A 288,358-nucleotide genomic window follows, 5' to 3' on the forward strand; every position below is an offset into this window, starting at 1 on the left:
ATAAAAATTCTGATAGAATTGTGATCTGCTAATTAAAAATGACTGTAAAAGAATGAGGTATAAATAACAAAAAGAAATTAATTAAAAGCTACCAATTGAGCTGAATTTAATGAGCTCATTTTTAATGTTAGCTCATTCTTAATTCTTAATGTTGAATATTATCAGTAAAATGACTGTTAGATTTGTTTGCAAAAGAAAGTACTGCGGAAAACTTTAACACTTAAAAATAATAATTTCTATTCCTAAAAGTTAGTATTAATTACATTTTATTAACAGAATATAATTAACTTTTTTTTCATCAAACGTTAGAGTGCCGAAAGAAAGTTCCAGCATTTAATAGTACTTCTATAGGGTAGAATATCATCACATCGACATTTATAAATCTGAAAGATAAGTGAATAATTAACTAATTTCCAGATTTCGAATATAGAAATTAACTGCGGAAAATTTGTATAAAAATATGGCTTTAAAGTATGTCTATATAAACTCGTGAATTATTTATATGAATTGTCTCAAATTTAAATTAACCTTTGAATTAAATTATATTTTTTGGAGCCATCTGGAGTAAAAGATGAGAAACTGTCGTATAAGCAGGTTCTTGGTTACTTTGGCGATAAAAAAAAAATGTTGATGTTGTCGATGAAGATGGAAAAAAAAAAAAAAAAAAAAACCCGTAAATTTGGAGAAATAATTTCATTTTTTTTTTTCATTGTAACAACACTTTATATTTTTATAAGCAATGTGTGACAAAGAAGTAAGTCTTTATGATTATACGTAAGCTGGAAAAATGATTTATATAAAACAAGCTAAGATGATATTTTAAAAAATAATACTGATAAATTTTTCTTTCCGTTAAAATATTATTTCTCAGTAACACTAAAAATATCATTCTGAAAACTTACTTATCATTTAGTTTTAAAAATTGTATTTGCAAGAAGAAAAAAAAAGGAAGGAAGAAAGAAAAAGACATGAAATGTTTTGTAGAAGAAATAGGTTTGAAATTATTGAACAAGTGTCTCATCGTTGTAAAATCAATCACTATATAAAAATTTCAATAATTATTTTATCACTAACAATTGCATGTAGAATAACGTTTTGTTTTGTTTTCAGATCTTGTGATTACTAAATCTGCCTTTTCATTCACTGTTAAGCTCTAAATAGTGTATGCTCTTTCATAAATCTTTTATAACGCGGGGAAATCTATTAAAACATTTCACACATTTTTCCTTAATAATGCGAAAACTCCTGGGACTCTTTTTTTGGTGTTCTAGTCCATTTCGATTACTCAAAATTTATTATGATTTTATTCTAAAGGGTTAAAAATATGCATAAAAATGTGCTACAGCATTTTATGTATATTAAATAGTGCTTTGAGGCTCATTTTCTGAAAGTGAATATTTTTAATTGCTGGTATCGAAATTATAAAATTCTTCGCTTCAAATTTTAAAAAAAATGCCTTTAACAATTATTTTGAGATTTTATAAAACTTTATTGTTCAAGGAAATCCTAATAAATGTCAAAAAAATTTTTTGAATCAATTTCTGTGATAAATATTACCAATAAAAATTTTTTTAAATGCTGTCAATTGGTAATATCATCCAATAAATATTAACATATCAACCAAATATTACTTTTGTTCTAAATTTTATTTAATATAGTTGATTTTTTTATATTTGATTTCTTTATTTCTTTGACTATTATTATCTATTTTTATTACCAGATATCTCTGGCGATCAGTTGTCTCGGCAATGATATTGGTTGTATTTTTTTCAATTAGATCATTTAGATTTAACTCATATCCATGATAGCGTGGAATTGCCATATTTTAAAACTGAGTTATTTTGATTGTCTTACATATGCTCTATTTATTGTGTACATGAACTTTTCTAATGGATACTAGTCCCATGTGCTAGTCCCATAATGCTGTTAAAAATATAGATGTGCAATTCATCTATCTTCTAAATTTTGCGGTATTGTAACTTCACATTTTTATTCGTCTCGTAAAGTGCATCATATCAAACAAAATTCTTCATCTTCAACCTTAAATAAGAAACAAAACTCCGCGATTAAATATCTGATGAAGCAACGAAAACGGTTTGAGATAAACAATGTAATATATTGCTGAAAATTAGGCAAAACATATTTTTTTTTTAATTTACCAAAAATTGAGGAAAAATTCAACGCAAAAATTAAATTGGTGTCTTTAAAAAAGTCAATTTTTTATATTTTGAAACGGTATCAAATTCGTCTTTGTACTATAATATTTTTAGAAGTTATGGCAGAAAAAAACCACTTAAAATTCAATTTAATTTTTAATTAATTAAAAGTTTAATTAAAATTTCAACAAAATCACTCGAAAAGGAACATTCCCGCCCTTTAAAGAATATATGAGCCAGATTTGTTAGCTATAGATTAACCGAACTGTTTTGTGCCAAAACGCACATGCACATACATTCATCTTTATTAATAGTAGAGATTACAGAAATCGAGTTATAATTGTTACAGAATCTGAAATTAAATGTCTTTTGCAAATGATTTTTAGTTCATTATCATTTATAATTAATAAGAATTTTTTTCATCGATATATTTAAATCATTCAACATGAAAAAAAAATCGTTTTTTAAAATAATAACAAATTATTCTTTATTTCAGATTACGAATCCATATCGATGAAATAACAACTTTGATTTAATTTTAATCTTCTATTACATTTATTATTATTTTTATTTCAGAGTTCCAACGAGAACGTGAGATCCTTGTTTTTGTCTGTGGTTTCAGAAGAAGCTATCGGAGATTCGTTTCTTTTCCTTAGTTCCCGAGTCAACTTCGTAGAAGATAACAGCAAATGAAGGTATTTTTGTCTTTCTTATCAATACGAATCAATGTGAAGTTCTGCTTCAGTTGAGATAAGGAAATGCCGTTGTGAGATTTAACCTAAAGGGAACAATTAAAGCTATTTTAGAATTCTATTTCCACTTTCGAAGTTTTTTTAGCATTCAAAGTAGTTATTATCATAAGAAATAATTTTTTTTTTTGAACGAAAAGAAATTAAAGTTCTCTGTACTCAGAATTTTCATAAACCGGAATAAACTACTTTAATTTAAGAAGGATTATGGGAAAGAGAAGAATTTTGTTTTCGTTCTTTTCTTTTGTCGCTTGGTTTTAGCAAACGGTTTTTTAAACAAATACTTTTCATTTTTATAGCTGACTCATTGGAAGTATTTATTGTGGATACATTTGAAATTATCAAATTAGTGATTCAAGAAAATATCAACTTTTAGAAAATCTCTCCCCAACACTTAACTTTAAAATAATAATAATAATAATATATTAGAAGTTTTTTCACTTTTATAGAGCTTTGATAATATTTTTAACTGAATATTAGATTTATTATTCTTTCATTCTATACAGCTTTGAGATATAAATGGATTAAATATAATGGAATGGAATAAACTTTAATAATAAAAATGGAATAAATTTTATTTTTGAAAAAATAATTTAATCCTGGTTAATTTTCTGAAATTAACCAGGAAAATAAAACTAATTCAGAAATTAAGTACAAAATAGATAAAAGGATAATATTAATTTAAATAGTATTCTTTCGTTTGTTTTACTTTATTATTCTTAATGCGAATTGGTGATGAGTTAACAAATTATTTTATCCGTTCTAATGAAATATATGCTGAGGTTTTTAAACTTTTGATGTTGGGTAACATTTTATATACAGAGGTTCAAACAATTGAGAATACACCTTGCTTTTATTTGATAAATTAAACTTTCAATATAAATAACACATTACCGAGAAGTGCAAACATGTTTTTATTTTTACACATGACAAATGATTTAATTTAAAGTAAAAATAAAGAACAATCAACGAAAAACTTCTAAACTGAAAAGTTTCAGAAGCATTTTAAATAAACATAATCAGATTTTTGCCTCAAAATAATTGAGAATACACCAATGAAATTTTTGTAATATTTCGCATACAAAGAGGGTGTCAATGTTTAGTTTGTTTAGCTGCATGTCTTTTGGCTTTTATAATGGCCTCTAAATGTCGTGGTACCAATTCGACCACCTTTTTGTGGTATCTGAAGATATTTTACCCCATTCTTTTTGCAACACTTGTTTTAAATGGGTTTAGTTTCTAATTTTGTGTTTTTGAACCGCTGTTTCGAGTGTGGCGTACAGTTTTTCAATGACAATGATGTTGGGTGACTGTGGTGGTGTGTGTAACTGCTGTTTACAATGAAAAAGACACCACATTTTGACGTTACATGCAGTGCGTTTGGTATCGTTGTTCCTGCTGGAAAATGAAATTTCCAATTAAACACAAATTTTTAGCACTTTCCTTTAGTACGAAGTATATCCATGTAAACCATATGGTTCATAATGCGATCTATGAAAATTAAATTTCCTACCCGGTTGAAGCCATACAACCTCAGACCATGATGGAGTCACCACCAGGTTTAACTAAAGGAAGGAAATTTTTTTGGATACAAAGAGGGATTGAGATTTCTCCATATGGTGTGACGGCTGTTACTGCCAAAAATGTTGAATTTACCTTCATTACTAAATATAACTTTCTGCCAAAATTATTGATCTTCAATTGATGAGTTTTTGCAAACCCCAAAAGCTTTTTCAGATTTTTACAAGTTGATGAACGGTTTCTTTCTAACAACTTATCTTTTATATTCAACTTGTCTAATTACATTTTGCACACTTTCAGCACTTACACTTCTGCCTTTGATTTGAGAAGTTTCCGCAGCAAGTTTGATGAACCATACGGTTTACATGGATATATTTCGCAGCAATCTAAAGGAAAGTGCTAACAATTTGGGTTGAAATGGAAATTTCATTTTCCATTAGGACAACGATGCCAAACACACTGCACATAAAATGTGGTGTCTTTTTCATTGTAAACAGCAGTTACACACACCACCACAGTCCCTCGACATCAATGTCATTGAAAAACTGTGGGCCACACTCGAAATAGTGGTCCAAAAACACAAAATTAGAAACAAAACCCATTTAAACAAGTGTTGTAAGATGAATGGGGGAAAATATCTTAAGATACTACAAAAAGTTGGTACGAAGTAAAAATCGGTACCAAGACGTTTCGAGGTCATTATAAAAACCAAAATACATGGAACTAAATATTGACACTTCCTATGTATGCGAGATATTACAAAAATTTCATTGGTGTATTCTCAATTGTCTGAGGCAAAAATTTGCATATATTTATTTAAAATGCTTCTGAAGATCTTCAATTTAGAAATTTTTAAGTTTATTATTCTTCATTTTTACTTTAAATTAAATAATTTGTGATGTGTAAAAATAAAAACATATTTGCACTTCTCGGTAATGTGTTATTTGTATTAAAATTTGGATTTATTAAGTAAAAGTAAGGTGTACTCTCAATTTTTTGAGCCACTGTATATTAAATAACTGAAAAAAAAATATTATTCAAATCACGGTTTCTATTACCACGGCATTAACCTATACTAAATTATATTCAACACTATTACTTAAAAGTAATTAATAGTGTACGAAATTGCACGTTCCGAATTTTCTGAAGACAGAAAGTCTTTGATAAGTAACACAATTTCTTGATTAATCGAAAGACCCAATGACTGAACACAGATGTGGTGCGTTTTCAAGAAGACTGGAAGTGATTTATTTTATTTTGACAAAGTTCCAAAATTCTCCAAGAGTATTGAGAAGTTTCTTCTCGGGATTTTTCTATTTGACACCCATCCAAAGGTCTCAGAAATGAATCATTGAAGTATATTATTGATTCATTGAATATTCTTTTTTACTACCCATGATATTTTTAAAAGTTTCCTATTTTTTACTTTACAAAAGTGGAGTAATTGTATATAATATAATTGTTTAAATTGTTATGTATCAGTTAAGTGAAGTTCGTGTGCTGTGTATTTGAAAGTGAAGTAATTTAGCAATATATAATAAGGAAAGTAGAATTCAAAGTTCTTTATATTTATTTTATTTTAAGAGAGTCTATCTGTCCGGTTGTTCGAATATATTACAAAACGAAGAATGCAAGATGGATAAAATTAGGATGCAAGATGGATAACACAAATTTAACATTTATAATGTTGACTACTATCAAATTTTGAGCTAAATCGAACAGAGGGTTGATCGTCTATTAATCTGTACTTTCAGAAACTAGTAAATGGGAGGATGAAATTTTATATACAATCTGGTATAACACCTTTATTAGATAGCATGAGAGAAAATTTGGAAAAAAAAACCCCTTTCCCTGTTTTATTAAGTTTTGCAGGTAGTTCGTAAAAAGTACAGTCTTTGCAATGAGAACAATTTTCTAGAAGTCTGGGTGATACTCTTGCAAAATGGGTCGAATTTTGTGCTAAATCTGTCAAAGAGTTGATTATATATCCTTACTTAGTGGTTTTATAAATGCGATAATTTAAAAAAATGAATAAGCTAGACAAATGAAATTTGGTACATGGGTGTGGCATCACAGTTATAAGCGCCTACCATATTTTGGACACAATCAGTTAAAGGGGAAAAGTCTAAATTCATATTCTATTTTCTCGCTACGACGACCTGCCAAATGTAAATGTACGAATATAAGTAAATTAATGTACTATATGTTATGTAAATGCACGAAAAAGGCGAGACGAGAATACTTCGGTTAATTTATAATACTCAATAATAAAAATTGCAGTTATTGCATTTCAGTGTGCACATATGCATCAGATACCGATCAAACAGATAGTCAAACTTTTGACGGATTTGATCCAAAATTAGATTTAAATTTAAAATTTTGATTTTAAAATCATATAAAAATTTCACCTATCCAGTTCTTTGCATTTTGTGTTATCTTACTCTCAAGCAGACAAACATAATTCCATTTTTTTTTTTTTCGTAGAACTCGAAGAGATATACCAAAATCTTAAGATCGAATTTTTTGACTATTACAAAACTTTCTCATTGCACATTCTTATGTGACTTACTAGTAAGCAGTACAAAAACTTGAGGGGAGAATCAGAAAAATCATACGAAAATGAACCATATCAAATCGATCATCGTAATCAATTATGCTGATTTATGATGAATAATAACCATTGCTTCGAATTGTTCTTGAAGCACGGGTTTCAATTATTGCATTGAATCAAAGCATCCCAAATCCTTTGCACTCGCTGTTCAAAAACAAGGATATAAAAAAGAAAAAAAGAAAGCATTAAATTATAGAGCCTAAAAAGAAATTCAGTTTATTATAAAAATTTAGCAAATTTTAATTATTTATTTAAGTTAAAGTGATTGGGAGATGGTTTTCTGAAAATATAATTTTCTTTATCCATCTCGTCTTATATTATTTTTTTTTTATTACTTTGACCGACAGCTGAAGAAGTCTTACATTAAATAATGTCAAAAATCATGAAATAAATTTTAGAAATGGAAGAAAAAGAAAAATTCATGTAACGGCATTTTAATAGAGCTAACAATTCCCCCGATTAATAAAAAAAAATTAAGTTGTCAAAAATCATTAGTTTAGTCACCCCTCCTCCTTTTTTTTTCAATCCTCCAAACATTCCGATGCAAACGATAACTGACGTGCCCATCCTATCCATGAGGGGGGATCCCGTTGTTTTGTTTCCTTCCACGTGGTCGGTGAACACCCAGAGACAGCGACTTCTTTATCGACCGACGCAGGCCCAGCAACAGTGCAGTACCTGGGCATGCCCAGGCTGGCTACCCCGGCTCTGCTCATGTTGCCCTGATTCTTGGGGAAGAGAGGAAATGCCTTTCCAAGGACACGCGCACCCGGAATTCTTCGCCTCGGGCTGATCGACTCACAAAAATCTCATCAACCGGGATAAGGTACCAGCTCCAACCCCCTGAAATGCAGAGCTCCCTCGGTACTATATTGGGGTCGACATCCCGGCGAAGAATTCCCAGGTTCAGACGAATAAGTGCCCGGGTTTTTTCCCTCAGAGTGCCCTTCCAATCAAATATTGTGTTTAAAAATAGCTTTGCTTGGATTCCCGAGACGGAACTAACTGCAATTTTGCCGAAGTGGAAATTCGAAATGATAAAAATCATTTTAAAACAAACTCACTGTTGTGATAATTGGTTATTCTTAGGATCGGATTATTAAAGAGAATAACTCTAAACAACTGACTAGGGTTTTCAAAACTTTGAAAGTTCTTTACGCTTTTTTATAGCATTTAAATGGTAATCAAGTTTTGTATTCATTTAATTTACATGATTTTAATTACCATGATTTCTAAATTATTGAAGATTAAATCAAGTATTGTTTAAATTTCAAAATACTATTTTTAGACTTTTTTTTTATTAATCCCTTGCATATTAGTTTAATTCAATTTTTTTCGCCTCACGGGCTCACAAGTCAACTAACTGCCTTTGCAAACTTGGAGTTAGAGTATTTAGACTGTGTTAAAAAAAATTTGTTTAACTTTTTTCTTTTGGTTTTGCTCAAAATTACTCTAAAATTTAAAAAAAATTATACGAAAAATAAAATTAAATATTTCATATTTATATTTAAAATAAAATTAGTAAACATGCATTTCATCTCATAAAACAAAATACGATTTTGGCGAACCGGCGCAGACTAAACGGCAAACATTAAAACAAAAAAGCTTAAGGAGAAAATAAGATTATATTTTTAAAAAATGCAGAAATGAAAAAGCAGAATTTCCCTTTACAAAGATAAAGAATTATGAGATTTTTGAAATACCAAACGATTAACGTAGTTAAAAGAAACATGCAAAATAGTAAATGCGATTGCAAATTTTGTTTCTTTTGTATACTGTCACTTGTTAAAAATGTCATCAAAGTTATGCAACTTTCAATATTCAAGTTTCAAAACTTTTTTTATGCTACTATTTCTACTTTTTGAATTATCTATTGAGAAATTCTTAAATCAAAGAAGATGAAGGCTGATTTAACCAATTCCCAGGGTATTGCATAATTTATTGCTTCAGATGCATCCCAATTACATTCATCGTTTGAGTCTATTTCGTTAGTCTAGTTAAAGAAGTTAATGAAAAGTTACAGAAAAGTGCTTTGCAAATAAGATACGGGAAAGAGGCATTAATTTAATTCAAATGGCCGAAGTATTGTTTCAGGGAAAATTTGGTGGAAGGATTTGGGATGGTGATTATATGTGAACACAGTACCACTGTTTTTTCTACGTGATCCAACCATTCATTAATCTGGATCTTAAACACGAAGAAATGTATCTTTCTACTTATATTTAAGAGTATTTGAGAGCCACGTTTGAAGAAAACACATTCAATAGTTCGGATTTGCCTAGCATACAAATTATTTATGAATTTTTACTTCCATTTATACAGATAATTTGAGCGGTATTTCAATGCAATATGCTTAATGAAGGCATTTCAATAATAAATTATAAATCATGATCTTGGCTAATAAAAGTAAATTAAGGTTTTTTTTTTAATTCATTTTATTTTACTAAAAAAGAAAAAAAAAAAATAATTGAAGTAAGTTAAAATAGTCGGCATGAGTTAATTAGACTTTCAACTAATAATTTTTGTATGAGGGTAAAGAAAAAAAAAGTATGAATGAAGTGTTGAATTTGTAATATTTACCTGAATTAAAGTTGTTAAAATAATATTCCTTCCGAACATGAGGGGATGGAATGAACCGATTCTGAGGTTACACCTTCGTTAACGAAGGCTTCCAGGTTTACAACAAGATTCACTCGAATATTAGAATCTGGGGACGTTTAGAGTCAACTGGCCTAACTCTGACGTAGAGATTCAAATGTTCTCTTGGTGGTATGGTGTGGAATTTTGGAGAGAGAAGTGACTATTCAGATACGTTTTTCTAATCCCATTATTGTTCAAACAACCCTCATTAGCTTTCAAACAGGACGGAGCTTAGAAGCTCTTAGATAATGCATATTTAGGAATCATTTCAATATATTTCATTTATAATATAATAACCATATAAGCAGCTTTTAGTTAACAAAGATATTGCCAAAACTAAAATTGCAAAACATTTATCGGCATGTCAATTTCAAGAGAACAGGTGTTTATATATTGCATATAAATATTTAAAAAAAAATCTGAATTTATATTTGAAAGCACTTTTAAATCAAGTGACAAAAAACAACAACTTATGTAAGTGTTTCAAATAGCCAAACAAAAAGTTTAATAGTGTTGTTGACTTGTAAGGGGAAAAAAAAAAAAAAAAAAAAAAAACTGCAAGCGAATTTGAAAGTTTGCGATATAATTTTTTAATTGTCTTCTTTAAAACTTCTCTTTATTTTTTAAAAATATAAAACAAATGAAAGAATTGCCAAAATGTTCTTTTAAAATTAAATAGAAATATCAAATAATAAAGGTAGAATAGTTTAAAATCTCATTGCTGCTTAGTAATGAAGTATCTATAAACTCTCTATCTTCAAAAATCATCTGCATCTTTCCAGTTGTTGATTAATAAAAATTTATGAAAATTTGTATGGAAATAAAGTTAGTATCATTGAAATAAAATGTTAAATTTTAAGATGGTTGAATTCATAGCACTTTTCTTATCAAATGAAAGCGCGGAGCTGAAATACCATGGAATTACAGCAGAAAAATCTCGTAACCTAGGGGGGGGCGGGGTGCCTTCAAAGCTAAGGCATTTCGAGGCATTTGCCTATTTTGACTATTTTATAATCCAATCCTGAACATTAATATAACTAAGATAAAACTCTCCTATTGTGCATTTATTTTAAGCAAAATTGTGGACACCACAAGTGCACGCATTTTGTATAGAAAGCATACGAAAAGAATATGTTATATTCATAAAAAAAAGTATTGTAATTATCAAAACAAAAATCTACATTTTGACGAATCTCCCCGTTTTAGACAACCGTGAGTTCGAAAAACACATTTTCAGAATTATGCCTATCTGTCTGTAAAACACATCTAGCTCAAATACCCTTTGAGATAGATGAATGAAATTTGGTATATGGTCTCTAAATTTATAGCTTTGCAGAATGTAAAGAGCTAAATAGATAAATTTTGATACACGAGTTAAGGATCTAAAATGTCGTTGTGTTGTGACTTATGGCACTTTACAAGCCCGCTGACAGTTATCTGTCAGCGATTTAAGCCAAGTGAGCATCTCTTGCTTTTTCAGTAGCGCCAACTAGGACCAAAAGTACGAATTAGCTACATCATGCGTTACATTCGTTTGCACAACCCCTTTTAACAGGGGGGCACCTTCACACACCTCACAGATAGAACACAGAAGAAGAACAACCATGCCCAAACAGGGACTCGAACCCAGTACGCCCAGATCCCGGGAAGAAGCGTTACCCCTATTCCAGGACGCCGGCTCTAAAATGTAGATCTGTATTAAAATTGAAATCAAATCCGTCTAAGAGTTGATCGTCTATCGGTCTGTATTTTTGCATGTATGTAAACATGATAATTCAAAAACGTACACGTTAGGTAAATCAAATTTGCTTTATAGTTTTAGTATTTAAAGTGTAAATTTTTATCAAGTTTCAGTCAAATCTGTCAAAGGATTAACCTCTTTCGGTACGTACTTTATTATACATTTAAACGGGATATATCAAGAACGCAAGGAGATAAATAAGTGAAATTTGGTATGCGATCTTGTGACTACAATTGTAGCTCTGTGTTAAATTTTGTTTTCAAATGTTGGAAAAAGCATAACTTTGATACTGTATATTAAACATATGCCAGTGATTAATCGCCTAAAATGGCGCGCAAGATTCACGCCAACGACATTTCGTAACCATTGCTCGTCAAAGTTTATGCACTTAATACATTTTTTTAAGTGCATAGAAAAAAAAATTGTTTTCATTACGAAGCACACAATTTGAGGTCCGGGTTTCTGAAAATAAAAATCAGAACACTTGTGGCTCCCATGGTTTTGACCAAGGTCCCCACTTTTATGCGGAGAAGAGTAACCTTTTATCATTGAAAGCGCGAGATAGTTTTAGGGAAACCATTCTCACTTGTTGTTTTCATACGTGAGAGTTGTATACTTCATAATATAATAAAGAAAACTGATATTTGGGCGTTAAATGCATAGCTTTGGTGAACAATTGTTTCGAAACTTTGGCATCTTTGTCTATTCATTTTTTGGCGATTAATTATTGTTACGCGGTTACATATGTATTAGAAAATCGAATATGTATTTTGGAAAACTTTTCTCTCGGCCGATTGAAGCCAAAATTTAATATAGAATTACAATTGTAATCGCAAGAAAACACGAGTATCATTTATTTAAGTTATTATATTTTTGAATTACCTGTTCACTACATACAAAAATCTAGCGACAGATGTTCAACACTTTGGCAGATTTGTTTCTAAATTTAATATAGTTCTGCATCTATGGTGTTAAAACTGAGTACCAAATTATATCTGTCTAGCTCTTTATGTTTGGTAATTATCGACTTATTTTGTATTCGGACAGCTGGGCAACAGATTTTCTCTGAATGGATTTTGGTCAAAATTTTATAGAAATCTACGAATTTAAATTAAATTTCATATTTGAAAAAAAAAAAAAAAGCGTAGAGCATTTTTGAGCTGTTATGTTGACAGATAGGCAGGCAGAGAGATATTATTTCTTGAATACGGTATTCAGTTTCAGAGAGCTCTCAAACGTGGAGATTTTTCGAAATCTCGAATTCAGTTTTTTTGAAGCTTATAATACTTTCTCTTTGTATATGAGTAAGTAAAAATCGGAGTTGCATTTCATATTCAAACGCGACGTGGCCTAATATATGAAAAAATAATGAGATAGAATTAAATTTTTGATTTACATGTATTTTCTAACTCGTGTCACCCAAGTTTATTTTATTGCGGTCACAGATGCTTAGATGACTGTATTTTAAATCTGTATGACTGAGAAAACACTTCCTAATTTGTCCTTTAAGCTCCATGATACTTAAGGAGTTTGCATAGCTCTATCTATTTAGAATCATTGATAAAAAAAAATTCAAAATTTTTAATTATTATGTTTATATTCTACCAATTAATTAAAAAGAAAGATTCCGCTTGATAAAGAAGTTAAAAAAAACAATATTTAAACGGATTGCGAAATCCGTAGAATCTTCCCAAAAGCACCGTTAGTAGGAACAAAAGATTCTCTGCTGACCGAAGGGAGGGAATGCAAGAAGAGAGAAAAAAAAAAAAGCGAGAATTAAGGTGAAAAATCTTAAAATCTTGTTTGCACCATAACTTGTTGAGATCTTCCAGGGCGCATGATTACGAAACTATTCATTCTGTAAGATAACATGGCTGGATAAAGATTTTACAAATAAAAATTAAATAACTTGTTTAGACTACTCCTACCCCACCCCCACATCTCCTTACGCCCTTTGTTGTGCCGGAATGAGAGGTAGAGAAGGAAAAGAGAAAGAAGGAAAAAAAAAAAAAAAAACTCGTTTACTTGCACAGTTTGGCGATCTTTCCCTTTGAGTTGCTTTCACACAAAGCTCACGCTTTGAAGGTCAAGTACGTTCAGATGCGGAACGTTCATATCTCAAGCGGTGTAAGTCACTTTGCATCTCTATGTGATATGCCAAGTCCACAATAAAAACAAACCGGAAAAAAAAAAAAATTGATCGCGAATTAACTTACCCACTTATTGATTGCTATGTACACCTCGTTACGACAAAATCGACAGTTTCTACCTAAAACACCTGTTTCTACTGAAGCGCGAATGATGCGTTAATTAATGCATGCATTCATCTTGGAGTCACTTACGCCACTGTGTCGGGAATTTTTCTCAAATCGGACTCGACAGCATTGCCGCACATCTCCACCCCTTCCCGGGATTTTCTTCTTTTTAAATGAAACAGGTTACATAGTAAAGAAGGGTCAAAGGTCTTGCGCCTCGTTCTCTTCCTTGCAGTGGTTATTATCCTTGATCTGATATTATCTAGCATTCACCTCATTTTTTTATTGTTGTTTTTGCATGGCGAAGTATCCTTTCTAAAATAAAATAGTTTTTGCTTTTTTTTTTAATTGGGGATGCATTTTTTATTGATTTTGAGTTTTTAAATATGGAAGCGGTATTTTTGCTTCTTTGCACAAGAATGCACTTTTATACAGTTGCATAAATCTGTTCTATAATTCTTGACATCCAATATAAAAGAAAAAAAGAAAAAGAAAAGAAAAGAAAGAAAGAAAAGAACAGCCTGGCATTATTATTATTTTTTTTAATCTTCAGTCTTCCATTTTTCTTCTCCTTGTGCCATTGCAAAAGCGATTTTTTTTTTTTTTTTTATGATTGTTGTATTGGGGTTTCAAAAATACTTTCGGATTCAGAATAGAAAATTTTTAAGATTGGACTTAAATTGCAAAAAGCATTCACTTCTGTAAAATATAAAATTGATTGAGGTCCTCTAGTAATTATAACCGGAGCCTAAGGGAATTAATATAAAACGTATAATTTTGAAACATATATACATATTGTTTGACAATGGATTCTAAAACCCTCTGCGTTTTTGCGCATGCGTTAGGATGGGTTTAATTCGTCAAAATAGGGGTGAAAGGAAAGATGAAAGGAAGGGATGTTTACATTTAACAATAAAATAAACTCAGATTACTCGCAGACTGAATTGAAATAATACGTTCAGAAACGACACGATATTCACATACACGTAGAAAAAAATTGAACAGAAAAGTATCTAATAGGGCGAAAATCAAGTTCAAAGAATGATGAAGAATTCCAGAAATGCGCTCATCCTTCCGCGTCTCTCCCCTTTATGAGGTAGAATCGCCGAAAAGTGACCGTCTCAGAATGCTGAAACGAACAGTACATGCATACATACGCGCGTATGCATTACTTATATACTTATGTATACACGTATCTATATAAAATACTCAGTATGTATGCAAATATATAGAGAGAGGGTTACTTTAGGTATATTCTAAATATAAATTTGCACATAAGTATTTGCATACATATATGCATGCATTTTTATACGTATATAATTGGATACAAATAAATGCGCTCTTATGCGACATACGTCTCACAAACGTATGTGCATAATACATATGCATATGTAATATGCTATGTATTACATACGTATGTAATACACTACACATGCATTATGTACGCATGTATGTGCATGCACAATACACATACATGCATTATGTACGCGAGTACGTGCATGCACAATACGCATGCATGCATTATGCGTATGCGTAGTACGTGCATGCACAATACATATGCATGCATTATGCGTATACGTAGTACGTTGCATGCATCCGTACCTATGTTCGTATGCATGTCCGCATATACTTAAATATTTAATATGTAATATGATGACATACATGCTTGGTACGATCAATATTTACATTCGAACAGAAGTTATTTACATAAATAAACATGTTGTTGTCACTTATGGCACTGTCGCAGCCCGCTGACGAAGGCAGCGATTTTAAACCGAATTTGTGGGATGCAGTAGCTTCAGAGGATAAAGGCCCCTGAGCACCCGAGGACAGAAGTCTGACTATTAGCTCATATGAAGATGATACACACACTCGCTTGCACAACTCTTTTTTACTGGGCGGGGGGGGGGGAGGCTCTTTTACACACCTCACAGATAGATCACTGGATAAAGAACAACCATGCCCGAACCAGGACGCGAACCCGGGACGCGAATTATAGAAAAAAGCATTAGTAATCAGAGATATTAAAAACTAAAGTACTCTCATTATTACTCAATGCAATCCGAGTCTTGAATACAACAATTCATCCTCCTGTTTGCTCGAGAGAAAACTATCGATATTTTCAACTCTAATGAAATTGCACTAAAAAGTAAAATTTATTTCTTAAAACATTTGTTTAAATCACGAAAGAAAATTAATTTTTTAATTAAAGCGATAAAATTTAGCTATAGATCAATCCATTAATAAGCAGTGTGATTGCAGCCATCCCCACGCCCCTCCCCTTAGACACTTATGTTACCATAATATATGATTAGCCCTTGAGTAGCTCCTGTTTTGAACAGTTGATACAATTGTTGAAAAGAAATCTATTGATAGTTTCAATATTGTCGGAAAAACTATCGATACTGGCGATAGTATCTATAATTTCGAGGACCTCGATATCGACAACGTTTCAGTATTGTTAATAGTCAACGATGTTTAAGAAACACTAATCATAATCTAAACTTTTATACCTTTGAGCTTATAATTTTTGTTCAAATTTGACATAATGATAAAATTTTAATATTGCGCATTTTTTTTTAATCAGCATTCACTTTTAAAAATATTATTTGTGAGCAAAAAAATTTAAATAAAATTATAATTACAATAAAATAAAAATTTCATGAATATTTTCTCCAGCAATCATCATAAAGCTTTTATTACTTCATATCGAAAAGAACAATTAATTATTTCTATATTCTGAACAGATGCTTACATCATATTTTTAACCACTGGGGCACCCGAAAAATTGAAATAATTAAGTTTAGTTACACTACACCGTAGAGGAAGATAAACCACTTCCACTTTGCCCGCCGTAGATTAGTTTTATCAGTGAGTCAAGCCGGGGCGTAAACCGAAAACGATTGTCGTAGTGCAACTAAAACTGAAACTTTCAAGTGGCGGAATTTCGGAGAAAACATTTAACCGCGATTTCCACGGAAGGAAAGATCGATGCGGAATGGCGTTCGATTCGTTCTAAGAAAGATAACGTCCTACTTTCCACTTCAGCTGGAATTCCATTTAACTCAATTGTTTTCATTCTTAGTTTCATCATTCGACGATGATTTTTTAAATCGATATTAATTTTTATATTAAATTCTTTAATAATTAAAAAGTGAAAACAAAAAATAACATATTGTCAAAAAAAAAAAAAAAAAGCTAATAAATAGATTCCTTCCCCCCTTTTTTGAAGGGATATTTTAAAATTTTCATGCTGATTTAGATTACTAATTACGATTAATCAAGTTATGTAAATCCAAAGCTTTAATACAATATAACAATAATGGTTATAAAAAAGAAATGAAATACATTTATTGTAAATTAATCATCTTTGATAACAGTTCGTTCGCAGGCAATAATAATTGATTTTTTCCGTTTCAATTACTTATGAGTTATTTAATGTTTATGGCTCCTTTTTTAAAAAATATAATTCTTAAATATATGTTTAACGAATGAATACGTTATTTATAAATATTAAATTATATACCAACCGTTACTTCCCTTCAAATGTAATTTTTTTAAATTTAAAAACTACTTTTCTAAAAAATAGTACAATCTATTTACCGTCTGCAGTCCTGTCTATATGAGAACTAATATAATAACAAAGTCCTTTTATTGTTTTAAATGTTTTTAATGAAATATCAATTCAAGCTGGCAATTTTTAAAAAAAACAACGCTGATTGCATTTTGGAAAGTTGACAGTATTTTTTCATTTGCCTTAAAAAATAAATGCCCAAAATTTATTTGAAATCTGTCCGGTCATTTAAAAGAAGATGTGGAACATATATAACCACAATAGCTTTTATTTATATTAAAATAAGCCCTGTCATTTTAGAAGCCCTGCCCAAGAAAAGTAACGAGGAGATTTAAAGATTGGCGTAGGTTGTGAGAATGGCGAAAAAATGGTTATTATAAATAATTCAAGAGTTAGATTGATATACTTTGCAGAATAATAAAAAAAGACTACAAAAATCTAGAGTTGTTGAAGATTAAAAAAAAAAAATGTTTAATAAAAAGGAGTGAAGAATATGAGATCAGGAATTTTCATTCGATCTTCTGTGGCTAATTATGAACATTTAAATCAAAAATATTTTAGAAAATATAGACAATTTGTAAGTTATTTACTGCAGTAATATTCAATTTGCTTTGTACAGTATTTTTCACCCATATTTTCATAATTGTTATTTTTCAAAAAGATTTCATTTTCATTAAATGCAAAATTATGGAATTTGCTAAATCTGTAGGAAAAACCAGGTTGTTTCCTAGAGGAGGAGGGATAGTAGAGGAGATAAAAAATTAACAAAAATGTTAAGAATATTTAAAAAAATTCAACCAAAATGTAACATGTAATGAGGAGAGTGACTCAAATTTGGAGATTCTTCAAGAGCAGGATCATCTCGATACCTCCTTGTCTTGAGCTAGTTCTTTTTAATGTATGACATAATTGTCCATGTCATCTTACATTTAATGCACGTTCCCAATTCTAACATCATTTTTATATTTCAAATGTAAAAAAATACAGTTAATTCCAGCATTAAAAACCTGCGATGCATATTACGTCTAGCAGCATGCTATTTGGATTAAAATGTGCTGATAAAAAGAATTGATGAAGAACAACCATATTCGTTCAGATTTTTCGATATATTTTCTCATACTTCATGAAAAAAAGCAAAAATAAAAATAAAGCAAAACTAATTGTTGTGTTATCAAAGTATATCACAAACTAAGAAGAAAAAAATGTAAGAGAAATAGATGATTGGATAGTTGTTTAAGCAGTCAAAATAGTTTGAATTTCATTACAAAAACAAAAAAGTTTATTATTCAAAAAATTATTTTCCTGAATTTATTAAAATCAAAGCAAAACGGCGATAAATCAATTAATATTATATAAAAGATAATTATTTGAATCTAAAAGAGGCGTGCATATTAATTTTTAAGATAATATTTTCAAAAGTTATCGTTATAAAAAAAGCCAAAATTTTGTTTAAGTTCTAATTAATTACAATTCTAAACAAATCGTTCCGAGATGCACATTTCCACCAACCAAAGTATATTTGTGTTAAATTTGGTATGTTTAATTGAAAGAAACTATCCGCCTCGTAGAATGACAATAAAAATACAACATTTATTACTAGAAGATATAATGTAATTATTTCAACATAATATTTACTAAATCATTTCAAAAAAATATATAATAATTTTATTTTTTCATCATTAGTAATTATATTATCAGAAAAATAAAGGACGATTTGAGTTAAATGTTTCAAACCCAAATGGAATCAAATGATTAAATTTGATGCACTGAAAGAACATATTTCTAAGTCGCATCTGTTTGCAAGTATGACTCAAATACGTTTATTTTTTGATGTGCGTGTCCGTTTCAGTCATAATCTTCAAGGTCACTGACTTAATTCCCACCTCTTTGATGTGCGAGAGCAGTTTAGTTGACAAATTAAAGCATCTATACAATCCTGCCATTTAATTGCATTTCCAAATAATAATTACATTTTCATCTTAGACAATTAGTGAAAATGTTTAATATTTTTCTTCCAGTTTTCGGAGAAATGAAATTAATTTTACAAAACCTTTGTGTCCCACTTATTTTATTATTATTTTGTTCTAGTCTCAATGACCTAATGAAAGAATATGATTCATTCCCCGTACTAGAAATTCATATTTGAAAAAAAAAATAATCTTTCTTTCTTATTTTTACTATGCCAATACTGAAACATCAACGCCTGGATTAGACCACCGTAGAATCTTAGACAATGTAAATCTTGGGACTTTTTTTCCTTCCCAAATTTCAAAACCAATTAGCTTTTTGTTATCGATTTTAATTTAATCTGTTGAAAAGTAGTTTTAAATAGCAAATTCTGACAAATTGAAATAGCAAAACGATGAATCACATATCACTTTCTAAAAAGTTATTTCAGATTACTCTTAAATAACCAGGAGTCATCCCAAAATTTTCTAGTATATCATCTAATAAAGATGTTATCCCCCCCCCAAAAAAAAAAGCCTTGTATAGCACTGGTCTGCAATAGTTATCCAAGATTAAGCTTTAATAAGAATTTATCGTTTTTTTTTTTTTTTTTTTTTATCGAATCTGTGATTCTTGGAGAGTTATTTGAAGATTATTTGCTGGACATAACATCCAAAAATCCGAATTTGTGCTTTAGACAAGTTGTTCCCCAACCGATTGAAACAAAAAGTTGACATAGAACTACAATTATACTCACAAAATCACACACTAAATTTGATATATTTGTCTTGGCATTTCTGAGTTATAGTGTTTACATGCCATCTGGTGGTCAAATTTTGAACTATTTTTTTCATCGCAGAAATCTTTTTCCCAATGGTCCATATAACGTACATATCAAGTTTTATGAAAAATCGATTGGCAAAACGGTTTCTAAAGATGTCTAAATAGGGTCACTTTAATTATAACCACCCTGTATTTATCGTGTTAACGTATATTCGAATAGCCAGACAGACAGACTTTCTATAGATGGATTTTGCTGAAATTTGATGTCAAGACCCCAAACTAAATTTCATCCGTTTAGTTCAAAGTATTTTTGAGTTATCTTCATTATGGACAGACAGACTATAAAAAATTTCTAAAAAATATGTTTTTCGAATTCAGGAAGATCTGAAACGCGGAGATTCGTCAAAATCTCGAGTTCGAATTTTTTGACGATTACTATAGTTTCTTTATACTACTTAAAGTAAGTAATAAGAGATAAAATAAAGTAATAGAGATACTTTTTCTATACTTCATATACAGGAAAGTAAAATTACACAACTAAAATTTAAAAGAATTGTAAAAAAAATAGTAGAAAAAAATAAAATTATTTCTGGCACAATCTTTAAAATATTTAATAACATGATTGGGTGATTTTTTTAAACAATAAAGTGTCTTATTTTTTAGAACAATGATGAATGTTTGAGAATGTTACTGGAATAATATTCCAAGGTTAATTTTATCAATATTTGATTTCAATTCGATTAAGTTCCATTGCACAACCATTATAATTAAATGAAAGCACAAAAATAAATAACTTCCAAAATACTGCAAAAGAAATTTTGATGCTGCTATGCAGTTTCTTGCTTTGCTTATTTAATGATCTGGCCCAGTGAAAACAGTAATAATGTGATGAAATCTGTGATTAAAAGAATTCGGTGAAATTCGATTCGGTTTTCCAAGAGGAAATTTTCTTGCTGATCACAATGAATCCTTTACGCTTGCTTAAAAATGATGTTATATGAAGTTTTATGTTTTAACACAGCGACAACAACAAAATAAAATATTTTCCCCACATAAATGCTGTTATAAAAATACACATGTTTATAGAAGCTAAATTGACTTCTTAAAAATAGTCACTTAAAATTCATAATAATGTTACAGACTTAGAATGTGGGCAACTAAAAAGTTGATAAGTTGTATCGACAACTGCGAAAAATGTAAGTTCGCATTTACAGTTGTTTAAACAACTTGATATGAAATGGAGAAATATGTGATTGAAGGGTATGACGCAGAGGACTTGCGGTTTTCTGTTTGGTAGTTTACGATAAGTTTCCTGATTTTTATGGGGAATGAATGTGTACAAATAAACTTTTTTTTTAATGTTCCTTTTAAAGAACGAAAGAAACTTGCACTTTTTTTCCCCTCTAAAAATATATCTGGTCAAATTCCATTGCTGTTCTGTTTTTCATGCTTCTTTTGCGAATATATTTTCTTGTTTTTAAAATATAATTTTAATCTAATGAGTAAATTATTATTGTCATAAATTTCTAAACCAGCTGTAGAGGTATTTATATTATCCAAATATTTAAACAAATATTGCTTTAGAAAATTCTGAGCCTCTTTTCTTATTATTTTATAATTCATCGACAAAATGATTCAGTTTCTATATATTCTTTCAAACAACTTTTTTTATTGTTAACTACAAAATACTTACAAAAAATATCTTGATTAATCTCACTTTTTTTTTTGGTTCATTTTTGTTAAAATCATTTTTTTTAAATACATTTCGTCCAAATGTTTGAAATAACATGAGTATTTGTCTCAAAAAGGGTTGATAAACTTTTTTTGAAAAAATGCATAAGATGCAACCCTCCTCTCCCCCCCCTTTATTGAGAAAAATTAAAATAAATGTTCTCATGCAGTTCTACAAATGGATTACCCTAAGAAATCTGATTTTCAACATTTGTTTTATTTAGTTTAATTAATGGAAAGCTATCTTTGACTTTTGTGGAGATTTGAAAAATTACAATATTTGGAAGTAAAAGCTTTAAAAAAAACTCCATTCATTGAAATTTCATGCTATATGAGTATATGAGTAATACTTATGGTTTCTCTGGAGAGCTAAAATAGCTAAACTATTTGTCTTGGAATTAACAACATGATCTTATAAATACTGCAGTACTCTTCTCTATTTCTCCACAAGGGCAAACTCTAGCTATAGAATTGTCAGAGAAAACCTTTCGCGAAACTGGACTTTCTGCCATGCCATTAATTAAATATAGTAAGCGCTTGTGATTGAATCTGACTTATGCTTGAAATAAATAAAGTCAGATAAATCGAAATTGATTGTAATGGAATAAACTCCTTCGTTGCTTTAATCTTTATCTAAGCACTTAAAACCATTAAGAAAACGAATCAGTCAGCCACCCCATCCATAGCCCCAATTACTGTACCGATTTCGCCAATTTGTATTTTAAATAAAAGCTCAAGATCTCTAGATACGCTATCAAAGGTCATCTGTCCCATTTCCTTTTCATTTCAAAAAGATATTACTAAATAAAAGCTTTTACAGAACTCCCAATCTCAGTAACTAGAGTGATTTCGCTAATTAACTTCGTCAGTTTGCAAACATAGCTAATAATTCAGAATGCACTATGTTTATTGTGAAATAATAATTGTTTTCTGTTACGATAAGATATAGTTCATTAAATTTTTTTATGAGGCTAATTTAATCTACTAATACGTTAGAGAACAACTAGTTGGCGAAGGTGGTTAGTCAGTAATAAATACTGTTGTATGCTAGTATATATTATTGTCCCAATTTACTATCGTGCATAGTAGATTTATATTCTGTTACAATGTTAAATGCTTTGTTTACGAATGTAATTGAATAGTTTAATTTTTTTTCCTTCGATTATAAGCACTCCATTTAGGATGCATTTTTTTATAGCGGGAAATGCTTTTATAATGATACAGATATTTTTGAATTCAAATTTAAGAGTACAAAATTAAAAAAAAAAAAAAATTACAATCTTTTTTCTAATAGAGTGAGGCTGGAATTATATTAAATGGCATTCTAGCGGCTTCTCCTCTAAAACTGAGCCTACGTTAGGGTATTCACTAGGCTTGATCATCTTTGTATAGAAGGTGAAAAAAGATTCTGATTTTTATTTGACACAGAAAAAAAGGGGTTCCATCCGATGTTTTTAGTATCATTTGTTAAATATATGAGAATAGACTATTGTCCCCTGCATCTAGATTCTCCTTAGAGAATGCATATAAAAAATCTTCTTCTTGAATGTTTCCCTACAATAGCGTCGAAAAAAAGTTTAAAAATGTGTTTCGACAAAACAAATTGAAATTCTATAAATAATATTTAATACAATAGATAAATATTTACAAAAAAAATGACATTTGTGTTACAGAGTCTGTTTATATATTTTCAGGGTCGTTCAATTCATATTTAAAATGTATAGACAATTTTTAAATGTTTGTTCTAATAGTCTTATATTCGGGATTATCGAATTTTAAGGATACTGATTTCTATTCCTTGTCTACTACTTTCTGCAATTCATCAATCCTGATGGATTTGGTCTAGGACTGGGCTCTTTTCTAGAGATTTAAGGCGTAATAGTCGATAGAAGAAACGTTGGGGGGTTTCGCAGGAATATGTTGCAAAAGTATATAGGAAATATTAATATCAGTCTTCATTCATCAAGGAACACAGTGGTAATTTTGGCTTGAAAGGCTTCAATTTCTGAAAGTCTTTGGAATAAAGAAATGGAATTTCTTCTGTATATCGAACGTAAAACTTTCTGCTGATCATATGTTGAGCCGATTTTAACTTTTCCACTTTTTTTATTTTAAATTCCTATTGTAGGATAAACTTCTTTTTTTCTATGTGAGAACATATTGCTTTCGGAATGAGAGTTTTCAGCCAAATATGCATTTTGAGTAGGAATTTGTGGCATGAACAAAAATTAGTGAGCCAAAAACAAAAGACATGGTTTGTTGGAGTATAGAACTACAGCTCATAAACTATAGAAATTTGATTCTAATTGGGTCCGTTGAACATGAAATATCAGAAAATATTCCAATTTTCAAATGTTTGAGTTTAGATTCTGATTCAAAAGCATCTAGTAGAGAATATTTTGCAGAATAATCATAGCGCGAAGCCCAAACCCTTTTTTCAAAATAATTTCGATGGTGCGATATATCAATGTATTTCATGAAACTACGGATCACTTAAAAATTCACTTCGCTCAGAGGCGAAACAACATGAGTGGTAGCGTACCAGTCTGCCAACATTTGCTCAAAATGGGTCAAATCCAAGTGAATATTTTTCATGATGAGAGTAACTATAATTATTATTTACCGTTATTAAAGTTGAATTTAAGCATAGTATTCTATTTAGAAATCAAATTTTAGTTATGATTCAAATAACATACGAATGGGAAGTTATCTTACGGATTAAAATGATTATTATTTAATGAAAATATTTGTAAATGGTTAATTTCATTTGTAAAACAATTAATTTGAAAATAAGGAAAAAAATGCATGAATTATTAGTAGTACAAATAGTTCATGCATTAGTATTACTAATGCATAAGCGATTAGTAATACCGGGAGAACTATTAGTATCTGGTTTATAGGATGGTTCGTTACCTTCCGATTTGTTTCGCCATCAATAGTGACAAAAATAGTGACAATATAGTGGCCTATCAATAGTGACCTATTATTAGTATGTAAACCCTGACAAAAATATGAAGGTTATTTTCTTTAAATTGACTTTCTGTTGGGCTTTCAGTTATTAATAGTTTAAGACTTAAATATTATATTATTGTATATACTATTAATCGACTAAGTCTCAGCCCGAATTGAGTTTCTCAATTCAGAATCTGATCTTGTAAAAAAAATCTTTTAAATCTTTTTAATTATTTTTTTTAAAAAAGGACCAAATGAAAATATGATTCATGGAAAACAGTTTGGAAGCAATTGTTGTTCTAAATTTTGATTCATCTCATTGCGGTTTACCATGAGTACATAGATATTTTTCTGATGGATAAAGTAATTCTGTGGGGTCAAATAATCCGCTCTCCAACGATGAGATGCCCCGTATATGGGAGGGGTTGGGCGGTGTCAGAAAATATAATTGCTTCACAACCTCAGTTTCCAATCTTATGTTGACAACAATCAATCAGATCACCCGGATGCTTAGATTAAACTGTATAACTGCGATGTGATAATTTTCGTAAATAAAAAATGTTATAAAGTTGTAATAATATTGTTTTATAATTTCCCCATTAGTTTTCTCATTTTCTTTTAATTTCTTTCTCAAAGCAACTTGTGCTGCTACAAACAAAGGAAGCTATTCTAAGGCCATTTTCATAGATTCAGATTTTTTTGCGAACTGTATCTGAAATTTGATATAAAATTTTTTTAAAAAAAACTTCTTTTCGTTGTGCAATACACAAAGTGCAATATTTAGGAATGTAAATATGTAACAACAGTTGTAATTTTTTGTAGCAACACCTATAACTCAACATAGATATTTGGGAGCTGGTTTCTGATTGCATAACTACGGCTAATTATCATCCGTAGGTATTCAGAATATTGATAATGTGAACACTGTTCCGGACCCAATTTTAGAAAAAAAGAAAGGCTCAAAGACAGTAAGAAAGAGAGAAAGTTCAGGATTTATGATTAAAATTGCAGCACCACTTGAAATGCAAACTTTTGCAGAGACTATTCTTTTCGCAAACAATGTTTACCTTGAATAGCAATTTTAAAATTGTGTGTTTGTTGCTGGTTTTGAAATTTGAATAGAAACGGAAACAAAATATTTTATCCCTATATTCAAATATTTCATTAAAGACAAATCAACCTTTTTTAGATACCTCATATGGGGTAGCGTAGAAAAATATTGGACGTATGTAAAATTTCTCTGGGGTTTTACTTCTTCTTGAAATTTTTCAACATTTTCAAGAAAAAAATCATTAAGAAAATCATTTTGACTTCAAAGATTTTAATCAAAACTATCAAATAAAAATTATCAAATTTTTTTATTGAATTTTGTTTAGTTATCATTGGGCGTTTTTTATTTAACTTTATTCGCATTTGTAGATTGATTTTTATAATCGATTTTTCCTTCGATTCCTGTTGTGCAGAAGGTATGCGTTTATAGAAAGGTATGAATTCGTTATAACGATATACTACTTCAAAATTTTCTAAATTTAATTATCAATTAATTCATGCAGAAAATTGATAAAAAAATTATGATGATGAATAAGGATATATATTTGAAACTAAAAATAATAAAAAAAAAGAAAAAAAATTAAAAATATGCTACGTTTGCTAAAATGATACTAAATCTATTAGTTGATGAAAATGCTTTTAATCAAAAATTTAGAAGTCCTAAACATATGGCGCTAGAAGTAATACAATAAAGAGAAAATGAATTAAAAGAAGCCATAATGAACATTCAAAGAAAGAAATTCTTTATTTAAATAAAAATTATTTAATAAAATTATAACTTAAACATTAAAAAAATAAATTTAATTTAAAAAATGAGAATTTGTTTAAAATTTAATTTCTTTTTATTATTTATATCAACCACTGACTGCTTGTACGATGCTTGCTCTGTTCTATAGGTTTTGTAAAAAATATATATTTTCTACTTTTTAATATAAAACTTCTGTTACCAATAACGGCATGTTGTTTAAAATCTTAATTAATTTTTATTATTTGATTTATTTTTCCGTCTTAAGATGGTGGCAAACGTTCCCTGATGAAAAATGGGATCACACAAATTTTCCCCATCCAAAAAAAGGTGTTGCTATGGTAAAAAGAGCAAGAAGCCTTAAAAAAATAGCGATTTCGTAAACCGAAAAATATATTAGAAATACAAATAGAAGGTCTTGTCTGTTGATTTGTATAAGGTGGTTTTTCGAATGGTGATTACATTTGCAGAAGTGCTTTTGATGTGTTATTTCTTTCCTCCTCTCAACGTAACACCGTAAAAACCGGAGAGTAAAAACATTAGTGTAAGAAACAACCTCTACCAAAACGTGCCATTCCCTTGGCAACGAGTCAAAATTTCGCAATAAAGCTGGTTACAGGAGAGAAAAGCCCGCTGTCCCCTCTCCTTCCCACCGGCCGCATGTGCCTATGGGAAGCAGACGGTTGCAGAAAGCTTGTCGACGGATGGAACAAAATGCTCCATTCACAACTGATAATCTAGCTGCCTTGACAACACCACACTATTTTTTTTCCTCGTCCATACACGTTCTTCTCCAAAAGTGATAGCATTGTGCCCCGACGATAATTAGTTTCATCGTTTGCACCCAGTTGTGAGAGCAATCGGCTGCTGCATCCTGGTTCCCTTCAGCGATAAGAGCAAACGATTTTATTTGCTATGTTTTTCTACTCGTGCGAAGTGTATTTGCATTGGACATATTTAGTTTAAAAGTCAGCTAGCAAAACCGTTGCTTTTATTTTGTTCTACAGTAGAATTTCTTATCTGCTAACTGAGGTATCTCACAGAGATCGAATAAGACATTTTTCCGGATAACAGCATATTTATTTCTAACACATATTCATGTTCTATAATGTTGCTTATAGAAACATTACATACAAAGGTCTTTATTCATGTTTTCCAATCTATAGACCATAATAAAATAAATAATATCGAAAACCATAGCGGTTATTTAAAATTAAAGCACATTCATTTTAGAAAACCAAAGTTAAATATTTTAAAATTTTCTACATGTTTCTTATTATGATGCTCTGCGCGCATTTCTTATTATAATATAATTTTGAATGTCTACCTATTTACAAAATTGTCGTTAGAGTTTTGAAAATTCACTGGGCGTTTACATTGTTTGCAAATTTTTGTGAAATCTTCGTCTGCTTTCTTACTTTCTTTGTCAGCTCGCCGTCACCATTTTCATCTTTTTCCTTTTCCAAATTTTCTTTTCCTTCTTCTATGTTAGAGAATTTCATCTTTCAGGAGATAACAGAATTCTCTAAATCCCCATAAACTTATATCTCCTTTTCACTAACAAAATGCAGATTTTTTAAAAAATGCCTTTTATAGTTAACTAACCGCCTGTGGTGACCAGCTTGTTCGGAATTTTAGATTATTTAATTTTTATATTGTTTATATATTGTCAATTTTTATATTGTATCCTAATAAACTTGTTTTATTGCGCGATCAAATTAAAAAAAAATGTATACTCTACGAAATAAAAGCGGAGGTGAAAATCCTATTACGAAGTTAATATCTAAGGAAAGCAATTTTTTTAAATCTTAACTTTGACAAAAGCACGCAGTTAAATGTTTTGATGGAGGATTTGATTTTAAATTTAATAAAAAAAATTAGATGATGCAAACTTATATTACTATTAAAATTATTAAAAATAAAGAAAAAAAAAACAAATAATTTCATAATGAAACATGAAATTGATATAATTATAAATGTAATTTTTTGAATTTTATGATAATGTAAAAATCATTTTTGTGAGATAATAGTTTTGAACGATATGAATATTATTTTCATAGACAAATCATAACATTTACATATTATAATCATAGCATTTAAGTTGTGAAGAAAAGGCGATTTTTCTTCCTAGTATTTCTAATAGTATTTTCAGTTCCCTTTATTAACGAAAGAAATGTTGAATCAAATGCTTAAAAATGTCTAGTGAAGCAGTCAGATATGTCTGACAATTTGTTTACAATTGGCAATTGTCATTCGATACTAAATGACAAGAACGACTTTGTGTCCCATATACTTTAGCGTTTTATATATACACAGATATGCGTAGATATCGGATTTAAATCCATACCTTCAAAAGTGCTATTAAGTTGAGATTGCCAGTTAACCGCAGTTTTTAATTGACTTTTCTGCACAGCCCCTTAGTCCAGCGGTCTTAGTCCCTAGTCCATCTTGTCGTAAATACGACAATGAGTCCTAATTTAATCTTCGTATTTCACTGTAGAAAAGTATCACACTAATGCATGTAAAATTCGGACAATGCTTTCCATTCTGACAAAAAAAAAAAAAAAAAAAACTTTCGTATAGTATTGTAACTTATTATTTATAATACATGCTTTCTTTACAAGAAAATTATATAAAGACAGATGTCTTTGGTTACACTTCAAAATTCGACGGAAATAAGACACAGCATTGTAGTTAAATGAATTTTAAGCATGCATAGCTATTGCCTTATCAGGGTAAGGCTTCTCAACACGCAATGAAAAAAGTCCCCATGCTTTCAGCTTCTCCTTTATTTCTCTGGGAGGTTGTTGCTCTGTTTCGTCTCCTGATGCAACTTTTTTCTGTGACACAGAATGCAGCTCCCTAAGCTCTTTCGCAGTTCTGGCTAAGTTTTTCTATAGCGCATCGATGTCGCCGCTATCTGCCTCCAACCTAATAATTTTGTCCAGAGACGTAATCTTGTCGATTAGGTTTCCACTGGCACTTAAAACCCCATTGAGTAGCGTTCGATCACGCTAACTGGCTGAAATTTCTTCCATATAGATATAAGAGCTCTTTTCAAACAAGCGCTCAACATAGATTGACACAGGCCAATCCAGCACGTGATGTCACAGTGTCTTCTTGCTACTAGTTTTGTGAAATATTGCTAGTTAAGCGAGTTACTTTTTTATATTTTGTTTTGCTCATTTTGGGAAATTTGACTGCATATCTAAAAAATAGACATTATCATCGATAGAAGCATACAACTTTTTTGATAACTGTAATATGCTACTGGATATGGATATTTGTTTTTTAGTACATGCATAATATCGAAGGCATGCAGGAGATTTAAGAAACAAGTAAAGGGAACAAGCATGGCAGAAAATAGTGCAAAATATTGGAAAATGACAGTAATAATCATGTAATACATGCCCATTGTCATTTCATTTTGCATCTATCTATCATACTGGAGAAAAAAGGACCTGTTATGGCAGCTCAATATAAGTTATATGTTGAACGGTATACACAGTCAAATTGCACTTATCATACAATATTACATAACTGACTTGTTTACTTATCAATTTGCCTTCTTGAATGAATGGTCCAAACTTGTATTTAAGTGGTTAGGAAGCCATAATTTTTTGCATCAGATTCAAATGATAACAACGATACCTATGCAAGATCTAATTTTCTCTTAAGTTTCACCCCGTATGGATATCGGGACGTTAAAGCTTTTACAAATTTAATGCATACTAATTTTGTCACATTTCATCCTCGTTGGAATAGTCATTCGAGCAATTATAACTAGTGTGAACTTACGTAAGGAAAAGTTATGCAGTGCATTTTTAAGCCAACTTAAATAATCTTCAACAGGTTTCTTATGAATTTAAAAGGTAGTTGATATACCAATTGTTTCTCGGGATTAAAATCATTTCAGGTCTAATATTTTTAATATAAAATCTATTTCTGATTAAAATATTATAGTACCAAAAATTCTTTTATCATCTAAAATATTTTTAATTAAAATGAGATTATCAGTTGAATCAGACGATTTTTTTTAAACCAAGGAACCTAATTAAGTAAAATTTGGAATTCTTTTAAAATCAATAAAAATGCAAAAGATATTTAAAAAATAAATCAGAAATTACAAACAATTAAATAATGGTTGGTTTTTTCAAAATTTTACTGTTTTTAGCAACAGAATATATGTACATTACTTTATTTCAAAATCGTCTGAATTTATTCATTCAAGATATTTAAAATGACAAGAGAAAACAATGAGCTAATCGCTCTACTCAAAAACTGGTCCGATTTCGCCACTTTTAGTTTTATACGAAGTTCTCGGTATCATTAATGGTCACTGTTCTCTATTTTTGAGAGAACCGAATAAATACTGCTTTACTGTACATTGTTATGGAAGCAATTCGCTAGCCTCAACCACTACTCTGATTTCGAAAATTTCAATTTAATATAAAAGTTTATAAATTCCAGATATGGCCACCACTTGTCACCTGTCTGCTCTCCTCTACCTTCTATTTTAGGGAAAAATCGGAAATGCTTTAGAGTAAAACTCTAAACTTTTATTCTAAATTGCCTATGGAGTTAATTTCCCGACAGAGTTAACCAGCTTTAACCGCTTAACTGTTTTGTCCGAGTGACATACGTGCATCGCTTTATCGAATTTTGACAGCTGTAAGCAAAAAATAAACCACTCATAACAATTATAATTCAAATATATAGATAAGTCAAGTATTCAATGGATTTCCATTTGAATCAAAATAAGGAAATATTCCCAAAATAGAAGGTGTCACCTTATTAGATAGTAAAAATAAATAAAACAGTTAAGTGGTTAAACACTGTACCCATTTCAAAAGTTTCAATTTCGCATAAAAACATATTAAAAATCAAGAATAATTAGTCCATGAAAGTGCAATAAATCACTATATTTAAAATGACACTTATTTCATTTTAAAAGCCATTTTTGGAATTTTTTATGATTAAAATATGAAGTGGAGATATTTTTGTATCAAAATCCCTCTCCCTCCTAGAATGTTTTCTTTGTAGTAATACACGTACCATACACTTTTCTTAAGCTAAAAGTTTATTATTATTATTTTAAAAGTGAAAAAAGTTACTTTAAGCATAGCTAAAAATTTATGATTATAATTGCTTCTCAAAATGAAAAACAGCATCTTTGACAATACTGGTTCATATTATACCTATTCCCTCGAAAATAAAACTCGGCCTTATATTAAATTTTACTCAAAAAATGAATTAAGATCTATTTAAAAAAAATATCTTACTTTTTCATGCACAAATTGCATTTATTTCTATAAAGAAATCAAATCTACATGCTCATAAATAAAAATTTACCCTTAAATAATGAATAAAAGTGTCTGTTTAATCACCTCGGCATCTTCCAGCTTGAATATTCTAGTCGATCATCTGAATTCACACAGATGAAATAAACCTTACTATTAGCGACATGATAAGATTGAATTTTCCTGGCCATATGTTAGTCTGCGATGCCATTGCAAAGCCCTGCGAAAACTCAATAATTTTCTCTTCAATCAGCAATCCATTCATAGATGATGCAATAGTAGTTGCCGATCTGATCACCTACGATTTGCATTGCCTCGACCTCTTGTTTACTGAGGTTATCGCATAAATCGACGCTCGTTAGTTATCAAATTTGCACGTGTCATTCATATCATCTGATTTAAGACTGGTCATTCGACAAAAAGTAGATACTGATGATAATTTTATATAGAGCTTTTTTAAAAATTATATTAATGCTTTTTTTTTCTTCATTAGCTTTATTTTCAGAGAAATCTGATAACTAACCAAAAGGAATGAGAAAAAAATATTATTTTAACACAGTGCACAAAAAGAAATTTAATTGTGTTTAATCAGACCATCGAAGGTGGTCTAGTCAAAGAACACTTTCGAACCACAGGTGCATTTCCAGACGTTCTTCAGACGTAACACGTTAAAAAAATTGTTTTCAACACTTAAAATAATATCTTGAATCGAAGAACCGTGTTTCATGTTAGTCAAAAGCAGCTTCCGAGATTTAACAAATGTCTTAAAAGTAAATAATTCTGTTAAGTGTGCACACAAATCAAATAAAATTTGTTATTAAAATAGTTAAAAAGGAAATTTGATAATTTTGTAAACATATAATATCTCTGTGGAAATTTTATTGCCTCTATATCTTTGGAAAATTAAAAACTGCTTAAGCGCATTTTACAAAAGGTCAATGAGCGGACCAGGGGATAAAAAAATCCTATCTCTGCCACTGTAGCTCATAGAAAGTAAATCCGTTTTTCTAGAGTTGACATCATCAAGAACCAGAAGTGACTTTTGAAATGATTTGTTTTCTTTTTAAATCCTTAGAAAATCCTACAAAAATCTCTCGATATTAACTTTAAAGAACTTTTTTAAAGAGCTTTTATTTATACAGAGATTAGTTGAGTAAAAAACTAATTCCATGTTTTAAAATATTATGAAAATGTTAATAAACGCTGTTCCTCAGTAACAACAATAAATTTAATAAAACCGATTTTTAAAAATGCACATTTATTGATGAGAAAAAAAGGAATTTTTTAAAAAAATAAATTAATTTATAACTCTTTAATATAAATGTTCTGGAATCTTGAAATCAATTTTTTTTCTCAAATTCACCACCAGGTAGAACCCTTCATATAGAATAAAAATTTACTTAAATTAATCTTTCGAATTGTAATCTAATAATTGATAATGCTTTGATAATATATTGATGAAATAAATATATAAATTTTTAAATCGCTAATATATATATAAAAAAAATCTGAATTGAAAAATCGACCACAAAATTCCATTTTTAAAAGTATGAAACAAGTCAAATTGAATAAATTTGGGTTTAGTTTAATTATATTAACGTCCCGTTTTAAAGCAACACTAAGGCTATTTTGGGACGGATTTCGTAATTCTGAATGGTGATCAGATGACGAGGACGACACCTGAGCTGCCACCCCCTCTCCAAACTTCTTCACCTCACCAGCGGGAAGACATTTGGCCCCGACGGATTGCACCAGCGGGAGGACTTGCACCAGACATGTTTACATGACGGTTCTTCGGTGGAATCGGGTCTCGAGCCTGAAACCCTTCGGTTATAAAGCCGAGACCTTACCACCAGGCCAAACGAATTAACCATTTTCATTCCACTGAAATTCTTGTTAAAAACTTCAGCCAGATTTCTGCTTCGAAAAGAAAGATAAATTAATTTTTTTAAACAGATGTGCACTTTAATTACCTTAAATATTAAATGCTTGTAAACATATTTTTTCTTTTGAAAGGTACAGAAAAAAAATTAGCTGTTGATGTAGACTTTGTTAAAGTTTATTTCTTTATTTATTTATTGTTTCTTTTTGCCTCTATATTTTCCATTTTATTAATTGGAATTAATATTTCCAAACCTTTCAACGAGCCGATTTACAAATTCTGCAGAATTAAAATAAAAATCATGCGAACAAAATTTTCTGTTCATTGAATTTCTATTAATCAGAGAAAAGTAAGATCTAAATTGCCCACAGTAAAGGAATCTTAGCAAGAACGAAAAACATTGTGAACTGAAATATTGTTTAAAATATAATATTAAATAAGAAAAAAATAAATATGAGAAAAAACATTAATAATCATTGATTAAATTCGCTTATTAGAATGATTTTATAGAAATAATTTAATTTTTAAAACACTTCATTTATATTTTTAAAACTTTCATTTTATTTTATTTGTTTCATTTTGTAAACATGGAATTTTGTTAAATATAAAATGTCTTTCTTAAATGTTAGACTTGAAATGTTTATCGGTGACGATATATTATTTTAACATTTTCAGAAGCTATTTATCAAGAATCATTTAGTACTTTCAGGGAAAGAAATTGATTTTAGGATTAAGATAAAAACAAAAATAAGATCGAAAGTAATTTATCGATTTTAAAGTTAAATTTGGAATTTCATTTGAACATACAAACTCTTACAAAACGTATTCCATTCACAAACTATTTTAAAAATGTCTTTTATATTAATTCTAAAGATTCCATTGCTAGTTTTAAAACTAGCAATGGAATGGAAACTAGCAATTAAAACTAGCGAGTCGCGGAAAATTTTGAAAGAATTGAAAAGGCTAAAGAAACAGTAAACGAAGCTATTAAGGGTGCATTTATTTAAGAGTCTGTCAACATAAAATGATACAAAAATTATAAATTTAAATTTCGCAATTCTATTTTCTTCTCTGTTTGTGTTTCTTTTCACAACTCGGATACAGATATAAGCATTTAGATGATTTTCTTTTTATATTTATTGTTGACAATTATTTAACGCATTATTTATTTTCTTGCTAAAATTTTAGAATGAATGTTATTCATCTGCTGTTACATTTGTTAAAATTTTATTTTAACCAAATACTTTTTGTTTATTTTCTCGCACATGAAGAAGGTATTGTACAAAGGGAAAGTATTGTAATCGTCGAAATATTCTAAATCCAATTTTTGATGAATTTTTACGTCTCAGACTTCTGTAAGCCCAAAACGCGTTTCTGCAATTATGATTTTTATTTTCTCGTAAAACTTTCTGCTAGCTTCTCATTTTCTCGTCTGCACTTTCAGTAAGTATAAAAATTGTTAAAAAAATTCGAACTCGAGATTTTAACAAATCTCTACGTTGTAGAATTCGAAAAACATATTTGGGTCTGTGACAAAAATAGCTCAAAAATGTCTTGAACTATTTAAATTGGCTTATGAAATTTGGTATATAATTTTTACAGCGAATCTATATAATTTTCTATCAAATTTTAAACTAAATTTGTCTGTTCGGCTGCACTAATATAATAATATAACTTAACACAATTACTATAAAACAATGAGAGTTAGGTGAAAAAATTCAGTACACACTTTTAACATCTACATTGTAGATACATGTTAAATTTTGAGTCAAATCCAACAAGGGGTTGGGCAGCTGTCAGTCTGTACTTTCAGAAACATGTAAATGTGATCATTCAAAAATATCATTATTCATATATATCAAATTTGATATGTTATTTTGTGACTGCAATTAGTTATCTGTCAAATATTTGTTTCAATTGGTTTGGAAAAACGCGTCTAAATCACAAATTCGATTTTCGGATACTACTTGTCGCATGCCAGGGATTAATCCTCAAAAAACTCGCCAAAGATTACACGCCAGTTTTAATATAAATGCTAAAGGCTAAGATTTTGTTATTTTATGGCAAAGCTATGTCAAGTCAAGTGATCTCTGGAATAACCCCTATATTAGGAAGAATGCGAGAAAGCTTTGGGGAGATCAATCCTATTGTCTATTATTTGAATCCTTTTGAAAACTTTCTAAATCGCCCGAAACAGCTTACCAAAACTACTTTTTGAGCACGCATCACATTACTGTAATTTTACTCTCATCTTCTCTGATGAATCAAAAACTTCAACTAATTCCTCACGTGGAATTGTTTCCTTTTATGCTATAAATTTCATCATTCCTGTTCTATTTTTACTGTGAACATTACTGCGACTCAGTTTGCAATGGCTGAAATTTCAAACTGCCGTTGTGGATGTTGCATTACTCTAATTCGATTCTCTCAGTGTCTTATAATCCTTGAAATCATTGATCCATTATAGTCATTCATTGGTTTATAAGGCTTCAGAATTTAATTACAGATTACTTTACCGAGGTTTCAGCGTTTTATTTTGTTGCCATTCCATGCGGGCATAAATGAAAATGAAGAAGCAGATGAGGCCACTAAGTCAACACCAGCGTTTTACAATATGCCTTTTACTGCATGTGATTTTTTAAAAAAATATCAAGAATACTTTTTAATGAAACTGGCAAACGAAGTGGAATCTCCAAACTCAAAATAAATTCCGTGCAGCTAGAAAATTGGCCATCTTTAAAAATCTACCAAATAAACCAAACGGCCCTTCTGTTACGGAACCACAAATAAATCAAACCAAATTGGAAAGATTAATGAGCATAATATTTAGGATTTGGAAATGGCAGGACATTATGCTCAGAGACCGCAGATCAAATCAATGATCCACACGGCTGCATTATAGAGAAAGAATTATAGCCTTGTCTTCTCTGAGCAACAAAGAAACATTGATATTTACTAACGTAATTGGTCTCATTACAAATGTAATGTTAGTTTCAATGCATGGAAATAAATTATTCGGATATTAACTTTAGAAATATAAAAATCATATCTTTAGTTTTAAAAATTCAAAGTTTTTGCTCCCAAATTCAATTTCTTCTTCTTTTTTTGTTATTTAAATACCATGCTTTCACCATTTCAAGTTGGGCAATGAAATGCCTTTCATTGTTTTTCGGCAAGAAATGTTGATTCTATATTTATCTCGTATATAAATACTTTCTGCATCAAAATTAGTTTAAAGAAAAATTGAATTTAAAAACCATTTTCTAAGTTGTAAAATAATATTTTCTAGCAATTTATTCGTAGCTGTAGAAAAGTTGGTTAACGTTTTATTAATAAATAAATTTTTGAGAGCTTTATAGTTTTTGAAACACATACACACACACACAGTGAAATAACTATTATTTACGCGTAAATCTAATCTTTTTAATGTTTGTGAAGTTTCGAAAGATAATAAGATAAAAACATAGAGTGGTAGCTATCTTGTCTTGAATGAATTGCACTTTAGACAGTAAGGGTAATCCTCTTCCTAATCATCCTAATAACAACAAAGGGAGATCACTGTACTTTGAAAAATAGTTCTGTGCCTGTAATGTGAATCTGAGTCTGCAGTATAATAATAAGAAAAGATACACACAGTTAATAAAATTAGAAATTTCCTAGTAATCAAAAATAATTATTTATAGATTTCACATTCGTATTAATTATTTATTAATTTTCAATGAATTAAATCGGAAAATGATATTAACGATTTTTAGATTATGTCGAAACTAATTTGAAATGAATACATCAATACAAGAAGCCAATTTTGTAGGTTAAATTTTAAACTCCATTTTTTTTGGGGGGGGGGGGTACAGAGCAAACATGCCGGTTCATACTTTAAAGGATTTAAATGCATTTATCGACCATCTCTATGAAAACCATATTTTTAAATAAAAACCTTCCTAAGTTTTACCATCAAAATTTTTTGTGAATTTTGAAAAATTTTTTAGTAACACACGAATTTTTCAATTCGATCTCGCTTTTCTAGGAATTTAATATTATAAAAATCTTTTAATTATCTTTCTGATAACTATCCCGTTTTTGAGATTTTTTTTATATATTCTTTAAATATTACCCTGTTGTTTAGGGGTAAAAAAAATTGATTTAAAATTTTGAATTACCCCAAAATTGATTTAAAAATTTGGTAATATTTATAATAATGAATGATGAAGCAAATACAAAAAAAGTATAAAACAGCAAAGGTGGAAATAATATCTATTTTTTGTACTGTAACAAAAGTGGTTTTTAAAATATCGTTTTTATTAAATTATACAAAATAAATAACTTGAGAAATAAGACCATTCAATAGAGTAGTTTCTTGAATAATTCATTTGATTAATGTTTCTATAAAACATTTTAAAAAAATTATGAGGAAAATAGATATACAAAGAAATGATAGATATCTGTTATTAGTTAGTGAGGTAGTAAATATTAATTGTTTGAAACGTGAAAATAAAATACAGATGTATTTTTCAGTATTTAAAGATTGGAATCTATGTCCACTTCATGGAAATAGAGTGAAAGAAAAAAAAATTATGAGCTTAATTTTTGTTCTTTTTTATGTTCAGATTTAATTTTTTTTATCTTCTTAATTTTAATTTTTTTATTCTTACTCCTATTTTATAGTCAGAAACAATTTATAAAGTCTTAATATACCAAAGATGAAATCTAATACAATGATTCATCCCCCCCCAGCTGTTCCTTTATATTTCTTTTGTTCTATTTTTTTTTAATGTTGCGCTGCAAAAAATCTTAGAAGAAAAAAACAAGAATATAGTCTTCTCAGATCAGTTTTTATCCCTACAGAAGTTCTTTTGTTACTAAAATTCTAATGTCCACAATACTTTTTTTTTATTGCAAATAATATTCTGTTAACTTTTTCATTGAAGAATACTTAACAAATGTTTTCCTTTCTTTCTTGCTTTTTCTTTCGCTTTTTTTTTCTCAGTCTGGATAAAGTGAAATGTATTGACATAGATCGGATTTAAAATTTATTCAGTTTACTGCTAAAGAAAGTTCAACATTCTATTCAGTGCCTTTAAAGGTCAAAAGCGAAGATTTTTTTACCCTTAAATAATTAGAAAAAGAAACTTGAAAATGATTTTTCCCTTTGACATCGCAGAGCGGCAGTTTCCTTCTCATTTACAGTTGAATAAGAATGGACAAAGGCTGAATGGATTAATAAAATCAGCATATCAAAAGTAGAGAGTCGTTCAACTCCCGAATACAAGCTTGCTTGTGAAGGTTGCCATAGAAATAGAGAACAATAAACAAACTAAACAAAAAAAAGTGCTAGAAACACGTCCCTCATTCATAAGGTTAATTTTTAATGAAAGTTAATATTCTGATACGGAGCTTCTCCAATTTTTTTCTGTGCAATATTTCCTTTTAGTCAAAACAATTGTAACACATTTTTTTTCTCCGAACTTCTAGTTAGAAATATAAAATAATAGAAATATAAAATAAACAATATCTACAAGAAATCGGTAAATTAAATTATTTAAATAGAAATTATAAATAAATCTTAGCATTTGTAAAATATTTTATTCAGTCAAAAAAATTTTTTTAAAAAAATCTTAAAATATTTTTTTAAGGATTCATTTATTAAAGCAAACTATACATGTAATAATTTCTAATTAATCGATATTCTAAAAACAATTTTCTTATCACTCGAAATCCGATTTTGTAATTTTCCTTTCTGATTTGCGTGGTCCGTTGTTTTCCCTCAGAAACAAAGCCCCGTGTTTGCAAATTTCTGTCTGAAATTATATAAGATAAAATTACCTTTTGGTCGTCTCTTTCTCCTACTTTCTGAATTTTTAGTCGATATGCTGCATTGTGCGCATTATGGCTTTAATAAAAAAAAAATCTTGACAAAAGATAAAAATTGGACTATTTCCTTAAGATCATGAAGAATGAAAATTGCAAATGAACTCCACGTCTATTCCTCCGAAGAATGTTTTACCAATGCGTATGTGTGCGAGTGTAATGATCTCTTAATTAAAATCCTATTTAATTTCCTTTTATTTTAAACTAGCCGCCTTTGGCGACCAGCCGGTTCGCCAATCTTAATGTTCGTTAAAATTTTAATAATTAAATATTTTATGCAATTTCTACTTTAATAGCTTCTTCATCAAAATATTTTAAAACTTCAAATTTTGATTATCATATAATTCATTCATAAGATTATAAAGGCCTTCAGTCATAACGTAATATGTATCTCTCTCATTTTCTGTTAGCACCCGTAGAATTTATGCTTTAAATTAAAGTGGAAAGAATTTATCTTCAATTAATATAATAATATTTTTTACTGAAACAAAGCATTTTTTTATAATCTGATTACTGAAAATAGAGTCACTCAGCGTTTAAACTTTATGGGCACTAAAGAATATTTTTTTAAATTTATGTAATATCTCAAGAGTTGGTCAACAAAATTTTCTTAGATTCATTATGAGCAGATCGATTCATTAACAATGTTTAAATTTAAATGCATCAAACACTAAGAAAATAAAACGAATCGTTTAAAATAAACGGTTGAAAACAGGTTTTAAAAAAACTACTTAAAAAACGTTGTACTTAAAACTATAAGCATATACATGTTGTCATGGCAACAATCAGAACAGAATGCGCATGCGTGAATTTTCTTCGCCGGTTACGTAACGCAAATACGTGATTTTTTCTACGCCAGTTGGGGTAACGCTATGCGGATTAGAAATTTTTAATTTCCTTTATTCTGTTTTATTTTAATTCAAAAGTACTTCAGAATGAATCTGAAAGATTGATTCATTAACAATGTTTAATTTTAAATGCATCAAACATTAAGAAAATAAGCAGAACCGATTGAAATAATCCGCCGAAAAATTTTAACCCTAGCCTCATTACTGTTGGGAGAAAAAAACAACGGAAGCCTTTCTCGTTTGGCGCTGGGGATAATGGAAGATTTTTTTGGCGGAAAAGTTGGCGGTGGGGAAAATGAAAGATTCTTTTGGCGGGAAAGTTAGTTTTTAATTAATAATTAAAATTCTAATTAAAATTTCAAAAAAAGGGACCCCAGGTGCACATTCCCGACCTCTAAGGTATACATGTACCAAATTTGATAGCTGTATGTCAAATGACCTGGCCTGTAGAGCGCCAACACACACACACACACACACACATTGAGCTTTATTATAAGTATAGATTAGCCCATGTTAACTTCATTCTAAAATGTTCTCTTATTTCCTGATCCAATTCTCACTTTTTTATTTAATTATTTCAACACGCACTTAACTAAATTTCTGATTTCATCGAACCCAAGCCAGAAATGAAAGGATAAAGATCCTTAATACCTGTACATTTTTTAAAAAAGATATGTCAGATTCCCTTGCCTAAATAGACATATGGCAAAGAAATCCCTATCAGAATCTCATAGTAAAATCATTGAAGGGAAAAATTTAGACCATTATCTTCTTGTATCGTGATGTAAACAGAAATTCATTTTTCTTACATAATAAGTTCTTAATTACATATAACTGCACATAATAGGCCTCCCATGCAAAATAAATTAAAGTTAAAATTTCAAACGCAAGCAGCACACACACACACACACACACACACACACACACACACACACACACACACACACACACACACACACACACACACACACACACACACACACACACACAGCCTAATGTTGTTTTTTAAATAATTTTTCCTCACACAATCCTTCTTTCGGGCGACAACAAAAATCGTTATTCTTGGGGGGTGGGGGTGGGAATTCATTGTAGTAATAAAATATTTGAATAATTTTTTTTTATCAATTATTTTTTAAGATGAATAATGCACAATTTTAGAAAATACATGAAATGATGGAATCCATCATTAGAAGCTTAACTGGCTTTATTTTTAGAAAACATTTGACTTTTAGAAGCGCTGGCTTTAACTGCCCGTTGTGGTGTCAAGTCTTTTTCATTCCTTGGACCATGTGCGATGGATGCCAAAATTAAATTGGCACAGTGAGTTTGACCGAATCATATTAATTTAATTCTCTTATAAAATTCTACTTGGAATTGTGGCCCATATTTAAGAAATTATATATAAAAGTTGCCCTGGCTTATCTTATAAAAGTATAATGTTTTATAAAAAACATGGAGGAATGCATAATTTATACAAAAATAACGTTTTTTCAATAATTTTTATTATTGATGAGTTCCAAGATGAACAATTAATATTTTCAGCAAAGAAGTAAAATAAGCGAGTCTGCTTTTAAAAATTTTAATAGGTGAAAATGAATATATATATATATATATATATATATATATATATATATATATATATATATATATATATATATATATATATATATATATATATATATATATATATATATATATATATATATAAAACCTCACCATTTTATTGAAATATTTTTTTGAAAAATAAATAAATAAATGGTATTGAAAAGCAAAAAATTCAAACAAAAATTTAAAATAGATTCTACTCCTCATCTGATGATTTTATTTTATTTAACTTTTTCAGTTAATATATGTCTGGCAACAATGCGATCAGGAAATTGAATAGCATTATCAAATTTTATTTTACTCTCGTTCGAAGAAAAATCTCATAAGCCTGACTATAGAATATTAAAAATTATTTTCGAATCCAAAAATTTAAATTATATTCAGATAGAATTAAAGGTGACAGTTAGAAAAAAAATACAGTGCTCCATCAGGTCACTTAAATAGACCGAAATATGATCAGATTTGATATCAATTCAAGTAAATGACATCGTTGAAAATAAACATAAAGATCGTTGAACTGAATAATCACAATCAATCGATATTCTGCGTGGTTCAAAATAAATTTCTTTTTTTCAAGGGACTGTTACCGAACCCCTACAAGGCTTAGCAACGCACTTGACGTCATCCACCGGTGACACGCCCACTAATAGCTTCCTACATATTATTTACTGAATTGTCATAAGTTATAATTATTCTTCTTCTATCACATTTCCCCCCGCCCCTTAAAACATTCTGTGTACTTTAGGATTTGGAAACAAAATTCTCCGACAAAACTTTAATTCGGTGTAGGTGATAATTCCTATAATTGAGGACCCTGTAAAAGAAAATCTACATCGAAATTCTCAGTTAAGTTTAATTAAAATACTATTTTTTTTACCCTAATGTTACATTATTAATATTACAAACTATTAATTATTATTTTTAATCTCTAAATTAGAAAAATCATTTGATTCTGAAAATATTTTGACAAACTGTAATGACAATGCAAGACTGAAGCGAAGATTTGGGAAAATCATTTTATTAAAAAAAACACTTCCATGTTCTGTAAGTACTCGGATGACATATTTATAGCGAATATAAACACCAATGTAAGAAAGAAACGACAAACAAAATTCTAAGGAATCCAGACTGTAGATTTCGTTAAGTGACACATATTTACTGTGACATAGCGTGCCATGTCACGAAAGTACTTCATCACAAATCGATGACCACGATCGTCTTCAATAGTCAGATATCTCTTCTTTTTTTTCTTTTCCACGTTTTAGTCATAGTTCTCAGCGAAGAAAGCAAACAAAAGGATGACTAAAGAAACTGCAAGCTTCGTTTCAACATTGCTAAATTTGCTTAATAACTGATTCTTAAGCCGTATTCGGGCACTGATTTAACTGCACTCCCCTTTCACTAAATTTTAGAATTAGAATTCATATTAAAATATAACTAATAACAAAATAATTATGAGATTTTATCGCACTGTATGCCATAAATTATTGTAATAATGAAAATAAGAAAGTATCAACATTTCCTGAAAAACGGAAATTTTTTTTTTCAGTCAGTTGTAAAAATTCTATTTATCTCTTTTTCGTTGTGCAATGCGTATCAGTTAGGCAATCCCTGGAGATAATAATGGTGGTATGCACATAGAGTTCAGATGTCATTCCAAAGAAAGAGATAGCATATTTGAGACCAGAAGACACCCATTGTTATTTAGAAAAGGTTAAGTGGTTACCACTATGCCGGCCAACCTAATGTCTCTGGATGAAATAAACTTCTTATATTTTACTGCTGGATTGACTCTGATGGCTCTAATGAGAAAGTATAAAAATAGAAAATGGAAAATTTAGTATTTGCTTCTTATCCTGCGGAGTATTGAAGATTGTAATCAAAATATCTTTGAAGTTATTTAATTTCAAACCGCCGATAATTTTTTGCATTCCTTGTATAAATTTGGGAAAACAAAAGATAAAAAGATTTCAAACATTTTATGTCATAAGCCAAGCAAAGGGTGTGGTCTCTTCAAACGATTCTCGTACACTCCTTAATTAAGATCTTATCCCCACCCACCTCCGCAAAAAACTGTGGACCTTGGGTAAGGCAGAGACCACCTTACATAGCATTGGCGCACAATAGTTTCCAAATATTAACCTTTGGCATGATCTTTCCCAGTTTTTTGGCGATTAATGCCTGGCATGCAAGTAATAGTATCCGAAAATCGAATTTCTGCTTTAGATGCATTTTCTCCAATCGATTGGAACCAAAATTTGACCCAGAAATATAACTAATTACAAAATAACATGATACATTTGTCATATTTAAATCACTGCGTTTTTGAGTTATAGCATTTGCATGCTTCTGAAAGTACAGACGCGGAATTCTTTGTTGGATTTGGCCCAAAGTAAAAATTTATTTTAAAATTAATAAAAATTTTAAAATTTCTTTGTAAAAGTTTGAAAAATCTTGAAGGTCTGTGAACACGACCAAATAATAAATGTTCATGATTAGGATGAGGACCAAAATGTTGAAGAAAACCTTCAATGAACGCGAAATGATCAAGCATTTGATAGTTTGAAGCTCGGCATGTAACGACTGTCAACAACATTTAAAAAAACAGTACGAGTATAAAGTAGATAAAAGTGAACTGTTAAAGAATAATTGTCGATAAGCAACGATTAAGGAATTTTTCAATTGTTATTTTTGAAATAGATTTTATAAAGATTTGAGGTTAGTGTCTTTTACCTTCTCTCCCCCCCCCCCTTGATGAGATAAAAATGTACTTGATTTTGCCCAATTTTATAATTGATATCTAGCGGTTAATGTTATCAAAATTTCCGAAATTATCACATTGCGCGGCAAAAACTATATTTAATTTCTAAACTTCGTCCAATCTTTTGCGCATCCGAAATGTCTCGCTCCCAGTTTAGTTCAGATAACTAAATTCAACTAAGTTACACTCTTTCATCTCAAAAAATAAAATTGTTTAAAGATTTGGGAATTTGAAATCTCTCGCGAAAACATCAATAAAAGCCGAAATGCCAGCTCTGTCGACAGCTGACATTGAACTTGAGAAGATAAGGAAAAAATGTTTTAGCATTATGATAACCTTATCGCTTTTGACACAACACGCGGAGAACGTTTCAGTAAGCCGTGGTATCGGTTTCCATCTAAAAATGACAGCTCAATACCGACACTCGTTGAAATTTTACTCCTAGCTATTTAAATATTTAAACACCAGAATTCTTGGGTTTCATAGCATACAGATAGATACACACAATAAATGTTCGAGTGGCTTCTTTTTGCTTTATTTAGCAGTAATCATATCCTTTCGGAAAAGAATGGATTTCAAAGTTCTTTTCAAAAGAATACAAGTAAACAAAGAAAATACGAATGTGAGTTTTTCGGGCTTAAGTTTTAGATGAATAATGGCTCTTCAACTGCGATTAATTACTTGGTTGTTTATTTTTTATTGTTATTTTCCCAAACCCGAGTAAAAGGAAACAATAATATGATTGAGCAGTGAGTATATATAATCACCGGTCGCCGTCTTTATACTGGGCAGAGTTAAAAATATCCTCGTCCTTTTGATCTGCGTCATTATCGGATGCGAAATTCCACTTCTGTTTTGGCATCTAGCAACTGAGATAGTTTTTCTTTTTTTTTTTAATGTTTAAATAATTTGATTTATCGGTGTACGAATAAACTTAAGCATGAATAAACAGCAACTAAGATATGCGGTTTTTGTAATTTTATGCTGATTGATTATATTCTCTATTCATGGAGCAAATTGAAAATTACTGCTAATATTTTCTTTCGGCTTTTTCTTTTTAGCTTGCATTCTGCTTTACATTTTTTTCGGTTAGTGGATCGCTGTTTGTTTCAGTTCAATTTTTGTGATTAGTTTGGACATGAGTATTTTTGAACATTATGGTATAAGGAAAATCCACTGCAAGAAAACAAAACTTTTAATGTTATTTTAATCCTTACATCTAATGTGTACTGCAATAAAAATTCTTTTAAAATTTCTTAAGCACTCGGCCAAAGAGCATGGCATTCTCTACAACAACTTCTGTTGCTTAATCTGTGAGAATCAGATCTACGATACTATTAACAGGATAACAACCCATCTGTAAAGGAACAGCTTTTAGTTTTAATAAAAAGCTCCAATGGGATTAAGTTATGTGACATGACATGACTTGACTGAAACGGCATAAATCCGACTATAATTGTAACTGCATATGCCATCCATTAGTTATATGCATATTGACTTTCTTTGCGATGTGAAGTCAAATCCTTTTTTCACCATCAAGATATTCAATGGACCTTTAAATTAATTTGTTTCTGAAAACTTATCGAGAAGGATTTAATGTTACTTAGTTATATTATATGTTAACTAAAGCATACAAATTTTGTATTAAAATCAACTACAATTCGAATAAATATTGAGCGACCAAAAATAAAGCGAAACAAACAAACACCTCCAACATTTTTCTTTTATCTATACTTATATAAAGCTCAATGTGTGTGTGTGTTGGCGCTGTATTGGTAGCTGTAGGCCATTTGACTACAGCTACCAAATTTGGTATGTATACCTTAGAAGTCGGAAATGTGCACCTGGGGTCCCTTTTTTTGAATTTTGAATTAGAATTTTAATTATTAATTAAAAACTAACTTTCGCGCCAAAGAATCTTCCATTTTCCCCCACCGCCAATAGTTCAGTTTTTTTTCCCAACAGTAATGAGGCTAGGGTTATAAAATTATGAGAATGGATGGTACGCAACGTATGATCAAAAGGGAACACATTTTTTTCAGGTCATTATAAAGATAAGAGAACACGCTTTTAAAATTAAATAATATAATATATTAAAATAATTTTTTTATTTTACTTTTATGATAAAAATATGAACAAATTAATGTGATCGAAAATATTTTAACAACATATCTTTCGTCATTCTTTTAATGCGATTAACTATTAAAAAACAAACCATTCTAGAGCTTTAAAATTCTGATAATTTTTATCAAAAAGAATGTAAAGTAAATCCATTAACAACATTCGCAAATTTTATGAAAGAAGTTCTGTTATTATAAGATTTTAGCAAATGTAAAAGAATTAATGGATTTTAATCACTATCTATTTTGTGAAATATGAAAATCCGATAATACTTTTCACAGATCTAATTGCTCCTCAGGATATCTCGTAATAAAAAATAAATAACGGCTTGCAGATTATTCGTCGTTTGCATTTAACGAAAATAATAACGGAGGATGAACGATTATTTTAGAAAAATCTAGCTTTGAAGCAATTTTCACTATCTAATTGAAAGCGTATATAAGCTTTACTAGTTGTGTGACTGTTTGTGATATAATGAACTTCCTTCAATTAAACATTTATAAATAGATAAGATGTGTTATCACCGCAGAATCAAAAAGAAAAATAAAGACTTTTATGAAGCGAATTATTTCGAGAAATGCATGTAACGATACTGTAATAATGTTTTTCCATTATAATACGATCATTCAAAAACGCTATGAGCTGGACGGATAAAATTTTATATACAGTTTTCACTCCAAATTTGAGAATTCTATCAAATTTTGAATGAAATTCATTCAGAAGAAATCTACCTGTCCGGCTGTCCAAGTATAAGGGAACACGATAGCTAACTCTTTACTAAACGTAAAGAGCTAGAACATAAAATTTCATAGAGAAATAAAAAAAAATCTAAAGAGTAGATTTGCATCAAGTGTAATTTTAACATTATAATTATATGTAACATAATTATACTTTTATTTAGAATTATTATCTTTTTGTTTAATAGTATTGTTCTTATAAACAGGCATAATTTTTTTAAAGAAATGCGTTGCTATTCCAGGAAACGCTATTATTGTTTCTTCGTAAACGAAGCACAGAAAAAGAATTTGTTATAGCTGCCAAAAATTTCGAACTGAGATTTTGTCGAACATTTGCGCTTCTCCATGAGTACGAAAAAAAAAAAAAATGAAAAAAACGTTTTTGGAATTATATCTGTTTTTCCGGTCTGAGCTAGACGGAAAAATTTTTTTGTATCGTTTTATTATCAAATTTGCAGATTTCTGTCAAATTTTGAATGAAGTTTATTGTGAGGAAATCTGTTTGTCCTCTAAATAAATGAATAAGGTAACTGTATTAGGTGGATACAATCTATAACACAGGTTTAGAATCTAAAATGTAAATTTAATCAAATTTGACACCAAATCCTTTAAGAGATCGACCATCTGCGACCTGTGGTTTCGCGTGAATGTAAACGCGTCCATATAAAAATGTAAAAATTTAACTAAATGAAATTTGGTTCGCAGTTTTAATATCTAAAATGTAGATTCTTATCAAACTTAGAACCAGATCTGTCGAAGGGATTGGCCAACTGTCTGTCTGTGCTTTCTCATACATATAAATGCGATTACTTAAATATATGAAATTTGGTATGTGATCTTGTGACTGAAATTTTAATTCTATGTCAAATTTTAGTTTTTCATCGATCGGAAAAAACGCCTCCAAAACATATTCGATATTCTCGCATTTTACGTTAACCATTTGCCATGGATTAAATCACCAAAATAAAAATAAAAAATCATCAGAGATCGGAAGCTAAAATCATGACAAAGATAGATAGATTTTTTTGTAAGTATGTTCGCCAGTGGCATGCAATTACTATACAAGTACCAGTTTTTTTACTATTATTGTAAAGCACACAAATTTCATGAGTGAAAATAAAAAATTGGACACTCGTAGCGTTTACGACATTATCCAAGGTCCACAATTTTATGGGACAGGAGAGGGATTTTAATAAAGAATATGCGAGAAAATTTCAGGGAGATGACTCCCGCTAATTGTTTTAAATGAAATTTGATGACCACTAGATATGACATCAATGGTCATTTGTCCCCCACTGCTCTTCAATTTTTCGACAAATCGAAGAAACTCTTAGGAAACCAGGGACTAGCTATAGAATTTTTTTTTTTTTTTGGAAAATATATTTTTAAATGTATTTACAATTATCTGATTATAACTGCATTTTTTATAATTCAAGTATTCATTCATAATATGCACCCAAAAGCACTCAACAATTTTGTTGATTTTTCCATGAGAAATATTTTTTCATAACGTCGGCTGTTACAATTCACTTGCCCTCGACATGGAACAATTTGTAACAGACATGGAGCAAATAATTAATCATAAAAATAAGAACATTTAAAATTATTTTTTAATAGTCATTCTTTTATTAATTAAGGTAGATAAGAGATCTGATAATTAGTATGATTTGACATAGCGATAACAAATGATAGCAAATGCAGATACAATACAGATAATATTAAAAGAAATACAGATAATATTATTCAACCAGTCAATACAAATCGGGATCAAAATCGCAGGTAACACAAACAAAAGATAAATTGCTTCCTATCGCATACATTTTCTAACTAAATTTTGAAAATTAAACTTAGAACCCATTTTCCCTCATGAAAACCGCAGGCCATGGTGTCTGATGGTAAAATCTCGCTTTCGACGCAGAAGGGATCCAGGTTTGAAACTCGAATCCATCGAAGAATCGCTGTATTAACTGGTTCAGTGCAATCTAAATTCGGCAGCACTGAAAGCTCTCTGCAGGCGTGACGGAAAAGCTTAGAGAAGAAATGCCAGCACAAGCGCCGTTCACGTCATATGATCGCTGCTAATAATTATGCTCGCTGTCGCTAAATAACTCTAACATCGCTTAAAAATGGCGTGTTAATGTAAATATAACACATAACCATAATTGCAGTAAGCAAAATTATTTTTATTTTTCAGAATCTGAATGTGAATTCAAAATCATCTTCATTATTCTTTTCCCTTCTGTTTTTTCTTTTAGATTTTTTTTCTTAAGCTTTTCCCTTTTCTTTATCCTTTCGTTTCTCTTCTTGTTTCCATTTTTTATTAATTATGTCACATTCTTTTAAAATTCATCCTCTTCAGGATCAATTAAATTCGAAAGTTTTTTTTTAATGACCCTCTATTAGATTTTTTTTAGGCAAACCTTTAGAGAAAGATATGATTTTAAAGCAGAAAGTTTAACAGAATGAATTAAACACAAATCAACATAAAATTCGCAAATTGTGAAATGTTATAACTTGCTCCACCGCATAGTTTCGGACACTTTTGTCAATTTATATACATTAAAAGCAATGTGATTGATAAAAAAAATTGAAGGAAATTTTTAAAGCTTAATGCATAGACTAAATATATTAATAAAAAAACTATTTTAAAAAGATCAATTTTCTTAAATTTTTGAAATATTTTTTCTCTATTAACTGCCTGAAGCGGAGCATATATTCATAAACTTTTACTACCCGTTTCGGCTGGCCATTGATTGAGTAAGTAGCCAAGTCGTAAGAATAATGTTTTGCGAAAATTCTCACAAAAAATATCGTACACTCAATTGCTCTTCGAAATGAATATTGATTTTCTTTATTTCATTTTTATACTTTAGAATAGAAATATATTATTTTTTTCACTTTACGTTTAACTTTTAAGAGATCAAACAATGTATATGTTCGTTATGTTAATGAAATACATTGATAAAATGAATGATTGGTGTTTTGTGTTTTTTTTTATCGGTGATCGTCGTCTATAGCGCTCCATTCGTCTTTCTGTCATAGATACCATCCCCACACACTTACAATAAATTCGTTATTTTTTAATTAACAACTAAAATATTCACTAGAAATAATTTATATGGCAGAACAACGTTTGCCGGATCAGCTAGTTTATAATATGCAAATAACAGATGATTATTATAATTGTTTACTTGAAAAAGTATTATTAATGGCACGTTCAGTAATTACACGCTGTTTTTTAAAGCTGTTGCAATTTTTTTATATGTTTGACCTAATTTTGTCTTATATTTTAGTACTTAAAAAATTTAATGCTCCTAGTTGGCCTATTAATTACCTTTTTTTTTACTGTTTTTTAATTTCAGTTCGCTGAATATAATTTTATTTTACTTGGTTCCTTGATTTTTATTACAGTGTTGTGAACAAAATGGCGAAGCTAAAATTGATGTTTCCCCTCAAATTTTAGAGAGTAATTAATTCAATTATAATTAATTAGTGTTAATTAATAATAGAATGAAATAAATATAGGAATTCGAAAATTTTTAGACAAATGAGAATATATATATATATATATATATATATATATATATATATATATATAAATTCTTACTAACAACTAGAACTAATGAACCCAAACTGAGTCGCATGCACAGCAGATAGTATAAAAATAAGTAGAAGTTAATGCCTTTACACGGAAATGTTATAACTTGCTCCACCGCATAGTTTCGGACACTTTTGTCAATTTATATACATTAAAAGCAATGTGATTGATAAAAAAAAATTGAAGGAAATTTTTAAAGCTTAATGCATAGACTAAATATATTAATAAAAACACTATTTTAAAAAGATCAATTTTCTTAAATTTTTGAAATATTTTTTCTATATTAACTGCCTGAAGCGGAGCATATATTCATAAACTTTTACTACCCGTTTCGGCTGGCCATTGATTGAGTAAGTAGCCAAGTCGTAAAAATAATGTTTAAATAATTAATTCTGATTAAAAATTTTAAAAGCCATTGCATAGCCTGAATCTTACTACTTATCCCAGTTAAACTCAGCACGTTGCCATCGCGTCGACAAAAACTCAAATTGAAGGATTAATTTTTACTGCAAACTAAGCCTAGGAAAGTGTAATGTCCTGCACGTGTTTATATGAAGTGAAATGTGATGTTTTCTTTAAAAGAAAAAATGAATGCGAGAAAAAGTTTTTTGCGATGTTTTAAAATACCTATATTATTAATTGAATAATTCAGTTTTATTTAAGACATACATAGTTTAATATATACAGGATTTCCACTATAATAAGGGCCCAGGACTAATTTTTGAAATTTTATTAATTAGCTTATATATCTAATAAAATGATCTAAATGAAATAAATAGTTACATTTTATGTAGTGTGAATCAATAAATGTTCTGATGAATTACGAATTTTATATTTTTATACAGGAAACCTCTCTGTCTACTTTTTTATTAAGACCTCTGTCCTTAATATTTTAATATTAATATTTTATGATATAAATATTTTAAATAATAAAAAGATCCACTCTTTTGCGACTAAAACCAAATGAGTTACAAAAATTTGAATAGTATTATCCGATGACTTCTACATCGACCGTCTTGAAGAAAATATGCCAATCAATGCCCGGAGTTTCCTCAAATTTGATTGGCTTAAAATAATGAAATTGCTATTTGTCCTAAAATAATGATATTCAGAATATTATAATTCGGTCAGACATGTTCGGAAAAGACTGTAATATTAGATTGCCAAGATTATTTTGGATTTATTTTGTTGAATATGATTTACAGGATAAAAAGCATGTATAAAATTTAGGCTTTATAATTGTTTTCAGAAGTACATTTATTGATTAAAATATTACTTACCACATATCTTTTTAAAAGTGAAACTGAAAACGAATTTAATGATGAACTGAGAATTTTTTATTGAATAATTCTTTGAGATTTTATATAAAATATAAAGCATATTATGTAGTGCACATAAAATTTCAATGCTAAAAGATTCGATTTTACGTAGTTATATTTTCAAAAAATGTGTTTGATTTCAATAAAAAAGTTTCTATATTTTTTGAAATTTTATCACTTTTCTTCGACTTAAAGTTCAAATTTAACGGGAGCTGACAGAAAGTTAGAGATAAATATAGTAAAATGAGAAAAAAACGTAAGGTTTCTATAGGAGTATGAGTTATACGGCTATCAAAATTGGAAGCTTAAAGATATTTTGCTGAAGAATCTATTAAGAGACCAAGTTACATAAAATATATAACTGAAAATTTCAATGAACATTAATTTTGGCGAACCGGCTGGTCGCCAAAGGTGGCTAGTTAACAATAAATTTAACGCAGGTACTAGATATAGTTGGCTGATCAAGGATGATGCTCAAATGCATAATTCTGTCCAATTAAGGTGACATCACTATCATATGAAATGTGACACCGCTTATTATGGACGCTTCCTCCTCCGAAAGAGGCAGGGAGGGAGGTGGACACTTCTGCAGGAGGATAAAAAGCTGCTCTAATCAGTATGCTGGTTCTCGCCTCTCTGGGGATGAGCAATAATGGTGGTGTGACTGGTTAACAACCCCATAGTCGATGGCAAGGCTCCTTTGAACATGAGTCGCTTATAATGGGGGTTATTTGGGCGAAGATCACAACATCTGTGTTATTATTTGCGGTGGTCCAATCATTCAGTTTATCCGAGGTACTTTGGCAAGATTGGGTTATCATTTTTTGTTATATCATTCTTCCTGAAGGTTGAGCAGTGGATATCAAAATTAAATTGGAGTGGTGCACTTAATACTATGATATTGACAGAGATTGGTTTCGTAGTGATTTTAGAACCCATAAATTTAAATACATAAGGTGGTCACAAAGTCTTATCCAGAATGCAAATAATTATTGTAAAAACTATTATAATTCAACAAATGATTGTTTACTGAAAAGTAATTATAAAGCTTACTGATTATTGATTCATTATTATTATGATTATTTTAAAGGCATTCATAATTTTTTAAATAAAATCTCTTACATCAGTAAGTTTTGCTGTGAGCATCCTTGGTATTTCGAAGAATGTGTAGACGAATTCTAATTTTCAGCAAGTATTGCCCAATTGTTTCGGCTGTCACACTAAATACTACTATATCTGTATCTATTGTATTGTATCTGCTCCTGATCTTAACTTTTGAGTGCATAAATATTTTCAACTGGCATTGCAAATAATTTGTCCTTTATGTAACCCCAAAATTTAACTTTGATCAGTTCTTTGTTTCCATGAATTCACGATTCAAGTAGGATAAAGCATGTTATTTTAATTAAAAGTTTTCTGACAGTATAATTCTGCTATAAAATAATTGATATTTTAAACGACTTTTGGCAAAGTAAGTATTTTAATTTTTATTTTATTTCAAAATTCTACCAAATTTTATCCTTACATTAACTACCATAATTTTAGCAATTTGTGAATTGAAATTGATCATGGAAGACCCAACAAATAATCGGTTTAATTTAATTTACTCTTCCTTTATTGTTTTTTTTTTAAATTTAAGTATTCTATATTTTAACAAATAATTGGTTTAATTTAAATTTACTTTTCTTTTTATAATTTTTTAATTTTCTTGAAAATGATTTTAAAAAAATTCTACCAGGATTTTGTACAGTGCTGTCAATAAACTGATAAGCTATTGTATAAAAAAATTGCTTATTAAGGTGAATAAAAAGCATACTTATTATTGATTAATATTAATCTTTCATAATAATAATGATAATATAATGAATAATATTATAAAATTATACTTCGGATATAAGTCTACTACCCTCCGGGGGGCACCTCGAAATGAGGATAAGAAGCTTCCGGCATGGTGGTTGGTTCTCGCCACCCTGGAGGTACACGAAAAGCGGTGGGGCTGACTCCTCCCATCGATGACGGTACGTACTTCCCTAGGGAAGAATTATACAGTGGCCGGTGAGGGCCCTTAGGACTCAACCACAGTTCCCGCCAGTGTTGCTGTTGCGGTTCCGGTCATTCATTATTATTTATTACCTTCGGGCGGGTCGGGGAGTCAGTTATATGACTTATACAGTCAATTTACGTACATTAAAAGGATATTGATCAGACTTAAGGAAACGGTGCTGCCACCAAAGTTGATGATTCCAATGATAACGTGCTAAATTTTGATATTAAACTTAGGTTTAATGATTAGCGAAACTTGCCATTGATACTGTATCCTGTATAACCATGTTGGTAATTAACCTTGTATTACTTTGCAATTTGATTTCTTTAGGCAAAAATGTCGCAAACTTGGTGACGGGACTAATCAAAATATTTCAAGGAACATAATAGTTCTTGTAACCGATTTTTAGTGATTCTGTGTTATATATTAGTACTCAAATTATAGTTGTACACTCTGATTCTATTCATACATATAAAAATTACATTTCTTAATAACTGAATTTTTAAAAATAAATCGACAGAATAATAATTTGCCGACAGAAATAATTTTGATGTTGTAAAATAGTCTTTCAGATGACTGTATGAAAGGAAATTTCTAACAGCAATGAATATATGAAATCGAGACATTTGGTAACATTGTATGTGATGGTTTTAGAATATATTACCGTAATATTAACTCTAATATAAAATGTGACAACAATATCACGACTTCAAAATTAACTCTAATGCAAATCATAATTCGCGATCACTAATTAATGATATTTAATTGATATCAAGTTTTGCATTTTTATTACGTGCTGTATTTCGACATAAATTAAAAACTTTTCTAATTAGCATGCAGAAAGCAGTAATTCGCAATGACCTTATTCTTCCAGATTAAACAATAGCATAATTTTGCAACATGTTGGAAGTCTCTAAAACAAGGCCCAGTTAAGATTGTCTGTCGGACTGAAGGCATTATAAAATGATATTAATATATAATTAAATATAAATTATTAATAATACTAATGGTTAAAATAGAAGTTGTTATAAATTATAGTTATACTTACAAATAATTAATCCCTTAATCGGCGTGCCCTTGCGTCATGCGGGTATCGAATTATCACTTCTCAATCTTATCATAAACCATAAACACCTCAAAGATTTTATGGATTCTTAAATGAATCAGCATGAAGGCAGCATATTCTGAAATGGTAAGTTTCATCTAATTAGATAGTGATATAATCAAAATAGTTAAGGGGTTAACATTCATTTAGAGCGCTCAGGTATCTATCTATCTGTACTAATAATAACAATTCATGTGTGTTGGCGTTCTACAAACAACAACGCTTGACTTGCAGCTACCGAATTTGATACATATATTCCTTGAAGGATGAAAATGGGCTCACGGGGAGATTTTTAAAAAAATAATTAATCAAAAACTAAACTTAATATCGGCCTTTTTCAAATTATTATTGTTCAAAAGTAAATTTTATATCGCTTCAAAATCTTTAAAAAAAGTTTTTTTCGTGGTACCAAATTAATAATTGTGCAAATATTTCCTAAATTTTTGGCAATTTTTTAAAAATATCTTTTTTCTAATTTTTAACAATAAATAATATTATTACACTGAAGTTCAAACCGTTTCAATTGTTTCATCACATATTTAGTCACGTGATTTTTCCCCAATGTTTGAAAGTGAAAAAGAAGCATTCTGTTTAATATCTTTGTAGTTTAGTAAGTAAGGTTATAATGCCATGAAATTTAGAAGATAGATGCACGGTACATTTATTTTTTAATAGTGCACATAATGTCAAAAGATTGGTTTCCATTAGAAAGGTTGATGTACAACATGAACAGAACATAAGATAGTTAAAATACGACGGGTTTGACAGCTTGACGGAACCATGAAATTATATCTAAAAGATATAACTAAAATCTAATATAACCAATATCCCCGGCGAACCAGTTGTCGTCAAAGACAACTAATAAAAGAATAATTGCAAAATTTGGATAAATAATACATTCTATAGAAATAAACCTTGTTTGTTATTGTATCTTTGAGGCTAAAAATCTACTAAAAACCCAGTATTCATTTCGGGGAAATACAGTCCCACAGGTTTTTTTAGATTAAAAGAAATAAAAAAAAAACTGCTTGTTTTTCCACATTTTCTGAAAAGAAATTTGTCCCTATTATTAACCCTAAGTTCCAAAAAATGATGCGCGGGATTTCCCTTTTGCTAAAGGCTCAGAAGCGAGCGACTTCTCGGTAGCGCGCCGAGCAAATCATCAACGAAGAATTCCTGAGTGGGGAAATGGGGCACGATTCGAAGCGGATGTCGGAGAGGTAGGTCAGTGGTTCGTGGGGAAAGTATGAGGATTTAGCACGGGGGATAAGCACAGAAGGCTGTTACACTGTTTAGAAGGAAAACAACGTCGTGTTTGTTGATTTAGAGCATTACTACAGGAATTCCATTTCAAAATCAAAAATTTCTTTGTAACTTTTTTTTTTTTTTTTTTTTTTTTACGTTTAAGAGATACTGCACGTTTGAAAGGGCTTAATTGTATAAATTAACCGCTAGTTGTTTTTTTAAAGACATTGTTTTATAAGTCGCCTCTTTATAATGCGGTACAACATAGCATGAATTCTTATGCGTTCTTTAATCTATTTTGTTATAATATAACAAGCTTAAAATAAAATATGGTTATCTTTTTCTTGTTCTCTTTCAAATCAAATGTTTTATTCAATCCCATTAAACATTATCTCTTATTACAAATAAGAAGATAAATAAAGCGAACTTCTTTGTTCCTTTATAATATATTTAAAGAAGGGAATAAGATGAATGGGCAACACTCTCAAGGCTCTATCAAAACACCAAAATCTTGAAATGAATTTTTAAATATTAATAAAAAAATTAATTTCCCCCTTAATGCTTACAATTAAAAAAAGCAATTTTTAATATTACTATTCTGATCTGGCAAAATTCAGAGCTTTTAGTCCCCGTAAAGCTATGAAATTGAGGCCAAAAAAAAAAGGCTTTAAAATAATGCAGCTGTTGTAAAGAATAAAATTAAAAATATAAGTAAAAAAATAAAATAATAAAAATCAATAATAAAATAAATAAATAAAAATCAATAATAAAATAAATAAATAAAAATAAAAATTCAAAAATATTGCTTTTGGTTTCAAAGTAATTAAAATCGTGAAAGTTCATCAAAATTTTGAGGTCGAATTTTTAAAAAATAGCTGGCACTTTCTCTCTAAGTAGGTAGTGTGCGAGAAATTTAAAAAAGTAAGCAATAAATTGGTTTCCATTTTTATATGCAAAAAATAGTTATAAATGCAAAACTAGTTGCATTTTGAATAAACTCAAACAGTGTGAAATTCTGCGACTCTTGTTATTTTTTACTCTCATTATTTCACCCACATTGTTTTTCTTACAATATTGTAATTTAATTCCAAATATAAATACAACTGATTTGGTATTAGTCCTGATTTTATATTGAAATGAAACATTTTGCTTTAAAATTCGCAATAAATATCTGTGTGATTCGAAACTGATTCCGGTAATTCACATTTGCAAGTCTGAGTTATGACCAGATGACGAGGGGGAAATCTGAAATAACACCCTTTCTTCAAATTTCTTCACCACATCAGAAACAGTGAGTGGAAGTTTGAACAATAATGGAACTGAAATGCATTAGATCCTCCCAATAGAAGAGAACCTACATAATCGTCCCATATAGGCGTAGCTCGAATTGGCGATTTTATTAGCAGGTTAACATGGATTACAATTTTTTCTTCTTTTAATTTTCTCGCACCCGAAGTATAAAGAAAGTATCGTAATCGCCAAAAAAATTCGAAATCGAAGTTTTGACGAATTTTTAAACCTTTCTGAATCCGAAATACAAATTCTTGGTAATTATGTCTGTTTGTGTGTGACTAAGATAACTCAAAAACGCCTGGAACCAGAAGGATGAAATTGGTATGTTGTGCATTTTTACGCTCTTGCATACGAAGTATAGAAAAAAAGTATTGTAAACATAGAAAAATTCGAACTCGAGATTTTGGCGAATCTCCACGTTTTAGACCTCTATGAGTTCAAAAACTCATTATTGGAAAATATCTGTCTGTGACAAAGATAACTCAGAAACGCTCATACCCAGATAGATGAAATTTGTTGGTCTGTCTGCCAGGCTGCTCAAATATAAATTAACACTGTAACTGCAAAACGAAGACAGCTATATAGATAAAATTTGGTATACAGAATTAACATCTATATATAGAATTGTCAGTTGTCAAAGTTTGGGCCAGATTCAACGAGGGGTTGACCGTCTGTCGGTCTGTGCTTTCAGAAGCATGCACATGCTATAAATCAAAAACGTATTGACTTAAATGTATCAAATTTAGTACGTGATTTTGTGATTACAATTATATTTCTGTGTCAAATTTTGGTTTCATTCGATTGCGGAAAACGCATTTAAAGCACAAATTCGATTTTCGGACATTATTTATCGAATGCCATAAAAATTCGCCAAGGTTGACACAATAGAATCAGAAAAAATGCTAAATTCACATTAAAGGTTAATGTTTCGTATGCTAATGCCATGTAATACCTTGTCCAAGGTTCAAAATTTTTTCCGGGGGGGAAGGGTAACACTGTTATTAAAGAGCATGCGTAAAAGTTTTGGGAAGATGATTTCCACTGATTTCATAAAAACAAATTAAAATCAGAATTACGATTCAAATTTGGAATCTTAAATTAATGTATATAGAGAATTACATTTTTACCTGCGTTGTTTTTCATCAGGTTCTGCACTGAGCGTCTCTGAAGCAAAGCACTGACAGTTCGCAGATGGAACCAGCGCCGTATATCTCGGAAGCCGAAAGGACGCGGAGAATACTCATAGAGAGGTATATGCGCTTGAAACATGATTACTTCTATGACGGTGGCTGTGAAAAATATCCCTGGCTTGATGATTCGGCTAAGGTACGTACACTTTAAATATCTCTTCCAGAGAGAGAGAGAGAGAGAAAATTGTTTTAAAACTTGTTTTGATCTTCAGTGTAAGAGAGATTCAAAACTCGTCCTGCAAACTGCTGAGTGAAGTAAAAAGTACGAAAACTAGAAAAATTAACAAAAGAAAGTGTGAGCGGAAACACCATTAAAATGGACGGAAGGATACACGAAGCGGTGTCCCTCAAGTCAACAGCGGATGGAAACTTTTTATTTGTTAATTGAATTTTTTTATGATCTTTAAATTTACACAGTAAGCGCACGATGCTGTTTTTACAACTACATTAAATTCTAAACTTTCATTACATATTGGCAGCAATCTTTTGTCTACTCTGCCAAAAATGCTGCCTGCTAGAACTAAGTAGAATTAATACTGAAGTAAACTTTGTCATTACTTCAATCAATTGCCATTAATCAATCAATTCAATTTGAGAAAAACGACAGAGATAGTATAAGTACAAAAATAAAAGGTTTATATTATTGATTCCCAAAATCAAAGTAAATATATCACAAAAATTCTAAAATTCAAAAAAAAAAAAAAAAAGGAAGAAAAGTATAAAGAAAGAATGCATGTTAAAAACATATAATGAAATCTTTTCAGATCCTAAAAATTGTTAGTGAAATATCACTTTAAATGTCAAAATTATATATGCATGGTTTTCTGTTATCGCATTGAAATCGCACCACTGCGGCCATACTTCACTTTGACCAAAGCCGAGTCGTTGAGAAGGGTTAATAGATCTAGGAGCTTTTCAATTTTGAAAGATAAAATGCACTTTAAAGAAAGTTTTAACTAATTATTTGTAATGTAACAAATTTTGAGATTAATTTAAAGGAAAGAAAATACTTCATCCAAAAATTTCTAAATTATTTTTCAAAAAAAAAAAAAAAAAAAAAGATGCAATATGTGCTGGTTTGGATTTTTCAGTTTTTTTTCTGAGTTAATTTGTTTATTAACTAGCAAAATAAACCCCTAATCGATTCATTGGTAGTTGTTGAAAAATGGACAAAAGTATTAATTTTCTCAATTTAATCGACGTTTTTTGCTTTTGCTGTGTAGTAATTTAAACTTGATATTGCTTCACTTAAATTTGTCCAGTTATCTATTGTGAGAGGAAAATTTTTATGCTTGAAGCATCTGCAGTTTTTTTTCCATTACGTTGATACTCGCTCTAGCACTTCTAAACCATTCTAAAAGAATTATCTTTGTGCCAGTAAATTTTTCTTGGAGCTTTAATTTTATATAGAGAAATTCATTATCTTTCCTATTCTTTTAACAGTCCATCTTTTTACTTTCTGGTATAACGTAATACAGAAAAAGTACGTAATCGTCAAAAAATTCGAACTCGAGATTTTGACGAATCTCCACGTTTCAGACCTTCCTTGAGTTCGAAGGGAAAAAAAAAGATGTCTGTTTGTGACAAAGATAACCCCAAAACACTTTGAGCTTGATAGATGAGGTCTTTACACCAAATTTGCAGATTTCTATCAAGTTTTGCTCAAAATCTGTTCAGAGGAAGTCCGTTTGTCCGGCTGTTTGAATATAAATTAACACAACAATTACAAAGCGCAGATAGCCAGATAGATATGATTCGGTACCCAGATTGAACACCTATAGCGTATACATCTATAAATGTTTGAGACAAAATCAACAGGTTGACCGTCTGTCTATCTGTACTTCTAGAATCACATAAACTCGATAATTCAAAAGTGCAATAAATTAAATATATCACATTTGGTATGTGATTTTTTTTGACTACAAGTGCAATTTTGTGTCAAATTTTTGTTCCAATCGATTGGTAAAGCGTGTCAAAAGCACGAGTCAGATTTTCTGATACTATTAACGCACTCTACGAATTAATCGTCGAAACACTGGTCAAGTGTTGCACAATAGATTGAGTAAAAATGCTAAATTCACACCAAAAAATTAATATTTCGTGACTATTATATGCCAACATGCAAGGCATTCTCTGGCATAAGTTTATTAAAAAATATGCGAGAAAGTTTCGGGAAGATCCTCCCGCTGGGATTTTTTATGATTTCCGCAATAGGAAAAATTCAGATAACTTTCTTATCGATATTCCTGTTATTATATTGACTCAATATTTGTATTCACCGGACTAGATAAATGTCGTGAAAATAGCGGAAGTGGATCACTGTTCATCTTTTCTGGTGCCGTGGTTTAATGCATAAGCTCCCCGTCTTTCCTTCCACTCAATTTTTTTCATAAAAGCTCTTAAAATCAGAGACATGAAAAGAATACATTTTAATGAAGTTTATCGGGCAATAAGGTTTGAATGGCCGTTCCACGGGGTTATTTTAATATTTATTCTAACGGCTATAAATTCCCTATCAAACAAATTGACTGCTTAGAGGAGTGACAGCTAGATAAGGATGGCCATTTTGAAAAGTTTTGCTGTATTAATAGTACAGCATCGGTTTTATTTTTGTGTTTGTTTGCCGTAAATAAAGAAACAAAAAAAAATGCAGTATGTCACAAAAATTACCACTTTTCTTATTTACATTATTTTCAAATTTGAGGGCGAAAGATTCAGTCTAAATTAAAATTCAGCAGTAGGTTTTCGTTAGGTTTTGAAAATATTTTTGCGCTGGCTTGGATTGAATATAAGCAGTAAGGGATATAGCGACAAAGGCTGTTATCCCATAGGAGAGAAAAAGTTACAGCTAATGGATATCAAAATACTTGAGGGCTTGAATAAAGATGCTTAGACGATGTTTGCTTGAGAAAGCTTGAGGCAAAAGAAAGGCGAAAGAAATGTCCGGCTGTTCGATATTAATTTTTTTCCCAGAGCTCATCTCTGAAGATTGTATATTTTGAACATTTTAACAAGATGTGGGAAATGTCTTTGTCTTCGTTGCATTTGATGCACAAGGGGTTGTCTGAGATATTGAACCTGTGAAGAAGACTTGGAGTAATGATCATTTTACAAATCACCCGTGCAATAAGTTTATCTTGAACCTTACTTCTAGTCCAATTGGTGATTGTGCTGATGTCTGGGAAATCCCCGATCAAAGCTACATATTTGCTTCTGTGATTTTTGTAAGAGCGTCTGCTTTTTCCTTCCATAAGATACTAAAGTGACTAGGTACCCATAAAAGAGGGATTTTTTTTGTTATTGTTCTTCAGATTTTTCCTTGTGTAAATTTTTGAAGCCAGATGTTGAATAATTTTAGGCGAATGGAAACTGATGTTTTTAAATGTAATCAAAACAGAATAACCGTCCGAAAAAATCCAGTTATCTTTATTTAGGATTGTCAGTTCATCTTGAGCTTCAACAATAAATTTTCGTCAGGTTTTGAAAATATTTTTGCGCTGACTTACTGAAGAATACACTGTGTAAAAACAAATAAATATATACATTTTTTTCAATTAGAAAGTCCAAAGGAGTTGAGAAACTTTCTGAGATTTTTAAAAATAGTTTTGAATGCAGTAGAGTAAATATTTCACAGTATATATTAATATGTATGCATGGAAAATGAAGAAGTATCTGTTATTTGTATAATGCTTTCTTCTATACATGTCGCAATTGATGACAACTCAAAATATTGATTATTTAATATATAAAAATCTTGTGTTACGGTATTTGTGTTCGTACTCCTCCGGAACTGCTCGACCGATTTTTATGAAATTTTTTATGTATATTTGGTCGGTATGAGAATAGGTCGTAAAGTATTTTTCATAACTCTAGGTAATTAGGGTGTCCCCATCCAGAATTTTCTTCCCTATTTTTTTGACAAAAAGTATTTTTTTTGTATTCTTTGTATATTTTTTAATTTGGCATCAAAAAATACCTATAACCCCAAATTTTCACCCTCCTACCCCCACCCTCCCATTTTTTAATAGGATGCACCAGGTGGAACTCGCAAGACATATCTCATTTCGCTAAGTCTCGCCAAAATACGATCTAATAATGGCATCGCATTTGCTTTAGCATCATTTGTTATTGCAGCAATTTTATTGGATGGAGGCAGTACAGCTCATTCAGCATTTAAGCTGCCACTAAAAATTCAAAATAACCCAGATGCAGTGTGCAACATAAAAAAAGCAATCGTCCATGGCCACGGTACTGAAAAAAAAATCAAAATTATCATCTGGGATGAATGCACTATGGCACACAAACATTCTCTTGAGGCGTTGAACAGAACACTCAAAGATATGAAAAACAACAACAAACTATTCGGCGGCACTCTGTTACTCCTTTAAGGAGATTTCAGACAAACGCTTCCCGTTATTCCACGTTCAACGTACGCTGATGAGATCAACACTTGCTTGAAATCATCGCCACTGTGGCGTAATGTTGAAAAAATCCAGCTAAAAATAAACAGGCGTGTCCAAATGCTACAAGATCCATCTGCTGACACATTCTCGGACCAATTGTTAGATATCGGCGATGGAAAAGTTGTTGTCTATGAAAATACTGGATGCATAAAATTGCCCACTCATTTCTACATTACCGTTGATTCTCAAAATGCTCTCATTGACCGCATATTTCCCGATGTACGCACACAATACATAATCATGCGTGGTCGGCAGAAAGAGCCCTTTTGGCAGCAAAAAATGTGGACGTCGACGATTTAAACTTCAAGATACAGCAGTCGTTGCCAGGCGACTTGGTATCATACAAATCGATCGATACAGTTTGCGATGCTAACGAAGCTGTAAATGATCCAACAGAGTTTTTGAACTCACTGGATTTGCCAGGCATGTTACCACACCTTCTACAACTGAAAGTTGAACCTCCGGATTTTACTTCGGAATTTTTCCGGAATTTTTCGGAATTTCGGAACCCACCACAGCTGTGTAATGGCACGCGATTGGTCATTAAAAAAATGATGGAAAAACATTATCGAAACATTATTATACACCACCATTTTGAATGGCAAATTCCGAGTTGAAAATGTTTTGTTTCCACGAATTTCATTGATTCTCACAGACGTGCCAATTAAATTCAAACGCGTTCAATTTCCTATTAGATTGGCATTCGCAATGACAATCAATGAGTCGCAAGGCCAAACGATGTCTGTTTGAGGTTTAGATTTGGGTACACCATGTTTTTCACATGGACAATTATATGTGGCATGTTCTCGTGTGGGCAAACCATAGAGTCTATTTGTGTTGGCTAAAGACGGACTCACAAAAAATATCGTACACTCAATTGCTCTTCGAAATGAATATTGATTTTCTTTATTTCATTTTTATACTTTAGAAAAGAAATATATTATTTTTTTCACTAAAATGAATGATTGGTGTTTTGTGTTTTTTTTATCGACGATCGTCGTCTATAGCGCCCCATTCGTCTTTCTGTCATAGATACCATCCCCACACACTTACAATAAATTCGTTATTTTTTAATTAACTAAAATATTCACTAGAAATAATTTATATGGCAGAACAACGTTTGCCGGATCAGCTAGTTTATAATATGCAAATAACAGATGATTATTATAATTGTTTACTTGAAAAAGTATTATTAATGGCACGTTCAGTAATTACACGCTGTTTTTTAAAGCTGTTGCAATTTTTTTTTATATGTTTGACCTAATTTTGTCTTATATTTTAGTACTTAAAAAATTTAATGCTCCTAGTTGGCCTATTAATTGCCTTTTTTTTTTACTGTTTTTTAATTTCAGTTCGCTGAATATAATTTTATTTTACTTGGTTCCTTGATTTTAATTACAGTGTTGTGAACAAAATGGCGAAGCTAAAATTGATGTTTCCCCTCAAATTTTAGGGCAGTAATTAATTCAACTATAATTAATTAGTGTTAATTAATAATAGAATGAAATAAATATAGGAATTCGAAAATTTTTAGACAAATGAGAATATATATATATATATATATATATATATATATATAAATTCTTACTAACAACTAGAACTAATGAACCCAAACTGAGTCGCATGCACAGCAGATAGTATAAAAAAAAGTAGAAGTTAATGCATTTACACGGAAATAAAAAAATAATTTTTTTCTGCCATGGATAAAACTAATGCATTTTTTGAAAAGAAAGTAAAAATTTATTTTGTAAATATGAAAGACACAAAAGTAATCCAATGTAATTTTGCAATTCATGTGGTTGTGTCTTTACGGTCAACACAACGCGGAAAAGCTTCTTTTCTTTTCTTTTTCGTTTTTAAAAAAGGTCACAATGAAAAAGATTTCGTTAAATGAAAAACCAGCTTCTACTCTTCGATTTCAAATTATGGTGCAAGAGAGCATACGATAAAAATTGATAACTGAAACGATACTGTTTAAAGTCGATACATTCTTTCTTTTCTTGCAATAAGGATTAAATTTTTCGAAAGTAAAAACTGTTCAGATTATATTTCTTTTATAAATATATAACAAAATATTAGGATTAATTGAATGTTTTATTACTTTAAAACATTTAAACAAGTTCCATAGATTTATAATGCTATTCAAGGAATCATTTGTAACAAAAATATTAGGTAATAAAAGGTAATGATGTCTAATTAGATAGGTTTCAAAAAAATGACTTATCGATTCTCTTAAACAGACAAAATAATTTAATTCTTGGTGTTAAAATATAATAAAAAAGGCTGGCAATCAATCCATACATGCATATATATTTTATTAATTTTGCTAGGATGACGATGGAATGTTTCGGATTTTACAAATGAATCTGAATCTGAAGCTACATTTAACTCAGTAACACACTATTGAGTTTTTCTTAGGAATAACAGTATTATTACATTACTAGTCGCCTTTGGCGACCAGCCAGTTCACCAGCATTAATGCTCGCTAAAATGTTCAATTAATATTTTATGTAACTTGGACTCATAATAGGTGTTGTAGCAATACTATTATGTAGGCCTTCAGCCGTTCTGTTCATTGCACTACGTGTCTGTCTTCAATTTTCAATCACAGCCCGTAAAAATAATTTCAATTAAAGTGGAAATGATGAAACTGTAATTTATAAAAAGATTTCTTTACTGTAACCAAGCATGTCTTTTTAAAAAAGAATATGAGAACTGAAAGGCATTGTTGTCGTTCGGCATTGAAGTCTTACATTCACTGCAAAATAATTTTCATAATTTATAATATCTCTAAGAACGAACCGCCTCTCAACAAAAATTTCACGGATTCATCGCAAAATTTAGTTTTTAGTTCTATTTTCAAAAGGATTTAAATGATGTCAGTAATAATATTTTGTCTATTTATAAGTATACTTCAAAAAATTATGAAGATTAAATTTCAGACAGTCCTTTGGTCCCAAAGAATTATATTCTGCAAAATAATCATGAGACTCCAACTTTTAAATAATAATAATAATTAAAGAAATATTTCTATCTTCTGCGATCAAATGTGACCGATTTATTAAGTTTTGAATATAATAATTTTAGAACAATCAACATTTTCATAATCTATGCGAATCACTCTTGAGAAAGACTGAGAGACGATTGGCTTCTTTGAGACAATTGAGGAAGTAATCTAAAATAGTCCGTTTTGATAGAATAGTGATTATTATCTAATGTAGGCGTAGGGACATCTTTGAAAATCTTATAAATTGGATAAAGCATTGAATATATTAAGGGATTTTCTAAAAGAAACAAATAGTTAAATTCCTGCATTGTTTCACATTCCGATAGAGGCATGCAAATAGTTTATAAACAAAGTTAGCCTGTGTAATTTGCATGCAAACGTCTTTTATTCAACTCATCAACTGTCATCTATTCAACTAACTCTTGCATGATTAAAAAGAATATCTTCAAAGACAAAAACCACTTTCAAACGCCTGACCCAGGTTGCACAAGACGTAAGAAGTTGAATAAAGGAGGGAACAAATTGCAGAGTTGTACGCGCCATGGGAGATGCTTTATGAGACAAACAAACAAATAAATAACTCGTCTGCAAGAAAGCAATGCTTTAAAAGCTTTCTGACAATTCCTTGTAAGTTATTCGGAAGATGGACAGCACCTCTCGGATGATGATGTATGGCTATCATCGACTGCAGCCGACACATCTCGCTAATGCGGCTCTATAATTTGAACCGGTCAGAACTTACCCTAATGCGACGCATTTTTCTTCGAATAAACGACGAGTATTTTTCTTCTGCCTTCTCTGAAAAGGCGGCAAAAGGAATTATTTTCTTAGGTCAGTGATATTTCAATGGAATAGCTGCAGACTTGTTCATAAATCTTTAGGTAATATGTTGATTGACTTTTTGCATTTCACTTTTTATTAAAATTCAATTTGATTATTCAATCTATTAATGAGTTTTCATTTCATTTCTAGCCGCCCATGGCGAATTAGTTTGCTCACCGGTAATTTCCTTTAAATTTTATTTCAATTAAATGACTCAGGCATTATTTGGTATTCACGATTCCTTTAAAATTGTATTTTCGATCTTCAAACTGAGATAAGATTTTAAAGACGCATTGTTATTGTAATCTTTCACCTGTTCTGTTCATTACATACATGAACGCCCTTGATGGGTCAATGCATGTGATGCATTCCTGCTTCATTTAACATCTAACTTTACTCTGTTAGAGCCACATTCTTCCTCTTCGCTTCCTTTCTTTCTTTTCCGTGCTACTTTAATTACCTTATGATGTACTCGTTGAGTATATGAATCCTTCTAATGGAGACCAATCTCACTGTATCATAGCGCTATTAAAAAAGTAAACGTGCGGTTCATTTAACATTTAAATTTCAGTTTAATTTTCAGCAATGGGAGAAAACCACATAATATTAAATATCTGATGAAGCACTAAAACGGCTTGAACCTCAGGGCAACAATCTAATGTGCAAAATTTGGCAAAAATAACTAAAGAAAGAAAAATAATAAACAAATAAACAAAAATAATAAATAAATAAATAAAAATTGCCAAAATTCAGGAAAAATTGTCCCTATTAAAAAGATAATTTTAAAAATTTTGAATCAGTGTTAAATTTATTGCTATACAATAATATGATCGATATTTATGACGCACAAACATCAAAATTCCAGCTTAATATTTATTTAATTGAAATTGTAATTAAAATTCCAGAAAAAAATAATTCCGAGGTGCACACTCCCACCCTCCAAAGGATATATACGCTATATTTGTGGAGCGCCAGTACACACACACACACACACACAGAGAGAGACTCTATTATTAGTAGAAGTTATTGATACCTTTCTTTAACTATCTACTATAACCCAGGATTTAAAGTTAAAAAATAGAATCAATAAAATATACAGAGTTTTAAAACCAATCTTAGCAAAAACGGTATGCAGTTTTTATTTTCTTGTATACGGAAGAACAGCGTAATTGTCAGAAAATTCGAACACAGTACGAATCGCCATGCCAACACATTTTTAGAACTGTGCCTATCTGTCCGTCAGTGAAAGCGATAACTCAAAATGCCTTTGAGATAGATAGATAAATGAAATTTAGTATATAGTCTGTACACAAAATTTGTAGATTTCTATCTAAGTGTGGAAGAAATCCATTCAGAGGATCTCGGGCTCCCAAATCGAATAGAAAATTTATTTTACATTTCCTTTTTTAGCAGAGGGGGCCCCCAAAGAAGTTTTTGTCCGGGCCTCAATTAGTCTAAGACAGGCCCAGAAATTGGTAGATTTATGTGGCATGTTAACGACTTGTCATTTCAGGATTAGTATTTGTGACAACTTAAACTGCTTCATTATTCATCAACTTGCATACTGATTTAATTTTGTAACTCCAAGTTAACCTTATTGTTACAAAATTCTCTGTTTGTTAATTTCGTATGCAGCATTTTAATTTGATATAAGTATGAAATACTGTCTGGGTTGTTTGTTTTTGTAATGAATAAATAGTTTCTTCCGTTAGAAATAAATGTTTCATCCCAAAATAAACAATTAGTATTCATTGCAGTTGCCAAAATGAATGATTTAAATCTATTGAAATGCTCCCTCTGTCCCATAATACATACACATATTTATCATAAAGAATCCCATAGAACGCATATTTATCATAAAAAAGTAGATAAAATTATATGAATCTTAATTTTTATTCTGAGTGTTCAGATAGTTTCTGTAATTTTCAATAATTTTGTTACTACATTTTAAATTTACAGGTAGGGGCCCTTGGCTTTAAATCTTTGTTTTCTTATTATTTTCAGTAAGAAATGGTTTGATGGTTCTTTAAATCATTTTATGGATTTTCCTTTCTTCAAGTTTCGGAATAATGTAGTTTTGAGAACTTCGGTGACAGTTTAAATATTCACGTGCTACGTAAATATTCTTAAATTTCAATTTTTGAACAAGTGCAAAAAACAAAGTAAAACTAATAAGAAATTTCGAATTGAATCTTCCAAGAAGAGAAACGCCACATTGTTAGATACACCTTTGAAACAACGTAGAAAACGAGTGATAAGAAATATTACGCTGTTATCCAAACAAGATAGAACTCAGGTGCGGCCATATCTGCATTGTAAATTTTATGAATTTTTAAAAAATCTAGGAAGAACGAAACTAATATTTGTATAAGGAAGTTAAGGGTTGTATTTTACATATCTCTAGATAATGATTTAAAGACGTTCATAAATGCTTGAATTATTAATTCATTCTATGGAAAATGTTACGCAAACCATTTTCGGCCATTCTTTACTTTCTGCACCTTTTTTTTCTTGGACAATCTGCCTCGAAGGGGAAAAGCTGAATGCTCTTGAATGAATATGGTTGAATGGAAGAGAAAAGAAAGCTTACGCCCACTTGTGCTTACACTCTTGCACTCTTATTGTTTCGACTGGCTTTCCATCATTGAAAGATAATTTTTTCCAATAACACGCTTTTTTATTTTTATTTATGCACTTAATTTATTAGCTACAAGGCAATCTGCATAGCGTATAATTACTGAAACTGCACTTCGAGAACGAACCTAGTGGGAGTTTCTCACCTCGATCTTGGCGCGCGTTTCTGCGTCTCGCAATGGCGCACTCTGCAATGTTTCAAGTATGCATTATGCACCACTATTCTTTTTTCTGCGAGTGCATTCAAAATTTATGACATATCTAATTTTTATGTCGGATTCATCTAACAAATTTCATTTATGTAACTTGTTGTGTTTTTGAGTTATCGTGTGTTAGTAGGAGTGTTCTCAGTTTGATCTTGGCATGCACTGCGTTTTGCCTCGAGTACGCATTACGCACCGCTGCCCTTTCTGAGAGTGTATTCAAAATTTATGACATATCTTCAATTTTAATATTGAATCCATCTAGCAAATCTCATTTATGTAGCTTGATACGTTTTTGAGATAGCGCCCTAGTGTTAGTGTTTTCATTTCGACCATGACAAGCACTGCATTGTCTCAAGTACGCATTAAGCACTACCCTTTCTGAGAATGTATTAAATTTATGACATATCTTCAATTTCAGTGTTTGATCTATCTATCAAATTTCATTTATGTAATTTGTAGCGTTTTTAAGTTAGCGTGTCTTAGTAGGAGTGTTCCCATTTTGACATTGGCGCACTGCATTGTTTTGAGTATGGATTATGCACACTTCATAGGCTGGGTAAGACTGGTTCTTAGGGCGTTAGATTCGCGTCCCTTAGGTTGCGAATTCGAACCCCGCCGGCCGAAGACTCCCCGTGTGTTCGGTGACTGGCTCGCGTATAAATCTGTCGTGGTCACAAAGTCCTCCATGGGGAAAGTAATACCACTGGGAGTACTGAATCAGGGGTGATCGTTCTTTGATTCAGGTCTAAATTACGATCTGTGGATGAGTGAATGAAATGCACGAATGAAGTTCGTCCCGTAAAAAGGGTTGTGACGTGTGTGTAGCTAAGTCGTGCTCTTGGCCCTAGATGGCGCTACTGAAAAAAAAAACAAGAGACGTACCGTTGGCTTAAAACAAATGACTTCTTAAAGTCAGTGGGCTTGTCTATGACAAGTGCTATTAGAAACAACAACAACACTTTCCTTCCTGCGAGTGAATTCAAAATTTACAAAATACCTACAATTTTAATATCGGGTCCATCTGCCAAATTTCATTTATGTAACATGTTGCATTTTTGAATAATTCGTCCACATACACACGGCACATCTACAATTCAATTATTTTGATGGGTTTTACCCAAAATTTGATACAGATCTATACATATATCTTTGCGAACTCATGCCAAATTTCGTCAGTCTAGCTTGTTGCATTTTTGAGGTATCGCGTCGAAATGCCTGCTGAAAAATTGAGTAAGCAGGCTTCCAAAAGATAAACTGTATCCAAAATTTGATATAAATCTACGAATTTGTTGCATATCCAATTTCATCCATGCAGCTAGTTTCATTTTTTTTTTTTTTAAGTATTGTGTTTACAGACGGAGATGATTCCCAAAGTTATTTGGGAAGGGAAGTTCAAAGAGATCTGAAAGAAGAAATTTCTTCACAGATTCAAAGTCAGATTTTTTGACGATCACAGAAATTTTCTTACTAGTATTTTGCACATAAGAAAATAAGAAAGTGACAAATCATTAAGAGAAATTTTCAGTGGTAATTTTAAATGAAATCTAATTTGTTCTTGCTTTCTCTCTTTCCTTTCAACGAGTTTTGTGCTGTTCTTTATTTTTCCAAAAATGAACATTTTAAAAATCCTGCTCAAAGATAAATCTTTCGAGCAGCTTCTTTGAAAAAAATATGACACACAAATGACGCATGTAGATGACCGTTAGACTTTGCATTAAAGATAAAAGGATAGAATAACATACATTTTTTTTCTTGTTACAAATCGTATTCTGGGTATTCGAATATTTTAAAAAGAATTATGATTGTTTGAATAAAAACATTAAAAATTTACTTCATAGAAATAGGGAAAATGTGCAGTTTCTAACGACGTTGATTGTGTCCAATATATATATATATATATATATATATATATATACTTAAAAAAGAGAACAGAAGAGAAAGTTTGCTAAAATTTAGCGATTGCGACTTTTCCTTAATTTTCAAAGTTTCAAACTCATACTGTTCAATGGATTTATCAGTTGATCTATACTACTAATAAAGATGAATGTGTGTGTGCGCGCGTTTTGGCGCTCCAAAATCCAGACCATTTGACTCACGTCTACCAAATTTAGTCCATGTATACCTTGGACGTCGGGAATTGTGCAAAACCGCGCATTTTTCTAAAAAATTTCAGTTCATTAAAAATTAAGCGAAAATTCGGCGAATTTTCGCGGTAACATCCGAAAATATTACAGCACAAAATTAATTTTTACATCATTTTGAAATTCAAAAAAATTATCTTTTTAATGATACCAATTTAACAATCGTGTGAATTTTTTCCTGAATTTTAGCAATAAAAAAAAATTTTTTTTTGCCTATTTTTCAACAATAGATTACACTGTTATCTTGAAATTCAAAATCATTTTCATCATTTCATCAAATAATAAATCGTGTGATTTTCTACCATTGTTGAGAATCAAAGAAAAATGATTTTGTTTAATATTTGTATAATTTACAAGACGAATAAAAAAGTGAAATTGCAGTGTAATGAAAATTGGAATCAGACTTTGGAAGGTGAAAATGTGCAATTTAGAGAGATTTTTTTTTGAAATTTTAATTTATTAACTAAGAATTAAGTGGAATTTTGCCGTCCTCTCCGACAACTTCCAAAATTGTTACGGCACAAAAATCATTTTTATGCCATCTCGAAATTTAAACAATTCTCTTTTCAATGGTACCAACTTGAAAATCGTGCAAATTTTTGCTAAATTTTGGCAATTTTTTAAATATATATATATATATATATATATATATATATATATATATATATATATATATATATGCTTAATTTCCAACAATAGATTACAATATTGCCCTAAGATCCAAGTCTGTTTTATTGTTTCGTTACATATTAAATCGTGCGATTTTTTTCTATTGTTGTAAGTTAAGGAAGAATTCTGTTAATTATCTGTGCAGTTTACAAAAGGAAAGAAAAAAAAAAATGGTTACAACATTGCGAAAATTAGAAGATGGATGAACCGGATATTAGCTTTTTAATAACACTATCATGTCACAAGATTGGTCTGCATAAGAAATGTACTGAATGAAAAGACCTATGTAGAACAATTTATATAACATGGTTATAATGCCTGATAATTTGGCTCAATCATAAACATGAAAATATATCTAAACGATTTATCTGAAATCAAATATAACCAATATCCTTGACGAACCAGTTGGTCGCCAAAGGTGACTAGTAAAGACATGCGAATTAATGAATAAGTTATTAGTATGATCGAAAATAAGCGATGTTAGAACAGCAACTATGTAAAAAGGGCACATTGATATTAACTGCCTGGAGATTTCAGCAATCGCGTGGATTTAATTATCGGAGTTATGGGCCGGGATGTTTTGTGATGACGGTAAATGCAACGTACTTCAAATAGAGTTTAAAATTACTTTATGAGAAAGACAGTAGAGATGATCAATCTAATATTTATCGTCGGATTCAATGTTCCTTTTTAACAACACGCCATCCCGCACGTCATATCGGGATTCTTTTGATCGGCGTCGGTAAGTCTAGTTCGGGAAATTTTAGTTATCATTACATCACATAGTTTTTACGGGACACCAACGTAGTATCGTCAGCATTTGCCTGATAGTTTTGAGGAAACACCAACATGCTGCAGCCGAATGGCGTAGTGTTAATACGGAATAGTGATGGACAATCCTGTATGCCATTTTTTATCCAGTTAAACTGAAATTGAACCAAAAAAATAAATTCATTGTGAAGTATTAACATAAAAAAAAGTTGATTTAAATAACTTTTATTGTTAAATGCATGCAAATGAATATTTTTTCTTATTTTAAAATATCTACAATTACTCAAACAAAATGAGGTGCTGATCCTCATTGAAATTGGCATCGTGTTTTGGATAGAATATTATTTACCGGATTTCAGAGGATAGAATAAGATTTCTCCGGTAGGTGGTTGTATGTGTGTTAAGAGAAATCTGATTTAAAGCGATTGGTGTTGTATCGGTGGGCGAAACAAGAGCGATTAAACTAGTAAAGTTCTTTCATGGATTCCTCCAAACAGGCTCAGCGGATTGTAATCCAATTTGAATAGGTGAAGTAGGAATAGTAGGGGAAGTAGAAGGTGACAGAGGAATCTGCATTTAGAGTCAATCCTGAACAGGACATTTTTCTTTGTTGCAATGACTTTTACACTGATAAATAACAGGGCCAGACAGGCCTCATTATGGTCTTTAGGCTATACAAATCTCACCTTCTCCTTTTTCCTTTCTAAACTTCAGAAATCAGAAACTTGTTTATTGATTTTAATTTAATAACTCCATAAACATTGTTAAGCACTCAATTTTGGCAAACTGGAACCATAACAAAATATTTAATTGTGAATCACTTTCAAGAGAGTCGGAAATTAAAAAAAATTTTTTTATTATAGAATCGAAATACTATTTAACTATAGGATCGAACATTTTTCTACTTTCTCGTGTAGGAACTATACAAAGAGAAAATACTGTAATCGCCAAAATAGCCGAACTTGAGATTTTGATATCAGTTAATCCTATTAGGGCCCGAAAACACATGATTTTGGTATTATATTTGTCTGTAACCATGATAATTGAAAATCGCTTTAAGCTAAATAATAAAATTTGACTTGCACAAGATTTGTGGGCCTTCTGTCAAATTTTGAACGAAATCCTTTCAGAAGTTTGGATTCAGAAGCAGGCGCGATAACTAAAAAACGCAATGATTCAGATAAATGAAATTTTCTATGTGAGTCAAAGTATATTACAGTATCAAATTTTGTTTTTAATCGGCATACAAAAAAGTGTTCAAAGCATATATTTGGTTTTCTTCACTATTCTAGGAAGCATAAATTGTTCATGTGCCGAACTAAAATTCAATCACTCTTGACGCCCATGAGCTTGCCTAAGTTTACAAATTTTTAATGGGAAGGAATGGAGAGGGGAACTAACACTTTTATTAATGGAGTAACACCTTTATTATTAATGTTCCGGAGAAATTAGTTCCTCGAGTTTGAATTACCCCTTTTTTTTAATTATAAAACGACATAATATACAATTTTCGAATGCTATACTTAATTAAGAACGTTGATAGAATAAAGGTTTAAAATTTAATCGAGTCTTGATTTTAATCTAAATAAGCTCGAGTGCAATTAAATGAAATCATTCAAATAAATCAAAAGCACAAAATTTAATCACTGAAAATATCTATAAAAATATTGAGATTTCGGTGCTTATCAAACTTGCAGAGTCTGTAGGCAGCTGCCTGTCTGATACTCCTGCCCTGATAATGAAATGTGTTTGAATTATTATCGCTTTATACAAAATTCCAATTTATACTAGATTTTCCTCAATCCTCTTCTAGAGAAATAAATCTCAAAGTAGTAGTCCGAATTTAATAATGACACTAGAACCACATTCTTACTTTCATAGGGGCATGCCTTTATGAAAAATGATTAAATTTATCACAACTGAAATGCCATAGAGTAATGCAAATTAAAAGGCATATCATTCAAATTTTATTTATTTGTATTTCATTGGTGCAAATGCACTTAGTGATATCGAAATGACAAATGGCTCTAATTATTTAGTCTAATTGAGAAAAAAAAACAAAAAAAAACCTCACATTACTGGTATTATTGCAAATAAAGAGTAGTGCTGGTACTAGTTTTTATCATATGTATATCTCTACTAATAATTAAGATGATTGTGAGTGTGTGTATTGGCGCTCTACAGACCAGAAAGTTTGACCTACAGTTGCAAAATCCAGCATTTAGATATACGAATTTTTAAAACTTTTTACTTAGAATTCCAACTAATTAAAAACTAAGTCGAATACTGCAGTTTTCCAACGATTATTTCCGAAAATATTGTTGCTCAAAAGTAAATTTACATCGTTTCAAAATTTAAATTATTGTCCTTTTAATGGCATCAAGTTAATAGTCGTGCGAATTTTCCCCGAATTTTGACAACTTTGAAAAAATATTTCTTGTCAAATTTCCAGCAACAGATTGCATTATTGCCTTGTAATCCAAATTTTTCATTGTTTTATCAAGTATTTAATTGGTAATTTCTTCCGTTGTTGAAAAAGAAGGATTATGTTTAGTATGTCTGTAGTTTATGAGACGATTAAAAAAAAAATGGAGTTACAATACCGCGAAAGTTAAAAGATAGATGAACCGCACATGTGCACCGTTTTCAATAGCACAGTGAAGAAAATATTTGTAAGAGAGTTAAAATAAAATGCCTGAACAATTGGAGGAATCATGGACATGAAAATATATATAAACGATTTATCCGGTATTAAATATGACCTTGGAATTAACCTTAAAATATTTCCTCGAATATTCTATAAATAAACGTGCTTTATTAATCTTATGCGAATAGCTACAAAAGAACACATTCAAGTGCGATTTTTGGTGATTAATTGTTGGAATGCAAATACTATACAGAAAATCGACCGTATAATTTGGGCACCATTTTTGCAATCGTTTAATACTGAAATTTGACACAGAACTACAACTGTAGTCATAAAATCAGATACCATGTTTCATATATTTAAGTCATTGCAGCTTCGAATTATCGCGTTCACATGATCGTGATAGTACGGACTGACAGAAAGTCAACTCCTTCACGGATTCTGTTCCACGTTTGATATATATATATATATATATATATATATATATATATATATATACTTTACATTTTGTATTTATTGTCTGAACTTCTATTCGAACAACTGGGCAGACAGACAGCCTCTAAATGGATTTTGTTGAAAATTTGATAGAATTCTACAAATTTAGAGTTAAAACCATATACCAAATTTTATCCATCTAGATCAAAATATTTTTGTGTTATCGTGTTCACAGATAGACAAGACTCCTTAAAGGGTGTTTTCCGGGCACAAGGGAGATCTGAAATGTGCAGATTCGTCATAATCTCGATTTCGAATCTTTTGAAGATTACAATGCGTTGCTTTTTTCGTATGGGAGAAAATAAAAAGCTATCGCCATTTTATCATTCATGAGATGCCGAGCTATTATGACTTAATTATTTTCAGGTGCCTTTTAACAGTTTTCAGTATTTCTAACCGTTTGACACGATTGCGCTTTAGACAAATGCAAATTTAATTCCAAGAATCGCGCTGCTTTGTCATACTATGTGCGTGAGTGTGTGTATATGCCACACACACAAACAAAACTAACTAAGCACAATTTACAAGTCTCAGAATAAATATTCAGACGCAGTCTTTCCTCTCCAGTAAACAATCTGGATTGTTTTAATTTCTCCCAAAATAGATCCCCCCAGGCTTCCGAGAACAATACTAATCCATCTTTTTCATAGTTCTGTCATAGAAACAGGATATTTTCTTCTTCTTGAACCAAACGATTGGCTGGAGCCTATCTTCTTCACTCTACGCCCGACCCGGGGGAGAGGAATGAATGAGTAAAAATCGTTATCGTTGCTCTTAATTCATGGCGCGCAAGCCTACGCACGCGGGGCAACGGCGAGCAAATAAACGTTCGACAGCTGACGCCCACGTCATTTCCCGTCGTTGGCTGCTGCTGCAGCTACGGTCGACGGACGGACGTCCCCAGGACGGTGGTTTTCCAGGCACGTGTGTAGATTACACTTGTGGTTCAAAATCGTCATGGAAAACAAAAAAAAAAAGTGGCAGGCACACAACAAGTTGGCTACTTAGTAACAGACAAGTTTTAGGCGGGATTCTAATGGCTGAGGTAAAAAGTAATTTTTTTTACCAAAGAATTTACGTGTAGACTTGAAGCAACAAAAACGGACATGAAATTCAACAGATATTAGCGTTTCCTGTTATTTTTTAGGGCAAAATTAGTAAGTTGGGATAGGGTGTGATGGTTAAACTTAGAAAATTCAATAAACTGAGTTTCTTTTCTTTTCTTTCTTTCTTTTTTTTTAAAGGAAAGGAAGAAGCCTGCATATTAATAAGTGCAATGTAAGCGGGAAAATAATCTTTAAAAAGAAAGAAATAATAATATTTAATTGAAATATAAAAAATCACCATAACAATTTAGACACTTAAAACAAGTAAAATAGCAACTGGAAATGGTGGATTTGTTTGAAAATAGCATCCCTTGCGTTTCGAAAAAACACGTCTTTCTGAGATTCGCGATAAATAAATTCATGAATAATCAAAACAATTTTCTTGAATCGAAAATTGACTTTAAAAATTTGATTTGCATTATCTATTTAATTGCATTTTTAAAATGAAGAAAGGAAGAGACATTTTCAAAGCTGGATTTCAGTAAGAAACTTTTTAAATGGTGCATCAAATCATCGATCTTATTGAACATTACCTTTAGGCTTAGAAATATGGAAGTCATGAAATTTCTTTTTGTTTTTCGAAACATATGTATGTATACGATAGAATCATTTGCTTTTAAGTATTAAGCTACAATATAATAATGTAAATATTTAAATTAAAAGTCGTCATTTTCTTTTTATGATTTTGCTTCAGTTCGACCTCATCGAAGCAAATCCATGATTATTTCGAATCGGATTTCGAATTATGTTGAGGACTGCATACTTATCTCCATATTTCCATCTCGTACTAACAAAAGAAGGTTTGATTTGGGTCGATAAATTTGTATACGGTCATATACAAGGTTTGTATGCGGTGAAATCGATTCTCAGTTTTTACGATTCTCCAATCTTGAAGAGAGAACCACTGAAGCCTTTCTGTTTACTTTCTCGTATACCAAACGTAGAGGAAATATTGCAATCATCAAACCAATTCGAACTCGATATTTTGACGAATTTTCAAGTTACAGGCGTCTTTGAATCTGCATTATAGCTGCCAGTATCGTCTGTTTGCAAACACAACAGCTTTAAAATGCTTTGAGATAGACTGGTGAAATTTGGTACATGAACTAACGATCCAATTTGTAGATTTCTGTTAAGTTTTGAATGAAATCCATTTACAGGAAGACTTTCTGTCCGGTCGTTCAAGTGCAAGTGACCTTGATCGTTGCCAAACGCAAAGAACTATATAGATAAAACTTGGTTTACAGGTTTTTCATTTAAAATATAAACTCTTATCAAATTTTGAACCAAATTTGTCAAAGGGTTCATCATTTGTCAGTCCGTAGTTTCGTGTATTTATAACATACTGATAAAACCAATGAAATTCGGTACTTTATTTTTTGATTAAATCTCTAATTCCTTCGTGAGATTTCGATGTCCAAAATGATAGATTTCTTGGCATGATAGATTTAGTAAAATCGTTAGATTCACGCAAAAGATCTCTATTTCTCAACTATCGTTCGCTATTGCCCTGCAAAGTATTTAAGGCCATTACCAAGATCTATAATTTTATAATGAGATTGTTGCCGTTATTGAATTATCGCGTTTACGTGTTTCTGAGCCGGCGTCCTGGCATAGGGGTAGCTCATCTTCCCCGTGGTCTCGGCGTCCCGGGTTCGAGTCATGGTTTGGGCATGGTTGTTCTTCATCTGTGTTCTATCTGTGAGGTGTGTGAATGTTCCCCCCCCCCCTGTAAAAAGGGGTTGTGCAAGCGAATGTGTGTGTGTGTCATCTTCATATGAGCTAGAAGGCAGACTTCTGCCCTCGGGTGCTCAGGGGTCTTTACCCTCAGAAGCTACTGCCCCCCCCCTTTCCGTGGTAACGCGGACACGACATCATCATCACATGTTTCTGAAAATACAGACCAACAAACGGTCAGCCATAAGTTGGATTTGGTCATAATACTTATACTACACCATAGATGTTAAATTTATGTACCGAATTTTATCTATCTATTTTTACTTTGAAGTTATCGTGTTAACTTATATTCAAAGAACTAGGCAGACAAACTTTCTCTGAACGGATTTTGCTCAAAATTTGATGTGAATACTATATACCAAATTTTATCCTTCTAGCTCAAAGCATTTTTGAGTTATCTTTATCACAGACAGACAAACATTTTCCAGAAATGGGTTCCGAGAATGTGGAGATTCGTCAAAATCTAGAGTGCGAATTTTTTTTATATTACAATACAATACTTTCAAATGCGAAATGCAATACTTTCTCTATACTTCGTATATGAGATCTCAAGGTAAAAATGGAGTTCAAGGTAAATTTTAAGTATCCTTTATTGATAACAACGATATACGATTTGAACATACGGAGCAATCATTTCAAGGAAGGGGTATGGCCGAATAGCAACTATATACCATCCAATTTTGTCACAATACTAGTTCAAGTTTTATTTCGCAATGCATCCCAGGTGTTCCAATCAAGGTCCTATTTAGATGGATGACCGTTTGATTGCAAAAACGTTATACAATCTCCTCATTATTTAATGATACAATTAAAACTTTTAATTGATAGATTTATCAGCTACTGATTTGAAGCAGAAGCAACTTAACAAAATAGCAACAATCGGCATCGTAATAGTCTTACTTCGTATCACAGTTTTATTTCAATGCTTATCGCCTTTGGTGACAAGCAGTTTCACCAAGAATATATGTTAGTTATTTTTAATTTCTGATAAATCATTTAAATATAATTTCATATCCATGACTCCACCAAGTCATCTGACGATAAAGTTGTGTTATTTTAATTGTCTTACTTAAGTTCTATTTATTATATACATGAACTTTTCTAAATGTTGGCTGTACTATAGCATCATAGTGCTATAAAAATAGTAAATAACCGGTTAAACTGTCTTCTAATTTTCCGGATATTGTAACTTAACTTTTTATTTGTCTTGTAACAGAATCCTTCTGTTTTACTTTCCAAAAAATGGAATAAGCTCACGTGATAAAATATTTGATGAAACGATGAAAACGGTTAGTATTTTTGGGCAACAATGTAATGTTTTGTTTGATATTTAAAAAAAAAGTTTTAAAAAAATTCCAAAATGAATCAAAAATTTGCACGATTATTAAATTGGTATAATTAAAAAGATATATTTTTTTTTTTTAAATTTTCGAACGGTGTAAAATTTACTTGTGTGCAATGGAAGTTATCGCGGATAAATGCCAACATTCAGAAAATTTTTAAGCAATTAAAATTCTAAGTAAAACTTTAAAAAAAAAATCCTCCAAGATGCACATTCCCAACCTTCAAGACATATATGTTCCAAATTTGGTAGCTGTAGGTTATACGGTTATGTCTATAGAGCTCCAACACACACATACACATCTTTTTATTGGTAATTAACACACACACACACATCTTTTTATTAGTAATTAACACACACACATCTTTATTATTAGAGGCAGATTAACTGTTGAAACAATATTCGAAACACTAGCGAACTACAGATTTCAAAAGCCAAGCATAATATTTCTAGGAAAAGAAATGCAAAATTCTCCTTCTCATTAAAATTTTTAATTTTATTTATTTAAAATCAATATTTTGCAATATCTTTGTTTATAATGTTTCTATAGCTATTTCAAATGAAGCATTTTTTCCATCATTGAAAAAACCCCGCCAGTAATAACAGAATAACAATCTTTCTCTCTCTTTCTCACACGCACATACATTCATCTTTATTGTGAATAGAATAGCTAACTTTGGTGATCTGATGTTTAGCTGAGAAAATCGGCTATGTTTAGTTACAATTAAATATATCTTATACTCATCTCTTATACTTTGCTCGAAGCAGAATAGAAAAACCAGACATTACTTATGAATATAAATTGTGTCATGTCGATTTCTATATTGATTTGCGTTTTGCGATTTTTTATAGGACTTTGAAGTATTAATTATTACTTTCTCGCATATATTGTATTGAGAAAGTATAATAATCATGAACAAATTCAAACTCGAGATTTTCACAAATCTCCACGTTTTTAAACCTTCCCGAGTTCGAAAAACACATTATTAGAAAAATGTTTGTTTGTAACAAAGATAATTCAAAAACGCTTTGAGCTAGACAGTTGAAATTTGGTATACGGTCTTTACACCAAATTTGCAGATTTCTGTCAAATTTTGAGATTCCGTTCAGAGGAAGTCTGTCTGTCCTCCTGTTCGAATAGAAGTCAACTCGATAAATACAAAATGAAGAGCTAGATCGATATAATTAGGTGCACAGATTTAACATCTATTGTGTAGGCACTTCTCAAATTTTGAACCAAATCCATCTACGGGTTGACTGTCTTTCGGTTTGTACTTTCAGAAACAAGAAAACGTGATAGTTCAAAAACGCAATGACTTAAATATATCAAATTTGATAGGAGATTTTTATGATTACAAGTGAAGTTTTATGTCAAATTTTTGTTTCAATCGGTTGAAAAAAACGTGTATAAAACACAAATGCAGTTTTCGGATACAATTAACCGCATGCTAGGATATAATCTCCAAATATCTCGTCAAGGATTTAATATTCCTTCAGTTAGTTAATATTCCGTAGCTTATTGTACGCCATATAATTCGTAATATTTTTATGTTTTTACATTTTGCATCAATAATTTGGTATTGCTTTAAGTACTCCCGATCGTAATAAAATGCGTTATATCATTTTTATTTTTTTACTATTAAATATCAAGTACTTTTAATTAATTTTTAAAATCATGATTGAAAATGTTACATGTTTAAAAATTTCATTCTGTGCAATGAGTTCATATTGCGAATTATTATGTACTACATCTTAACGAACTATAACGTAACTGAGAAATGTTAGATTTAGAGAGAGAAAGCGCTCAGCGCAACTGTTCCATGTTGCTATGAGAGCACTTCTTTCCGCGCGCATTCATCCTAAAGGGGTTTTAAAATTCTCATGCATTTATAATCAAAGTTAAATGCCGACGTAGCAATTATGAAGCGCGCTTTTCGTCGGTCCTCCCCATTGAGCAACTTGAAGTTATGACTACAGTTAACTACAAACAAGCGGTAGCATCTATGTCATTCTTTGGGATACTTCACATCTTAATTATAAATAGCATATGATGTAATAAATTTGAGTCAGTGGTTTGGCAAATTCACTACAAATGAAACCGCAGAGGTCTGTTGATGGATTTCATGGCCAGAAGATTGCATGTTTTAAAGGTTATTTAGTTTGTTTTTAATTCTTTTTTCCACGTGTGAAGGAGTAATGACAACGTCGTGATGTTTTGGAGTTCCGAGGAGTGACAAAGTGGTCACGAGTTCCTCCACATCTTAATTTGGAATAATTAATTTAATTTGGAATTTTAGGGAAAGATTAAATTTAATTGAACTAGTTTGGACGAGCGTAATAAAGCTCTAACGTCATGAAATTTGGTATAATTATTAGGTTTAAACTTTTAAGATATAATTATTAATTTAAAATAATATTTAAATTATTTATGGGGTAAATAGAACTTTAATGGAATTACGTTGCACGTGCCTTTTTCTATGGGGGGCTGAATGAGTTATTTTGGTTTATTTATTTTCGAAAAATTCCAGAAAATATTTTTGTGCGTGTAGCTTATCTTGGCAATCTAAAGCCGAAACAGGAATAATTTTGAGAATTTTAATCCACCAGATTGGAAACAGAATTAGTGACTTCTCAGCCTTTTTACAGCTGGAAAATTGATATAGACACTATCTGTTGCAGCCCTAGGTCTTTTCCTAGAGCTGGGTACAGCAGGATCATACGTTGGTAATTGAAGTAACTCGTTACGAATCTGGGGTAACTTTTCGAACTTAATTGTTCTTTTGATAAATCCGAAATAAATCCTCAATCTGGTGGTTTTTGATATATTGCCCGCAAATTCTGATTCATATTCGTCTGTAAATAAATTTCTAGACATTTAATACCCGTGCAGCACTTATTTATGTTAAATTCGTTTATAATGATTTTTTTTTTGTTTATGAGAAATATTTTTTAATTAGAATTTCTGTTTGAATGATTGTATTTTCAAAGATTTATTCATTTGCAAAATGTATTATGTAAAAATCGAACATGTGAAAATCATTTACGTCCATCGGTCATACAAGCCATTTTTACATAAATTCCTTAAATCTGATTTATTTCATTTTTCTAAAGTTGGAATTTTCATTCATTTTTTGATTTTGCACTCTGGTGTGTGCTCGACGATAATATGCTATTTTAATTTTTTCACATCTTAGATATCAATTAACCTTTTCTAGGGCCGTGGGAAGTATGCTTTCCACCAAATTTATCAATGTTTGTATGAAATTATGTAGGTTGGCATAAGTTCTGACAATTTTTTTTAGAAAGACAGAAACTTAGATGATTCAGTTCTTTATCTTACATGTGTCTTGATTTGTTACTTAATTATTAATTAACCAAATGAATTAATGAATCAAATTAAATTTTTCGAATAAACTAAATGAATCCCTTTTCTTATTCTGATTTCAAGCCTAAAAATTTTTTAAACATAATATGACTAGAAAAAAATGGCCCTTTAAAGGGTTAAATGATTAGTTTAATTGCATTTACAAGTGCAGCCGCTTGGCGATGAATTTGTCAAATTTATAAAAAGATTCCATCAATGATTGCAATAGCGTGATATAAAAAAAATCTACATATTATTTCAGTGATAAAAGTATGTTCTTAAATTTATTCATGAAATTTTACTACAGTTTTGATGGTGGGTGTGAATAAATGAAGAGCTCTCGCGATACTATACTTTTTGTTTGATAAAAATAGCACAGATAATGGTGGTTAGTGAAATTATAACTAGTGATAAATAATAGTAAACAGGGCAAAAATTAAGTAGTTAATCTTATCTGAAACGTGTGAACAAGGCCAGTAATCTTATCTAAAAAAAATGATGACTGTTGATTTTCAGATAATTTTCGTAGGGAAACTGTACTTTTAGGGCGTCATTTTATCAAGTATAAATTTTGTAAAGTTTATTTTTAAAAGTGTATAAATTTTATAATATTTATATCGATAAATACATTTGTGTATACCTGAAATAAGTTGATTAGGCATGAAAGCCTGATTAAAATAAATTACCCAGACAATGCTTATTAATCGATACTGCCCCAAATTTTATCGAAATTTTAAATAAATATTCCGGGTATCTTGTGCAAAAATGTTCTCTGTCAGTTCTTAATTTTTCCGACTATATCATATATGCTTTCAACTGATTATTTGAGACAGAGGGTAAGTCCATTACTTTTTTCTTTCTTTTTTTTTCTGGTTATATCAATGGAACACCTTCCTCTTCCAAGGAAATGATATTTGGAATCATGATCTCACAGCAACGGTCAGCACTTCTGTGCTTGTAACAGTGACGATAATTCAAGAGTTGGTGAGAAATATGCTCTGCCGCTAAGTAGGAAAGAGAAGGTAGATTCCATTTGTCTGAAAATATATGGTAAAGAAAATTGCACTCCCTCGTCGATTCTTTTTCTAATTTCTTATGGATTGGAGCCGTGCTGTTAAAAAGAGTGCGAATAAGAATGCAACCGATGAAAGCTTTCCAATGAAATATCCAAAGCATGCGTTAAAAAACAGTCTTAAGTAAAGGGATGAAAATCACTTTTCATTCTCTAACTTCAAAGAAATTTCAGATATAAAAAAACTTACACTGCAATCGTATTTTATTAAGATGAGACGATAGTTCCTTTACTTTCAATTATTTCTTTATCTTCATTCATGAAAGAGTTATATAGAACTGCAAAAGTGAGTCACATACGCCCTGCCGCAGCATCCAGGATATTAAATGACAACACTGAGACAGGAAATATGTTTGAGTTTTTATGATCACCACCGGTCGCGGCACAATCCCTCCCATAGGAAGTAAATCCCATCATCAGAGTAGAGGTAACTCGATTCCACGTTTTACTCTATCTACAAAGAAAGAAAGGACAAACCATCATACCAGAAGTTTCTTAACATCGGGTTTTGGTTACCACCGATGGGAGAAAACTGTGGAGAAATAAAAAAAAATTAATCCCACTATTACCACCATTTCCACTCCCTTTTTTACCTCAACGATCTATCTACGAATTAAAAGTAGAATCCAATCCAAATTATTCTAGCGATCGCTTTACAAGATAACATTTTATAAATGTATACCTATATCTATATAAATTTTTAAGCGAGAATGTGTTTTGGTTAGGTAGGAGAAACTGTGTTGAAATTTCGTCATAATAGTGTCAATGGAAGCACAGCAATAGATAGCATTCCCTATAAGAAATCTATCTGAAAGAGTAATAAGCTGATGGATTTTTTTCCACCAAATTTAACTACACATAGAATATAAGCATTATAATATAACAAATTCAGATGAGTGAAAAAAGTAAAATGTATAGCAAAATAGCAATGTAAATAAAGTTCATCATTTATGTTTTTTATTACTTGTCGATTTGTTTAATCATAAATTGTTTCATTGTTCAGCTCCTCACCTCAATATTTTTTTCTTACACTTTTCTTCTACAGAGAAATCAGTCGTTCTGAAAACTCTACTCATACACGGGATAAAAATGAGGCAAAAAAATTTTGTGAAAATATCCCCTCTAGCCAGAAGAATTTTCTTGAAGAATAGCCAGGTTTACACATACCAGTTTTTTAGTCGATAGAAAAAAAGAAAAGGTAAAAACCTCTGGTCAAAGATGACAGTCTAGGGGAAAAACGTCTCTAGGGGAAGGTGGTATTTCATTATAATCGGACTCTCAGACAAGTTTTTACTGCATTATTTTTTCTTTGCGAATCTTCTATCATTTCTTTACTTCACAAACATAAACAATTTGCAAAGTTATTTGTTAAAGTATAGGCCATTGTTGAAATAAAAGCAAAATCTTTTTCTTAGTCACATCGAATCTTTAAATAGCATGTCCTAACAAAATTTTCAATTTCTTTTTTAAGTCTACAAATAATAAAAACGAATTGTATGCCTGTGCTTGTCTGTTGGTACTCAATAAGGCAAGTCGTTGAGGCAAAATCATTGGATTTGTCACCAGTATGCTTCGAGGATGTATGTTTATTTGCTTCTTGAGGTGACTTTTTAAAAATTCTGATAAGAATTTCAATCAATAAAAAAAAAAATAAAAAAAAAAATTGATTGGCAGTTTTTAGTCCTTCCATTATAATACCCGAAATTACAATACAATTTTTTTTTTTTTTTTTACGTTCTTACAATTACAAAATTTATATTTTCAATGATTCAAATTGTAAAGTAATTTGAACAATTTTTTAAAAATAATTTTAAATGTGATTCGCTACAAATTTTCCATTGTTAAATTGAAATCACACCTTTTTCCATTGTCATATCAAATATTGAATTATCATTAAATCTTCTTTCTATTAAAAAAATGTTTTTTAAACAATTTAATTAAAACAAAATGATATTGTAGGATCTGATTTCACTTTTAAGCTAGTAAGATACAAAAACAGTAAATGTTCATGTGCTATGTATAGAATGTTTTATTTCAAATATTATTGGTTTTTGTAATCTATATTTATATAAAGCTCAATGTCTGTGTGTGTGTGTGTTGGCGCTCTACAGGCCAGACCGTTTGACCTACAGCTACCAAATTTGGTACATGTATACCTTGGAGATTGGGAATGTGCACCTGGAGTCCCTTTTTTTGAATTTTTAATTAGAATTTTAATTATTAATTAAAAACCAACTTTCCCGCCAAAAAAAATCTTTTCATTTTTCCCACCGCCAAATGAGTAAGGCTTAAGTTTTTTCCCCCTACTCTAATGAGGCTAGGCTTAAGATTTTTCGGCCAATTATTCCAAACGATTCTGTTTATTTTCTTGAGGTTTGATGCATTTAAAATTAAACATTGTTAATTAATCGATCTTTGAGATTCATTCTGAAGTACTTTTGAATTAAAATAAAACAGAATAAAGGAAATTAAAAATTTCTAATCTGCATAGAGTTACCTCAACTGGCGTAGAAAAATTCACGCATTTGCCTTACCGTAACTGGCGATGAAAATTCACGCATGCGCATTGTGTTCTGATTGTTGACATGACAACCATTATCAACGGACGATTTAAATTATTTTTAGGTTAGTTGCATGCTTTTGTAATTAAATTGTATTTATGTTAGTTATATATATTTTTATATGCTTATAGTTTTAAGTACATCGTTTTTAAGTAGTTTTTTTTAAACCTGTTTTCGACCGATTATTTTAAGCGATTCGTTTTATTTTCTTAGTGTTTGATGCATTTAAAATTAAACATTGTTAATGAATCGATCTGCTCATGATGAATCTGAGAAAATTTGTTGACGAATTCTTTAGATATTACATAAATTAAGAAAGATATTCTTTAGTGCCCATAAGGTTTAAACGCTCAGTGACTCTATTTTCAGTAATCAGATTATAAAAAAATGCTTTGTTTCAGTAAAAAATATTATTATATTAATTGCAGATTAATCCTTTACACTTTAATTTAAAGCATAAATTCTACGGGAGCTAACAGAAAATTAGAGAGATACATATTACATTATGACTGAAGGCCTTTATAATATTATGAATGAATTATATGACAATCAAAATTTGAAGTTTTAAAATATTTTGATGAAAAAGGTATTAAAGTAGGAATTGCATAAAATATTAAATTATTAAAATTTTAACGAACATTAAGATTGGCGAACAGGCTGGTCGCCAAAGGCGGCTAGTATAAAATAAATATACAGAATTGAAATCATATTCAAGAGGAATTCGATAATTTATAACCATTCAATTAAAGCAACTTAAAAATAGAATAATTCAGCTTAAGTAGAAGTGTAGTTAATTCTATGTGTCAAAACAGTAAACAGAGAACGCTGACAATAAAAATAAAATAATATTTCGCCTGCTTTTCTTTGAATTTTATCATCACTTTTAATCTTCTAAGCATAAATGTTGCAACTTTTACTATCAACTAGCTATTACCCGCTGATTCATTAGCGTAAAAATTTTGATGTGTATGTATAAGAACTGACGGTCTTATCAAAATGTAAAATGTTATTAAACCGTATCAGTATAGTGCTGTTGAAAGCAGAATCTGATATGATATAATGAAGAAGCTTGTAACTGATTGAGAAAGATCTACGTGAAAATTTCAACATTTATTTTTATTCTAATACCATAATTTATGCAACATTCAGCCCTTGGTTTGACCCTGGGATTTGTTGATCGTCTTTGTAAAAGCCAATTTTAAGAGAAATTGCAACCTCTTGAAACAAAATGGCAAGATGTTTCGAATAACAGGTATGCTTGGGAATTAAAACGCTGTCTCCTTTAGCAGCTCCTGTAATAATGGTAGCTTTTATAATATTACCGTCACGCTCTTTGATACGAAGCCTGATGCCGTTACACAGTCTGGGTGCATCAAGATTTCGCATCAGCAGAGCTGGAACGCCAAATTTAAGCTCCAGCTTATGCGAAGATACACCTGTTGACTCTGAGGAGTTGAGAAATACAACGGGGTAGGCAGTACTATCGTCATTAGCCATCACAGTTTCTATGAATGTGTATAGTTTTGAATTTCCGACGATCATGTCTAATTTTTTTTGTTTATTTTATTGACTCACTCTTTCTTTGGCGACAGCACTGCCCTCTCACACAACCATTCTTCATTATTTATATTTATATTAATCTCCAAATTGGAAAAAACTTGCATGATAAGTTCATGTTCTGTAACCACTGGACAAGAAAATTCTTCTGAAAATAGAATTATCCCATCCCGCAAAATGACAACGCCGCCCATCACCGCCTGGATGCCGCGGATGTCCTGCAGGTTGTGATTTCACGCCTCTAATGCATGCTTGTGCGACATTGTGCACTTGTCCCATACTATTAACTTGCACTGCCGCAAAAGAACTTCCCGACCGCTGTTTTTCGTGATGTTGCAGTATCTTCGCTGGCAAGATTAAGTCGCAATTTGAAAACGGAATGTGCAGTCCGACCACCGTTAACAAAGTTGCAGTAATGCCCGAGGAAGCTACAGTCAGAGCTATATTGTTGTCCTTGCGGAGTTGGGCTAGCAGAGATTCAGCATAAATTTCTTACCCGTACCCCCTGGCGCGTCAAGAAAGAATAACCCCTCCTCCCCACTATTACTCGGTGCAGAATCGTTTCGTAGACTTGACGCTACTTGGGAAGTAATCATAGCGTCATTCCATTGACATGCGCTTCTAAGACCGCACTGTCATAGTTCAGCTCCTTCACAACTTCGCTTGATAATTCCTCTCTTCGATGCTGTGTGGGTAGGCCAAAAGCAGAGAGACATTTTCCAGATATGGAAATCATTTTATCCTCAATCAATACCAAAGCTTCGTTAATGATTAGGTTATTGTGAGTGCCATCCAGCCTATGCACGATATCTTCTAATAAAGCGTCTTTGTATGTATCCCACAGCTGGAGGGGGTTTGACAGTCCGCAAGAGCTCACTAAAATTACAAACAGGTCTTCTAGCTACTTTCGTAGCCCGAACTTTATTACTCCTCTTCGAAAGATTATATTTGCGTTTTCTGAGAATTTCGAAAAAGTATGAAATAATAACAAATAAAAAAATTAAAACGAACCTAAAAAACGATGTACTTATATAAACGATAAAAGTATATAATAAAACAAAATAGAAAATCAAGTCCGTATTTCTTTAAAATCAAGTCAAGTCTATTTTATTTATCGATCGAGTTTGAAATAGCTACAACAGTATAATACACATAATTTTTAAACTTTTAATTAAAATGAAAATATAGTTGCCAACAATTAGAACACACTGCGCATGCGTGAATTTTCAATGCCAGTTGGCGTAACGCAAATGCTTGAATTTTCAACGCCAGTTGGCGTAACGCAAATGCTTGAATTTTCAACGCCAGTTGGCGTAACGCAATGCAGATTAGAAATTTTTTATTTCCTTTATTCTGTTTTATTTTAACTAAATGTAGTATAGATTCATGTCAGATCTTTTGCCATTCTTCCATGATAATTTTTTTCTTCCGATTCTTCTTTATTCTAATGTTTTTTTGTCGTGTTTAGTTATCAAGATATACTCACAAATGCCCATAACAGTTAAGCTCTGGTAACTCTGGAAGATGATCCAGTATTAGTAACTGGATCCCGATCCCGATATTGTAGCAATTCCTCCATAATTTTTATGTGTCTTTTAGACCATCATCTTTTGGAAAATCTAGCTACATGAGAAACCAAATTTTTCAATGTATAGGGCAAGACTAACTAAAGTAACTAATTCTGTTCTTAGTAGACTCGATAAATGCAAAATTTCCGCAGAGCTATTCCCATGTTTATCTTTCTACTTTTTGTTAAACTCATACTTCAGCCACCATATTGTCGCATCTTTATGCTAAAAACTTGATTTTTTATTCATTATAAAATAAAACGCCATTCCAATACTTTAAATCCTTGTTATGGTTTCTGGCAAGTTATAGACGCTCATTCTAGTTTGCTTGAGATATGATTGGTTACTTAATTCAAATTCTACTGCATAGCTCATGTGCATTGAAAGCCATTCTGATAATAATGCTCTCTGTTTTGCCTGATGTGAAGATATTTTGAGACTTTTTACGATACTTGAGTCTGGATTTGCACTGATCTCTTCTACTATGTTCCTCATTTCTGTATATCAGTAAGTTGCTTTGGTCTTCCTATTCTCCGAAATAACTCTGTATATTTTTGAGCTTGGTGGATTTATTAATGATTTTCATGTCCCTATAATGGTTCTTTCGGGCAATTTCTGTTATTTCTCCAGTGATTTTCCACTTTCTTTCGCATTTATTAATATTTTTCTTGTTCTTAGCGATGTTAGTTTCTGATGGCAAATTCTTTCATTTTCCGCCCAGAAAATTATAGAAATAAACTCAAGAACAATGAAAAAAGGAGGGATTTAAATATATAAATCTGATATGTGCTTGTGTGACTACATTTGCAGTTTTGTGCCAAAAATTGGTTTTAATAGGTAGGAAAAAGAGTGTCCAAAATATACTCGATTTTCTGGTGCTTATGCATTAATAGCCTCCTAGAGATTAACCGTAAAAAAATGATCAAATATCCAACTCTAATCCAATATTTTCGCAACAATTGTTCTACAATTGTTTTACGATTAATAAAATATAAATATATTTATTAGAGAGTATGCGAGAAAACTTCGAGGAGACTACTCCTCTGGGTTTTGTTACACAATTTCTAACTGATCGTCTTTCCGCTCTAACGAATTTGTACCGGCTAAATTATTAACGGCGACCGACGTCGTCAGGTATGGCATGTTACATTCCTTTCTATCATTTTTGACACCCACGGCAGCGAATTCCTTTCAGGAAATCACCCTAACAAAAGGACGCAACTGCTTTCAGAAGAAAAAAAATGAAAATAGGTTTCTTTCCCCCGCCCCCCCCTCCACCTAGGATGGTCATTCACAGCAACGTCCCTGCCACGCAGTTCAGAAGCTGTTTTAACTAAATGACGTGTCTCGCCTTTCGAATTTCATTAGAGAGTAACGAATGCATAACGAGTTTTAATCTAACCAGTGACGTATGCAACTCAAATATGAAATGTTCTAGACTGGGCAGTGTGAGACGAAGAATTAATTTATTTTTCATTCTTCCACTTAGTTAGATATGTTAATTTCTAGATAAAAAAAAAAGTATATTTTTTTAATATTCTATACTATTTTTGATGTGATCGTTGCTTTATTACTTTCTCGCATATCAAGCTTAGGGTAACTATTGAAATCTAAATTCGAACTCGAGATTTTGATGAATCTCCACGCTTCAAACCTACCTGGATTCGAAAAACACACTTTCGGGGACATTATGTCTTTTGTCTGTCTGTGATAAACATAATTCAAAAACGTTTTCAACTAGACGGACGAAATTCAGGAAATGGTCTTTACACAACATGTATTAATTTCTGTCAAATTTCGGACAAAATCCGCTCAGAGGAAATCTGTCTGTCCGGCTATTCGAATATAAGTTAACACGATAATTACAAAATGAAGAGAGCTAGATACATAAAATTCGGTACATATATTTAATAGTATAGATATCTATTAAATTTTGAGCTAAATCAGAGGAGATCTGTTGTCTCAGAAACATATAAACACGATAGCTCAAAAGCGCAATGAATTAAATATATGATTTTGTGACTACAATTCTAGTTCTGTGTCAAATTTTATTTGGTTAGGGGAAACACGTCTAAAACACAAATTTGACTTTCGGATACTATTAACTGCATGCTTGGGATTAATCGACTTAGAACTCGCCAAGGTCACACAGAATATTCAGTAAAAATGCTGAATTCAAGCCAAAGATTAACATTTCGTAACTATTGCGCGCCAGTGCTGAGTAAGGGATTCTCAGCTCAATTCAGGTCTACAATTTTTTGCAGGAGGTAGAGAGTCACACTTTTATCAGAGAAAATGCAAGAAAGTTTTGGGGGCCACTGGTTTTAGCCAATATGAAACCTATAGCGGTGAATAAAGTTTCAAAGAATAGGATTCTTTTGCTCATATCTGACATAAATATGTCAGTTTATGCTAAAATGTATTGTTTGTGTAAAGGTTAAATTTTAAAAAAAATTAAAAAATTATTGAATAAACTGCTCTCTTGAAACTTCTTTTTCCTTTCTTTATAATTGACAAACTTAAATTATATAAATCGACTCACTTACCCAAACATTTGGCGATTCAATACAATTCTAAATGCCTGCATTCAAGCATGAAATATTTTATTCAAGCAGATACTGCACAGCTTAAAAGCATTCGCATAACTAATTGTCTTTGCTATTTTGCGTAGGCACATTCGCCGATAATTTAATTTCAATAATCCAATGAAAGGTGAAATCATTTTTGGAATGGAGCGGGAAATTTAATGTGTTGACATTTCTCAAAGATTTGTCAGTTCTTATTAAAAGGATTATTCGTTTGTGTAGGAGTTAGAGATAAATGTTTTTGGTGAGATACGAACAAAAAGTAACAAATATTTTTATTAATATATCCTAAAAAATGTATTTTTAAAAGAGGGAGAGTTTCCTAAAAAATATCTTTTACTTTTTTTTTTTTTTACCAGAACGGGATAATTATTCATCTTAGAATGTATCGACAGTAGACTTAGAACATGAATCGACAGTATTTTTAAAGAATACTGTCGATTCATGTTCTTGAACTAAAATGATGCACTCTTTAGTAAAAAGTAACCGTGGATAAATTGTATCCAAAAATCGAATTTATGTTTTAGTCACGTTTTTCTCAACCGATTCAAACAAATATTTGACATAGAATTAAATTTGTATTCACAAAATCCCATGCCGAAGTTGATACATTTAAATATTTGCATCTTTTAGTTCTAGTACTTACATGGTTTTGAAAGTACATACTGACAGACGGTCAACCCTTTGTGGGATTTAGTTCAACATTTGAGGGGTGCCTACACTATAGATGTTAAATCTGTGTAAAGAATTTTATCTATTAAACTCCCTTCGTTTTGTAATTATCCTGTTGACATATATTCAAACAGACGGACAGACAGATTTTCTCAGAAGGTATTTGCTTTAAATTTGTTAGAAAACTACAAATTTGGTGTAAAGACCGTAGACCAAATTTCATCCGTCTAGCTCAAAGCATTTTTATCTTTATCACAGCCAGATATTTTGTAAAAATGTGTCTTTCAAACTTAGGGAGGTCTAAAACGGGGAGATTCGCCAAAATCTCGAGTTCGAATTTTTTTATGATTACTATACTTTCTCTATGCTACGTATAACAGAAAGAGTAAGTGGAATACTCCCCCTCCTTTCAAATTTTCAAAAGACGACGTCTATTTGAGAATTTGTTTGTAAAATTAAAAAAAAATATTGATCGTATCTCATTATAAAAATTTTATAAAAATTTCAAAAATATTATGAAGCGCCTTATATATCAATTACACTCGTTAATGCTTTTAATATTACAAATTCACAATATTTAAATTCTTCGTTTAATTCGTGCTTGTTTTTTGTCATCAACAAAGCAATTAGAGTTTCCATTGTATGAATTTAATTTTTTTTGATAACTAAATACATAATAGCGTCAGAATAAGCGATTGCTTTGACTCTGATGCACACCTGTTTGAACACAATTTTGCTAAAAAAATCTATGCTCCTACGCGCATTTCTCTGGTGCATATAACTGAAGGAATTACAATATTACTGAAAAGCTGAATGAATGAAAATAATGTATGCATCTGAAATCCAATTATCTGGCATCATTTAGAACTCCGAATTAATGAATAATCTAGATAAATAGATAATTCACGAACTAAAGGTTATTTCTTAGGAAAATTTTAATACAGTAATTTAGTAACAATAACATATTAATTTGCTGACTATAAAACATTGTTGCTCACATTTATTATAATTAACTATATCTGTGAAAAAATTAGCATACCCACTCCAACTACTATATCGATTTCACTCATTTTTTATTCAAATGAAATTTAGTGATTCCTAGATAAGCCATCAATGGTCATTTACTTCCCACCATCCTCTATTTTTGAGAAAAATTTTACAAGTATTGATACATTCATTTTAAAAGTACGTTCTCTGTAGGGGGAAAAAAAGAGCATTGACAAAGTCCCACAATTACAATCACTGAACTGATTTCGCCTATTTTCATTTCATGAGACTTCTAGATACGTCATCAACTGTCGTCTGCTGCTCCTTGCCTTTCATTTTCGAATGATATTACAAATAAAACAATGACTCAGCCTTAACCAATCAGTTCATGAAGCAATGTACGTAATAAAAATGAGTTATTATGACTAAATTAATAATTACTATTAATATAGTGATCAAATCAATGATAATCGAAGGTAGATAGTTTATATATTAAAACACCGCAATTTGAAGATATGAATCGAATGCAGTTAATTTGGTGTTTTATAGGGAAGATTTTGTTGCAGATTTTTCTTCTTCTTCTTTTTTCTTTCTTTATCCCCCCCCCCAAATTGTATTCGATTTAGTAGTTCAAATAACTGCAATTCTATTATGTGTTACTATTGAAGACTATTGAGAAACTATTGAAGTGCAAACGCTTAATGAATTAACCAATATCTCTTGGACTAGAGCAACCATTTAGGAATTTCTCTTTCTACAATTCAACTCTCTATTATACTCTTACAAAAACTATTCATTTGCAACTGCGTAATGCGTTAACTAATTCCTCATTACAGCAACTACCTAGGAACGTTTCTTTCTGCAACTCTGGGTGTAAATAGTCATTTTAGAATATTAATTTTAACAAGAACTGCAAAACATTTCTTTATTAAATGTTTTTATTTAATGTGACCTTCTTCATGTTTTTAAATATAGGATTTCGTAATCGTTCTTTCAGTCACTTCCGAATGAGCCAGAGTTTCAAAATTTTGTACGCATGAGTGTTCTCGATGACATTACTGCATTTTATTATTTTCATAATTCAATCATCAGTTAATCGATTCATTAAATTAATTATATTTTGATTCCAAACGAGGGATGAGGCAGAGAATTTCAGAAAATATATATGTCAAGTTTGCATAGTATTACAATAATAAATTGTAAAATAAAGATAAGATTAAAAATTAGAAAATGATTCAAATTAAGAATTTCAAATTAAGAATATATATCTGCTTCTTAGTATTAACCACTACCTTAATAAAAACTCGAATTTTAAAACCTGCTTTTGCTAATTTTTTTATTTCTTATCTAAATTATAGTATATATTTTTCTGGGTCCTTGATTGTTCCGAGTACAAGGAAACAGTTAACAGCTTTTTTTACCTTACGTGAGAGTCCGTCTCTACATTATAACTACTAATTACTACTAACTATGAATTTAAAGAAATTTAAAATCTTAGAACACTCCGAGTTTTTATGATACGTTCTTCGTTAATGAGTTAATTAACTAATTAGCTGCGAGGTATAATTCATTCGTCTCTCGATTCTTTGTTAAGCAAAAACAACATCGGAACCGTTTGGAAGTGAGAGTGAATAAATGGACCGTTGTGTGAAAGCGAGTGTGTCGTTCAAGGTCGTTTCCTATCATTAGGCACCGACTAGTTATCTTTCTTTTTTTTTAATGGCCGTTTCTGAAGGCAAAGACAATTTTGTGACTTTTCACACTCAGCAGCTTTTATTCTGCTGCTTTTATTCTGCAAGACAAACGATCAGTACGAACGCTCGACGAGTGTTTTAATTCGTTGGTTCTTAATCTCCTACTTCCGACTAACCCCCAGGGAGGCAAGATTGAAATAACTGGTATTTCTCAGAACACAGATTGAATGCACAGGAGCAATGCGCAAATTACTCATGGTTTTTTTTTTTCTTTCTTTCTTTTAACATTTTCGTACACAAAGTATACAAAGAGAACTGCAATTATACTGCTACTGTGTTGCAATAGTCAAAAAATTCATTCTCGAGATTTTGACTAACTCTATCTTTCAGACTTCCTGGTGTTAGAAAGACCGTTTTTACTTTTCCTGTGCACGTAGAATAGAGAAAGTGTAATAATCGTCAAAAAATTCGAATTTTAAATTTTGCCGAATCTCCATGATCATTACGAATCGCCATTATCATTTTTGGAATATTTCTGTCTGTATGTGACAAACGTAACTCAAAAACGCTTTGAGCTAGACAGATGAAATTTGTGCACACAATTCTTGTACCAAATCAAATTTTAAACAAAATCCGTTCAGAGGAGTCTGCCCTATTATTCGAATGTAAATTAACATGATAACTATGAAATGAAGAGAGCTAGATGGATAAAATTCGGTACACACATCTAACAGCTATAGTGTAGACATCTATTAAAATTTGAGCCAAATCCAACAGGGGGTTAACCGTCTGTCTATCTGTACTTTTAGAAATATATAAAAGCGATAATTCAAAAACTCAATGACTAAAATATATTAAATTTGGCATGGGATTTTGTGACTACAAGTGCAGATTTTTAACGAATTTTTGAATCAATCGATTGGGAAAAACGGATGTGAAACACAGATTAGATTTTCGGATGCTTTTAACTGCATGCCAGAGCTTAATCGCCAAAAAGATAGATTTAGTAAAAAGGCTAAATTTACGTTAAAAGTTAACATTTCGTAACTGTTGCACTTGAATGCCGCGCAAAGCGTTCTCTGTTACAACACCTTTATCAGAGAGAGTGCGAGAAATGTTTGTGGAGACAACTCCCGCTTGTTGGAATCCTGTCATTTTATGAATACCATAACTAGAAAATGAAATAGTTAAATGGATAAATTTTGCTATGTGATCTTTACACCAAAATTCTTTATCACATTTTGAGCAAAATTCGTCAGTGGGAAATCTGTCTCTCCGGTCATCCATGTTCATTTGCACCCAATCGATATACAATATATTATTTTATATAATACTATTACTATTTCTGTTATACAAGATAAATGATCCATTAAACTGTAGATCCGTATTACATTTTGAACCAGATCGCCAAAGGATCAACTGTTTGCCGGTCAACGAATGAAAAGGAACCACAATGGGTTCAGACACGGGGTTGATTGGTAGTGTGTCTATTTGTGTATGCGGACATAGTAACTCAAAACAAGTTAGATAGACGAGTGCTAGCATTTTCATATTCAGAATGCAAGATATACAGTTACTTTAGGGCAAAATCATCTATATAAAGCTTTCTTTCTGAATGACTCAAAAATACGATAAGCAAAATAAATGAAATTTGGTGTATGATATGCACGACGGCGCATTCAATTTTGAAGCCAGTTAGTCGATGGGAAGAGATGCAAAGTGTATGCATCTCTTGGAAGTTCCGTTCTCTTCAAGCCGTTTCTGCGTGCATCCTATAGCCTTTCCAGTCAACTATTCCTACTATGTGATTCTGGCTTATTTTTGTGTTTTCTAATCTCATCTATTAGATTGTACGTTGAATTTTAAATCATCTTGTATAATAGATGCCGAATACCAATAAACAAGAAGATATCAGGACATATATTTTCATATCAACGAAAATACTGGTTTGTTATTGCAGTCGAGACCATTCCGGAAAGAATGTTTCTAGAATGGGTTGCTTGAAGTACAGAAATTTTATTCTTCTATCTGTGGTGTTGTAATTCTAGCAAATAAATTGTGAGTCATTGTCAGAATTGTCCTTGCTGCTACTTTTTGAAAGGCAGCTCGAATCAGCCCTTCCATAGAAAATGGAAAGGAAAACTTGCATTTGGATAAACAATGGAGATTAAAAACTCCACTTTCTCACTTTTAAGCACTTTTTTTCCCCTTCTAGAAAGATGGAATTTTTTAATCGTTTTTAGACTCACCTCTAGAAGTGCTAGATTTTTTAAAACTTGTAAATTTTAATACACTACTTATTCTCGATGACATTTGACAATTTCGTTCGTATAACAATGCCCTATTTTAATATTTTTAGAATTTAATTTTCTTAATAGATGAAGTTAATCAAAATTAGGATTCCAGACACGTGATAACGTCTGGTAAGGAATTTTATTTCTTTATTTAACCCTCACCAGGTTCGTCTATCTAGACAAGGGGGTGTATGGCGCATGAAAGCCAGCAGAGAGGATTCTCAAACCATACATATTAATACATATAAAAAATAATATCATAAAACGAAAACATGTGACATGTATACCAACATTCATAAAAATTTAGAAAATATTAATAAAAATTTAAACTTAACCTAGCAATTAAAAAAATATATATTATACTAATGTACAACAATACAATAATACAGAATAACATAGTAGAAAATAATACATCTATAAAAAATTTAAGAAAAAAGACTTGTTGATCTTTCACATACTTCAAAATTCTAAAGTTAAGAATTTCTCAAGAATATTCTTTGTAAAGTTTTGAAAATGAATGCACAAAAGGAGAATTTTCAATGGAGCTTTTCAATTCACCTTCAGGCTTTTTCTTTCAAGTCTCCAAATCCTGCAGTTCAGGAGCAAGACGTTTGTTTAATTTCACCTTTGGCTGTTTTACGGTTACATTTCTCGCTTGATCCAAAGAATCTCTTCTAGTACATGTTACCATGTCCAGTAAAAATCTGACTAAGGTAAAGGTCACCTTTTAATCTTTTCAGATTTATTTTATAAAAAAAAAAAAAAGTTTCTTTGTATCTCTACCTTTCATACAATTAGACCATCTGTTCTGCCAAAGGCCCATGGATTTTTTTTCTTTCAATTGGTTTTGATTTAACCTTTTGAATTAAAAAAAAAAATGTAGTGTCACTTTTTGATCGTGAGCTTTTCAGTCCCATTGGTTATCTTATTTCCCATTTGGACTTTTACTGCCCCCCCCCCCCCGTAATTTCATTCCTTGATCATATTTAATCGCCAGACGGCTAAGGCAACCAACTGCTTCTCCTGGGTTATTCGTTATAATTGATTTCAGATAAATCGTTTTTTATAACTCCATATTAATAATTCCTCCAAATTATCTGCCATTAAAGCCTTGTTAGCTATTAAAAACATTAATATGCAGTTCCTTTATCTTCTAAGATTCGCTATATTGTCATTTCATTTTTTTCTTTATCACGTAAACTACACAGATATTAAACAGAAACCTCGTTCGTTAGTTTTCAATAATGGAAAAAAATCACAGATCAAATAATTGATGAAACAATGTGAACGGTTTGAACTTCAGAGCAGCAATGTGATCCATTGTTGGAAATCCAAGTAAAAAGATATTTTTAAAAAATTGCCAATATTCAGTAAAGATTCGCATGGCTATTGAATTAGTATAACTAAAAAGACATTTTTTTAAATGTTTCAAGCGGTATAAAATTTATTTTTGTACAATAATATTTTTGGAAGTTAATAAGCAGTTAATAAGGAAATTTGGAAGCAGAAAAAACGTCAAAATTCAGTTAGATTTTTAATTAATTAAAATTTCAAAAAAAAATCGTTCCAAGCTTTACATTCCTACCCTCCAAGGTATGCATGAGTGAAATTTGGTAGTTGTAGGTCAATCGGACTGGTCTGTAGAACGCCAACGCACACACATATTCATCTTTATAATTCGTATAGTTTTCAATTTAATGTCATAATTCATTTCTTTTAATTCAAAGATTCTAAAGCCGTAATGGATTTTGAATCTGAAACGAGTAGACCATGGCTGTTCGATTGAAATGGGAAGGTTAGTAGGGAACTTGAGAACAAAGGGATTTCACGATTCCACAATACTTGCAATAATGGAAAAAAGGTTTTAAAAAATTCTTACGTTGAATTTATTTAAATACTGGCATCATTTATGGGTTTGAATTCGCATTTCGCATAAATTTATTGGAGGTTAAATGCCAATTATTAATAAAAATAAAAAAAAAATTTTTTTGGTATAAATGTGTAGGGCATTGAAACTAAATAAAATTGTAAGTTTTCATTCAATAAGCAGGAAATTGTTAATTTTCCTTTGTTTCAAAATGTGCTTTTCTGCTCTACGACTGTTATTTTTAACGCTATTCAAATGTTGCTGATATAATAACATCCGCATTCGTGGTTTCCGTTCAGTTTTGACAGACGTCGATCCATATTGTGAAAGTGAGACCTTGTTTTAAAACTATTTCTGTTATTTCAAAAATGCGACGATGTTTTTCTAAAATTAAGAATAAGCAAGGTTTCATTCGACGTTTATTTAAAGGGCAGATTGATCATTTATATATACGCATGTGTTCATCATCCATTAAAAATATGAAAAACTCAAGGATGCTTTATTTAAAGGAAGGAATACCTCTAAAAACCAATCTTATTGCTTCGGATTAATCTTTCTTCTTTTCATGGCTCTTTAAAAGGTTGTTTTAGATGATAATATCAAAAAAAAAAAAAAAAAAAAAAAAAAAAAAAATGTTTCAGTGTATTGAAAATAAATTGTTATTACTGTGTACTGTTTTAAACTATTTATCAAAACTCTTTTAGAACCGTTATAATACTGATGTCAATGTGAACAACTGGATGGAAGAGAGACACGATGTGAATTATATGAGACAAAAATCGCAGGCTTTGAATGATGTAAGTTTTATGATATTCAATGTTTTCTATTCAATATTACATGAATTATATTTTTAAATATATATTACATGCATTAATATTACTATTATTATATTATGCATATAATATTTATTATTAAATGTATATTATGCGCATTTTTAAATATATATTACATGATTTTATTAAATAACAGTCTGTAAGACAAGATATGAACGGGTTCATAATAAAGGAGGGAATAGAAATGAGGGAACGGTATTATCTACAACACAGAGATCAATATTCAGCGACTGTGGAGCATCTAATATATAAAAATCTCATGTCACGGTGTTTGTGCTCGCACTCCTTCGAAACGGCTCGACCGATTTTCATGAAATTTTTTATGTGTATTTGGTAGGTATGAGAATAAGTCGTAAAGTATATTTCACAACGATAGGTAATTAGGGTGTTCCTATCCACGTTCACCGTATGCTGATGAGATCAACGCTTGCTTGAAATCATCGCCATTGTAACGTAATGTTGAAAAAGTCCACCTAAAAATAAACACGCGCGTCCAAATATCTGCTGACACATTCTCGGACCAATTGTTAGATATCGGCGATGGAAAAGTTGCTGTCTATGAAAATACTGGATGCATAAAATTGCCCATTCATTTCTGCACTATCGTTGATTTGCAAAATGCTCTCATTGACCGCATATTTCCCGATGTACGCACGTAATACATAAATCATGCGTGGCCGGCAGAAAGAGCCATTTTGGCTGCAAAAAATGTTGACGTCGACGATTTAAACTTCAAGATACAGCAGTCGTTGCCAGGCAACTTCGTATCATACAAATTGATCGATACAGTTTGCGATGCTAACGAAGCTGTAAATGATCCAACAGAGTTTTTGGATTCACTGGATTTGCCAGGCATGTCACCACACCTTCTACGACTGAAAGTTGGTCTCCGGTTATTTTACTTCGGAATTTGAACCCAGCATGGCTGTGCAATGGCACGCTATTGGTCATTAAAAAATTGATGAAAAACGTTATCGAAGCCACCATTTTGAATGGTAAATTTGTTTTGCTACCACGAATTCCAATGACTCTCACAGACGTGCCAATCGAATTCAAACGCGTTCAATTTCATATTAGATTCGCATTCGCAGTGACAATCAATAAGTCGCAAGGCCTAACGATGTCTGTTTGCTGCTTAGATTTGGGCACACCATGTTTTTCACATGTGGCATGTTCTGGCGTGGGCAAACTATCGAGCTTATTTATGTTGGCTAAAGACGGACTGAGAAAAAATATCGTACACTCAATTGCTCTTCGAAATGAATATTGATTTTCTTTATTTCATTTTTATATTTTAGGACAAACAAATATATTACTTTTTTTCACTTTACGTTTAACTTTTAAGAGATCAAACAATGCATATGTTCGTTACGTTAATGAAATATATTGTATTGAGAAAATGAACGGTTGAGGTTTTTAGGTTTTATCGGCGATCATCGTCTACAGTGCTCCATTCCTCTTTCTGTCATAGATCACATCCCTACACACTTATAATACATTCGTTAACAACCAAAATATTCAATAGAAATAATTTAAAAGGCAGAACAACGTTTGCCGGGTCAGCTAGTAATACTATAGAATTTTATGAACCTTTTTTTAACAAAGAATTTCAACGAATTTTGATGAACAGCGTGAAATCAACAATCTAAATGAGTTATTTGCGATCTGTTTTCAGGCGATCAATCGATCGCCTGTCATATTAGTTAAGTTAGAATTTTAGAACATTTTTTCTTTTCTTGAACTTCGGTTTATATAGGCAAGTTATAGCAATCACTTATCTGACGGTTGTAAATTAAAATATTCGATTTGACGTCTATTTCTATCATTTTGATTTCTTTTCCATCTTCTTACCTCTGACTGAATGGAGATTTCGGTTGCAAAGTGAGCCATCTTCCAGGCATTTCCGAAAATTGTTTCCGCTCCATTAATAAGCTAAGCGAAACGTTGAATTAAGTGCAACAATAAAAAAAAACAGCGATGGAAACTTTCGCACAGCGCTTTGTTTATATTTGACTGCTGCAATTCACAATAAGTAATAAAATCGATTTTTGTTCCTTATACTTTAGCGTTTATTGCATATAGTTAATTTCAAAAAAAAGTTATTAAATGGTGAACAAAGGTCTTATAAGCCTGGAATACCTTGCAGCATCAACCATTGTATGACTGTCTGACCTTTACGGTCTACAATAAGCGAAAGAAATATACACCTTTTGAACAAAGGGTTCATCTAACAAACAAGAATTGCAGAGTTTTCGAACGATGATTTTCAATTAATTTAGAACCGATGGCGGCTGAAATGAAAAAAAAAAAAAAAAAAAAAAATAAACAACCAAATTTTTTATTTCATTTTGTATTGAAATAAAAAAGGGAATTTCATATCAATTTCCTTTCAGTTCAATCATGCTTACGAAACTGAATACATGTACCGGTTTGGAAAAAATGCCGTGAAAGGAGAAGTTATACCGAATTCGAGTGAGTATATCTATCTTTTATAAAGGATTACTCATGGATACAGAAGAACACGATATTGCTGCACACATTTTGTGTTTGATTTAAATAATGCCGTTGAAAGGTTTTCCAGTTATTGAAAGAATCAGATTTCACCGAAAAATCTGAAAGTGGAATTTATAAAATAAGTAATTTTAATTTATAATAGATATCTCAATACGTATCAATGTTCTTCGTGGGAATGAAAAAGATTTTCAAATTTCACTTTTGATTAATTCTTAAAATACAATTCAAAGCTGATTTGAAATTCATTGGATTAAAATAAGAAAGGATTAAAATCAATAAGTGATATGATTTTCAAGGGGTGGGGTGGGGGTGGCTGCAAGAAAACAAACCATCTAGTAAACAACTTAAAGTTCAAATTTGATTCCCCCCTCCCGCTTTCTTAAATTTTTTTTTTCGCGTAACAAAACGGCGTAACTGGATCCATAATGACTGAATGCATCATTGAATTAAACTGCCCTAATTCAAAGGTTTTTTTTCTTTTCTTTTTTTAAAAAAAGGGGGGGGGGAATGAAAGAATCTTAATGAGTGTAGATTAACTATGCAATGTGCATGCTCGATGTCAATGATTTCCTGGATAAAATTCGAAATTTCCTAGACTTGAATTTACTAAAATAACTCAATTAGATTTTCCGAAAAGATGTTTACGAAGGGTAGGCAAGACTTACAAAAACAAATCATTTTTGCAATAGAATATGAGATCCGACAACCAAAGGAGCAAGCGAGGGGGCGTTACTGGGAGCTTTTTAATATGAATTAAAAGTAAATGAAAAAAATATGCTACACAGATTTAATGAAATATAAATTCATAATAGTATAACAACGATGACAGTATGCGAAATGTACATATCTTCGACTCAAATCCTTAGAAGATAAGTTCTTCCAATTCTCCAAATGAAACTAGCCGCCTTTGGCGATCAGCTTGCTCACCCAGATTGACTTTTTAGGCTATTAAACAACAAATTAGATTGACTTTTTAGCCAGATTAACCAGATTGACTTTTTAGGCTACTTGCAACAAATTATTAAGAACACACATTAAAAGTATATATACTACGAAATAAAAACGGCAGTGAAAAATCTTTTTCGGAATTTATGTCCAAATTTTTTTTAAAAATATTAATGTTAACATTGGAAAAACCACGCGAATGAATATTTTGATGGGTCAATATTATTTCGTAACATTAAAAGTATGGCAGCATTGTTAATTAATTTTGAAGAATTTATTTAAATGTAAAAAAAAAAACTGTATAGAAATGAAATCGATGTCATTAACGAGGTAATTTTTTGAGTTTTAAGATAATGCAAGAACTTCTTCTGTGAGATTAATAGTTTTAGAAGACATGATTCGTCTGTTTCCTTAAGTAAGTCATAGCGACCATCTAATGACGGACAAGCCAATTTTCGTTCTCGATTAAACTTTCTGTTTAATGCCTATTTTTTGATTTTTTTTACATCTTTTGATTGAATGAAGTGTTTGATACAATGAGCAGCATTTATATAATCATTTTATTTAATTTGTTAAGTGTTGAATTAAACGCAGCAATAAAAAAGCTGAATAAAGCAGTATGAAACGTTCGCATATCATTATATTTATATTTGACTTTTACCATTCCATAATAAATAATAAGAGCGATTTTTGTGCCACGTACGGTAGCGCTTTATATATATAGATAATTCTTCTCGTTGCTGTAATTATTGCTTGACTTCGTACTTTTCATGCTACGCGTGGTTACTTACATTGTGATTCATGTATGTGGATTGCTGTGCTCTTTTTGCACTGATTTTCTATTAAACGTGTGTCGTACAAAATATGAGAAGATTCGGTAAACTTTTTGATTTCAAAATAACTATATCAATAATTAGAGACTGTGTCTTACCTAAAATGAGGAAGGAAAATCGGAAGGATTCGGATTACGAACCGACAGGGAAATAATAAATGGTAGGAAAATAAGAAATTCCGCATAGTTCGAATTTAACTCTTTGGGTCCCACCGGCACATATATGTCCAGCTGTTATTTTTAAATCATCCAAAGGGATAAGTTAGTGGGAAATTTATTGAAGTGCATGTCCCAATGGTTTTCTGTGGTTATATTCATATGTTAGTGTCATTTTTAACTAAGTAATAAAGTAGTAATAAAGAAACCCGAACGAAAACTGTAGGTATGTGATTTGAGTAAAGTTGCACTCTGCAAAAACTGTTTTGCGATGTATCATACATAGAAATGTCATGAATAATGTTGGATATGTAATCAGTAAGAGTTTTCTTGCAGTAAAATTGTTTTAAAATATTATTAAAAAAAATAGAGACTCAACTCTTCACAGTATTTTATATGGTTACCTTAATCCCAATAGGACACATGTGTCCCATTTAAAAAGACCAGTGGACCCACTTCAAAAATTGCACTTATAGTTAATTATTGTTTTTACTTTAGCACAATATAGCTATTTATACTTATATTATTTTTTGGCCGATTAGAGCCCTCAATTATCTTAATTTTGGAAAAGAAAAAACTGGTATTGAAAGGGTTAAATTTGCGTACAAAGAAAAATCTTACTTCAGTCAATGCCTTATGTAAAAATTCTAGCGGACAGGTTTTGATGAATCGTCTAATTTTAGAATGTCATTTGAATATAGTAATTTTTTTTATAATGAAGAACAATTATCTTATTAACTCTTTAAGTCATCTTTTAAATGAAATGTTTTAACATATCTTTACAAAAACTATTAAATTAGCAGTTTGGAAGAGAAAACCTTTTACTCCATTTTAAGCAGCATTCATTTAATCACAGTACTATATGATTTTTCGTACAGTGTTCACTTAAGTATTTTCACTGGTCCGACTTACAATGCGTAAGTCACCGAAAGCAAAAATCAAAAATGTACATAATTCATATAACGTGAATATCAACATGCATGTTTAAAAAATTGTTTTTTAATGAGGTTCCTTAAATTACATGATTATACCATGAGGTAAATCGAATGTGTGCTTAGAAGCATTTCTTCTGGACAGATTGATTTTCATCTTTTGAGGTGCCCCATTTCATCCAAAGCACAAGGTGTTATTTCAATGTGTGTATGAACACAAAAGATAGCGAAATTAGAATCTTGGATAAAAAAGTTAGTTTTTTTAATTCTAAAAGTCTTCCGAGAAAATCAACAATTTTTTAAAAAAAATTCTCTTAAATAAACTATTTAGCATTAAAAATTAATTTCTATCGGGCAAGAATGTTTTGTTCTATCTGATTGCGCATTGATATTTTTCTATAATAATTAGAAACAATACGTCAAGCAAATCACTCGAAACGACACAAAATCCAAAAATTTTCTTCTTCACATTTAAAATTTTGGCTTTGAGGAACGTCGAGTATCCTTACAATAACTTGTGTACCAAATATCGTGACTTTACATGCGATAAATTTCTTTATAAATATAATTTCAGTAAAAAAAAAAAAAAACCCTTTCCTTTTATAAGTAAAGATAATTAGAAAACTATATATATAGATAAATTTCTTTATAATGATAATTTCAGTAAAAATATTTGATAAATAAAAATAATCAGCAGATTATATTATATGAATATATAGCAGCCCTCTAGCATTCATTTATTGAATCACGTTTTTTTCATATGCATTGACATCACGCATTCTAGGTATTTTAAAAGACATACACTTATTGAGACTAAAACCCTGCAAGATAGAATAAATTCTCACAAATTCATTGCGAACAAATATTAAATCTATTGAATGAAAAAAAAAAGACGATAAAAAACTGAATTCATTAAAAAATAATTAAATATAAAACGACAAAAAAATTTCTTGCTATAATAGAAAGCGATAAGAATTTCCTAACGATTGGTGAAAGAAAATTAAATAAATAAAAAAAAAGTCGCTAAAAAAAACGGGAGTGATCTACTCAAAATATTCACGCATACTCTGTAATAAAGAGTTATCCCCCTCCTTCCCCTTCCTGCATGAAATTATGAATTTTGGGTGAACGAAAACAGTTACAAATATCGATCTTCGGCATGAATTTAGCAATTTTATTGAATCTATCTCGTGAACCTTGGCGATTTATTTGGTAATTCATTTCTGGCATTGAGCAGTAGGTGCCCGAAAAACGATGCGTTATTTTCTACTGACTGAAACCATAATTTGATAAAAAAAATCGCATAGCAAATTTCGTATATTTATTTAAAACGTTGCGTTATCGCGTTTACATGCTTGTGAAAGTACAAAACAGCAGAAAGCCAACCGTTTGACGGATTTAGTTCCAAATTTGATAGGTTATCTACACTTTAGATATTACATTTGTGTCCCAAACTTCTTCCATCTTATTCTAAGCCTTTTCAAGTTATCTTGTTAGTTTATATTCGGACATCGAGACAGACTTTTTCAAAATGGATTTCGCTCAAAATGTGATTGAAATTTACAATTTTGTTATCAATCCCGTACACCAAATATGATCAGTCTAACTGAAAGCGTTGTTTGAATTATCTTTGTCACAGGCAGACAGACAGACGTAATGCCAAAAATGTGGCCTTTGGGCTATAAAAGATCTAAAACGTGGTGATTTTCAAAATCCCGAATTCAAATTTTTTTGCCGATTACAGTATTTTCTGTATATTTCGTATACGAGAAAATAAACATTGGCTAAAATTCTAACTTATTTTTTTTCGCAGTGGCAATATATATCGTAAAACATTTTGCGCCTGTGAAAATGGGAAAGAGATAAAATCGGTACAGAAACAATATATATTGTTTGAGTGTTTTCATCTGGGTGAAAATACAAAGTTATATAAAATTACTTCAATTATATAAAAATATAATATTTCAGACCGAAGATAAGATTAAATTCAGTTCAAAATCTAAAAAAAAGATGAAAAAAAACCCCATTTTATCATAGTTTGTAAATAAATCAGACTACAATACAAAACAATAAAAATATATCGTATAACTAAAGTTTGTAGTATGGATATTTTAAAGATAAAACATAGCAATAACTCTCATAAGTAAATTAAAAACAGCCAAACAAATTTGACTATCCCAGATAATTTTGAAAATTTTCAGTGTGCCTTTAGCCATTTCACTCTGTAATTTGGTTATTCTTCTATCCCCTAATTTTTAAGGACTCTATTTAACTAGGTCATCTGCTCTGTTTTATGTAAAAAAAATTCCTTTCGACAAAAATCTGTTCCTTGCTTCTGAAAGAACGACGCCTGAACGCAAAACCTTCATAGTTTTCTTAGAAAGGCCCCAATCTAAGAAGCCATGTTGGAACGCTTTAGTTCCTATCAGCACATTTACACAACACATATCAATAAAAGAACATATAAGGAATCACATCCTAATATCTTTTTTATGAAATGAAATTTAATGAGATTTATATTAATAAAATCTTACCTTCAAGAAAATGTGCATAACTGGGCAGTAAAACGGGAAAGTGTTAGTTAAAAAAAGAGTCATAAAATGGAACATTCGAAAAGTTTCTAAATTTTTTAACTATCTTATCTTCCATCTTGATAAAGGTCGCAAAAGGAATGTTAATCGAAAGAGGTTTCACATAGTAAATATTCTACTACTACTGATATAAAATAAAACAAAACAGCCACTTAGCATTTTTTTAGGTATGTATACGAAACTGAAACAGATTCTCTTTTTAAAACTTAATATGATATCAATGGATTATTCCTTTATGCTGAATTTTTTGAATAATATTTAATCATTTTAAATATTCCATTAAGTTTTGAGATAATTTATTCAGAAATTCAGAATAAAGTTTTCTTTTTGAAAATTCCTTATTCTGGAATTTTTAACAGTAAATCATTAAAAATATTGTTAATAATGAGTTTGCTTAAATTCGATAATAGTGAAGGCAATTTCTTTATGAAAATGTAATGTCCATTTATTTATTTGCACTTTATAAATACAAATCCACAGCCCTTGACAAAATTCAGACGAAATTTTTCACACGTCCTCTATAGCATCCAAAAGGATTAACTGGGCTATTAAAAAGTTTCTAAACTCGCCAAGGAGTTAAAAAAAAAAAAAAAAAAAAAAGGGTTTTAGTCATAACTTCTGAACAAATCGTCGTGCAAGCATTATTTTTCCACCATATTGAAAATTTAAAAAAAGTAACTTTATAGTAACATCAATTTCAATATCGTATAATTTTTCTCAGATTTTAATCAATTTCTCAATGTTAATTTAAGTATAAATTTTATCAGTTTCATTTTTTTGCATGACTTACATGTGCTTTGTTTTTCATTTACATACAAATCGAATAAATAAATTCAGGCGTCGCTGCGGGTGCAACGGCTAGTGCACTACGTATTTTGCATTGATTAAATCTCTATATTTTTTAAAAGCTGAAATTATTTTTAAAACGTTCATTAAATCTGTTATTGGACAGGCAAGGCATACATTTTGATTACTTATATAAACTCCCCGTTTTAAAGCAATACTAAGGCTATTTTGGCACGAACCTCGTAATTTTGAACCGCGGTCAGATGACAAGGACGAGCTGGGACCCCCTCTCCAAATTTCCACCATCACACCAGCGGGAGGACGTTTGACCCCGACGGATTAAGCGTGCACCAGACCCGTTTCCCCCACTGCTCTTCGGTGGAATCGGGTCTCCGGTTCCGAAGCCGAGACCTTACCACCAGGCCAACCTTGCGATTTTTAAAAAATGATGGGTTAAATATTATTTTCTGTTGGGTACCGAGTCATGTCGGCATCTTGGGGAATGAGAAGGCGGACTTGGCCGCAAAATCTGCAACGAACTTCTTAAGCATGGGAATTCCCTTCTGCGACATTAAAAGGTCCATCTATCACCACATCTGTTCAAACTGGCAAATGTCATGGGATCTGCAGATCCAAAATAAACTACATTTTATAAAAACGGACGTTGTTTCTTGGCCTGTTCATCCTATATGTGAGATGGATGTTAAATTGACTCGTCTCCGTATAGGGCATACGCGCTTCACCCACAAACATCTCATTTTCGGGGAAAATGCGCCTATGTGCAACAGCTGCCATGTTAATTTTACTGTTCACCATATCTTAATTGAATGTCCTGCTTTTAATTCGTATCGTGCTCGTTTTTTTAACTCGTCTTCAACATTACAAGACTTGGTGGGTGAAAAATACCACCCAAATATTTTTAAATTCTTACGAGCTATTGGCATTTTTACTTGTATATAATTTTTCTATTATTCTATTTGTGTTGAACATTTTTGTGTTCTTGTTCGTTCTTCTTTGTTTCACATTTTCATGTTTTTAAATGTTCAGATACCAAGATAACTTTTTAAATTATGCAATTTTATCTTTGCACTCTTTTTTAAAACACTCATTTGTTGGTTCAGTATATCTTTTATAATTTTACCATTTGATTGGCGCAGTATGGCCAAATGTGGCTTTTGCGCCAATAAACCTCACAAACCAACCAACCAACCAACCAGGCCACCGCGACTCTCAGGTATACATTTTGAAATAAAATCCTAAGAAATGATCAATCAAAGATCCGCAAAAAATCCTACTTCTGATTTTTTCGTTTTCCAGAATAACGACTTTTCTACTTCTAAGAAACAATCATTTTAAGCCCTAAGATGCCTTTCGTCGTCTTTCTTCTCGCTTTGACGGGACTTCTAAGTAAAAAAAGTTTACTTTTAAATCAATTCAATTTCAAAAAGGAAAAAAAAAAAAATGGGATTGCATTTGTAAGAAAAAAGTGGAGAACAGAACTGACCTCGCTGAGAATGAATTTGCCAACGCTTGAAAACGGATGTGAGTACTCGCTGCAAGGAATTCACTTTTTATTTGTTTATGATCATTACAGAAGTCGGAAGCATTAAATTGTGAATATCTCAAAGTATATATAAAAAAAGACATTCACTTATATAGTGATGATTTACGGCTTCAAAGATAGCTGCAATATATTCTTTTACGCCTGTGTGCTGAACGTTTTCCACCCTGCATGTGCGAGTAAACAAGATGTGAAATTTTAAACTTCGATTACCATGATGCAGATGGACTCAAACAACAGTAACTGTTTACTTTCACCGTTTACAGGAATACAGTGTTGAAAAAGAAATTCCTTTGCAAACATTGAAAAAATTCGGCTCATTGAAATTGCAAGCAACTGCTTAATAGTTGAATAAATAAGATAACAAGAAAAAAATGTTTTTTTTTTTTTTTTTTTTTTTTTTTTTTTTTCCACAACCTACAAGAACACCATAGTCACACTGAAAAGTCTTAAAAATGGACAAATACTTTTGAAAAATTCTTAAGAAATCTTAATGCTTCTTGAGAAATTTTCGACTTTTCTTTCTTCTGTTCAAGAAACGTCTGAATCCCGCTTGACTTACATGTTCGTTTGAAGTCCAGAAGTCCAATGCCATTGGATTTTTTCTCAACCCCAGTGTTAATCAGGATTTCGGAAGTTTAGTTGAAGAGCGTTTTAAATCTGATTTTAGATTTAGTCGCTTAGATGAAGGCTTAGTATTAAGTTGGAAAAGGGTTGACTAGTTTCGAAGTTGTAGTGAGAGGCTTTAAAATTTTTTTTTTCAATTTAGGCTTATGGAATTGAGATAGTTTGAGAGGCACAGACTATTCTTTAATCGTATATGAATCTGAATCTGCATGTTTTCTTTCACTGTGGACGTAGAATGCTTGGTGATTAATAACCGAGTTTGGAGAACTCTTGCTTTGGTTGGCGAAGTTTCCAGACAACTTCTGATTGTAATTCTTCATTTCAGCTATATTTACGTCAATATATATGATTTTGTTATTCATATAACAAAGGATTTTCGTCAAGATATGAAAAGTTTTATTCTGTAGAATTTGGATTTATGAATTTTACGAAGATCACTCAAATTGCCTTTAAGAGAAGAAAAATACCTATGTCTCTTCATCAAAACTGAAATCAAGTCTCGACATAACCCTATAACAAAAAAAATTTCCGATAAGATAGAAATCACATGAGATCTAATGGCAGAAGAAAAATTATCCATAAAAATATTCATTAAAATTTTAATGAAGGGGGAAAAACTTGCAATACTTTTCTTTCCTTGTAATTTTTTTTTACTTCCGAATTATGGCGCATTGTTTAATTAGTGAAGATAATCGAGTAGCCATTTTGAACTTCTTCCCATAGGTCGAATGGGCTCAAAATTTGACTCGCATCTACATTTTAATGTGAAAACCACATATTTCATTCAATTCGATGCCATATTTCATTCATTTAATTCGCTGTGTTTTTGAGTTACCCGTTCACCCGTTTGAGTTACCCGTATGCAAGTAAACAGGCAAACAGATGGTATAGATGGATTTGTCCAAAAATCTGATGCGCATTTAAAATTTCGATGATAAACCGCATACTAATTTTTATCCATTTAGTTCTTTTTAGTTATTTTATCCATTTAGTTCTTTTTTACTTTGTCGTGTTCATGCCCAATGAGACGGGCAGACAGGTAAACTTTCCAACAACAAAAGATTTGGAGTTTAGGATGAAAAAGGGACCAAATATCGGATTTTAAATTTCTGGGTTATTTCATTTCAGATTTATCTTGTTACAGACGGTCATAATTCCAAAAAAGGTTGTTTTTTGGGATACAACTGGATACAACTGATATGCTGGATATTTTCCAGCATAAATAATAAAAATCTGGAGGTCGAATTTTAATGACATTCCCTTTTTATTTTCCCGTATACGAAATATAGAGGAAATATTGTAATTTTCAAAAAAAATCGGATTCGAATTTTCAGTACAAATCCGAATCTCCACATTTCAGACATTTCTGAGTTCGAAAAAATGATGTCTTTGGTGTCATGTCTGACTGTGAACACGATCTACTCAGAAACGCTTTGAACTAGATGGCTGAAATTTAATATATGAATTATGATCAAATTTAGATTTCTATCAAATTTTGAACGAAATCCAATCATAGGAAATGTATCTGCCTGGCTGTTCGAGTAAATGAAATAACCACAAAACGCAAAGATCTATACAGATAAAATTTGATACACAGGTTTGCATTTGAAAGATAGATACTTATCAAATTTGAAATCATATCCCTGTAATGAGTGATCCTCCGTTGGTCTGTACTTCCACATGCATGTAATCTCGATAACTGATAAACGTAATGAATCAAATCAATAAAATTCGGTAAGTTGTGATTACAGCTATGGTTTCGTACACATTTTGGTGTCCATCTGCCGGTAAAAATGCGACTAAAAATATATATCATCGCGATGGAATCTGTTTAACTATGCAAAAGAATGAATGAGTAAGGTTAGATTCATTCTAAACGTATAGTTTTGGAACTATCGTTCACCAATACCTTACATGATATTCGCAGCATATACCCAACGTCTGGAATTTTATGACTGAAAAGAGATAAGATCTTTATTGGAGAGTACCCAAGAAAGTTTTGGAGAGACCTCTCCCGTTGGTTACACTTCATGTTCGAAAAAGCAAAAAACTATAAGAGAAAAAAATCTATGAAACGGACACCAGATGGCAGATACTGACTCAGTATTAAGGGTTCTCTGCGATGTTTCAATTTGTTTGATGAAAAAGAAGAAAAAGACGAGTAAAATAGTTGTGGTTTTGTTTAACCTTGTTTTTATTCAGACGTAGACATAAAAACACTGGATGACATCCTTTCTAAAAGTGTTGCACTTTTTTAAAGCCAAAACGCATTTTGACTTCTATGCAACTTCTACATCCTTACATTTATTTATAGTTTTGAATTTAGCTAAGAAAATTGGGATTAACAACTGAATATAATCTTATTCTTTTTGAGAAAAGGTCTAACTATGCAAGGAAAAACTTATTTTATATTGCTAAGAGCATACAACTTCATAGATAAGCGGCAAATGTTTCAAAACATTGTGTAAAAGTGGGAGGTCACTTTCTACCATTCAATTGCATAATATATTTTCAATATTGTTCAAATATGCACATGACATGTTAAAGAGATTGCGAAGCTATCACAACGAAAAGATTTAAAATTTTTGAGTTATGCCTTTTGTGCAATAAACACATACAATTCAAAACCAGTGGGTGTGACCTCCCCCAAACTTTAACGCATACTCTCTAATAAACGCCAGCATGTCATTAGCAGACAATAGTTACGAAATATTACTCTAACAGGATTCGAAAATCGAATTTGTGTTTGGCACATTTTTCTCAACGGATTGAAACAAAAATTTGACACAAAACTACATTTGGAGTCGCAACATCCCATATTAAATCTCATATTATATTTACCTGTCTATGCGCATTTGCGCTATCGCGTTTTATATGCTTCTGAAAAAACAGACCTACAGACATTCTACCCTTTGTTGGATTCGGCTCAAAATTTGACAGGTACCTACACTATAGATGTTAAGTCTGTGCACCGAATTTTACCCATCTAGCTCTCTTCGTTTTGTAGCTATCGTGTTAACTGATACCCGAACAGACGGACTTCCTCTGGACGTGTTTTGCTCGGAATTCGACAGTAATCTACAATTTTGTTGTAAACACCTCATTTCATCCATCTAGCTCAAAGCATTTTTGAGTTATTTTTGTCACAGACAGACAAACACAATGTCAACAATATGTTCTTCGAACTCAGGGAAGTCTAAAACATCGAGATTCGTCAAGATCTCGAGTCTGAATTTTTTGATGAAAGCAATACTTTCTCTAAACTTCGCATACGAGAGAATAAATGCCTTTGTTCTTAAATGGTGTCTTGAAGAATTAAAAAGTATTAGCTAAGATATTTAATATCTTGTAGGCAATACTGATAAACCGATCATTGTTTAATACCATTAGTCTAGGAAAAGGGAAAAAGATATCTCTTATGACTCTGAACTCATTTTGAAATACGATTCTGTTGTAATTTCTTATGGCATTTGCCACTGACAAGCCCGCTGTTACGAAGACAGCAATTTTAAGCCGGAGGAGGAGCGTCTCTTGTTTTTATAGTAGCGCCAACTAGGGCCAAGAGTACAACTTTGCTACTCGCACATCACTCATTCGCTTGCACAACCCCTTTTTACAGGAGGGCACATTCACAGATAGAACAATCATGCCCAAACCGGGACTCGAACCCGGGACACCCAGATCACGGGGAAGACGCGCTACCCCTATGCCAGGACGCCGGCGAAATACGATTCTTTCTCTATTAAATGGTTATTAGAAATGCTTTATATTCATGCGTTTGTATTGCCTCTTTATCATTATTGGGACTTATCTTCATCGTGATGTCAGCATGTCTTTCGGAGAGAAAATAATCCTTTTGCCAGAAAGAAGTGTGATGCAGTTTCATCTTTTACAGATGGCGTATGGGGTGCATGTTAAGCCCCTGTTAATTAACACCGAGGTTTTTCCGAAATATCACCCATGGCTTGAATTCACTAAACCTAGACAATACTTTTCACTGCACGAAATTCGAAATATTAAATCTGTAAAAACAATGCATTGCCTCATTTTCTTGTGGTTTTATATTTTCAAAGTGGAATTCCCTTTGTAAAAATGGGATTTCCATATTCATTCAAGAAACGCAATAATAGAGAGCCGAATGAAAACCTCCCATTAAATTAATTACTCCTCCAGCACAAAGATAATTTAATGAACTTTTCTACTTTTCTTCCTAAATAATTAAACATTCAAAACCGGTTTTCCTCAATTTTAAGTGAAAAAGAACCGGCGCCTCGAATCCGACCGAATCGTAGTTATAGTATTAAAAACAGCATAGTTATGGAAAATAAGTATGTTTGATAATATTTGTAATTTCTATAATATTTCGGTAAATGGACACGCGAAAAATCGGCAGATGTGATGCTATATGCAGAGTGCAAAAATCGTTTAAAATTCTCTGAAAATTGGATTTAAAATGACTTGTTTTAGCAGTTATTTCATGATCTATTGGATGCTCATTAAGAAAGATTTTCCGAAATTTTAATTAGATTTTTTATTAACAATTAATCGAAATATGAACATATCTCTTCTATTCAGTAATCAGAACATCTTCTAACATATTCAGTAATCGCACAATATTTTTTATGCAATTTTGAAATTCAAAATCAAATTTTTCGCTGGCATCCATTTTATTTCGGTACAATCTTTTTTTCAATTTTAATAATTTTTCAAAATATTTTTGAATATATTTTACAAAAAAAATTGTCATTGTTTTAGGGGCGTTATTCTCATCTGATATTCGGAGCATCTAGTATATAATTAGATGACACCTTCTTTGATATCTCTTAATTGCAATGGAAGAGGGTTAGGAATAATTAGATGGTAGGTGTGACTTACAGGCGAGTCATATGGCAGTCAACGATTTAATACTTACGAGCATTGTGATAATATTAAAAGCTGTTTTTTTGCATATATTCTTGCTATTGCATAATCAGGAGTAAATTTTATAAATAAGATAAAGACGGATTAGCCAAATGTATAGCATTACTGTGCTAGATATACTTCAGATTAAGAACTCGAATCGCAATTAAAATTTTAAATACATTTTTTACTTCATTATCTATTGATATTTAAATATACAGAATGCTAAAATATATCCGTTTCGTTAAAATATATTTGTTATAACGAATGTATAAATTTGTTATGTTTATTTGGCAGGAGTGGCGCAGAGCTTTCCCGGTCACCAACCGCAACTCGATCTGCCGCTGCTGAAGAAAGTGTACGACAGCTACGAGACCACGTCTCGGGTGGCTTTTCAGGATCCACAAGTGGTCACAACAAGGAAGCCACAAATCCATTGCAGTTTCTGCAGGCTGAAAGCTGGCAGAGCGTAAAAATGCTTAGCTATTATCATGCACATAATCAAAAATTAGCAATTATAAACATTTACCCACAAAGAATGCATGACCTTTTCTTTTTTCTGGATTTCCTGTTTTATTACTGAAAAGATGCCTGCCTTATTACTACTGGGTCGTTTGGAATATTGTTTGCATAACTTGATATCCATAGTTTTTTCAGCAAAGTAAACTTCAAATTGAGACAGAAACACTCATAGTAATTTGTACAAATCACAAACGCTTCAAATATTTATAAATCATAAATAATTTATGGCAGAAAATTAAAATTAAACCAAAATCAATAATGGTACAGTAGATTTTTTCTAGCAGTGGAGAAAGGCAGAAAGAGAAAAAATTTGGGGACAATTTTGAATAAAAATTAAGCAACAATAATTTTTTCTCCTTGATTTGATATAGTAAAGAGCGTCGTAATAATATAGATTTTTTTCAACTAATAAAAGACACTTTTTTTTAACTCTAAACCTACCGGCATTTCATCGATACATTAGAACTGCCTGAAAACGGTAATTTGACCGCTCACGGTAGGTTTAGTATTGAAAACGTTGTCTGTGAGTAAGAAGTTTAGATGATGTACTCTTAAGAAAAAAATACGGTCTAAACAGGTTTCGATTTCTATTGGTGCTGAGCAAGAGTTCACGGGCTTAGAAATATAATTCTAAAACTTTTTAAATTAGAAAATACGATTCACGTGCAAAAAACTTTACAACAATACAATTCAAAATGAAGAATAAGAATTGAGGAAGGAAAAAGTAATTTAACTTCTCATAGAGTGGGATATGGCTACCGCGGATTATTAGAGTGCATGATCAACCTCTCCTCTGCGAAAAGTGGACAAGCTTCTCTCATTGGAAAATATTTGTCTGTCAGTACCTTCATCAGTTGGCAAGCGTCTTCTGGACCTTGTGCATGATCAGCAAAATATCTGGCATATCCTCAAATATCCTCGAGAGCTTCAACATATCTGCAAAATGTGCGGTCAGTCCATCTGTCAAATATCTATTCTTGAAAGCAATTCTTTCATTCATTAAAAAAAAAAAAAAAAAAAAAAAAAACATTTCCTGAAAAAATAAGTAGGCAGAAACATTACATCGATTTAAATAGCGCTCAAGAATTCTTCTATTCAAGCTGTTGTAAATCTGCAGTTCCTACGTGGACCGCAACAATTTCGCGCTTCTTCACATTTTCGCGCTTATGTTAAAAGTAAATTATTATTATTATTCAATCCATTAAATAATTTTATGAATTTTTAAAGATATGCTTTCGGGGTCATTAATTGTTTTTGCATAACTATTTGATAAAGTTTATAAAATACCAAACCAACATTAAATTTTTTTATTCGCGCATATTATGCAAATTTTGATTTGCATAAATAATAATCTCGATAATAATATTTGCGATTATTTATACAAATTTCGCACAATTGATTCTAGACAAACAACTCGTCTTCTTAGATGGTAAACGCTATTAATAATGCCAGTTGTATTTTAGTTTCTAAATTAAAAAATAAAATTACTGTGAAATGTTTTTAAAAAGTGACGAACTAATAGAATCAAGAATTCAACAATTTCCCAGAATTTTCCAGTAGGAGGATAATATACTTATATTTAATACCCATACTTGTTAATACGCTTAACAATGACTGGCAAATTAAGCTTATTACCAATAAAGAAGATATTGAAAATTCTATTATATAAAAAATATTAAACAAGTCAAGTAAATATTAAAAAAAGTACAGTGATTTAACATTTCAAATTTCATTCAGATAATCGTTTTGACTAAGTCAAACAAAATAAGCGAAGATGGAGTTTAGCAGTTTTTATACATCGGGGGAGGGAATGCTACAGATTCAGTCTCCAAAAGGATACAATTTTTGTCAGAACTAAACTATTCTTACATTTTTTTAAACAAAATTTGCTAATGAATAGCATTTGAAATCGAAATCTATGAAAATTGAGTAATGTTGAGTGAATTTCGATTCATTCAAATGGAATAGAAAATGAAGCACTCATTCTGCAGAAATTCAAGCTCTGAATATATATATATAATAATAATAATAATAAAATTACTATGCATAACAAAATGTTATATATACACAACAGGAGAGCGAAAAGAGGGAGGGGGGGGGAACAAGATTTATGCCTGCCACAGAAGTGCGCACGCAAACTAGATAGTATTCCCATTCTTTTCTTTTCCTGGGGCTGCGGTGGCCTGGTGGCAAGGTCTCGGCTTCGGAACCAGAGGATTTCAGGTTTGAGACCCGACTCCCCCGAAGAACCGCCCTGTAAACGGGTCTGGTGCCCATTAAAACCGTCGGGGCCAAACGTCCTCCCGTTGGTGTAGTGTGGAAATTTGGCGAGGAGGGATGCCAGCCCAGGAGTCGTCTTCGTCATCTGACCGCGGTTAAAAATTTCGAGGTCCGTCCCAGAATAGCCCTAGTATTGCTTTAAAAAGGGATGTTAACAAAATCAAGAACTTTTCTTTCCTTGTTTTTTCTCTGCCCAATTTATTCTTCTCTTCTTAGTTTTATTTTGTTTCTTCATTTCCATCATTTCAACATTTGATGGACTTTATATAAATAGCTTAATTATGTCTTTATTTTATTTTATACAAATGAATTATTCAGATAAAAAAAACTTATCTTAAAAAAAGATAAATATATTTTTGAGATACTTTTACGGAATAAGGGGATGAAATACATGTTCGGCAAGTTTCATTTCTCAGTTGGCTAATTATTATTGCAAATGATATTTGATCTAAAATGTAGTTTATAAGAATCATAAATATTGCCTCTAATTTGGATTGGGCAAAAATATTTTTCTTTCCAAATGGAAATAATTTATCAACATCTTAAACAACAATGTGTAGAAACTATATCCTACATCTTCTTTTCTTGATTATTAAACAAATGAAGGAAAGTATGCAACTAGGTTTCGGGTGTTCGTTTTTTTAAAACGTTCTTTAATATTATGAATTTTTGCATACAAAGATTGAAAAAACATCTATGAAACTAATACCAATTAAATGACAAAAGAATTATTAATTGGAAAAAAAATTAAATAATTACTTGCTTTATCCCTTTTTTGGCTAAAAAGAGAATAAAGCAAAATTCTTTTAGTTTAGAAGTTTATCAAATGATTTGTTGAAATTTTGCAGATGGCTTATGAATTATACTACTTAGTTTGAGCTACAAAATAAACTTTATTTTTCAATATTTGGATTCAACTGATAAATAACGTGAAATTTTCAATTATTTCGCATTACGAAACATTAAAAGAAGTACAGAATATTTTTAAATGAACAGAAGACATTCTCGAATTAGGAAACTGCAGAACATATTGGGTAATTATAGTACCAAATTTGTTACATTAGATTTTAATTTATGAGATTTTTAGTAAGAAAATACTATCAAAGATTAGAATTTGAGAAAATAGCATTCAAAGATGTAAAATGGCATTAAAACATATATAATGAAAATATAAAAATCAATCGATCAATATACTCAAATACAAGAACGTATATAGTGCATATATAACAATCAACATAACTTCCCAAAAAAATGAATTGGGAAACAGAATTCAAGCTTTTTTTTTTTTTTTTTTTAAGGAAAACTACTCAAACTTTAAGAATAATTAACCTCTTGACCTACGAATTTACTTAACTAATTAGATGATATATCCTATTTAGGACATTTACTATTATTTTCATTCCTATAATGATGTAATGGCATTTGAAGCAAAAATGCGCTTTTAAGTGATTTTTTCCATTTTAACCCTTTCTAAGGTCGTGGGAAGTATGCTTCCCACCAAATTTATCGATCTTTGTATGAAATTATGTAGGTTGGCATAAGTTCTGACAAATTTTTTTAGAAAGGCAGAAACTTAGATGCTTCAGTTCTTTATCTCACACAAAATGATGTGTCTTGGTTTATCACTTAATTATTAATTAATCAAATTAAATTTATCTAATAAGCTAAATGAATCCCTTTTCTTATTCTAATTTCAAGAATAAAAATATTTTAACATAATATGACTAGAAAAAAATGGCCCTTTAAAGGGTTAAATTACTCAATACACTCTCTTAATTGCAGTTTTAAAATTAAACAATTAATAATTCGAGGGGTTACAAAATGCGAAGGGGTTAAAAAAAATTATATTTTCGCAAAAAATCGATTTTTCAACGTAAACACCTACCTTAATGAATTAGAAATTGGATCCCAACCTTTTCCCACGCATAAGTATGGTAAGTTAATCGATGCGCAGCTAGCATGAATACTCTGCAGCTCTTCTATTTGCTGCCCGTGTGTCTTTGCAGTTGCTACCTGAAACTTCGTCACAAAAAAAAAAGCAATATTTGGAAATTTTGAAATATTGCTTTTACAGAATAACGAACAGAGATGCTATGTACTGTATTAGAAAGCAGGAAATAATATTGAAATGCTATTAAATAAAAAAATTTTTTTTATAATGTTATAGAATAAAGCAGAATTACAGTTTTCAATTGATTCTGATTCTGTTAATAATAAAAAGTAATCGTATGAATAATAAATGCTAGTAAATAAAAAAATAATCTATAAAAGTAATATTTTAAGAAGAGATTCGTTTAAATATCCTGTAGTTGCCTGATAATGCATTCTCGATTTTCTATGCATCCGTATCTGTGTAAGTTAAACCTGTAAGAAACAGGTTATCCTTTGTGGTTAAATGGAAAGATTGCGTCGTAAGCCAACTGACAATCAAAACAATAAAATAACATACAGACACATAATGAAAATTGAGAATTCTACAGAAGAATTTATGCTTCTTTATAAAGCAGTTCGTTTTTTACTTGTTGGAAGAGATAAAGCCTTATGCTACAACTTTTAGAATTAACAACGCTGAAAAATAACAAATTTCAGTAACCTACATCAAAATCATTGGAGTCGATTCATATGACATTATAACTATGTTACGCCAACGCGTTTGCCATCAAACTATATATTGTTACGCTGCTTCATGTCGTCACATTTTTCGCCCATTTTTCTCCTACAAGAAACAGTTAAGCAACAGTTAATTGTTTCCAGAATTAAAAATAGACCAATTCACACTCACTGATACGCATCAAGTATGCCACACCATTTATTTTTGAAATTTATTGCGTTTTCAGGAGCAAGCCAACTGGAATTACATACCCAAGTTTAGTTTAGTTATGTTAACGTCCCTTTTGAAAGCAACACTAGGGCTATTTTGAGACGAACTCGTAAATTTGAACCGCGGTCAGATGACGAGAGCGACACTTGAACTGGCATGTATCCAATGTATAGAGTCACATGTCCAATTTTATCTTGTCAGTTCTTTATATTTTGTAGACATCACGTTCACTTGTATTCGAACAGCCGGACAGACAGACTTCCTTTGAACGCATTTTTAAAGTTATCGTGTTCACAGACAACCTCCTCGGAACTTTCTCAAATAATTCAATAAAGGTCTTATTCCCCACTTTCTACGTAAAATTTTGGACCTTAGATTGTAAAGTTTTCCCGTTCCCCTGCCATGATAATTGGCATTCCGGCCAGAGGTAACGTCACGTCTTTCCCCACACATCATTAAGTGCCTCCTGACCGCCATATGGGGATCCACTTCGCCAGTGGAGTGATTATGTCTGGCCAAATTGTTGTATCCAGATAAAGGACAACATCTGTGCATGTTTTTTCGTTTCAAAGAGATCCATCATATCTTCAAGGGAGAAGAACGTCAAAACATCCAGATGTTAAACATTTTTTTTCCCCCATTATGAAGAGACTCCTCACATTTTCGAGGAACAATCAGTCACCAGCAACCGTTGTCATTAAGTGTCGAAGTCAGGTGGACTTTAGCCGGTTGTATATAATTAACATGAATTCGGGAAGGGTCAGCTACAAAGACGGATCATGAACAGACATTCCTACGATCGACTGGAGACTATTGATCAAGCATTGTTGAGCAGCTATTGGGTGATAAGGAACTGAAGTTCACCAATGAAAAACTCAGAGACGGAGTTCTGGCAGAAATAAAATGCGGTATTTCTTGAGCGAAGAGAAGAGCAATGAGAGTCGTTTAAGGAGAAGTCGGAGAGACGTGAGTGTTCGAAGGTATTCCTGCTTTTGTGAGAAGCTCCATGTGATTCGGGTTTCAGTATTAAGACCCACCCGATAAAGATCGGTGGATTTCTGGAGCTGCCCCTGGAATAGCGTATGAGCTAACAGCCTGGTTAGCCTGGGTTTTTTTTGTGTGTGTGTGTATGCGCGCGTTCATTCTCCGAATTGATCGAGGAGCTATTTCATGATTAACTTTCAACTGTTGTGTGAATTTTGTAAATAATATTAACCTAGACGAGAACAAGTTGTTTTTGTGTACCTATATAAGGCTGTAAATAAAGGATTTGTTTGTTACGCAAGTCTCTTATTTGATCGGTCAGTATCAAGATATTACAAGACAAAGCCGCGAATGTCTCGCATGGCATAGGAGAATATTAGTTACAAAATACAGATCTTTGGAGGAATCTCGCATTTTTATTAAATCTATTGTATGGTCGCATCTATTTTAGATGCCTTTTTTTTTAGACCGATTGAGACCAGAATTTGACACGGAACTGTAGGTACAGTCACAAGACTATACATCGAATTTCCTTGATTTCAACCAATGCAGAAGTGCAGCACGTAGGCGGTCACTCCTTAGACAGATTTTATTTCAAATTTCATAAGAATGTCCTTTTTCAATGTTAAATATGCATAACATATTTTATCTATCTAGTTCTTAACATTTTGTTGTCATCAAGTTCGCTTATACTTGAGCAGCCAGGTAGGCAGACTTTCTTGGAATGGATTTAGTTCAAATGATATAATTCTACATTGGTCATAAGTCTCACCAAGCGATTTCGAATTATTATGTTCATAGATTGACTGTCGTAATGCCAAAATTTGTAAGTCTGAAAGTGGAGATTCGTCGAAGTTTCTAGATCCATTTCTTTTGATAATTACAATACTTTCTCTATACTGAATACACGCAGAAATGAAAATGACATAACTTCACATCATAAGATTTTTTTTTTCTTATACTTTTTTTGTACATGAAATTGGGAAGTCGAAAAATTCTAACTCGAGTTTTTATTCCAGTCTTGCTTTTAAACTTCCCCTAATTCAGGAGAGGAGGGGGAGGGGAGAACATTTTTGAAATAATGTCTTGTCTGTGAACACGATATCTTAAAAACGCTAGATACATAAAGTTTGTAAATTAGTTTCATTACCAAAATTGTATATAGGCACCAAATTTCGAACTGAATCCACTTAAGTGCTCACTGTTTGCCTATTCATAAGGCTATTTATGTGATTATAAGGATTTTAAGGGTGTGAATATTATAACCAGTGACGGATTTAACGGTCTTGAGTAGTGCACATTTTTTTTATATTATCAATTTTGTTATACATTTCATTGCTTTTTTTAACATGTTAATAATTTATTTTTCAATTATTTTTTTTTAATTAACTTTGTGAATATAAGTTTGTCTTATTTATTATCAAACTGCCCGGAATCCACTCAGTATTATTGAAACAAATGTTTTGGTTTTATAAATATTTTAATAACTAAGTGAAAATAACGACACAGGAAATTGACTAATTACACTTGATTACGTGTTCATTTTATCCTAATATTTAAATAGTCTTGTAAATTTTACGAATTTATTCATTTGGCACTAAGCGAAATAAGGTTCTTTATGCCGGCGTCCTGGCATAGGGGTAGCGCGTCTTCCCCGTGATCTGGGCGTCCCGGGTTAGAGTCCCGGTTTGGGCATGGTTGTTCTGTTGTTCTATCTGTGAGATGTGTGAATGTGCCCTCCTGTAAAAAGGGGTTGTGCAAGCGAATGAGTGATGCGTGAGCGGCAAAGTCGTACTCTTGGCCCTAGTTGGCGCTGCTATAAAAAATAAGAGACGTTCCCCCTCAGGCTTAAATCGCTGTCTTCGTAGCAGTGGGCTTGTCAGTGGCAAGTGCCATAAGAAACAAACAACAAACAAACAAACAACAAACAGGTTCTTTATTATGTTTGCTTATCCCCTTCGGCAAGTATCTGTCTAGTTAGCAATCTGTCAATGATGGATGTTTTCACCTCAAAATTGCCGCTCTAAATCAATTTTTTGAGATCAGCAGACTAAAGGGAAAAGGTCCAAATGCATACACGGCTGTCTTCAATATGCCACGATATAAAATGGAAGACTACGTTATAAAATCGATTTTTTTTTTGAAAAAAATAACAAATATTTTTTCGTTTTAGTATTCTTATTTTTTTGAACAATTTTTTTCATAAAACAGTTCGAATTTGTTTCTACATTTAATTATTGATATTCTTCATTTCATTTTTATTTATTGGCATTATTAAATACTATTTTCAAAATTCTATTAGAATTTATTTATTATAAATTTCATACATTAAAATTTAATGCATATATTATTTTTTTGATCAAACTTGGCATAATACTTTCTTAATATGTTTTGCAGTTCCTAATAAGAGAAGAAGCAGTTTGTTCGTTTTGAAATATTCTGTGTTTGTTTTAATACTTCACAATGTGAAAAAGAAAATTTAAAATTTTCGTTATTAATAAATCAAATTCCTATACTTTAATATTGTTATTGTAAAGAAATTAAATTAATAACGCTCATTTGTTATTTCAGGAACAAACTACTGTTTTTCTCAAGTTATTGGCAAGATTTTGAACAATTCATTTGCTAAACTTATAATAAACTAGACTTTTTGCTTCATATCTACTTTTAGCCTAAAAGCCCACATTCGTTTCCAATTATAAATAAAAATTGGTTTCTGAGATATTTTGGTTTTATAAATATTTTTTTTAAATTTTATTTAAAAATATAACTTTTTTACAACGTTTTTCCAAAAATTCCTCTCAAAAGTAATCATATATCTAAATATAAAAAGTGCTACGATGAAGTACGATGAAGATCCAGTACAATGAAACAATGAAAAATTGTGCATGAAATAACCATTTATTTTTATTTAAGAAAGTTTATTTCATTATTTTTACAAATTACTAATTAAAGTTATTTTATTGAAAGAGATATAATTGTAATTCATATTACTCTAATTCGTACATTCAGATTCAACCCATCATCCAAAACCTCTAATGACTTCAGATTAGCTCCTAGTTTTCCCGTTTACGCCAAGTACTCCCGGTAATTTTTTTTTTTTTTAAATTTTGGACACATTATCTATATTTTTCCAAATCCTCTCTTTTGATGATGTGTCTACGACTGCAGTGTTTTCACTAAATTCACTTTCACTAAGCACGTTTTCATCTTCCTAGAAATATTTCACTGTCATTAGTTTAAATATCAATATGAGGTAAATGTATGCTTATTTCTTCTGACTTTTCTGAATCCTTCCAATCACCTTGACCATCATAGTGTGCACTACTTTTATTCCCTACGGTGCTTATTTCACAGCTTTTTTTTCCTTTTGTAAGAACAGATGTTCACGCTAAATGTTTATAATAATGAAATCCACTGGCTAACAAAAATTTGGCCGTAACTTGTACCAATACAATCTAACGTAAACAATATGCGATAGTAATCTATGATATCAAAATAAGTAATAAAAGTGCTGCCGAATTCAATACACTAGAAATTTTAAACCAAATTTATCATTATATTCAACAGTAACTTTAGTCGAGAGTGCTATAATGGCATGAAAAATCAATGACGAGCTATATTTGTCATTTTTCTGGAGGCGGTTAAGTATACAAAAACGCCGAAGGGAATACAATCCCATTAATTTATCTACTAAACCTATGAATCAAAAAGCAATTTTGGAAATGTTGCTTTCATTAAATGCGAAATGAAACATAGAGCCAAATGAATGAATAAATGAATATAGAAAAAAATAAATCCGATTAAATAAAAAAAAAGCTTTTTTTAAAGAATAGCTGAAATATAAATCCATTAACAGAGGCGCTTTAATGCGCAAGAAAAGAAAAGGGTTCTTTGAAAAATAAACAGAAAGGAGCTTTCATTCTGAATTCTCAAATGACCGATGATATTAACAGAAAACAGCCAACAATCACAGCGCTTTCTTTCATAAGGATTGTTTTGTAATGGCAGGATCCCGATTATTTTGGCTTTTATTTTTCGTTATTTGATATTTTTAAAAATCTGATATAATTTTTTTAAACATGCTTTATTATTGATACATTTGAAGACAATTCTTGTTCGTTCGTGGTATTTCAGATTTTTTTCATTTTCGTATACAAGGTATACTAAGAGAAATATTGCAAGGGTCAAACAATGCGAACACGGGATTTTAATGAGAAACTCCATGTATCATATTTCTCTATGTCCGAAAAGCACATTTTTGGAATCATGTCTGTTTGTCTATGAAAATGATGACTCCAAAATTGCTTTGAGCTAGACGGATGAAATTTGACGTATGATCTGTACTCCTAATCTAACCTAAGAAATTAAATAATAACCTGGTTTAAGTCCGATTTTGTTTGTTATTTTTCCATTGTGAAAACAGAAAAAATATATGCATAAAAGTAAGTAAAAACAGAAAATTGCTATTATCTTTGAATTTGATGAAGAATATATTTGTTTTGGAAAACATTTACACGTCAGGGTCCTTAAATATCTGTACGTGAAATGCATTACTTCATTTGGGAGTGCTATTTTAAGTGCACACGCTTTTAAACCTCAAGACACTAGAAAAACTGCAGGTTCCCTATTGTGTAGGAACACTTTGGTTACAAACAACTGTTTATAAAGTGAATGCTTTCTTAAATTGCATATCGATCAAATAACTAAAGACTACCGCTATAATTTTAAAAATTTCTGAAACTTAAATGTCCATTTATATGAAATAACTAAGCACGCCATGTTGCCTTATGCTATGCTGTGACATAACGTCCGATTCTCATTGCATTTCATATCAAAATTAGGATCGGATTATTAAACAAACTATATATAGATACCAGAAATATTTTGAGGTATCTTCAACTTATATAATTTTATGCTTTCATATTTCAATTATTATTGAACATATTCAAACTAAAATAAATTATTATTTAAAATTTATAGCATTATTCATTTTTTTCCTCACTGTTTTCAGTCACATGCAGATCAATATTATATATATATTGCAGGCTGATTTATATATAAATAATAACCAAAGTAAACTTTATATTTAAGTATTAAGAATGCTTTAAGAACGTTTAAAATTTATTTTAAATATTAAAAGAAGACATTTTTTATTCCATTTTTCACAAGTAAAATATGAATATTGAAACCAACTCTCTGGAAGTCACTCAAAATGATGTAATATTTTGTTATTTTAATTTTTGCAATATGTTTTAACTTAAAAACTTTTTCATAAAGATCAAATTAAATTCAATAATAAAAAAAAAAACCATGTGGCTTTTGAAGTTTCAGGAAGAACGAAGCGAATGAATCTTGCAATGCCTGTGGTTCCCTGGGAAATTTAATATGATTTTTGTTTAAAGCACCAATTAACTGATAACAAAGATGGCCTTACCTTGCAGCATACTAATTATAATTCAATTATCTTTGTCAAAAAACAAAATTTTTATATATTTTTCCACTCAACAAACTTTGATTCAACAGCTTATAATGCTCAACCATTTTTTTTTGAAAAGATTTAAAATATCTTTTTTGAAATGTTTCTTTGAATAAACTTATATAGAATATTTTTTTTCTTTATATCGTCAGTTTTACCCACGCGATGCTGTAATTGTGCAAATTAATGTCAGCGCCCTTTTACTCTATAATACAACGGTTCTCAAACTTTTAAAATTTTGTACATTTATAAAAGTAAAAAATACACGTATCATAAAGAAAAAAAAATTAAATTAAAAATCAATGCATCCTAAATGGAGTATTTATAATCAAAGAATTAAATATTTTAATGTTTAACAATGTTAAATGTCACTTAACTGAATATATTTAATGAAATTTAATTATTGTAGTAAATAGTTGGTAATGATAAAAAACAATAAATACGAAGACTTCTCCTTGGGTACATTTGACGTATCAAAACGTTCCGTATTTTTTGAAATTATGTTTCCATTTTTTTAAAAAAATTGTAATTAGGTTAAGTCATCTCAATATCATGTAGTATATATTCTGAATAGTAAGAAATAAATGAATTCTTACGTAAAAACTACTGCTTTCACATGTTCAAACATTTAAATGCGCTTATGTGTAGTCAAAGGGTTAATAAGGATTGCAAAGGATAGCTGTTTTACGAATAATTGACAAACTGTTCCGTTGTCACACATTTCGATATATCGAGATTTTCGTCATTTAAATATAAAACAGGTTCATATCTCAACCATATTACTTATTTAATTAATAGCATAGATAAAAGTCCAAATCGGATATTTAATAATTTAACAAAAATACGAATTAAACCCCAAAATTAACAAATTTAATACTATTAATAATTACTTGTTCAATAACTGCTTATTTTAAGTATTACAAAGATCGACTTTTCTTTATGCGTAGCGTGTCTTTATATTACAGTAATTTTTTTAATTAATAATATTGCGCGCAATATATTCACAACTTCATTGGTGGATTTATTTTCAATAAAATTAATGTATAATGATAACTAACAATAATTTGTATTATTTAAAAAGTACAGTACATAAAAGTTTAATTCTTACTCTTTGAATGTAAATTTGTTGCTAACATCTCTGTTAGTGCACTATCCAAAAGAATATTGTTAGACTCAAACAACAAATACAAATTTTCGACAAATAGCTTTATTTAGCAGCACTTTAGAAGAATAGCTTGTCACAACCAGTGCAAGAAAATACGATTTACAATAAACATCGACATGGAAATATTGTTAAATAAATTTGAACAGACTTAAAATGAACAAAAATTTCAGTTTCTATAAATATGAGCAAGAGATACTGCTGACAGTGCTAAAAAACATAATAAGCTCAAACAAAAGTGTCCCTGAAAGTGTGAGGCGTTCCAGAAAGTAAATTTTATTAAATTGTCATGTCATTTAAAATACGAGCTGCATTCACAAATCTGGTGAACAAAAACTGCTCTTCAATGTCTACACCTCGCACCACTTTTCAAAAACTATTATAGCTAAGGTATTGACAGTAGTATAATGATTTCAGTTTAATTCGATTTATATTTAGTCGGAGCCTACGTGAGGGCCATTTCGAGATGGGCAAATTCTATTGAACTAAGATCCGAATCAAGACCCTATGAAATAAGTTGTATTAATGATGCCAATACACACCCATTTTATATAATGGTATCACAGGGACGTAACGAACAAAACACATCTTAAATGTTAACAATATCACCGATATATTTTGTTTGTAAAAAGCACTGAACAATAACAATTTCAGTTTTGCATCCAAGGCCTGTGAGAATGAACGGCGCACTAATATTATGCCCAGCAGCTAGTTTTGTTGACGATTCTTACTCAGTTGTGATGAAAATTTCTCTTGCATCGCACTCCGTTTTTCTTCTTCTTTTTTTTTCCAAATTACGTCTAAAAGATCGGTGATAATAAAATTAATAGCTTTTTATGACCTCGTATATCAAATATATAAAGAGAAAGTATAGTAATTATCAGAAAAATTCGAACTCAAGATTTTAACGAATCTTTACATTCCAGATCTGCCCAAGCGCGTGTGTGTGTGTGGGGGGGGGGGGAATTATAATTGTTTTGTCTGAGAACATGACTGTCATTCCTAAATCGGCATATTATATGTAATATTTTTAAATCTAAACTAAATACTAATTCATTTCCAAAGTTTTATCTTACTTTAATCCGTATCAACTTCATTCTAAAATGTTATCTTATTACCTGGTCCATTTCCACTTTTTTTAAAATTTAATAATGCTCCAAGTGCTCTGTAAAACTGCTTTTTAATCAGCACTTTCACACGCTCTCAGAGACGGGGTAAAAATCTGCCAAGCTAATTAAATTCTTTAAAAAGACGCCTCCATTCCCTTACCTAAATCGACGACTAAAGAAATTCCTATCCGAATCTCACAGTATAAAATCACTCGGGAAACATATTTTGGTCTTTTTCGTTCTTCAACTCTTGTGAACAGACGTCCATTTCATCGTCACTTCTTTCTTGTACATAAATTAGACCTCCCGGGATGAAATAAATAGGAAGTTTTAAAATTTCAAAGTGTTTTCTCTCTTCGGCCACGTAACTGCTCAATATATATTATATTGAAATTTTGCATATCTACCTCTGCATACGATTTTCACAACATTTTTGAGGTTGTGTTTTCCTGTTTGTGAATACGATAATTCAAAAATGCCTTCACCAGACAAACGAAATTCGGTATGTGGTATTCATATCAAATGTGTAGACAACCTAAACATTTTGAACAAAATCCAATCACAGAAAATATGTCTGCGAACAAGCGAATACGGCAACTAAAACGCGTCGAGAAGTGGAAAGAATTGGGTGCACAATTTGAACATATAAATGAGAAATCCATACCTCGTATTAAACCAAATCTGTCTATGGGTTGACTGTTTGTCGATTTGTATATTCGCATGCATATAATCGTATCATGTATGCATAAAGTCGTTACTCAAAAATGTAACGACTTCGATAAACAAAATTTAATATGCGAGCTTATTACTAAAATTGTAGGCCCTCATCAAATCTTACTTGTTGGGGAAAAAAAAAGGCAAAAAGGTCGCCTAAAATGCACGCACAGCCTTTTCCGCTGCATTGTGGAACAAAAAACGCACATATACGGGACTCTGAAAATGAAAAGTCTGAACAATCTAGATGTTTATGGTTTTGCCCCAAATCCACAATTTGTGTGTGTGTGGGGGGGGGGGATAGAATTTTTATTAGATAGCATGCGAGAAAATTTCGGGGAGACTACTTCTGCCGGAATTATTAAGGTAAAACCAAATCATAAACTGGTTTTTCTCTTTAATCCCATAAAAAGGAATGTACATTTCATTAACTTTTCAAGGATCCAACGAAAAAACAAGGACTTTGTGAACCTTGCCATCAATTAGATGGTAAATTTCAGCAAGGCTTTTTAATTTCATTTTTTTTTGTTCATTTTATAAACAAAAATACTTTGGATGTAAGCATTTAAAATTTCATACATTATACATAAAAATGCATAGAAGTGTTTATGCATTGCTTTAGTCCCTAAAAACAAATCACAGGCAGCTTAGCATGTGTACATAATGCAACAGTCAAAACAATTTACTTTCTGGATATCCTTTGTGAAAAAAATTAAAAGTCTCATAATCCAATATATTACAGAGTGATACCTTTCAAGAGTTTAAAATTAAACACATCATAAAAAAATTAAGAAAATTACTTAAGATGTATAGAAGATGAAATAAAATTTATAAAGTTAATATTCATAGCAAAATTGGGAATTTCAAAAACTTTGTATTAAATTAGTAGAATAACAAGCTATACAGGCAAAATGACTAAGAACATACTAAATAAGAAAATTTCACATTTCTTATAATAGGAAAAAAAAGTAAAAATCCAAGCAATTAATTTCATTTTAAACATTTATTTCAGAATTTGAAATAGCATTTCTACAAGCACAATCCATTTTCAATGGTGACTAGATTCTTTGGTGTTTAGTATCACTTTACATACATTTGAAACTAAGCAGTCATTATAGCCAATTAGAAAAAAATCATTTAAAGAATGCTATTTTTCAAATAACTGAGTATAAAAATCATCAGGTTTGGTTAATAATTGAAAAAATTCCTTACAAATTACTGGAAATTTAAATAACCAGGAACAATTAAGGCCAATACAGAAGTTACAAATGATCTTGATTATCTGTATCACCTGAAAATGTATTGCCATTATTTTCGAATTTAATAATGCTCTAGATGATTATACATTGATTTTAACACTAAATATTGCGGCAAAACACGAGGGGAAAATATCCTGAGAATTCCTACACGGTGGTGGCTCTTCAATTGGGCTGTAACACTCCAGGGAATTATTTCAAAACTCTTTTTGGCTATTTTTTCACGTTTAAAATTCAACGAATACAAAAAAAATTATGAAAACAAAGAAAAAATACAGAAAATGAATCAATATGTAGGAGATATGCCAACTATGGCTGCAAAAAGACAATCCTAAGAAAACACCAAAATTCATTCCTCATACAAAAGCTGAAGGTGAAAATGAAATTCTTTTCAATTGTAGAAGTGGTTGGGTTGCTCCTTGGGTAGACTGGAGTTAGTATATGAAAGACATTGTGATTATTATTTTGTAAGGTTTGCGTTAACTCTCTTTGGCTTGTGTTTATTAGCTTTTTCTCATATTATTTGATCTTGATTTCACTGTTGCATTAGTTCAGCTTATCTACTTTAATATGCATTTGTTTCCTTTTATTAGAAGACTTATCAAAAAAGCTTTTACAATGATTTTTAACTATTTAGAAGAAAAGTCATTTAAGAATTATATTCTCTAACTAAAATACTTTTTGCAGAGTTAGTCCAATTCCAAACTGAAGAACCACCAGTGCATTCACATACTAAAAAAATGATTAATCTTGACATGTGTACCCTTATTTACAATTGATAAATTTAAAAAAACCTGCCTGCAATTAAATTAAGTACAATGATCAATATCCAAGTCAAAAATAATACAATCATTTATTATATGTTCTTCCCAATGTCATCATTAATTAAAAAAGTAAATATATCCAACAGAAGCTATGAAAATAGCTAAACTTTCAACCTTGGGCTTCCACTTTATGTTTTTATTTACATTTTATAAATTGTATCCATTAATGAGAAACATATGACAGATATTACAGCTGCCTTGTTATGAAGTAAAATACACATCACACAATATTGTTTTTGTCAGATTAAATGCAAATCAAACAATTAAAAAAATGAAATAGTTCAAAGAAGTTTCTCTTATGTGTTTAAACTTGAATACCTATGATATTAAAGTATAAATGATACACGTTTATTAACCATATGCCATTGATTAATGTATTTCTCGATTTCAAAAAAAAAAAAAAAAAAAAAAAAAAAAAGATACTACAGATATGTTTATTGCAATATGCAATAATATTTTTAAAAAATATCAACACATGTCATGTTAGTTTATTGATTATTTTAGCCAATGACATGTGGTAAAGCCAAAGGTTCACCTATGGAAAGCAGTTAATACAAAAATATTGTGCAAACTTACAACATGCTTAGTTTTGAAAACACAAGATTTTATGAATCACATTTCAGTTAACGCTGAGTAACATGACTCTTACATTATAAAAAGGATCATACCACTTCTTTTTAACATTACACTGAATCAAAATAGCACGTGATTTAGAGATAACATTGTGTAGTTGTACTTTTTTACATAATCATAGAAAAATAAATAGAAAATCCAATTTAAAAATTCACATTTTTATAAAATGTATTAGGTAACTATGTATTAAAACCTTCAGCATTTTAAAAATCAATATATCATATTAATTCCATATATTTTAATTAATCTGCTGATTCCAACATTAAATGAAGTGGCTAACAATCTATCTTTAAAAAACAACATTTCACAAAAAAATGACACAAAAAAGAAATTTCTTACATTCGTAAATTTTTTATTGAAGCAAAAATGTATGCAAGTTTGAATTTAATTTTATTTTCAAAAGTTACAAAGCAATGATTTCATTAATATAAAAATTTTATATTAAACTACACATTAAAACTAGATTAAATTTACAAGGAATTAGCTTGAGCAGCAGAAGAAACACTGATTGTAAGTAAGTAAAAAAGGGGAAAAAAAATTAAAAAATCAGTTTTTGTGAGGATAAAGTCAGAAAACAGACTAGCTCAAGGAAGTTCAGCAAGTTACAACTACACAAATTAAAATGCAGCATCTTGCAAAATCCTCTTTACTTCTAAAGAGGACCAGAAGACAATTTTCTATGAAATGGGAAGCAAGTCCAAGAGAAATATTTTACCAAGAAATTTAATTTCTTAACAAATGTTGCAGTTACAACAATTTTAGTACATTGAAAATAAATAAAGCAAATATAGAAGATGTATTATAATCAATGTATTAAAAATTCAATCAAATGGCAGTTAGATTCTATAAAATTTAATATCTTTTATAAAAATATCAAATTGGTGAAATGCAAAACAAGTAATCTACTGTTAAGCACAAATTAGGTTTCTAAAAAAATACAGAAATGCTTAGTATCCACTATAAACAAACTTTCGCCTTCATGATAATTAATAAAGAATAATTTAAAAAGATAATTAATAAAGAATAATTAAAGTTTTTCTGGATTCATGTTTAAAAATTGCCCATAAAAAATTCAATTCATAAAATGTTTTAAAAGAAACAGATTAAATAAATATCCATAAAAGAAATTAAAAAAAAACATTATGTTTCTACTTATTATATTGCCTTTACCAGTAAAAAAAAAAAGATTAAAAATCCAGGAATTTCATTCAACAAGTCTTTTTTAAAAAACCATTTTTTGACAGCTGATCTTTAATTTATAATAATCGAATAATATATATTAAATTTCAGTTCCAAAAAGTTTTCAGCTGAAAATGTATTTCTTTTCTTCCACAATTTTGTGAGTATTGTCATGAATATAGATAAGTATTATACAACAAGACTTTAAATTATCACAAATAAATAAATAAATATTAATCAGAATATTTTGTATATCTATATAAAGCACTAAATGGAAAAGAGGATCATACATTCATGGTTTCAGTAATGCATAAGTTTTCAGATTATACAGAAACAGGCACACATATGTACACTCAGTGGTACAGAAAGTAGTTAAAGGATGTCAATTTTTTCCTATTTATAATAGTATAACTTTGTATAACTCAAATGAATTTATCTCATTTCAAAACATACATACAAAGCTGGTTTCTGAAAAAGCTACTGAAAATTGCTCGGAATCACCGATTGCCTTGTGTAAATCTAATAAAAAACCATGAAACAAATAATACCACAGCATAAAAAAAGTGAGAATAAAAATTCTGATATCCAAGAGATTTAAAATCACTGCCAATAAAGGGAAAAAAGTCTATGCAACAAATCAATATTTTAGTGTACACTGTGAACCAGCAAATACACCAATCATATTTTGCAAGACAAATGAGGAGCACCAATAGGCCACATCACGACAAAATTTTGGAGTGCAATCCAACAATTTCATTCATATTGGTAAGAAGAGGAACAACTGCTTTCTCATCAGCACCACATCTCTTTGGAAAAGCAATTTTTGCAACTAACTGTTTATCACAAGCAAAAGCTTTAGAGAATTCTGGTGTTGGGAATGCAGAAAAGTCTGTGCTGATCTGGGTACCTTTCTTCTGGGAAGCTCGCAAATTTGCAATCTCAACTTTCAGTTTTTGCACCTCATTTTGCAAGGTTTTCAACTTAATAGTTGACTCTACAATATGATTTTTGGCAGCCATCTTTTCAATGACTGGTTCCATACCAGGTTTTCTATGACTGATATCAACTACATTTGGACAACACAATATTTGAGCCTTCTCCAAAAGTTCTTTAGACCTCTTTGATAAAATGACAAGACTTTCAGATGTTATGCCGTTTTCTTCTTCTAAGTTTATCATATTACGGAGTCCTGTAACACTGACGAATCCAGTAGGTTTAGAAGGTACTTTTAAAGGTGGCAAACTATCCAACTGCTTCATCATATTATCTGTTTGTAATCGCAAGTTTTCATTCTTCAAGTGCTTCAATGCCAATTGCAAATCCTGTACTTGTTGCGAGAGTATGGAAGTATCACGGGATATAACAACATTTGATGGTACAGCTCCAGGAACAGTTGGACTGGTAGGAGAGGCAACTAAACTGGCAAGAGATGTAGTCTTGGACAAACCTTCCAAAATTGCCTTTTTGGAAAACAATTTAATTTTGTCTTTCAGTTCACCCCTCTCAGTTTCTAATGCATCAATGTCAGCTTGCAAATGATCAAGTGTTTCTTCAAACTCCTTTTCTTTTTTCTTAAGTAACATTTTAGCTTCATCCAGTTGCCTCTGAATACGATCCACTCTTTCATCACCATCTTTGACAGCTATTTCCAATTTCTTTTCTGCCATTTCTTTACGTACATGCATTTCACTAAGTTCATCACTTTTGATTTTGAGTGCCTTTTTAAGTTCTAATATGTCTCCTTCCCGGGCCTCCAGCTTAAATTTGAGATTTTCCAAATCTCTGGCTTCTTCTTTCACTGCTTGTGCTCGCGAAAACACGGGAGGATTGCCCTTTTCAATGCTAGATTTGTCTATTTCATATTCACCTTCTTGCATACCACTGGAAAGAGTATTCATACTGGTCATAACTAAATTCATTGACTGACGTAAGCATTCAGGACCACTGTCATCTTTGCCATAAGCTTTATCTGTAGATTCATGAGCAAGTTCTTTAATTTTTTCTACACTAACATAAGTTAATTCCCCTGACATAGCTATCTGTTGAACAGTTGACTTCCTCAAAAGATAGGCAGCAGACATAACTTGCTCAACATTTTCTCTGCATTTCAAAAGATGATTTTGTACTTCTTCTGAGAATTGCAAAATTGTCTGACCACCTTCTGCTGGTAAACGCCTTCGAATTTTTTTCACAAACTGAAGCACATCTTCAGAGTATGTACAAACATCTTTCAACAAGGAGCCAAATTCACTACTAGAACCAGCATTATCTAAAAGCATCTTAATGGAAGAAATATCAGTACGAATTGATTCGCAAGCAGCTCCAATAATTTTCATATAATCTCCCATGAGCTGTGTACAATCGACTCGCTCAGAAGCCAAGTGCACACTATACAAATTGAAGAAATACATTACACATTTGTTCAAACCATCCAGGTTAACATTTTCATCTAGCTGATCTTTTCTGAGCAAATCAATATAATAGTCCAAGGCTTTTTCTTGAACAGCCATCTCTATGTACAGTGTGCCAACTTTCATAAATAATTCAACATTACAATTATTAAGAGCACTAACGTACTGATGTAAAAGTGATTGAAGAAAATAAAGTTGATATAATAATCGATTACTGAAGGCATATTGATCAATTTTATGAGATTTTAAAATTACATCTTTAGTTATTTCTTCTGGAGAGGGAAATTTTTCTTTTACTTGTGAAGCCAAAATTTCTGATTTGGTAATCATTCTTGGAACAAGTAACAACACTGAAATAGCATCATGATCAGATCCACGACTTAAGAAACTGTCAGGCATAAAAGAACACAAATAATTCACGTGTTGGGTAGCTTCTTGTACTTCTAGTCTTCTAAGATCCATTTCCACAGCCCTTGCAAAAGCTTTGTTTTCAGCATACTTAACTTTGAAGTCAACATATTCAAGAGGCTTTGACATAGCAACTCTATCCGATTCCTTCTGCAACTGCATACGAAGTTCATGATTGGCTTCTCGAAGATGTTCAGTTTGATCCCGAAATTTCTGAATTGTTTGCTCATAATCAGCAATAGCTTCCTGCATGGCTTCTAATTTTCTTTGCGATTCCCTCATTTTAGAATTTGCCATATCAATTTCTTCTCGAAGTTCAAGTTCAGTTTCCTTAGCCGATTCTTGCAACTGATCATTAACATCTTGCAAACGTTCCAAATCATCTACTAAAACCTGCAATTCTTTGACTCTGTCTTCTAAAGCTAAATTTCTCTCTGTCAAAAGTTCAATCATCTCCTCTGAGCCAAGTGCTGCATCTACCTGTTCTTTCAATTCTCCCAGTTGTTTTTCATAATCCTCTACAAGCAAACTCAATTTTTCTTTAGCTCGACTTAATTCATTAATTTCTGACTTCTGATGCTCAAGTTCTTTTTGTGTTCTTTGCTGCTCTTGCTTTTCTTGAGCAGAGAGATCCCTTAATTTAACTAAAGCTTCCTTTAGTCTTTCATTTTGCTGTTCTAACTGTTTAACCTGGTATGTAGTTGCTTTTCCATCGCTTCCTTTATCAGACATCTCAGTTTTCAAAATCTCATAATCAATCTGCAGTTCCTCTAATTTTTCTTTTGTTTGCTCCAATTCAGCTTGAAGTGCTTCACATTTTTCTTCTGCCATTTCTTTGTCCAAAGTTGCAATTTCCATTGCTTCAGCTAAATCAGACATTTCCTCAGCATGCTGTTCCTTAGCTTCAATAGCTTCTTTTGCTTCCTTTTTAGCTTGTGTTATTTGCCTTTGAAGGTCAGCCTGTACCTCAGCAATTTTTGCCTTATATTCCATTAATTGCTGGACCTGAATTTTAGCTTTCTCTGCCTCTTTCAATTTGCCCTGGTCTTCCTGTCTTTTTATCTTGATTGTTTCTAGCTTTTCAGTCAGATCTTTAATCTCACTTTTCAGATTATCAATTTCTTGATCTTTTTGGAGGAGCAAACCTTTATATTCAAGGGTGCTAGCAGCAGCCTTAATTGATTGAAGATCAGAAGGCTGCATGGAGGCATCCTCTTCGATCATTGAACTTTTCAATGAGCCAGTAGACGAGAAACGACTTGGGACTTCTGCCAAGTTTGCAGCATCTTTTGCTCCTTTATCAGATGGAAACCGAGGAATACCAGTGTTCGAAGACTTCCTTCGCTTATCTGTATCTTTTGCAACATTTTCTAAAGAGCCTGTGGAAGGTGATGATGATGTTCTTCCCTTCAATCCTCCTTCATCATCGATGACTTGGAGCTGTGTTTGTCTCACAAATATTCCATGATTATCAGGGCAAGTAAAATAAGTTTTTCCTTGAACACAGCCATTATTTTTTCCTTTGGGCTCATCTAATATCACACCAAACCATTTACCTGCTGAAAAATTGGTACTTCCAGCAAATGCAACTTTACCTTTAACATCTTTACCAATTATTTCAACACGACTACCAACTTTAGGAACCTTTTCAGACATATTTCCTGGAAATCAGTGTTCAAGATTGTAAGAAAAATTTTTAAAAAAGGGAATTACTGCTAACAGTTCTATGAGGAGCCGCTACTAAAGGTTCGGGTATCATAGAAATAGCAAACATTTCAAAAACCATTAAGACCACAGATATAATAAAACCAAGTCCCATAAATAGGATTAAAACACATTTCCAAGTGAATAAATAATCCGGGGGCAGAAAATCTAGGAAGGAGTCAGAAGTTTCTGGGCCTCGTGGTGTAAAAACGAGAATGAGTGTAGCAATTGTTGATGCAGCAATAAATACGAAACCAAAAAACCTAAAAGGGGGAAAAAAATCAATTAGCAGTAACAATGCAATATTTCCATACAAAGTGAAACAGCTTAAATGTATATCAGTGCTCACAGAATCTATTTTTATGATTGAAAATTTACTAAATTTTTGTATTTTATGCATAATAAAGCAAAACTAAGCAATAGTTCTTAAAAAAAAAAAAAGAATAAGTTCAACATGACATCAAACATGCGTGATTATAAATATCCTCTAAGAAAAGCGGAGCAAAGAACAGTAAAAAAGTGAGCTAATCAATATAGTTTATATACAAGAAAGTTCAGGGCAAGAACAGATGAAAATACATGTCACAAAGATCTGCTGTAGCTATCATCTAACAGTATCTATCAGAAAGATTGATTTGAACCTTATTCAAGCAGGAATCAGTTGTATGAAATTTTTTTTAAACAAACCCACATAAATAATTACAGGCGATAAATAAATTGTATCACTATCTTACTAAATAAATAGTTCAAGCATAAATAAGGTTTAAAACGGTCTTTCTATTTATTATCAATTACTTAACAATAATCATAAGCTAGCCACAACAGATTCAGCAAACTTGAACATTTTTCTTATTGGCACACAATGAAAACTCTCCTCAAACCTTTCAATATAAAAAAAATAATTTTTTTATTAGTGGTCTATATTAACTATATTCCAAAAATGTGTTTTATCAATAAAAAGATTTTGCAAATAACAAAAGTGTAGGATTAAAAGCTAAACATAACATTCTGCTACCAAATATCAGCAATATATAATTTATACATCTATGAAATGGATTCAAGAGAGGATATTTATTTAAATATCAAAACACAAGTTAATTCTATGTTATTTAAAAAATAGGACAAGGAAAATATGCTATAAAAATTGGTATTTAAAAATTAAACCATTCAGACTCTATTGATATTCTGTGCAGGCCAATCATATTTTGTGACGAGTGATATTAAAAAGTGCGACATAAATTAAAGAAATTCAACAAAAGCTTCTATTTTTAAAATAGATATATTTCAACATCTCTTTTCCAATAATAATATTTAATTTTGTAATATATCTTTCCTTTTTTTTAAAGCTTCCAACATTTATGATAAAATACTTTATAGAATGTTCAATCACTGACTTATTCACCTAAAAATGATTAGGATTCAATAGACTTTTTTATACAATATTCACATCTATAATCCTTCGAGTTTTAATATATAGATATATATGATTATTTAATGAAATATATAAGGAAAATTATCAAAATTGTTAGAGATCTTGACTATATTACTGTTTAATCCACATATTCAATGATTATACAATACTCTTTATTTGAAAAAATTTCACTTTCTTCAAAAATAGAATATTTAACTCATAATGTGACATGACAACTTGAGTAAAAAAAAAAAAAAAAAAAAAAAACATATCTTGCAATGTATGAATGAAATTGCTCAATAATCCTAAACATATAGAAATAACTGAAAAATGACACATTATTTGCAAAAGCAGGGATGAAATGGAGTCTTAGGATGTTAAATGCACTTTTTCATGCAAATGCTTCCAGGTTATGTCCAGTAATATAAGTCAAAAGATATTCAAAAATGGATAATCAAAAGCTTTCGGTATTATTATTCCATGGGAAATCGCAAAATTCCAGTGTAATTTTTGCAAAACGACAACAGATCTCAAATCATTACTTGGTCTTCCTATAAATATTTAAAATAATATAGGTTGTCCTTTAATTTTCAAGTGAGATAAAAAGCAAAAATCCTTATATGAATTTATTTAAAGAATATTTTTTTTGTTTAATCTAAGTACTATCTCTCTAAACAATATTAGAAAACAGAAAGTGTATAGAATGTAAACTTATTGAATCAAACTGTAAGTTTACAATACACTATACATATTTAATATATCATGAACATTGCTGTTAGATGAAAGCAATATTTTTGAGCAAGAGCGAGTGTTGAATTTGGAAACTGAATTTTATCAGCCAAAATACATGGTAAATTCTTTTAGATTAGGGAACAAATTTCATATTCCCTTCAAAAAATACATTTAGTGCAATGGAACCTTTAGTACAATCCATGTTCAAGAATCCTCATGTTTACTATAGTTAGGTACTAAAATATACTGAAACAAAAATTTGTTATATCAACATATTCTGATGATTTCTTGTGCTTAAAAATTCAGACATTGTCTCTCTTAATTACATCATATACCTTACATTACATATATAATGGACAGACAGACATGGTCATTTAATATCATAAGATGGGGGTACAATGTACATTTTTTTAAAAAAAATTTCTGCTAAGTATCAAGAAAATTCTTTAAAAGATATTCGACCTCTTACATACATGTTAAATACCACTCAAATGAAAAAGAATAAAAATTTTTTCCAATATTTAACAATAATATTATTGTTGGCAGTGACAGATACTGTAAAATCGTGTGCCACAGTCAAGGTACAGTGCTATATATTAACAATAGTTATTATGAAGAACTAGAAGATGTGCCTAATGTTAATGGGTTGTTATCCTATCTCAGATATGACTGTCACAGATTAACTAATGAAAACTGTAGTGGAAAATCACATGCACATTGGCAGAATGCTTAAAAAACTAAATATATATACATAGATATATGTAGTACACTTAATATAGACTGTTCATCAACGGATTTTGAGACGGCCACATTTCGACGACTCCATCGCATTAAGGGGCGTGACGTGGAAAGATGAATGCATTTCCAGTATTCCCTTTCACCATGGATTCCCCACATTAGATACTAGTAAATGTAAACATCTTCTCCTTTCATCTTTCCTTTCACCCCTATTTTGGCACAAAAGCATGGAGGGTTTTACAATCCGTTGCTGAACAGTAAATATATAGAAAAATTTAAATTCTTGTTTCCTTATAGTGGGCTTTTTTCTATCCACAACATTCGTGAATAATGAAATAAAAACTAATTATTAAAAAAAGCTTGAAACAAAAAGCAAACCACTAATAAAATAATAACATGAATAAATCAAAACAAAAGAAAATTAATCAATCTCAGAGTGATGAAATCTGTTTAAAAAAAACAGCATAAATTTCTGTGAAATTGTGAATTTCACAGAAATGCAATGCCAAATAAAAAATAAAAATAATGCTAAAAGAAGATATTAGCAGACCTCAGCTCATTAATTTTTACTATAATTCAGCATTTAAGATGTGTTTACAAATTCATAAAAATCAGATTGAAACAATTAATCTATGAACAAAAAGAACAAATCCTCAGCAGATTAAAAAAAAAAAAAAAAAATCTGAATAGGAGAAAAGAAAGAACTTAGTGGTGGTATCCATATGAGGCTCAATAACACTTCCAAGTTCTGTTCTGGATAAAATGCAAGCTTACAAAATAAAAACAAATAATTATTCATGCTCACATTCATTATTCACATGCATAAAAAACAACACAATCAAAACATAAGACAAGACATATAAATAGTATTACAGAGATTAGCAAATGATTCTTATGTAAAGAGAAGACCTTTATTAAAATTAATTCGAACTGAAGTAACATATCTAATCATAGGTAGGTTTAAAATAAAATGCCACATGTGATTCTACATATAATTAAATAGCTTTAAAATTTGCTGTGCATGGGGAGAGAATATAGAGACTACAGCAGCAACGCTGTAACTTTCATATGTTTTCAAGACATTAAGCTTTTCATTCTTTTGGTCTATTCACATGTATAAATACCTTTAAAAATAGTAAATAAATATTGATTTTAAAAAAATGCCATGAATATAAAGGAAAATTGCAAATCCCATATAAAGATATGCAAATTTATATGAAGAAAAATTTCTAAATGAAATGAAATCAATGAGAAAATGTAAAGCTACTCAAGAATAATAAATTTTAATTTGAGATACTTACACACATGTTTAAAACACATGCTTGTTTGAAATGTGTTAATTGGACTGATTATTTATGTAATAGTTTGCCCCATTGTTTTTCTGCAACAATGATATAGCTCATAAATAACTGTAACTCGTAACTATCTGACATAGCTTGTAAATAACTGTAACTCGTAACTATCTGACATAGCTTGTAATACAAATATTTTGTGACTACATGAAGTAAATTTAATCTCAACAACTATTAACCACAATTAGCCTTATTAATAAATATTCATTATAAAATTAAAACCCATGAATAAATATAATTTAATTATTAACACAAAATGTTACTTTTAATATATAAAAATACAAATTTACTATCAAAATGTAGTTAATGATGCAAATCCTTCAAAAACATATAGAATTTTGGAAAACAAGATTACGGACGAGATTTTAAATAAATTGGAGCTAATGCTGCGCACTTTAAAATGAAATTCATGGCATCACAAATCCCATGTAAAAATGCAATTTATGTTATCATGAATTTCATTTTTATTCTACTTTCTCTATATAAAAGTTACAGAAATATTTTAAAAAACACATTACAGAAAAAAGTTAAAAATATGAATTCACATTTTAAAGAATGAAAAATCAAATAAAATTCAGAAGAAAAAAAAAGAAAAAATGCCTTTTTTTTTTTTTTTTTTTTTTTTTGTATACATCTCAATATTTTGTCTCTTTAGAGCCAGAAGAATTTAATAATATAAATTTTAAAAAATATATTTATCAGGATCATATTAAGGAATGTCCACTGTATTACATCAAAAAGCAAATGTGCATATTTTTTTATATGTAAATTTAATAACTGAGTAAGTCAAATTAACATACCTTACCAGGATATAACAATCTTTACTATAATTTTTAATTTGGAATAATGTTCACATATCATTCATTTAATCACATTAATTATTCATATATGTGAACATCACATTATAATAAGTTGTCTTTTGTTTCAAAGACTAGTTGCTATTAAAACTTTAAATACTTGTCAGTATTTAAATTTTATATCTAGACAATTTTAATTTCAAATTGATAAGTGAAAAACTTTTAAGGTTCAAATATAAAGTTTTAAAAATAATAGTCAACAGTGTTAATAAAACAAAATTAAAAACAACAGCACTAATAGCAAATGGTCAAAGTGCAATGGATATGATGAGATCTGAATGCTATTCTGTTACCTGAATTCTTTTGTGCGAGTGAATGTGTACGGCACCTTAGGGACAAGGATAGATTGCGCTGCAAACAATAATAAATTTCACTATGAAGTTTGCACAGTTAATAGAGATAAGGCAATTTGCATAAAAGTAGCTCAATTATAGAACTTACATTCATTGTTTTAATTTCAAGAATATTTAAGCAAATTTAAAATGGTAAATTAAATATTTAATTTCTAAGAGAACATTAAAAGAAATTGATAGATTGTGCCTAAACTTTCTTTAAGGAATGACATAAATTGAGATTTAAAAATTCATTTCAGTTTTATTTTATTTACTTAAAGTTGTTACTTCTCATGAAATAAAATTAATAGGAATAATAGCATAGGAATAATTAGGAATAATAGCATATTCCCTTAAGTATAAAAAAATTGTAAAACATTAAAAAAAGACAAATATAAAAAAAGATGAAATCATCTCAAAAGGGAATAAATTATAGATATTAAAGAGAAGTGGGAGAAAGTTCAGCTCCAGAAATTAAGAAGTTTCCTCCTCAACATGTTAAGTTGATCAAGTTATGTTAAATTTATTGCTGTGCAAGTGATTTTTAATAAAGACTTATATATTATAAACAATATCATTATCTCAGAATTATATTGGATTCTATCTTCAATAAAGACATACAATGCTCACTTTTCATAGTATAAAGCAAATAAAATAAATTTTAAAACATTTGTTTTCATCTCCACCACAACAGCTTTGAAGCAGATTTATTAATAATGAGGGGGGGGGGAAATTATAACACTAATAGTTGATATATTTTCAGATTATTCAATATTCAAAAATTGAACTTGAAAATAATTTATGAATTCTGCTTATTTCTTCCACTTAAAATAAAGACAGAGGAAGAAGGGAAATCAGTTGCTTTAGTTTTGTTATTCACACATGTAAAGAAAATTATCATGTAATTTTATACTAGCTTTTCTACAAATTCTTCCTGCTTTTAGGAGATTGCCAATAGGCTACCTTTTTTCAAGTCGTCAAGAATAACTTATGTTTCACAGAATTTAAAAAAAAAAAAAAAATTGCAATACTTTCATATGTTTATGTTTCTTATCTTTAATAATAGCTCACAAACTAAAATGCAGAATCACTTTCTACAACTATACAATAAAAATAATAATAATAATAATAAAAAAATTATCAATAATTTTTACTGAAGAATTTATAATTTAAGAAAAAACCACGGATGGTTCCAAACAGCCTTCTAAATATTAAATTAAAAAAATGTACTATTCTTTCAATATATGGTCTTTTAAAAAGATATTACAGTACAATATGGGAGAAAATGTAGCTTGTAAGAAATATACAAATGATTATGGATAAAACAATAAATAATTTAAAATATCCCTGAAATATACAGAGACCATAAAAAAAGTACAACATATTACAGTAAGAATGCAAATAAAAAAATAATATATTTAACTACAGATAATTTATAAAAAAAGTAAACTAATGTAAAATCAAAACACTTGATTACTGCAGAAATTCAGCTATTAACAGACAAATATTAAGATTTAAATGTAGCATTAGTAATTCAAATACTGTATCAATGAATGAAAAGAATTTTATAAAAGAGAAACAGTTTTACTAAGTATATACTTTTTAAAAGACGAGTAGAGATGAATGCAGTATAGAACTATACTTAATATGGGTAACAATATTTAATTTTGTAAATGTATAGTGAAATTAGACCAACACTCTACTTTGAAACTAGGCAAACCACAGAGCATATAACCTGAAACATGGTGAGATAGCTCAACGCCATTAGAAAGCTGACGAAAAAAATATTTATAATCTAATTTTTTTAATGTATAATATTTTAGATTGTAATATTATTTAAATGATCTCCAAGATTTATATTTGACTTCCAACTGCAATCAAAATGCAAATGATAAAAATGCTATTTAAAAAGCAATATGAAAACATATGTTTTGACAATTCTATAATGCTTTTAAAAAATTATCAATTAAAAAATTATATAATCATATTAAGTGTTAATTAGTTGAAATTTAAATACAAAAATAAAAAACTAAACATGAAAAATTAATGAAAACTCAAAAATGTTATCTTAGAACAGACTGTTTGACGACAGACAGATCATAACTCATTTTTACTGAAGTTAAACAAAACATTGGACACGAAATAATTCAGTTTCTTAAAACCTTAAGGGATCGGCATTTATTAAATTTCATAAATAAAATGATTTTAATAGTAAATAAAGAGATCAACAACAAGATATTAAATCTTAAAATGCAATATAGTATGCAACTAATCAAATTATTCAATGAATTATACAAAAAGTATTATTTTCCCTGATAATTAAGATAAACCTGCCAGACAGCTGGTAATAAAATGAAGTTGGAACAATTAAATTACAGTGTCAAAATATGAAGAGCACTATATTTGATCAGAAAAACAAGTAGTGATGAAAATGTCCTTCAAAAATTAATTATTGCATGCTCCGTTTAAAATTTTTCGATAATTTCGACATAAACATATAACGAAACTTACGAGAATGGGCGTTTAGCTCTGGAAAAAATTATCACTAGAATAATAGTTCCGATCCAAAGAACTCCTACTACGAACGCACCCGGACCAACACCGAGAATTCGATCGGTCATGAGGAAAAAAATGACATTAATAAAACGTCATTATTATAATTTGCAATATTAAACACCTGGATAAGATCAGAATCTGCAATGAATACACAGAGATTGTATGAAGACAACAAAACGTAGAGAGCTTCTAGCCGATTTTCAATATTTGTGCAGTTTTAGTTTCGGTCCGCTAGGGTAAATGTCTCACTGCAACCAGTTTAGTAACTTAATTGGCACTTATTTTTACGTGGCGGGGACATTTTTGGAATTGGACGCTCTAGATTGGAAATAATTAGTTTATATTAATGCATTTTGCTATAAAATCTATAGAGAGCCAGATATTATAAGGTTCATAAAAATAAATTGGATGAACTGGGTGGTTCATATATCTAGAATGGATGATGATTTTATATTAAAAAAAATTCTTTTACATAAACTTCTAACAAGTAGGAAAAGGGGTAGACCCAAAATGAGATAGGTGGATTCAGACTTCCTGGCTATTCAAGAAAGAAACTGGCGCACAAGTGTCAAAAGTAGAATGCGGTAGAACAGAATTAAGAAGAAGGCACTGGCCTACCCTGGGCTGTCGGCCAAATATGATGATGAATGCATTTTATGACTTTCCAATGAATGGCATTTTAAACCAAATAAATTTGAGATTCTATCAACAATAGCTCATTGAAAAAAATTTTGATAATTTTTCAGTTCAAATAAGAAAAAGAAAAAAAAAAAATGTTAGATATTTTTTGAGTTTTTCTTAAAACAACTAGTTAAAGCAACAAATTTAATTCACATCTGAAACTAATTTTATGGAAATCGTCTATAGAAATGCGAATTGAAAATGACGACACTAATTTTGCCGCATCTATTTAGACAGTAATTTATATTTGATCTACTGGATAATTGCACATATTAATTTTTTTTTTTTTTTTTTTTAACTTACGAAGTACAAAAAGTGAAAGTGTTTAATCGTCAAAAGAATTCGAGATTTTGACACGAATCTCTACTTTTCAGACCTCACTGGGTCCGAAAAATGATTTTAGAACTATGTCTATGTTTGATATGGGGCCTTTTTACCAAATTTGCAGATTTCTATAAATTTTGAACTAAACTGTAACTCCAGCTTTCTGAGGACTAGTGAGCAGAATAAGTAAAAAACATAAAAATGCTAGATATAGATAATTTGGTTCAAAAGAATTTGAATCAAAAGTGCAGATTTCTATTAAAATTTTGAGCCAAATCTATCAAAATTCTGACGATCTGATTATTTTGTCTTCTTGCTAAGCTCAAAAACGAAACAATTTGTATAAATGAGATTAAAGCACAGATTGAGAATTTTAAGTATAACCACAAAAGGAGTTACCCTCCTCTCTGCCAAGGAGTCCGGTAAAAATGAGTGATTAGGTCGCCATGGCAGCATAATCAGGCACTGAGATAAATATAAAATGGCTACGACCAGACATCAAGGAAATAACTAATCCCACAACATTATTATACCCATCAGGGAAGTGTGGTGAAAGTTTATAAGCCTGTTAACGTCTACGAGATACGATTATTGCTTTTGTCATGTGGTCTTGTTACTCAGCTGTGAACTACAAGATCCCAGGTTCTATCATTGCTTATAACAATACGCTACATTGGTGACCTCGGACGATGAACCTTCAACTTTCATACAGGTATTGTGGCGCCATCTACCCACAGCAACGCAAAGTCGTCAAACTCAATTAATGCAGCAACACAAAGTCTTCAGACTCACTTGACGCAACAGCAACCACACACGCTCACCATAACGCTTGGCGCTCAAAATGGGTACAGGCGCATTAGACTCAACAGCTAAATACATCACCACTCAACAGCCTATCGTTCGTCTCACTGGAGGAAGAGTCTGTGGTGAAAGATTATAAGCCAGTTAACAGCAACGCTAAACGAGCAATTGCTTTTGTATTGTGGTCATGATACTGGGCTGAGAACCACAAGGAATCAGGTTTTATCCTCGCTCATAACTATCTGCCACAGAAGTGAGAACATGCTCATATATAGTAAAAGAATGTAACTGATGTACATTAAAAGGCATAATTAATCAGTATTGATGCATATCAAATTTCGAATAACTCCTTCAAGACCGTGTGTCGGTCTGAGCATTCGCATGCTGTAAACGTGATAACTCAAAATTGCACAATATATAAAAATGAATTTTGGGTAAATGATCTTGTTAATAAAACTATATCTCTATGTCAACTTTTTCTTCCAGTCAGCCGGAAAACAAACACGTCCTATATTACGGAGAATAAAGCTCTCATGTGGGGACTCTGAAAATAAAAAACCTGGACACTAGTGACATTCACAGTTATCAACTCTTAATTTTATACAGCAACATCTTTAGTAGAGAGTATGTGAGAAGTTTTCGGTAAGACTGATTAAGCTGATTTTTAAGTGGGTCTCTTTGTGTTTATTAAATTATAATAAGTGCACCTTCGTATAAATGTAGAGATATCAATTATCTCAAATAGAATTAGATATCTAGAATCACTTGTATCTAAAATAACACAACACAATTTTTAGCTTATGCGTTTGATATATGATCATTAATAGAAATATGTATATATATATATATATATATATATATATATATATATATATATATATGCCTTTTTTTCCTTGAGTAAAACCAAATGTAAACAAAATTGATTTAAAATAACATTATGAACATCCTTAAATACGGTGTCAATCTGGTCTAAAAGCACAATGCTAAGAATACGAAAGAATTCTGCGCATATGCGTGAACTTGACTCTTAAAATTTCGCATAAATATAGAAATATTTCGATATTAAATTCTATTTTTGACGTATATGATTTGGAATTATTCAATTTATCTCTAGGAATGATGGAGAAAACTGGCTAAAATCAATTAAAACAAAAGAAAACCATATAAAAATATTTGTCGGCTTCGAAAGTCGAACTGAAGACCTGCAAAACTAAGCTCTACTCTCTGCCGATAAAGCTACCAAGCCTCGTAACCTGAGAGCTTCTGAAGGGTCTAAGAGTCTCATTACGACTGTCTAGTAAAATTTTAAATACGGTGTCAATCTGGTGTAATAGCACAATGCCAAGAATACGAAAGAATTCTGCACATGTGCGTGAACTTGACTCTTAAAATTTCGCATATATATAGAAATATTTTGATATTAAATTTTATTTTTGACGTATATGATTTGGAATTATTTAATTTATCTGTAGGAACGATTTAGAAAACTGGCTAAAATCAATTAAAAAAAAAAGAAAAATATATAAAAATATTTGTCGGCTTCGAGCCTCGAACGGAAATCCTGCAAAAATAAACTGAACACTCTGCCGATCCAGCCACCAAGAACCGTAACATGAGAGCTTCTGAAGTGTCTGAGAGTCTCATTACGACTGTCTAGTAAAATTTTAAATACGGTGTCAATCTGGTCTAAAAGCACAATGCTAAGAATACGAAAGAATTCTGCGCATGTGCGTGAACTTGACTCTTAAAATTTCGAATAAATATAGAAATATTTTGATATTAAATTTTATTTTTGACGTATATGATTTGGAATTATTCAATTTATCTCTTGGAATGATGGAAAAAAGTGGCTAAAATCAATTAAAAAGAAAAAGAAAAATATATAAAAATATTTGTCGCCTTCGAACCTCGAACTGAAATCCTGCAAAACTAAACTGAACACTCTGCCGATCCAGCCACCAAGAACCGCAACATGATAGCTTCTGAAGTATCTAAGAGTCTCATTACGACTGTCTAGTAAAATTTTAAGTACGGTGTCAATCTGGTCTAAAAGCACAATGCTAAGAATACGAAAGAATTCTGCGCATGTGCGTGAACTTGACTCATAAAATTTCGCATAAATATAGAAATATTTATATTAAATTTTATTTTTGACGTATATGATTTGGAATTATTTAATTTATCTGTAGGAACGATTTAGAAAACTGGCTGAAATCAATTAAAAAGAAAAAGAAAAATATATAAAAATATTTGTCGCCTTCGAGCCTCGAACTGAAATCCTGCAAAACTAAACTGAACACTCTGCCGATCCAGCCACCAAGAACCGCAACATGATAGCTTCTGAAGTATCTAAGAGTCTCATTACGACTGTCTAGTAAAATTTTAAATATGGTGTCAATCTGCTCTAAAAGCACAATGCCAAGAATACGAAAGAATTCTGCACATTTGCGTGAACTTGACTCTTAAAATTTCGAATAAATATAGAAATATTTTGATATTAAATTTTATTTTTGACGTATGTGATTTGGAATTATTTAATTTATCTGTAGGAACGATTTAGAAAACTGTCTGAAATCAATAAAAAAAAAATATATATATATATATATATATATATTTGTCGGCTTCGAGCCTCGAACTGAAGACTTGCAAAACTAAGCTCTACTCTCTGCCGATAAAGCCACCAAGCCTCGTAACCTGAGAGCTTCTGAAGGGTCTAAGAGTCTCATTACGACTGTCTAGTAAAATTTTAAATACGGTGTCAATCTGATGTAATAGCACAATGCCAAGAATACGAAAGAATTCTGCATATGTGCGTGAACTTGACTCTTAAAATTTCGAATAAATATAGAAATATTTTGATATTAAATTTTATTTCTGACCTATATGATTTTGAATTATTTAATTTATCTGTAGGAACGATTTAGAAAACTGGCTGAAATCAATTAAAAAAAAAAGAAAAATATATAAAAATATTTGTCGGCTTCGAGCCTCGAACTGAAGACATGCAAAACTAAGCTCTACTCTCTGCCGATAAAGCTACCAAGCCTCGTAACCTGAGAGCTTCTGAAGGGTCTAAGAGTCTCATTACGACTGTCTAGTAAAATTTTAAATACGGTGTCAATCTGGTGTAATAGCACAATGCCAAGAATACGAAAGAATTCTGCACATGTGCGTGAACTTGACTCTTAAAATTTCGAATAAATATAGAAATATTTTGATATTAAATTTTATTTTTGACGTATATGATTTGGAATTATTTAATTTATCTGTAGGAACGATTTAGAAAACTGTCTGAAATCAATAAAATATATATATATATATATATATATATATATATATATATATATATAAATATTTGTCGGTTTCGAGCCTCGAACTGAAGACCTGCAAAACTAAGCGCTACTCTCTGCCGATACAGTCACCAAGCCTCGTAACCTGAGAGCTTCTGAACGGTGTAAGAGTCTCATTACGACTGTCTAGTAAAATTTTAAATACGGTGTCAATCTGGTCTAAAAGCGCAATGCCAAGAATACGAAAGAATTCTGCACATGTGCGTGAACTTGACTCTTAAAATTTCGAATAAATATAGAAATATTTTGATATTAAATTTTATTTCTGACCTATATGATTTTGAATTATTTAATTTATCTGTAGGAACGATTTAGAAAACTGGCTGAAATCAATTAAAAAAAAAAGAAAAATATATAAAAATATTTGTCGGCTTCGAGCCTCGAACTGAAGACATGCAAAACTAAGCTCTACTCTCTGCCGATAAAGCCACCAAGCCTCGTAACCTGAGAGCTTCTGAAGGGTCTAAGAGTCTCATTACGACTGTCTAGTAAAATTTTAAATACGGTGTCAATCTGGTGTAATAGCACAATGCCAAGAATACGAAAGAATTCTGCACATGTGCGTGAACTTGACTCTTAAAATTTCGAATAAATATAGAAATATTTTAATATTAAATTTTATTTCTGACGTATATGATTTTGAATTATTTAATTTATCTGTAGGAACGATTTAGAAAACTGGCTGAAATCAATTAAAAAAAAAAGAAAAATATATAAAAATATTTGTCGGCTTCGAGCCTCGAACTGAAATCCTGCAAAACTAAACTGAACACTCTGCCGATCCAGCCACCAAGAACCGTAACATGAGAGCTTCTGAAGTGTCTAAGAGTCTCATTACGAATGTCTAGTAAAATTTTAAATACGGTGTCAATCTGGTCTAAAAGCACAATGCTAAGAATACGAAGGAATTCTGCGCATGTGCGTGAAATTGACTCTTACAATTTCGCATAAATATAGAAATAATTTGATATTAAATTTTATTTTTGACGTCTATGATTTTGAATTATTTAATATATCTGTAGGAACGATTTAGAAAACTGGCTGAAATCAATTTAAAAAAAAAAAGAAAATATATAAAAATATTTGTCGGCTTCGAGCCTCGAACTGAAGACATGCAAAACTAAGCTCTACTCTCTGAAGATCCAGCCACCAAGCCTCGTAACCTGAGAGCTTCTGAAGGGTCTAAGAGTCTCATTACGACTGTCTAGTAAAATTTTAAATACGGTGTCAATCTGGTCTAAAAGCGCAATGCTAAGAATACGAAAGAATTCTGCGCATTTGCGTGAACTTGACTCTTAAAATTTCGCATAATATAGAAATATTTTGATATTAAATTTTATTTTTTACGTATATGATTTGGAATTATTTAATTTATCTGTAGGAACGATTTAGAAAACTGGCTGAAATCAATTAAAAAAAAAAGAAAAATATATAAAAATATTTGTCGGCTTCGAGCCTCGAACTGAAGACATGCAAAACTAAGCTCTACTCTCTGCCGATAAAGCTACCAAGCCTCGTAACCTGAGAGCTTCTGAAGGGTCTAAGAGTCTCATTACGACTGTCTAGTAAAATTTTAAATACGGTGTCAATCTGGTGTAATAGCACAATGCCAAGAATACGAAAGAATTCTGCACATGTGCGTGAACTTGACTCTTAAAATTTCGAATAAATATAGAAATATTTTGATATTAAATTTTATTTTTGACGTATATGATTTTGAATTATTTAATTTATCTGTAGGAACGATTTAGAAAACTAGGTGAAATCAATTAAAAAAAAAAGAAAAATATATAAAAATATTTGTCGGCTTCGAGCCTCGAACTGAAATCCTGCAAAACTAAACTGAACACTCTGCCGATCCAGCCACCAAGAACCGTAACATGAGAGCTTCTGAAGTGTCTAAGAGTCTCATTACGAATGTCTAGTAAAATTTTAAATACGGTGTCAATCTGGTCTAAAAGCGCAATGCTAAGAATGCGAAAGAATTCTGCGCATGAGCGTGAACTTGACTCATAAAATTTCGCATAAATATAGAAATATTTTGATATTAAATTTTATTTTGGACGTAGGTGATTTGGAATTATTTAATTTATCTGTAGGAATGATTTAGAAAACTGTCTGAAATCAATAAAATATATATATATATATATATATAAATATTTGTCGGCTTCGAGCCTCGAACTGAAGACCTGCAAAACTAAGCTCTACTCTCTGCCGATCCAGCCACCAAGCCTCGTAACCTGAGAGCTTCTGAAGGGTCTAAGAGTCTCATTACGATTGTCTAGTAAAATTTTAAATACGGTGTCAATCTTGTATAAAAGCACAATGCCAAGAATACGAAAGAATTCTGCGCATGTCCTTGAACTTGACTCTTAACATTTTGCATAAATATAGAAATATTTTGATATTAAATTCTATTTTTCACGTATATGATTTGGAATTATTTAATTTATCTGTAGGAACGATTTAGAAAACTGGCTAAAATCAATTAAAAAAAAAGAAAAATGTATAAAAATATTTGTCGGCTTCGAGCCTCGAACTGAAGACATGCAAAACTAAGCGCTACTCTCTGCCGATCCTGCCACCAAGCCTCGTAACATGAGAGCTTCTGAAGGGTCTAAGAGTCTCCTTACGACTGTCTAGTAAATTTTTAAATACGTTGTCAATCTGGTCTAAAAGCACAATGCTAAGAATACGAAAGAATTCCGCGCATGTGCGTGAACTTGACTCGTAAAATTTCGAAGAAATATAGAAACATTTTGATATTAAATTCTATTTTTGACGTATATGATTTCGAATTATTTAATTTATCTGTAGGAACGATTTAGAAAACTGGCTGAAATCAATAAAAAAAAAAAAAGAAAAATATATAAAAATATTTGTCGGCTTCGAGCCTCGAACTGAAGACTTGCAAAACTACGCTCTACTCTCTGCCGATAAAGCCACCAAGCCTCGTAACCTGAGTGCTTCTGAAGGGTCTAAGAGTCTCATTACGACTGACTAGTAAAATGATAAATACGGTGTCAATCTGGTCTAAAATCAAAATGTTAAGCATACGAAAGAATTCTGCGCATGTGCGTGAACTTGACTCTTAAAATTTCGCATAAATATAGAAATATTTTGATATTAAATTTTATTTTTGACGTATATGATTTTGAATTATTTAATTTATCTGTAGGAACGATTTAGAAAACTAGGTGAAATCAATTAAAAAAAAAAGAAAAATATATAAAAATATTTGTCGGCTTCGAGCCTCGAACTGAAATCCTGCAAAACTAAACTGAACACTCTGCCGATCCAGCCACCAAGAACCGTAACATGAGAGCTTCTGAAGTGTCTAAGAGTCTCATTACGAATGTCTAGTAAAATTTTAAATACGGTGTCAATCTGGTCTAAAAGCACAATGCTAAGAATACGAAGGAATTCTGCGCATGTGCGTGAAATTGACTCTTACAATTTCGCATAAATATAGAAATATTTTGATATTAAATTTTATTTTTGACGTATATGATTTGGAATTATTTAATTTATCTGTAGGAACGATTTAGAAAACTGGCTAAAATCAATTAAAAAAAAAGAAAAATGTATAAAAATATTTGTCGGCTTCGAGCCTCGAACTGAACCCATGCAAAACTAAGCGCTATGGTCTGCCCATCCAGCCACCAAGCCTCGTAACCTGAGAGCTTCTGAAGGGTCTAAGAGTCTCCTTACGACTGTCTAGTAAATTTTTAAATACGTTGTCAATCTGGTCTAAAAGCACAATGCTAAGAATACGAAAGAATTCCGCGCATTTGCGTGAACTTGACTCTTAAAATTTCGCATAAATATAGAAATATTTTGATATTAAATTTTATTTTTTACGTATATGATTTGGAATTATTTAATTTATCTGTAGGAACGATTTAGAAAACTGGCTGAAATCAATAAAAAAAAAGAAAAATATATAAAAATATTTGTCGGCTTCGAGCCTCGAACTGAAGACTTGCAAAACTACGCTCTACTCTCTGCCGATAAAGCCACCAAGCCTCGTAACCTGAGTGCTTCTGAAGGGTCTAAGAGTCTCATTACGACTGACTAGTAAAATGATAAATACGGTGTCAATCTGGTCTAAAAGCAAAATGTTAAGCATACGAAAGAATTCTGCGCATGTGCGTGAATTTTACTCTTAAAATTTCGCATAAATATAGAAATATTTTGATATTAAATTTTATTTTTGACGTATATGATTTTGAATTATTTAATTTATCTTTAGGAACGATTTAGAAAACTAGGTGAAATCAATTAGAAAAAAAAAGAAAAATATATAAAAATATTTGTCGGCTTCGAGCCTCGAACTGAAATCCTGCAAAACTAAACTGAACACTCTGCCGATCCAGCCACCAAGAACCGTAACATGAGAGCTTCTGAAGTGTCTAAGAGTCTCATTACGAATGTCTAGTAAAATTTTAAATACGGTGTCAATCTGGTCTAAAAGCACAATGCTAAGAATACGAAGGAATTCTGCGCATGTGCGTGAAATTGACTCTTACAATTTCGCATAAATATAGAAATATTTTGATATTAAATTTTATTTTTGACGTATATGATTTGGAATTATTTAATTTATCTGTAGGAACGATTTAGAAAACTGGCTAAAATCAATTAAAAAAAAAGAAAAATGTATAAAAATATTTGTCGGCTTCGAGCCTCGAACTGAACCCATGCAAAACTAAGCGCTATGGTCTGCCCATCCAGCCACCAAGCCTCGTAACCTGAGAGCTTCTGAAGGGTCTAAGAGTCTCCTTACGACTGTCTAGTAAATTTTTAAATACGTTGTAAATCTGGTCTAAAAGCACAATGCTAAGAATACGAAAGAATTCCGCGCATGTGCGTGAACTTGACTCGTAAAATTTCGAAGAAATATAGAAACATTTTGATATTAAATTCTATTTTTGACGTATATGATTTCGAATTATTCAATTTATCTCTTGGAATGATGGAGAAAACTGTCTAAAATCAATTAAAAAAAAAGAAAAATATATAAAAATATTTGTCGGCTTCGAGCCTCGAACTGAAGACATGCAAAGCTAAGCGCTACTCTCTGAAGATCCAGCCACCACGAATCGTAACCTAAGAGCTTCTGAAGGGTCTAAGAGTCTCATTACGACTGTCTAGTAAAATTTTAAATACGGTGTCAATCTGGTCTAAAAGCGCAATGCTAAGAATACGAAAGAATTCTGCGCATTTGCGTGAACTTGACTCTTAAAATTTCGCATAAATATAGAAATATTTTGATATTAAATTTTATTTTTTACGTATATGATTTGGAATTATTTAATTTATCTGTAGGAACGATTTAGAAAACTGGCTGAAATCAATAAAAAAAAAGAAAAATATATAAAAATATTTGTCGGCTTCGAGCCTCGAACTGAAGACTTGCAAAACTACGCTCTACTCTCTGCCGATAAAGCCACCAAGCCTCGTAACCTGAGTGCTTCTGAAGGGTCTAAGAGTCTCATTACGACTGACTAGTAAAATGATAAATACGGTGTCAATCTGGTCTAAAAGCAAAATGTTAAGCATACGAAAGAATTCTGCGCATGTGCGTGAACTTGACTCTTAAAATTTCGCATAAATATAGAAATATTTTGATATTAAATTTTATTTTTGACGTATATGATTTTGAATTATTTAATTTATCTTTAGGAACGATTTAGAAAACTAGGTGAAATCAATTAGAAAAAAAAAGAAAAATATATAAAAATATTTGTCGGCTTCGAGCCTCGAACTGAAATCCTGCAAAACTAAACTGAACACTCTGCCGATCCAGCCACCAAGAACCGTAACATGAGAGCTTCTGAAGTGTCTAAGAGTCTCATTACGAATGTCTAGTAAAATTTTAAATACGGTGTCAATCTGGTCTAAAAGCGCAATGCTAAGAATACGAAGGAATTCTGCGCATGTGCGTGAAATTGACTCTTACAATTTCGCATAAATATAGAAATATTTTGATATTAAATTTTATTTTTGACGTATATGATTTGGAATTATTTAATTTTTCTGTAGGAACGATTTAGAAAACTGTCTGAAATCAATAAAATATATATATATATATATATATATATATATATATATATATATATATATATATATTTGTCGGCTTCGAGCCTCGAACTGAAGACTTGCAAAACTAAGCTCTACTCTCTGCCGATAAAGCCACCAAGCCTCGTAACCTGAGAGCTTCTGAAGGGTCTAAGAGTCTCATTACGACTGTCTAGTAAAATTTTAAATACGGTGTCAATCTGATGTAATAGCACAATGCCAAGAATACGAAAGAATTCTGCATATGTGCGTGAACTTGACTCTTAAAATTTCGAATAAATATAGAAATATTTTGATATTAAATTTTATTTCTGACCTATATGATTTTGAATTATTTAATTTATCTGTAGGAACGATTTAGAAAACTAGCTGAAATCAATTAAAAAAAAAAGAAAAATATATAAAAATATTTGTCGGCTTCGAGCCTCGAACTGAAGACATGCAAAGCTAAGCGCTACTCTCTGAAGATCCAGCCACCAAGCCTCGTAACCTGAGAGCTTCTGAAGGGTCTAAGAGTCTCATTACGACTGTCTAGTAAAATTTTAAATACGGTGTCAATCTGGTCTAAAAGCACAATGCTAAGAATACGAAGGAATTCTGCGCATGTGCGTGAAATTGACTCTTACAATTTCGCATAAATATAGAAATATTTTGATATTAAATTTTATTTTTGACGTATATGATTTGGAATTATTTAATTTATCTGTAGGAACGATTTAGAAAACTAGCTGAAATCAATTAAAAAAAAAAGAAAAATATATAAAAATATTTGTCGGCTTCGAGCCTCGAACTGAAATCCTGCAAAACTAAACTGAACACTCTGCCGATCCAGCCACCAAGAACCGTAACATGAGAGCTTCTGAAGTGTCTAAGAGTCTCATTACGAATGTCTAGTAAAATTTTAAATACGGTGTCAATCTGGTCTAAAAGCACAATGCTAAGAATATGAAGGAATTCTGCGCATGTGCGTGAAATTGACTCTTACAATTTCGCATAAATATAGAAATATTTTGATATTAAATTTTATTTTTGACGTATATGATTTGGAATTATTTAATTTTTCTGTAGGAACGATTTAGAAAACTGTCTGAAATCAATAATATATATATATATATATATATATATATATATATATATATATATATATATATATATATATATATATATATATATATATATATATATATATATATATATATATATTTGTCGGCTTCGAGCCTCGAACTGAAGACTTGCAAAACTAAGCTCTACTCTCTGCCGATAAAGCCACCAAGCCTCGTAACCTGAGAGCTTCTGAAGGGTCTAAGAGTCTCATTACGACTGTCTAGTAAAATTTTAAATACGGTGTCAATCTGATGTAATAGCACAATGCCAAGAATACGAAAGAATTCTGCATATGTGCGTGAACTTGACTCTTAAAATTTCGAATAAATATAGAAATATTTTGATATTAAATTTTATTTCTGACCTATATGATTTTGAATTATTTAATTTATCTGTAGGAACGATTTAGAAAACTGGCTGAAATCAATTAAAAAAAAAAGAAAAATATATAAAAATATTTGTCGGCTTCGAGCCTCGAACTGAAGACATGCAAAGCTAAGCGCTACTCTCTGAAGATCCAGCCACCAAGCCTCGTAACCTGAGAGCTTCTGAAGGGTCTAAGAATCTCATTACGACTGTCTAGTAAAATTTTAAATACGGTGTCAATCTGGTCTAAAAGCGCAATGCTAAGAATACGAAAGAATTCTGCGCATTTGCGTGAACTTGACTCTTAAAATTTCGCATAAATATAGAAATATTTTGATATTAAATTTTATTTTTTACGTATATGATTTGGAATTATTTAATTTATCTGTAGGAACGATTTAGAAAACTGGCTGAAATCAATAAAAAAAAAAGAAAAATATATAAAAATATTTGTCGGCTTCGAGCCTCGAACTGAAGACTTGCAAAACTACGCTCTACTCTCTGCCGATAAAGCCACCAAGCCTCGTAACCTGAGTGCTTCTGAAGGGTCTAAGAGTCTCATTACGACTGACTAGTAAAATGATAAATACGGTGTCAATCTGGTCTAAAATCAAAATGTTAAGCATACGAAAGAATTCTGCGCATGTGCGTGAAATTGACTCTTAAAATTTCGCATAAATATAGAAATATTTTGATATTAAATTTTATTTTTGACGTATATGATTTGGAATTATTTAATTTTTCTGTAGGAACGATTTAGAAAACTGTCTGAAATCAATAATATATATATATATATATATATATATATATATATTTATATATATATATATATATATATATATATATATATATATATATATATATATATATATATATATATTTGTCGGCTTCGAGCCTCGAACTGAAGACATGCAAAGCTAAGCGCTACTCTCTGAAGATCCAGCCACCAAGCCTCGTAACCTGAGAGCTTCTGAAGGGTCTAAGAGTCTCATTACGACTGTCTAGTAAAATTTTAAATACGGTGTCAATCTGGTCTAAAAGCAAAATGTTAAGCATACGAAAGAATTCTGCGCATGTGCGTGAAATTGACTCTTAAAATTTCGCATAAATATAGAAATATTTTGATATTAAATTTTATTTTTGACGTATGTGATTTGGAATTATTTAATTTATCTGTAGGAACGATTTAGAAATCTGGCTGAAATCAATAAAAAAAAAAGAAAAATATATAAAAATATTTGTCGGCTTCGAGCCTCGAACTGAAGACTTGCAAAACTACGCTCTACTCTCTGCCGATAAAGCCACCAAGCCTCGTAACCTGAGTGCTTCTGAAGGGTCTAAGAGTCTCATTACGACTGACTAGTAAAATGATAAATACGGTGTCAATCTGGTCTAAAAGCAAAATGTTAAGCATACGAAAGAATTCTGCGCATGTGCGTGAAATTGACTCTTAAAATTTCGCATAAATATAGAAATATTTTGATATTAAATTTTATTTTTGACGTATATGATTTTGAATTATTTAATTTATCTGTAGGAACGATTTAGAAAACTAGGTGAAATCAATTAAAAAAAAAAGAAAAATATATAAAAATATTTGTCGGCTTCGAGCCTCGAACTGAAATCCTGCAAAACTAAACTGAACACTCTGCCGATCCAGCCACCAAGAACCGTAACATGAGAGCTTCTGAAGTGTCTAAGAGTCTCATTACGAATGTCTAGTAAAATTTTAAATACGGTGTCAATCTGGGCTAAAAGCACAATGCTAAGAATACGAAGGAATTCTGCGCATGTGCGTGAAATTGACTCATAAAATTTCGCATAAATATAGAAATATTTTGATATTAAATTTTATTTTTGACGTATATGATTTGGAATTATTTAATTTATCTGTAGGAACGATTTAGAAAACTAGGTGAAATCAATTAAAAAAAAAAGCAAAATATATAAAAATATTTGTCGGCTTCGAGCCTCGAACTGAAATCCTGCAAAACTAAACTGAACACTCTGCCGATCCAGCCACCAAGAACCGTAACATGAGAGCTTCTGAAGTGTCTAAGAGTCTCATTACGACTGTCTAGTAAAATTTTAAATACGGTGTCAATCTGGTCTAAAAGCGGAATGCTAAGAATGAGAAAGAAGTCTGCGCATGTGCGTGAACTTGACTCATAAAATTTCGAATAAATATAGAAATATTTTGATATTAAATTTTATTTCTGACCTATATGATTTTGAATTATTTAATTTATCTGTAGGAACGATTAAGAAAACTGGCTGAAATCAATTAAAAAAAAAAGAAAAATATATAAAAATATTTGTCGGCTTCGAGCCTCGAACTGAAGACATGCAAAGCTAAGCGCTACTCTCTGAAGATCCAGCCACCAAGCCTCGTAACCTGAGAGCTTCTGAAGGGTCTAAGAGTCTCATTACGACTGACTAGTAAAATGATAAATACGGTGTCAATCTGGTCTAAAAGCAAAATGTTAAGCATACGAAAGAATTCTGCGCATGTGCGTGAAATTGACTCTTAAAATTTCGCATAAATATAGAAATATTTTGATATTAAATTTTATTTTTGACGTATATGATTTTGAATTATTTAATTTATCTGTAGGAACGATTTAGAAAACTAGGTGAAATCAATTTAAAAAAAAAGAAAAATATATAAAAATATTTGTCGGCTTCGAGCCTCGAACTGAAATCCTGCAAAACTAAACTGAACACTCTGCCGATCAAGCCACCAAGAACCGTAACATGAGAGCTTCTGAAGTGTCTAAGAGTCTCATTACGAATGTCTAGTAAAATTTTAAATACGGTGTCAATCAGGTCTAAAAGCACAATGCTGAGAATACGAAGGAATTCTGCGCATGTGCGTGAAATTGACTCTTACAATTTCGCATAAATATGGAAATATTTTGATATTAAATTTTATTTTTGACGTATATGATTTGGAATTATTTAATTTATCTGTAGGAACGATTTAGAAAACTAGCTGAAATCAATTAAAAAAAAAGAAAAATATATAAAAATATTTGTCGGCTTCGAGCCTCGAACTGAACCCATGCAAAACTAAGCGCTATGGTCTGCCCATCCAGCCACCAAGCCTCGTAACATGAGAGCTTCTGAAGTGTCTAAGAGTCTCATTACGAATGTCTAGTAAAATTTTAAATACGGTGTCAATCTGGTCTAAAAGCGCAATGCTAAGAATGCGAAAGAATTCTGCGCATGTGCGTGAACTTGACTCATAAAATTTCGCATAAATATAGAAATATTTTGATATTAAATTTTATTTTTGACGTATATGATTTGGAATTATTTAATTTTTCTGTAAGAACGATTTAGAAAACTGTCTGAAATCAATATATATATATTTGTCGGCTTCGAGCCTCGAACTGATGACTTGCAAAACTAAGCTCTACTCTCTGCCGATAAAGCCACCAAGCCTCGTAACCTGAGAGCTTCTGAAGGGTCTAAGAGTCTCATTACGACTGTCTAGTAAAATTTTAAATACGGTGTCAATCTGGTGTAATAGCACAATGCCAAGAATACGAAAGAATTCTGCACATGTGCGTGAACTTGACTCTTAAAATTTCGAATAAATATAGAAATATTTTAATATTAAATTTTATTTCTGACGTATATTATTTTGAATTATTTAATTTATCTGTAGGAACGATTTAGAAATCTGGCTGAAATCAATTAAAAAAAAAAGAAAAATATATAAAAATATTTGTCGGCTTCGAGCCTCGAACTGAAGACATGCAAAACTAAGCTCTACTCTCTGCCGATAAAGCCACCAAGCCTCGTAACCTGAGAGCTTCTGAAGGGTCTAAGAGTCTCATTACGACTGTCTAGTAAAATTTTAAATAAGGTGTCAATCTGGTCTAAAAGCACAATGCCAAGAATACGAAAGAATTCTGCACATTTGCGTGAACTTGACTCTTAAAATTTCGAATAAATATAGAAATATTTTGATATTAAATTTTATTTTTGACGTATGTGATTTGGAATTATTTAATTTATCTGTAGGAACGATTTAGAAAACTGGCTGAAATAAATTAAAAAAAAAGAAAAATATATAAAAATATTTGTTGTCTTCGAGCCTCGAACTGAAGACCTGCAAAACTAAGCGCTACTCTCTGCCGATACAGTCACCAAGCCTCGTAACCTGAGAGCTTCTGAACGGTGTAAGAGTCTCATTACGACTGTCTAGTAAAATTTTAAATACGGTGTCAATCTGGTCTAAAAGCGCAATGCTAAGAATGCGAAAGAATTCTGCGCATGTGCGTGAACTTGACTCATAAAATTTCGAAGAAATATAGAAACATTTTGATATTAAATTCTATTTTTGACGTATATGATTTCGAATTATTCAATTTATCTCTTGGAATGATGGAGAAAACTGTCTAAAATCAATTAAAAAAAAAGAAAAATATTTAAAAATAATTGTCGGCTTCGAGCCTCGAACTGAAGACATGCAAAGCTATGCGCTACTCTCTGCCGATCCAGCCACCATGCCTAGTAACCTGAGAGCTTCTGAAGGGTCTAAGAGTCTCATTACGACTGTCTAGTTAAATTTTAAATACGGTGTCAATCTGGTGTAATAGCACAATGCCAAGAATACGAAAGAATTCTGCACATGTGCGTGAACTTGACTCTTAAAATTTCGAATAAATATAGAAATATTTTGATATTAAATTTTATTTCTGACGTATATGATTTTGAATTATTTAATTTATCTGTAGGAACGATTTAGAAATCTGGCTGAAATCAATTAAAAAAAAAAGAAAAATATATAAAAATATTTGTCGGCTTCGAGCCTCGAACTGAAGACATGCAAAACTAAGCTCTACTCTCTGCCGATAAAGCCACCAAGCCTCGTAACCTGAGAGCTTCTGAAGGGTCTAAGAGTCTCATTACGACTGTCTAGTAAAATTTTAAATACGGTGTCAATCTGGTCTAAAAGCGAAATGCTAAGAATGCGAAAGAATTCTGCGCATGTGCGTGAACTTGACACATAAAATTTCGCATAAATATAGAAATATTTTGATATTAAATTTTATTTTTGACGAATATGATTAATTTTAATTATTTAATTTATCTGTAGGAACGATTTAGAAAACTGTCTGAAATCAATAAAAAAAAACAAAAAAAATATATATATATATATATATATAAATATTTGTCGGCTTCGAGCCTCGAACTGAAGACTTGCAAAACTAAGCTCTACTCTCTGCCGATAAAGCCACCAAGCCTCGTAACCTGAGGGCTTCTGAAGGGTCTAAGAGTCTCATTACGACTGTCTAGTAAAATTTTAAATACGGTGTCAATCTGGTCTAAAAGCACAATGCCAAGAATACGAAAGAATTCTGCACATGTGCGTGAACTTGACTATTAAAATTTCGCATAAATATAGAAATATTTTGATATTAAATTTTATTTTTGACGTATATGATTTGGAATTATTTAATTTATCTGTAGGAACGATTTAGAAAACTGGCTGAAATCAATTAAAAAAAAAAGAAAAATATATAAAAATATTTGTCGGCTTCGAGCCTCGAACTGAAGACCTGCAAAACTAAGCTCTACTCTCTGCCGATCCAGCCACCAAGCCTCGTAACCTGAGAGCTTCTGAAGGGTCTAAGAGTCTCATTACGATTGTCTAGTAAAATTTTAAATACGGTGTCAATCTTCTATAAAAGCACAATGCCAAGAATACGAAAGAATTCTGCGCATGTCCTTGAACTTGACTCTTAACATTTTGCATAAATATAGAAATATTTTGATATTAAATTCCATTTTTCACGTATATGATTTGGAATTATTTAATTTATCTGTAGGAACGATTTAGAAAACTGGCAAAAATCAATTAAAAAAAAAGAAAAATGTATAAAAATATTTGTCGGCTTCGAGCATCGAACTGAAGACATGCAAAGCTAAGCGCTACTCTCTGCCGATCCAGCCACCATGCCTAGTAACCTGAGAGCTTCTGAAGGGTCTAAGAGTCTCATTACGACTGTCTAGTAAAATTTTAAATACGGTGTCAATCTGGTGTAATAGCACAATGCCAAGAATACGAAAGAATTCTGCACATGTGCGTGAACTTGACTCTTAAAATTTCGAATAAATATAGAAATATTTTGATATTAAATTTTATTTCTGACGTATATGATTTTGAATTATTTAATTTATCTGTAGGAACGATTTAGAAATCTGGCTGAAATCAATTAAAAAAAAAGAAAAATATATTAAAATATTTGTCGGCTTCGAGCCTCGAACTGAAGACATGCAAAACTAAGCTCTACTCTCTGCCGATAAAGCCACCAAGCCTCGTAACCTGAGAGCTTCTGAAGGGTCTAAGAGTCTCATTACGACTGTCTAGTAAAATTTTAAATACGGTGTCAATCTGGTCTAAAAGCGCAATGCTAAGAATGCGAAAGAATTCTGAGCATGTGCGTGAACTTGACTCATAAAATTTCGCATAAATATAGAAATATTTTGATATTAAATTTTATTTTTGACGTATATGATTTGGAATTATTTAATTTATCTGTAGGAACGATTTAGAAAACTGTCTGAAATCAATAAAAAAAAAAACAAAAATAAATATATATATATATATAAATATTTGTCGACTTCGAGCCTCGAACTGAAGACTTGCAAAACTAAGCTCTACTCTCTGCCGATAAAGCCACCAAGCCTCGTAACCTGAGAGCTTCTGAAGGGTCTAAGAGTCTCATTACGACTGTCTAGTAAAATTTTAAATACGGTGTCAATCTGGTCTAAAAGCACAATGCTAAGAATACGAAAGAATTCCGCGCATGTGCGTGAACTTGAATCGTAAAATTTCGAAGAAATATAGAAACATTTTGATATTAAATTCTATTTTTGACGTATATGATTTCGAATTATTCAATTTATCTCTTGGAATGATGGAGAAAACTGTCTAAAATCAATTAAAAAAAAGAAAAATATATAAAAATATTTGTCGGCTTCGAGCCTCGAACTGAAGACATGCAAAGCTAAGCGCTACTCTCTGCCGATCCAGCCACCATGCCTAGTAACCTGAGAGCTTCTGAAGGGTCTAAGAGTCTCATTACGACTGTCTAGTAAAATTTTAAATACGGTGTCAATCTGGTGTAATAGCACAATGCCAAGAATACGAAAGAATTCTGCACATGTGCGTGAACTTGACTCTTAAAATTTCGAATAAATATAGAAATATTTTGATATTAAATTTTATTTCTGACGTATATGATTTTGAATTATTTAATATATCTGTAGGAACGATTTAGAAAACTGGCTGAAATCAATTTAAAAAAAAAGAAAAATATATAAAAATATTTGTCGGCTTCGAGCCTCGAACTGAAGACATGCAAAACTAAGCGCTACTCTCTGCCGATACAGTCACCAATCCTCGTAACCTGAGAGCTTCTGAAAGGTGTAGGAGTCTCATTACGACTGTCTAGTAAAATTTTAAATACGGTGTCAATCTGCTCTAAAAGCACAATGCCAAGAATACGAAAAAATTCTGCACATTTCCGTGAACTTGACTCTTAAAATTTCGAATAAATATAGAAATATTTTGATATTAAATTTTATTTTTGACGTATGTGATTTGGAATTATTTAATTTATCTGTAGGAACGATTTAGAAAACTGGCTGAAATCAATTAAAAAAAAAGAAAAATGTATAAAAATATTTGTCGGCTTCGAGCCTCGAACTGAAGACCTGCAAAACTAAGCGCTACTCTCTGCCGATCCAGCCACCATGCCTAGTAACCTGAGAGCCTCGAACTGAAGACATGCAAAGCTAAGCGCTACTCTCTGCCGATCCAGCCACCATGCCTAGTAACCTGAGAGCTTCTGAAGGGTGTAAGAGTCTCATTACGACTGTCTAATAAAATTTTAAATACGGTGTCAATCTGGTCTAAAAGCACAATGTTAAGAATACGAAAGAATTCTGCGCATGTGCCTGAACTTGCCTCGTAAAATTTCGAATAAATATAGAAACATTTTGATATTAAATTCTATTTTTGACGTATATTATTTCAAATTATTCAATTTATCTCTAGGAATGCTGGAGAAAACTGGCTAAAATCAATTTAAAAAAAATATATAAAAATATTTGTCGGCTTCGAGCCTCAAACTGAAGTCCTGCAAAACTAAACTGAGCACTCTGCCGATCCAGTCACCAAGAACCGTAACATGAGAGCTTCTGAAGGGTCTAAGAGTCTCATTATGACTGTCTAGTAAAATTTTAAATACGGTGTCAATCTGGTCTAAAAGCACAATGCTAAGAATACGAAAGAATTCCGCGCATGTGCGTGAACTTGACTCGTAAAATTTCGAAGAAATATAGAAACATTTTGATATTAAATTCTTTTTTTGACGTATATGATTTCGAATTATTCAATTTATCTCTTGGAATGATGGAGAAAACTGTCTAAAATCAATTAAAAAAAAAGAAAAATATATAAAAATATTTGTCGGCTTCGAGAATCGAACTGAAGACCTGAAAACCTAAGCGGAACACTCTGCCGAACGAGCCACCTAGAACCGTAACATGAGAGCTTCTGAAGGGTCTAAGATTCTCATTACGACTGTCTAGTAAAATTTTAAATAAGGTGTCAATCTGGTCTAAAAGCACAATGCTAAGAATACGAAAGAATTCTGCGCATGTGCCTGTACTTGACTCGTAAAATTTCGAATAAATATAGAAACATTTAGATATTAAATTCTATTTTTGACGTATATTATTTCAAATTATTCAATTTATGTCTGGGAATGCTGGAGAAAACTGGCTAAAATCAATTAAAAAAAGAAAAATATATAAAAATATTTGTCGGCTTCGAGCCTCGAACTGAAGACATGCAAAACTAAGCTCTACTCTCAGCCGATAAAGCCACCAAGCCTCGTAACCTGAGAGTTTCTGAAGGGTCTAAGAGTCTCATTACGACTGTCTAGTAAAATTTTAAATACGGTGTCAATCTGGTCTAAAAGCGCAATGCTAAGAATACGAAAGAATTCTGCACATGTGCGTGAACTTGACTATTAAAATTTCGCATAAATATAGAAATATTTTGATATTAAATTTTATTTTTGACGTATATGATTTGGAATTATTTAATTTATCTGTAGGAACGATTTAGAAAACTGGCTGAAATCAATTAAAAAAAAAGAAAAATATATAAAAATATTTGTCGGCTTCGAGCCTCGAACTGAAGACCTGCAAAACTAAGCGCTACTCTCTGCCGATACAGTCACCAATCCTCGTAACCTGAGAGCTTCTGAAAGGTGTAGGAGTCTCATTACGACTGTCTAGTAAAATTTTAAATACGGTGTCAATCTGCTCTAAAAGCACAATGCCAAGAATACGAAAGAATTCTGCACATTTGCGTGAACTTGACTCGTAAAATTTCGAATAAATATAGAAACATTTAGATATAAAATTCTATTTTTGACGTATATTATTTCAAATTATTCAATTTATGTCTGGGAATGCTGGAGAAAACTGGCTAAAATCAATTAAAAAAAGAAAAATATATGAAAATATTTGTCGGCTTCGAGCTTCGAACTGAAGACATGCAAAACTAAGCTCTACTCTCTGCCGATAAAGCCACCAAGCCTCGTAACCTGAGAGCTTCTGAAGGGTCTAAGAGTCTCATTACGACTGTCTAGTAAAATTTTAAATACGGTGTCAATCTGGTGTAAAAGCGCAATGCTAAGAATACGAAAGAATTCAGCACATGTGCGTGAACTTGACTATTAAAATTTCGCATAAATATAGAAATATTTTGATATTAAATTTTATTTTTGACGTATATGATTTGGAATTATTTAATTTATCTGTAGGAACGATTTAGAAAACTGGCTGAAATCAATTAAAAAAAAAGGAAAATATATAAAAATATTTGTCGGCTTCGAGCTTCGAACTGAAGACCTGCAAAACTAAGCGCTACTCTCTGCCGATACAGTCACCAATCCTCGTAACCTGAGAGCTTCTGAACGGTGTAAGAGTCTCATTACGACTGTCTAGTAAAATTTTAAATACGGTGTCAATCTGGTCTAAAAGCACAATGCTAAGAATACGAAAGAATTCTGCGCATGTGCCTGTACTTGACTCGTAAAATTTTGAATAAATATAGAAACATTTAGATATTAAATTCTATTTTTGACGTATATTATTTCAAATTATTCAATTTATGTCTGGGAATGCTGGAGAAAACTGGCTAAAATCAATTAAAAAAAGAAAAATATATGAAAATATTTGTCGGCTTCGAGCTTCGAACTGAAGACATGCAAAACTAAGCTCTACTCTCTGCCGATAAAGCCACCAAGCCTCGTAACCTGAGAGCTTCTGAAGGGTCTAAGAGTCTTATTACGACTGTCTAGTAAAATTTTAAATACGGTGTCAATCTGGTGTAATAGCACAATGCCAAGAATACGAAAGAATTCTGGACATGTGCGTGAACTTGACTCTTAACATTTTGCATAAATATAGAAATATTTTGATATTAAATTCTATTTTTCACGTATATGATTTGGAATTATTTAATTTATCTGTAGGAACGATTTAGAAAACTGGCTAAAATCAATAAAATATATATATATATATATATATATATATATATATATATATATATATATATATATATATATATATATATATATAAATATTTGTCGGCTTCGAGCCTCGAACTGAAGACCTGCAAAACTAAGCTCTACTCTCTGCCGATCCAGCCACCAAGCCTCGTAACCTGAGAGCTTCTGAAGGGTCTAAGAGTCTCATTACGATTGTCTAGTAAAATTTTAAATACGGTGTCAATCTTGTCTAAAAGCACAATGCCAAGTATACGAAAGAATTCTGCGCATGTGCGTGAACTTGACTCGTAAAATTTCGAAGAAATATAGAAACATTTTGATATTAAATTCTATTTTTGACGTATATGATTTCGAATTATTCAATTTATCTCTTGGAATGATGGAGAAAACTGTCTAAAATCAATTAAAAAAAAAGAAAAATATATAAAAATATTTGTCGGCTTCGAGCCTCGAACTGAAGACATGCAAAGCTAAGCGCTACTCTCTGCCGAACCAGCCACCATGCCTCGTAACCTGAGAGCTTCTGAAGGGTCTAAGAGTCTCATTACGACTGTCTAATAAAATTTTAAATACGGTGTCAATCTGGTCTAAAAGCACAATGCTAAGAATACGAAAGAATTCCGCGCATGTGCGTGAACTTGACTCGTAAAATTTCGAAGAAATATTTAAATATTTTGATATTAAATTCTATTTTTGACGTATATGATTTCGAATTATTCAATTTATCTCTTGGAATGATGGAGAAAACCGGCTAAAATCAATTAAAAAAAAAAGAAAAATATATAAAAATATTTGTCGGCTTCGAGCCTCGAACCGAAGTCCTGCAAAACTAAGCGGAACATTCTGCCGATCCAGCCACCAAGCCTCGTAATGTGAGAGCTTCTGAAGGGTCTACGAGTCTCATTACGACTGTCTAGTAAAATTTTAAATACGGTGCCAATCTATTCTAAAAGCACAATGCTAAGAATACGAAAGAATTCTGCGCATGTCCGTGAACTTGACTTTTAACATTTCGCATAAATATAGAAATATTTTGATATTAAATTCTATTTTTGACGTATATGATTTCGAATTATTCAATTTATCTCAAGGAATGATGGAGAAAACTGGGTAAAATCAATTAAAAATAATATATAAAAATATTTGTCGGCTTCGAGCCTCAGACTGAAGACCTGCAAAACTAAGCGGAACACTCTGCCGATCCAGCCAAAAAGCCTCGTAATGTGAGAGCTTCTGAAGGGTCTACGAGTCTCATTACGACTGTCTAGTAAAATTTTAAATACGGTGTCAATCTGGTCTAAAAGCACAATGCTAAGAATACGAAAGAATTCTGCGCATGTCCTTGAACTTGACTCTTAACATTTTGCATAAATATAGAAATATTTTGATATTAAATTCTATTTTTCACGTATATGATTTGGAATTATTTAATTTATCTGTAGGAACAATTTAGAAAACTGGCTAAAATCAATTAAAAAAAAAGAAAAATATATAAAAATATTTGTCGGCTTTGAGCCTCGAACTGAAGACCTGCAAAACTAAGCGCTACTCTCTGCCGATCCAGCCACCAAGCCTCGTAACATGAGAGCTTCTGATGGGTCTAAGAGTCTCATTACGACTGTCTAGTAAAATTTTAAATACGGTGTCAATCTGGTCTAAAATCACAATGCTAAGAATACGAAAGAATTCCGCGCATGTGCGTGAACTTTACTCGTAAAATTTCGAATAAATATAGAAACATTTTGATATTAAATTCTATTTTTGACGTATATGATTTTGAATTGTTCAATTTATCTCTAGGAATGATCTAGAAATCAGGCTAAAATCCAATTAAAAAAATAGAAAAATATATAAAAATATTTGTCGGCTTCGAGCCTCGAACTGAAGTCCTGCGAAACTAAACTGAACACACTGCCGATCGAGCCACCTAGAACCGTAACATGAGAGCTTCTGAAGGGTCTAAGAGTCTCATTATGACAGTCTAGTAAAATTTTAAATACGGTGTCAATCTGTTCTAAAAGCACAATGTTAAGAATACGAAAGAATTCTGCGCATGTGCCTGAACTTGACTCGTAAAATTTCGAATAAATATAGAAACATTTTGATATTAAATTCTATTTTTGACGTATAGGATTTGGAATTATTCAATTTATCTCTTGGAATGATGGAGAAAAGTGGCTAAAATCAATTATAAAGAAAAAGAAAATTATATAAAAATATTTGTCGGCTTCGAGCCTCGAACTGAAGTCCTGCAAAACTAAACTGAACACTCTGCCGATCCAGCTACCTAGAACCATAACATGAAAGCTTCTGAAGTGTCTAAGAGTCTCATTACGACTGTCCAGTAAAATTTTAAATACGGTGTCAATCTGGTCTAAAAGCACAATGCTAAGAATACAAGAGAATTCTGCGCATGTGCGTGAATTTGACTCGTAAAATTTCGAATAAATATAGAAATATTTTGATATTAAATTCTATTTTTGACGTATATGATTTTGAATTGTTCAATTTATCTCTAGGAATGATGGAGAAATCAGGCTAAAATCCAATTAAAAAAATAGAAAAATATATAAAAATATTTGTCGGCTTCGAGCCTCGAACTGAAGTCCTGCGAAACTAAACTGAACACTCTGCCGATCGAGCCACCAAGCCTCGTACCCTGAGAGCTTTTGAATCTTCTATGAGTCTCATTACGACGGTCCAGTAAAATTTTAAATACGGTGTCAATCTGGTCTAAACGCACAATGCTAAGAATACAAAAGAATTCTGCGCATGTGCGTGAATTTGACTAGTAAAATTTCGAATAAATATAGAAATATTTTGATATTAAATTCTATTTTTGACGTATATGATTTGGAATTATAAAATTTATCTCTAGGAATGATGAAGAAAACTGGTAAAATAAATTTTTTTTAAAAAATTAAATTTTAATTAAAATTTTTATTGTGCTTTAAAAATTAATAATTTACGAAAATATGAGCTTTTGCATTTTTTAAAAAGCTATTTGTGAATATTATTTTTGCTTTGATAAGAAATGGTTACAGATGTTAAGAAGATTTTAACATTATGAGACCCCGATGAGTCATCTGTGACTAGACCACCAATAACTGGCTGTTTTACCGGCCCAACATGATTCTCCGACCCAGTCTTTGCTAATTAATTCTATGACGTAAAAAATTATCGCTTCTCTCTATTTTCTTATATATATAAAATAACTTATACATATATTATTTCTGATTTAGCACAACCTTCTTAATATGTAATGTCATTGTTAAGCCACTTTTCTTCCATCCAATTTTAGTGACCGGAGGATAAGATACTTTAAATGAAGAACTCTGCCCTTCCTCCACAAACTGGCAAAATTATTACATATTCATTAATATCTATAATTTGCTTTGTTTTAATTAATGTGCCAAAATTTGCAGCAAGTATTTTAATTGTTGCAATGAAATAAAAACCTTATTTTTCACTTACGGGTTCTAAACGTTGCTGAAGTTATGATTACTTACTCTAGATTGTTTTTCTTTTATTTTATTGTGCATCCATCTTTTGAAATTCGCATGCAGTGAAATACCTTATAAATATTTCCAATGAAATTGGTTTGAATTGTTGTGAAATGAAGAGCATGGAAGCAACGGTCTGAAAGGGTATTTCTTAATTGTTGGACACATGCAGCTGAGTTTCGTTTTTATCAACGAGATAATTTACGAATTTTCATAAAAAAATCATAATATTGTAACTTAATAAAATGGGTGCAATTGAAATTTTGATTTCATTGATGGAGTAAGATGAAGGAAAGATTCTTCGCAATATTTGTCAGCAGAGAAATGCATGGATTTATGAAAATATTTCTGCACTGACTATGAGTCCTTTTTACTAAGATTTGTGACAAGATTAGGAATGATATAAGAAATTGACATTCAAAATATTCACTTATTAAATATATGAAAGAAATGAGGATTTTTATCAGATATAAGCCTCGTGAGTAAATGGATACATTAATATGTTTTCTTATTTAAGTATTAAAATTAACTTTAAAAATTTATTATTTCAACTTATTTTTTTAATTATTTCAAAATAAGATAATAAGTCAAAAATATTCAAGTTAATAATATTTTCATCAACATATTATCAATAAAATATTCACCTACTATATATTGACAAAAGATTGTTTTATTATTTTCAGAACTTAAAAAAATGGAATAAAAAAAAATCTAAAAAAAATAAATACAAATATTTATTTATAATTTTCAATAACCGATTCATATCCGAAATGAATGTAGTATTTTTAAATTATTAATAATAAATTTTTATAATTTATTTTAATCAGAGAACTGTATATTCATCCATTATATATATAATATGCGAGTAAAATGCTTACAACTAAAAATTAGAAAAAAACTTAATTAAAATTCACTGAATGTCAGTAAGATGAATGTATTATATTTGTAATGCAATTTGATGAATGATAATTCCTTTTAAATAATTTATTAAACAAATTTTTCTATTACTAATAAAAATTTATAAAATCATATTGAGGAATTTTTTTAAAATTTATTTTTGAACAAATTCTATTTTTTGTAAACATTGCAGATTAAAAGACAAGTTCTTAGTTCTCAGAGCGAAAACCAACTTCTTAGACGAAAAACCACATTACAATTTCCCTGCGTCGACAGATTTATTACTTGATTGATCAGTCAGTACTATTCAAAATCCCCGGTGTTTAGGGGGGGGGTGATATTGACATTGATTATTATTCCGTTCCGAATGGATCAGCGTGTAGCTGATTACGATCGTTGGTTACGTGAAGCTCTTGAAACTGATGCTCAATTCGATCGTTATAAACGAAAAGCGATTTGTCCCTCTTGCGGACAATCAACCCTGACTTACTTTGGAAAAGGACACTGCTTAGAATGCCATGCACCACTACCAAAGGAATTACTACAAGAAGGCACAGATAACGCTAATTCCACGTCACACCACGAAAACTCTCCCCCTGTAAAAGAAATGGAATCCCAAGACATCACCAAAAACTGGGCTGATAGATCCACTCCAACAACACGTCCAAACTCCAGATCTTCAACACCGATCTCAACAAGTCAAATTCCGATTGAAAGTCACAGAACGCCCCAACCTCAACCCCAAATTCCAAATACAGATGTAAACATGGAATCACCAAAATCACAAAAACAGAAAAATTCCCAAGACGACTTCCAACCCGTTCCACCCAAGAAAGCAGCAAAAAAGCCTCGCACAGAGAAAAACTTCCAACTCAGCACGGAAAACTCCTTCTCCCATCTTCAAGAGGAAACTGATAAAACACCAAAAACCCCTGCAACAATCAGCCTTGTTATTAAGGAAAACTACAAACTCATCCTTCAAGAAATTATGAAAAAACACCCAGAAACAGAAAACAGATTTCAAAACGGATTCATCCAAATAAAACCAAAAACGGAAAATGCCAGACAGGAAATCATCCAACTCCTACAGACCAAAAAGCAAGACTTCAGCATGACGAAGCCCCCGAGGAAAGACCAGTTAAAATTGTTATCAGAGGCCTTCCCATCTACTCAAGCACCGAAGACATCAAACGAGAGCTCGAATCCAATAACTATCAAATACTGAGAATTAGCCACATGAAGAATTTTAGAGCAAAAACCCTCCTCCCCCTATTCCTGGTAGAAGTAAGAAAAAGTGGTAACTTTAAAAGCATTTACAATCTGAAAAACCTCTGCTACCTATCAATTAGAGTCGAACCGTATAGAAACAACAGAACAGCCACCATCTGCTACAATTGCTCTGGATTCCACCACTCCGCCCGAAATTGCCACATCAAGCCAAGATGTATTAAATGCAACGGAGATCACACCACAAGAGACTGCCACATAAAGGAGAAGATAGAAAATCCAGTATGCATAAATTGTAATCAAACCGGACACCTCGCAGCCTGGAAAGGATGCCCAGCAATCCCTAGAATCCTGACCCCCACAGAAATACATCCTAAAACCTCTTACGCAGACGTTACAACTAGGAGAAAACCCTACAATAGTGAAATAAACACTCCAAGAGTCCCATAAACCATGTCCCAAAGCCAAAGACCCAGTCACCCACAGCCTTCCCAAGTTACTTCAGCAAGCGAAATCGAAGACATCAAAGAAATGCAGAGCCACTTAAGCGACATCAGAGAAATTAAAGAACTCCTAACAGAATTTCCAAATATCCTCCAGGCCATCCAATTAAGTAAAAAAGCGAAAAATAAGCGAGAAAAACTTCTCATCATCCTTGACGCACTACTCTGTGAAGATCCAGCACCCAACTAGACACGCCCACCGCCGAGTCCAAGCTTCCTATTTCGCCCGCTCCTACATCTCCTCAATAGTATTTAACACGATGCTCCTTTCACCCAACCTCATTACAAACTGATTTCGCCCACTGCAGCAGTAAATATAACTTTCCTTATGCCACCACCAAATGGTCCCTTCCTCTCAAGCCTCCTACCATTGGTCCTACCAAATGGTCCCTACCTACAAGCCATTGTTGCCTAGTTTCAATTCTCCCCCTGCTATTTCTGCACCAAATCACTTTTATTTGTTTCACTGTCCACCTTTTTGCACCCCAACATCGCTCTCATCTCACCTGGTCTCATGACCGCACTTAAAATGCTGTTTTAGCTAAAAATTCTCAGGGTTTCAAATTCAGGTACCACAGTCACATCCATACTGAGTAGAAGTGTTTTACACTGGCACTCAACGAAGCATCCAAAGTCAGTTAGTCCCAACCTCATTCAAGACCTTTTCCCACTTCTGTTCAAACCATCTATAGCTCTGCTCAAAGTTTTTGTGGATCGGAGATGGCGCTCCTAATTGATTTCCTTGTGTGTGTGTGTGTGTGTGGGGGGGGTGATGGTCGAGGCGCGGGAAAGTTTACCCCCTGTTGTGAATGGTCAGGGGAAAGCAAAAACATACCGGCCGGTTTACGAACGTTCTGCCAATTTCTTATCTAGTAAATTGTATTCAACCTTTATTTTGACTGAGGCCGTTTTAAGAACATTCTTAAGCTAGACAGTCGGCTCTCGATGGGTTAAAATTCAATGTCTGTCCATCATTAAAGTCCGATTTCTATTCATTCAGCATGGAAGTTTGAAGAGGTAGATGACATGCATTCAGAATCTTGAACTGAGGTATGAATGAACTGAATCAATGACTTCTACAAAGACCGACTCACAGACATCTGAACGCATAATGTGTGTGTGTTGGCATTCTATTGACCAGACCGTTTGACCTACAGCTACGAAATTTAGTACATGTATACCTTGGGGGTCGAAAATGTGCACCGATGAGCGACTTTTTTCAATTTTTAATTAATTAAAAATTTAGCAAAATTTCGACGTTTTTCCGTTATATCTTCCAAAAATAATATCCCACAAGTATCATTTTTACACCATATTGAAGATCAAAAAATTATCTTTTCAATGATATCAATGTTTCAGGGGTGTTTGTGGGACCCCAAAAAATCCCCTGAAACTTTTACGGACTTACTACCGGCATTTTGGAGTTTCGAGAAGGGGGGGGGGGAGAAATGAAAAATTACAATTATGAAGTATTGAATGACCTAATTATAAAAGTTCAATGAATTACTTTTTTTGCAAAATTAATAACCATAAATTTTCAAACATATAAACTACTACATTTTATGCAAATATTTTAAATTACCTGAATTAATTCTTTTAAAAAAAATTATCTAATTTCTGCTGCTTTTTTTTTATTTTCTGATGTTTGTGGGCTTGTCTTTCTTTTGTGGTGAACTTCATAATTGCAGGAAGGTTGACTTTTATTTTCCTCATTTACAGTTGAAGAAATTTCCTCGAGAACTGCACATGCAGAGGTAGAAGCAGTTTGCTTTTCTGCTAATGTAGAAGGTTTTTCAGAGACTTTTATAGGTGACTCATCTGAAATACATGTTTTTAAGTCCTCTTGATATGTTTTCCAACTTCTGTTCATATTCAGTAAGAGATCTTTGTGAATTGGATCAGTCATTGGATTTTTTGAGCCATATTTTTCACATGAGGTTTCTTTAGAAGCCATTAAATCATATTTAATAGTCTGCACTGCATCTAGGGAATCAATCTTAAGAGAGGTTCTATAGTCAGTGACAAGTGTATCCATTAAGTTGAATGCACTTTCCACTAATGGGCTATGGAAGCAGCTAAGGCAGGCTTTGACCAACTTAGCCAATGTAGGATACTTATAATCATTTGTGAAATCATCTTTTAAATTAAAAACTTTCGACCAATATTTATCAATTGTACACTTGACTTGATTTCCACTTTCATCAGATGTGTAGAGCATTTCTTTGGTGATATCAATATCACTCTGGTATAACCTTATTTCAGCTTCTACTTTTGACTTTTCATTATCACTAAAAATATGGGGCATAAAAGATGATAATTTTTCAAAAGCTAATATTGTACTGGTTTTACCTCTTAGCTCTGGATCTAATGCTGTAGAACTAATTAGATATGAATTTTTAAGGGGTAATTTCTGTTTCATATGCTGAAATTTCTAAATGAAATTCTCTTGCGTACATAAATAAAAAAATATTTCAATAAGCGAAACGAAAAATTTACACGTGCATCAATAAATGAAACGTAAATTTTACACAGCGGAGAAAAAAAAGTTGCGAAGCGATCAATGACAAATAGCTAATACGGCGAAAAATTCCCCTTCTCTACTTATTGGCGCCACGCCAGTAGAGATAAGACCTTTGAACCCAGAGTCACGTTATCGCACATCTGGTCGAACGAAGTCTCCCCCTTTTTTTTCTGCCGCGCCTACTTGCCGAAAAGAATCCAGAAGAGAATGTCCGAGAACCGGGGGAATGAGTCATAACTCGCAATAAGGAAAGAACAAAAAAGAAGTTTTTCCCCCCTTTTCACGCATTATCACTGCCTTTGGAGAAAGAAAGGAAAAGTTTTCACCACACACACTGACCTTGCGTTTTCTGCTTTCAAAGCAAACAAAATTACCCAGATCAAAATAAATAATTCATTATTATTCCTACTTCCTTTTGAACGACGATCCCCGGAAATTCCGGGGATCGAAGTTCAAAATCCCCGGAATTCCGGGGTTTCCCCGGAGCACAAACACCCCTGATGTTTTAACTTATAAACTAAGTTTCTATTTTTAATGAATTTTTAAAAAAATGTTTTCATTATATTTTCAATTGTTTATTTCGCAGAAAATGAAAATTCAACCTGCACGAACAAATTATGAGCGAAAAAAAAAATGAGTTTTTATCAACGTATTGCCATCACATTAATAAACGCTAAAATTAAAAAATAAATTAACCTTTATTGGAAATTAAATCTTGAAAAGTGTAATTTTTAGTATGTGCCTGTATGAAATGAAATAAATATGAAATATGATGTTTTCTAAAAAATAAATACAAGAAAAACTTTTCCAATTACTTTTTATAATATCTATATTATTAATTTAATAAATCAGTTTTATGTCAGACAAATTGGGTTTAATGTATACAGGTTATCCATTCTAATAAAGGTCCAACATCTATTTTGTGAACTTTAATAATAGCTATAACTGTTAACAGAAACAATTGTCTTAATAAAGTAAATAATTATTTTTTATGTAACTTCAGCCAATAAATATTTTAATGAATCTCGAATTTTAAAGTTTTATACAGATCCTGTTCTGTGAAATATATTTAATAAAAGATTCTTGAGACTCTAACAGATTAAATAAAAAAATTCCACTCTTTTACAATGAAAATATATCGAGTTATGAAAATTTGAATGTCTCTATTCTATAAAAATGCACGATTTTAAACCTCTCCATCAACCATCTTCAAGAAAATTGCTATTCAGTGTTTGCACTTTACCCAAGACTGATAGTCTGAAGTAATCAAATTGTTAGTTGTCCTAAAATACTGATATTTAATGTTTTAACTCAATAAAGTTTGATCGCAGAAGATTGAAACATTAGATCATCAAGATAATTTTAGTAAGTGATTCATAAAATCGAATGACTGCATAAAATTTAGACTTCATAATTGTTTTCAGAAATACATTTACTATTTAAAATAAAATACCGCATTTAAATCCTTTTGAAGGCAAGACTGAATTTTATGATGGAGAAATTTTTATTGAATAGTTCTTTGAAATATTGGATAAATTATTTAAAAAAATATATTATTTGTACACATAAGATTACAATGCTGAAGGATTCGATTTTCTGTAATCATATATATATTTTTTTTAAATGTATTCGGTTTCAGCTAAAAAAAAAAAAAGTCTTCACATTTATTGAAATTTTATTTTTTTCACTTCAAATTTATGATGGCAGCTGACAGCAAATTAAGGCTTCTATAATAATATGAATTATGTGACCATCAAAATTTGAAGCTAAAAAAATATTTTGTCAAAGAAGCTATTAAGAGATTAAGGTTCATAAATATTTAATTGAAAATTTTTGTAAGAATTACTCATGGCAAACCAGCTGGTCGCTAAATGAGGCTAGTAATGAATAATGCTAGGTGGTTCACATAATTAGGGATTTGAGAATTTAAGTAGAATTCTTAATTTCTAATAATACAAACATACATGATTTCCATGTAAAAGATAATGTTGCAGTATAGATTCAAACAAATTTTAATTTTTGAATGCTTATTCTCTGTATTTAAAAATAGCAGACTTGTATATGTGTGTGCATAGAGAACTTATCAACAGATATGAAAATTTATAACTGAAAAGCAATTTTAAAATAGCAACCATAGAATTACCCTAAAACACTCTTTCTCTTCTTGTAGAATATTTATAATCAATTATTTCATCAATGAATTATATCCTGTGCTAAGAGAGTAAAGAGGATTAAAAACAAATGGCATTGAGAATCTTTTGAACTAGATTAAGTGTTTTTGGTTATAAATACAATAATTTCTATCACTGAAATAATTCTGTACACTTTTGTTGATATTCTAAATAAATATATATATATTTACATGAAAGAAACGAATGGCATTGATTAGTGTCTGCTTTAAAAAATTTGCAAGAAAAGAAACATTTTTTTTTTGTAAGTGAAGTATTTAGTAAAATAAAGATACAGAAAGATAATTTCTTTTAAAAACATTTTAGTAGATTATTATTAATGCTTATAAAATTAAGATATTAAAATATAAAAACAAAATTTTAACTTAAAAAAAAAGACAGGAAATTATTATTATGATACTTAGAAAGCATAATACAATGTTTTACTACCAGTAGTTTATTTTAGGTGTTGAATATCATATGTCAGATTTATAAAGAATATCATTACAAATTCCATTTACATCAACACATATAAGAATAAGAAATATGAATAACTGTACAAGTGATAACATCTATCCAATTAAATGAAGATTTTAACAATGATCCATTAACAATAGATAGCTTCATCTTTGCAGTCAAATTATACATTCTGGGATGAGCCTTTCAATTTTTCAGCCTTTTGTTCTAAAACAAGTATTTCTTTCTCTAGTTCTGCACATGCACGTTCAATCTCATAGTTTTTACTTACAAGTCCGACCCAACTGAAAAATAAAACAAAATACACTTAAGAAAAAAAAATTAGAGTAACAAATTTTATAAACATTTAATAAACAAAGAATATATATTTTTTTATTTTATATACTGACAACTGATTTATAATTCATGAGTATAAACATTTTGAAATCTTTAAATCAATATAAAAAGTTACCAAGAATTTTTGTAATTCATAAGGAGTCTAAATTTAAATAAATTAAGTGCTTAAGGACATAATCCAAGCTATTCATTTTAATAAATGCAAATATATGTAACAGTTGAACATAATTTAGTTTGAGTTATATAACTAATTGATTATTATGTTCTGAAAATATTAAAATAATGTATTGTTATGAATGAAAAATGAAAAATTGTTTACAAAATTTCATTTTTGAAAGCATAAAATAAATCAAATTAAATAAAAGTGTAACATTTTAAGGGGAAAAAAACTTTTTTTTAAAAATCTTTTTTTTTTATTGCAAAAGTTTTTTAATTGTTAATGTCAGATATTTTCAATTTTGATAAAAAAAAAACATTAATTGAATTAAAAAAAATACTATGATTTTTTTCATAGTTTTAATTATGTTTAAAATAACATTATAGCAAGTTATACAGAAGTTATAAAAATTTTAATCCTTTTGTATTAAAAAAAAATATTTTTAAAACAACTAATGAAACAAAAGCCTCATTAGTATATTTACTTCTTAAAAAAATAATTTTTAAACAAGAATTGAAAAAAATAAAATCTTTGAAAAGAAGAAATACAGCATAAATAACAAAAAGCAGTTTAATCTCATAATATTTTCCTACTTTTTCTAATTCATAAATATTTAAATTCTAAAAACGGGCAAACAAAATATTGTATATTTCAACATACATTTTTAATTTGATTAAAACCCACACAAACACATACAGAGAGAGAGAGAGAGAGAAAGAGAGAGAAAACAATTATAAATGTATTGGTTAAATTCATAGGTGGCAATTACATTTTGGATATAGACAATAATTTCTTAACTATTTCAAATTATCAAACATATAAAGAATGAAAAAATTAAAATTTTTGCAAAATAAAGGTCTCCCCACAGTTATAAAGCTTCTTTTTAATTAAATTAGCATCTGTCAGCATGATAATGCAAATAGACTGGATAACTCTGTAAATTGCAGCATATGTCTTGTATGATGCAAATTCATTCAAATTACTACAAGGACTTAGATCTATCAAATTTGGCTTGCAGTTACTGCTTGAGTGATAAATACTCCTTACGATAAGATTTTTCAAAATTTTAATAAAAAATTATCAAAATGTTAATATTTTTTCTCAATACCTTCAAACATACAAATTAAAAAAAAAATACCATTCTTAAAATTAAAAAAAAAATTAAATAATTTTTTAGTCATACTAATTTAAGTTCCATGTTTTTAAAAGTACTTTTAAGTATATTGCATGCAAACTGTGATGATAATTAGTGCATTTTTTTATGTGTACCTTGTCAATATTATAATTATAAAATTTAAAAAAAATTAAGATAGATAAATCATAACATATTATCATACTACAATTCTTTTAAATACACCAGAAAAAAAGATTTTTAATTTTTTTTAATCAAAATTATTTATTATTATTTGTAAGTAAAATATTCCTAGAATAACAAAAACACAGATCTATATACCATATTTTTAAATGCTATTTATTATCTCATATTCCAACAGCTTCCAAAGCATATTAGCTTCATTCTCAAAACATGGAGACAGATGAAAAGACCTGATTTAGGTACTAGAGCTTTTAGAAATATTTACATCTAATGATTCAGGGTCTATCAGATATTATATTACAAATACAATTGTAACTAAGCATAATAACATAAAATATAATTAAGCATAACAGTGCACGTTTACATTGTTCTTAGGATAAAAAGCGCAAATAAAATAAAATGATGAAAGTCGCATTCTTAACATGCCAATTTTTTAATCACAAGTTAGCTTTATAAGCATACTAATTAAATTAATTAAACATGACCATTTCTACAACATATATTGCTACCAAATAGAAATTTATATGTTATTTGTAACTTATCAAGTTTATTTTCAGGTAATAATGAAAAAATTGTCATTTTAGAAATATATATTTATTAGAAACCTACATAAGCCTTCCAGTGTTTACAAATTTTAAAATCATAATATAATATAATTTCAAGTAAAATCATGCATACACAATTATTAATATATTTTGTGATGCATCAAATGCTTTGTAAATTATTTTATATACATTGAATTAAAAAAATGCAAAAATATCTGATTAAAAAATAACCAGAAAATTTTCAGTGGTAATTTATTAATTAATGCAAGTAATAAATACTTTTTTATTAATTTCCATATGAAGTAAATAATGCCCAAATACATACCTTGATTCCAATTCTTTCAATTTTTCACCTGCTGTATTTTGAGAATTTTTCCTTTGCCAGTTCACTTCTAAAATTTTCTTCCTGAAAATTTAATTAATCAAACATTAAAAAAAAGCAAGTTACAAGTCGACAGATACTTGATAAGAACACTTTATATACTGTAAGTAAATCATTTATTTGTAAGATTATAACTTACTTTAAATCTTGTAACTGTTTCTGAGTTTGATTTGTCATTTGAACCAAAACAGCATTACAGGCTTTCCATGTTTCACAGCCATAAATGCCCATGAGCTCTAAATTACAAATTCTGGAATAAATATAAATAAACATGAATTAATTTTAAAAACCAGTTTTAATAATAATAAAAAGAAAAATTAACATAAGGTATCACTGAGAATGAATGATTTATGAATTCCAATGTTATGATTTGCATCTAATATCAATAAAGTCTGAAGCATACAAATATATGCATTCTATATAAGGCATTTAAATATTTTGCAATTATAATTAAATATTTATAATCTCAAAATAAATTAACAATTAAATATTTTGAGACAATTTGAGATACAATTACAGATCATATCAGTTTCTGAGGAGAAGTTTTCCTACTAACATTAACACTAAACATTCAGTACTATTCCATGAAAATTTTTCTGTGTACTTTAATAAGAAAAATAATTGACTTATTTAGATTAATTTTACATTCTAGTCATGTGAATTTTAATATCAACTTATCGTTTATAGAAATATTAAATAGTATCAGTTAAGACTGGTCTGTTACTCATCAACAAATTGTAGAAAAGAGAAAACAGAAATAATGTTATACTATATATATATATATATATATAGTATTTTATTAATATGTTTTATTGATAAAAAATTGTTTTACATTATTATTGATGGAATGATTTAAAGATTTACAATACATTTTATGTATTGTAAATCTTTGATGATTTACAATACATTTATGTATAAAATTACTTCTAATTAATGTATAATAATATAAATTATGTATATTATTATACATTATAGTATAAAAAATGATGATTTACAATACATTTTAATTTACATTTAATCTTCCCCTTAATTTTAGTGCACCATTGACAACCATCTGCCAAGCTCTGACCAAACTATTCTCCAATAAAATATGTCAACCAAATTTCATGTTTATGACATCCTAATTCAATCTAGAAGAATATGAATTAAGATACATTTATAATAGTATGAGTTAATCATGTTTCATTAAAATTATCTCAGTTGTTCGGCTTCAATTCTTTACTTACACGTACCAAAGATAATTAATATTCCAAAGGATGAAATACAGAAGATTTATTTTCATTGCACTTCTAGCAAATTTATTCCTTAATATATTTCAAAAATTATTATCTTCCAATCTGCTTTAATGATTTTGAAATCATCCACATATATAGATAGTAACAGAAAGAAACACTAAATATTGTAATATTCATATTAATGCTCTCTTACATATTATTTTCTAAGTAAAAAATCAAGAGGGTCAGAACAGAGTGGCTAAATATAAGGTAGAAATATCAAATTAGAACAAAAGATATTGTTTAGTATGATTACTTTATCAACAAAAGAGCAAATGGCTATTAAAGTCATTTGAAATGTTTCAAAAAATAATCAACATGAATCTACATCTGATTGGAGTTTCCCAAGAGTAAAAAGTTAAAATCAAATTATTATGTCTTTATATATTTAGAGCAGCACTATTAGATCTATCTTTTTACAATTGCTCAATTAATCAGATCCTTTTGCTTGACCAAAGAGAAATTCAATAGCATATTCTTTGCATTGATAAGTGATCTGTAATAAATGGTTTGTAATCGACATAAAAAGATACCTAGAGAGTTGCACGTCCTGCTCACTCTACTCACTAGCCCCTAAGTATCACACTGTGATTATTTTGGCATCACTACATGATCTTAGTTCACTTTATTTGCCATATAGTTATGCATTTCTGTTAGTAATAAAAAATTATAAATATATTCATTATTAAAAATGAAGTTAAATTATTTTAATTGTATGAATTGCTAATATTAATTTTTCACCAATGATTAAAAATGAAATAGATTTCTAAATTTAAAATTTTATTGTAGCATTGAGAGATATATGTAAATGTTAGAGCAAAAATATATAATTCTATTATGTTTAGAAATCAAAATTGGGTTGATATAATTTAGTAACACTGAAATAATCGTCAAAGACAATCAGTATTAATAAGATCAATTAAACCGTGTCAATTGCATCATATCACAAAAAGAGAGAGAGAGAGTGAAAGTAAGCAAGAGATATCATAACATTTTAAATTAGATCCAGCAATAACGATAGTGCATTCTAAGCTACAAAATGGCAATGTTGTTATAATTTGAAAATTTTGCTCCATATGCAAAAAAAAATATTATACCTCTAATTCATTTATTTCAACTGGAGCTTTTTATGGATGATTCTTTAAACTTTCATTTACTCTAACTACTAGTTTTCTTCGATTTTGATTTATAATTAAAACTGCTCAAATTAAAGTGATGTTTTCATGTTATCTAATTCCAAAATAATAGTATTTTAAGCCGAGTCAAATATGTAAACAATCTGAATATGCAAGTTGTTATCAAATGACGGTCAACAAATTTTGGCCTGATTTTGCTCTCATATAAAGAGTCATATTTTTGGATTTAATAGGAAATCTGTAGAAATTTTTGATGTTTTTTTAAAGTGCATTTTTAGATTTTAAATAATAATTTACTTTATATAAATTCTAACCAAGAAAGGCTAAACTAATGTTTGATTAATATTTTCAAATCAAAATAAAAAAACTCTCAGTTATATACAATAGTAACGCCACAGAAACTAGAATACTAGCCTGTCAGTGTATGTCTGTCCTTTCTTGGTCACATTCACTAGTCTTTTTTCACTTTTCAATGCAGTCATAATCTATAAAATTCTGAGTTTTGAATAGAAAATTTTCTACAGAATGAGATAATACACTGAATTGTTTCTACTGTATTTGCAGTAAATTGGCATACTTGCTTTTCAGAATGTATGAGGTAAAAATATAATTTTGTTATGAAACTGAAGGCTCAAGACAAACTTTGGGATTCAAACAAAGTATGTTCTGTGTGACTGGAAACCTTGATTTTTCCAAAAGAAATTTAACTTTCAATACTTTATATAAAATTAAGTCTTATGAAACAAAAACAAAAAATTACTAAAATGAGCAGAATGATTCAAATACCAATATGAAGAGTTTGGAGATTTATCTAGAGCAAGGCTGAAGGAAGGGTTATTCTCAGGGTATGACACCAGAAAAATGATAAGGAAAGAAAATTTAAAGCTCAATATAGAAATAAATATATATGGATATTTTTCAAAATTGTTATAACTAGCATTTTTGGAAATCATAGAGACCCACACTACTAATCTGTTACAGAAGAGATGCTAGTTAATTTCAAGTTTTTTGGGAATTCAATTTTCATCATTTCTGCATGGGCCCATATTCAGTAAACTTACGTACAAACAGAAGAGGAATGAATAAATGATTTCACCATGAAAGTGAGGAAATGGAAAAAGATATTAAAGAAAATGGGATATCTGTTGGTTGACGATTATTTCTGAATTCTAAAAAAGAGAGAGAATCCTGACATGTTAATCAGAAGAAGGAAAAAAAAAAAAAAAAAAAAAAAAAAAAAAAGAGGAAAAGAGAAAATATTTCAATAAGGGATCGAAACTCAAACTCATTTAACCTTTAAATAATGTCAAAGCTAAGATAAAAGTACAACCTATATATTTACTATGTAATAAAATAAAAATATAAAAAACATTCGGAGAAAAATTTTACATTACAGCAAAAAGAAATAATTTCATGTTTAAAATCAGCACAGAAAATATCAAAAAAATCAATTTCCAAAATAACAATTTTCAAAACAGCATTTTTTTTTTTTTTTTTTTTGGCAATTTGTATAATGTACATCTTAACTCAAAGTTTAAAAACATGTCATAACTTTGTATGCTTTTAGAAAAGTCACTTAAAATGGTGATTAATTTATTAAAATATACAATAAATAATATTAAAAGAGCAGATATTCTAATTACATTAAATTTTTTTTGTGATAAATAATCATAACAAAAACTTCGAATACAAATCAGTTATTTCAAAGAAAATAAAATTTTACTAAATTGAAAATTATTTAAAACAAAAATACAACCATAAATAAAATAAAACTTTATATAGAGAGAGTTAAAATATTCATTATTCAGATTCATTCAAAATATATAAAGTACTTTCAAACTAATTGTTACTAATGAAATATTAAAAAAGCATACCGTGTAGCTTGATGTTCTAACTGAGCCATAGAATTTTCTACTGACTCTGTCCAAGCAGCTAAATCAGACATTTTACCAGCTGGTGGTTGTGGCAATTCATATCTAACATGACAAAAACAAAATCAGATTATAGAAATAAATTTTAAGAATACATCACTAAGATATGTAATAATTTTTTAAATGACTGCATTAGAAAAATATAATCTGTTGAAATAAAACATTAACAGATAATAATTAGAAGGAGTATCTAAAAAATTTTTCTATAAAAATTACTATATTTTTAAATATTAAAAAAATCAATTAATTCTATTACAATTTATAACAGTTAAAAACATAGAACCTATCTTCTAATTAAAAAAAATTAAATACAAAACAAGCTATGATTTCTCTTTTTAGTTACACTAAATGAGAAATCAAAATTTCATAGTTATACTGCCATATCCATGGCAGTTTCTCTACATAATCAACATTGATTCTATGGAATCAGGACAATACTAAATACAGTTAGGGTTATAAGGAAACATAATTGGGGTAATACTAAAAAATAATGTCATGCTTAAGTCAGGAAATTGGGATTTTCTGGCACAAGGAAAAACTCAACATGATGCATAAACATATAGTCAATACACTAGCATATAAAATTAAGGTACAAATTCTATAAAGTTTACAATCTTTACATTTTGACATAAAATATTTAAAAGTAAGGAATGCATGATAAACTCATTCATATAAATCCAAATGATGGCAGAAAACAGAAGACACTGGGATGGCAGTTTTCTCCTACTTCATCTTTAAGAGATAAAACTGTGTTATTAAATATGATAGATGTTTAAAATTAACACTTGTTCAGTTAAAATATGAATGAATGCATAAGGTGTATAGCATGAAGCAAATGCAAGTGTAGTTTTAACATTTCTGGATATAAAGAATAAACAATGAGATAGAATATTTAAAAAACTTTATTAGTTTGATTATTATGTCAGCTGTTCCACAAAACCAATGATACTTCACTCTACTCCAATGTAAAAACGAGAATACTTTAAAACTGAAGTCACAACAATAACTACTAAAATAACATTTGAGAAGTACCATAGTTGTGAAAATACTATAGAGCATATTATGCTACTAAATTAACTATTTCCAATAAGAGTTATTAATTTATTATGTTAATCATTGCAGATAAAAAAAATAAAGTTTTATTAATTTATTGCATAGTTCAATGTGCTAATAGAACAAATCAAATAAAATAAAAAAATAGCATATCAATTATTTAGTAACTTTGAAAACTGTTACATATTTAACATATCCTTATTTTTAAATTGATATCCTATTAAAATATTGGCCAACATGTATACCTTAAAATAAAGGGATTAAGTTGCAACTATTTTATATAAAAAATATTGAAAAAAAATTTAAAAAAATATAACAACTATAAAAATTAGAAGGACAATTTATATGTTTTAGTATACTCTTCTAAAAAATATAAAAAGTAGCAAAGAATTTCTTAAATTAAAATATTAAAAATTTACCATGACTACAAACAACTTTCCAACTATCAATAAAATTTTATAAAAGTTGATATTTAAAAAGTAATAAAGAATTTTTTTAAATTAAAATATTAAAAATTTAGCATTAAATTAAATATTAAAAATACAAACAGCTTTTCAATTATCAATAAAATTTTATAAAAGTTGATGCATCCAAACCTAAATACTAAAAAAACAAAAATATTAGATTTTTATATTGAATCTACAAATTATTTACCTTTTCATACTTAAAACATCCATAGGTAGTCTTGCTTGTAACCGCTCAAATTCAGTTCTAATAACTTCAGTCTGAAATGAAAAATAATTAGCGCTAATCAGAAAAATATGAGTATTAACATGATGAAATTAATTCATGCTTACTTCTTGTTTTATCATAGTAATTTTTAAAAATAGTTTTTCATACATGCAATAACTATCATAAAATATTATAATATAAAATTGTTGACGGAAATTCATATTTTAAGCATCTGTCAACTTTTTACAAAAAAAGTTAAACTAGAGACCAAATTTGTGACAGTCTTAAGTGAAAAGAAAAGAAAAGAAAATATTTTTTTAGAAAAAGACATAAACTATTTGTAAGAATTTTAAATAAAAATTAATACTAGATGCAGATAGGCAAATAATAATGTACAAAGATAGACATTTTAGTATAATGCTCATCTTTTAAAATTATAAAAAATATTGCAGTGCAAAAAAATTGAATTGGAAACAAGATCAATAAAACATCATACACACGTTTTTTTAACCACTATTGCACCATATAAACATACTTGCACTAATAATATATAACTATTAATTTTTAATAGAACATGGTTATATTGAATACCAAAAAAAGTATCGAAATGTGGATTAAAGTGCAGATTAGTGTGCATTTCAAACCTACTCACTTCAAATGCATGTAAGTTAAGAGGAGGTAGATGCTCTAGATAATTTTTGGTTGGACGATACCTACGGGTTTCTTCTTCAACCATAGAAAACACCTAGATGAAATTAAAAAGAATGGTAAAAAACTTTTAATGAAATAATTTTTGAAAATCAAAAATTATATTTCTCTTTTCTAAAAACATAAAACAGATTAGTGAGATTTTCTTTTTTTTAGAAGTTTCATTGTTCATTTTTCAAAACTAATATTTACCGCATCTCTAACACCAGGATCATCATAACCTTGATCAATGTAAGGTAGAGCGTCCACAACTACTTCTCCAGCCATTTTTATACGTTTGATTTAAAATTTAAATAAAAACACCAAATCTTTGTTACACGAATGCGTAATAGCTTCGATCGCAAACAAATCAAACAACCGCTGCTTTATTTACGAAATAATTCAATACGAACTCTTCTTCACTTCAGAATCCAAAAGTAAAATGCATCACCGTATTCCCACTATTACCATAAATTTTCATTAATAAATATTTGATGTATAATTTATTAATTATTCAGATACTCATTTTCTTTCAAATGATTTAATTTCTTAAAAAGTGAGCATTTGTATACCCAACACTGCAGTTGATAATTTAATGAATGTTCTATATAACTTTAGTGGATGTCGTAGCGGCAACGTTGTTAAGGAAAACCATTCAACAGAAATTATGGGCTTTACAAAATCAAACTTCTGAGTTTCTAATAAATTTTTCTTCTTCTCTGGTTAAAAAGTATAACTTCTTGAAAAAAAAATTTTGATGTTTTACATTCTTTTCAGAATATATATATAGATATGTATTTATTTATGATTGTAATAATTATTATTCAACCTCACAGGAATTGAGAAATAGGATTACAAGAGACAATGGAATCCAATTTATGATATTCTGATGATTTAATGAGAAATTACAATATCATCGAATGAATTTATATATATTTTAAAATTTTACTTTGAAAAAAGAACAAAAGAAACTAAAAATGCAGTACTGATTTTATAATCCAAACGAATTGTCTTGAAAAATGGCAAAATATGACAAAGAAAAATAAATAAATAAACATTAAAAGCAATTTAATTTGGTTTATGCTGTTTAGTAGGCTATTCCAAGCAAGCTACCAGCTTTGCATCTGACAATATGTTACTGGTATAATGGGCGGAAGAGACGGAGGGCTTACACCTGTGTTACGCGTTTAAATACAAAGTTATTAATCTCCAGTTAAATTTAAATTAAACGGATGTAGGCATTAAAAAAACTATCAAATGAACTATCGAGCCTACTGATAGTTTAATTAGTTTAGAATTAACTTTAAACTCTTGCTAATTTGGATAAATATTTAAATATATGTGCTTTAATTCTTTTAAAAAATTTAATTTTCACCAAAGTACATGTTATACAAAAAGTGTACAACGAGTAAAAGTTTCAGTTCAACATTTGCATTATTTTTTGAAAAAATTTCCTTAGTTGGAAAAACAGGGCTGTCGAAAAATACATATAAGAATCTTTTTTATCAGACAAAATTCGAGGACCGAAAAAAAAAATCCTTTTTCAAAAAAGATGCTTTATAATTTCAAATATTATTATAATGGCCGATTTCCAAAAGAAAAAAAAATGATGAAAGTTAAATTTTTAAATCCAAAAAGTCAAATGTAGGAGAATGAGATAAATGAAAAGGAGTTAATTTTTTTAAAAAAAAATTATTTCTCTTTATGGTGATTAATTCTCACGAAATATTAAAAAGGACACGAGAGTGTAAGGGTCTTTGGAAAATAAACCCAAGCTTCATAATTGAGAAAAGAAATTTTAATTCAAATTTTATCTTCAGAGCTATTTTTTTTTTTTTTTCTTAATCGAAAATCGACCATTACAATAGCATTTAATGAATATTTTTAGAATAGGAATTGTTTCCAGATCTTCGAATTCTTATTGATAAAAAAGTACTCACAAGCATTTTTCTGAATATTCTTTTCAACAAAGTCGAATTTTCAAAAGGGCATGCACATATTCATGTGAAATGTTTTATCAATTATTCTCTTTTACATAAAATTTTGTAAGTGAAATTTCAAATGTTTCACTTAAATTTAAAAAAAATAATGGAAAACATTTTTAGCAGTTTTAAAAAATTTACTCTATATTTAAATTAGCGATCATAACAATCAACAACATCTTTAATATCTTTTTAATACTTATAACCTTTTTATTTAATGTTTCTTCTGTAGATTAATAGTTTTAAAAAAATTTAAACATGAAAATCAAACTTCCATTTTTTTTATATATATCCGGTGCAAACTTAAAAATTTGTTTTTGATAGTGAATTCAACAACTGAAACCAATAAAACTTTGCATAGTGCCTGTTCGGCAACCGAAGGCAGTGGCGTAGTTGGGCATTTTGGGACTTCCGGCAAAAGGAACCCCTTTTTTAGTTCTAGAGGGCACTGTAGGAGCAGTATCTTTGTGATTATTTTCTTGTGATGGTTCTCAACTTCTCTAAAATTGTGGTTCTTGACATTTTGCAAATTCTATCATCCTATAACTACACCACCGAAAAGTGATATATTCTCATGTTAAATTTGCGTAAAGAATGTAGAGAATAGTCACGAAGTTGAAAAATGACACTATGTTGCTTGAGTTTTATACAATTTTAAAAACTTAATAAAATCTTTTTTTTAAGTTTCTGGTGTATACCTTTCCAAAAATATTAAAGAAATAAATGTAAAATATTTAGAAAAATGTATAAAATCAAATAAACTGCAATATCCATATGAGGAAAGAAAAAATCTGTGTGCTAAGTTATAATTTTTTTTATTTGTTTTATCTTTCAATTAACTATTGAAATGTAAATTTTTGAAAGAAATATTACTGAATATTTGCTTCTCACGAGCAATAATAATAATAATAAAAAAATAGAATTAGGTAATACAAGTAGGTATAAAGATTGGGTTAAAATTTTCCGAATCCTTAATAGTAGTCAGATTGCTATAAAAAGTATTAAAACATTCATAAAATACAGAGCAGAAATTTTATTGTTTAAAATTTTCAATTAGCTATTCAAAGCAGGCTGCAGTTTTGACTTCGGATAAGCTTCCAGATAAGAGGTGCATGGCTGAAAATGAAAAATTATTTTTCGCATAAAAAAGTTTTTAATCTGAATGGAAGAGTAAAAAAAAAGTTATAGTTGTTTAAAAGAACTATTAAATTAGGTACTAAATGTGATATTACTTCTATTAGGTCTGGAGAAAATTTTAAGAAAGTGCAAATTAGGAAGAATACTTTCATTTATTAAATTGAATTTTAGCAAAATATTTGGAATTCCATTTGTCGACGAGTAACATAGAAGACAAACATTAGTAAAAATTTCAGATTTATAATTGTATTATCGTTTGAAAAATCGACATTGTAGAAAAATATTTTTAAGTATTTTTTTTATTTGACGAAATTTACAGGATCGAAAAGACTCCCTGTTCTATAAGTTTTTCTGTATAATTTCAAGTTGCTTTATAAAGACGATTTAAAAATATAATTGTGGCGTCCGATTCTAGAAAAGTACTAAATAGAAAGGTTTATGATCGAAATCGTCATCAAAAATATGTTCCGATTTAATAATTGAGATAAAATATTGATTTCAAATTAAATTTTCACAACTTTTATTTTGAAAATCGATTATTATAAAACTATATGAAATCAGGAAACAACATTTTTGGAATATTTTTCTTTTTTTCATTCAGCGATTTCTCACTCATAGAAAAATACTTGTAATAATTTTTTTTCAAAAATAAGTAAATAAATAAAATGAAATTTACTATTGCAAATTTTATCATGTGAGAACATTATTATTTTGTAAGTTATTATTTGTCTTAATTAATTTAAATCATTAACCAGTTTAAACCGGTTTGAAACAATCGCGAGACTTCTTTATCGGTCTCTGTCCCCTCCCCCCCCCCTATATAATGATAATTTTTTAAAACTTTCATTTTCAATATTTCTACCTGGCAAACAAAGTTTTGGAGCTCGACCTATTTTTAGATGAAAAGAACCCATCGTTTTTCTAAATATCGATGCATGCGTAATCTGAGAGTCTCGTGATTGTTTCAAACCGGTTAAAAATGGTTAATGATGTAAATTAATTAAGACAATTCGTAAGAATTCAGAGAATGTATAATTTGGAAATCAAAGTATAACTTTAGTTGGCAATAAATCGCCATAATGTGACAACCTTCTGCATTATTTTTTAATAACCTTATTTTAATTAGTTGAATTATCTCTGAACCAACAATCTTTATCGATAAAACAAACAATATTTTAACTTGTTTGGTTTATTTTTAAAAAACGTTGCGCGATTTAGGCAATAACACCGTGATTTCCAAGGGGAATACTACAACAGCAAACGATAGATAATTGAAAAGTTATACAGTTAAAGCCAACTCCAAAATAAAACTACATTAGCAGACGATAAATAATGGAAAAACTGTACTGTAAAAGCCTACTCCAAAATAAAACTACATTAGCAGACGATAAATAACGGAAAAACTGTACTGTGAAAGCTGACTCCAAAATAAAACTATATTAGCAAACGATAGATATTTCAAAAGCTATACTGTGAAAGCCGACTCCAAAATGAAAAAGGAATAAATCGCCAATTTGTTGCCTACGCATTTTAAGGTTTCAACAATATGTTGCCTTCAAATCGCTTCAAAAATCTCAAGTCAAAACAATATCACGTTCTCACATAATAAAAAATCACATTTTTCAAAAAAAAAAAAAAAAAAAATGTGAATATTGAATTAAAATTTTTACTACTTATTTTCTTTCGTGTCACCCACATTTAACCCATTATCAAAAATTTTGCTCTATTAAAAAGAAATGTAAAATATTCGTAAAAACTTTTTATTTTAAAAAAGTGTGCTAGGATCTAATTAAATTATTTCATTATTCAACGGTTCATGTCATAGGTCTTTTTAATTTCTTTCATTTTCCAATTTAAATTTTAAAAACAAATTTCGTTGCTATTCAAGAAGTAAAAGCGAGGCGTTCCTATGTAGACAACAAACTCATTGAATAAGATTTTATTTCTCTTTATAAGTTTGTGTGTTTTTAATGCACTGCTTTGCATTTAATCTCACCTATTTTAAAATTATACTTTTTAAAACTTTAAAATTATACTTTTCAAAGAGTATTCCTTTTTCTCTTTAAATTTTTTACAATAAAATTTTGACTCTTTTTCTTTCTATTTTTACATCTTGATAGCTACAAACTTCCATCCTTATTAGTATCATATCAAATTTAATTTTCATTTCATCTCGATTTTGTACATTTGTACTACTGTGAAAAAATTAACGCAAAACTTCTTATAGATCTCGAAAAGTTATTCATTGTAATAGCTTATGTGTTAACAAAACTAATATTAGTACTCGCACAATGAGAGAACGTCGCCATTCCCGCAGTTCTCTTACGTCAAATAATATACCCCTTTCAACTTTCAAGACACAAATATCAGAAGCTTATAAATGATTGTCATTCATTTTACAACTGATAAACATTTATATAATAATGACATAAAATCTTAAAGAATCAAAATATTTTTTCGTTATTTTTGAATGCAAAATGAGAGGCGGTTCACTTTCGTGTGATAAATATCATATAGAGAGAACAACTTAATTTTGGAATCTACTGAGGATCTTTAAGAAGCAAACAATAAGCGATTTCACAGAACGTACGTTTAGGTAACATATGTCGTTAATTTGTCTTGTTACTGTAAACACATGTAATACATAACATATTTAATACGTAACACATGTAATACATAACACATGTAATACGTAACACATGCAATACATAACATATGTAATACATAACATATGTAATACGTAACACATGTAATAGGTAACATATGTAATACGTGAATTGAATCCTTTAAAATAGTAATGCATTTCAGATTAAAAACCATTAAATAATGAATATTCAAAAACGGAAATATGTTTATGATTTATTAGATTCCAATATTAAATGGTAATATTAAAAGTAAGACACAATTGAGCTTTCTTTCAGTATAAAGAAAATATTCTAATCGTCAAGAAATTCGAATTCGAGATTTTTACGTCTTCAAAGTTTCAGATCACCCAAATTCTGAAAACATATTTTTGAAATTATGTCCGTCTCTGAATATTATAACCCTGAAACACCTTGAGGTAAACAGATGAAATTTGGTATATGGATTTTATATCAAATTTATTGATCTCAATGAAATATTGAACGAAATCCAATCCGAGAAAAAAAACCTTGAATCGAATCTGTAAAAGGAGCATTATCTGTTGATCTTCTTGTGTACAGCTGACTACTCCGCCACCACTGAATGAAACAGTATCGACAATTATCTGTCGGTCATATATTTCTCCATGTGTGTAAACGCTATAGTATAAATGAACGAAATTCGGTAAGTGATCTTTTGACTACAACTGTAATCCCGTGCTAAACTTCGATTTTAATAGATTGGTAAAAAGATATCCAATATACATATTGAGTAAAAATGATAGATTCACACCTAAGATCTGTATTTCGTAACTAGTGTATGCCAATGCCATGCAAGATGTTCTCTGCTTTACTCAAGGTCCACAACTGTATGCAGGGAGACTTTTATTGTAGAGTATGCTAGGAAGTTTCGGGAAACCATTCATCCTGCTTTGCTGTGATGGTTCTATCTTGCTTCCAGGAGATCCATAGAAAGTTTTCTATACAAATAATTAGTTTGATATTAATTGCATTATCTTTCCAAATCTGGAATATCATTGAAAAACTACTCGAGTATAAAGTATTAAGTATTTCATCTCATAATATAATGTTCTAGAAAATGAAGTCATTTTTTTATGGACTTGCTGCTCTCACTTGGTGCCACCTCAAAAATGAGGATGAGAAGATTCCGGTATGGTGGTTGGTACAGAAAAAGGTGGTGGTGGGGGGGGGGGTGTTGGCTATCTCACATTAATGACTGGACGTACTTCCCTCCGGAAGGGTTGTACCGTAGCAAGTGATGAGACTTAACCACAGCTCCTACCAGTGTTGTCTCGATGGTCCTGTCAGCTCTTTCCGTGTGTCTTAGAGCGGGTCGGAGTAGTCAACTTGTGATTATGGACTTGCTGAAAAACATCGCTAAAAACAAATAATAATAATAAAAGGAATTCTCATTTAAAAAAGAATTTTATTTTGAAATTTCACATAAAAGTAGTACATTTATCACAGAAAACTTTAAAAAAAACTAAGCAAATAGAATCTTTCCACCTTTATTCGTTCCTTGATCTCCCAGTAAAATTCATGGAAGACTTCTTACAAAAAAAAAATTTTAAAAACCCGTAAAACGCGCCTGTTTGAAGGAGACTTAACAAGCGACTTCAGCACGGAAATTTATCGAAAATAGTTTTCTTCTTTTTGAGTAGATCTGAGTGAGAGTTTCTCACGAAAGTTTTAACCTTGCTGAAGGGACGCGGGGCGCATATTTTGCCACTTGAGTTCCAGAATGGGAATGACGAAATCACCCTGTTTTAACTCTTTCTTATGGAACGAGTAAATTTTATAATTCATGTGACACAATGAAGGATATTTATGTTCGCTGGAAACACGCCTTAAATTGCGCTAAATGAATTCAATTGCTGAATCAAATGAATATGGAAACATTGGGTGATTTTGTTTAGTTTAATAAAATATTGCCCAAATAGATGCGAAGATACATAAAGTTATTTTTGGAATGTACTCATTATTTTGAACTATGATGAAATGTCTCTAGACTGGTATCGTCCTCGCCAAAATTCCGCACTTCACTAGTGACAGAACACAAACAGAGTCATTAACGAGCAAAATTATAAAAAAAAATTATAAAACTTTTATAACACTTTCTCAAACTCGTATATGGAGTTTGGTAGATCTATTGATTCAGGAATCAATCAATTAAATAGCCAAGAAAAAAAATGGAAAGGTTTTAATATGAATTTGATAATATGAAAAGAGCGGAAGTAGTCTCAACAAAAATTTCTCCTATACTCTCTAATAAATGTAAACTTCTCGCAAAAAATCGGGGATTGTAGTTTTTCGTAACTATTGTAACCAGAGAACGCTTTGCATGGTTTCAATGCACAATAATTACGAATTATTAACCTTTGTCGTCAAATTATTAATTTTTTTTCCTCAATCTATCGTGTCATCCTTGGCGATAAATCCCTGGCATGTGGTTAATAGTGTTCGAAAATCGAATTTATATTTTAGACACATTTTTTCCAACCGATTGAAATAAAAATTTGACAAAGAGTTAGTTCCCAAAAATCACATACCAAATTTGATACATTTAAATCTTTGCGTTTTTTGAGTTATCACATTTACTAGTTTCTGAAAGTGCAGATGGACAGACGGTCAACCCTTTATTGAAATTGACTCAAAATTTGATAGGTGTCTACATTATAGATGTTAAATCTGTGTACCGAATTTTATCTATCTAGCTCTCTTCATTCTATAATTGTCGTGTTGAATTATACTCGAAACTTTCTCTGAATGAATTTTGCTCAAAATTTGATAAAAATATACGAAGTTGGTATAAAGACCATATACCGACTTTCAACTGTATAGCTCAAAGCGTTTTCGAGTTATCTTTGTCACAGACAGACGGACATGTTTCAAAAATGTGTTTTTCGAACTCAGGGAAGTCTAAAAGGTGGACATTTATCAAAATCTCGAGTTCGAATTTTTAAACGATTTCTACTCTTTCTGTATACTACATACACAAGAAATTAAAAATAAATAAATTCTCAGCTTCGTCATGCCTCACAGTCATTTATGATGAGTTCTGCGACCCACACGTTGACGGCAAAGCATCCGCATACATGTGGGTGCAAACGCATTTCTAAATAATTCATGATAAAGATTTCTAAATAATTCATGATTTAAAGAGACCCGCATTTCTTGATTATTTTCGCTATCATCCGATCACAAATATCTTATGTTATGTTGGCCTTGCTCACCCGTGTCTTTTTCTACGCACTTACTAATGGCAGTGATCGAAGGACATCAGAATTATATGTTTAATGTTTCTAATCTCAAATCTCGCCTCTTGAAACGGTTGTTTCTGAAAATTATCAAATCATCTTATTATTTCAGAGAAAATGGATGCTAAGCAGCTCTTATTTTATATGAGCAAAATGGATCATTTGAGCTAATTTGGCAAGGAAAATGATCAGTTTTAACAACCGTTTTCAGATAGAGAAGACCTCCTTGGTTTTGTGCATACGATCATCAGTTTTGACTTCACCATAAAAAGTTGAAGAGCGTTGAAAAGTGGCGGGCAAAACGTTTATATCTTATTAAGCATGATATAGAAAGATCGTAGAAAAATCAAATTAAAACAAAATAGACGATTACAAAAAGAATATCAAAGGAAGGGGAAAAACAAACAAACAAAAAAGCAACAAGAAAAACGGGCCTAATATAAAGAAAACAGAAAACTATTTTTCTTACTGTGTATAGCTCTGCTCTCTGGAGTAAAATCATTTAAAAACGAAAATAAACTTTAACTTAAATAGACTTTAAAATACAGGATGGCATAGGTTGTCTTTCCCAAAAGCTAATTTTTAAAGCATGAAAGATTGGTATATCTTCCAGTTTGAAGATTACTCTAAATAACCTTAAAAATTATATTTTATATCGCTCCAATCAATAAATATGCTGTTGAAAAGAGCTTCATAACTTCATAAGTCAGCCAGTCTTAATTGCAGAAGAATAGAACCTCTCTCGTTGAAAATGTTAAAGTGTCAAAAATATTTTATTAAATATGATTAATAGGTCCAATGGATTGCATAAAAATTTTACTTCATAATTTTTTAACTGTTTATTTATTGACTGACACTATATAAAATAAGATGCATTACAAAATTTCAAACATTTTTCCAATCAAAAGTATATGCTTATTTCTAACAATTTAAACATTAACAAGTGGGCATCGATTTTATGAATATTTTGGATGAGTAATCATAGGATCATAACTACCCCGGGCCTTGAATGAGGGATCAGTAGTGGTCGGGAAGAACAATAACAATAGAAGATCCGATATCATCTTTGTCCAGGGCCCCTAAAGACTGTAGATAATTACTATTTTAACATTTATATATAATTTATTTTAAAATATTACACAAATGATTATTCAAATATTCTCATTTACAGTAATTTTCATACCATCAAACAGAATGCATTATTTTGACAAAAATAAATTATACTGTTATTATGGAACAGCAAAATCAATGTTCGTGATGTCACAGGCACAAGACACACGTGACTGCGCAGAATCATCTGAAAGTCTAACATCGAGTTCACTTGCCTCCTCCAAATGTGCATGAATTTTGAAATTAAAATAGCACCGAACATTTCAACGGAATCGGATGATTTTCATTTGTTTATATACCGCTCCTCCAGTCAAAAATGCGAACAACAGATATACAACCTAATGAATTGAACGTACTCAGTATATTTACAGATTTTCAAAAAATCGACTTACAAATGTTGTTAGTTGAAAATTTATGACTTTTGCTACCAAAAAAAGGTTGTAACTTAATTTTTTTTAATGTTTATGACTTTACTGTCTTCCTTTTAGAGTTCCAAAAACGCAAACCACTGTCGCCCTGTCGTTGCGAAGTTTATGTTATCTCTTTACCTTGTTAAGAAAAATATCTGAATCTCATGATAGAGCTCTTTAGAGAGAGAAAAACAATGAATGAATCATATTTAGAATGTTATGGCTACATAAGATACTTAATTTGCGGTACAGACAACTATGCTTCCGACATGTTTGGTCGCGAGATAAGTAGAAATCAACTAGATCATTATCGTGCGCTATCGAATATTTCAATATGTCAAATTACGGATCACAGTTCGGGCTGGGAAATAATGCCATATTAATTTAAAATAACAGTATAATCAGTATAATCTGGTTCTAATACATTACGAAGAGAAAATGCAGGGATATAATTACAGTTTCATTTATCGCGTCAACATTAAAGAATTTTCTAAGTAAATTATCGAATTTTTATTGAGTTTTTTGATGAAAATACTGATCCGCCATTTTTTTTTCTTTGTACTCGTTTTGGAACGATTTGTCATTCTTATTATTCTGTAATTCTATAACCACATCATTATGAAGAGAAAGCAAATTAAATTCCGTTTCGTCAGAATATAAATCTATAAATTCTTATCAAAGTGCTTAATGAATTAAAAAAAATTCGAATTTTTATTGAGTTCTATAATAAATATACTGATTATCCATTTTTTTTACTCGCTTTAAAAAAAGTTTGTCATTCCTGTTATTGTCTAACACACTGTGACTGTATAATCACCACATTGTAGAGAAAAAGCAAATGAAATCCTGTTTTTTTTTTCGAATATTAATCTATGGATTCTTATTGAAAGGATCTTTAAAAGCATCAATGTGTTATGGAGACAGTTATAAAAATAAAGATGTAAAATTGTTTAAAACAAGAGTCGTGATTTGATTGATTTCATAAACTGAAAATAATGTACAATCTTACAGTGACAGATTTCCAACTAGGCAGGTTAGTCAATTGACTAAGGACACTAGGCTGAGAGAGAGAGAGGGGGGGGGGGGCGCAAGCAGATTGATTAAAAAACATTGTTCCTATTTGTCAAATAAATAAATTTATAAAAAATACAAATCCTTTGAATGATAAAATATTAGGATAATATTAATACTTCATCAATTATCATTGGTCAGGTTCCTATAAATTTCATTGCGTTCAAATAGTTGTTAGATTATACAAGAGACAACATCTACTTCAATAATATTGTGTTCCAATATGGATACTGGGTAGTTTAGAGTCAATAGATAAATTTAAAATGATACAAATTTACAAAAATTGAAAAATTAATATATATGTAACATTAATTTTTGAAGCAGAGTCGTGGCGAAGACAGAAAGAAGATTTAGAATTTTTAACTTCGTTTTATTTCCGTCCCGGGAAACATGATTTGTTTGCACAAGCAGAAGCGACGAGCACAACAAAGAACGACACAACACATAAAGAGGAAAAGCTGATCAAAATTTTATCCTTGTGAATATATACTGTGAGATTTTAATAGGGATTTCTAACACGTGTCAATCACAAGTAAGGGAATCATAGGGATCTTTTAAAAGAATGTGCTTGTGGGAACCACTGACTAAAGCATTTTCATAGAGCTTTTGTTGCATTAATTAAATAGAAAAAGTGGAATGGGAGCAGGAAATAAGAGATTATTTTAGAATGAAGTTGATATGGGCTGAATTGAGCTAAAAATTAAGAAATTGATTAGGTTTAAATTAAATTTTAAAATATTATTACATATACATATAAATATTTACAATAAATAAATTGTTAACATATTAAAAATCTGCTAAAATGTTAAACTTATTAAAAAAGGAGATTTATAATATGCACTTATACATTTTTCATATTATAATATGAAAAATGGGTAAATCCATTACTGCATTTAGATTATTTTCTGTGTTTTAATTCAATTTACATCTCAATCAGTTTCCAATTTTTTTACCTTATATTAGTCCAAATTACTTTATTCTAAAAATTTTTCTAATTTTCTGATCCAAATTCCACTTTTTTTATTTATGTATTTCTAGCATGCGCTCTAAAAAATAGCTTACGATTTAGTTGTCACGCTAAGAGCTAAGAGATAAAAATCCGTAACGCTTACAGCATATTCTTTGAAATATACCTAAAATTCCATTGCTTCGATCAACAAGTGTAAAAAAAATACTATAAGAATCTCTTAGCAAAAGCATTAATGAAAACATTTCAAAATTTCGCTCTTGTGTTCTGGTACAAAAAATTAAGTTTCGTCTTTGGTTCTCATGTATGAATCGTGGCCTCCTGAACATCTCCAACGATACAAATACAAATTATAGATATAAATAAGTAAAATTATCTCTTGAAACAAAAAGTTGTCTATAGTTTAATAATTCATATACTTTTAGCAATAAAATTATTCGTTTGTTAGTTTTTCCTGCAGAGCATTTTTTTAATAATTGGATGGTAAATTCCACACAAATAATAAGTACAAGTTTAGCTGAAACCTGATTATTTTTAATTTACAGTATTAAAAAAAACATTTGTTAGCAGAAGAGGTCATTTTGAGCCGAGAGAAGATAAAGAGGATGATACTCGAATCGGACATTTCTCAACAAACTTTCAGCGTCAGGAGGTTCGCCCTCGGGCCTATAGTTTAATGTACACCAAGGCCATAAACAAAGGAAATATTTAACGGAACAGGATCTCTAACCAGTGACCCTTTAATTATCAGGGCGACTTTATCTTCAGATCTTTGGGGATCTTGTAACTGACTTTTCTTGCTTGTAAAAATAAATTAAGATTTTATTTTCTGTTATACTTAGTGGATATTTGTGTGCTTTTAGATGATTCTAATTCCAAGTTTGAATTTTTTTTTAAGTTATAAAATTACAGGAACCGTCATAATTTAAACATAGTAGATTCTATGATTTAAAGTTTTTTTCTTTTCACTTTCGAGACGGAAAGTAAATAGCTTTTAAATTATATTTAGAACTTGCTTTATATAAAAAAAAAAGTTGCACGAAAAGTCAGGAAAGTTTTCGTATTTAAAAATGCGATAAACATGACTATTATCAGTCTTGACCTTGCCAAATTTAATTGTATCGCGTTTAAATGTCTAATTTCTTATTCAAAATGAAAGTAAATCATACAAGTATCTCTGAAATTTCTGCTATTTATTGCAAAAAGAAAAAAGATGGTTTTATCAAAATATCATTATTGCTGTTGAAAGATTTTAGGAATGATCTTCGAATTCCTCATTTCAAGGATTTTAACTAATGGGCAGTTTCATTTGTTGATACTCGCATATTATATAAACTGTACATTTTTTTAATAAAAGATACGAAAGAAAAGATGAATTTGATTCGAAAATAAAACATGTTTCTAGTAAATTCCAAACGATTGAGCAATTTGTTGTGAGCAAGAACGTGTGCTTTTCTTTACCAAAACGTTCTTCGAACAAAGAAAATTTTAAAAAAAATCTTCTTGAAATATTTCTGTAATTTAAATATGCAACACAAAATTTGTTGCCTTGAAAATAATTTTACATTTAGACGCATTTGAGATGCTAGCGTGTGTATAATTTTTTTATTTATCAAACTAGAATTAAAGAACAAAATATAATAGAAAATTTATGAAAATAATTAATATACATTATCTAGAATTCTTTTGTGTTTTAATAAAGACTATGATTTTCCTTTCCTATTTTAATTGTTACGTAATTAAAAACTAGTTTCTAATTAATTCTCCCTTTTAAACTATTGTACTTTTTTTAGGCTATGATTGTACGTTTATTTGCTCTAACAAAAGCTAGTTAATTATACCAAATGGAAGTGGCATTATTAAGTCATCCTTCACCTCAAGGTTATGGTTAATGAATACTTTTAGATTGACTTTTAGATTTTTTTGACTTAAAATTGAAATTAAGAAAATAGAGTTAAAGCTCTTCAAATTTGACTTGTTTATCGGGTGCCATTTTAAATTTAAAAAAACATATCAAGTCTAATATGATCTTTCTGCATTTCAGAAATAAATGTGTTTGGTGAAAAGATAAAATGCTTAAAGTGTTTTGTTAAAGTAATTGACAGAAAACAAGAATCAGAAGTTCCAGATTACTTCTTTTACATGCTCGTTTTTAATGATTTTGCTGTGTTTAAATTGCTGCGATTTCAAAAACTTAGGAATATCAGAAAGAGCAGAATAATTAAATTTTTAATAAATTATTATTATTATTATTATTTTGCCTGTGAAGTGCCGAATATTGAAAAGTGTTTCTATTTTGTCTTGAAATGGACAATAAGATTTAATTGCCAAAATGGGGCACGATTAATTCTTAAAAGTTATAGTTATTTATTACGATAATTTTTTTTATTAGAGCTCGTAATAAAGATATATTATCTTTAAATAACCGAATGAAATAATTTAGGAAATTATGTGGTGAAATCAGATTACCATAAACGGTACAATCGTTAATTGTAAAATTATATTTAATAGAGTAGTAAACACACAATAACTGGGTGGAATATTTTTTTGTTCCTTCACAGAAAAATCACTTTTTGAATATGAAATTATTTAGCTATGGAAACAAACACCGTATGAAAATGGAGTTATAGAAGAAAGAAATATTAGGAAAGAAAGGAAAAAAAATGAAAAGACAAAAAAAATTATAAAAATGAATCATCCGAATAAAATGGAACCAGTTCTGGTAAGATAGGAATATGATTTATCTTAAATAAAATCGAACATATATCGGTTAGGACATATTAATTGTGCAATTTCAGGGATAAACATATCTATTTCTCTATCAATATTTGTTGTAGTTGTTGTGCATTCGTAAGTGGAAATGCAAGTTTAGAAAAGGGTTTTCCCAATACATTCCATATGAGAATTAAATTCCTAATGAGATTTAAATCAGGAGAATGAGCTGACCGATTTTTTCTTGAGATAGATATCTTCACTTTTCTGTTCATCAATAACATGAGTTCAATATGTTCTTGTATTTTTGTCTATAAAATGGTACCTCAGAATCGATGCATATAGAAAAAAAGTACTGTGAAGTTATGCGTATTTAAAATCAATAAATAGTATTTTCTCTGTTTTAGAGTTTCCCCTTTCAATATAACGTCAGCACACACGAGAGCTCTAGCAATTCGAAACTTATTTGTCCTTGTGATGTTACCGAGATGAGCCTTGATAGAGAAATAGTCTTTGGACCCACCGATAAGTTTCTCTTTTATACAGGAAATGCAGTCCTCCTGTTAATCCGTCCTATTTATGGTACTATAAGTGCCGATTAGCGACTTCAATAATATCTTTCTGGTCGATGCATATTGAGACAATTTTACGATCTTGAATGACAGAAGTCGAATATTCAAAGTCAATAAATGGATTTTTTTTTATTGCCAATTTTAAAGAATTGTAGATTTAGAGTGTTTTGAGTTTTAATCTGTAAAGACATATACTTACTTATTTTTACTACCTAATTGTGCGATTTTGATACTTTTCTATTACTGACCTGATATATAACAATTTTTTTTAATCGAATTACTTATCATTCTTCATATTTTTATTCTAGATGTTATTGACAATTTTTTCCTTAAATTTTTTATTTAAAAGGAATAAGTAATAATGCAAAATTTCAAAATTTCAAAATTAACATTCGTTCAATTACTTTGTTTATAATAATAATTGTTATTTCTTGTTTTAAAATGCAACTGAAATCTGATTCTTCAAGCAGAACAGATTTCATGGTCATTTTTAATTTCGACGGTATGATTTTTGTCCTGCTAGAAAAAGAAACCTGATATTAAGCAGAAAAAAGGAAAATAGAAATTAATTAATAACATTATTAACAATAATTGAAATAAAATTATTTTTAAAGTATTATTTAACAATTTTAATTCAATGTATTCTAGCCAATTATTTCTGTTTCCAAATATTTATACTGAAAAAAAGGGCCTGGTGGAGTTTTTGCTCTCTCAGTATCTTACAATATGATCTCACTTGACAATACGACTCATAGATTAAGAAGCTTTGTCCAAAAGAAAAAAGTGTTTCACATAAAGGTTTATGGCAGCTGAAAATTTAAATACTATAAACTTGTTTTCACATACTTTCATTTAACTTGATTTCCTTCATATTTGCAAAGGTAGAATTACAAAATCTATTTGTCACTCATTTCCTAAAGTCCTAGTTATGAAATTTTCTACAAATGAATATTTTCAATCACAATATATCATTTTAATATTTCTTGAAATCAAGTAACAATCAATCGCTTAATGGAAGAAAATTTCGATTTCATGCAAATTGGCGCCATCTGGTATTGAATTAGAGAATAAAATTAAATTTAAGATATATTAGTATTTATCTTAATGAATTATAAATTTAAAAAAAAAACAGAAAATACTTAAAAAAATTCTACTTTTCAGTATTTCAACAAATTGTATTTATTAAAACTGTTTTTGTTAAACTAACTTAATGGGCATTTATATTGGATAAATTGTAATTCATAACTCATGCATGGCCACTTTTCTCCCCTTCTCGACAAAGTTCTCTCTGCTTTATGACAAACATTCATCTTTGTTTTTGTTCCGAACACAACCGTTTTTCTACATCCATAAAACTAAGCATTCTATTGTCACGATTTGAGTTCGTAACTCACTTTTACTATCATTTCACGAGCACGAGCCGGCGCTGAAAAAAGAACCTTTTTGTATGTAATAGGAAAAACGTCTGAGGGACTGACGAATTTCCGTATTTTTGTGCGGCTCAAGACTCCGAAAAAACGAGGAAAGTAGAAGCCAAATCCTTTTGATAATCTTACGGAGGTGAATGAGTAACACGCGATATGAAGGAAAGGGAACATAATGCCTACACTGGCTTCACCTTGAAAGAAGAATGCAGTTCATCATTGAAGACGGTGTTTGGCGATTGTTTTGGTCAAGTTAAGAAGGAAGTGAGCAGATAGAAGGCAAAAGAGAAGAATATTATACGATAAAGTCCGCGATAGATGAAAATACAACGTGTTTTAGCACATTAAATCTTATTAAGCGCTTGCTTAAAATAATGGATCTGGCGATTGTTTCGTGGACAAGCAAGGTTACGTAAATACCATATATTTGAAATTGCCGATGAATCATCATCATCATTTTTTTTTTCATGTTAGATGCGTTTGGGACAATTCTTCTCCCCTTTAATTTTATTTTTCAGACATTATAAAGTCTTCAGCGCATGGAATCACTTTTCATAGAGTTTCTTTTTTTTTTTTTTTGTATAGTTAAACTATTTAAGTACAGTTTCTGCATTTAACTCGCCACTACACATGCTTACATCATTGCTTCGCTTTCTTTTCCCTTTAAATTTTTTTTAGTATAATTAAACTAATAATATAAGAATGTTTTTTTTTAATAAAGAGATCTTTAGAAAAACTTATTTAAAAGCTTTTTTTTATAATTTTATTGATCCCGTTTAAAAATATGAGCTCAAAATTCATGTTTTAAATTATTTTATTTATTATTCTCGTACTTATTTAATTAGATTCACACAGTTATTAAAATATTAATATAAAAAAAATCTATGAGGGGTGTTTCCAATTTCTTAGATAGCTTCATCCAAATACCAATTAGATATCAAATTCAAAATAAGTTTATTCAAACATTAAAAAAAATTAAATATATTCATTATAATTAAAGAAAAATACGAATATGAATATAAAGAATACGAACACGAATAACGAAAACGTGGAAATAATAGGAACACGAATAACGAAAACGTGGAAATAATACGAACACGAGGGAAATAAATACTCTAAACAGATCTAATTTTATATTGTTTAATCGGTCTTCTGGTATTCAATCACTGACTTAATATTAACAAAACGAAATCACATTTTGTTTTGTTTTGTGTGATAATTTGTATATCCTCCTCCTAACTTTGTCTCAATTGAATAAATGAATAAGGTAAAATGGGTATTCTTTCGGAAAATAATAATGAGAAAAGAAAGCTATTAAATTTTAAATGTTAAGTATTAAAAAAAAACATTTCACATATTCTTTAAATAAAAACTTTTGAAGCGTTTTCTTAAATTCCAAAATTTACTAAAAATGAATTTTGATTATTTTTAATAAATTAGATCTTAAAATTAAAAAAAAAACTTATTATGAGTGCATTTTGAAAAACAATAAGATTCCTTTTGCAAATAAATTAAAATTATCTTTAATGGATAGTAATAAGACTTTTTATATAAAATATTCTTGATATAAATCGAAAATTTTCTATAACAAAGTATAAACTTTTGTTTTTCTGATTATATTAAAATTAAAGAGGGAAATGCATAATACATAAAAAATTCATGGATAACCATCTATTTTGGTTTTATTCCAAGCTCCTACATTTCTGGATAATTTTTCATATTTTTCCAAAAATTCGAGCTACATTTTTAAAACGAGAGTTTATATAGATTACTTGAAATTCATTTAAAACTTCTTCCTTGTAATTAAAAATATTATCCTATTAAAATCATCTATTTGTGACAAAAAAAAAGGGCCAATCAATGCATAAAAAACGAGAAACGCTGTATTTTTTCCCATCACTTCTAATCGAAGTTCCCTCTTTTTTTCCCTAAAAAGAAAGCCTTAAATTAATTAATAGTGAAGGCTGTGCTAATAGATAGTGGTCTTAAATGGACGCGAGGACTTGAGATGCGGTTGTATTTCGAGAAATGCGAGGCACGCTCGGCGTAACTCAGTGAATTTATCAGGCCGTTATTTAAGAACGCAATACGGGTGTTTACAATCCAACCAATAATCATCCGTCGACTCCGACACTGAACTTGGAACGCCCGCACTTTCGCTCGACAGCTCTTCGTCGGCACTTGTGTCAGACAATGGTTCCCCCCGCATTGTTGATCTTGCAGATTTTGACGACGCTCGCCACAGGTGAGTTCTCCTCTTCCATTCTTCTTTGCTTATTTCACATACCAAAAAATCCCGAGAAAACAGACGATTTTCTCTCGATTGCTGTTCGCTTGTTATTAATTTAAAAGTGGACGTGTTTATGCGCAAACGATTTTAGATTAAATTTCCTAATTTCAAATTATAAAACAGTCGGAATTAGGGAAAAAAAAAAAAAAAATCAGAATCTAAATATTTTGTATAAAGAGCAGATGATTTTTCTTGTGTTGCCAAATTCATGTAATTGTGCTTATATAAACAAGATTCTTATGTAATTTTTTCTAGTCTTGTTCAGAAACTTTTGATACTGGATGAAATTGAATACATATTAGAGACTGAAAATTTCCTTTCTGTTAAATAATGAACTATGAAAGGAAAATTATAGTGTTGTGTAATGAAATATACTGTAAATATTAAACGTGAAATTGAAATACATGAAGTAAATTTGAATTTAATATCTGAAATAAAAATTTTTAACCATTTTCCATTAGAATTTATTTAGTTCCGTGATAAGAATTACGACTATTGACGCAATAAGGATCTACTCGTGCACTTTAAATGCATTTCGTTAATTTTTTTTCATACTTAAAAGTAGAGAAAATATAAACTTTTGAAAATACCTGGAATTTTAAATTTATTCACGATATTTGTTGCTATTCTTTTGCCATTTTAAAGGTATTCACAAGTCTTATTTGAAATACTTAAATGATGTTTTCAAATCATACAAAATGTTTTTAATAATTCATATCTATTTTTAAAATATATATATTATTTTATAATAATATGAAAATAGATAAAATCGATAGAATATATTTTCCTGTATCAAGAAATGAACTTTCACTAATGTCTCCGCTGAAGTTATTAATTACATTTTATTTTGTCCAGAAGTATTAATAAAAGAAAATAGTATCGAAAAAAAACAACGTAAATAATTAAATTTTAAGAAATAAATGATACAGGAAAATCAAAATTTACCATTCTAATATCTATTTTAAACTAATGAAAATACTTTTAAATGAATTATCGAAAGTCAAATTCTGAGTAAATCTTGATTGTATTAATTCTGTTTTTTTAAAAAACTTTGTAATAAATTAATGTTTTGGAAGTGTTACTCGAAAAATAAATTTATTAATTCAGGAAATAAAGCAGAAAAACATTTTTTTTAACTCAGATAATTAACTTTTAAAATCATATTTATTAAGAAAACATGTCAATGCAAGTTTTTTTAATATTATTGCAATTTAATTTATGTTTTTCTGTTAGATCAGTTGCAGCTGTCAATTTTGAAATCAAAACATGAAGTTGTTCCAATAGAATAAATATTGTTTCTGTTTGATTATTTTTCAAAATAAATAAATAAATAATAAATTTCATTTCTTTATTAACTAATATATAACAAAGCAAGTTAGTTATTTATTTATTTGAATGCATAAAAGATTCTGTCATTAAATTAAAATTAAATCAATCATACTATATTTTTTCATAACTTTACAATGGAAAAAAGTAAAATTTTATTAATTTTTCGAATATTTTAAAACATTTGAAATAAACTTTTAAAAGCATTTGGCGAATTCTTAATTAAAAAAATTGAAAATACAGGATATAATTTGATTATTCTCATTTCTTAGTAAGGTTTGAGGAGGTATACAGTATAAATTGAAAACGAAGTTTTCAATATGAAAAGGATCTTTAAAGAAGAATCACTTATATTTAATTGGGAAAAGAAAATATTTTTTACATTAACTATTAAATGGATAATTAATTTGAAAAACCTAGTTTTCATTTTAAGGTTTTCTCTTCTATTCATTTATTAATACTCTTTGGAGGTGTGCTTTTTAAAATATAACTTTTTAGAATATAATCCTAATAAGGTAATAAAAATATCGCCTGCTTGAAAATATATATATAAGTACATATCTGAGAGAGATGATAATGTAAATTGGTGGAAGATTTCCGACTAGGCAGTTATTTAAGGCGGCTTGGCGGATGGGGCCACAGACAGGTCTATAAATAAAATTTTTATTTGTTTAGTTACTAACTAAATTTTTGAAAAAATACAAATTCTACGAATTAAAAAATATTAATATAACACTAGCATTTTATCAAAATACTAATACTAGTACTTGTTATTATCGTACTACTTGTTTAGACTTTTAAGTATTTTATTATGGTTGGTTAATTATTACTACAACTTATAACCCATCCGTCTAGTCAAATTATATAGTGCAAACGTAAATGCCATTCAGTAAAAAATAATCTTAAAACTAAAAAAAAAAAAAAAAAAAAAAAAGACGTACATTTTTACCTTTATCCGAATTGAAGTTACTGAAATAAAAGTTTAACCCAAAATAAATAATAAATAATAATATGTTAATTTGGTTAAAAATGTGTAGATCTGAGAAATTGATTTTACTAAAAAGAGAGGTCTCAGAATTTGCACTGCCCAGGGCCACAAAGTGTCCCAAAACATTACAAAATCTTTGCATTTCATAAAGGTTCATATATGGATCTAAGATGATACACAAACGATAATTATAGAAAATATTTCATCAGTCAGAATTTTGCTGCAGTGAATATTTGGATGCTTTTATCATTAGAATATAAATTCCCACAATTTATTATATGTATATATATTTTCTCAGTTCATTTTTTTTCACTACAGTGCAAATCTGACATTATTTCAAGATCAGAATCTTTAGTTTTGAGCTTGATAAGTAAAGGTAGCTGGAATTAATTTTAAAGGCTAATTTCTTCCTAAAACTTTTCTTGGTTAGTTTATAATAATGGCATTATTCTCTTGCAACGCATAAATTTACATAGACCACGGGCAAGGCTGCTACGAGAGCTCATATTTCTATTTACAAAGTTTTACTCATGGAACTTGTGTTCTTCGTAGTATAGTAAGGAAGGCAGATGTTTGTGTATTAATTGCATAGCATTGGCAAACAATAGTTACAAAATATCGATAATGGGCATGAATGCAATATTTTTACTGAATTTAAAGTAGCTGATATTTTTGATGATTAATTGCTGGCTTGCGGGTAATACATAAGTACCGAAAAATGTAATATGTATTTAGAATACCCTTTTTCCCCACCGTCAGTAATTTAAGTTTGACGTAGTACTACAATTGTAGTACAACATAACAAATTTCATTTTGTTTAAATCATTGGGCTTTTAGAGTTATTGTTTATATGCATAGGAAAATACAGATTGATAGGTAGTTAACTCTTTGACAGATTTGGTTCAAGTTTTATAAGAGTTCTTTAGATGTTAGAATTGTGAATCAAATTTTATTTATCTAAGTTGTTAAGTTTTTGAATTATCATGTTTACGTGCAATCTAAGTATGGATCGACAGAAGGTCTACCTCTTAGTGTATTTGTTCTAAATTTGATACAGGTATACAGTTTAGATGGTAAACTTTGCACCAAATTTTATCCATCTAGGTCTGTTTGTCTTTTAATTATCAGTTTAAAATATATTCGGACAGCTTGAAGGTCTGAAACGCGAAGTTTCATCAAATCTCGAGTTCGAATCTGTTGAAGATTACAATACCTTTCCTCTAAATGGAATTTATTTAGAATTTGACAGTAATTTACGAATTTGTTTTCAAATCCATATGTCATTTTCACTGAAGAACATGATTCTAAAATTGTGTGCTTCGGACTCAAGAAGTATAAAAAACGAAGAGATTCGTCAAAATCTAGCGATCGAATTTTCTGACGATTACAATGCTTTTCCTTTGTATACTTCTTATATCAGAAAGTAAAAAATGGAATACAACAGTCTTTGTCTGAACTCTAAAAGGAAAGGTCGAACACTGGAAATCCAGGGTCGCACCAACGAACTGTCTGATAATTTTGACAAATTTTTTTTAACATTGCTAAGAATGGGATTGGATCTGGAATAAGAGACATGACTTAATAAACAAGCTACTAACGAGAGACGTATTGCAGAGGTTCTTCTGCATTTGTTCAAAGCTCTAAACAATAACTCTGCAGTAGGAAACAGTGGTACTTCGATGCAATTAGAACTGTAAGAGCATATGTAGAAAATAAGCATAATCTGTTTCGAAAATATTCTTGAAGAACTGAAAAATGTAAACCTGAAGTAAATTACTGATTTTTTTAAAATCAGAATATTTATTATTCATCATTTTATTATTATTTCTGCAGTTTTTTTTTACTCTGTGTACATTTTAAAAAGTATTGCAGATTTTAATTTCTGCACTTGAAATTTAAAATGAAATTTCTCGGAAATGATGCAGTTATAAGTAAATCTGGAAATATTTAAAAAATATTCTAGATATTTCATTATTCATTTTACTATACTTTTAACTCTGAAATGCTGAAAAGCCTCAAATGTCTGTTTTTTGAAACTACGGTGGACGCTCGAGATTCCTGGATATCAGTTCGAAATCTTCCCCCTTTGTCAAATATGACTGTTTAAATTATCGAGATGTGCGCTTTATTCACTATAGATATTTTCTCAGATGGGGTTGGGGAATGATGAGACTTTCTGAGAATTCTCAAAAGATGTCAGAGCGTATATTTGTTTAATAGCTGTCAGCTAAGCGCAGTCCCATTTTGTATATCATCTCTTGAAGAAAAGAGATGTCAGCTTTTTGTGGAGGTTTCTTATCTTTGAAAGAAAACTCGGGCTGTCTAATTTTCTGAGGCACCTGAATTTGAATTCTTTTAGGAATGAGGGTCTTTAACAAATTAGAGTTAGTTGATGTTCGAATATGTTGATGTTAGTTAGTGATACTCGAAAAGTGTACCAGATTTGGTATCATACAACAGCAATTCATAACATTTCGTGTACTTGCCATTAGAAATATCTGCTTATTTTTTGCTCTATGTTTTTTTGGCTATATTGTCCGATTTCCTGTTATTTTATTGTATTTCATATCATTTGCTGTTTACAGTAGTATCATTCCTTTTTGTCAGCATTGTTAAATTGCATTGACGTTGTTTTGAAACCAAAATATTTTTAGTTGATTTCTTTTCTAAATTTCTTAATAAATAGATTTTCTTTTGTATTGGAAAATATATTTATGTCTAAAAGATATTGTATGATATAGATTAAAAAACATTTCTTCAAATTATTATCTTTTTAATAAGCAAAGATTAGGGAAAAGAAATTTGTGTAACATTTTTATCTGGATCCTTTTCATAGATAAAAATTATTATTTTTATTAAAAAAATATGTGAAGAATGTTAATAAAATGTTTAATATTAGAAGATCAGCGTTACGCACAATATCATAGAGTTATAGTATGTAGTTATTTAGATGGTATACATGGTTCAGTTTGTCATTTGACTCCGACGCCATTATGAAATGAGAAACAAGATTGATATAACGATTGTATTGGTGGTGATCTGCTTTGCTGTGTTGGATTCCAGATTTCAACAAAAATCAAAATGCTATCGTCTATAAAAATTTCATCTCTTCGACTTATAATCACCTGCATTTATGATTATAAAAAATGTACTTCAAAATAAAATGTAATTTTTGGTTGTTTTTTTATCTACAGTAAATGCAAGCGAGTACTTATTAATGTATTTTTTACATTATATTTAAAAATTGCTCTTATATAGGCTGAATTTATGCATTTTATGTACGATAAAATTTAATTAATAAGTAATTTACAAATCATTTGAATGAAAATAAAGTCAAAGAATAAAAATACGACTTACGACCTAGTCAAATGGAGTGGAACTTGATAATATTACGAATCTTTAATGCTAATCTATCGATTAATGTTATAATTGCAAATTATAACTGTTAATAGCTATTACATTTTAGAGGGTTGCACCGACAAAACCATTCTTACAGCAAAGCAGTCGTTTACATATATTTGTTTCTACTCTATTCTTTTACTAATGTTTTGATATTTAGGACAATTAGACACTGTCCTTGGGGATCCCGATTATGATTATGCCGCCATCCCCAACGAGGAAGAGCAGGTGGTGCCTTTCAAGGACTACATACCCATCCAAAGTAGCAACGAGCGCAAGTTTCTTGAAGGACTAGTCATAGAGGCCGGAAGACATGTGTTGTTTCCCGAACTCTACAAAATGGACAGTGACAGGTCGTCTAGTGAAAATGACCCACTACAGTCAAGTTATTCCCGAGAGCTCCCGACCAAAAACATAAGCCCCAAATTCTACGAGATTCGTGGACAGCCAGAATTCGAACAGGTGTACACGAACAGGAAAACAAGGCGTCTCAATTGTCCCGAGGACTGTATTATGTACAAGCCAGTTTGTGGAAGCGACGGGAAAGTGTATCCTAGCGAATGCCATTTGCTGAAAGAAAATTGTGGGTGAGTAAAATCACTAATGATTCATCCAAATACTGATGTTTGTGAACACAAGGAATCATTTAATCTGTAATATCATGAGAGTACATACAAAATGGCTAAAAAAAGATGGCTCAAATTTTGAAGATGTGGTTATATGCATCAAAACATATTTTTCAAAACATCGTAAGAATTTACCAGATCAGAAATGAAAATCCCGGTCAGTTGAGGGCACATATTATTAAACGCGTTAATGCCAGCAAAAACAACACTATCAAAAATCAGCGAGAGTATTGACCCCAAAACCTTTTCGCACCCTTATTAATAAAGACGATAGTTGCTCATTATGCACCGTTTATTATCTAGGCGCCACTTCCTAATAGACAAATTAATTACAGAATTTCATAATTTCATGTGTATTACCATCTCTTGACGTTTGGCTCATCATTTTGAAATCGCCAAGTTTATTAAAAATTTAAATAGACACAGACTAAATACTCAGATTATTGGCTTTGTTGACTGAAAATCATTTTAGCTATGTAATTTTCGAACCACGGCTCGCTGCTGAGTCAAATTTTTTGGCAGCCCATTTTGTATTTGGTTATCACGTGTTAAAATAATTATTTGCTCTATATTCTTTTGTGTTTTGGATTGCAGAAAAAATAAAACCGTACTTCACTAGATTGTTAGCCATTTTCATTTCGATGTTTAGATTTCGTACCAGGCTCTACCAGTAAAGATAAGTTTTAACGTAACCTGAATAATCGACTAGCAAACAATACTTTTAATGCAAATTAAAAAAAAAAAGATACACCAGATACATCTATGCCACTTTCAATGTCCAATAGTTAAGATAAAACTGGTATAATGCGTTTTACAGAAGCGTTCTGGCTTTAGTTTATCTTTTTAGTAGCCGATACTATACTAGGCATTGCTCGGAATGAAAATATTTTCAAGTATAAATATTCATGACCCTTTTTAAAGCAGTTTTCTATTTTATAGTCTTTTGTTGGGTTTTTTTTTCTGTCGGTCCAGTTCATTCTAATTTTCGATCAGCAACGGAATTCCTTTTTCCTTTAAGCGTCTATACTTTGAGACAGTTTGTTGATTTTAACACTTTTGGAATTTCATTTTTCTCTTATCATTGTTAAAGTAATGATAGAAATTTCTTCATAGCACGATATTACTTCATGACATGATTTGAAGTACCATTCTGTTTTTCCCTCTTTTTGATGTTTGTGTACTGCATACTTTTCCTATTTTTCCCTCCTCTCCCCAGTAGAGATGGGATTCAGCTTACTTGAATAATTTTATACAATGATTAGGAGTTTTTAAAAAATATGAAAATTGAACAAACATCTCACAGTAAGGAAACTAATGTCATCGGATTGCTGCTTTAGAATATCAAAAGGTGTACATGTAACGGAATAACCAGAGGGAGTGGTTCTCTCATATTCTGTTATGAAGGTGTTATCTCTCCCCCCTCCCCCTTGCATAAAATTATGTTTATTGGGCAAGGCTGTAAACGCCACGAGGTCTCAAAATTTTATGCGTTTTTGTTGTGCATTCTTTGTACAACACAGAAATCCGTTACTGTTTGTACATTAATTGCTACCATTGGCGAATAGTAACTAAGAAAAGTAAATCTTTAAAGTGAATGTAGCGTTTATAATGAATCTAACGAGCTATTTTTGGCAGTAAATCCCGGACACAGATTACGAGAAAATGCGGATATGTATTTTTAACACTTTTTTTCCGGTGGATTGAAACAAAAATTGAACACAGAACTATAATTGCAGTCACAAGATTTTGCAGCAAATTTCATTTATTTAAGTTTTCCCATTTATGAGTTATTGCGTTCACATGCATGAGGAAGCCCTGACGGACAGATGGTCAACTCCTTGGATATGGATCTACACTTCAAATGATAAATAAGTTTGCCAAATTTTCTTTTTGTTTTGTAGTCATCGTGTTCGTTTATATATGGGTAGTCAAACAAACAGAATGGATTTCGTTTTTTACGCAAAATTTGATACAAATCTATAAATTTGGTATAAAGTCCTTATACAAAATTTAATCTGTCTGGGTCAAAGTCTATTTTTGAGTTAAAGTCTTCATAGACAGACATAATCCCCCCCCCCCAAAAAAAAAAATTCAGATTTAGGAAGATTTTAAATATATAGATTCATCAAAAGCTCGAGTTCAAATTTTTTGACTATTACGATGCTTCTTTTTTGTATATTTTGTATACGAGGAACCAAATATAAAAGTAAAAATTTTGCTTCAGAGTTTGATCCCAAAGAAAGTAATATTTTGATCATAACTTTGGATAGTGAAAAATACATATGAGTGAAGAGTTTGATAATGCAATAAAATTGCTTTGAATTTAATTACAAAAAACAGAAAACATTGTAGTTAAATATATTTAATAAATATTATGTACAAATGATAAAAATTCAAGAAAAAAAATATTGTAAGGTATTTAAAACTTAAGTGATTCCTCTTTAAAACGGTATTCATTAAAATTCGTTTCGCCCGTAATTATTTCAGACTCTCTGATAAAAACTTTAAGAAAAGCGCTGCAATTAGGTTAATTTTTATTACTTAATTTTAAAAATGTTGTTTAATTATTTTTGAAAGTTGGAAATAGCTCATTTAAAATGGAAAAAAATCCCAGAATGGTATATGCAAATTTCATGTCATTACTACTCACCGTTTAATTTTGTAAAGATTTTGTAATAAACATATACATTTTTTGCTTTATATTATAGTTATACATTGAGTAGCTGGTCTATTTATAATAAACTGCAATTAAATAACAAACAAATGAATGATAAATAAAATAATAAATGCAGAGATAACAAACTATAGCGTAGAAATAAAATGTAAAGAAAACTACGTTTAGAACACATTTCAAAACAATATTTTCACAATTTCGTTACAGTTTTAATATTACGGGATTCAGAAGTTTTCCTGTAAAATATCAGATAACCAGATAAAGTAAACTGTAATAAAAATAAGAATTATTACGGTAAAAATAGCTTTTATGCTGAGTGAAGCGATAATTGGAATTATTGCATTTTATTTCTTCTATCCAGGCTGGTGAATGTGACCAAAGGCCCATGGTCCAAGTGTCGGGGCAAGCATTACTTGTGTCCGGCCCATTGCCTGGATTTCAGCGATCCCGTGTGTGCATCCGATGGTAAAATCTACCACAACATCTGCGTCATGAGAAAACGAAACTGCGGGTAAGAGTAACCTTGCAAAAACTTTTTAGATCTTACAGTTATGAGTTGGCCATTTTAACGCATCTAAACGATTTCATTATAGAGACGATAAAGGACAGTTTTGTGGGTTTGCGTAATTTTGGAAAGAAACAATATTGAAAAGTGGGTGCTCCTTCGTATACAGATTAGAAGTATGTAGGCGAAATAATTAATTTACTTTGGAAAGCTAATGTTACACTGTTTGTTAGTCAATGCCATGATGTGTGAGAGAATAGCAGAGCAAGAGAGGAGCATTAGTTGTTTGGATAGTTGTCATAAAAATAGGAACACTACACATTAATCCCAAAAAAGAATTAATTACTTCAATTATCGAAAGAGAAAAAATCATTCTATGTGGTAAGATTTAAATCAGATCTTTAGTTTCTGAAAGCAATCAGTATTAACGAGAGGCATCCACAAAGAAAAAAATAAATAATTTTATTTTGGATTAAAGGAGATCCAACTTCTTATGTTTAACATCATTGCATGGAAATTTTTTAGACTAGATTCACCTATTTTTTTTTGTTGTTGTTGTTGTTATTTTTTAAGAATTTACTCTTAATTATATAATAATATACTGAATATCGTCGCAACATACGGCAGTATACTTTATTTAAGTGCTTAAGAATGTGGTTACAAATGTTTGCGCTTCCGGGTTCAAACCACCTGTCATCAAATTAATGCCCCCCCCCCGAAAAAAAAGCTGTCAGAATCTGATGTGAGAATTGTAAAGAAACGTTGAGTACTTGTTTGGTAAGTTTCATTGTTGTTAAAATTAAATTTTGCGACGTAGTATCATGGGAAGAAAAGTGAACTCTTTCAATTTAATGACCAGATTCAGCATCTAAATCATGATAATAGAAAGGACCAATAGAGGACAATGAATGATTATCCTGCCTAGAAGGGGGGGGGGAGCCGCGTCTTACGAATACTTTAATTCTAAGAAACCAACCTCATTTGTAAGTAGCATATTATTGGAACACTAAGTAGATATACTGATAACATTGGTCTCTTTTCGATATTACTGCATATAAATAAAATCATTTGAAATATTTAATTCAATATAATTTGAATTGTTCATCTCATTTATCTGCAAGCACAAAGTGGAGAATTTAGAGAATTTTTTTGAAAAAATAATTATAAAAACTGAATAAGCGATCAGAAGCAAACCTTAGAAAAAAAGATACCTTCTTTTGAATTTATTTTATCGGAAGAGGAATATAATTAGATGTGTTAATCGATAACACTCACAAATAATTTAATTACAAAATTCTATAATTATTATCCAAAGTAGAATTTTTATGCCCTGACTGCTAAATTAAAATACATTTTATACCTTTCATAATACGTTAACAGTTTTTAAAAATTTGAAATCCTACAAATATTGATTTATACTGGATTGATTTTTTTCGAAATCACTGCAAATTATTTTAATGCTTTTACTACATTTAAATCTTACCATTTAATCGTAAAATTTAACTTCATTAGAAAATTCAGTGGATTCCCGTAAACTTCTGAGAATAGGGAATTTTATTGTTATACGGGATATACCTACAAGGCCATCTTATTAAATACACAAAGTAGAAAATTGTTTAGTGGCCACTACAAGTTTAGGAAGGGCACGAGCCCTTGAGATTTTTTTTTTTTGCAATGCTTTCATTTAATTACAAAAGCTGTGTAATCAAACTTATTCAAATTTTAATCTTCTTTTTAAAATTTAATTTTGAAACATTATTCTAGTAACATCCTAATTAATTACCATTTGCACCTTTCATATTAAGTTATTTTATTACTCTAAAAATTGTGATCTTTGATTGTTAAAGAAGATCCGATCCTTTTATTAAATGTTATTTAGCGTGTGCCAAGAAAAGTTTTGTCATTTTTTTTTCACTATTTTGCTTAAAATTACTCTGCATTTGTGCATTTTTTTTGAGCGATGTATTAAAACCATCTTTTAAAAAAAGTGATACGCTATTAGATGTTTTGCTTTTTTTTTTCGAATTATCAAAATTTTCTACTTAGAAATATTTCTTAAAAGATTAAATAAAAAGAAATCGGTTTTGAAAATGTAAAAGGAAAAGGGGATCTCGAATTTTGTATTGTCTAAAGACTCTTAGAAGACTTAATGCAGCCTTCCATATTCTGTCCGACGAATTTACTGTGTATTGTAAAATTGTACGTTTGTTAGTGAGAATTTATTTTTTAAAACTGCCAACTTCATCGAATATAAAGAACAAATTAGTACAAACATTTGCTTTCCTAAACGAAAAATCAAAACTTATGTGAGCTATTCAATTTAGCGAACTGGCAATACGGTATTGCCAAATGTGAATTAGTATTAGTGGCAATTTGTTCATCCCATTACAAGAATCTATGTTATCAATGTTTATACCTATATTTCTGTTTCGATACGATGTTTCATTTTTCTGCTTTTCAGGCAGTGCTTTTTTATTCAATGACTCCGCGACGCCTGTATATTTATTTAAAAAAATATTTACCATTGTGGAGCGAAAAATGGCTCATAAACTCCTCGGTTATTTTAAAGATCAATGGCTTTGTCGCTGTTACTTTCTTTTTCACATTTTTCTTATTTAGAAATTTTAGTTAAAAATTCACAAAATATCATTCACAAAAGACACAATTAAACCGCCTGAATTTGCCTGAAATTTTTATCTTAAAATAATAGTGCTTTTATATTGCAATATTTTCTGTAAATTACTTGATACAAAAGTCATCCAAAAATTCACTGCCATCTACCAAACAGAGAAGTTAGAGTTTTGTTCGATAGTAGATACAACCTAAGAAATGAATTCTTAAAACTGTAATTATATATTAAATTAATTAAAAATGAATCAAAATTCTGATTTTCCCCCCTTGATAACTCGGAGTTTATTATTATTAAAAATTATATTTACACATTTCTAAAATTCTAGATTTTAGTTTTTCATGATGCAAATTTTATTCATATTAATTTTTGAAATTTTAAAATAATTTGCAAATATGCTTTTTTTTATTGTTACAATAAAATTCAAATTAATTTTATTGCCAATTATCAATTTTATCATCAAATCTTTCATTCGCGTACTTTTGCCGATGTTAACGTTACAATAAAAATGGTTGTTTTGATTTACTTTGAATTTCAAGGCAAAATTTCCACTTTGGTGTGTACTGGCATGATAATGTTTTCAAGTTGACATTCTTTCAGTTAACAGCGTGATATAAAGGTCGTTATTCAAATAATGCAAAGGCTGTTGCAATGACGCCAGTCGAAGACAAGACAGAAGAAACGAACAAAAAACATTAACAAACTATCTTATTTCGAACAAAACATTCAAACTACTTTAAAAAGTGTTTTCTTGCTTTACACTGTCTCCTATTTGCTTTTTTAAAATCAAATGAGTCAATTGTTCATTTTCATAATATATATCCACTAGTTTTGTATTTTCTGGTTTCTAGTTTCTAAATCTGAAAGAGAAGAAAATAAACTGCGGTAAAAACTACTTGCCTTTAAAGCAATCTAGAAAACTATGAGCCACCCTTTATAATTGGGTTAAAACTTTCAAAGGTTAAAATTTATAAAAATGAAGTGAAAGGAAGGGCACTTATCCTTCAAAGCTCTTGAAAGAATATCGAAATATGCAATTTTTTTCTCTTTGTCTTCTTAAACACGTGGAATGTCACCTCGGGTGGTGACATCAGTTTATTGGAAGCTGTGTCATTGATAAAACTTGTTCACTCAGCAAGAACTAATTAAATTAATTCAATAGCTATCCGTTTTAAAGCAGTTTCGTTTCTTCGTGATCCTCGCAACTAGTAGAAAATTGTTTAGTTGAAAATTTTCGATTCATTCACGTGATTATGCTGCGTTATAATGAAACTGCTCTTGGTGGAGGAAAAGTGTACAAAATAAATGCGTATTTTTAGATGTAACAATTGTTTTTCTGGCAAGATTTATTTGGAAAAATCTATTACAATTTTACACCTTGCAGTTTTGTTAATATGATAACAGTAATATTTCAGTTTACAAGGCAGACACAAAATAACATACCGATTTTCATTGGTGTAAATTATTGCTTTATGAGTTAGTGTGCTTATATGCATGCGAAAGTAAAGATCGGCAGATGGTCAGCCATTTCACGGAATTTGGTTCAAAATTTGATAAGTTTTTATATTTTAGATGATATATCTGTGTATCAAATTTAATTTGACTAGGTCTTTGCGTTTTGTGGTTATTGAGTTCAGTTGTATCGAATCGACTTTGATACAACTGATTCATCCCTCATGTGAATGGATTTCGTTCAAAATTTGATAGAAAGCTACAAATTCGATAGAAAGCACGTAAATCAAATTTCATCAATCTAAATGCATTTTTGAATCATAATGTTCACAAACAGACTGACAGGTATAATTCTAAAAATACATTTAATGGACTCAGACAGGTATGAAATCAAGAGATTCCTCAAAATCTCGATTGCGAATTTTTCGACAATTAAAATGCTTTCTTTCTGTATTTCGTACACGAGAAAGTAAAAAGTATAGAATTCAATATTTGTATAGTGAGTATTTTGATTTCTGCTATAAAATTAATGACATTTGAGATTTCATTTTTATTTTAATGCTTGTTTTTGCTACTGTGAAAAGTACGATTACGAATGCAGTGGTTAGCAAAGGAAATTATATAAGGAAGTGAAGTTAAAAATATCCGGTCATATATCTAAGGGGTTAGCATGGAGAGAAAACCTTAGTGCTTTTTTAACATGCTTTGAAGTCAAATTTGATGAAGGGGGAAAAAAATCCGCCATAATATCACGTCCCGGACACCTTTTACCCTTACTATACAATTGTACACACAATATATATCATGAAAATTGTGATTATTTCGTAAACACAGCAATAATTTTAAGTCTATGTTTTTATGCTACGTACGTAAATTATTTTATTTTCCATATATTTAAACTTGAATACGGAAGGGTAAAATTCTTAGCTTTCACTTTAACATATGAAAAATAACGGGACTAACCTGTTGATTCATATGTCTGAAGGGACTATAAATGTTTTCCAGTGACTGACCAAACACAAGACGAACGAGAGCCCGTTGTTCTTGAGGTTGTCTTCTTCTGACAGGATGTCGTAAAGACAACCCTATTAGGTTGAGTTGGTTTTGTGCGAATGCATTTCCTGTTACCCGCTTGTTAGAGTTCTGTTTTTGTTAAACTTCCCGTAAGAACAGTTTTATTGGAGTTGTATTTGCATTTTATTCTCAAATAGTTTTTTAACATGCCAATACAGTCCCATAGGAATTGGTTATTGATCTCCGGTTTGGACCAAAACTATAATGTTTTCAAATTCATTATGCCGATTCGAAATCCATGTTATTATGTATTCGAATTTACGATAGCATTTAGGTTTCAGCTATAATCGAGCCCGGAGGTTAAGAACTTTCGAGTTCATGAACTGTATTACATTCAACCCAGACCCTATCTGAGAGATGACATTAAATAAGTAGATAGAGTTTGATTTGGTGTTTGGAGTTTATGCAATGAATGCATTGATATGCAAAGATGCCCCAAAAACGACCACTAAAAAGTTTAAGCACTTGATAAGTATGATCTGCAGTGTAAATAAAAAGGAATGCGAGAATATGCTTCCGGTAGTTTGTTAAAAAGTATGAATAAATCAAAATATTTTTTAAAAAATATGTACAATTTATTATTTATTAATTTATTTAATTCTTTTGTGTAAAATACTTTTCAACATTACACTGTTATTTTTTAAGAATACATCATTTTTATTAAGCCTACGTACTAGATTCTGAGATTCGCTGAATTTGTGTTGGGGGGGGCGAAGAATTACAGAAAGGTAATTTCCCGAGGGGGATTTTTTTAAAGGAGAGTAAAAATTACCACAAATGAAGTCAGATAGGGAAAGAGCGTCGTTTGGCAATTCTACAGGGAAGAAATTAAATAAAGACTCATTATGGATAGTAATTTTAACACAATATTACAATGCCCTGAGAATTTAAAAATATTAAAAGAAATGATGGAAAAGATCTCTAACCTTTTATTAACAGTTTGAAGATTCTTTGAACTTTTATTCGCCGTTGGTTTTCCGATGCAAAAGTTTGGGTATTTAATGAGCATAACAGCTAGTCACAATAATTCAGCTTTATAAGGCTTATTTCTGTGGTAACGAGGTAAAAGGCTCTGATTTAAAAAAAAAAAAAGCTGAAAATCTCCTTGCTAAGATCCTGAGGTAAGGCACATCAATGCAAGAAAGTTGGCATTCTGCGCATCTCATCTTTTATGCATTTAATTTTGATGATTTCCAAAGTATATAACATTTGAAAATAAAATACGCTAAGAATTTCTTTCTTTTCAACTGGAAAGAAATTAATAATGAATTAATGAAATGCGAAAATTAGTTTCCTGTTTCGTTTAAACTAATTAGTTAGATTCTGATGCATTGAAATCTAAGTGATTCCAGTCGTGCAAGTCGACAGGATTGTACGATGACCAGAAATCGGGTCTTTTCTGCTACATTTCTTTTGATATGTTTACAGAGTTTTTTGTTTCCCCTCCCCCCCCCAAAAAAAAAAATAAGTTTTCGGATTAGGTAATACATATGGTAAGAAATTCTTTGAATTAAAAACTTTCTTACAACGCTTTTTTAAAAATATAATAATATTGTACAGTATAACGTATGGTTCAATCAGTTATAAACACGATTGATGAAATTAGATTTCAGGGAAGTGAACTCTACTTTGAGAGAAATTTGTAAAAAAAGTTTCGTTTTTTATTTCAGTATTATTATTGTAAAGTAGAATATCATATCAAGTTAAATTAGAATTAATTAAAAATATCCTTTTTTTGTTTTGGAAACAAAACTGATTCTAAAAACTAATGTAATGTATGTACTCCAAGATTCGGTTGATATGCATTCTAATACATCATTTGCTTCAAAAAGAGTCATATTTGCACATCTGTCAACAGTCCTTTGCTGATCACACATTTTTATGTATTTCGTGTACTTTTTTCGTCTTACGTCTACTTGCCACTCAAAATGGGTTTTTGCAATCTAGAGTGCAATTGTAAATTATATTGCAGCTCATTTTTAAATAGCTTAATGCAACAATCGTCATTTTAAAAATTTAAATACTAATTACATCTTATAATAACAAGAATTTATAGAACAAACTTCAAGTTGTAACACCTAAAAAGCTAAACTTATGCATTTTGCAAATAAGACATATATCTGTGTTTTATTTAACGACAGAGATTGAAAAATAGATGTTTTAAGATTGCTCAGTTAGGAAAGAAACTCAGACTAAAGAGAAACTGTGATTTAAATAGAACATAAACGGATCAAAATATATTCGTTTTACAAATGTATGAGAAGATAATGAATTTCAGGAAATGAAATGATCTGACTAAAACAGACATCCAATCTCACATTGTGTCATAATCCAGTAATCAAAACGCATGGTCTGTTGCGATGAAATTATGATGAATTCAGCAATAATGATGACAGTATTTTGATTAATTTGACAACAGACCAATGTGAAATGAATTTTCCTGGCGATTCAAGGCTGCACATGTCGTCGAACAATTTTGAAAATTCTGAATCAGTCTAATGATGCAGTTGTTTCAGGAAATGCATAAAAATGACAGCTAATTTGTCTTAATTCATGAAATACAAATAGAAAGACAATGTTATCACAATGAAATCTTTTATGTGTGTGTAACTCTGAGATTTCTTTTTCATATTTCAGGAAGCTGCTTCAAGTTCTACCCATAAAAAAATGTTACGAAGAAACACAACGTAAGTAAGGAGAATTGAATTTATCTTAAAAAAAACATCTTATGAAGTAATAGTTTAATGATGAATTTTGGTTTTCTACTGGTTTTTTTTAACTAAAGTTTATGTTGATTGCAAAAAATAGAAAATATATGTAATAAGTGGAAAAATATTTTATATATAATTACATCTTGAATATCAATTAATAAAAAAGTAGTAAAATGATAATATCAATAAAAATGTATATTTACTATTTTTGATAAGGCTTTCTGGTTATAAGTTATGTAATGAAAATATAAAGATTTTATAAACACACTTTTATTATTATATTATAACATATAATTTTTAAATAGATATTTTTAAGGAATAAAGTTGTTCTCCCCCCCCCCCCCTACAATTATGAAAACTAAAAAAAAATTTGAAAATTCATGAAGTGCCGATAGAAGCACCTCGAACTGGAATTTTGAATTACATTTATGAAATATGTTTAATTAATATGGAAAAAAATTCTTTCCTTTAATATCAATGTGACTTAATGTTTTTGTAGTATTTGTATCTATTGCCTGAGACATTTGCAATTTAATTTTAAAGTTCATATTTTTCATAAAAGAAATTTTCGTAAAAAAATAATTTTTTTTATTTAAAAAAATGTTTGTCATGTTTTTTATAAAAAATGTATCTTAAAAAAAGAGATTTTTATTTTTATTACTTTCTATTATTTAATCTTTAATGTATTTTACAGTTATGATAATTATTTTGAAATTTTGTAATCAATTTTCTCAAATTCACAAACAAATGACACCTTTCACATGAAATTGAATTAGAGTTTACCTGTAAATTGATAATTACTTTCTGAAAATACTGAAATTGTATATTTTCATAGAAAACACAATACTATATAAAATCCCAGAATTCTAGAACAACGCGAGGTGATTGAAAATCGATTGCAAAACTTCATCTTTACAGACGAAACAAATTAAGCTAAATAATAGCGGATAAAAACCATCCACATGCAATTTTTATAATCGCGAACTTTCATTATCTCAGGTTTCGGATTCATAATTAAAAGTTATAATATGTGTATTCTTTATTCTTTATCATAATATGCGTAAGTTTTATCATGTATGAATAATAACTCAAAAGTGTCTTCAATCTGAGGGTCAGCAGATTATGTATATTATATATAGGAATATTTGTGCCTATACCTATTTTATGTATATTGTGTATATGTATAAAGAGGCCACTTTAAGCATTTTTTGAATATAGACAGTACATATTATCACCCCCTTTCTATTTTGCTCAATCTAATTTCACATTTCCAAACATTTTTAGTTTAATTTGCATATTTTTAATTCATTTATTTGTATTTCAGTTCTTTTGCAAAAGATGCACATATTTTTATAATTATTTTATCATATATATTTGAGTGACATCTACGTTTGTATCCAGTATTATTTAAATATATTCAATTTCATATTAAATATTGTAGTCAAAAAAATGGAATGAAGCGGATTGGTGACTGAATAATTATATTTGGCAATATGATAGTGTTATTCTTGTATTTTATAATTCATAGAATTCGTAATCTTAGAGTTTTGCGTTTGTATTTTTTCAAATTTATTTATTTGGCAATCGAGCTAATAACAATTTTTAAAATCGATCTATGTGATGTTTTCCAAGCGGTTTTGAGCAATTGCCTAGTTTACTTTATCGAAAATCCGTCACTATGTGTTTTAATTATACAACAGAGCCTGCATTCTTTGCTTATCTTTCTTCTAGACCCAAAAAATACACATCTTTCTGTGAATATAAATATAAAATGACTCGGCAATAGGGAGCAAAAGTTCAATACCGGTATTCGGTATTTTTTAAATCTTAATACCGGGATACCGGTTTTAATACCGGTAGTAGAAATTTTAGAAAACACAGGCGTTTCTTTTTTTTTTATTTGCCAGTTTTGTTAGAGAGTGTAAATATTACAAAAAATAATTTGTAACTGATAAATTATAACAGTAAATATAAATCATAAAAAAATAAAGGAACATCTTATTTATTGAAATCACAAAGAAAGTGTAAATATCACTATTCAGTCTGTGGTACTATTAGAAATTTTTGAAATGTGATCTTAAAAAAAAATAATGCATCAATTGTACTGTCATTAAGCCTGAAAAGTAATTTTGTGTAAAAATGACCAGCTGTCGAAAACGCTCTTTCGGCATCTACGCTAGCTGGTGGTACTGTTAGCAATGCGCTATATATTTTTTCAAGTATTTACCTCTAAATCCCTCATCTTCATATAAATCGATTTCTCGTCGGATGGTTTTGGATATAGCCGATTTCTGTATTGCATTTTGGTTCGTTGAAATGTTTTTTATTTATCGCTAATTCTAATTTTTGTTCAAGAGACAATTCCTTTTCACTATCGACAGTAGTGAAATCATAATCTTCGATAATTGAACCGAATTCTTTTGAATGTAAATAGGTTTGTGGGTAAAAAATTTTAAGAAAATTTATTATAAACTTAATCAGATTTGAATTGGTTATTTTCTTTTCTTCTTTTTCATTTTCGTTTTTAAAATCATTATAATTATGTAAATACCATAAGACAATTTCTATTTCGGTATGCCTTTCTTCGGTGCGATTTTTCAATGTAATATATAATTCTTCAGATAATGATGTGTGCTGTTCTTTCAGTGATTGCAATATGAAATTTATTGTTGCATTAGCTGTTAATAAATTAGAATCTCTCAGACATAATGCCTCAATAGTCAGTTTTATTGGAAGTAGAGCTGATATAGTTCTTGATATTAAGTCGAATTCACTATCTGAAAAAATAATTTACAAGTTTAAGTCGATTATTGCTTTTTGGATTGGATTTCTCAGTTTCAAAAATCGTTCCATCATTAGGAGTAAACTGTTCCAACGTGTTTTAGAATCTAATATGAACATATATTCTGTTTTATTTTCAGTTAGTATATATTTTAGTAATATGTCATTTTTATAGGGGAACGTTTAAATATCTTAACAATTTTTCGAAGTTTATAAATTATAGGAAGCAATTCTTGATAGGTTAATATTTCATCCTCATTAGCAATATCTTCTTCGACAATTACATTGTTATTATCTTCATTGTCAATATCACTCTCACACTTACTCTCTTCTAAGTTGAAATCCGAAGTTTCTATATGCACAGTATTTGGATTCTTCTGTTCTTTATTTTTTGGTATAATACATCTATTATTCCTAAATGAATTCCATGTGCATAGCACAACTGCTGACTTTTTTCATAATTTTTGCTCCATCAGTCGTTATGGATACAATATTTTCTTTCAGGGATAATCCATGTTTCGCTAATTTAGATTTAAGCAATTAATTAAGCGATTAATTAGCAAATTAATTTCGCCCGTTAGAGAGACATAAAAACAAAAACGTATACTATATTGCTATGTTGGTGAACCCTGAACATATAGTGGAGACAATTTTAAAAATTTCTAGTAAATACCGAAAAATCGGTATTTAAACTTGTGAATACCGGTATTACAAAATTGTACAAATGGCTCAATATACCGGTATTCGGTATTCCGGTATACCGATATTTTGTAATCCCTACTCGGCAAATATGATGCATATATATAAAGCTAACATACGCGGCTCAGAATCCTTATTACTACTTACTGTAGAATAGAAAACGTGAAATATAAACAAACCTTCATACGGATTTCAGATTACGGAATTGAAATTTCTATGGCGGCACTGAATTGAGCGCTTCGCTTAGCTAATTAATAGAACTACAAAATGTTATTAGAAATATTCTGAGGAAGGTTCGCCGTTCCACAAAAAGTCCAATCGGTCAGAGGAAAGAAGATATAAAAGAATTGAAGAAATAGGCTTCAAACAGAAAATTTAATTGAATTCAAAAGCAAATTTAATCATCGCCAAATGGGTAATTTCTTTGATTTACCAATGAAATTGTTGTTAATATCTTACAAAAACAGTATTTGATTTAAGACAAAAAAATTACCTTTTTAATAATATCAATTCCATTTCTGCACAGTTTTTTTCTTTTAATTTTAATAACATTTTTTAAAATTCAATCTGCTACGTAATCGGTAACAATACTTTTAAATATTATGATAGAATCCAAATTCAAATCATCGAAATTTTTAGTGCTTTAACTCTGAAATAAGATTTTCTCTTCCGCTTTTATTTTGTAATATATACACTTTTCAATTTGCATAAACTGATTCACTTGAATTCATGTTTTCAATCGTATATATGTAGACAAAATTATTAGTGATATTCACGTGCTGCGAAAGTTTAACATTGGACTCGATGCCCATTTTTGAGGGTAAAAAAAAACAAAAAAAAACGTATTCACATTACAGATTGTCTGAAACAGTGTGTTATGATACATCAGGCATATCATATGATTTATTTCTTTACTTTTTCAACTACCTGCAGCGTCTTCTATTTGCATTTTCAACACCCTGTTCTATTGCAAAAGTCATGTATTCAAGTTTGTGTACGAACTTTATGAAACACCCTGTATAAATTGAAAATACCGAAAAGAAATATCAATCTTATTTTGCCACCAAGAAATTTTATTTTATTACTATAAATGAAATTAAATAAAAAAAAAGTAGTCAAATAGTAATAGAATCTTGCAAATGTGATATAAACTTGTCAACTGCATGCAACAAAATATCTCTACTAAAGCTCTAGTTGATAACCATGCAATCATAGAAGCAAAAGGATTCAAATAATCCGAAAATCTGCAAGTTTTTAAAATTAAAAAATATATATTACTCATGTAACTATCTTATTTTTCTTCTTTTGCAGCAATAAAAATGATTGATGGTTGCCCGGAAAAATGTCCCGAAATCTCTAAACCCGTATGTGGAAGTAATGGTGTTATTTATTTCAACGAATGCTTTATGAAACTGCAGACATGCGGGTAAGGTCCGAATTTAATTGCATTTATTATTGATATATATATATAGTGATTGTGATATTTTTTGGCTTTCTCACGATAATATTTCTATAAAGGGGAAAAAAACAGATTACTATTGACTAATAAATTATTTTAAATTTCATGATAATAATTAATAGACTTCACTATTGTTAGAATTTGATTATAATCTTGCTCAGAGAAAAATCTGAGATTTTACACTATCTACACTAGCAATAAAATATACAGATCCATTGGGAAAAAAAGAATACGCGGATACACTAGAAACGAGAAGTTCAGACTCAGAAATTAACACAAAATGCAGTGCTGACATATAACTGCAAAGAGTCCATTCCCTCTCTTCCGTAGCATCTGGTATGAACAGAATGCAGCCACCGTGGCTAGCAAATTCGGTGGTTAATTCTTATGCTTAATAGTCCTCAATACAAAGAGTGCATGCATGGATTTCTCAAAAAATAATCTCCAATGTTTATATATATATATAAACACGTGCGCACACCAAAATTATATATATATATATATATATATATATATATATATATATATATATATAAAGGAAATTCTGGTAAACCTGTATCAGTCGAACGGTCTGCTGTTATCTATCAAAATTATCAGTGATTTGATTTTCTAACTAAGGTTAAAAAAACATTACATTTTATAATGTAATTTTTCTGTTATACATATGAATATATAAATCAATATTTTATAATTTATAGAAATATTTCAGGAAAATTGAAATTTTCAAATTATTATAAATGTTGAGGTAAATGCTGTAAGACACCGAAAAAAGTATAAAATATATTAAATTGCTAAGGAAACGAGGTAATATTTCAAAAAAAAAAAAAAAAGGTTATTTTTAAAGTTTTTTTTTTTTTTTTTAAAAAGGAATAAAGAAATTATTCTAACTCTCAACAGATGGCAGCAGGAATCATGCCTAGAAAAAAAAGAAAAATTTCAATTAGTTCTGATTCCAAACTCGTTGTGAGCCAGGAAGCAAGGATACAAAAAAAATCGCAAATGAAAGTCACATCTGAAATATTATATTATTGAGCATACTATTTCCCACTATTAATACATATTGGAAGAATAATGTTCAAAATTGAGATAAATCTTCTATTTTATAACTTTTCAGTATTTTTAAACAATAATATTAAATATTATTTATATATTTTTACAGTATTAAGAGCTGCTTAAGAGGATAAGACCTGTCTTGTACATATTCCAAACTAGAAAATGCGAAAATAATTATCGCAATTTTTAATGCAACTTTGGAATTTTACATTGATAACTAGTTAACTTTTCGTTTACAAACGCAGAAGGTGAAAATGCGGAAGAAAAATTTTATCATATTTTTTACACAATACACAATATTTCGCCAAAGATACAGTTTATTACTAATTTATTTAAAAATACCAGATTATTTAAGCAAGCACTACTTTGTAAAAAGGAAAGGAAATTAATGGATATCTACTCTTGAATCTAGAGGAAAAGGGTGAACTATTAAGAAAAATCACAAAAACATAGTAAAATAATAATTTTTTTTTTCATATGATCCACCCAGATTCATTATGTTCTATGCACAAATGAATCAGAGAAGTTAAAAATTTGAAAATTAGTTGCTTATAACTGAAAAAATTTGGTAATTATAATATATTTCTCATTTTAAATAATTTGTCTAAATTCCGGACAGTTTCAGCTAATTGTGGTCTGCGCAATTGGCTGAATTAAATTAAAACTGCAAATAAATAAAGACGAGATTTAATGCAATCTTTTCTGTTAGGCTAGATGTATTTCCATCAGAAATGTCCGGCTGCGTATTTATTCCTAGATGTCCGGAAGTATGTCTGCCCTTCCACGATCCGGTGTGTGGATCGGACGGTAGGATTTACATTAATCAATGCCGGATGCTGCAGGAAAATTGCGGGTGAGTTTGCAGATCATAAGCTTGAATACCATTTTTTAAAAGACAAATAATATAAAAAAATGCGGAAAACAGATTATTATTATGATAGACTTCAGAGAAAAAAATCATTGTAAATGTAATCTTTTCACGTGCATCATTTTAGTATTGTTAAAAAAATTGAATTTTAATAAGTGCATTTTTTTTCGACGTGAATTTTTATCCACATATTGGTGCATATCTTCAACAAGCGATTCGTCATGTAAAACCGCATATAAAATCATATATATATATATATATATATATATATATATATATATATATATATATATTCAGAAGGAAATCTAAAATATTTTTATTCATCAAAAGCTCAGGATAGAATGATTTAGAGATAAAAAAAAAAATTCATGATGTTTTTATAGAAAAAGAATCTAAAATGTAGCAAAAAGAATGAAAGAATCATTTTAAAATTGATTTCTAAAAATTCATTCAGGAATTTGTATTTTAGATTATATTAATTGCAATGTTTTAACTCCCTTTTCTGATGTTGTGATATTGTTTCTGATCTCAACTACAGATGGCACCACTGTAAATTTATTTTCCAACTGAAAGGGGGAATCGCGGTTTCAAATTCACGAAAAGAAAAGAAGAGCGTTATTCTTTAACAATATTTAATCCCATTACATTAAAGTCAGAAAAATATCAAGTATAAATATCTCTGAAGTAAATGGGTGGTTTTCTTTTATTGTTGGTTACAAACAGAAGCATTTTATATTTGCTGTCTAATGCACGTATTCTTCACTTTAAGACATATATTTACAAAAGCTCAAAACAATTTCTTGAAGCTCAAAACAATTTAATAATGAAAACAAATATGCAGTCACTGCAATAATACGGATGAAAGGAAGAGATATATTCAGTCTTAAAAATAAATTAAGAAAGTATTTTAACAGCATTAATCTAAGTAAACAAATTACTGAATAATGACAAATATTTACAAATTAGTGATCTATTCTGTTAATTCTAATAAATAAATGACTGCTAGATAAAGCTGAATGAATTGAGCAAAGAAAAGAAAAGGATTATTCTTACATTATAGCATTTTTATAAAGGCACTAAATGTCTATTTGTATTAATATTATGATTTTTTTTGTATATTTAATTAATTTTATTCGACGTCTGTTCTTCTTTCTCATTCGCAAAGTAAGCAAAAATAAAGTATAAAATGGCAAAACGATTTAACTCGAGATTCTGATGAATTTACACGCTTTGAAACACTCCTCTTACCACAAAAAAATCTCTTTGACATTGTCTATATCAATCTGTCTGTTAGCAGGATAGTTTAAAAAGTGGAAAAGGTCGATAAATATAATTTGGTTTGCAATCTTCTCACAAAGATCATAGTTTTCAATCAAATTTTAGTTGAAATCCGTTGAAATAATCTGTCTGTCTGTCCTTTTATCCACCTGCATGTGAACATGATAATTCAAAATACACTAAACTAGATGGATTCATTTCAATATAAGATTGGAAATATGTATCAAATTTTAATTAATTAATCTGTAGAATGGTAGATTGTTTGCTTGTCCAAATGTAAAGAAAACTCAGAAAATCAGAACGCAATAAGCTATCTAAATGAAATTTAGTATAAATTCTTGACCTAAAATTTTGTATCTTAAAATTTTTTATTCAATCGGTCAACAGGTCCAAAATGCATACTTGATTCTTTTCACTGTAATTAAACATAATAGCTTCTGAACTAACTCATAACAAAACATAATGGCTTCTGAACTAACTCGTAATTAAACATAATGGCTTCTGAACTAACTCATAACTAAACATAATGGCTTCTGAACTAACATAACAAAACATAATGGCTTCTGAACTAACTCATAACTAAACATAATGGCTTCTAAAAATTCATTTAGGAATTTTTATTTTACTCACGGACCTTACCGTAACATATTATATTGAAAACTTTTTAACTCATCATTTTAATATTGTGGTATCGTTTCTGTTTTTAGATGTAGATAGTACCACAACTAACTTAATTTCTGATTGGGAAAAATCGCGATTCCAAATTTATAAAGTAAAAGATCCATATTATTCTTTTAATAGAATTTAATCAGAATATTGAACGAAAATAATTAATCATAAATATTTTTGAATAATGAATGGTCGCATGTCAGCATACGAGAAAGTCGATGAGAGAAAATCTTAATTCTGGTTTACTTTTGCTAGATAAGAGTTGCGTTAATATTTTATAGGCTGAAAATCTCATTTCCGTAATAGGTAGTCTCATATTTCGTATATGGGTTTCACAGAAGATTTTTCATGTCAGTACGCATGCGTTAAGTCTGTTCATGCTTATAGATGCCATTTTATTGATATTATTTAGAAATGACTTTCTTGCAATTACAAAACAAAATGAAATCTACAAAAAGAATCATTGTTTTTAAAAATTTGTATGTAAAATTATTTGAACTTGTCTTTTGGGCTCAGTTGAATGGAATCTAAATTTCACATTTCCAAGTAAATGTTAATTTTTCAATTGATAAAAAGTCATTCAAAGCAGTTATTTAAAGTTTGGTGTTCTGCAATATGCAGACATGTGGAATTTATTAAGATAATATTATTTAAGAATTATAATAACATTTTTTGCCATTTTATGATTCCAGAAGAACGTTTTGCAAATACAAACCCCCTCAAAGATAGGATGGTTATTTTGTTTGATCTTTAAACTATAAAAAAAAATCTGTATTCGTAAAATTAATATTGCTTTTATACAAAGGTGTTGAAAAGTACATAAAAAAAATTGAGAGCTAATGTTATACTAAATTAAATACTCATCAAAATTATGACTACATTTAAAATAATAAACCCTGAATCTTATTTTTATTGAATTTATTAAATTTGAATTTGTTTATCGAATTGGGATGGTTATTGCAGCAAATAGATTGAGAGACAATATCCACATGGAAAGAGAGTCAGACAAATGGGGCTACCAACTGAAGAAAAAATTCCAAGACCTTTGAAAATATTGGATATTTGCAAAGCTGCTTATTTCAATCTGTGATGAAACCAGTGCGATTGTTTTCTCCTTGTTTTCATAATAAGGCATACTTGGTAGTTAACCTCGGTGCATTCTGAAAAGAATCGAACACACACGCGCGCGCGCGCGCACACACACACACACACACACACACACACACACACACACACACACACACACACACACACACACACACACACACACACACACACACACACACACACACACACACCACTTCTATTTCCATAACTTAACTACTGTAGATAGCTTAAATATTCTTCCTTCAAATTTCTGTTTGTGTAGGCGAATGTTTAAAAAGGCGAAATCGAGTTGTCATCATTACTATTATTTTGCCTTTTGATTTGAAGCTATGATTCAGCTCTGACCCTCGTCTAGTTTCTATTTATTTTGTCGTTTGTTTCGCTTGATTGCTATTCTTCTTTTAAACAAAAAAATTCCCACCTTGGCGTTCAACTTGTTCTCCCAAATTGATTTTTGTGGTTTTTAAAAGAGCCGGCCTTTTTTAGAAAGGGGCCTGGTGTAAGAAACCATTTGGAACTCAAAATGTTTTGGTAAAGCAAATATATATACACAAACACGATATCAAAAAAGAATTTAACAAAATACATATCAATCAAATTCTCTTAATCTTTTCAGTAGAGTCTTTGCTATTCTTTCTGCAGTTACATCGGTTATTTCAATAAACCCTATAAATAAGTCATTTATAGTTAATCTTTTCTCTTCAAAATTTGAATACGTAATAATGACTGATCCTTATGGAAAATATCTGGTTACTACAATGCTTTCATTTCGTTAATGACTTGTTCTAGTGATGTATGTGCTAAGACACGCACAATTCTATTTTTCGAATTCTTTATTCTGATCTATTAGCACAGAGTCGTATTTACTTATTGTTGCTGTTTATAATGGCACTTGCCATGGACAAGTTCGCGGACGAAGTCAGCGATTTCAAGCCATAGGAGCAACTCTTGTTTTAGTAGCGCCAACTAGGGCTAAGAGTGCGTCTCAGCTACTCACGCATCACATTCGTTTGCACAACACCTTTTTACAGGGAGGTACATTCACACATCGCACAGATAGAACGGATGAAGAACAACCATGCCCGAACCGGGACTCGAACCCAGGACGCCCAGATCACGGGGAAGACGCGCTACCCCTAAGCCAGGACGTCGGCGTGTTTATTTATAATTCGATTAAACTTTAAAAAATTTCCATTATTAGGCATTTCTACTATTTCATGAGCTTCTAAATGGAAGATTATCAATGCTAAAAATAGAATTACACCTATAGTTTTTTAAAATAGTAATTTAAGTTTTCCGTTTCCTTATTTATAGTAACTTGATTTGTTTTATCAGTAGTCGAACATAAATTTAGTCGCTTTAATAATTCTTTCCAAGGAATAAATGAATTAAAGTGACAAATAGAACTCTCATGATCTTGAATTACAGTAAGCAACTTTCTCCAGTTACTCTGGCCGCCTATAAATCGTACAGATTGTTCATTTCCTCTTCTTTTCGAAAATATTATACAACAAAAACAAAATATGAAGTGTTGTGTTTTTGAATAAATTAACCAGTTGCGAAGCTGGGTTTCATCATTCGGCATTTCTTAAAAACAGTAAATAATGGAAAATGGTTTACCTTCAAAATTCTTAGCAAAAATTCCTTTGTGTTGTACAGGTCCGGTTTTAACACAAAACATTCTACATTTATCAGTTATAATATTTGGTTATAAATCTGGATCACTTATATTCACTCGATCATATCTATTATTGTCACTTTCGTCGTTATTTTCTAATTATCATATTTTTTATACATACAGTTCAAAGAATTTCAGTTTCCACATTTTTATTGTAAAATTGTTTAATTTCTTCGGTTGAAGCTTGGATTGTAATTTCTGAAGTCGGAGAAACTTCATTGTCAGAATTACTTCAGAGACGAGAAGACAAACTTACTCATCATTTCTTAAAATTTAGCTTTTCTTCCTTGCTAATTTTTTTTTTTTTTTGATACCTACAGGGACATTTACTTGGCATGGACATGATTAGATCTAATAATATGAAACATTTTATAGCATGAATTTTCAAAATACTGCATGGAACCTAATTTAGTCGGCGAGGTAAATGACCGTACAGTTACTTACCCTATGTTGCACACTTGTAATATACCATAATATATCTGTAAACTTCATATATCTACAAATTCGTTGATTTTTTCAGGTAAATTTCTTTCTCTCTTCGTTCCAACCCGCTATTATATTTCAGATTATTATTTTACCTCTTGATCATGTTAAGGCCCCCTTCAATGGCAGGGACCCGGTGCATAGCATCCACTGCTAGATGGCAGGCCCTGAATGTGGAGTACATACATTTTGAAAAAAATTGCACCTAGTAAGACCTAAAAACAGGAATTTAATTGAATAAGTCTAAACAAATTATAACGATTGCAGATTAAAATGTATATACTATGAAATAAAAATGGAAATGAAAAACCTACTTCGCAGTTATTGTCCAAAAGAAAGTATTTTTTAAATTTTAATTTTAACTTTGGCAAAAGCACGAATTTTGACGGATGACAACATTAAAAATTAATGGTTATAAATTGTGTATTTCATTAAAAAACAAAACATTTTAGAGAAATAAAATTGATATCATTAGAAATAATTTTTTTGTGTTTTAATATGATGCGAAAACCACTTTTGAAAGATAATAGTTTTGGATGATGTAATCATTAATTTGATATGATCAAATGAGTAAGACATAGCCTTACATAAATTTTGTAATCGTCAAATAATTAGACCTCCAGATTTCTTCATCTGCCTGATTCAGAAAAGCCATTTTTGGGATTATGCCGTATGCGAACATTTTAACTTAAAAATGCAATAACATAGAAAGTTGAAATTTATATTTGATGTTTCTATGAAATTTTGGACGAAATCCATTCTAGTGTTTTTATTTTCATCTATATTTCCCAGATATTAAAATAAGCTAATGATTATCTATCAATTAAACGTTTTTCATCTGCATTTAATAAAATTCTTCACTTACTTATTAAACGGGATTGCAAAATATTATAAGAAATGCTCATAAGAGAGCCCGCCGAAATATCCATTCAATCAGAGAAAAGAAGACGTAAAAGAAATCAAGATAGTAGAAACAGACATTTAACAGAGGTTTTAATTGGCTGCGAAAATAATCTTAACAAGTTGATCGCCGCATAACTTACCTGTGTTTCACACCTGCTATCTAATTGAGTCGAACCTTCTACCTAATTTGATGACACTCATCTATTTTAAGTAAAAGATAGTAAAGAATGGGTAATGTAATTAGAAAAAAATGCCTGTCGTGAGTCGTGTCAATGAATGTGTTTGCCATTGTTAGACAGGTAATTGTAGGGACTTGCCTATAGAAATCGATGTTCATATCTTCCAAAATTGTTGTTATCTCACAAAATAATTTTTGCATTATCTTAAAAGTCAAGAAATTATCTTTTTAATCATATTAGTTTTATTTCTGCACAATTTCTTTTTTCGCTTTCTATAAATTTTATTAATTTAATTTAATTCATGATCTGTAATAATGCTGTTAATGTTATGATGAAGTTCAAACTTATCCATCAAAACTATCTATCAATCGCGTGCTTTTGTCTTTGTTAAAATTAAAGCTAAAAAAGAATTGCTTTCTTCGGACATAAATTCAATGTAAATATTATTTTCATTTTCGCTTTTATTTCATATTATATGCATTTTTAAATTTGCATGTACGATAATTTGCGATAAACTAATTCAAATAAATTCACATTTTTCAGTCTTATTAAATTACATGGTGAAATTTAAAAAACAGAAATGCATTCCATATTGATAGTTTAACAGCCTAGAAAGTCAATAAACTGGACGAAAAAGCTGAACGCCAAAAGCGGTTAGTTGTTTATAATCCTTGATGAAAAGTGACTTTTTCATACTCGCTCAACGATTCAATAGCCTATTGATTACAGATAAGGCTTATGAAACGGCGTCCTATTTATGGGAAATCTATTTGCTTATTTATTTTGTAAGAGAACACAATAATTCAAAAGTGCAGTTAAATTAATGAAACTCGGCATTATGACTTTAACACTAGAATTATAGATTAGTGGCATATTTGGTACCTAGCACATCTAAGAATTTATTACTGTTTATTTGTCTTTTTATTCATGGATATACGATGGCGATAACTAAAGAAAACTCAGTAATTACGATGAATGAAATTTGATATGTAGTATAATTTGGTATGACATTGTAATTCTAGATTTATATCAAATTTTACATTAGTCTGCCAAAGGAAAAAAAAATAATGGGATAAAACGAAGCTGAACAGAAAACGGAAAGAGTATGGAAGACGAATAAATAATACTACCTATGATTCTATACGGTTTCAAATATTTTCCCCAAATCATATAAGAACGTGACAACATGATACATACATGATTTTGCCTCAGAAAAGTATCTCTATGTTATATATCTGATTATATTTTATTTCCTTCTGTATTTCAATCAATGCTATGTGCTCTTATTTTCAGATCAATTTCATCTGCGTCATCTATAAGTCTGATGGAACTATCTTTTTCTCATATATGAGTGATTCTATGATGATGGGGCATTCATCCAACATTATCTAACTATTAACTTAAAATATCAGCGAAATTAATTTAAAATTTCAAAAATTCTTTTAAAATATTTGGAAAAACGACTTTAACTAATGACATATCTTTCTATATTACATTGAGTGAGAAATTATGATCAATTAGCTGTTAATTTTAACATGCCTGCGCAGATCCGCTCGTTTCTGTGAGAACAGGCTCTCTTTTGCTCACACTGTGATTGTCTATTTTTGTTTTCTACATTCTTTTCTTTAATTCTCAATGATCACACTATTTTCGAGACATTCTTTCGAAATTAGTTGAGAACATCTCCACTCGATCAACTGATTCCATTTTTAGAATCCATAAGATTTTATTCTCTTGTTGATAGAAAAAATTATAATTCTATCTTGATGTTATTTTGAGTACTGAACGAATTTTTAATTCTGAATCTTTTTTTATCTCTTTTATCTGTTTCTAGCCTCTTGACACATTAGTATTACACCTCAATAAAAATTTACGAGTAACTGGAAGCATAGATGAACATGATTAGAAACTATAGATCTTATCCCTCTTTCTCCGCGCAAATTTCGGATCTTGGGTTAAAGCCATGAATGCCTTGCATTGCACTGGGGAACGATAGTTACGAAATATAGATCTTTGACCTAAATCTATCATTTTTACTGAATCTATTGCAAGAATATTTATTTTGGATGCCGTTTTTGCCGCCCGATTGACAGCACAATTTGACACAAAACTATAGTTGTGATCACAAGATAACAAACCAAATTTCATTTATTTAAGTAATTGTGTTTAAATGCATGCGAAAGTACCTACCGGCAGGTGGTGGTTTTGACGGATTTGGTTCAAAATTTGATGTCTATATTTCACATGCTAAACTTGTGTAGTAAATTATATCTGAACGTTTTGTAGTTGTCGAATTATCTTGTAATCGAACAGCCGGACAGAATTCCATTCAAAACTTGGTAGTAATCTGCAAATGCGGTCTAACTCGATGTACAAAATTTCACTTACGTAGCTAGCTCAAGGCATTTTTGAGCTATCGTATTCACAGACAGATAAACATAATGTCAAAAAATGTGCCTTTCGTATTCAGAGAAGTTTGCAACAGGGAGATTCGTCAAAATCTCGAGTTCAAATTTTTTCACGATTACAATACATTCTCTATACTTCGTACACGGGAAAGTAATATATATATATATATATATATATATATATATATATATATATATATATATATATATATATATATATATATATATATATATATAAATGCTTTGAGAAATTTCATTACATATTAAAAGGCTAAACTTCCTATTCACTAACACCTGCCAACCACATCTCCGGAACGTTCAAATGTAAGTAACAATAACAACAAATTCAATTTTCAGACACTATTAATGCATGGCAAGGATTAATTGCCAATTAGCTGGTCAATTATAACACGATAGATTCAGTAAATTAAAATGAAATCTTCGATCGCAAATTTCAAGTATCATGTGTGAACATTATTATTTTTAAGTCATTATTTGTCTTAATTAATGTATATATTAACCAGTATTATATTAAAAAAATTATGTATATTAACCAGTTTAAACTGGTTTGAAACAATCACGAGATTTCTCTGTCAGTCTCTATCCCCCCCCCCCTCTCTCTCTCTCTCTCTCTCTCTCTATCTATCTATCTATATATATATATATATATATATATATATATATATATATATATATATATATATATATATATATATATATATATATATATATATATATATATATATATATATATATATATATATATATATGTATATATATATATATATAATTTTTTGAAACTTTCATTTTCAATTTTTCTAGCTGGCAAACAAAGTTTTGGAGCCCAACCGATTTTGAGATGAAAAAATAACAATTATGATCTCATAGTTCTACGTCAATCTTTTAAAAACGCATTTGCTGTCAAAGAAGCATACATAATAATAATGCAATACTGGTAAAAGCAGGTAAAAAAATATATGCGATTAAAAGATGATGATGAAAAATGCCATTTATGCTTTATTCAATGCCTACGCGATTTCGAGCTTCAGTATTCATTGCCTACGCGATTTCGAGCTTCAAAACCTCTTAACCAAAACAACATCATGTTTTTACTTGATAAAAAAAGTAAGAATTAGAAGTTACAAAGAACAGCCTTTATGACGGACCTTGTCATTACAAACCGGTGGTCATTCGCATTTTATTTTTCAAACTTCAACTCTACACTCAAATGAGGATCGATCTCTAAGCCGATACCTTACCGCGAAGGCACTGCGACCTTTCTTAAAGAGCATGCACAAACAAAAGGAAAAATCACTACATTAAAAAAAATATCATTCTCATGAGCTTCTCTGAAATAAATTTTAACTTTCTATCTGTATTTTTAATTTGATTTTTAAAATTTTAAATTCGAATACACTTAAAAAGCAGCTACAGTTTCCACACCGCAAATATCTACATAATATAACTGATTTTGTGAAAAGCATTGATATACATTGAAGAGAATTGTGCATACATTTAGGCTTCATACAAATGGATAAAGAAATCGGATATAATTTTACAATTTTAAGATCACATACTAAATTTTAGTTGTTGTCTTTTAAGTTATCACTGAACAAACCTATGAATAAAAATTACAAACACTCAATTCTTAGATGGAATTAGTCAAAAATTTGACACAAAATATAATTCTGGGGATAAAACTCTGAAGAGAATTTTATTTATCTTAGTGTTTAAATTTTTTATTCACCGCGTTTTCAGACAGACGACACAATATCAAAAATGCGTTTTTTAGATACTAGGTATGTCTAAGATGTGGAAGTTGAATTTTCTGATTATTTCTTTTCTTTCTTTTTTTTATTCTGTGCACATGAGACCGTTAAAAAGCTAAATTATCGAAGTTGTGTTATGTTAGCTGCTAGATGTTTCGTCCATTAAATTTTTTTCTATTGAATTAGTAGTTTAGATTCTGATATCATAATTTACCTGTACAATATTTGTATTTTTGGAGGCGAAAAATTTCAAAATTACTTATACTTTGGAATTTTCTTTATTCTTAGGATAATATATCAGTTTAGTGTTTTATTAAGTCATAAAAAATGTTTACAAAGCAAAGGTGAAAATGACTTTTCAATATGTATAAATTACAATTAACACCGTCATTTGGATTTTGAATTCTCAGTTAAAAATTTAGGGTAAACTTTTAGTAATGAAAAAGTAAATCTACACATGTAAGTTAATTAAGAACATAAAAAAACCCGTCACCCCAGCCTCAATCGCTGGTCCGATTTCTACAGTATTTATTTCACATGGAAGCTCATGATTCCTAGATAAGTCATCAATAACTGTCTACCTACCATCGTTCTCAGTTTTTGAGAGGTATTGAAAAATAACAAGCAATAATCAATATACCAGAAGTCTTATATATATATATATATATATATATATATATATAATTATAATCCTGTGATCTAAACAACTAAATGACTTATTATGTTTAATAAAAGAGCATAATTAATATAATTTTACTTCTCTTATTTCAATATCAAATTTTTTACTTATTTGACCAATATTATTTCTCAATACAAAGGAAAATTCGAAATATTAATTAATAACTTATTCTTCTTGATAGTGAAATTTGATTATTTTCTCATTCTTAGCAAACATGATCTTTTGTAAAAAAGGTGAAAATGAATGGATTCAGCGTTATTCACTGTCAGAATTTTTATAATATCGACTTTGCAGCGCATATTTTTCTGTACTAAATCGCTCTATAGTAATTTAGCATTTATTTTAAATATAAACAAGTACAATATATTGCCTTTTCTTCTCTGTCCGAATTTTTTTTGAGTGGGATATAGGAAAATATTCGGATAGATTTCATAAACGATTTAAGATCTACACATACAGCCCAGTTATCGAACTTAGATAAGATTACTGTTGGTGATCGTACAATCTCAGCAGTTATAAGAACAAAGCAGAAAAAAAAGCCTTAATATTGAAAAAATGCAGTTATTAACTATTTATCGTAGCATATATCTCGAATTTTCTACAATTAAATTGATACTTATTCCCTGAAACTGAAATATTTTTATTTATTAAACATTAGGATGCAAGTCCAGTGATCATCAAGCTCGTAAGCATGCCACATACAAAAAAATTTGAAGAATATTTATCGTTTTGTGCTGGAAAACGTAACCCGAATGCTCAGAAATCGTGCGCCATTTCAAATTAACGACTGGATAATTTTCCAGAAGTCAAATGAAAACAAAAATTAGCCTGCTTTTAACCCCAAACTGCACTTCAATCTAAGACAAGTTTGTCGATATATATGTATATACGTAAAAATTGGCATTTCCTTTTAGCATATATCATATCGCCAACCTGTTGCCAAGAGTAATTCGAAATAAAATTACCTACTTTCTGGGGTGAAACAAATTTTTTGAAGAGAAGTTTCCCAAGGGTATCTTACCTTTTCTTCACGGAACACCTGTAGCTTCTTCTTCTTCTTCTGTCTTTTAATGTGAAGTTTTAATTGATGAGGAAGTAGCAATCATACTGAAGATATTTTCATGTATTCATCTGCTTCTTTGCAGGAAAGAAATCAAGAAAATGCCGGAGAGTTTTTGTGTTTCCGCCGCAAGAGGAAATTAACTGCTCGGAAATCGACCCCAGAAGCTGCCCTCTCGTCCTCCTCCGAGACTGAGACCTCAAGGGGCTCTTCTGCTGATGGACAGACAGAAATGGAAAACAAAACAAAACAAATCACTTAACAAGCGTCATTTTCTCATAATTGCTTTCAATGACATTCGATAAACACACAGATAAGCAATTTCTGTGTAGAACTATTTAAATGCATTTATTTTCACAAAAATTTGTAATATTTAGCCATTTTGAATTTTTAGTTTTCGGTCTTCATTAACGACGCAGTTATGCAATTGAGAGCCAGCTTCAAGTGATATAACTATTTTCGCGATACGTTACGGAAAAAATATTCTAATTCCGTGTTCCCCCACCCCCGATATTTATTATTTATCTGTTGCACTATGGACTTATATTTTGTATAACTAAATCACTCTCTTAGGTAAAGTTTTCATACAGAAATCCAAAATCCTTGAAATGATAGTTGGATCCTGATTGCATAACTGTGTCCGATCATTAGCTTTCAACAAACTAATTCATTAGAATTTTACCGAATAACAAGATTATAGCCAATGCATTGGAAAGCAAATAATTCGAATCAGTCGAGGCCTGATTTCATCCAAACTGATTGTATATTTAAATCCGACTGAGGACTAGATTTCCGCATCTGCACTGAGGACCGCATTCCGCATCTGCATCTCTGTTTTTGAAACTAGTCTCGAATTTTAACTATCTCCAGGTTAATAATACTTGATTTTTCTTTTGTACGATTATTCAATAACTTGGCCTCTTTCTTTGTAATACACATAAAATATGAGGTGGTAGAGTATATATATTTCTACCCACTTACAAAGCTATAATGCTTGACATTTCTTGCGTTTTAAACGTATTTTTTTTATGAGCATTGAGTCGAAGGATGTAATTAATGTACATTTGTTTAGATCAAAAGGAAAGTATTCGGTAGAACGCAACGTTCATGTTGTAGATATATTATTTACACTTTCAATTTATATATAGAAAATAAAATTTTCTCCACCAGGGGTAAAATAGAGTTATGGACTTCTTTTAGAATAAAATAGACATAAAAAAACTAATTAAAAGAACGCTTTATGTGTTTGATCAAAATATATTGGACATTTTAATATAAAAATAAATTTTTAGCAGGAACACTTTATCATTGATATTCAACTGAATTTTTACCATCGTCAAATTCTTCGTTTATTTTTTATAATTTGACTTTTACGTATTTCATAAATTAATTTACAAAATGTGTTCATTATGTTTTTTGATCATTTTGACCTACGGTTATTCACGGAATGACATTACTTATAACATAATTACTTTTCGTGGGAAGTGCTGTGCTATACTCGGCTGAATTATTAATTACATTATAAAGCAGATAAATAGTTTAAATTGATCTCACAACTATAATTCCAATAGATTATGAGCAGAAGAAAAAAAATGTTTCATACAAAGTCATGACGGAGGCAAATTGTAAATGTTAAAAATAACGGTATCTATTAAAATTATTTTTGCGTTCAAATGCTCATTAAATATTAGCTAATAACGTAACCTCCATTTTTTAAGTCCTTTTTTGCAGCACAAATTCAGCCTGCAGCTACATTTTGCTTCTAGTGACAAAAATGCGAATCATTATAATTTTAAAAAGATTTCATTGCCTAAATTATATGTAAAAGATATGAAGTTGCATTTCCCGAGTGCTTTCATTTTAATTTAGATCTAAATATACTTTAATTATCCGTTCTCTTTACACAATAAATACGATTTCAAACTGTAGATGCTTGTACTACAGGTAAAGGACATTGTAATAATGTCTATTAGACCAACACCTTCATACACCACAATTCAATATTCAGGTGTGTTTTTTTTATTAGATTCAATATATTCGAAAGAAAAAGAGCTATATGAATTATTTTTTGATAAAAGTATGGGCTTTACTGAAAAAAGAAATATGAAAAACTCTAGGCTGAAATTATGGATGAATTTTTTTGAAATTTTTTTTCAAAGAGTATGAATTTTCTAGTCCTTTCCGAGTGATATATAAGAGAAGCTGAAATTTCCTATCATTATTTTTAGCTTTTATTTTGCTACTGTGATGTTGAAGCGAGAAAAAAAAACTTAACTTTTTATTTTAGTGATTTAATCGATATAATTATTTGCTTGTTTTCATTCAAATACGTTTCATTTATTCTGCATATCTTATGCTGAAAAGTTTGGAAGAATGATTTTTTGTTGCATTTTAATTATAATTCCGTTTTATTGTGAAATGCTTCTTTGTAACTATACTGCCATGCACATGAATAAATAAAGTATGCGTTTATTTATTAATATTTGGCGTTACTGATTTTGATACTTTTATTTCATGAGTAATGACATTTTTATTCACATTTGGTTGTTTGTATTTGCTATTTCATTATAAATTCACTTTTGAGGAATTGATAAAAAAAACTTTTTAATAATAACAACAGGCACTGTGCTTCTCAATTTTAATTGAATTAGCCTGAGACAATTTTAAATTGAGTTTTGTACGACCGATTGAAACTAAAATTTGACACAGAACAACAAATGAAAGCACAAAAATTCCACGCCAAATTTGATATATTTAAGCCATTGCGTTTTTAAGTTATCGCGTTTACTTATTTCTGAAACTACAGACCGACAGATGTTCAATCCCTTGTTGGATTTGGCTCGTAATTTGATAAGTGTTTACACTACAGATGTTAAATCTGTGTATCGAATTTTATTCATCTAGCTCTCTTCGTTTTGTATTTATCGTGCTAAATTATTTTCAAACAGCCTAACAGACAAATGTCCCCCCGAATTGATTTCGCTCAAAATTTGACTGAAATCCCAAAATTTGGCATAAAGACCATATATCAAATTTCAGCTGTCCAGCTCAAGGTGTTTTTTTAGTTATCTTTGTCACAGACAGACGGATAGGAAGGCGTTTTCCAAAAGTGTGTTTTCAAATTCAGGGATGTCTAAAACGTGGAAATTCGTCGAATTTTTTGACGATTACAAAATTTGCTCTATATTTTTAATACGAGAAGGTAAAAACAAAAACAAAGAAGAACAAAATGTGGTATTAAGAATTCCACTTGATCTAGTATAACTAACCAAATCCTGAATCGGAGATTAAAAATGGATTTGAGATGGTGGGAATTTTCTGTTGATCTAAGGGACCTGGAATATGTAATAAAACACTCGAGATAGAAGTGCGAGTTTGCTCCAATGGAAGGGGGGCGGGTATAGGTTATCTTCCTGGCTTGCTTCTAGATGAAATAGCTGATAATTTTGAGTTATTTGAGAAAAAAAAAATGGGGAAGCATTAAAGTCAGTCCGATCGCAGCGAGAAAGTTTTGTTAAAATTCTCCCTGGTCTGTCCAGATTTTAAATAAAGCCAATTTAGAGCACAGCCAATGGAACGATTTTTCAACCTTTTCTTTCGAACTAATGCTCCTCGACAATGTGATGATTTAACTGGCTGCTTTGCTGGTGAGCATAGAGAACCAGAAACAGGAAAGTACAAATCGTAAGAAAGGATAGATCATTTTGATTTCTCTGACATTTTTTAAGTCAATGTACATATATAAAACGGTAACGCACGTGGTAAAGAAATCGCTCCTATCAATTTATCGAATGGTAAATGTCAAGTGTTAAAAATCAGTAAACGCACATTTCAGATTGCTTTAGTGAACGTTTTTACACATGAATTTAGTCCAGTGCTTCGTTAATTAATGGAGCTGCAAAGCGGTATTAGAAATGCTTTGGATAGGGCTAACCAAAAACTATTCATTCAGAGGAAATGAGATGCAAAAGAAGTAAAAATGTACGAATTAAACAAAACTTAATCGAGCACGGAAATAAGCTTAACCAGATGGGTAATTGTAATTTTTTATAGAAAATGATGACCTTATTTACCAGTACTATCATCTCACAAAAATAGTTTTGCATTGTTTTAAAACTAAAAGAGTTATTTTTTTAATGATATAAATTTCATTTCCGTAAGTCGTTCTTTTACTTTTAATAATTTTTCAAAAATGTAATGCACATTTTGTCACAATTGATTTTTAATATTATCAAAATTATCTTACCCATCAAAACATTCAATCAAGTGTTTTTACCAGTGTTAAAACTTAGATTTAAAAAAAATGCTTTATTTGGACATAATTTTGCAGTTCTGATTTTATTCTGTAGTGTATGCACTTTTTAAATCGCACATGTTATAATTTTTTTAAAGATATTCAATGAAATTCAAGTTTTTCGTTTTCTCTCTTATCAAATATCAAAGATCAAGGTAAAAAATTTTAAAAAAGTGCATTTCATAACAGCTTAAAAGGTCAATAATTTGGACGAACAAGCTGATTGCCACAATCCGGTTAGTTTGTTTGAAAAGGTTATATATCTTCTTTATAAAAAAAGATGTATTAAAAAGATTTATAGTCAGTGACAATAAATCGGAAGTTATAATGATCTCAAGTTGATATCCTGGCGACAACCATCTATGGATTTGTAAAAAATACAAATTACATTAATTAAAAAATATTAGTACTTCAATGAATTATTAAATAAATTAAATTGTATTTATTTAAATTAAATTTGAACATTAATTTATCTATATGGTTATGTAATATTGCTCTGGACAAATCCTGTTGAATAATTTTTCATGCTATATTTTTCAGAGGTTTATTTCTGTATTGTAAAATTAGATACTTTTATTTGTAAAGAAGTAATTAATAACTATGGTTCCTTTCAACTTTTGTTATATATTAATAATTTTCTCCATGATATAAATATCAAAAAATAAATCAGCAAAACCACACGCCTTTTCAGAAAGTTAATAAATAAAAAATATAGATAGTTTAATTATTAATACACTAAAAAGATGTAGTTAAATTGACCAATTAAAAAAAGAGACCTAATAATGTGTTCTGCCAGAGGCTGTAAAATTTCTAAACGCTGGAGAGATCATCACCATCGGGCGCATCAGTGGAAATCGATAGACTCGCTTCAAAAAATTACCATCTTCAAAAGTGTCTTTGAAGTTGTTTAAATATAATTTTTATATACAGAAAGTTAATAAATTCTCACAAAATATATGCGTTGCTTTTAAATATACATGGAACATTTTAAAGAACATTTGATAGACGAAGTGATATACTGCGCATTTCCACCCCACCCCCACCCCCCCAATACACTTTGAAATTGAAATTTTTAAACTGAAATATGATATTGACAATTGATGAAGTAGGTTTTCAAGGGATGATGATTTTAAGGTTGGATGATTATGTTAAAAGGTCATTTCCCCCTACCCCCAAAATATGAGTTTTTTTAAAATTCAATATTTTTAATATTTGAACAGTTTTCTTTATAAAACCCTTTGAATTTTGTTTCTAAGTCCTGTTTCGGAGAAGTTATAGTGATGTTTATATTTGAATTTATATACATTTTAATGCTATTTTTAATTACATTTAATGCATTCTTTTTATATACATTTAATGCATTCTTTAAATGCTATTTCCTCAGATTTTAATCTTTGATAAATTTTTTTTTATGCAAAAACTTCTTAAATTGAAGTCGAATACGTATATTTTTTGTTCAAAGTTTGTATACCGATTTGGTGTGCCGATCTTTATACTGTTTCCTAGCCAATAAAAAGAATTTTTTTTCAATTTTTTTTTTAAACTGTCATTTAACTGGTCTATTTTGTTTTCATAAAGGCTTTTTTAAAATCTTTTTTTAGGCAAAAATTCAAAAACATAATTTTTTAGAGTATTTTTTAATAATTTCATCCCAAACGAAGTCACATATCTATCAAGAATAAGCTCTCATAATGAACCGTTCAGGCAATAAATGTAGGAAATAAATTTAGATTGAATTTTTTGTACTCCTTTTTGAAACAGAAAAAAAAATGGCATCACAATTTAGGCAGATTAATTCTATTTTGAATTATTAGAGTTTGAAAAGTAGTGAATCATATTTTCCAATCATAATTTTCAGTTCTTTGACAAGGGATATTAATATACAAAACAAAATTCACAGAAAAATGTCTGATGCAATCGATTGAAAATATCTTAGATTTGGACTTTGAGTGAAACATCAAATCATGTTTCTTGTTTTAATAGTTGTTATATCTGTGCGGTCTTCTTTTAATTAATGTAATCTTGTGATTAGTTCATTTGTAAAATATAGTTGCACATTATAATATAGTTACAATATAGCATTAAAATATATTGACAATGGATATTGTGACTATCAAGTAATAATATGCTCTATGGGGTTCTAACTTAATAATCCAGATAATAATTATAGCATATGATTAATGCATGAACTCTTTGAAATATTGCGCTCTTTATCTGCAGTATCTAAACTAAAGCATTCATGTACTATTGTGTATTAACTTTAATACTTATAGCACAAGTAGCAAAAATGAAAATGTAAAACTGTTAAGTAAGATAATACCATTTCGATTGACAGTAGCACCTGAATATAAATTTGGCATACTAGTTAACAACTATCTATTTGATCTTTAATGTTAACTAACAGACGTCATCAACATCAAAGCACCCGGTTATCTAAACAAACCACATTTGCAGCCGCTGTGACATCATGATCTTAGGAATTTATCAATTCGAAAATCGAACAATGCAAAGTGGTTTCAATTTTCAAGCTCATTCACAGGTCATTGCGTTAAAAAGTAAAAGCTATGCTACTTGATCCTTCTGCAAGGCACACTCATCGCTGAAAAAAAAAACAAGAAAATACCCGTCTAAATCCGCAATTAGTCATACATTTTGATTCGTATGCGACCACGCCTTGGCAGCGAACTTGATCTTGATTTCAAAGTGACCTGAACGCGATTTCATTGGCGCCTCTTCAACAATCTGCTGAAGAAGTTCACTCACCTTTCGGACGGCATTGTAGCCATTCTTTGGCAAATATCAAGAAAGTAAGAGGATATTTTTGTTCATGTGAGCTATCATTTTCTCCATCTGCTCGCTTTCTGCTGCTTCAAGTTAAAGAGGTTCTCTCGAAAATTGGGTTAATGCCACTGTATAGGAAATGTTTGGTTTTTTAATCGCCAAGTTCGTTGTACAAAAGTTTCTTCAGGCACGAAATCGGACGATCACGTAGGAGCAATTTCTGCATGACTTATTGCCTGTCTAATGGGTGTTGTACACTTTAGTCATTAACTCTCTAAGAGGATGCGCAACTTGTAATAGCAGCTGCTGGACTTGCCATGAGAAGAGAGAATAATAAATAAATTATTCTTGTATAAAGGAACATGGAAGATTGGAATGGTTGGAACTTACTTTTACTGAGACATCGCTGTTAAATCTCGTATCATTGTTCTAGCCAGAGCATTCTTTTGTTACCCGGTTACTAAAAGAGTACCATAACGGTCAAAATGATTATTCAGAACAGACAATTAATTCAAGAATGTCTTTATATGATAATAAGATAACACAAAATTAAATCAGTGAGAGTATTCCCCGGTCCCTGACTTTCTCGTATGCATACACGCTTCTTGTTATCTTTTTAAAAGGCAATTTTTTTGTGATCATGCTATCATTAAAATATTTTTAGAACTGAGACTGGCTTAAGAAAAGTTATTCATTTAGTTTATTAGATAAATTTAATTTGATTAAATAATTAATTGTGTTAATTAATGACAAAGTAACCAATCAAAACACACCATTTTGTATGAGATAAGGAACTAAAGGATCTAAATTTCTGTTTTATTGAAAAATTTGCTAGAGCTTATGCCGACTTGCATAACTTCGCACAAAGATTGATGAATTTGTTGGGAAACATATTCTCTATGGCCCTATAAAGGGTTAAGCTTCGAATTGCATTATAAAGAATCGAACATGCATCTTCGTAATGATCGATTGGTACCAAAATGTGCAACAAAAGAGCAATGTTGAAGTCAAGGTCACATACCATAATTTCAGTTATCCAGCTTCATAAGCTTTCTAGTTTCAATTTTTACAAATAGACAAACCGGTAGACAGCCAATATTTCGCTGGATTGATCCAAAATTTCATGAACATTTACTATTTTGGTAATCAAACTAAATGCCAAATTTTATCAATAGTTTTTTTTTTTTTTTTTTTGTGCATGACAGGCATTCTGTATAAGAATTTTTTTTATATACTGTGCACGAAAACAAGCAAACATAATTTCATTCTTTTTTTATGTAGGAAAGCCTTGGAATAATTGATACAAGGCAAGTTGTAATACCCACTTTATGTAGATGTATTTTTTTAAAATTTTTATGCGGAATTTTCTCTAAAGATGATTCTTATGACTGGTCTGTTACGTCCGCACAGTCAGTGCCCAGCCGAAACAGGTATTGAGAGATTGTAAACATTGCGCCGTTTTAGCTAGTTAAAGGAAAAAATATATTTCGTTAACTTCGACTTAAATTAGTTGATCCCTTCAAAAATACTTTTACTTATTCATTTTCTCTATGTATTTAAAAATTTCCTCAAGTTTTTACTTAATTGTGAAATTTTTTAATAAATCAACAAAAATATCCAAAACTATGTGATGGTACAAATTGTAACAAATTTTCGGGGCAAGATATAACATTTTATAGTTTGCGAGATTTTCATGCAGCGTGACGTTTTGCTTTAAATAGCAACATGACCATCAAAGATAAGATTTCTCCCTATGAATTCATCTTGGAAAGAGTCAAATAAAGACATATTTAATAATAAAAGTAAAATCATCCTTTCAAACTGACCCACCTGAAACTAAAGCAGTGGAAAATTATGGCAATATAGAAAGAAATGAAAATAAGAAGAAAGAAAGCGAAAGGTTTAATAAGAAAAAAATATTAGAAAGAGAACACAAAGGGGAAAATATGCGAAAAAAAGGATTTTGAACTAACTATAAATATTCTGAAAAAAAAATGGCTTTGCTCTAGCTTGTGGAGACGAGTGCGGGAATTAAGATGATATATTACAGTATACTACTTTAACATCCCATTTAAGTAGTATTAACTTAATACTACTTAAACGGTAACTTAAAAACTTAAAAACCGTTTAGCATATAGTTTTGAAGCAATGGTAGAGTTATTTTGGGACAGATCATATAATTTTGAAGAACGGCCAGATGATGGTGACAGCACCTGAGATAGCGGTTATTTTTTAAACTTCTGTTTCACACTAACAAGAAATTAACGCCTCGATAGATTTAGTGTACTCCAGACCCTCTTAAATGATGTTTTTTTTTTTATGAAAATTTGTTTCGAACCGTAAGTATCTGACATCGAAGTCAAGATATTACAAATGGATCATCGAGGCCCTTAAGTTTGGAGGAAGAGAACGGGTTCAATGCTTAATTTGCAAAATGTGTGTGAATGTGTGCATGCAGTCTATCATTTGTTTGCATTAACTGCAATTCTGAAGCAGACTGACTGTTATGTTGATTGATTAAATAATTTTATCTTTATTTTGTCGTAAATCGTTTGATATCATTTATTACCACCAGTCCAAATCCTAAAAATTTTCAAATGTCTCATGTATTTTAATTAATAAAAGAACGGCAAAGATAATTTGAAATAGTGTTGTTTTTATTACAACTTGCCCCCATATCCAGGGCGCATTTTAACAACAGACAAATTTTGAAAAAATATTTCTGGTGCTAAAATCAAGAAAAAGCTTTTGAATGCTTTTATGTTATGAACGAAGAGTTCAACAATTAAAAAAAGTAGTTATAATTGAGGTATCGCAAATGTGTTAAAAAAATATAAACACTTTTCCAAAAATTGTTACATGGTTTCCCCAACTGAGGCATGTCCGAAATGTACAAATTTATCATAAGTTTGAGATTTTTAGAAATTTTTCGATCTTGAGAAATTTTTTGATGACCAAACTACTTCATCTTTTTTAATGCCATCCCACACCCTTGTTCCTAAAGCTTATGTGACCCCTTCTTTTTGTGTGCAGTCGATCAACCCGCCGCTACTGAAAGAAGCAATATTAACAGGATTTGTTATGGAAAATTGTATCTGGTAAATAAAAAAATGAAACAATAGCAGCTTATTATATATTGAATGAATTTGTTTTGACCACTTTGAAATATCACTCACAGTAATACATAATTTTTATCAGAAACATATTGAACTATATAAAATTGTATACTGAGCAATGTAAACAGTACAACCTCTTTCTAAATGGAAAAAAAATCGTACTAGAATAGCGGCATAGTTATCAGTGTTTCGTGCAACTCTATTAGCATAAGATATCATTAGATCTTCACGAAGTTGCTCGATATTCTGAATGCCTGGCAATATCGTGAAGATAACCATTCGGCATTTTGTGCTAGTTAAGAATTAAACATCCAAATATGTTTCGGGATGAAGGCAGAAGAGAAAAAATATTGTGTCTTATTTGGATCAATACTATGCACAGTTAATCTAATCTCAATGGATATTTCGGTTAGAGGGTTAATTGAATCAAATCTCTCACAATTTATGTATCTGTTTATATCTAAATGTATACTCTGTTTCGTTTCTTGTAAGAAAACGTTATTTAAAAGATAATCGCATTTTGCACAAATTTGGCAAACATATAACCATATAAGCATACTGTTCCCTTACGTTAAACGTAAATGACCCTTTACTTTTAAGTAATACATCCATTTATCTCCGCTTCAACAATGATGCCGCATCAATTGCATCATTTATCTACGCTTCAACAATGATATAGAGAAAAATGTTTATAACTAGCTGTCATATCATACATGACTTGGAATGAAATAATTTTCAAGTCTTTTATAAATAAAAAAAATAACTATTCGATTATTTGCCATAAAACCTTCTTCAAAACTTTCCTGATGCTCTCGTATTTGGGAACAAATTTGAAATATTACTTTAAAAAAAAACTTAGTTTCAAATATGACATCAGTATTTGACGCTTATGTGGTGTATCGATCATATGCTAGGAAATAAAAATTTATTTATTATTCAAAATTCATGAAATGTCAATTCGCATGTAAATTAGCAATTTTTGAAAATACATTTAAAATTTTAATGTAAAAAGAGCTCTATATAAAATGTTATAATGTAGAAATATCATCAGAAATTTTCTGTTAAAATGAAATGAAAATCACCGGCATTTTGCTCTGGCATCATTCACCGACCGCGAAGTCAAATTTTCGATGCAGCTACAAAGGAGTTCTTCTGCTTTTAGTAGAACAATTCCATCACTAGCATTTTTCTTGCAACATAGGCATGATGTGCAGAGAAGTAACTAATGCTCGTGCAGAATCCGCCATCTTTTTAAACCAAAGAATAAAGCTAATAGGCATACGCTCTAATGCAAATGGTGTTTCACATTTTCAACATAGGCAAATAAATACCATTTGTGTTATAGCATCATTTATTTGTGTATTTTGGTACTAAATTTTTATTTCTGAATTTTTTTATTTAATTGCTTTATTAATTGAAAGAGCATTATTAGAATAATTTGTAGTGCAAATTTTATTTCATTTGGACCAACAAAATGCATTCTAGAGTCCTCTGAAGTAGGAGATTTTCTTCTTTTTAACCCTATAGTTTTAGAAAAAGATTTGTCTACTTAGCATTTAGTTTTTATGAGAAAAAGAAGCCCGTGCAAATTCGAAGTGAAAGGTTAGAGAGGAAATTATGTTTGGAACCTGCAGTAATTAGAAATTTTTACATACATTTAAAATAACACGGAAAATACATGAATCAGACGCCTTGTCGAATTTTATACAAAAGCTCATAACCTCTAGATATTTCATTAATTGTTGCTAATCCTCTGCCACTTTCCACTTCTTTGAAAAGATATCCTCTGCACATCATCTGTGGGGAAAATCCACGACAGAATTCTCGATTTCGATTTCAAAAAGTTATATTTCCTGTGAAAGCTCATGACTCGTAGATACATTATCAAGATAAGCTTGCTTTCCCCATTTTCCGTTTTCATGAGAAATCGAACATTATTGTACTGATTTCGAAAATTTTCGTTTTATGTGATGGCTTAAGACGCTTTCAAATGTCATGATTGGTGTCTGTCCCTCTACATATCGAAAGATATTTCAAAATATAACTTTAAAATAGCCTTCAATCTCAACAAATTTTAAAGATTTTTGCAATTTTCGTCATCAAATTGATACTTTCGCTATTTTGAAGTATAGTTAAATAAAAAAATGCTCTATCATTATTGTTCAACTTTTGCGTATATTATTATAAGATATCTCATATATCTATACTTTTATTATAGTAAGATATAGCTTATTAAAGTTGACCAATATGATTATATTAATTTTTTTCATACTACCCGTCTTCTGCAATCATATTAATAACATTAATATAGTCAGGCCGATGAATTATAATGAAATACGTTTTATTATTATTAAAAGGAAATACTAGTTTTAATTATCACTAAATAATAATGATAGAATATTCTTATTTGTTATCTATACTTGCAAAGTAGCAAAATTAATAGGGACAAAAATTAGCGAAATCGATCCTGTTGTTAATTTATGGGGTCCTAAGTTTTATTTTGTAATAGGTATCGGAAATTGAAGTGGAAGGGGTTGACGATTTTAGGTGACGTTTCAAAAGATCGTGCGCTTTTATACGAAATAAAAATTGAGAAAATATTGGCTCAGTTAAAGTTTTGATTTAGTAGTTGTACTTGGCTAACTCTTTTAAGGTTTTCTCCAAAATGCACAGTTAAATAATATTTTTGAAATATCATTCGGAAATGGTTATGAGAACAACACCTCTTATTTGATGTAAAACTCATACGACAACTGGTGTTTTTAATTTCATATGAAATAAAATTTGTGATGAAATTTAGCAAAAAGAAGATTAAAGAATTTTCAGCGATGTAAAAAGAGATAAATAAGTTCAGCCTTTGCGATAGGAGAATTGTTCCTTTGATTTTATTTCTCCAATTATTTTAAATACATAGATAGTGGTCGAACACCTAGTCGCCAAAAATTCAAATCAGGTTCAATAACATCTTAACCTACTATGTTACCATTTCCCATTGTTAGGAACTTGTTTCGTATTTATATCTATCTAAGCAGCGAAAATTTTAATTTTGCTTGTAGTAATTAAATGTTGAAGTAATTTTTTTATAAAAGTTACACATTCAATAAAAATAATTATTCAATTAAATATTAATTAATAAATTCTTACAATTTAATTTCAAAATAGTGTTTCAATTAGCGATTTATTTGTGGCATTCAATTAACCTTTTATGGCTTTACTTTTTATAAATGATAAAATACTAAACATTTTTTAGATTTCCACACATAAAAGAAGCCGTACTTCTTAGATTTTTCAATATTTTAATTAAAATAATTTTTAACAAAACAGAAGAAAAGAGTTATTTATGTTAAAGTGTGTCACATATTTTCAAATGGTTCTATAAGTCTATGAAATACGTGATAATTAGTTTGTTTATTGTAACATTCCACAATAAAATGCACTGGATAGCACGTAAAATTATAATCTTTTTTATTTTCTATAATTTCCATAAATAATTCTCATCAGTTTCAAAGTGAGTGAGCTTCAGATCAACTTACGAGCTAAAAAGGCCACCTAGTTTTTAGGAAATGTGGTAAAATCGCATAGAACGATAGGCAACTCTGCAATAGCATTAATTATAAACTGATTTGAGTGTTTATTTTGGATTTTACAAGAACTAATATCGGCTGTAACGGCACTATCGCATCATGCTACTTAGGGTTAATGCAATTCTTTTCGAAAAGAAAATTAAGTAATTAAACATAGTAATGAATAAATAAATAATAATAAATTAGTGTTTGATTGTTGGTTTTATGGGTTAATGTGTTAAACCAAAATTGCAGTCATCGACTTTTTTTTTCAAAACAGCTTCCAATTCAGCCATAAAATGAAGTCTGGGCACATGCAAGAATTTAAATATGCAAGAATTATAGTGTCACCTGACTTATAGTACAAGCTATCGCATTTAGCATTTCAAATTAATGAGCTAATATTTCAATTTCCATCTTGGTGAATGGGAGAGCAGCATCACGGCTGAAAGATATGATCGACTCAATTAATTAAACGTCTTCAACTGACACCTAAAGGTTTGCCATATGCAAAGAGGCGCTCTTGAAAAATTAGCATTGAACACACGTATTGTCTCGATACATAATATCATCTATCTATCCTTTGAATATAAGTAAGTGTTATTTCGCAGGTGGAAAAAATAAGTTTCTTAGAGCCTAAAGGGCACGCTTGAAAGATAAAAAAAAGGCGGTATTCCAGCCATTTATTATGCCTTCTAGTACATAGAATGCTTTCAAAGATGCGCGAAGAATATTAATTATGCAGATCGATATGAATCTGAGATCTGCTAAATATCAAATGTTTTTAGTAAAATCAGATACACCAATACAGATCTTACTTTTGCTTCAACAAATATGCTTAGATATTGCATAATACTATTTAAAGTAAACACAAAGAATTTGACCATGAAAATGTTCCTTTTACCAAATGACATAATGATAATGATAACGACTTTTTATATAAAAATTTTATTCAGTTTAATCTGGGGTTCTTAACTCTTTTAGTGCCAACTATGATAATTATGAGACGGCACTTTTCAGCAAATATTGAAAAGTGAGAACAATAATTTATTCTACTTTTATTTCGTAATATTCGCCTTTGTGAATTTTGTCAACATTATTCTGTTTTCTTAATTTGTTTTTTGATGAACTTTTTAAAAAATCGCAGAAAATTCGTCAACTTCGTTCGTTATTCTTTTCATAGGTACAATACTTTCGGTCGGCACATTTCAGCGTGTGACCCTCTTTTTTTTTCATTTGACTTCTTTCATCTTTGTAAAAATTTAGTAATTTATTGATGCAGTTTCAAAATTCAGTATTGTGGTGTATCCTGATGAAGAAACAATTATACAATCTGTCCTGAAATTAATTGATTATGAATTGCTAAGTTTAATCAGTTTAAATTCAATACAACAGGAAGCCATCTGCTAATTGAATTAAGAAAAATTATTAGATTAATCTATACTTATAAATAAAGCTCAATGTGTGTGTGTGTGTTGGCGCTCTACAGGCCAGGTCATTTCACCTACAGCTACCAAATTTGGTACATGCATACCTTAGAGGTCGGGATGTGCACCTAGAGTTCCTTTTTTTGAATTTTTAATTAGAATTTTAATTATTAATTAAAAACTAACTTTCCCGCCAAAACAATCTTCCATTTTCCCTATTGCCAAATGAGTAAGGTTTCAGTTTTTTTTCCCAACAGTAATGAGGCTAGGGTTAACATTTTTCGGCCGATTATTTCAAACGATTCTGTTTATTTTCTTAATGTTTTATGCATTTAAAATTAATCATTGTTAATTAATCGATCTTTCAGATTCATTCTGAAGTACTTTTGAATTAAAATAACGCAGAATAAAGGAAATTAAAAATGTTTAATCTGCATAGCGTTACCCCAAATGGCGTAGAAAAATTCACGCATTTGCGTTACCGTAACTGGCGTTGAAAATTCACGTATGCGCATTGTGTTCTGATTGTTATCATGACAACCATTACCAACGGATTCGGATTTGATTTAAATTATTTTTAGGTTAGTTGCATGCTTTTGTAATTAAATTGTATTTATGTTAGTTATATATTTTTTGTATATGCTTATAGTTTTAAGTACATCGTTTTTTAAGTAGTTTTTTAAACCTGTTTTCGACCGATTATTTTAAACGATTCATTTTATTTTCTTAGTGATTGATGCATTTAAAATTAAACATTGTTAATGAATCGATATGTTCATGATGAATCTGACAAATTTTGTTGACAAATTCTTGAGATATTACATAAATTAAGAAAAATATTGTTTAGTGCCCACAAAGTTTAAACACTCAGTGATTCGGTTATCAGTAATCATATTATAAAAAATGCTTTGTTTCAGTAAAAAATATTATTATATTAATTGCAGATAAATTCTTTCCACTTTAATTTAAAGTATAAATTCTACGGGAGCTAACAGAAAATTAGAGAGATACATATTACGTTATGACCGTTACGTGAAGACCTTTATAATATTATGAGTGAATTATATGACTATCAAAATTTGAAGTTTTAAAATATTTTGATGAAGAATCTATTAAAGTTGGAATTGCGTAAAATATTTAATTATTAAAATGTAAACGAACATTAAGATTGGCGAACCAGCTGGTCGCCAAAGGCGGCTATGTAATAAATATGATGACGAATTATGAGATATATTAAGCTCTAAAAAAGATAATAATGAAATAGTGTAATAATTAGAGTGTTAAAGTGCAAAAATCTATATATTTAAAGTATTAAGGAAAATCAATGAACCAGGAGTCAAATTAGAAATATTGAATTCATTTCAAAAAATTTAATTTCATATTACAACTCCTGACTTCTAGTTACGTCATTAATAATCACTGGTTCCTCCTCCCTATCCTCCAATTTTGAGAGAAATAGAAAAATCACAACTTCATAATGCATTTGTTAAGGAAAAATGTAAGACAGATTTCGCCATATTCAACAGCCGAACGGATTCTTAAAAAGTTTTATTTCATATAAAACTAATGACCCCTAGATAAGTTTTTAAGCTTCGCCTTCTCTCCAACACTCTCCATTTTCGGGAATGGTAAAAAAACTTTATTGTGCGTACTCTGTAGGGAAATCTCACGACAGAGTTCTTACTGGACCGATTTCAAAATATGTTACAAAAGTTCATGACTTGTAGGTATATCAAGAAAGTTTGTCTGACCCCCACCGTTTACATCTTATGAGAGAAGTCAAAAATATATTACTTCATTCTAAATTGTTTATGGGGAGAAACCTCTATGGAGTTCCTTGACACACTATTCATCCGGATTTTGAGAATTTTTTTCCTGTGAAAGCTGTTAATTCTTTTATACGTCGTTAATGGTCGCCAAACCTTTGTTTTATTTCTAGAAATATTGTGAAATAAAACTTTGACATTTCCCTAAGCCTCAACAATTGAAATAACGTCGCGAAATTCGTTGCCACCTTGATTATTTTGTAACTTTGAAGTACAACTAAATAATCAGAATTTTTCCTCATTATGTTGCAGCTTTTACTAATATTATTGTAACTACGCTTCTGTTATACTTTTATTGTGATAAGATGAAGCTTATTAAAGAGACCGGCATGATTTAAAAAATAATATTTATATTGCTTTCCTTCTGGCAGTCATATAATGACATTAAATTAATCATGCTAACGAATTTTGATAACATGCAACTTATCAAAACAAAAGAAAGTAGTATTTTAAATTTTAACTGCGTAATAATGACAGCGCGTTCTCATTGTTTAACTATGCTTGGCAAGTGATGGAATTAATAAGGAAAAATGGCAAAGTCGTCCAATTATTGAAGTTGGATCCTTTTTGTTTTTACTCTGTTAATATTCTAAAATATTATATATATTCTGAAATATTTCTGTTATATTATACCATCAATACTTTTTGAAATACGGATGATTCTTGAGGATATATATGGGAGTCAAGAACTCTCACACGAAATAAAAATTGACAAAATCGGTACATTCTATATTTTATTCAGGCTGTCAGGTTCTTACTCCGCAGAGAATGTATACCAGTTGAAGGAAGGATATCAATGATTTCACTTGAAATTCATGTGATCTATGGTGTCAATGAATTCATATTGAATAAATATTGTGGATATCGATATAGAGTTTGTAACTGAAGGTATGATTCTTCTGTTTTCGCAGTTATGTCAGTAGATTGGAAAAGTAATATCAGTTTTTAGATATTTAGATGATTTGCGAAGAGCTGGCCACCGAAGTTGGTTAGCATATTCTTAAAATCAGAGTGTCAAAGAAAATCGCAAAGATGGTGATACTGAAAGCAAATATAAACTAAAATGAGCATGACAATAAAGAAAATTCTTCAAAATTCATTAAACATGATAATATATTTTTAATGTGAAAATTTAGAATTTTTGTCCAGAACTTCACGTTTTAACGGATTTTATTCTAAATTCTAGATTTTAATGAAAAAATATCTTAGAAAATTTAATATTCTAATAAAAACAAGCTTTAAATAATTTTTTAATATTAATTCTCTGTTGCTATTCGAATTTATTTTGTGGATTTGCATTACTTCTTCATATTTATTCTTAAACCCAATATATTAACATAAACCCAAATAAACAAAAGTTCATTCATCCATTTTAATTCCTTTAATTCTTTAAAATTTATCTAAATTATTATACTACCCCTTGAACTGGAAAAAAAAATACAATGGTGGAAACTTTATTAGAAGCTTACAGCTGTTCAAAAATCATAATTATTCTAGGTGAGATTTACTTGCCTTTTACCATGTACAAGTTTATATTTGTTTGTAATTGAACGCTGTTGATCGTTTTGTTGTTAACTTTGAAAATTAAAATTTCCGAATTTTGAACATAATATATTTCTATTCCTAACGCCATTGGTATCTTGTATACCAGATTATCTTTAAATATATGATGCGACAAGGTTTTTATAAAAGAATTCGATTTCCAGTTTTCATTTGAAAATAAAAATTTTCTTGTCATGTCAGTATAAAAATCCAATCAAGTAAAATAAGTGGTACGAAATTAAGTGAGGAATAAATAAGGAAACTCTGTCAATAGAAAGATACATGCCACAAAGAAAAAATAATTTGTAGAGTTTTTTAAGGATTTAAAAGCGTTTCTGCTTGAGTTGACAAATTATTTATATTATAAAGGACAAATATAATAACATAATCTGGGATTTTTTCCATCTATTTTTACGACAGAAAGAATTTTGAGAGTAGTTGCATGAATTTTTCTAATGGAAGGTTTTTCTAATTTTTAATTTTTCATGTATGAAGTATAAAAAGTATACATATTTCATATACGAAGTATACAAAGATAAAGTATTATAATCGTCAAAAAGTTCGAACTAAATATTTTTCAGAAGCTCTACGTTTCAGACTTTAATCACAGGAAGTCTGAATGGAAATTTTATTTGGAAGCCCGGCTGTCCGAATAAAATTGAATACAATAGCTACAAAACGAAGAATTAGATGTATAAGATTTGATATACAGATTTAATATCTATTGATATGTACGTCAGGGTAACCGTCTATCTATCTGTACTTTTGCATGCGTATAAATGCGGAAAATCCGGAACGTGACAACTTAGACAAATAAAATTTTCGTCATCTTTTGAACATCTAAAGGGTATAACTTTATGAAATTTTGAATTACATTTGTCAAAGTATTAATGTCTATCTGTCGGTACTTTCACAAGAGCGTAAATAAGATAACTCATAAACCCAACGATTTAAATATATAAAATTTAATATGCAATTTTGCGAATACAATTGTAATTCTGTGTCAAAGTTTGATTTCAATCGGGCGAAAAAAAAAGACATCCAAAATATGTATTCGGTTTTCTAATACTTGTGTTTTAAACGCATTCCAGCGATTGACCGCCAAAAATTGAATACTCAAGGAACGCTCTCTTATAGGCTCTTTAGTAGTTACTGTTCATTAATGGCATGCTCTTAGTAATACAAAAATACATTTATAAGAAAATATGCGAGAATTTTTCGGAGAGACACTTCCGCTTATTTAATTGGTAATTAAAAGAGAGATTGATGGCAAAAATTGAATCCCAAAAGAATACACGATTATAGGCTCTTTCGTAACTGTTGTTCACGTTACAATACAAAATAATACAAAAGTAAATTAATAATACAAAAGTACATTTATTAGAGAGTTTGTAAGAGTATGTTTCAAGGGAGCCACTCCTAATAGTTTCATTGGTAACAACCAGAGAAACGTTTCGTAGCAAAATTTGAATCATATAATCATTAATAATTCAATAATAATATATTTTTTCCTATATTAGTATAAAATTACTTTATAGGTGGGAATTCCTAGTACTCAGTAATTGATAGAAATTTTTTAATGCATTTCAGAAAGAAAAAAAAAGTCCCTTTAGTGCGATGTATATTAACAACCTGGGTAGAATTATACAAATTATTTTATATGCTTACTTTATGATGGCAGTCAGTTATGTGCTATTATATAGGGACAAATCGAGAAATTGCTTTAGATTCAATCTTTTCCGGTGTCTTATTAATAAATGTATATATTAACCATATCTTTCTTGGTAAAGGAAACATTTATTACCACTTTAAGGCCTACACTATGACAAAATTGGATTATACAAAAAACAGAGCTATTTCCTTTCTCACAGAAGAAAGTCAGGAACCTGGCAAATTTCTTTCATAGGAGACATTTCCCGTCATCTATAGGGGATAGCTGACTTCACATCATTTCTGTACCCATTAGAATGGCTATAACCAACCATTATACCAGAAGTTTCTCATCCCCATATCTGAGGTTCTCCACAAGCGGAATTATTATTGATGTATACAATATTTTAATAATTTTTTAAAGAAGTTCTCTGACAAAGCTCTTGTCAAAGATTCTGTGTAGCAGCAACTTCTGCTTACTTTCAAATATTTTTTTTTATGTTGTGCCATATTGGGTTACTTAAAAAGTTTTTGTAAGTTTTTGGGCCTACGTTACTGCTTTTCACAGTTTTTTTGCCTCATGAATTCTGTTTCATCCTATATGCCATCAACAAAATGCCAAAAATGAAATAATCGTAGATAATATTTATTATTAGACCTGAAAGAATTTAATGAATTTTTAAAATGAGAGATAGAAAAAAAAAGTTTGAAAATGGGACTACGCAGTCTATAACAAGAACTACTTAATTTTTACTTAAGTTACAGCTGATATCTTTGATTTCTGGGTATAGCTAAGATTGCCCATACAAGCAGCTGATCTGTTGGTTAAACACATGATTTAGGAGAATCATATATTCTTTGCTAATACAAGTAGAGTTCTATTAAGGAAATGAGAAAAAGTCGGGGTGGTCTATCGTGTTCTGCTTTTCCTTGCATCTAATCTGTTTCGTGTTCTGCGAATCATCAACGACCAATTTTTTTTTTCTGAACAAGGCTAAGTTTTTAACGCTGAAAATCAGTAATTCTATATTTTTATCATTGCGACGAAACACGATCATTACTCCACTTTTGAAATCGGGAATAAAAAAAAAAGAGAACATCTATCTCGGCAACGGTAGGTAATTTTCGTTACCACTCTTCCCCGATCGTGACTTAAAAAAATGTTCGCATAATTTTTCGGTTAACTTGTATATTCAGAGTTCCAACTTTATCCGGTTTAAAAAGAACGTCCTTTTACCTGCCTTACATTTACTGATAAAGGTCAAACAAAAAGGATTTTTCAAATTATCTGAGGACATATTGACTCGGTTATTCTAAGGTAATTAGTACTCCGCACATACAAGATACAACCAATCTTTATTTTCTGGTTGATTTTTCAGCAGTTTCAAACGGAAAAAACCCTGGGCTATCGTAATTTGTGTATGTACTAGCGAGAAAAACCGGTACTAACTAGATAAAAATACTATGCAGCTGATCAATTATTTTGCGTACCTTGAATAATAAAAAAATATTATTGTTCTAAATCGAAAAAAGATTAGATGTTATAGACCGATTTCTCTAAAACATGTTCCAGGGGATGTCACGATTATTATTATTTATTTTGGAAATTAAACGTTAAGGAAAAAACAGCAACGGTTCTTCGATGGAAGTAAACATTTCTATTTTACTTTATCGTGCGTAAAGTATAAATATTAAAAAATCATGCAATCGTCTGAAAAGTCGGTCTATATCTAAATTAAATATTATATACTTATATTAAATATGATCTTTGAGAATATGGATCTTCATTTAGAGATCTTTGAGTTCTAACAAACATTTTTGGAAGTCTGTCCTTATGAATGTAAACACGATTTTTCAAAAATGCATTGAGCTAAACGGATGAAATTCGTCATGTCGCTATTGCATTCATACTGTAGATTCATAACAATGTTATTATAAATTCGTTAATGGTAAAAGATATGTTTTCTAAATACATACTTTCGCGAGCTCTTGAGACATTGAATACTCAAGTCGTCTATTGCGGATCATTACCCAAAAGAATCATGGAACAAATCCATGAGGTAAGTGACTGATAGTGATGAAACTTGTATTTGCTTGATACAAAACAGAAATTAGTGAAATGGAACTTGGATTCATCACTATCAGCCCGAGACAAAGCAGAAACTAGTAAGATTCTACGCCTACCTCTCCTAGATGTGAAAACCATTCCTTTTCCATAAACGCACAGTGCACCGAGTTGCTTGTAGAGGAATCTTTCTATACCAAAATAATATTCAGGCAATATAACAATTGTTCGCTGAATATAACGAAACAAATGATCATTTGAATAATGAAATTAAAAATAAACGACTTCAACAAGAAAAAAGAAAAAAAAAGATTATCTTTCATCAGGGTTATACAACGGTCAAGTTTCAATATCCACCACCTATATGTCAATTTGGAAAGTGCAGTTTTATCATGTGCTATAAAACCCTGCATTTACATTCATAAAAGCTTTTAAGAATTTAATGAAAACTATTTAGCTTTTATAACGTTCTTGTGCTTGAAGTGTAATCATGAAAACATTCGACCACATTTTAATGCCATTTCATATTTTAACACTTCCGCAGTCCAAAAAGACGAATTTTGAAATTACATTCATCCATCTACGTGCATGATAATTCAATCACGCTACGAGTAAGAAGAAGGAAAGTCGGAGATTTTCTTTACATAAAAGTTGTACATTTTTGTCAGAAGTATAGAAATATTCTGTTCTTTTAGAGATGCTCTTTCTTCTAAAAGATTCTATTTTTTGCATGGAAAATATTACAGAAAAATCAGTCCATCAGTCCGTTTGAATACATGTTAAATAAATAACTTTAAAACGACAGGTATTAGATAAATATAATCAAGCAAATTGTTTTAGCATCAGATTAATCAGTTAACTGTTTTGACCTCTACGAAAAATGCGTATCTAAATTGTGTCGCAAAAATTTAGCGAATAACGTCAAACACATAGTATGTGTAATATAAAATTATGTTGTAATGAAATGACTTTTAATTTTAATAATCACGTTTATTTATTTACTTAAAGTAACATACATTTTTTGGATATGAAAGAAAAGAAACATACAAAAATTGAATCACTAATACAGCACAGCAATACATTAACGAAAAACAATTCATATTTTACTCAGTTTTTTTTTAATAATTATTAATGATCTTCATTTGTTCCTTTGAACTCAACTTGAAGTATTTTAAATGTCTTGAAATTTATGAATATGTTTGAGTTTTTACTAAAATTATAATTCAAACTGAAAAATTGTCACTACTTATTACTCCTGACGAATAAACTCATCATTACGTAAAATGTTGTACTTCTTCCATGACGAGAATACTCGTCGAAAACAGTTAACTTGTTAAAAATTTGAATCTATTTTTGGGTCAATTCCACTGTTAACTGCATTGTTACAAGCTAATTTCTCACTGTTTGTCAATCAGTCTATTTGTGCATGTATGAAGGAGATTATTCTAAAATACAACAAGTTGCCTAAATAAAATTGTATATGCGACCTTAACACCCATTTTTTTAAAAATCAGCATTAAATGTTGCGATTCTGCAAACAGAAAAATGATTACTCGATTCTCTTCAGCGAACAACAATACAGAAGCTATGTAACTATACGAGAGAGTGAAGGAAGATATTTCTGCCAATTTACTGTCTAGTTACATGAAATTATGATATTAATATTTATCTTGCTATGTGATCTTGTATGTCGCTTTAAGAAAATCGAAGTAAAAGAACTTCGAATTTTTTTGAGGTTCTAAAAAAGAATTTTTAACGATATATTATTTTCAAATGTATGGAAATTAATATTCTGAGGTTTCAAAACTATTATCCCATGAAAAAGTTATATTATTTTAAAATTCAAAAAAAAAAAAATGAATGAGATCAATTTTAATTCCGAATTGTTTTTTCCTTAATTTTAGTAACTTTTCTTAAAATTCGATGTGAAGCACAATCCATAACATTGCTATTAATGTTAGGATGAGATTTAAAGTCTTCCATCAAAACATATAAGGCATGCTTTTGCCATTCATTAGCATGAAAGTAAGATTTTCACTTCCTGTTTAATTTCATATGATATAAACTTTTTAATTTACACGTTAATTATTTGTAGCAGGCTGATTTAATTGAATTCATTGTTTTCCGATCTTATCAAATAACAAGGAGAATTCTTTTTTGAAAATGCATACTATATTAGAAAGTCAATAACCTAAGCGAATAAGCTGGTCGGGAAAGGCCACTAGTTCTATATATTATTTCTGTAACCAACATTTTTCTTTTTTTCTTTTTCAGCAATGAAAAGGCGGCTACAATAATGAATATGATTTTTATCTTATTCATCGGGATAAGGTTCAAGATAGGAATTTTTTTTTTTTTTTTTTTTTTCAATGATACTATGCTGAGCTTATAAGAAAACACATTGCTTGTTTAAGATTAAAATAAAGAAACGGAACAATGCATATAGTATGACATCATGAGCGTGGCTTCGCCACATCTTTCTTACTTATTTTGCCCATATAAATCACATAACTTCATCTCACTTCTGCGAACTTACTCAAAGCATTTCGCTCCAGCTACTCATTAAATTGCTAAAACATTTTTCTTGCGCTGAGGGAGGGGGGAAGGGGTTGAATATGCAAAAGTTGCGTGAATAGCTGGTATGTTTGAAATGTATTATCTCATTTATATTTTTTTCAGACAGGTTATTAGCCTCCAAAATTTTTTAATGAATTAAAATTGTTAATCATTCACGGTAAATTTTCACCAAATTTTAAGTTTATTCTGTTCAAGTTTCAAATGAGCTTAACGGATGTGGTATATTTTTTAATGAAATTAAGATTTAGTAGCTGATTTTGATTTTCCTTCATACAAAAATAATTCTATTGAAAGAAGGGGAGAGGAGGAAATCCCATGAAATCATTTGATCTTTGTTCCAAATCATTGCAGTTCCAATTGGGTACTACCGGAAAGCAAACGTAACATGATAGATATTACATTACATTAACAAATTTCAATTAGGACTCAGAATGTACTCGATATGGTCCCTTATAAGGGCCTCCACCAAACTTGGAACTCTCTTACATTATTTATTAAATTATGCTCCCCGGAACCGTGGGAGTTGACTGTTTCTCTCTTCAGGGGGTCCCAAAAACGACTTGCCCTGATTGTAAAACTTTCCTCCTTTTATAAACCCTGAAAGAAGACTTGAAATTCGAATAAGTGATCTAATGTTAGAAGTACATTCATTATTATCCTGTACTAGTAATTATTTCTCATTTCCTTACTGAAAGATTTTTCCAGTAAGCGTCAATTTTTGAAATAGGTCAATATGTATGAAATTATCATTTTATACTTCCTGAAATTTTCATCTCATTATACCTTTTCAGTTTCAAGTGATTTAATTGAATACTTTATTATCCGAACATCTTCAGTTGCGACTTTTTTGAAACTTAACAGAATCCTTCACATATAGCTGATTAGATTATTATTCATTTTGAATAGAAACTAATCGATGCTTGATATAAAGAACAGGTGTTAATTTTTTTCTTCCAAATGAAGGCTTTATCTTTTAAATCCTTATACCTGACTAGTTTAATATCGTTTAAATTCAAATGAATTTTTATGTTTAGTAGAAAATTATTTAATTTTTGTTTTGTTTTGTATTACTGGCTTTTTACTTTCTCATATCTTATAAAGATAAAAAGTAAAGAAGTCTTTTAAAAAATTCGACATTTACCTTTCGACGAATCTCCACATTTTAGATTTCTCTTAATCCGAAAATCTTTTCTGGAAGTATACATGTTTGTAAACATGATACCTAAGAGGTGCATTAAACTAGAAGGATGCAATTTGGTATATGGCCTTTATAGAAAAATTGTAGAATTCCGTCAAAATTTGATTTAGTTGTGCATCACTATTTTTATTCTTTTACCTAAGAATACAGCAATTAAAAAAATGTATTAGATAACGGTAATTTGATATGTAGTTTTGATAACAAAATGGTAAGCTTTAAAAAGTAATTAAAGTAAATGTCGGGTTGAACAGTCCAAAAGAAAAAGTTTAAAAGTATAATTGTATAGAAAGAAGTAACTGATAAAGAAGTAACTGTTCTGATAACAATAATAACTTGCTTAATAATATAAAACTCGTCACTTTGCTTTACGCATACTACAAAGTAAAAGGTCATTGAGTTAAACTTTAAGACAAATCTGTTTCGGAATTTATTATTTCTTTCTTGTTTATAGTTTTTGAAATTCATTTTTTGCATGAAATTAATTTTTATGGATCAATGAATTTCTAGTATCACTTACTATATTTCCCAGTACTATTAATTTATGGAACAAGGTTCCAATCTAAGGTCTGCTTAACTTTTAGGGTTTATTCATCTGGGACAGGACTAATTTACTTGTAACCTTTAATTTTCCAGGTGCTGACATCCTAATAAGTATAGTGTGCGCAGTTTTTCCTTTAACGTTTAGAATTTTTTACGCCCAGAAATAACTGGTTTTGTACCATTTTCTGTCGACTGTTTAATGATTTTAATACACAAAAAATCATAAAGCCTTTCATTAGAGTTTATGGATCGACTAACCTATGACATCATTCCTATCATTAAACACAAATTATTGATCATTTGTTATCCTCCCAAATCACGATTTGTTGTCGTGAAGGAAGTAGCGACTCGAGATGATTCAGTTGCAGCCACGAACAACATATTTAAACTAATTGATGAGGACTTCATGTACCAGTTCTTTGTTAGTTTACCAATTCAGTAGCCTACTTCAACATTACTTTAACCTAACAGAGAAAAATGGCTACTTTAAATAATCATTAATTTATAATTTAAACTTTGACTTAGTTACAATTAATACACATTGAGCAGATGAAACTATATCCGCATTCTGTTTTCCCCGCTGTGAAAAGTTGAAGAATGAGTGGTCTATGTCAGCTCAGGAGGGTTGAGAGATCAAAGGAATACATTGACTCGAAAGGCCAGTTCGGTGTTGTAAAACAACAGCTTACATGGTTTTCATATTGTTTTTTTCATGTCAGTAAAAAAATTGCAATATTTCTTCAATTAGAGTAATTTTTTTCTGTGTTTCGTTCAGTTAATTAATTTTAGCAGTAATAAAACAAGAATTTTATTGTCTAATACTTTCGAATTTAAATGAGATACTTTTATGTGATGTTTTATAAATAAGTCTTTTAATGTTTTGTATAAAAGAACAAGTTTTTCAAGGGTTTTTTTCAAATAAACGTATTAGGAATTTTAACGTCGAATACTTTTTTACTCACATACGATGTACAAAATGCACCCATGTTTCTAAAAATGTCTTCATTAATCAAAGTTAAAAGTGAGCAGGAAAAATGATTATTCGTCCTTAATTAAAAGAGCAAGAAAACGAATTTAAAACGCATTAAAAGTTTTAACTTCAAAGACAGTATTGTGAACTAGGAAATAAGTTCATTATTAAAAAGAACAAGAATATTGTGCAATGTTTATGTCTCCTGAGTATTGCGTTTTCTAAAAAAAAAATTTATTCACTTAATCTTATGAATCACTGATCGTTAAAAAAATGGAGACTTTGAAATTTTTCAGACCGCAATAAATCCCAGAATGCGTTTTATAAAGCTAAACTAAAAATTTATACTTGTATTTATTTCTAATGGTGGCATTAAAATGATAAATTTATTTAAATGAAAATTTTCATTTTTGTATTCAAAAGTCACGGTTCATACACACACACACACACAAAAAAAAAGAAACAGAATTTAAATGAAAAAGTAAAGATGCATATCTTTTCCAATATTCTTATGAAAATTAAATCTTTTTATCTGGTTAGAAAGTGTCAGGTGTTTCCCTCGGAGATAAACATTTCCCTTAAAAGAGGAAATTAAATACATTTTTGTTTTGAAGTGAATATTTTTGAAAAAACTGTAAATGCCATCATTATTTTCTCTAGCCTTTGGAAATTTGCATAAAGAAAGTAGATAAGCACCTAAAATATTACAAAATTAAATATAAAAAGCATACTCAATAAATATAGAAAAGCCCATTTTCAGATGTCTAAATTTTATAATATTTTGCCTTCTTTTTTTACTTATATATTTTTTACGTCAGTTTAAAATCTAAAATCTTGAGAGAATACTATGAAGAGAATAAAATTGTCGAATGAATGAGAACTGTGCTTTTCTGAATATCGACTTTGCTGTTCCATGATCATCGAATAAAATATTCCTTGTATAAAGATAAATGCAAAAGAGGACACAAGATCATCCAGTAGTCAGAAGACGCCAAATTAAATTCAGCAATTTTTGAATTGAAATATTTTGGAAATGTTTTTCGAATCAAAATATTTTTAAACCTATCAATATCTAAAATAAAACTGCAGTATTTTGGATTTTTGATATAGACAATGCAATACTTTTTACAATGTACCTTGCTTTGCATTTACTAAATCTTAAAAGAATTTTAAAAATATTGACTATGACAAAAGATCTTAAATTAAAAGCTCTTAGAAATTAATGTATCACCGTTTATAAAGCATCAAAATTAAAAACGGTAGATGGATCATAGATCTTTCTTAAAAAACTTTCGAGCCAATAACTTTTTTTAATTCCTTTTTTATCAAGTTTTAATTTCGCCAAACATTAAGTAAGAGAAAAGTGACTGTAGCATTTATCTTATAAGAATGACATTTTTAATTATCTGAACTAAATGATTGAAGATCCTAAAAATGATTTTATTGAAAGTGTCAAAATATTCCATAAGAAAATTTTGATTTTATATTACAACACCCATAATGTTCATAATCGCTATTTTCTCATATGTAAGATCATGGAGAAAATAACAATATTTGCTAGTAATTATTATTCTGAAATGAAGAAGAATTCGCTTGTATTAAAAATAAGATATTTTAAATTAAGATTACAGGAACGACTCTTTTTCGAATGTAGTGTCAATTATTTATAATTCAAATAAATCATGCTGGAATGAAATGTTTCGTTTTCACAGGTGGCATGGCAACAATATATAAACTTTGCCGATATTTTGTATGCTAAATATTAATCGTTATCATCTTTCAATGCTCAATAAAACTCATGAAAAAAATACGCTAAAGAGTCTATAGAAATTGCAGCCACTATTATATTAGAATCGTAGCTTCAGGCAGGTCGTTTTCTGAGATAATCCCCTTGATTGAAAAAGCAGTTATATCACCAATGAGACAAATGGCAAGGAAAGGAAGTATGTATTGAAGTCTGTTAATGTCTTCTGGAGAAAAGATTTTAAAATGAACATCTTTGATATTTAAGATGTAACAGATAATAGAGACAGAAGAACAGTGGATTAGATGCTAAATCAGATCATTTGAAGCATTGCATAAATTAAAGTCATTTCCTATTGTGGGATTGCAGTGGATAGATTGGCGTTTATAAAACTGCTTAACCAACACATTGAGCAATCGCAATCAAATTTCATTGGATTGGAATGTCTATCAAGAGAACTATATATATATATATATATACACACACACACACAGGCAAAATTATCAAAACCAAAAAAAGGCCTACATAGGCCTTACATAGTTTCAGAAGGGAATTTTCAGACACAGCGTTTTGCTTACATGGGGAAAATAATAGTTGCTAAGAAATCATTCATTAGACATTTTATATGTATGTGTGTGTAAAACTTGAAGAAAGGTATAAACTATTCTCCTCTCGACTTTTTCGTATATGTACACAATATAGTGAACTTTGAATAAAACTTCCTCAACAACGAAGAGAATAGAGCACGCATTTTAGAGCATTTTCACTTTCCGTTAATTTATTGGCTATTATTAAATTTGCTATTGATATTCATTTTTGGTGTAAAAATCAGGAACTATTTTTTTTATGAATTTAGTGTTTGTTGGCAGTCAGTTCTCAGAGGGATTTGATCCACAAACTGTTTATAATTTTACTGATAAAACCATGTACAAATTTCTAGCATTTTATTGATCACGTTTTTTAGTTATCGTGTTAACAATGCACTCTAACAGATAATTGGGACATATCTTGTCAAAATTTTGTAAAAACCTGCAACTTTAATATAAAACTTAACATACCAAATTTCATGTCTCAACGCTTTGCTTGTTTGAATTATGGGATTCAAGGACAAACAGACTAATTCCGAAAATGCGTTTTTTAGTTTGAGAAGGTATAAAACTTATAAATCTATCGAAATCCTGAAATACAATACCTTCTTTTTGTCTGTTTCGTAATGTGAAAAATGATAATGATAAACATATAATTTGTCTCATTTAGAAATATATCTAAACCAGACATGCGAGCTGTACTTTTTAGCATAAAAACAGATATGAGGAAAAATATTATTCGTGTTTGCTACTGGTATGTATAGACTATAACCTGTAAACAAATTTAAATTGGATGGTCACGATTTAGTTATGGGTTTCATGCATTTTTATAATAATTAAATGGATGTGTGCAAGAATTTGATAAATTTCACCCGTAAACTAATTGTCCATTGAAATTTATATCAATACATGATAAAATGGAATTTGTTAGAACTGACCCCAAATCTTTTTTTTTTATCTCTTTTTAATCATTCTCTCTGTTTCTAGGTAATTGTTTAGAAAAATAGAAACGGGCAATTAGTTTGTAACGAAAGAAATCAAGTAATATTCTATTGTTAGGCTAATAAATTTACACAAAGTAAAAAATGAAGTTTCTCAAATTACAAATAAAGTGACCTAGTTTTAAAGTTATTGTTAAACGCATCTAAAGATATCCTTGAAGTTCTCCTATCAGGATAAATGTATTTCATTTTTCCTATTGGTTTTCCATTTAAACTTATTAGATTTTTTTTTTTTTTTTTTGCATAAATCAAATTGTAACCTCCATTGTGTATGCAAAATTATACAAACTAGTTACAAGCACGTCTATCATTAAAAATGATGTAAACTTGAATAAAAAAAATTCTGGAAATCCATAAGATAAATCTATGAGTTGAATGTAAGGATATAAGATAGGGGTCAAACAGCGATCGTCGAGTTATGAGATGTGGGAATTAAGCGAAATGGCGCCCTGGGGCAAGATGTTCGCCGCTTTCTTCCGAAGATGATGCGTGATGCATTTATAACTGTTTTATGTTCCAGATTCCGTTCGATCTAATAGTGAAGCAACATCGCCTTCGAGTCGCCGATCATGATCGATTTCGAGGCCCATATCGAAAGGGAGGTGCGGTGGGTACGTGTGGGGATGATTAATGGTCTTCTATGTATTTATCTGGCACTTGAGGTGGCAAATGTCAATATCTTTTGGGCTAGCTCGGCGACATTTTAGAAAGCATGGAAATTAATGATTTTATTATGTTGATGCATCTATGTGATGGAAAATACTAACAAGTAGACATATAAATGACAACAAGCACCTTTTTTATGCATGATTCGTAACAGCAATTTTATATGAAGTTTCAAAATTAAAATTTTATATAAATTTGCGAAATTAAACTGTTATTTATATATAATAAACTCCAGTGAATACTATAGGAACAAATGAAACGTTTGTCTTTCACAAATGATCGCAAAATGTGATAAGGGAAATAATTAAGAAAGAAGAATGACAAAGAAAATCATAAAATGTTTCAATTTATTTGGATAATCTTTCTGCTTAGAAAACTCATTTCGACTTGAACATAGAGGTTTGAAAAATAGTCAGATGCCGAGTTATGTGACACCCTTATTCTCTCGACTTCACTTTTTTAACGTTCCAAAGGCAGAAATCGAATTTCGAAAAAGGAGATAAATGCACAGAACATAACCCTATAACACAACAGGATCAAAAAAGCAATACCCATTGAAAGAAATGAACGACGTGGGAAGAATTATGTTCGACGACGTGGGAAGAATTATGTTCGACGAGTATTTGGGCACTCAGTCCATTAACTCTTCCATTTAAATAATATTTAAAATTTGTCTAATGTATTATTTTAACTTTTTATTAGAATTGCAGAAAGGTTAAATATTCAGATAACTGTATTAATTTACTTTTGAATTTAAGAAGCGAAAAAAAGGGGGATCTGAAGTGAAAAAAAAATTAGAATTATGTTTACAAGCACTTTGTTTACAAACAAATACTTTATTTATTATGGACTTAATCACCGCCCTTTAATCATTTTCGGTCTTATGATGCCTCCATATGTATCTAGTCGGTCGCTATGAAATAAAAAGGTGCAGGAGGGATGCATGTCTAGTATTTTGACCTGGTTTTTATTTAATTAGCTGATTCCTTCCTTTTCTTCTATTTTTGGATTCCGAGGGTTGGGGGAGGCTATCAGTTGGCATTTCTGAAATTGCTAAATTGTCACTATTGCAAATTTTTCCAAAGTATTTTTTTGGTTATTTTCATGTATTTTACTGTTGATGGAAATTTCGTATCTCTTTGGATATTTTTATTTCTAAAAGTACCAAGAGGTGCTAGTTATCTGCCTGGCGCTTATATTCTGCAGGATTTGTAATTTGTTTAGGTTAGTTACAGTTTCCGCTTGCTAAACAGGACATACACAAATATTTATTACTTTATTTGAAATTTACCTAGCAACATTTATTAAAGAATATTGGTTAAATTTTTTTAAATTTAATAAATGTGTGAATTATCTGTAGTTCAAATTTATCTCATTTTGGCCATTAGAAAGCCTTTTAGAGTCCTCTGAAGTGAGAAGTTTATTTTTTGTTAACCCTGTAAATCAAATTCATGATTTCAAGAAATAAATATTTCTACAGATTTAAATTAAAATTTTTATTGTTATTAAAATGACTGTGTCATAAAGAGTTAACTCATAATAATTCAAACTATCAAAATTGCTATTAAGGTCAAAAAATAATGATGGGACAATTTCAAATTTTACCTCATTTCGACCATTAGAAAGCCTTTTAGAACTCACTGAAGTGTTAAAATTTCTTGCTAACTCCGTATATCAAATTCATAATTTCTAAAAATAAATATTTTTTTAAATTTAAATTTAAATACAATATGTTAACGAATTCATTTCACAATAATTTGGTGTTACTGGTTCATAGTGGAATATCCACTGTGCATTAATATCTATGGATTATTCTATTTCAGACTCCTTCACAGTACATTATAAAATCAGTATCAGTTTTGGCCTCTCGTCCATATATTCACCATAATAAATCGCGTTTTGTGTTCTACTTTGTCACAAAATGAAATATCCAAGTTTATTTTATTATCTTCTCTCGCTGCATATTTTACGTTAGTTAAAAAAAAATGCCCTTTTTAATAAATGATTTTTGTCGCTTAAACCGGCAATAAAGATTATTTTAATGTTGCCTCTAGAACTTTTGAAAGCAAAATTTGAAGAATAGTAGAAGTAAGCAAAATCGATAATAAGACGATATGAATATTGAAGCTGCTTTAACGTCGGTTTCTCTAAAACGAAATAGGATATAATTACTTTCCTGTCATTTGAAACCGTTACCAGTGGTAGAAAAAGAGAAGAATTTGATGAAAAAAACCATAGAAGCTCAAACTGCTGATTTTTCTCAAGCAAAAGGTATTGTAAAGGTCTCAGGATAAGATTGTATTCTTCGAAAAAAACTGACGTAGAAAAATGTGCAAGTGAATAAAATGTTTGGTTGAAGAGAAACAGTAATTCTTCAAATTTTTTTGAATGATATGTGGTCATATACAAACAATATAAATTAAGGAGAAGGCTTGTTAAAAAACTACGAATTTTCCATTTTATAAGATATTGATATTTGCTGTTTCATTTAAAAATTCGAAAGTTAATTACCGAACCCAGTAAAGACTAGCCTTATTCTATTTATTTGTAATTTAAAAATATTTCCCGTAAATTTAATAATTAATTAAAAATGGTTGTTAAATTCCCAAAGATTAGATCATAGCCTTATCATACTACTTATTAAAAGGAATGAATTCTAGAAGGAAAATTGTTGCTCATATCTGAACAATTTTTAGTGAAAAAATTGCGTTTTAAATATTCTGTATCCATAATCGAAGGAATTTTAACTTCGTTTCAAATACTCATTAAAAAATGAAATATTTATTCGTTTTAAATAAATAAAATTTCTGGTAGGGAAAACAGGTGCAAATTGTAACAGAGGTAAGCTGCACCATGAAAATTACGCAGTGGTTTTTAAAAATTTTAATTAGAATTTTCTCTAAACTTGACTGTTATGACGAGCCCAATTATACATCAGGACAGTCAGGGCTCAAACGAAACGGATAGTGAGAAATTGTGAATATGTGCTCCTTTTTAGCTAGTAAATGTTAAAAAAAAAAAAAAAAGTTTTTTTTTTAAATTTTGATTTAGGATAAATGATCTTTTTTAAAAAATGTATTTATTTATTTACTTTATCTATGTCCTTAGTTTTAAAATACTACTTTAATTTCTTTATTACTTGCAATATTTTTTAATAAATAACCAAAAATGTCCAAAACTGTACAAGAAGGCAAGTTATATAAATTCTTGAGACAAATTGTAACAAATGATAGCATATAACAGTATATAAGAGGATTTTTAATTAACGTACAAATCTTGTAAAAGAAGAATGGGTTTGGTCTAGCTTGCAGAGATCTAGCGTACAGCAACTAGGATGATATAACATTATATTTCATTAACATCCTGTTATGAAGCAATATTAGAATTATTTTCTGGTACACCACGGGATTTCAAACATCGATCAAATGACAAGGATAGTGCCTGAGCTAGCAACATTCCTTCCTCCGCCGTTTCGCGCTAAAACGGGGGGGGGGGGGGATGGCATTGAATTTCGACAGTTTTAGAACGCACCAAAACCGCTCATACGCAAGTTTTTTGATGAAATCAAGTTTCAAACATGAACATTCTGCCAAGACATTAAAAGCAGAATCAGAATCCGTAATTCTGATGAAGGAGAATGTGTTGAATGCTTGATTTGCAAAATGTGGGTTGAAAATGAGCGCCCAAGAAAGCAGTCCATCGTTACCGTTAACTGCAATTCTGATTCAAGATGACTTTTAAGTGGAATCATTAAATAATTTTATCTTAATTTTACTATAAAACATTTGGTATCATTTATTACCATTATGCCAAGTGATAATAATTACCAAAAACCTTATCTACTTTAATTAATAAAGAAATATTAAAAAGCTAATAATTTAAAATTTTTTTGCTTCTGTTACAATTTGCCCTAGATCTAGGGTAAGTTGCAACACCGACAAGTTTTGAAAATATATTTCTGTTGCTAAAACCAATAAACGTTTAGACTGTTTCTTATGCATGTAATGAATGATAGCTAAACTATAAAGAAACATGGTTACAATCAAAGAATCAGAAATATTTAAAAATATAAACATTTTTCCAAAAATTGTTACTCCTAGCTTTCTACTTTCCCCTATCTGAAAGTCTGTAATATCTATTTTATGCAGTTAATTTTTTCGCAATAAGATTTAACATTCAAGATGTCGTCATGCAGCCAAGGATTTAATCTCAACACTTTTTTATTATACCGCAATTATAATTTAAATTTAATTTTTACTGTCTTACTTCTAACTCATGTATTTTGATAACCTTCTTATAATTTTAAAACCCTTTTAACGAATTATAGCGTACTTATATTTAGTAAGCAATATCTGGTAGACCAAGCTTCGCTTGGCAGTTCTTTTGGTAAAAATATTTAGATACAAATCGCATACAGATTACATATGAACATTTTTCAATCTTATCTCCGTAACTTAAATTTTAAAATATCGTGAATGCACTTAGCTTAACATGTTAATATAAACAATCTGCTATATCACAGTATCCATTTTAGAAAATTTATTTATCATTATTTATATTTTTGAACTGACACTCAGTTTTATCATGGTGAAATCGGGTTCGAGGTGACGCTATATCACCCTATCAGTATATGAGCAGATAGACAAAAGCTGTAATAGTTAGTTATAAAAAATGTTATTTTTTTGTATAAAATCGCGTTATTTTAGTAAAGACACCTATATAGATAAATTTTAAATGCAAAATCTTATCTAAATATAAAATTTGATACAAATCGTTATATATATATATATATATATATATATATATGTGTGTGTGTGTGTGGGGGGGGGGGGGGGAAGCGCTGACAGATCTCGTATCCTGTATGGCGCCATGCTGGCCATGTTGCGTCACGTCATTAATCACGTAATGCTTTCCCGCCATTATTGGCAGACGAGAGTTGGGCAGTGAGACTGCAAGACGTGCAGCTCACGCTCATGTATCTTTTATGTTCTATGTAGTAATGTTTTATCTTTTCTCCTTTAATCTTAATAAATATATTTCACATATTAATACTGGTCGTTGCCTTTTCCCACATATATATATATATATACAAGAATTGCTTGCTTAAACATATAAGATTCCTCGGGATGGACGTGCTGCTCTTTTGAATCGAATTTTAGATGCAATGAAGTTGACTCACGTGACGACATAGCCAGACAATATACGTAACCGTACATGACATTTCCCAGGGTAGATTTAACTTTCTATTAAACAAATGTTGGAGGAAAAATTTCGTATTAAAAGGAACCTGTGGAAGTCCACTTTGAGAAATTAAAACCTTGCAGGCATTTGAAAGAGTTTCCTCTTCGTTCTCAACTCCTGACCGTGAGATTAGAGGAGAGCTCATTTGGTGTCCTGATATCGCCGTGCCATGAGCATCGGGTCTCACCAATGGGCAGCAGCATTGTTTTTTTAGGATACTAGGTCTGGTGAAATTGTTTTTCTTTTTAGATTATTTTCTTTACTAGTTTGCACAATGGCTTGCAGCTGTTTCAAAGCAAGTGTTTAACATTTTGAAAGTTTAGGAGTAAAATTAGAATATGTGGCAATTCCATCACTTTTTAGAGAGTAGAACGTCATAAGAGAAAATAATTTCAGTAGAAAATCATTCATAGTTGAGAATGAAAACAAGAATATTCTTCACCGTTCCATTTGTTTACAAAACTGTATGTAAATAAAAGAGGGAAATAAGTAAATAGTTTGTTATTTTCAAAAATGTGAATCATTAAAAATAATTTTTTTTCGGTTTTGATATGACAATTACTACGAAGTGAAAGAAAGACTTTAATAAAGATTCCTAGTGATTAATTAAAGCAATAATTTTTATTAAGTAAAAGCTATATTTCAATAAATAGAAGAAATTATTTTATAATGAAATCCATTACTAATGAAAGAAATTGCTGTAGAGGTTTTTAATTATTTTTTATTTATAACCGTGTTTACATTTGCAACGTTTATTTAAAGTTTGAATTATTCTATCAAATTATTAAGTATTTATGGAAAAAATTAATTTTTTGATATTTTAAAGAATTGTTTGATATAAATTGTAATTTTAATAGAGGTTGCGAAAAGTTAAAAATATTTCATGCAGCTTATATTCTTATATTAACTAAAAATTTAATTGTAAACGGTAAAGGAATTTTATGTTTTGTAATATTTTATATAAAAGCCTTTTTTAATTTCAAAATATAATATATATTTTAAGAAAATATGATTATTTACATGCGGCGTGTTAGCATTATTGCAAATGTTGCTATATAATATATTTAAAATTAAGAAATTAAAGAAGATGAAATTAAAAATAATTAAATAAATTTAATAAAATAACTAAAATCAATAGTAAACATTTTTTTTGGAAGAAACATTGAGATTAAAGTGCTAAAATGCCGTTATACCCAAAAAAATTATACACAGTATATTCAAAAATTATTTCAATAATCTGTATGTAGATATATTTAAATGTTCTCAAATATGACGTGACCATGTGAACAGCTGATTTGATATACCAAACTTATGTTGTGTCATAAATATTTCAAACTTTGTTCTAAAATATTGAAACAAAATCTGAGTTTTAATGAAATAATCATGATAATTAGTCACAAAGTTAATTTTTTGTAAATAAAATACATGAAAGTATAAAACCATTCTGGTTAATGTGATGTGCACCAAAGCAGTAAATAAATAAGGCCAATTCACTGTAACACCTACGAAATAATGTAAAAGATTCAGTTTATAGGTTGATTAATTGATTGAATTTTTATTACGCAAAAAACATTCCTGACTATTCTGCGTTCAGAATAATCAGGACCATGAATGAATAGAACCATGAGCCAGAATAGTCAGGAAACGCAAGGTATTTTAAATTCTTTGTATT

At 30.2% G+C, this 288,358-nt stretch overlaps 4 protein-coding genes across 6 annotated transcripts; 2 read left to right on the plus strand and 2 right to left on the minus strand.

The window, feature by feature from the left end:
* Positions 1-2,745: 2,745 nt before the first annotated feature.
* On the plus strand, positions 2,746-118,847 carry LOC129985112 (cilia- and flagella-associated protein 68-like). The gene is made up of 5 exons (XM_056095023.1): positions 2,746-2,851; positions 59,328-59,507; positions 102,337-102,429; positions 104,859-104,937; positions 118,606-118,847. The coding sequence occupies exons 2-5, from the start codon at positions 59,373-59,375 to the stop codon at positions 118,779-118,781; spliced, it is 483 nt and encodes a 160-aa protein (XP_055950998.1). The 5' UTR covers positions 2,746-2,851; positions 59,328-59,372; the 3' UTR covers positions 118,782-118,847.
* A 17,576-nt stretch (positions 118,848-136,423) lies between these two features.
* LOC129985347 (dynactin subunit 1-like) lies at positions 136,424-149,924 on the minus strand. Of its 2 annotated transcripts, XM_056095342.1 has the most exons (3): positions 149,728-149,924; positions 147,178-147,235; positions 136,424-142,057 (listed from the first exon to the last, which is right to left on the minus strand). In XM_056095342.1, the coding sequence occupies exon 3, from the start codon at positions 141,744-141,746 to the stop codon at positions 137,991-137,993; it is 3,756 nt and encodes a 1,251-aa protein (XP_055951317.1). In that variant the 5' UTR covers positions 141,747-142,057; positions 147,178-147,235; positions 149,728-149,924; the 3' UTR covers positions 136,424-137,990. The 2 variants fall into 2 exon arrangements, with proteins under 2 accessions (XP_055951317.1, XP_055951318.1); XM_056095343.1 differs by lacking the exon at positions 147,178-147,235.
* Positions 149,925-184,341: 34,417 nt separating this feature from the next.
* On the minus strand, positions 184,342-194,281 carry LOC129984195 (pre-mRNA-splicing factor SPF27-like). Its single transcript, XM_056094014.1, has 7 exons — positions 194,081-194,281; positions 193,833-193,925; positions 193,163-193,233; positions 191,399-191,500; positions 187,254-187,364; positions 187,058-187,138; positions 184,342-184,663 (listed from the first exon to the last, which is right to left on the minus strand). The coding sequence occupies exons 1-7, from the start codon at positions 194,153-194,155 to the stop codon at positions 184,543-184,545; spliced, it is 654 nt and encodes a 217-aa protein (XP_055949989.1). The 5' UTR covers positions 194,156-194,281; the 3' UTR covers positions 184,342-184,542.
* An 18,900-nt stretch (positions 194,282-213,181) lies between these two features.
* Positions 213,182-252,378, plus strand: LOC129985225 (agrin-like). 2 transcript variants are annotated; one of them, XM_056095168.1, is made up of 7 exons: positions 213,184-213,396; positions 219,315-219,741; positions 222,816-222,965; positions 230,752-230,801; positions 235,617-235,731; positions 237,527-237,670; positions 249,984-252,378. In XM_056095168.1, exons 1-7 carry the CDS (start codon positions 213,345-213,347, stop codon positions 250,039-250,041), a joined length of 996 nt encoding a protein of 331 aa, XP_055951143.1. In that variant the 5' UTR covers positions 213,184-213,344; the 3' UTR covers positions 250,042-252,378. The 2 variants fall into 2 exon arrangements, with proteins under 2 accessions (XP_055951144.1, XP_055951143.1); XM_056095169.1 differs by lacking the exon at positions 237,527-237,670 and having other exon boundaries at positions 213,182-213,396.
* Positions 252,379-288,358: the final 35,980 nt, after the last annotated feature.

Source organism: Argiope bruennichi, chromosome 9 (assembly GCF_947563725.1).
Source record: "Argiope bruennichi chromosome 9, qqArgBrue1.1, whole genome shotgun sequence".
In the NCBI taxonomy this organism is placed as follows: Eukaryota; Metazoa; Arthropoda; class Arachnida; order Araneae; family Araneidae; genus Argiope; species Argiope bruennichi.

What these genes read in the sequence shown, in the direction of transcription:
- LOC129985112 (XM_056095023.1), top strand. Translation starts at nt 59,373, where the DNA reads ATGGAACCAGCGCCGTATATCTCGGAAGCCGAAAGGACGCGGAGAATA. An exon ending in AATCGCAGGCTTTGAATGAT is followed by an intron (nt 102,430 to 104,858) that starts GTAAGTTTTATG and finishes ATTTCCTTTCAG; the next exon opens with TTCAATCATGCTTACGAAAC. An exon ending in AGAAGTTATACCGAATTCGA is followed by an intron (nt 104,938 to 118,605) that starts GTGAGTATATCT and finishes TTTATTTGGCAG; the next exon opens with GAGTGGCGCAGAGCTTTCCC.
- LOC129985347 (XM_056095343.1), bottom strand. Translation starts at nt 141,746, where the DNA reads ATGTCTGAAAAGGTTCCTAAAGTTGGTAGTCGTGTTGAAATAATTGGT.
- LOC129984195 (XM_056094014.1), bottom strand. Translation starts at nt 194,155, where the DNA reads ATGGCTGGAGAAGTAGTTGTGGACGCTCTACCTTACATTGATCAAGGT. An exon ending in ATCCTGGTGTTAGAGATGCG is followed by an intron (nt 193,926 to 194,080) that starts GTAAATATTAGT and finishes AATTTCATCTAG; the next exon opens with GTGTTTTCTATGGTTGAAGA. An exon ending in GATGTTTTAAGTATGAAAAG is followed by an intron (nt 191,501 to 193,162) that starts GTAAATAATTTG and finishes TTGTCATGTTAG; the next exon opens with ATATGAATTGCCACAACCAC.
- LOC129985225 (XM_056095168.1), top strand. Translation starts at nt 213,345, where the DNA reads ATGGTTCCCCCCGCATTGTTGATCTTGCAGATTTTGACGACGCTCGCC. An exon ending in TTTGACGACGCTCGCCACAG is followed by an intron (nt 213,397 to 219,314) that starts GTGAGTTCTCCT and finishes TTTGATATTTAG; the next exon opens with GACAATTAGACACTGTCCTT. An exon ending in TTGCTGAAAGAAAATTGTGG is followed by an intron (nt 219,742 to 222,815) that starts GTGAGTAAAATC and finishes TCTTCTATCCAG; the next exon opens with GCTGGTGAATGTGACCAAAG.